The 283,075-nt window shown below is 41.2% G+C and overlaps 10 protein-coding genes and 1 long non-coding RNA gene across 19 annotated transcripts; 5 read left to right on the forward strand and 6 right to left on the reverse strand.

Annotated features, from left to right (window-relative positions):
* Positions 1–7,323: 7,323 nt before the first annotated feature.
* C1D (C1D nuclear receptor corepressor) lies at positions 7,324–23,301 on the reverse strand. 2 transcript variants are annotated; one of them, XM_052684930.1, is made up of 5 exons: positions 23,248–23,301; positions 12,648–12,791; positions 11,246–11,312; positions 10,722–10,777; positions 7,324–7,883 (listed from the first exon to the last, which is right to left on the reverse strand). In XM_052684930.1, the coding sequence occupies exons 2-5, from the start codon at positions 12,783–12,785 to the stop codon at positions 7,716–7,718; spliced, it is 429 nt and encodes a 142-aa protein (XP_052540890.1). In that variant the 5' UTR covers positions 12,786–12,791; positions 23,248–23,301; the 3' UTR covers positions 7,324–7,715. The 2 variants fall into 2 exon arrangements, with proteins under 2 accessions (XP_052540890.1, XP_052540882.1); XM_052684922.1 differs by lacking the exon at positions 23,248–23,301 and adding an exon at positions 19,472–19,751.
* Positions 23,302–31,087: 7,786 nt separating this feature from the next.
* On the reverse strand, positions 31,088–37,431 carry DNAAF10 (dynein axonemal assembly factor 10). Its single transcript, XM_052678210.1, has 8 exons — positions 37,199–37,431; positions 36,997–37,097; positions 36,263–36,393; positions 35,650–35,751; positions 34,409–34,524; positions 34,097–34,231; positions 32,696–32,793; positions 31,088–31,998 (listed from the first exon to the last, which is right to left on the reverse strand). Exons 1-8 carry the CDS (start codon positions 37,385–37,387, stop codon positions 31,791–31,793), a joined length of 1,080 nt encoding a protein of 359 aa, XP_052534170.1. The 5' UTR covers positions 37,388–37,431; the 3' UTR covers positions 31,088–31,790.
* A 14-nt stretch (positions 37,432–37,445) lies between these two features.
* PNO1 (partner of NOB1 homolog) lies at positions 37,446–42,171 on the forward strand. Its single transcript, XM_052678817.1, has 7 exons — positions 37,446–37,697; positions 37,776–37,925; positions 38,477–38,560; positions 38,812–38,872; positions 39,411–39,528; positions 40,022–40,092; positions 40,259–42,171. The coding sequence occupies exons 1-7, from the start codon at positions 37,521–37,523 to the stop codon at positions 40,324–40,326; spliced, it is 729 nt and encodes a 242-aa protein (XP_052534777.1). The 5' UTR covers positions 37,446–37,520; the 3' UTR covers positions 40,327–42,171.
* On the reverse strand, positions 42,004–74,591 carry PPP3R1 (protein phosphatase 3 regulatory subunit B, alpha). Its single transcript, XM_052679066.1, has 6 exons — positions 74,441–74,591; positions 53,051–53,090; positions 47,460–47,636; positions 46,255–46,314; positions 45,189–45,373; positions 42,004–44,176 (listed from the first exon to the last, which is right to left on the reverse strand). Exons 1-6 carry the CDS (start codon positions 74,441–74,443, stop codon positions 44,129–44,131), a joined length of 513 nt encoding a protein of 170 aa, XP_052535026.1. The 5' UTR covers positions 74,444–74,591; the 3' UTR covers positions 42,004–44,128.
* A 276-nt stretch (positions 74,592–74,867) lies between these two features.
* Positions 74,868–131,477, forward strand: PLEK (pleckstrin). Of its 5 annotated transcripts, XM_052678615.1 has the most exons (11): positions 74,868–76,392; positions 77,404–77,532; positions 79,668–79,804; positions 119,533–119,688; positions 123,076–123,257; positions 124,388–124,479; positions 125,289–125,473; positions 126,859–126,963; positions 128,047–128,130; positions 129,373–129,442; positions 130,126–131,477. In XM_052678615.1, exons 4-11 carry the CDS (start codon positions 119,539–119,541, stop codon positions 130,263–130,265), a joined length of 1,008 nt encoding a protein of 335 aa, XP_052534575.1. In that variant the 5' UTR covers positions 74,868–76,392; positions 77,404–77,532; positions 79,668–79,804; positions 119,533–119,538; the 3' UTR covers positions 130,266–131,477. The 5 variants fall into 5 exon arrangements, with proteins under 5 accessions (XP_052534575.1, XP_052534665.1, XP_052534338.1 ...); XM_052678705.1 differs by lacking the exon at positions 79,668–79,804; XM_052678378.1 differs by lacking the exons at positions 74,868–76,392; positions 77,404–77,532; positions 79,668–79,804 and adding an exon at positions 80,709–80,861.
* Positions 102,372–108,504, reverse strand: CNRIP1 (cannabinoid receptor interacting protein 1). Its single transcript, XM_052679198.1, has 3 exons — positions 107,976–108,504; positions 107,098–107,242; positions 102,372–103,849 (listed from the first exon to the last, which is right to left on the reverse strand). Exons 1-3 carry the CDS (start codon positions 108,152–108,154, stop codon positions 103,685–103,687), a joined length of 489 nt encoding a protein of 162 aa, XP_052535158.1. The 5' UTR covers positions 108,155–108,504; the 3' UTR covers positions 102,372–103,684.
* Positions 131,478–141,394: 9,917 nt separating the features above from the next.
* Positions 141,395–144,402, reverse strand: FBXO48 (F-box protein 48). 2 transcript variants are annotated; one of them, XR_008205812.1, is made up of 4 exons: positions 144,277–144,402; positions 143,677–144,013; positions 142,057–142,278; positions 141,395–141,756 (listed from the first exon to the last, which is right to left on the reverse strand). XR_008205812.1 is itself a non-coding variant. In XM_052679318.1 (3 exons), exons 2-3 carry the CDS (start codon positions 143,980–143,982, stop codon positions 142,117–142,119), a joined length of 468 nt encoding a protein of 155 aa, XP_052535278.1. In that variant the 5' UTR covers positions 143,983–144,013; positions 144,277–144,402; the 3' UTR covers positions 141,395–142,116. The 2 variants fall into 2 exon arrangements, 1 of the variants encoding a protein (XP_052535278.1); XM_052679318.1 differs by having other exon boundaries at positions 141,395–142,278.
* Positions 144,403–144,516: 114 nt separating this feature from the next.
* APLF (aprataxin and PNKP like factor) lies at positions 144,517–165,913 on the forward strand. 3 transcript variants are annotated; one of them, XR_008205252.1, is made up of 11 exons: positions 144,517–144,663; positions 146,119–146,190; positions 147,490–147,653; positions 148,946–149,090; positions 150,343–150,469; positions 150,777–150,946; positions 153,488–153,873; positions 155,791–155,843; positions 157,713–157,838; positions 160,826–160,872; positions 161,734–161,773. XR_008205252.1 is itself a non-coding variant. In XM_052677614.1 (11 exons), exons 1-11 carry the CDS (start codon positions 144,571–144,573, stop codon positions 164,542–164,544), a joined length of 1,572 nt encoding a protein of 523 aa, XP_052533574.1. In that variant the 5' UTR covers positions 144,521–144,570; the 3' UTR covers positions 164,545–165,913. The 3 variants fall into 3 exon arrangements, 2 of the variants coding, with proteins under 2 accessions (XP_052533574.1, XP_052533643.1); XM_052677614.1 differs by lacking the exon at positions 155,791–155,843 and adding an exon at positions 164,342–165,913 and having other exon boundaries at positions 144,521–144,663; positions 161,734–161,772; XM_052677683.1 differs by lacking the exon at positions 155,791–155,843 and adding an exon at positions 164,342–165,913 and having other exon boundaries at positions 144,521–144,663; positions 146,119–146,175; positions 161,734–161,772.
* A 6,921-nt stretch (positions 165,914–172,834) lies between these two features.
* PROKR1 (prokineticin receptor 1) lies at positions 172,835–181,427 on the reverse strand. Its single transcript, XM_052678282.1, has 3 exons — positions 181,314–181,427; positions 179,167–179,843; positions 172,835–175,163 (listed from the first exon to the last, which is right to left on the reverse strand). Exons 2-3 carry the CDS (start codon positions 179,661–179,663, stop codon positions 174,467–174,469), a joined length of 1,194 nt encoding a protein of 397 aa, XP_052534242.1. The 5' UTR covers positions 179,664–179,843; positions 181,314–181,427; the 3' UTR covers positions 172,835–174,466.
* A 17,130-nt stretch (positions 181,428–198,557) lies between these two features.
* LOC128079272 (uncharacterized) lies at positions 198,558–232,352 on the forward strand. Its single transcript, XR_008206066.1, has 4 exons — positions 198,558–198,729; positions 227,954–228,090; positions 228,753–228,920; positions 230,527–232,352. It is a non-coding gene; the product is annotated as an uncharacterized LOC128079272 (long non-coding RNA).
* A 29,053-nt stretch (positions 232,353–261,405) lies between these two features.
* BFSP1 (beaded filament structural protein 1) lies at positions 261,406–281,136 on the forward strand. The gene is made up of 8 exons (XM_052677178.1): positions 261,406–262,532; positions 268,764–268,824; positions 272,950–273,045; positions 273,889–273,981; positions 274,635–274,742; positions 276,057–276,277; positions 278,319–278,404; positions 279,321–281,136. Exons 1-8 carry the CDS (start codon positions 262,162–262,164, stop codon positions 280,256–280,258), a joined length of 1,974 nt encoding a protein of 657 aa, XP_052533138.1. The 5' UTR covers positions 261,406–262,161; the 3' UTR covers positions 280,259–281,136.
* The last annotated feature ends 1,939 nt before the right edge of the window (positions 281,137–283,075 follow it).

A 283,075-nucleotide genomic window follows, 5' to 3' on the forward strand; every position in this document is an offset into this window, starting at 1 on the left:
GCTGAGTTTAAAAGTCAAGGTATTACTTTTCAACCACACAGAGATTAGACTATGAATATACATACAAACACGCACACACTGTTTTTAAAGCCTCTCCAACAAGTCAGAGAAACCAAGCAGAGCACATGGAAACGTAACAGCTCCTAGAGAGCCTCACACACAGCCTCGTCAGGAAGAAATGAGGTAAGAAAAGCCTCGTTTTCAACTACAGCTACCTGAGGGGCGGGGCAGCATTGCCCTCGATAAGCAATATTTCTGTGTTTTCAAATAGTCGGGAGCTTGGGTTCTTTTCCGATTTTCTGGTTTGTGGGGTTTGGTTGGTCGGTTGGTTTCGGCTCGCTTGTTTCTTGCCCGCGAAATCTCCGGATCGGGTTTCTAAGGCCTTAAAAAGCGCTCTCGGCTCTGCCCAAACTGTTTGACGCTCCTTTGCTGCCACCAAGCGGTAAAGAAACAAAACGTCCACAATTTTGGAGCAGACCCCACCGCTGCGCGTCAAAAATTTGTTTTCCCGCTTCCCTCTCCCAGCCTTCACCTCAGCCTCTGGGTCTCCCTGCACCCGCCGCCATCTTGGCCCCACAGCCATCCCGCCACAGCGCACCCAGACAGGGAACACGATCAGCTTTGGCGAAATATTTTAAGAGGAGCAGGGAAATAATAAACGTGCAGCTTCTCCACGCGGCACTTACAATGAAATGAGCCTCGGCAAGCATTATTACCTCACTTTGCATCCCAGGGGTAACTGCTCCTCCATGGGGCGACACAGGGTCACTGTGGGTACGAAAGGCAAGGCAGGAAGTAAATCCGCAGGATGCAGTTGGAGATGGCGTAGCTCACCTCTGTGCAGGTGCTGCAAGAGATCAAACAGCCTTCCGAGGAATAGACGCGCTGTTCACCCTGCCTTTCAATTTAAACTAATTTAGCCTACTGTGTTTTCTCAGTTCTGTAGATCTTGTTTTTGTTGCAATTACTGTCACGGAGGTAATATCACACAGATGTGCCCAAGGAACCCAAATCTGTGGGACGACCTGGCAGTATTTTCTTCTTTCAGTCTAAGTTCAGAGGCAGAAGGAAAGCAACCCGCTTGAGTTATGTTGAAGGCAGACGTAGGAAAAGCAGATGAAAGACTCAAAAGAGATGAAATGGACTTTAACCACGAAGGTGGCTAAGCAAAATGATTTGCACACTTTCTCTATTGGGTTGTAGTCAAACCGAAAAAATTGTCTGCCTTTCTTGAATGTAAACAAATAAGCCAACCTACCAGAAGTCTCTGGGTAAATATAGAAACCGGCAACTTCTAAGCTTCCAGTTACCTGCTCCACTTTCCAGATGTCTTACAGAATCTATTAAGATGCTTTCTTCACTTATGTCACAAAGAAACATGCACATGCCTTAACAACATGGTGTCCACAGATGTGGTAACACACAGTGCCAGCAAAGACACTCCAGTTAACACAAGCTGAAAATCAGCTTTCTTTCTTTCTCTGATGTTGGTTGTACTATATAGTTCATATTCTTGAATATAATAAATCATTACTAATCTTTGCCAGCTGAAGCAATGGCCACTGAGATTCCTGAGGCCAGCAGTGCATCCAGTACAGGCCTTGTCTTAAATGACTTTTTTAATAAAGGAGTGGAAGTTCCATAGGGTCAGAATGCTCTTTGCAGTTCAGAAGCCACTGTAACTAATGGCATAGTCTGGCCTCTTTGCGTTTTGAGAATGTGAGCAAGGAAAGCCGAGGGCAAAATCTAGCCCTTAGTTTTTCTGATAATACAACCTTACATGGATGGCATGAGCCAGTTTCTACTACACTGTTTTCCAAGGTTTCTCTAGAACCCTAATCTGGATAGATTTTCACTGAGGTAACTTTTTAACTTCCTGATAATGCATTTTAATTTTTCTTACCTTGATGAAGGGAAGTTACAGCCTTTAGGAAAATACAGAAGTTTTAGCTAACATTGGCAATGCAACCTATACTTCAACAACGATGTACTTGAGCATAACTGCAAGAATAACTGCTCAACCTGTCTGAAAGGAAAAAAAAAAAATAACAGCCATGACAGAGAGCAAGCAAGTCCAATGCAAGTTGTTAAAATCTGGCAAAGTTATAAAAATCTGGGAAAAGAACATCATAGTAAGGAGCTGAGGTACTTTGTGCAAGTGCCAGTGGTAAACCCTGTGTAGATGAAGGAGAAACAACACAGATTGTCTGTGCATCAAGAATGTGGCCTTTAACAAACAGACATATTTCACAGGAATTCAGTAACTTAACATCAGCTAAATTTTAGTGCTGTTTTGGTCACACAATATGTACAGTCTTGCTCAGCTACATAAAACCAAATTATATTCTTTTGTGCTTGATTCTTGCTACTGTGACTAACTAAATAGAGACTTAAGCTGACTTAAAGGAGTAAATAATTAAGCCTATGATGTTACAGTCTCCAACGGTACCATCTCATGAATACACACTTTTGATTCTGATATACAGAGAGGAACTTAAAACTTACTGCCTGCCCTTCAAGGAGGTAGGTAACATTCTGGTGGATGTGTACTGTGTTCATACACAGACAGCATCTCGTGAGATTAACTGCCTTGAGGAAATGCTCTCTCCATGGAAACACTGCGCAAGAAAACACGTTTTGTCTTGTGTGTGAGCTGGGGAGTATGTTTGTTAGCCCATGGCAACAAATTTAAAAGACTGTTTATGTTGTCCACCTTGACAGTGATCGTTACTAGGCATTTCTCTCTCTCACCTTTTAATAATGGTGACAGTAACTTTGTGCATTTAAGCAATGACGAATTTGTTCCCACGAGGCCAAAAAAACACTCAAATGGCAAATAACAAACAAACCTTCTAGAAAACACAAAAACATAATTTGAAACACGTTTATGAAAGTGAACATGCATATTAAATGAGAGGATATTAAAGACTACAGCTTCTTCAGACAACTTTGCTTGCGTGATTCAGAAAATGTTCATTTACTTTATCTGAGTGTCCTGGTAAAACTCAGCTCGGAATTTGCCCCTAGAACTGCTGCTTTAAAAGATTTCATTTGCAAGCACAGCTAGACTCCATTTCTTTCTCTACCTGTGCTGAATTATTGCTGTGCAAGATGTATCAGCATGAAATTCAGGTGATCCTTAGTTCGGAAGTGATTTTGTTGATGTACTTACGATGGCCGGTCAAGGTACCTTTGAAATCAAGATTGTACTGGTGTAAAACTGGAGCAGAATTAGACCCATTTTCTATCACTTAATATAGTCCTTAAATCTCTCCATGGAATGTGTCCACACTAGGCTGAGAAGAAGCCTCTTGGCAATACTGAATTATCATATTGAACTGTTTCCATCCATTTGCTGGGACTGCCAAATTGAAATGATGCATGTCAAGGCAACCTTACGCTGAAAAGTAAAAGATAGCCTCTTAAATGTTCCATTTATAAAGCTTTTTATTCAGTCAAATTTAGTATCCCCTCTGAAATATATCACTTTACAAAATTGATACTTTGCCATTACAAGATTTCCACACCATATTCGCTCAGCTTAGTAGTAAAAACAAGCTTTCTCTCTTTTCCCTTTGGTGCAGCTGATAAAAACTGAGTTGTTCAAGGCCTGCTTCTCAGATCACCACCACTACAGATTCCACAATCTGTAATTCTGCAAGAAAGGATAAAAGTCAGCAAAAAGGCAAATTGTTAGGAGTATCAGTAAAGCATCACAGGTGCATCATACTGGAATGCAGGAACTATTAAATTTAAAAACAAAAGATGAAGTTAACACTAAGGATGATAAGATGATCTGCAAAACAAATGCATTCATGTAGACTCTGGAGCTCAATGCAAGGAATATCACTCAAGCAAGTAAGCAAAAATGACAGTGCCATGCTGAAGAACATGAATACATTTTTTCCTAGCATGTTATAGTTGATTCTAATATGATAAACTGCTTTAATTACTCATTATTTCTCTTAAATTACTGTAGCCTTATGTGTTGGGTTTTTGTTGTTTTTATTTATGTATGTATTTATTTATTTATTTATTTATTTATTTTTAATCCCTGCCGAGTAAATTTTTAACTAAGAATCATATATAAATAATTTTAACAAACACCCTATTTTGGCATCTTTACCTCTCAGTTTAGGAAAAAGACATGGTCGAGATGCAACCAATTTCAATTATTTTAAGCTAGAACATTTCTTTGGTTTGAAGTTTGCCAGGCTTACTCTGTGGAAGAAGCAGAACACTTCTGCAAAGTCTCATGATTATTTCTCCGATTATATTCTGATTTTGTGTATCACTCCAATGTTAGCTGGTGTTAGTTTTTTTCAATAGTCAATTTGCCTAAAAAAGGATGCTGTTGTTCCCTTATACTTTAACATTCCAAAGCAGCTACACATTACTAGCCAGCCATGTTTGATGAAAGAAAAATGACATTCCATTCAAAAGCTGTTTCATTTTGATTACCAATTTGGCACGTATCACATTTTAATGATGAAGATCAGAGGATGTTTTTCCTAGGCATGAGGGAGTTTTGCAGTTGCTTCCAGTAGAAGAGAATCTGTGTAAATTGAGTCAAGAGTTCAGGGAGATCTTGCCAGAAGGAACTTTGCACAGAACATCACCAACATCAGTGGATCTCCACGTGTGCTTCCAGGTACAGTTTGCTGTTCTCAACTTCTAAAAGCCCTCCTGTCGCCACCATCTGCCTTTACGATGAGGTCTCCTCTTCTGAGATTGCAGACGCAGGTCTTCATCATCTCCTGGCCAAAGTCTGTCATGTCACATGGGTCACTCCAAAAGTAATGCCTCCTCTTTACATATGGAAATCTAGTTTTTTCTTTACATTTGTAATGGTCTCAGCCCTGCAGATTAAAAAAAAAAAAATGGATTTTGGTGTCCCTCTGAATTCCAAAACAATTCTATTTTTATAATATTCTATAGTTGATATTTTTGTAGTAAGTTTCCAAGGTAACTTGATCCTTCTTTAGCTTTTATCATTCCAGATAACTGTGTTGTGAGGAGATTTCCAATGAAACAGGAACATTAATACTTTCTGACAGGACCTTATGCTAGTATCGATTTTCAAGGCCAGAAGCAATTAGGATGACATAATAAAATATCCACTCTTGAGGATGCAGTTCTCAAATAATAAGACTGGAGGAATAGAGATGAACATCAGTGATACGTTGACTTGCTAAGTCACAACTAGCATTTAAAAGAGGGCAAATCAAAGATGTAGTAAGCATCCTCATTTGTTTGCAGTCACAGTACACTTAGAGAAAGACGGGTATTTTCTAGGAGCAGAACCAAGGTAATGCAGGGAGATGTCAAGCTACTAATAGGGCTGTGGGTCAGTAACAGACACACGGTGATAATCTTCAGTTTCTAGGGTATTCACTGGAGTTACTGTCTTTGCATTAGAAAAGCCACAAACCTGGTCATCAGAACAGCCACACAAGCCTTAAGCATTTACAAAGTTGCATTTGCTACACGTACACCAATTTTCCTATCACAAATATCAATTACGTGTGTGTACTTCATTATACCAGATGGATTTCTACTTCAGTAACTCTTTGCTAACATCCTTGCGTTATTCTCGTTTAAACATTTACCAATGAAAGCTGTGTACTTTACTGGACACTGAATTATGATCTTTTTTCAGAAATTAACCTTTTAAAACAAAAGCTATAATTAAAGCTTAAGAGGAAAATCATGTAATGGAAACGTCCTTCAATTCCCTTTTAATTAACAGTACTGCACATAAATAGAAGCTGATCTACCTGCTTCCTCCAGAAAAAGCATGCCAAATTATAAGACATTATAACCTCAAAAGTCTCTGCATTAAAACACTTGTAGCTTCTGCTACTTCATACCACTTACATCCTGTTGTCTTACTAATTAGTTCACAGGGCACCTGTTCTTTACATCATTTTTTGAGGCTAATGTTTTGAACTTTGCATGTGAAAACATCTACACTGACACAAAGTTCACAGGTCTGGTTATAATATTCTACAGATACAAAACAACACACTTCAAGTCTTCCACAATTTTAACCTGAATCTCAAGAAAAAGACCCATGAGTCTAACTGTGCTTTTGTTTTGCATAACTGTGACATTCATCTGTAGAAATAAAGTATGCTCATCTTACCTTTTAGCTGGCAGAAGTTTTTGCACTTTTGATGTGTCTGCTCATGAGTTGCCCCGTAGATCTGAGGCAGCAAAGATAGGTACCAGCATCAGCACCTATAGGAACAAGCTCTCCTTAGCTGGATTGCTTGAACTGGAATGAAGAAATTCTTGCTTGTTCAGAGTTTATCACAAACAAAAATCTGTAAACTCATACAGTCACTGAAAATGTTTCCAGAGATACACAACAATTTACTTGAGTTTATTAAACTTCACTGTTATTTTATTTTGAAATATTTACTTTTAGATAGTCAGTGACAAGAGAATCTTCATTTTAGCACCTCACTGAAATCAATTCATGCTCTGCATAATGCATGATGCAGGACAACACCAAAGACAATACCCATCCACTGTAAATCACTCAGCTTACAGTACTATAATAGGAGTACTGGATATATTTGTTTTAATCATCCAGACTTTTACACTAACTGTATTTCCCAAGACTGCAGTCTGCTACCCAAATGGCATTTTGGTGAAATAAATTGTTTTTCATAATTAGCTTGCCCCTGCTTTTTAAGAAGCTATTAAACTAATAATTGAGTTTTCCTTTGTAGCATACTGAAAAATGAATTTATTAGGTTCTAATTCCTAATGCAATTAATGTACTCCCTCCCCTAAACAACTAAGCTTCACATTTGAGGGAAAACTATTTTGCAAGGCAGAGCAGCAGTTCAAAGTGTACCCAAGAACAAAGATCTGAAAAACAGCAGCCAATGACCACACTCCTACCACCTCACAGCACATTTATGTCAGAGTCAGCACTAAGAGACGCACACCACAGCCAAAATTCCAATCAAGTTCCTGCACGTGCTGTTTCCTGTTTGCTGTCCCCTGCCTGCTCCTTTGTTCAGCCTTACAAAGCACTCATTTGGGCTCTTTCTGTTGTGGTTCCCCCCCTGCACGGATTAGACACTAGGACTTAAAGTGGAATTCAGGCTATTTGCTTGCAGCCCTTGAACCTCCGTTTCTTCAGAGACCACAGCAGTAAGGGAATACAGCATACATGCTATTCCAGAAGCTGAAAACAGATCAGTTCAATACAGTGAATAAACCTTACAATAGTCTGTGAACAAGAACTCACTCAATGGTGTAATGAGAAAGTAAACATGGTTTTACATGAACACCACAAACTGGACAGCATTGTTTGAGACTGCTTTAATATTCAAGAGATGAAGTACATACAAAAACATAAGTAAAAAAATAATTCTTAGGCATTATAATCAAAGCAGTACCAGTATCTATTACCAACAAGCATTTGGCAAGTCATTATCATTTTAATAATGAAACATTATTTCTGCAGCATTACATGGCACTTACAGATATACAAACAATGCTTTTTTTTTTTTTAAACCTCAGTGCATAGTTACCTCAGAAAGGAGCATCCTGGACAAAACACAACCCTGAAAAATTTTTTAAGTGTAATTTAATCAAGATGTTGCTACACGGCACTTCTGTAAGACTCGTACAGCGCAAAAAACACATTTTGATAACTTTAGGTGTCTCTGATAACATAAAGGGGAAAAAAAAAAGAATCAGTTCATCTTTCTCTTCTTTGCTTTAGCAGGAGTTTGGTCATTTTCAGGATTTGGTTCCCAGAGTGCATTCCTTACAAATCTGGAAGCTGCTCCTTTATCAAGTTTGGATGCCTTTTTCTTGTCTGCTATTTCTTTGACCTTGTTCATGTATGTTCTTATTCTCTCCTAGAAAAAAAAAAATATATATATATATATACACACACACACGGGGTTTTTGTGTTGGGTTGTTTTTTTTTTTTCCTCCGCAGACCGTTCTTCCAAGTTTACCACTAGAGTAAAATCAATGAGTAGGAGTACTCCACATGGTACCTTTCTATAACAAACAAAAATAGCATCTTCTAAATATATACCAGGCTCTTTGCAAATTTGAGGCTTCCCTTTTAGCAGATTTTCCAACATGGGTACCTACCATACTAATATTTGCATGACGTCCATCACCAAAGAAACATGAAGTCCTACAACTGTACTGTGTGACAAGGGAATTGTATTTAATGTTGCTAAAAAAAAAAAAAGTTTGGCCTCAGTAAAGATGGCAAAATGTATATTTAGATATGATGTATTTATAATATTGCACTACTCACTGTCTATGAAAGAGGGGAAGATGGAGGAAAAAAGAAGGAAGAAGAAATCAGCATAAAGCATCTTACAAAAGTCAAGAAGTCACAAGCATTAAGTATGCAACTACGCAAAAGATCTGTGGTCAAGATCCTGAAATGGTTCATTGCTAAGTCTCCCTTGACATATTCAAAGCAATGTGATGAATTTCCAGCTGTACTAGAGATATCTCTTATGACCATAAACGATCAAAAAAGCCTGTTTCCATTGCCATTCTCTAAAGAGAGGGAATACATCCTTTCTTGTCACCTTCTCCTACAATAGTCATTGAGTGTCTCATGTCATGTTGAACAAAGCATGGCTTTGACCCAGCCTCACCTACAGATCCCCACCAGTTTAACCATCTCATTTATGTGCATGCTCACCCTCAGCCAGTTCTATAATCAATAAAGAAAATTACTTTGAGAGCGTAAACCCTCTAAGATGGGAATCACGTTCTGTTAAGTGCCTGCTTCTCCTCACTTAGTAAAAAGGACACTTGCAGTAATTCTGTACAGTAGGTAAAAGGTTGGCTCACAGATTTCACATCTAGATATTTAGCCCAACATGGCCTTGAACTGTAGGGCCTTCAGGTGTTTCTGTACTACATGCAACAAACAACAGTAATGCGTGCATGTGTGATGCGCATATGCTTTATCCAATGCATGAATTGCCAGAGTGGACTAACAGGACATTTATGGATACTGATAACTACATACATTCTGGTATTACCTAATCCACGACTACTGACAGCTTTTGGAATGTGAAACATCACCTACAAGACCTGCACTACAGATCTGATTTTTAGTTCTTCACTGACCCTTACAAGCAACTGATTTGTCAAAAAAATTGGACAATCTTGTGTCAAAAATCAGCTTTAATGAAGAGTGCTTTTCCAGGTCTGAAACCATGACAGACTGTGATATTTTTTTTGGCGCCTGAGAAGGTTCATGAGAACACGTGGCAAGCCTACATATATCAACATGGGAAGAAGCAGCTGACTGATATCAAAATGCTAAAAGAAATGAACTCTGATAGCTGGAATGCGAGTTTTATTAATATCATTTGAATCCCAATATACTCCCTGTACATACAGAAGGAGCAATTCTAAAAACAAAACAATCATGATGGAACAGTCTTTTTATTCCCTTTCCACATGAATAAGAACATCACAATGCTCCTGGAAGAAAGGAAAGAGCTGAAAAGAATCTAGCCTAGAATAAGTCACTCATTCTTCAAATTTAAAACGACTGCCAATTGTGAGGTAAAATACCAACATAAAATACCCACAGTAGAAGAGATACAATTTATTTTTAGTATAACAAAATTAACACAATATTCAGATGCTATATAATATAGGAGGAACAAGAAACTGACTGAGAGTTCATGAAATATTAACCAACCCATTTTTTAATGGGATACAGTCTAGACTACTGAAAACCTCACAAAATTAAAAATAGAAGGATTCTTGTTATTCAAGCTAGCTTTCCACATCTTTCATTCCTATCTTCTATTGCTCCGGTTACCTAAGGATTGCATTTAAGCTAAGTATATTATGATTGCCTAGATTTAGTGTTTTCATTTATACCAGAATTAAAAAGGGTAGCTCGAAGTTTTGAAATCTATTTTTTTTCTTTAAGCTGAATGATTTGGTATTTTAAGTCAGCAGAATTTTTCAAGATACCATGCCTTCTGTACTGCAGTCATGCATCTAAATGGAATATAAAGACAAACCTAAAAGATTTATTACAGGCTGTAAATATGTCACTAATGCAGAATTACTGGACAATACACATACAACTGGTGCCAAAAAAGCTTTTAGCTTTGTTGCTGAACTGGATTCTTTACTGCTGAGAAAATGAATTAATGGAGGACTTGGAAGAAGGGGGGGCTCTTTCCCGTCTTTGCTAGTAAATCAACCACACTACGCTTTCAGAGTCATACAAAAGTAAGAAAAAGACAGCCTCAGAGATTAACATGAATCCAAGTATTCCTAAGGAAAAAAAAAAAATGCCATACTGGAAGTTATAAATTATTATCAGGCATGAAACATTTTTCTATTTAACAGATACAAGAGAAAAGCTATTCTGTTCAGAATTCGATTCTCAAAAAGAGAAATGGAGAAGCAGAAAGACAAGATGGCACTATTCATCTCGTTGCTTTTTCTTATTTCAGTGGGCTCTACAAATGATACTTCAAACTGTGCTGTTTGGAACTAAAAATACGAATTTCTTAATTTAGAGAACCCAGTAGGGCATACTAACAGGCAATTAGATAATATTACGTAGCATACGGGTGCTATCATGGCCATATGCCAATTTCAGAAGATATAAATATACATCTGCTTCCATATGAGTTCACAGCTCTGGACAAGTAAAGTATTGAAAGCATGCAATGTAAGAATCTTACCAGTTCCTGTTTCACTGGATGTTCCTTTGGATTGATTCCCTGAGTAGCCAAGTATACTACAAGAAGAAAACGTGGTTTTGATATGGATGGCTGTGATGACTTAGTGCCCAATTAACCAGTCAAATAGGAAAACTGTAATTGCCACATGAAACTATTAATCACGGTGCTTAACCACATGGTTAAGTATCTGACAGCAACACCGTTATCAAATATTGCTGTTAAAAATACATATATATAGTAAATAAATACATAAAATACATAATGCAGTTAAACTTTGCCCTTTTAAGAAGGACAGAAAAGGTTGCCAAGAAAAAAAAAAGCCACAAAGATTCTCAGGCATGTACAAAGCCAGCTTCTGTAATTATCAACATCATTTACCTTAAGAATAGCAACAATTTGAGTCCTTAATCATCAGTTTCTATCTATTTGGCTATGAAATACATTTGAAAATAAATTTGATGTTTGCAGCTAGAAAGCATTCAAACAGTGATCATCTGAACCTTGTCCTCCTATCACATACTTACCCCAGAACATTGAATTCAAGGTGTACGCTGAAACCAAATCTAGTTTTGCTTGCTCAAGTGGCTCTAACTGGAATGAAAAGAGAAAATCATTTACACATTTTCAAGATGTGCACATACTTTAGCAGTGTGCCTATTTCTGAACTGAGCATTAATGCATTCATAGATACATACTAAATTAGCATATATTTTTTTTTTTTTTACAGCGTAGGTTCACTGAGATGAAGCCTGTGTTTTCCTGCCACCTCAGGACCATACCCTCCTCTCAAACATTCATGTCATTTTCCCAGCTTGATCTTAAATGCCACAGTACCATATGGCCAAAATAATAAAACCTCTTAGTGTGGAGCTCTTTGACTCCTGTTCATGCAGTCAGGAAAAAGACCCTATTTTTTCCACAAAAAATAGTTTCAAAACAGTTTCTGCTATCACCAAAAGAAAAAAGAACGTCTGAGTATTATTGAAGCTCAGATACAAGTATGCTGTGAACAAGTGATGAACACTAGTATACATATAACATAACATATAGCATTAGATTGCATTTGATGCATGCTAGAACACTTACAGCTGCCCAGCAAAGGAAGAAAAAAGGTAATGCCTTGTTTTTTTTCCCCTCAACTGTCAAAGTCAATTTATTGGTTTAGTCCTATAGGATTTCCAGAGACTCTGATAAGATCATTGTATAGTTCACTAGTTCTAACATGGATACTGTCAAAAGATCAGCGTTGTCAAGACTGTTTTCCTCATAACTCATTTATGTTAGAAACCCTCAGAGGATAAAAAAAAAAAAGTTCTCATGTTAGCTTTTCCTTGCCCTAAAGAAAGAAGATACATGTAAGGTTTTAAGTGTTACAAGACAGAGAGACTTGTATGAGGTCTTCAGGCAGTACTTTGCTGTCTTTATGTTCTGAGGGAGGAAAAAAAAATCCAAACACATCCACAAACTTCACAGGCTTGTGCTTACAACACAGCTAGAAGAGACAACTCAGTTTTTCAGAGACCAGATTCTGCAAGTCAACAGGAAATCAATTCTCAATGTTGACAATTCATCTTCACATCCTTCTATACCACCCAAATTTGTGATGTTTGTTGTGAAAAGGCCACGGACAACTTGGAATGAGCTCTCTGCTTGGGAAGAGCACTCAGCATGCACTTTTGGGAAGGTCAAGTATAGGATAGAAGCCCATTACCTAAATGATTCACCGGTAGAATCTTCACTTTCCACCTTTGAAGAATATACATTTCATCACTTAGTTCATAACATCATCTGGGTATCTTACAAGTGCAGAAGTTTCAAATATTGGGTGTGACAGGTAGGCAGTGTAATATTTGTTATTTCTCTGTGCAGTGGCTAAACAGACCCTGTATTATTAACAGAAAGGCTATCAAGAGGAAGATGATTTACCTTCTGGAGAAGCTCACTTCTAGGAACTGACATCATTGTCTTCAACATCTCATCTACCGAAGTAAGAGATTTTTCAAATGTTGCAAGATAATCATGAATTTCAGTGGGATATTCTTCTGTGTTAATATCTTCTGCCATTTCCACCTAGAAAGAAGCAGCAAAATCAGTAACACTCTCTGCAGATTCAAAAGACTATTTTAAAATAGAAACCACAAGCATTTATTCATTAAACGTCATAAAAAGTGCCTCCTCCTGAAGAATTCAAGCAATCAGCACCAGTAGTGACACAGTTAAAGATCCCATAGCTCCAGGGATAACTCCCAACTGCTGTACAAAACAGCATGAAGGAGAATTACAAGTGATACCTATTCTTGTACCAGTCCCAAAGCAGTACTTAACTTTTATGGTCTGTGATAGAAGGAAATTATTTGCTTGCTTAAAAGTGCTCTAAATATCTAGTAAATCACAGTACATAAAGAGCTAAACCAAGCGCACACGTGCAAAAATTAGAGATATAGCTTCAGCCCATCCTAGGAACAGACATGACTTCAGTTTCAGAGTGGTTATGCAGCCCCAGTTATGTCAGGGTCAGTTATCTCTCTCAATCTTAAATGTAAGAGTTGGTCCAAGAAACGCTTCCTGTGAACTCTGCATCCAGATCTCTGGATTCTCTATGGACCACTTCAATCTGAGATGTAATTCTAACAGTAATGAAACTGAGTTGATTTTGATTTCCGAATGCAAATCTTGTAGACACATCCATGCAAAGCAACTGTGAGATCAGCAAAGATGTGAACGATCCCAGAGCACTCCGGTTTTGATCCCAGCATGCGCAGTAATGCGGCATGGCTACTGCCAAGCCATCTGGTCACTGGCTTCCAATCAAGATCTTTAATACATTTAAGATTCCTCTCCAATCATTATCTTGGAAAGCTGATGCTACTTACTTGTCATTTTCTACAGCTTCTACTGATTGAGCAACAATTTTTTTTTTTTTAATGTTAAACGAAGAAATACATTGTTTTCCTGCTAGTTTGCAGGGCTGCATCAGGAACAGTGGGAGCATCTGGATCACTGCAGTCCCTTCTGCTTGGGGTCAGCGTGAGACTCTCACTCCCAGCTGCTGAGTGCAGAAGGTGGGAGCTCTGGTTGGAGAAACCACACTCTCAAAGTTTGATCTCTGAATACCAAAGCCACACAGCCAGCACAAACTGCAAGGAAACAGCAAACAGCTGTCACATCACTGCTGTTTGTTTTAGGTAGAGGTCTGATCTTCCCCTTTTCCAGGCAAGAACACAGTTTGTGTGAGAGAGCTTTCTTTTTAGTTATATTGTCTCCTGGAGGTCAAGCAGGAGGAAGACTGAGAGGAACAACAGCATGGCACTATTTTCCTCAGGTCTCCTGAAACCTCCGTTTTTAGCCACGTCAATGCAATTCCAAAGACATGAAAAGCTAAAGTTAACAAGCCCATTTCCATTGCTTTTATTTACATGGTTCAGTTATAATCCTACTCAGATGACCTCTTATCTTGGTCAGAAATGCATTACTATACACTGAGGGTCCCCTCCATACCCCAGCATGCAACTCAAACCATTTCAATACCAACTCGGTCTGCTGCAGCATACCTAAAGCAAGAAAGCTAAGCTGAACCTACAAAACACTGCCTACAAAAAGGTAAACAGCAATATAATTATTTCTACCCCCTATGATAGCATTGTTTGCATTTCATTCAATGCTACTTGCATTACAATCACCTTTCTTAGGCTGACTGAGAGCCCACCAGCTATCTGATAACCTTATAATACAACACAGAAAATACTTAAAGCTACAGAAGACACTAAATTTGGCCAGCTGTTAACACAGTTAAGCCTGGTTAGAAGAGGTCTGTCAGCATGCGTTTACTATACTTACAAATACAGAGAGAGAAGTGTTATCCAATCCAACAATCAAAAACAGGGTTTACTGCTGCCTACAGTAATTTACCTACTATGGTCTTATGTTATGAATGTGCATGAACACATTGACAAATCCCAACTTTTCTCCCTCTTTTTTTCCCTATGCTGGTTGCCCTGATAAAAACAAAAAAAAACCAACAGCAACAAACTCCCACAGCAGGAGCACGTTACCAATAAAAATAATTCAAGCTATTTCACCATAGTCGCATGGACATGCAGTCACCAGAACATACATTACATTCCTCTCAATATCCCAAGGTAACCCTAAAAAATGAGGGAGGGAAAGAATACAGATAGTAGGAAAGAAGAGAAATATATAGCATGAGGTATTTACTTGACACTTAATTAGGAAAGGAAAACAGTGTGTCAGCCATCACTGGAACAAGGTTGTACTCAGGCAGTGAAGGGTAGGGCAGTCAGCCTAAGCCTGCTCCTTGTGCCAAGGAAGGGGGGAGAATGTGTCAAACTTGTGTTTGCAGTTCAGCAGGAATCAGAGCAAGTTCCTCCTCCTGCTGTGCAGGGCCCTCTCTCTTTTCATTACACTGTTGTTTCAGCATTACTAATCTCCGAGCAGGATATGTTACAGTGTTGGCACATGCCAACAATAAGGCAGCAGTCAACAGCCTACAAGAGTTTTGATAGTATTAAATCAACAAGAACCAACTTACACTGCATTAGAAAACATGCACACCGGAAACTCCACAGACCTGTTTCTGCCAAAACCAACACACACACAGCACAGTCACACCTGCTGAATGACAAAGGCAAGGACTGAGACCGTATCAGTGACTCTGTAATTACACCTCAAGGTTATACTGCCCTCCATAGTTACGTTTCGGTTATTAAACCACAAACATTTCCTCCAAGTTCTGCAAGTGTTTCCCAGTGTATTTTGAACAAGCAGAAATTCAGTTCCAGGAGTGGACATTTACTACACTGATATCTTTTGTTGGATTTGCTGATTTTCAACTGTATTTTATTTGCCCCAGAGATCCAAATTAAAAGTAAGAGTACTACAAGTATTCAGATACGTGGAGGTATGAAAATATTTGCTGATCAAACATGAGCACGGGGAAAATAAGGATAAGAACTTATTTCCATCAGCAAGTAACACAATGGTGAACATATAATCTGTGGTTGTGCAATGACAGTACCTTATAAGACCTTTAATTTTGAGAACGCAAAGGAAAGCTCAGAACCCATAAATACAACATGAAAAAGGCCAATTTTGATTGAAGACATTGAGAGAAACAAAAAGAGTGGACAAATGTGGCATGACTTCATGACATCAATCTACCAGGAACAAGTTTCCCTTTTAACCCTACGGCTTTTACCAACATAAGCCTCAGCAATCAGTTGCCTGCTGGCTAAAAAAGAGAAACAAATCAACCCCACTTCCCTTCCTGCCCACCTGGACATCAAAACTGTCCCTCTTATTTTGAAAAACAAACTCTGATTAGGATGTGGGTGCATAATGAGAGATTTTGCTGAAGAAGCATGGGGAAAGTAACAGAAGCTACAGGTATACATCAACATGGCAACATGAACCCTCAAAAGACAGAATTAAAATACATTCAGCGTCACACATGTGATTTCCACCCACAATTAAAACAGCATTTTCAGGATAAAAAATGATTTATTGGATGTAGTTTGTAATGAGTAAAAAGATGACAAAAAAAAAAAAAGAATTGAGCATCCAGCACTGTGTTTAATATTGCATCACACTTAGCACTTCCTACTAGTTCTCACCTTTTTTAAGCACTACAAAGCCTTGTTTTCAAACTGAGTTCAGATCTTTTACTTTTTTTCAGATGATTCGCCTAACAAAAAACAGATGAGACTCTCTTGCTTTTCACTGATATCTATGGATTACGTACAGAAAACCAAAAGAAACCCAAACACTTTTAGGTCAGTGTAGGTAAACCCCTTTCAGATTCAAATCAAATGCATTAGCAATGTGGGTATGACAAACCATCTATGTGTTTAAAATTTGGCACTGTCCTCCCTCTTTCAAATTCTGAATCAGAACCTGCAGTGGCTGTAGGTGATACACAAGCATGGCAGATGTCTATTCTGCTCTAACATTAATTCACTGCTGCAGCTGTACAGCAACGAAGACAGATGGAACAAACATCTTAAATTTAAAACTACTTGAGACCACAACAAAGCTTCTTAATTACAAACACCTTCTCGACAAATAAATCCACTTTGTTTTGGACAGAGATATCCATTTTATTCCATATTTGCAACACTGTAAGTACCATAGGATCTGGTCCATGGCAAAGACTGCTCAGCACTACTACTGCTAACAAGTAATTAGGTACTTGCTAATTATCACCGTGTCCATAGAGCTGTTTCTTCAAGGCAGCTTGGGGCAGCTGGAGAGTGCATCTACTGAGCACAGTTACAGTGCTTCAAACACCAACTCACAGTCTTGTTTGCAAAAGCAATTAAGCCTATAACGAAATACCAGATATGCAGCATTAGCTTCTCTTGATTCCCTTAAAAATATTCCAATCCAAGCCACAGGAGTTATCCAGTGCATCCTTTACACCACATTATACAAAGGTAACAGTCAAGCAATTGCTTTTAACCCTGACATCAAAGCTAAGCTCCTGGCAGTATTCCAGCATGCACAGAAAATCCCTGCAATACACCTGGCATCACCAGGTTCTTGCTGATGCCGCTGAGATTTAATCTCATCAGTCCCAGAGGATCTGCAAAGTTTATTGTACTCTGTCTTAAAGGAAGACCAAAATTTAAAGGAAGGGAATAATATTTTTAAGGCTCACTTGCATTTCAGCCCACAGGGATACGATGAGAAACCAAGTATCCCATCCTAGCTCTTATTCACTTCTACTCTATCCACATAGGGAGAAACTTTCATCTTGATCCCTATGATTCCCAGAACATTTTTATTCTCTGTACAGTGTCATCAGCAGTGCTAGATTCCAGAGCCGATGACAAAATCATTTCCTCTGCCGAACAAATCCAATATATGCTGGCTCTTGTTCAGCTCAACCCTGTCAGTGCTCCAATCAGCAAGCACAACAATAAAACCAGCTGTCTTTGTGTTTGTCCAGAACACCTCTGAGTGAGACACATTCATAAAAGCTCTCACACTATGCTAGGACAGCTCATTTCAAGACAGGCTTCCAAGTGATGGTAGGTTTGAACGTGTGACTGGTCTCACACTTCTGGTCTCACTGAAAACCAAGAAGCAGTTGCACAGCTAAATACTGTCCCCTACTATAGTTTACTGAGTTGTGTCCACTTTGACAATGTATCTCTGTATTTTTTTTTTCCTTTTCAGTTTGTGACAGTAGTCAATAGTTCTGCCTTACCAAATTCCCAGCAAACAGAAATGAACAAGTGCCCCATATGCAGCTACTCAACCCTGGAGTTTCCCACTTCTTCCAACACATGCTGCCACTTGTTTCTTCTAGCCACTAGTTCTACATTCCATGAAAAACATACTTTCTTTCATTGGAATTTCATTTTCTACATTTACACTTTATGCAGTACCTTTTTCTGCTGATCTGAACAGCGATCCTAATCTACTTTTGGCTGTTAGTTGACCATGCTAGCAAAACAGCCTGAACTGAACTATTTTAACCACAGCCTGTACAAGCAAACTCTATCTCTGCTTTGAAAATCAGGCTCTCCTTACAATAGACACTGATTTCTTGATATTCCTTGAGTTCCAACACCATTTTACAGAATCACCACACAATCACTGAGTTGGAAAGGACCTTTGAAGGTCATCTGGTCCATCTCTCACGCAGTGAACAGAGACATCTACAGCTCAATCAGGAGCTCAGAGCTCCTTCCTTGAGCTCTTGGATGTACCCAAGGACATGGCATCCACCCCCACTCTGGGCAAACTGTGCCAGTGCCACCCTTAATGTAAAATCTTCTTACCTCCAATCTAAATGTACCTTCTTTTAATTTGAAACCATTTCTCCTTGTCCTGTCAGAACATACCCTGCTAAAGAGTCTGTCCCCTTCTTTCTTATAACCCCCCTCCCCCCATCAGATCCCCATCAGATATAGAAAGGCTGCTCTCAGGTCTCCTCAGAGCCTTCCCTTCTCCAGGCTGCACAGCCCCAGCTCTCAGCCTGTCCTTGCAGAGAGGTGTTCCACCCCTGGGATCATTTTTGGATGCACTCCAACCAGTCCATGTCTCTCCTGTACTGAGCATTCCATACCTGGACGTAGTGCTCCAGGTGAGATGTCTCAGCTCAGAGCAGAGAGGCAGGATCTCCTCCCTCACCCTGCTTGCCACGCTACTCTGGATGCAGCTTAGAATGTGGCTGGCTCTCTGGGCTGCAAGGGCACAGTGCTGGCTCTTACCCAGCTGCTATCCACCAATACCCGCAGGTTGCTTTCAGTCAGGCCGTGCTCTATCCTTACATCCTCAGTTTGTATTGATAGTGTAGGTTGTCATGCCCCAGAACTGGAAGCAGGAACCCCATATTTATGTCTACAGCACAACCTGCCTAGGTACAGCCACCCTCAGGGCATGACTTCAGCTGAAAAGCCCACACTCACTTAACAACTGAAGTTAGGCATACATCACCCTGCCTGTGCTCACCAACAGAACCAGTGCCGCACGCAGCTCAGCTCTGGGAAGTCGTGGAGCACTCACACGTCTGGGACTGCAGAACAACATTTCACAGCTCCCTGAAAGCTTCGGTGGCTCTCGGCCCACACGCAGGCTCCACGACCACGTGTCATTCGAAATAAGCACGTGCACAAATCAAGGCACCCCATAAGCCCCACCTCCTGCTCTTTGTGACCGCCGGTGCCTGACCGAGCCTGCAGGCACCAGACCGTGGAATTTTACCATTTTAGAGTTACGATACTGACCTTTTCGCAAACGTCACCTCCACATCTCCTCCGCTACAGACACACGAGGCCGGGACAACGCACTGAACGTTAGAGGCCCTCGTTCCCAAACTGCTGCTCCCGGCGGCTCCAAAAACCCTTAAATCACACGCAGCGATGTGATGACTCTTACACAGAAGGGAGGAAGGCCTCCATTCCCCCCTCCTCAGCCCCACTGACGGACCCGAGCCAGCAGCACCGCTCGCCGCAAAGCGCCGGGCCGGAAAGCGCGCTGAGAGCGGAAAAGCGACGAGGGGCGGGGCCTGCGGCGGCGCGCGGTGATGACGTCACGTCGGCGCCAGTGGGCGGGAACGGCGGATGTTACCTCACGGCCTTTCACCGCTGGGGTGGCGTTCGCTGCAGCGCGCAATGAGGAAAGAATTTCTTACTGAAGTCTAACCCAAATCTCCCCTCTTCCAGTTTAAAGCCATTTCCCCTTGTCCTGACGCCATCGGACCGCGTAAAATGTCAGTCCCCCTCCTGCTGCCTTCTGTAACTGGAAGGTATTAGGGGAACGGTACTAGATGTTTGGGGTTCGCTGCCCTGCACGCTTCTCGGGACATGCAGCGTAATGTAAAATATCTCAAAAATGAACTTCCTTCTCGTTGGCTGGTTTTCGAAGGAGTCTGTTCTAATTAAGTCAGTATGAACTGCAAGAGTCTTTTTTACCTAAGACTGGCTGGAAACTTATCTGAAGATCTTCAGTCACAGTGCTGGTTCACATCTTGTCATCTCCTTTACCTCCGGGAGATTTAGATGTTTTCAGTTTCAACAAAAGCTGGCTGAAAAAGCAATGCAAGTCTGCAAGTATTTCAGGGCAATAATAGAACCCATTTTGTTGACTTTTTCACTACCACTTTATAAAGAACACAGCCTCATTATCTCATTCATTCTCCCCAGTACAATTACAGTTACTAACTGTATGCAAAAGGGGATTCAGAGGAGATTTTGTGTATAATATTTAAAAATGCAGCACATTGAAGGGTAACAGAAACAGCAAGACTTGAATTCCTAAATAAAACCCCATAGAACATTTGGCACACGGTCAACTCATTATGACCTCTGTGTGCACATGTCACAGGTCGGGTATCCAGAGAGGGAAGACAGATTGATTTACCAAACATTAGGTAGGAAGTTTCTGCAGGAGTCATATTTCCTAAACCCCACATTTTGTTTCAGTCGCAAGATGAAAGGAAAACGCAATTCTGATCAGCCAACACTGTAGAAGATTGTAACCAGGTACAGAATTAATGCAGTGCAGGCTGGACTCATCAGTCTTTCATGATCATACACTGAGGCTCTTTGTCGCCTTCTAGTGGATTACTTTTGTTATACATGTTAGTGGCTCCAAACTGCTGATTTGTGGCTCTATTCAGTTCACTGGGGTGAACTTAGTTCCGTGGGTCCTCGAATTTCTTGATGCAGTTCACTAAAAAGACTGCTAGGTATGGGAGAATTGTCTTCTAAAATGGCTCTCACTTGTTTGTCTTTCTGAGAAATGAGGACCTAAGGATTTGCATTTATCACAGCCAAAGCCTGATCTGAGATACAGCATATGCAATTGAGTTGTTTTATGTTGGTGCCACTGTGAAAGTGTATTATGATGTATGAATAGCTGTAAAAAAGAAATGTACCCAAGAAAAGCTATACTGCCATCCAGAACTTAATGGAAGACATTTCATTTGAGAGGGCTATGAATGATTATTGATTTTTCTCTATAATTCCCAAAACAATAGAAAACAATCCTAAATACTTTTGCCAGAATAGTCAGTGATAGGCATCTTTAATGTAATTAGACCTTTATTATGATTTATCTCACTATATACACACCACATATCGACTCCTGCAGAGCAGGCAGGGATGCCAAATCCCATAGGCTTGACCTCGCTGGAACCATTGCTTACAAGAGAGCAGAAGGATTTCTGTTCTGGGGTCACTTCCAGTATTCTTATCAGGATATTTTAAGATGGGCGTATTTGCAGTATTTAAGATGAGCATTAATGTTTTATCAGTTTACGGGTAAAAGTCTTGATATTTCAGAATATTAAACTGCCTCAACTTTTCACCTCAGGGGGTCTGACCCACAGATTTTGTTTAAAAGAAAGCTTCTTGTTGCCTGTTTTACACTTTCTAATGTCTATGGAGTCCTCAGTTCTATTTCTGTGGCTCAAATGACATGATTTACTAGCTGCTCCTCCCTTGGGCATTACTTTAAAGCAAAATGCATCTCACTAAATTATGATGAAATGAAACTTTCCAGGTTATTTGCATATTGATAAAAATATCAAGAGGAGATGTCTAATCACTTAAGCCTGTGTCATGCCAAACACCACAGCCTGAAGTACAGACCAGCTGTGGCGACTCCAAGTCCCAGGAAATAATGCTACTGAAAAAGCCTTCTAACATAATAAATCACTTTTATTCTGGCAAACCATATCTTAAACCTCTAGGGAGTCACTAGCTGTGCTGAAAATGCTAAAGTAATTCAGACTTAAATCAGATTTAATTCTGTACGATTACAGCTATTCTATTTCAAAACTAAGTTGAGAAGTGTTGTGGTACCTCTGGTCAGCCCATAGGTTGGGTTTGATTAAGTGTGCTTGTCTGAGACACTACAATATCACATTTTAATCTATTTCAAGAAATGAGTTAGTCTGCACCTGGGTACCTGACCTGCAAACCATTTCACCATTGAATTACCTGGCTGTAATGCTATGAAAAGCACAGCAGTGACAGCAGAGCAGCAAGGTCCCAAGCTGCAGCAAGTGAGGATTTATTCAAGTGCAACACTCATTAGCACAGAAATAAAGGAAAAAAGCTTTGAAAAAAAGCTTCCTCCCTTCAGAAGGTCTCAGGTACGCAGTGATCTCTAGCAAAATATTCTTGCTTCCACTGCCATCCCTTAAATAAGAACGGAAAGGGGTGGATTCTGGCTCCACTCCCTTCTAGTCACTCAGATGCTTTGCATGCACTTGACCTCCCTTTGGTTGGCCCTGCCTTCCCATCAGATGCTCCATCAGTGGTTCAGGCTGTGACTCAGCATTTCTGCTACACTGGCCTACTGTGTTTAAAGTCAGTTTATGGCCAAAGTCATTAAAAAGCAGACTATTGGAAGATACCTTGTAAAATCCCAGGCTGGGACATGCAGACCAGCTCAGAAGATATTAGTATGTGGAATACACTTGTGTCAGAAGCCCTTAGCCATATTAAGAAATCTCTGGGCCTTTCATGATTTTTAGGTCTATTTCTTTGGGGTGTAACCTAATTAATCTATGCAATCTGTTCTGTAGGCAGATCAGTGAATTACCAGAAGAGGGCGTAGCAAGAGTAAGGTGAAGCGTGGACATCCGTCTGCTCATCTGCCCGCCTACCTGCACTTGCCGCTGAGTGCAAGAGGGGTGAGTACCTGATGTTTCCTTCAGCTCATGAGAAGACAAAGTGGTTGCTAAATGGTAACTAGAGGCAGCTCAACAGCATGTTTATGCTAATCTACTCTGCCTGTATTCTACAGAGATCAGATACATGAAAGGAATAGGGAAGCAAGGCAGGAAAAGAGAATTTACAGCAATTTATTACAAGGCAAACAATGAGTATAGGAAGATGAAGATGTCTGACTGTCAGATTTGCACCCCAGCCACTAGACTGGATAAAAAGGGTGTATAACCAAAAAATATTAGGATATCATATAATCACAAAATAAACAAGAGAGTTAGGCAAAGTAGACTATGATAACAGAAGAGAATAAACAGAAGGCTTACCCCTATCCTGGGCTCACCCACAAAACACCAGCAGAGATGATCTCCAGAAGAGGTCCTTCCCCACTGGTAGCCTGCTCTTAAATAGGTCTAGGAGGGGTGGAGCCAGGCAGCACAGCTGAATTGCTGAATTGCCTTCACCTGTGCTCCTCTGGCTGATTCATTGCTCGCTTCAGGTGATCAATCAGAGGTTCAGGCCGTGACTCAGCAGTTCCCATACAAAAGGAAATACTTTGGCTAACCCACAGGGAAGTCTCTCATCTTCAGGAGCTAAAACCCAGAAACTATAGCAGTGGCACTTAGGACAGTGGAAGAGAAGTATAGCCTCCAACATTTTCCATGTTCTGATACAGCCTGCTGGATTTGGTAGTGGTATACATTGCACCGTATGCCCAGGTGAACTTAGACTCACCTTTCAGATAAAAAGTTCTGGAAATGTTTTTCATTTTTTTCTGCACTCGAATTAAATTAGAATGGCTTTAAACATACTGAACAGAGGTTCTTTTCCCTTTTGAAAACATTTCTAATCAAAATACAGATGTAAAAGTACATGGAAAAGGAAACTGAGCTCTATAACCTTGTTTTTGGGAGGAAAAATAATATAATTCAATAAAACTGGCTTAAACTCTTTGATTAAAGCTTTTTTAACATAACAGATAGGGAGGCTGAGATCTACACTGAGATAAAGACAGTTAATACAGATCAAAAGAGCTTGTGTCCATGCCAGCTAGATTAAATGACAGGATGTGGTGTTGTGCTGGATGCTGTATCTGGTTACTTTACATATGAAACTTTATTTGCTGGATGCAAATATACTGATGAAGTTATATGCATTTATATATGAAAACAGTAGAAATAGATCAAAAGCAGTCTACCATGCACAGAGTATTTGTTCTGATATTGTTCCAACACTGCATTTCTTCCAATTCATAGAATGGCTTGGGTTGGAAGGGACCTTAACAACCATCTGGTTCCAACCTCTTCTGTGGGCTGGTTGCCACCCAACAGACCAGGCTGTTTAGGGGCCCATCCCTGGCCTTGAAGGCTCCTAGGGATGGGGCACCCACAGCTTCTCTGGGCAGCCTTTGCCATGGCCTCACCAATCTCTGAGTACAGAATTTTCCCCAGGCTTCTAACCTCAGTCTCTCCTCTTCCTTTTAAACTAAAGTTTAAAATCTCTTCTTTTTAAACTAAAGTTTAAAACCATTCCCCTTTCCCTGTCACTCGGCCTGTGTAAAATGTTGATCTCTCTCCTGTTTATAAGCTCCCTTAAATACTGGAAGGCAATGATGTCACCCTGGAACCTTCTCTTCTTCAGCCTAGCTCCCTCAGCTTTAGGAGAGGTGCTTCAGCCCTCTCATTGTCTTTGTACCCTCCGCTGGACCCACTCCAACATCCTTCTTGTGCTGAGCACCCCAGGCTCAGACGTTGAACTCCAGATGGGGTCTCATGAGGGCAGAGCAGAGGGGATCAATCACCTCTGTTGCTCTGCTGCCACCCTAGTTTTCATCCTTGTTTGCAGCCAGGATACCAGTGTCCTTCTGGGCTGCAGACACACACTGCTGGCTCATGTTCAGGTTTTCATCCCTCAGAATCTCCAAGTCCTTCTCCACGGGGCTACTCTTAAGGAGTTCATCTCCCAGTCTGTCACGTATCTGGGACCGCCTTGACCAAAATGCAACGTGTTGCACTTGGCCTTGTCAAACCTCATTAGGTTAACACGGGCCCACTTTTCAAGCCTGCCCAGGTTCCCTCTGCATGGCATCCCTTCTTTATATCAACTGCACCACTCAGCTCAGTGTCAACAGCAAACTTGCTGAGGGCACATTTAATCTCACTATTTTGGTCACTGATAAAGATGTTGAAGAGCACTGGTTCTTAGACCTCTGGGAGACACCACTCATGATCAGCCTCCGCTTGGACATAGAGCCATTGACCTCAACCTTCTGGCTGCGACCATCCAACCAATTCTTTACCCATTGAATAGTCCAACCTTCAAATCCATCTCTCTCTAATTTAGAGGTGAGGATGTGGTGCAGAACCACATCAAAGACCCTGTACAAGTCCAGACAGATGACAGAGTTGCCCTTCCTTTGTCCACTGATCACTTCATCATAGAAGGCCACCAGATTGGTCAGGCACCATCTGCCCATGGTGAAGCTGTGCTGGCTGTCTCAGGTCACCTCCTCATCTCACATGTGCCTTACCATTACTTCCAATCAGTTTGTAAACCTGTCATTTTTTTACAGCAATCTGTCACTAAAATTGCAAAAGTAAACTGTATTAGAAATTGAGATTTTTTTTCTAAACGCTTTAGCATTCCACCATTCTCACTTGTCAGCTACTGTGTTTAGTAGAGCCATGTATTTCATTCTCCATCTTCATTTTAACATGAAACCTAGGACAACGCCAGGAGTAAATCAAAATTAGGACCCAAATTACTGTTGAAAATTTTAAGGACTTTTTCTTTGCATTTATTTACCTGCACACATCCCCTGAAGAGGCAGGAAATGGGGCTGGAAGACCCTTTGGTCTCATCTCATGTGGCTGCTCTTAGGTTTGCCATACATTCTGCAACAGCATAAATACTGGTGGATATGAAGATGCCATAGGTCTGTGCTACTGCTCACTTCTGCAAGGCAGCAGAAAGGGTCTGCCATCCTGCCTGGTTGTGTTACAGCACAAGGAAACATGAAATAGAGATTCTGTCAGCTCTGCAGGAAGATTGATGACTCAGAGAATGAAAGGTTTAGCATGAGATGCAAATGAACTGAACAGATTTTATTAACAATTCTTATATTTTATTGTTATTTTTCATTGTTGTGGCAGTGCTGCCTAGAAACCTGAGGCTTATAGCACTCCAAGCCCAAAATACTCATAAAAAGATCATCTTTGTCTCAGAAATCATCTACAGAAGATAACAAAAAGTGAAGAGGAACAAAGCCTTTAATAAACAGAGGACATAACTAATGTTGGATTATTTCTGATAGATGTGGGACAGGCTGGAGCAACATCCCAGCATAATCAGGGTCAGACAGTGCTACAGTGACAGTAAAAGGGTGCATTGTGCCCTCTGAGATAAGGAAGAGATAAGAAGGTACAGCTTCCTTAGAACCCAGCAAAATCACAAATGAGAATTTAAGGCTTTGCACCATACCTGTAGCCATTCACATCTGTGCAAAGTGAGAATAATGTAGCATTCACACTGTCATGGTAGAAATGTTCATGAAAACAAAATTGTCCTGGGTATTTTCCAAGACACAAATATTGCTAGTGGTGGGTTTTAATGCAAGAAAACCCTACCTGTAAGAGGAAGAACTGGAAGCTGCTGGGATTTGGAGACTTCACCCTGCTTAAAAGAAGCACTGTAACAGTGAGTCTGACAGTGAGCAACTGCTGCAACCCAACCTGGGAAACAGGCCGAGCTGCTACCTCTGAATCACTACCACTGGAAAAGGTCCCATCAGGTCTTGGCTGCTGTGCAGCTCTGTGAGACTTACTGCCATTCTGCAGACCAATAGCTTCAGAGAGAGCCTTGAATGTTTCATAACCTCAAAATCCCAAGCAACCTAGGAGTGCTTGTCTGTGCTTGTTTTATTCATGTTGCTGATGGGCTTTTTCATTCAGCTTCACTGCCACTCTTAAAGTCAGGGTTAATGTTGTGATTGGGAAATATTCTGAGAGGCCAGCCCTGCATGCTGACAGGAGAGGAAGCTGTTGTTGTGAGTAGAGAACCTGTCTGTGCATTCTGGACTGGCTGTCCTTACTGTCACATACAGAGGAGAGAACTTACAGGTGCCTCTGTGGTTCTGTAACCCAGCTGTCCCTGCACATGGACACAGTGACTAAAGATGGGCCAAGATTTACTAACATCCTGTTGGCAGGGAATGCAGGCAAAACTTCAGGAGGTAAAACTGGAACAGACACATCTGCTTCAAATGCTGTAGCTGTGCTAGTAAGCTATGCAGCAAGGGGCTTGTTCTCTGCTAAGTTGGCATATCTTGTTAAATCCAGCTGGTCTCCTGAACAGAGAAGCCACATGCTGGCTGCCTGCTGGGAACAGCTGATGCTATAGACCTGCATCACACCAGAAAATTGGCTGTTTTAATTTTAACAAGGTAAATACTCAAATGCTGATATGGTGCATCAATTTTCCAGAGTCCTTCCTTTTGTCTTATGTTTCTTTTGATGCTGGGTTTGAATACCTTCCATATCATAGATGAACTCTGGAAAAAATAGACAACAGATGATACTTCACCCTCTTCAAAAGGACACTGTATTGTGGCTTCCCATACAGTTAACACCTGTGATCCTCTGCTTAAAAGTCAATCCAAATCATGGCTTAAACCTTTACATATTTTTTTCCAGTGATGGAAAAAATACACCATAGACCATACATAGGCTCCCTGCATGGAAAACTTTGGGGGGCTGAAATACCCAAGGGCCTGTACAAATGGTGAAACTCAAAGTGACTGATTTGAAGGAAGAAATTGATGTGTAACAGCTGGGGACCTGGGTGACACCTGTAAAAAACTGTATGACATTGTCATTGCCCATAAATAGATCCTGCCACATACATACGAGGATGATTTGCACAGGAAACAAGAAGTAGCTGCCACTAAGGTACCTTTACTACACGTGGTTGCTGATGGTAAATAAAACCATCAAAGCCAGTAGCACATTCCATTCCTGGACAAGGCTGGGGTTTTCCAGGGCATGCCTCAGTACTGCAGCAGAGGGGATTTGTGCATTTCATTTCTGCTGCATTATGATTTTATTTAGAACGTGCTGCAGCTTTTCAGCCTTCAGGCTGCAGAGGCAAGGTGCCAGTCTTCAGCAAGAGGGGGAGGGACTATAAATAGAGCAGCCTAGGCTGTCACGGGCTGCTTTTGGTCTGCTTGAGTTTCTCATTTAGCTTGGGAAAAGCAGAAATCCAGTGTGCCAAGGAGATGAAGGGCAATACAGACACTGGCAGCAGAAGTTTCCTCCAACTAGTAACTATCTTCCTTATTGTCAGGTACACAAATATAACTACTTATCTTTCCTGAGCAAACACAACACTGTAATTCACCTGTGCTTTCCTCCAGCTCTCAGTTGTTTGTTGTTTGGCTTTTTCTAAACAAACTTTCACCACCAAAAGCTGTCACACATTTCCCTGCAACACACTTCTCATGAGGGAGTCCCATTCCCTACTTCTTAAAACAACAAATAAGATTAATATCGAAATTAAGCACTCAGAGCTAATATGAAGTTCATCTTTTTGAGTGCATGGAGCATTAAGAAGTGTTGTTTCATTAGTTTTTGCTGTTAGTCTGTACCACTATCATCTAGGCTCACTAGGAGTTCACCCTGGAGTTGCTTGTATAAGGAATGGAAATGGCTGCTGCAGGCCAAGTATATAATAAAAGTATATCAGCAAAAGCTCAGTGCTGCACTTGCCATTCTTTGTTTTTGCTTACTGACATCTATACTGAGAGCTTTTTCTTCCCTCATTCTGTGCTTCACCCAGAATTACTATTAAAGAGGGAAACCACATTTCCCCCAAATTCTGCTGCTCAGCATGCCTTTCAGCAAGTAGATTTCAATTACAGCACAAAGCTAATGGAGCTTGTCTTTGAATGACACGCTTTAGACTCAAGAGCTTGACTTGCTTCTTTGAAGTGCCCATCCCTGGCTTTACAAAGAGAGCTACAGCCAAGACTGCAGAACAACAGTTCCCTCTACTCTCTTGCACCCAGAATACACCCTAAAAGGGACAACACTGAAAATAATTTCAGGATGCACCCTGTTGTGCCATGTATAACAGAGGATGCATTAGCTGTGTTAGATAGATATCTATTATACACACATGAGATATTACACTTTCAAGTAAACCATCAAGTCTAAGCGAGACTTTGCTCAAGTCTTTGCTTTCTGATAAATATTTAGCCTACATACCTTGAAAGAGCACTTGTGGGCCAACATACAACTAACGTGCTACACAACCTGCCTTTTGCTTGCCAAGCCAGAATGAACCTGCATACGTATCTGCACAAAGCTAGAAGTTAATGCTGCACATTTTTGGCAGATGGACAGACCTCATTAACCTTTGCTCAGGGATCTCAAATTCTGGGCTCAGCCTTAGCAGCTCTGGTGCCTGCCCACATTGTTGGAATGTTTCCTTGCCAGGGCATCCCCACAGTTCTGGCCACGCTGCAGGACCTTCCCACTGCCAAGCCCTGAGCAAGGCATCCCCTCCATGCAGGAACAGATGCTACTCATTAAACTTCAGAGCTCTTTTATTAGAAGGAAACCTTTGTTCCAATTTCAGATACCTCCTGGTTTGCTGCTCTCAGTCGTTGTGCTTTTATTTCCACTGGCTCTTGACAAATGCAGGACACAAAAGGCTCTGAATCTGAAGGCAGCCTAGAGCTGAGCATCAGCCTATTAAAACCATAGACTTTCACACGAGTTTACAGTCTATTGCAGTTTTCCTGCCAACCCCTAACTGCTACACAGGCATTCATGATTTCTCTGCTCCACAAGGTCTAATAGCCTGTGAGCCTTTTCTGCCCCGAGGTGCCTATCTTTTTCCTCAACTGGCTTAATCAATTAACATTCCTGGGAGTAAACAGGGACAATTTTGCCTCACTTCCATTTAGCTCAAACCTTCTTAGACCAGAAGAAAAATGTACAGTCTCTCAGTCCAACCCTGCTCTCCCACAGCCCCAAAGCAGCTGACTGACACAGCACAGGCTGTGAGTCTCATTTCTCTTTGAAATTTGTGACTTAGCTGATTCAGTTCAGATCCATCAGCACACTCAGACCATTAAGACTTGCCTTCCCCCAGCACATGACTTGCTGCAGCAGAAAACTCATCAGCCCTCCAGCAAGCAGAGAAATAGCTTTGCTAAGATTTCAGAACTATTTCCATGCAGTCTGAAGGCTCCTCACAGCACGAGCTCTGCACTCCTGCCATCTCTCACTACCTGACCCTGGCTTTAGTGCGAACCCTCTGACAGAGCTCCTCACCTTTCAGCCCAGTTTCCTTTTCTAATTTCTACAGCCTTTGGCTTCCACACTTCCCTTATTTGCCACTAGCCCTACCTTACTGTCCAGCATTATGCAGTTTCCTTTTCTTCCTGCATCTTGCTCAGACAACAGCTGATGGCAGGACCAGCACAGACATAAGATCTCAGTACCTCAGCAAAGCAGCCTCTTGTTTTCAGGAGCAGCCCATGGAACACTGGGCTTGAGAAGCAGGGCAGGTGACTTGCCTGAATTTATCAGATAGCAATTTCTCACTCCAAAGCCTGAGAAAACAGAAATTCTTTGCAAATGGACACACCACACAGGAGCTTTCTTGTTTTTAGCATGGGCAAAGCTGTCATTTTCCCACCACAATCTTGTTTCAGAAATAGTCAAATCCTTTTAACTGAGACTTGTATCTGTACAAACAAGCCAGCTGTGGGCTAATAACCAGACAAAGAATGTGATCAGTGAAACAATTAAATTATGAACCACTCCCCTCAGTACACACACAGAGGGCAGTAAGTGGATATGCATGTGAAAAACAGCTGGCAGAAACATACCCTGTTCAGAGAAGAAGCATCAGGTAGGCAAGAGGAATCACAGAGAAGTTTAGGCACAATGACAGCAACAAAGCTATTCTGGCACGGTTGGTTTTGAAGAAATAGTGAATACTGAAGGTTGCCAAAACATTCTTTCAGTTTTTAAAACAGGGAGTTACCTTTATTAACTTCTGCTGCAAAACGATGGACTTCCAAGTCCACACAGTGTTCTCAGGAACACAGTCCTTCTCTAAGTATCAAAATGTTTGAATAATATACTTGATTCATATTGAAACAATGCCTCAAATAATTTTATTTGTGGAACACAAAGTTAAAAACAGATATAAGAAAAAAAAAAAATCAATAGAACACTAAAAACTTATTACAAATCCAAACTAAAATAATTAAACAGTGCATTTTGTGCAAGAGTTTAATTTGGATGCCATCTTCAACAAAAGCTTTACACTGTTAAACCTGGATATTTAGTTCTCATTGTAGTTTCTACAGTGTATTAAAGAATTCTAAGTCACTTTAACAAACATTCTAACTAACATATTCCAGTAAGCACAGAGTTTCTATGGAGGAAGCATCAGTAGCTTCCACTGCATGAATGCATATGGACACCACTACATCCAAAACAGCCAAACAATTCCACAAGCACGAATGGATTCACATTGTGGTTAAACTGAACACAGGCAACTCATGTCATTTAAGTTACAGGTTGTGTTAATGGAAAGGCACGTTTCATTTTAATGTCAATTTACATTTCCAGAAGGTAAAAGTTTTATGCCCAAGAAAGTTTTTCCAAGTCATCGCAGCACAATCAAACAACTCTTAAGTGCATGTATCTCAACTTTCAATAGAAAGATCTGGTTTCTATTTCTTTAATCCAGTTCTAACAAGGGAGAAATTAAATTAAAAGCAGTAGGGCCCCCCCTCCCATATTTACAGACTGCAAACTATATTGCTTTCTCATCAGAAATCCCAGTTTTCCTGTCAAACTTTGTTAAGCTTGGTAACTATCAGTACCCTCACAGTTTGGTCAAAGGCACCACAAACACACAGCCCCTTTTTGTCAGGGCTCCAGTCCAGGCTAGAAATCGGCTGTGTTGACAGAGTCACATTCTGCAAGAGGCTGACAGAACCTGCCACCCCCATCTCAGCTCCTTCCGAGTCCTTCTTTGAGCGCTGAGCCGGGTACTCACTGGCAGAAAGAAAAGTAAAACGTGCTCTTAGAATAAGGCAAAAGTCTTCAAAATGATGAGCCATCATATCCAGGTATAGCCACGCTGCGTACTTGGTAAGTATCTCATAGTAAACAATGAGACAGAAGTTTTGAGTCCTGATATTTCTCTCCTACAGCCTTTTATCTTTCAACAGTGATGCTTTTGCCACAGGCAAACAGTTCCACCTCAGCTGCACCCCCTGAAACTTGATGCATCTACTTCACTGCATTTAGGATGGCTGAATTATTTTGCTATGTAGTGTGAGAAGACACAAAGAATCATTGAAAATCCAGGCTTTCAATATTTTTTCTAAGATATAATTGCTCCCATGAGAATTTTAAGAAATCTATTTTCTTCTACTCAGTATTAACTGGGAATATAATTAGATCTTGATTACATTAACAAAAGTGAAAAGGGCTAATTTCACTCATGCTGTTGCAATCCCATTCTTTTAGGAATTATTTCAGGATTCCAGATGAGTATTGCCACCAGAATCATTTTTCCTCTGTACTTGTAGCAGTAATTCTAACTAGAAGTTCTGAGCTTGGAAGTGGGACCCTGCATACCATTTTTAGGACGATTCCTTCTTAAAACAATAACCTGTTGTTTTGTTTCTTATTCTCCCATTATAGACCAGAAGGTCTGTAACTATCCCTGTCTGTAACCATCACTTACTACTTCCAGAGATGAAGGCTCCCAGCTCCTCCACTCGTCATAAACACATCTCTGTTCTGTGGGAGGTGCCGAACCTGCCATATGGTGGATTTGTGTGCCTAGGAAACAATCAGCATTGTACAGAAGTCATTTACAGCTGAGCTTTGCAAGAAAGGAAGCAAAAATTCTACATTGCAGTTACCTGTATGAAGAGACCTCCCTCCGCTGCAGGGGCACTGGAACTTTAAGGCCCCTTCCAACCCAAACCCTTCTAGGATTCTATGACTGCTGTACTTGACACTGGAACAACCATTCTGAGGTACCTTCCCTCCCTCCTGCCTTAACCTTGCTGTCATGGAACAGCCAGTTCCCAGGCAGAAAAAGCCCCACTCCCATGCAGAGATAAGGCAGCAGCAGCCCTACCAAGGCCACCACACTACTTCAGCTTCTTCATGACCAGCCATCTAAGTATGGCTGAATGGGTCAAGTGGCTGTAAAAGCATGTCTGGAGCTTTGTAGAAGTACTCAATTTCCAGATTCTTAGGTGACATCGTCACCATGGGGCTAATTTCACCACCTGACATCTCTAAATAACATTACTGTAAGTGAATGTACTACAAACACTGCGCAAACACAACTGAGCACCTAAAATTCAAATTTAAATCTCAGCCAGGCAACAGAAATCTGTAACATGCATGACCTGACCTGAAGCACATCTGTCTAAAATGTCTGAAAGGAAACCTTTAAATGCAATTAATGAAAGATAAGAACTTCCTCTTTCACAGTTTATTACTACAGACTCTAACTCAGTAAATACTTTCGTGCTGTCTGATCAAACCAACGTCTTACCTGCTTTGCCTGATGATGTGGAAAACAGTAAGTTAAAGATATTAAATGGAAACTCAGCCATAAGCCTCTCTCCATATGTCCTCATTTAATCACAATACTGCAAATCAAAAATGCTTGGTTCTGAAGGACAATAAGTATTTCCAAGGCCCACATAAGGCCCGTACAGGCAGGACAAAAAAAAAAGAAAAACATGTTCAGAGGGCTGCCTTTATTTCTGGATATATTTAAGATTTGAATCTGCTTGCTGATCACAGTTTGATGCAGCCTGCAATGTACATGACCCCAAGTCTATGGGCACAGCTGAGCGCACAGAGCTGCAACAGGAGCCAAAGACCAGAGGAGCCCAAATAACAGGCTATGAAAGAGAGGAAGCCTGAGGAAGCACTGGCATCAGGATGCATGGGAGTCCTTTCAGTGCTTGCTCGAGGGCCATGCTATCACACAGCTTGCCCCACTAACCTGGGACCCTACTGCCTCCAAAGACAATAATTTTAAACCTGCAGTGCTTCCAGCTACTTAAGAGACAAACTTCTGTAATAGATGCTGCTAAAGAAGTTATCCACCTCCCCATACCTTCTCTGAAACAGAAGCAAAACCTTTAGTCGGGTGCTGAGTCCTCATATCGAAAACATGGAATTTTCCCTCCAGTGACGTGGCCACTAGCTTGTTCATATTCACATCTTTTCTGTCAAACTCCACGCTGCAAACCTGGAAATAGAGAAATCAATACATGCAGCCACTGCTAAAAACATACATTTGTGTGTGTGGTTTGCAAATACGTAGCTAACCATTGGTCATTCTTACAACAACACCAACTGGGCAGTAACACGACTAAAAACACACGCACAGAAGTCAGAGTGAAGCCATGTTCCCATGGCACCTTACCCCATTCTTAATGTTGGTCTCCCATCGCAGTGACATGGTTTTTAAGTCAAACAATTTAATGTCCCCATTGTCATATCCAGCACAAACAACACGTTCCTCTTGATTGTAAGCATTGCCTGGACACAGAGACAGAAGTAATCACAGTACAGAAACCCCTCTTAGGCTGTAACTTTGAGTTGTCTTAAGTCAGCAATTTCAACTTAGATTTATGCCAGCAAAGCATTACTATAGTAAGATTTAATGAGCAGGCTGTTTTTCAGGCCTGAAAGGTACAGAAAACACAGCTTCAAACCTGGCAGTCCTTTTCTTTAAACAGGGTCAGCAAGTTTTCATTCCCCCTGCCAAGCACTGCCTGAGTTACACAGACTGCTTCAGCTGCTGCAAACCATGCTCAGCAGTGCTGAGGAGACACTGGGTGTTACCACAGCCATCGCCAGCCATCTCAGCTGCTTCCCAGCAGCCAGGCTCAGGGAGGCACAGCAGTGGCTGCCAGAAGTTCACCTGGATGGAGAGCACAGAGTTTGGGATGGATGTGGCCTGGGCTCCAGCATGTGGAACTCAAAGGCAAATCTAAGGAAGTACGAGGCCACTTTTCTTTCCGTGAGTCAAAACAGAAGGCAAAGATCTCAATAGCAACAAGCACTGAAGCTGGACCTCCTTGCCAAGACATGCCATCTCCCTATTTTGTTATTATAATCCATGCATGCATTAGCAGTTTGCAAAACTCACTGCCTGACTCTGGAAGCAGAAACAGAGCTAATCCAGAAACACCTGCTGGTGTACAATGCAAGCAGCTTGCCCTTTATAAAGGAAAAGTGCTGAGCACGAGTCAAGCACCTCTGCTGCCTTATTTAGCTCTGAGGATTGTCGCTTAAATTAATGTCTTAATGCTTGACAGTTGGAACTACACAACACCAGCTATTGGTTCTCCGTGCACAACCTCACTTAGACCCCTCCAGGACAAAACAGTTCCTTTGCTTTTACATTCCTAGACATAGAAATTTTCAATTCCCATGCTAGGGCTGTAAAAATGCCTATGAATAAAGCTTATCTGTGAAGCAACTGACCATAGATGGTAAGAAAATGATGCCTGAGCCAACTACCACAAAACGTGATGAACAGCCTTTAAAACACATTGAAAACACACAAATTTGGCAACACTGAACAACAAACCCTGCCTTCAGTAGCTTGATAATTGTCAAAATGCAGTCACATTAGAGGAGGCTGTTGTGATGGGTTACCAAAAGCCACAGTCCAGCAGTCCCTTTTGCTCTCTCCCTGCGCAGGTTCCATGTTAGCGACAGGAGTCTCCTTCTGCCGTGGGTCCCACACCTTCACAGTGCCTAAGGAGGAGCAGAGCAGTCAGCCTTATGGATGCACCATTCTCATGTCCCCAGGCAAAGGCAGCCTGACCCCTCCAGGCTGCTTCAATGTATAAGGAAAAGCGAAACAGGATAACAAACAGAAACAAAGGAAAATCACCTGGAAGGCGTCAGATCTCCATAGAATCACAAAACGGCCGGGGTTGGAAGGGACCTCAAAGGATCACGAATCTCCAACCCCCCTGCCACGTGCAAAGCCACCAACCTCCCCATTTAATACTACACCAGGCTGCCCAGGGCCCCATCCAAACTCCAGCTGCTATTTTCTATTTATTCTGCTTTGTATTCCTTCTGTCTCTCACTCAGTGGCAAGAGTATCTTTAGCTGCCCTGCAGCTACAAAAGCAAAGAAAGGAGACCCGTCCCAAGCAGGGTTCAGTAGCACGGCTGGGCATGGCTGCCCTCCATCCCAGTGCCCACAGACCTCATCCAGGGATGATGGATGGTAAACTGAGCAGAGCTCACCCACTCACCATCTCGACTGCCCGTCACAATTTCTGGTGCACCTTCCCCAATTCCCAGGCCTCCTACACCATCTATGCTGTTAATGATTTCCTTGTGACCTTTCACAGAATACACGGGTATTTCGGGAGCTTCTAAATTCCTAGTGAGAAAGAACAGATAACACGGCGTCGCCTTCAGCAGTCAGCATCGGAGCAACAGCCCAGCTGCAGCCTCCCCACCAGCCCAGATCTCAGGAGCATGGAATCACAGAATGGCCAGGATTGGAAGCGACCTCAGGGATCACAAGTCTCCAACCCCTGCCACACGCAGGGCCTCCAAACTCCCCATTTAATACCAGGCTGCCCAGGGCCCCATCCAACCTGGCCTGGAACACCTCCAGGGACGGGGCATCCACAGCCTCTCTGGGCAGCTGTTCCAGCACCTCACCACTCATAGTAAAGAACTTCCCCCTGACGTCCAACCTCAATCTTCCCTCCCTCAACTTCAAACCATTTCCCCTTGTCCTGCAGTTATCTACCCTTTCCAAGAGTTGATTCCCCTCCTGTTTGTAGGCTCCCTTCAGGTACTGAAGGCTGCACTGAGGTCACCCCGCAGCCTTCTTTTCTCCAGGCTGAACAAGCCCAGCTCCCTCAGCCTGTCTTCGCAGGGGAGGTGCTGCAGCCCCCCGATCATCCTGCGGCTCTCCTCTCCAACAGCTCCCTGTCTTTCCTGTACTGCAGCACTCCGGACCCGAGGCGCTTACCAGATGCTGAGGCTGCCCGCGAAGTCCCCCGTTGCCAGGTGCCTCTGCTGCAGGGAGGCGGCCCCGAAAGTCGCGCATTTTATCGGCTTGGCCTTTTCGATCTGCAGGAACAACAACAAAAAAAAGGCAGGTTGGGCGCAGCGCCGAGGACCCCTCGACCCGGCGGAGGCGCCCCGCATCGCCACCGGCTCTGCCCGCTCACCTCGCTGAGCAGCAGGAGCCGCCCGCCGCGCAGTTCGTACAGCTGCAGCACGCCGGTGCCGCGCGGGGCGCTGCCGAGGCACAGCAGGCGGGCGCTGCGCGGCACCCACTTGCAGTCGAACACGGTGTAGCTCAGCGACTGCTGCACGTGCGCCACCACCTGCGGCCGCTCCGACCCCGCCGCCGACATACCGAGCGCCGGAAGCGCCGCGGCCGCCGCGGGAAGCCGGAGGGAGGGCGGACCGGAAGCAGCCGCAGGCACTTCCGGTCGAGGGCCACGCGGCGGGTGGAGAGGCGCGAGCTCCGGTACGGCGGTCGTCGCCATGGAGACCGAAGCGGCGGACGAGAGCGGCTTCACGAGCGTGGCTTCCAAACGCGGGCGGAGGAAGCGGAGAGCGGAGGGCGCGGAGCCGATGGAGGCGGCGGAGGCGACCGAGGCGACCGGGCCGCGGCCCGGCAAGAGGCCCGCCTTCCCGCCGCTGCCCGTCGCGGCCCTGGGGGTGAGCGCGGGGCTGAGGGGAGCGGCTGGGCCGGGGGGATCCGCCCGTGTTCGCTGCTCACCGCCCCGCTGTCCGCAGGTGGGGAAAGGAGAGGTGAGGAGGGTGCCGGTGCCGGCCAACAGGTACACCCCGCTGAAGGAGAACTGGATGAAGATATTCACGCCCATCGTGGAACACCTGCAGCTCCAGATCAGGTTTAACTTAAAGACGAGGAACGTTGAGATCAAGGTGAGCGCTGCTCTGCGTATCGTCACGTTCCTTTTTCTCTTGTTCCTTATGTTTTATTGAACCCGTGTTTTGCGATCACCTGCTGAAACGCTTCTGGGATGCTGTCATTAGAGCCATTCGCTCTCCTCGAGGTGCCTCTGGTAATCACCCATCTCTTCAGTTTCTCCCTTCCCCCAAGGTTGTAATAAGGATTCCAGAGGATCATTGTGGAACGAATCACAGAATGGTTGGGTTGGAAGGGCCCTCAGAGCCCGCTCAGTTCTACCGTCCTGCCATGGGCCGGCTGCCCCCCACCAGCTCAGGCTGCCCGGGGCCCATCCAACCTGGCCTTGGGCACCTGCAGGGATGGGGCACCACAGCTCTGTGTGCAGCCTGTTGTTTTAAACACAATGTGCACTGCTCGTGTCTTTCAATAGAACACAACGCAGAAGTGGCATTACAGAAATGTGGCTTTGGCTTTCTTTTTTATGGCTAGCTTTTATCTCATAGATTTTCCAAGTCTTGACTCTATTTGCCCCTTCTTAATTTGGAAACATAACTTTGTTCTGCAGACCTGTCCGGAGACAAAGGACCTCAGTGCTCTGACAAAAGCAGCCGACTTTGTGAAAGCATTCATACTTGGCTTTCAGGTGGAGGTGAGTCTCCAAGAAGCCGGGTTCTGGTATTGCTCAGACTTGCTTGAAATCTTCAAGCACTACAGAAATTACATTAAAGAAATCAAAATCTTCACAGAGGTTTTCCATAATGTTTGAAATTAAGACCGATGTTTGATGCATCAATAGAAATATATTACTGATGTGATCTGTTTGGGTGTCTAAAGAAAAACTTGGAACTGTGTGGTGGTGGTGTAATGCTCACACTGATAACAAATTTCTGAATATTTTAGGATGCTCTTGCTCTCATCAGATTAGACGACCTTTTCCTAGAGTCATTTGAAGTTACAGATGGTGAGTAGTTTCTGCTGTGCTATTCGAGCAGCCCACATGCACTGCCTGAGCACATCTTTGCTCTTTTCCTCTTCTCCACGTGTGTCACTTAACCTGGGGGATCAGGAGAACCTTGGTGCCAATACACAGCATTACTGTCTAGGTCCAGGAAGCTTGATCTCCCAGCACAAGCCTCCAGATTTTCATCCTTGAAACTGTCAGTTTTTCAGATCATGCAATTGATTGGGCTTTTCTCATCACCAGAAATCTTTTTTTCAAGCTTAAATGTCAAAAGGAACGTTTTGGGGGAACACATCTGTTAGACTTAAACTGGAACTGGGTTCTCTTCCTCTCAGTGCAGTGATAGCAGCAGGAAGCAGACATCACAAACATTCACGTGCTGCTGGGAGTCCCTGGAGATGATCTCAAGGAGAGCAGCACCTAAAATTGCTGTTTCAACACGTGTTGATTGCATGCTTTTCCCTTTGTTTGAGTAGAGGAAACGTTACAGAGGATACACACCGCTGCTGCTTGATTGAGCGCTTTGTTCTCGTTTTAGTCAAACCTCTGAAAGGAGACCATCTGTCAAGAGCAATAGGGAGAATAGCAGGGAAAGGTGGAAAAACAAAATTCACTATAGAAAACGTGACAAGAACACGGATCGTTCTTGCTGACTCGTAAGTACTGACATCCCTTCTGTCACAGTGCAATCCCTGAGCTAAGCCAGCCAGCTTCCAGGAACTGAGAGGGCTTAAGCTGCTGTAAACTCCTGTAAATCATTTGTCTCGCTGATGCTCAAAGTGCTGTTTTTCGTGAGCAGCGTTGGAGGGTTTGACCTTCTGTTCTGAGTATCGTGGGCACATTCAGAACTGCTTCCACGCAGCTGAAGAATTCCTTCCTGCGAATAACAAAGCTGAACCTTCCAACCCTGCAGCTGTCATTTCGCAGAGCTGCGACGTTGCAAAGTGTAAAAGCGTATCCTTAAAAGGATTTAGAAGAAGAGAGGTTCTACCTGTGGAGGATTTTTATGGTGACTGAAAAACAAACCAGTGAATGCAACTTCTGCTTGGTGTGCTTCTGAACTCCAGTGTGAGGGAGGTGCTATTTAGTAATTACATTCAGCACTGCATTTCTTACATTAACTCTTATTGCTTTGGCTGCTTTTTACAGGAAAATTCATATTTTAGGATCTTTTCAGAACATTAAAATGGCACGAACAGCAATTTGCAATCTAATTTTAGGTAAGTCCTGGTGCCTGACCTTCTCTATTACAGCAAAATAGGTTGTTTTGAAAGGAGGTGCTTTCTGCAGTCTCACCTTGCCCCCTGCTGTGCCTGCACCTGCATTTGGAGCAGGTAGCTCCGTAACACATGTAACACATGTACTAAGACGTACTTTCTCCTGCAGGAAGCCCACCATCCAAAGTTTACGGCAATATTAGGGCTGTGGCCAGCAGAGCAGCTGAAAGATTCTGAGATGCAGTGGTGCTGCTTTACTGAGGACTGTGGGTGCTGCGGGCACAAACTGTGCAGTCACAGAGGCCATGGAAGCACTCTGCCTTGTGCTGGACTGGGAAGCACAGAAGGAAAATGGGGCTGTTTGTGCAGTCTGAGATACTCCAGACATACTGTCTGCTTTGATCACAATCTGTGTACAGCCATTAAAAGCTATTCTATAAATGATGAAACTGTATACTGAAGTATGGGTGCCTGATTTTGCTTTACTCTCAAGCCAAAACGTGACTGAGAGTGACTTTCTGATTACCCAAGTACTGCAAGACCGTTCACAAGACTTGAGAAAGCCTCGAAGTCTGGAGCTGAAAGCAGTCAGCAGCGTTAAGTGTTCATAACCACAGACCAGTCAGCATCTTTCTGCAGAAAGGAAGCTCCCATTGCAGTGCTGAGAGCAGGCTGCTGGAAGAGAATCTGCTACTGCAGCAGTGCATCACAGGAAGAGGCAGTGTGAAGGCCAAGAGGAAAACAGCATCTCTGCACTTAGCTTCAGAATCTGCGCTTATCTGGATTCCTGTTCTGTTCTCAGGAATGATCTGCAGGGCATCTGAGTAGTGATGCTAAGAACCTCCAGGTAAGGCCGTGCCCTGGCAGTGCCCATGCACTGGAGCGCAGACGGCTGCCGGTGCTGCACGTCCTCCCTCTTAAAATGCAGCCTGCAGCAGGAGGGGGAGAGACTGCGCAGCCTGGGCGCCTTATTGCTGCCCCTCCCCACTTAAACTCATTACCAGGACTCACGCAAAGCAACTCAGTTTAGGTCTGTGAATCAAAACAGAAAGTGAAATGAGATCCAAAAAACATCAGCAAATTGAGGAGGTGTTTCTCAATGTTTGAGTTAACTGTGCAGCACTTTACAGCTGGATAATACTTACGTAGCCTGGTTAATGTTTTTACAGCCAAATAAATTCAAGCCTTCAATCACTAATAGATTTAAGATGTGCAGAGCTGAGTTCCCTTTAGTTACCTGTGAAGTCTGATCTGTACTGAGAAAAGGGTCCAAGGAAAAGCTCAAGGAAAAGCAGTGCACTTCCCCAGTAGCAGTTTGTCCATTCTCTGTATGTCAGTTATGTCAGTGAGCTCTAGAGGCAGGAGGGGAAAGCGGGGCGTGGATGTAGGAAAGTGATTTAATCTTCCTCCTAAAGCAGGTGTGTGCTGACACTGACCTGAGCACAGGGCTGCAAAAGGCAGCCCAAACCAGGAGGGAGGCCCCCACACCTTCAGGGGCTGCCTTTAGGGTGCAGGAATCAACAGGATACACGAAAGGCAACAGCAAACAGCTCCTGGGCTGCTTCTGCGAAGGGATTTCACCACCAAGGACTGCCTTCTCCAGCAGAGGTGATTTGCCTTGAGAAAGGAAGCTGGCTGTTTCCACCTGCAGCAAGGTTAGAGGTTTGTGTTTGTTTTCCAACAGCACAGCATCAACCATCGTGAGTTTAGCCCCACTTATCCAAGGCGTTTGATCTAAGTAGAGATTCGGATTCACCTTTAAAAAAAATACAAAAGTTGTCTGCAAACACCTGAACAAAGCTTAGGGGTGCTCAGCTAAGGGACAAACACTCTGAGCAGCAACTTGCTTCTAGAGCAGGGCACGGAGCTGCCCTACGTTAATTGGGGTCCAGGTAAGTACTGAGGCACCCAAACCAAGGTTCAAATATTTTATTTTGTATTCATATAGTATGAAGGTTCTTACAGTTCCCACAACATATGATGTAGCATGCAGAGGAAAAACTAAACATTCAACAGAAATCATTTTTCCCCACACAAACTAAAAAAAAAAAACAACCTCATCCCTCCCCTTCCAATCCCCCCTGAAGGAAATAACGGCAGCACTAATTTCTATACCAACAGCCCAGATATGCACAAGCAAGTAAGAGAAATCAAAAGCATCTGCTAAAATGTTTGTAACAAATACTTATGTACAAAAAATTCACAAAAGACCAGTTCCCCCTTGAAGCAGAGCACATGGCAGTTGACACTGGAACGGATACAACCACTGGCTGGGATTATAAGCCACGTACTGATCCAGAGGAAGAAAGTTACACGTAGTGGAGATTTTTGTTTTGAACATTAACATTTACCAAAGTTTGGCAACATTATCGTTTAAATTATGCAAATTATGTAAACAAGAGGAACATTTCAAATCGATCTACATGCAAAACTTCATGTCATGCAAGGACACCAAGCACCTGGATTTCTCTCACAGACAGAGCCCATGGATGTGCAGCACTCAGTCGAAGGAACAGCTATGGCAGACAGGTGCTCAATAGAAGTAGATTCAGACAACCTGCACTTTCCAATGCTGATTATAAAACAATTCTTTTTTAATAGAAAAACTACTATACAGGAAAGATGTACTGTCCTAAAAAATCTAGCAAATGTTTTTCTTCCAGCCAATAGTACCATTGCAGAAAAGGGAAGGGATGATATAAAGTTGTAAAACATGGCTCGCTACTTTTATGTCACACAAATACATCAAGTTACCCTCCGTTACAAATCATGATATGGACAAATCTAGAAAAGAAAAAATTCTCCAGGCAAAGGACCGGAGAACTGCAAGAGGTATCAATTTAGAGAGCGTGAAGTTTTCCTCCTCTGTGGCATAGCTTAACAAGATTTTCGCCCATATGAATCCCATATACATATATATATATATAAATATATATATATATATAAAATATTACCAGTTATTTATGGTACCTGTAATGTTCTTTAAATGCAGAGGGGAAACTATCACAGCTGAAACAAGAGAATTTAAGTGGCAAAAACGCTTTATAATCTACGTCCTGTATAAAGTAAGTAGATGGGGATCCTGCAGTTACGCAGACCCTAATTTCATTAAGGGAAGCACAAGAGCAAATCAATGTGTCTAACACCTTGAGCGGCCGTGTCTAAAATGACTCCAAAACAGCAGGTGAGCATAAACGTGGGACAGCTGTGACCACCCCCAGTTGCTAGGTGACAAAATCTAGTGGCCATCGAAGCGTTCTGCACTCACTATTTGCACACGAGGGCTGGTTCTTGGCAGTAGCATTAAACTATATTAAGTAGAACTGTACTGAGTTATTTAGCAAAGAGACACAGTCCCTGGTAATATATTAACAGGTATAAATAAACTTAGTCTCCTGTGTTACAAAACATGTCATTAAGGTAAATTAATCAGAAGCGATGCTTTGTCAGCCAGTCAATATATAGAAACATCTGAACAGTCACAGGAAAAGGAGAAGAGTTGACCTAACACCCAGTTAAAATTTTACATTCTTCTACTATATATATAAAACTGTGTGAAATAAAAGTAAGGATGTATATCCATATATTGAACTGTTAATATTCTGCTTGGCACTTTGTACTCTAGTTTCGTTTCTGAATCAAGTATATTAAATTAAAGCCCACCTAGCTACTACATATAGAAAGCTACATATATATCTATATATAAATACACACACACATATATATATATAGATAGATATTTCCTTGTTATAAAAGATGAAGAAAAATAAATTAAAAAGCCAACCCCTTCCCTTTCTCCACCACACTGATATGCTCTTTCCATCTTTGCTGTCCTTCAGACTTTAAAGTGCTACACCGAGTTATTGAGAGAATCAAAGTTCAATAACACTTAGTTGGCTTCACGAGGCTCATGTTGGAAAATGTGGCTTCACAGAGAAAAATACTTCCATTTAAATACACAGAGAGCATTGCTGGACGTCTTGAGCAGATCTTCAGAGATGGAGAAGAAAGCAAAAGTGTTGGGTGGTGCCCTACAGAGTCACACATCTACCACCATCTTTTTGTGGATATCTAGGCCTCCTACGACCTGGGAGAAAAACAAGCACTTGTAAGCAAGTCAGAAGGGGAAGTCAGCAAGACAGAAAGTGCACGCTGCATTCAGAAGACATATCTGTGCCTACTGCACTCACTATGCTTCCATACCCTCTCCAGTCCTATCCACGTTTCCCAAGAGCAGTGTGCAGTGCAATTAGGTGTCACCCAACGTAATTACACGGGCACCAGCAGAACACTGCAGCTGACACCACTTTGGTTTCTCTCCTCCTCACCTCCTGTCCTGACTTTGTATTGTGTTTCCACAGCTTGGCTGAAATGCCAGTCTTCTAGAACTGCATTTAAAGCAGTGCATCTTTGAAAGGGGAAGTTAGGAGCCCTAGCAAAGCGGCATTCACCAGTCTCAGGATGCGCCTGCTCGTCCTTCAAGAGCAGAACTCTGCCGTTACTCTCCCCGTAAGTGACACAAATCCCACCATCCTGGCCTTTGTACAATCCCTGCCTTCTGCAGAGGGTGATAATCTCCCCAGGCTCTCTCCCTGCAGAAAGATAAACCTTTCTAAGGGGTGATTTGGAGCAGGCACCTACTTTAGAGACAGGGAGATTAACCTGAGGTTAACCCCTGCGGAACGCTCCAGCTACCACCTCTGAGAGAAGCGTTTTAAAGAGACACCTGCTATAAAATACTGTTCTTACAGTTTCCAGGTAACTTGAAGCATTTCTTCACTCACTGGGCTGAGTATGCTTGCCCACTGCTCTTGATTTTTTCACTCAGTCTATTCTGTTAAGCAGCTGGAGACTGTGAGAACAACTGAAAGCTCTGTTTCTTTTTTATCATTGAAAACAGATAAATCCAACCTCCTGTGAAAAGCCAGTAAATTGCAAGTTATCTTTAAAGCTGCTTTTTTCTTCACCAGCACGAAGACTTGAATCCAACATACATCCTCATAGCAAGCTAGCATGCATCTCTGTATTAAAAAGTGTTAAAGTCTGCTCTTGTGTTCAGTCCATCATACCAAACTGAGTTTTCCTGAGAGGTTACTTACAGCACAGAATTCTTCAAAGGATATTCTTCCATCACCGTCCTTATCTGCATTAATTATGGTTTTATCTACAATTTGCTGTAACTGAGTGTCTTTGAGATTGTTCCCCACCATCATCTTCAGCACCTGGAAGAGCTCACCATTTGAGATGTAACCATCTTTGTCCATATCGTAGATGCGGAAAGCAACTGCAGAAGTAAAACAGACATGAACAAAAACTTTCAGCAACAAATGAGGTCAGGGGAGAGCGATACACATTCAGCAATACACCAACTGAGAGAAAAACACTGCATTTATGTGAGTGTGAGCTTCCTGAAAACCACAGGACACCAAAATCTATATAGTGAATGGGACTGCTAGAGAGCTTGGAGGAAAATAGCTCAGAAGTGTTAGTTGAGACTCTTTTAGTGATAGGACTCTATCAACACTAAACTGGCAAATCCTCACTGTCTCAATTAAAGTGCCCAGGTACCCAGGTCCATTTGCAAGGGAGACAAAAATTACAACAGATGAATCAAAACCTCACCTGGTTATTTTGCTGCAAACTATTTCATGTAAGACTGCATCTGTTTTCAGCATTTCGATAGAGCAAATCTCCTTCCTAAATCTGTACTGTGTCTCAGTTACTGCAGGCTGCACCCATGACTGAACCCATCCCCTCCTCACACCAAAGGCTGGGTCACGAGTTCCTGAGATGCAGTTCTCAAACAAGATGAACACAGTGCTGTTCTACCAAACTACCAGAAATCCATCGTATTTTTAAGCTCCTGTGAAGTACAACACACTGTAACAGGTCTGTGAATTAAGTATCCTTCAATGTTTTTGACTTTTTTTTTTTCAATATGGGAAGCAACTGAAGATACTCAACCTCCTGAGCTCTCCCTGCAGAAAAGAGTGCTGCCAAATGCTTCATACTACTGAAGAAGTGATCAAAAACTCCCCAACCACCACAATGGTTTACCACTATGAAGATGACTCCAGCCTTGCTGTTTTCTTAGTGTTACCAAACAAAGAGTATATTTTGGAGGAGTCAAGTTTTGTTTAGGAAAAAAGAAGTCAAAATACTTACACCTCAATTTCTGTTCCTTATCTCCTTTGACACTGAACTGGGAGACTCCTTCTATAAATTCTAAAATACAGTACAGAAAGTAATTTAAAAAAACAGTGTATATTTTTAAATAAACCACAGAAAACTTCACTATGCAGAACTGATATTGACAGCTCCCTGCTCCCACCCAAGAGAAGCAGCTCTTGATAATTCCTTTAATGACAGCTCACCATCACACACAGCATAGCATGATCTTTCCTCACTGCCTCTTATTCACAAGGGAATTTTGGACAACACCACACAGCACTTGGATACAAAGGAAAAAGCCACAAGAAGTCAATGTTTCAGATACTCTGTAATTCTCCCTAGAGAAGTATGAGTGGGTTTGTAAAGTCCAACTCTTCGGCTTTAGCAACTTTTTCCATATTCATTAACATTTCAGAAGTCAGCTCTGTTAATAAAAATGAGATTTATTAACACTGTCCAAATAAAAGCAAAAAAACCCATGAGCAACCTTTTCTAGTGATGAGCTGTAAGAGAGATCTGTATTAGCTCAAATGGATGTTGGATGTTGCCACTTCTGAGAGTCAGAGGCTGTTAACAAAGTGAGGACTTCTGACTTGCTAATCTATTTAAAGAAATATTTAAGATACATTCTTTGACTTAAAGTGAAAACATTTGTTTTCCATTTGAAGTGTCTGTCTAAAACCATTAGAAAGACAACTCCCATGAAGGAGATGTCAACAGAAAAATGTGGACCTCTCACAATTCAGAGAACTGTTCTGAAAATAGTTCAGAAGATCTCAGAGCAGGTTTACAAGTACAACTTGTGCACAGACACCACATACCATCCAGCCCACTTGTTCATCGTTTCCTCAGCCCAAGAATATACTTTAGCTAGCATCACAACTGCAAGTCTGAATGAGTGCATTCAAGAGTCCCTGAATGGTACTCATTAAGCAGAACAACCCAGAAAGCTCTGTTACTGAAGACATTGTCCTTTTGAGCAGCATTTTGAGCAGGAGCTGCCCAGGCACGCTAAAGAATCTCGCTGACTTGCACAGTTGTGCTGACACTCGAGGTATTAATTCCTCATGGAATTATTTTCTTATTCTAATTAACAAGTTGTTTTTGCCTATCCTTTTTCTACTGAATGTACATCTGGTTCCAAGGCTCCAGGAATTCTGATAAAATGCCCCCACTTTTCACAAAGCATTGCATCTTACCTTTGAAGTCCACCTCTCCATTGCCGTCTGTGTCAAATATATCTATTACTCGCTGTACCAACGGGTTCTGTTGCAATTCAGGTAAAGACATGAACTCTTCCACACTCAAAGAACCAGAATTGTCCAAATCAAGCTTCTTAAATCTCTTTCCTAGCCGTTTAATCTCATCAGCATCAACTGAAAGGAAAAAAAAAACACCTATTCTCAGTAAGGCTTCCCAGTAACCCCTCTGGCAGTTAAACTGCTCTCTGACCAGTATCCTTCCTACAGCATTACAACTACTTACTGTTTGCATGGAAGGTTATGAAGACAATCTCAATCTCTGAAGACAAATACAAGCAGAACTTACCTTTTTTCCTCCCTGCAGCAGCCATAGCACAGTCAGACAGCCCTGTGACTCACTGAATGCCACGTGCTGACAGAGCACTCTGAAGGATTGCAGGTACTTAGCTCATTCTGAGGCGGGCGGCTCTTAGGAGTGCCAGGTATGAAGAAATTAAGAAAGAGAACCCACATTTTCTTAGGAGCTAGCATTATGCTTACACTGGACTGTCATATAGACATTGAAGAGCAAACAGAAGCTATCACCTATGATGTGTATAATGCACTGACCCTCTCTTGGCAGACCAGTGAAATCTCACTTCCAATCTTGATGGAAAGGACAGCACTGACTAGAATTGGAAGACTTGATTCCTAAGCAACCTCAAATGCTTCACAGTTTGTAATTCCACTGGAGAAAATCAAAACAGTCCACAGTCCTCAAAACCATATAAGCAATGACTGAAAATGAAGCCTGCAGCAAGTCCTGAGCGTGCTCTAAGCTGAGCTCACGAGCACACATACAGTCACAGCCCCACACCGCTACAGCTTTGCACTCTCTTATTACACTCAACACAGACTGAAGTGATTCTGCCTTCACACTAAGCTGCTCCAAAAGCCAGAGAAGGTCTCCCTAAGCTGTGCAAAGCAAGCTAGGAATGTATTTTACCTGAAGCTGGTCTGTAGCTGTAACAGGACCTACAAATATGAACTCAACAAGCACACTTTGTTGGAGCATTCAGCAGAGACTGACTCACAGCACACAATGCCAACAAGTGGCTCTGCACTGAAAAAAGATGGTCATAAGAACCACAGGTAAAAGTTAACTGCAAATGCACAACTGATTGAACACAAAGTTACAAAACTGCAGTGCTTAAGAGAAAAAGCACAACTACTTCAATTTTGAGGGTGATAATCACAAGGATTTTTTTCTTGAAGAGGGAAAGATATTGGGTACCTTCTTAAACAGTTGGAATTAAAAAGCATACAGTCATATTTCAGTGACTTTTTGTTTTCGTAAAATAGCTTTCAAAATAAAATCAGTAAGTAATAAACAAAGGGCTACATTCATTCACCATATGACTTATTTTAAACATGAAGAGTTTTTGTCTGTCCTTTCTCCCTTCAATTCAGTCATCAGCTGTGACAGTTCTCTCCTGCTGAGCTACTGAAGGACTTTGTTTCCTTGGCTTTTAAGGAAAAAAAATAATCCAACAGATATGTATAGGAGCAAATTCCAATACTATCAATAATTTTTCATTCAGATTTCCTCTATAGATGCACACACACACACACACAAACACCAATCATCACCTGTGTGTTCCCTCCTTACCAGGCTGCTTTTCCTTCAGTATTTAGCAGAAGGCTGACTTCCTAAAAACTTCACACAGCAATCACCAAGAACTGACTTCAATTATCAGAGACTGAAAAAATCAATCAATAAATAAGCACATATTTCTTTCCTTCTGTTACATCTCCTTACAGGCTGATGCTCACACAAACACCCTGAAGCTGCGAGGCACAGATAATGCAGATACAGCGCAGGTATTTGAACCAGAAGGACTGGTGGTGGCAGCAGTAGGCAGCATTCTACAACACTCAAGCTCAGGTGCTGAGGATACAGAAGAAAACACTGGGCAATCCAAAGAGGTCCAAGTCCATTGTAGTGTAAACAGGGTGATACAATCACTGAGCAAAATAAGGAGGACCAGGCTTCGTTTACATCACTTGAGGCAGAGCTTGCCTGTGACTCATCGCAGTGATCTGAGCTCCCTTGAGCTGTGGTGCAGCGAGCCTTCCTCTAACCTCATGCTCAACTTTGCCTTTTTTGTGCTCTGCTCCCCAGCTGATGTAAGGCTGTGCTGCATTTCCTCTACTTGCAAGCAGCCAGGCATCCCATCAGCTTACCATGCCTTACAGAAGGACTAACAGGCAGAAATAATACCTGCTAAGCGCTTTTCTTGAAAGGGCTTTGCTGGCAGTTTGCTAAAAACATCAAATAATTCTACTTTAAAGCATATTATTTATGTCTGTTTCATAATCTATTCTGAATTCTTTTCACACCTTGTAACTAAACAGTATTTTCAAATGACTCTTGTATCTTAGCATTAAGATTCCAGAGCCAACCAGACCTGCTTCTTATCCTGAACCCATCTGCATGCATTCAGAAATGTGACAAATAGGTTGAAGTGCAACAACTACACGCTTCCACAGACCAGCACACAGTGACTGTGCAGCTCCATTTCAGCATAGCAGCTGTATCTTTCAGCTGCTCGCTCACTCCTATGTTCATACCTACACTGAATGTAACCCTTCTCCCTAACACTGAACCTTGGGGAGGATGATGCACCCCCCTGCAGGTGTGTTTCTTTTTGAAAGTTTGTTTCAAGCTGTAACTCACATTGCTGATGCTCAGGCAGTATTATAAAGAGTTGGCAACTCCTAAAGCTTCACTAAAAGCAAATCTCAGGTGCAACATACCCTGCTTTAAAAACAGAAGTTGGTTTTTTAGTGAAAGTAAAAGAGCACATGCATGGTCAGATTGCTAGCAAGTGAAAGCTGCAAGTAAAAGAATACCTTAAGAATACAGATCTCTAATTGCTCTCATATTCAGATGTGCCATCCCTCCATTGTTGCTGATTACACAATACTTACAGAGGCTCCTGCACAGGGTACTGACCTCAGAAAAACTGCACATCTCAGCACTGAGCAGTTCTGAAGTGTGTTTATCTAAACGTCCAAAGATGTATTTCAAAGATTGGCTTTGCAGACCTTACTAAAATACTGGCTCAAAGCCGTAGCAAACCAAAAACAGACCAGTAAATGTGGTCACTGAAAGCCCAGATATGCTTAAAAAAACAGCTGTATGAGCAAGGATATCAAGGCAATAGAAAAAAATAACCTCTGGTAAAGAAAACATGCTCTGAAATGTTACATTTCTAGATAGAACACCCATTTTCCATAAGAATGGACTGCAGAGATCTCAGAATAAAACAGAGGCGAGAGCTTGAGCTGAAGGTCTCTCCACAGCCCGCTCTGCTGCATGAATATAATGTTTCAGAGTAGCAACCAAGGCTGCCATGTCAGTCTTGGGGATCACATTTCAAAAAGATGACGCCCTTGAGGACACATTCAGCCACTTGTCTTGTATATGCTTACACACAGCTGGTCTAATCCTTTTCATGACTTCAGATGTGTCAATTACAATTTCCTAACTTAGAAAAGATACGAGTCTCCTTAACCTAGAACCAAAATATAGGTATAAAACATGGTCTTCTTTGCAGCTTTTTGCTAAGGTAAATTTTCCTTATGTTTTCCACAACTTGGCTAACATCAATTCTTTTTTGCCATGTGCTCAAACAACACAGCTGAGGAAAAAAAATCTGTATTTTAGGGAAATTGACAATGCTTATTCACACACTGAAAAAAAATATATGTTCTACAATGAAAGGCAGAGTTAAAGTAATACTCGTGACTAGTTAATGGTGTGCTTCTCATAGGTAATGTCCTGAATTTGCTTTCTGCAATGTCAGATTTTAAAACAAAAATATTCTTATAAAATCAGACACTGAGACAGCAGTCAGTGCAGTGCTGGGAGGGCTACGACCAAACACCACCAGTGCAGACAGCACAGATGTGTTTCTGCTAACTACCAGGCGCCTGACAATCAAGTCTAACCATTCAAAGTCTTTATCAAGTGATCTTTGAAAACACCTTCTGGTCTTCCCTGAAACGTTTTCATCTTGTCAGCTGACAGCTGCTTGGAAGCAGCACGTACACACAGCATCTGAAGAACAGGGTGAATGCCTTCCTAACGGAGTCACTCACAGATGTGCTGCAGGAGCAGCCCTGTGCCACCCCAAAACCCTGACATCCTCGTTATTCAGGCACACAGTGCAACTGTCCCAGTGACCAGCCACAATCAAGAAAAGAGGCATCTATGATAACTACATCTCCCTTACAGTTTTTCTTCTCTGCAATAAAAAGGGGCAAACAAACTCAGTAATGAACCTTCATGTTCATAGCTGCTGCAAATAAGAACAGCTTGTCCTAGCATCAGAAGTTTAGAATACCAACCTGCTGCTTACAACTCAGCTAGTGAATAAAACTATCAGACACCAACTCGTCCCTAAGGAAAATCTGACCAGGGGTGCAGCAGCATAAGAACACACATGTATGATTTAGAAAAAGGCTGCTCATGTCTTCACTGACTATGAAAATCTACCCACATACCCAAATTTAACAACACATATTGAGAGCATAAGGCAGCAATGTAATGCTTCACTGAAGGGTGTAAGATGCTTCTCACAGGTAGCTGATGACTACTTCATGTGACACAGAGGACTTGCCAATCATTAGTGAAAGCCTGAGTTCTCTGAAAAACATTAAGGAAAAGATCCCTCTGCATTTAACTTCTGTGTTACTGTTGGGCAGCTGGTGAGCACTGCAGACCAGCGCTGTCAAAGCAGTCAAGAAGGCAGCCCCTATTTTTGGCTATCCTGTTCAAAAGCAAGAACTTAAGAAGAATGGTCACTTCAGTTAGCAGTGCACACATGCACAGCTCTATGCATGATTCAGTGCTAAGGAAAATGCCCAAGGGAAAAAAAAAAGAGACAGTTACAAATAAGCACATCCAGCATAATATCACAGGGACACTTCACAAGACAATGCTTTCTTGGGTTGGTTTTAAGCAAGAAATAGGTCAATATTTTCATAGCATAGCCTAAACGCATGAGATAGGACAATTTTATGCTCACATGGCCAAGTAACACCAACTTAGTGGAACTTGCTGGCTTCTCACCTACGTGCCTGCTGCAAGCAAACACAGGAAGGAGATGGGGAAGAAAAATTCTCTTCCAGCCTCGACTTCTCTTTTCTCCCAGGGTGCCAAGACAGCTTGGGCAATATACTTAGCTCCTGAGACAGCACATCCTGCTCCACAAGCTGTTCCTTATCCCTGAGGAACTGCCATTAGGACTGAGAGAAAAGCTTGACTGCTTTACTGAGTTATAAGACTGCACTGCATAGACAAAGAAATATGAAGCAGACTTCTGATAGCTTTTATGGAAAATCTGCAGAATAAAAATTAATCCAACAGAAAAAGCCTACATGTTTCAAGGACAATCTTTCACTTTTTTTTTGTTGTTGTTATTATATGAACTGAGTAACTTTTCAAGCAGCAAATTCAGTAGATTTGTGGAAAGCTGTATGCTATCTCCAAATACGATTAACCTCTATCAATATAACAATATAACAGTCATTAAAAAACTTACAGTGCGAGCACATTTCCAAAGGGTAGCTTGCCTCATTTCCCTGCAACACAAAAAAAACAACAAAGGCAATTATTCCCAGGCTAACTCACAGCAATTATTTTAAGTTTCAGCATTGTAAAGATCTCAAACAATACAATGTATCCAGTAATTTAATTACCCAACAACCTACTACAGTATTTTACTTGGAGAGTTCTGTTACCAAAGTACACAAAGTAATATATAACCACAGAGAGGTCCCCTCTGATGAGAATTCCCATGGAAATATCAGGCAGCCACATGGTATGGATTCATAACATCAATCCAGTATTGCAAAAACAAAAACAGAAGTCACCAAGTATTTATAAATTACACAAATGCTTCTTTTCAAGGTAAGATAGGATTTAAGTTAATTTCAAGACTTCACACGTGCACAACAAGCTGCTTTACCATTTTATTTTAAAAGCAAGGACGTATCCTTAAGATTCACCATACAAAACTTTACTTAACAAGCAAAGAAAACCCCAGCATGTTCTCCCATTCCCCAAAGGTTTCACACAGGAAGAACGATAGGAAAGAGTGGTTTACACATCCAGAAATTCACACCGTAGCTCAAAGTGCTGTCTTAATATGCTCCTGCATTGTAGCTGAACGAGAAGTTAAGATTTTAAATCCATGTTGCATCCCAGTAACCACAGCAAGGGAAACAGCAGCTACGAGGGTGCAGTCTTTGAACTCACACAAATCATATGGACACGTGGAACTTAAGGGAGATCTGCAACTGCTACAACACGAACTCCAAAGACTAGAAACGAAAGCTGGTATTATTCCTCAAATGCCCTACTTTGACCAGAGGGCAATACACACATAAACACTTTGGATTTATTTAGATTCAGTTAGCAAGAAGTGACCACACAACTGAAGACATTCACAACCAAATCTCCTCAAAGATATCTGTGAGTGTTTTACAGAAGAAAAATCACAGTTGAGTCTGTAACATGTTCTGTTCATAAGAGGTCCTCTTATGGTGTGGAGCGTAAGGGATTCCACAGCTGAGCACTGGCACAGAAAAAGTCCTCAGAATTATGCAAATTGCACACAAATAGAAATCACTTGACAGAAGAAAAAAGAAGGACATTTAGCCTGGAAGCATGCGACTGCATTTCCTAATAAGGATAGAAAGGGGCAGAACAAACATCTCATGAATTTAAGCACATCTGAGAAGTGTTGGGGTGTGTGTGTGTGTGTGTTTGATTTGCTTTCTTCTTTATATACAGAAGATAAATATGTTCACGATTCTTATCAGCTCCCCCCCACCAACAACCCACAAGTTCTCTTTAAAAAAGTTACCACACTTGCTTTATGAGAAGAGCAACAAAAAGAACTGTAACTTCTTCCTCAAACTCTTCTTACAATGAGTCAAATAGCAGAAAAAAAACCAGTCTCCCTGAAGCCTAAAAACCATGACTGACATATTCAACAGGAGAAACCTTCACTGTGGCTGGGGATTGAGGAGAACAGTGTCAAGTGGAGAATCTTGGATGGAACCCAACCAAAGTCTCAGAAAAAACAGTGAAGACTAAAAAAAGCAGCACTAGCCCAGTGTGTGTATATGGCATAAGGTATGGGATGTAAAATGTGGGGAGAGCAGAATTTTGACACAGGAAGAAACAGGAACCAGGGGATCCGGCCAGGCTGCTCTTAAGACACGAGGTCATGAAGAGGCAAGAAAAACACCAGGCTGGAAAGCTGCAAATCAAAGGAGAAAGTTGAATTAAAACCAGTGCACTTATACACAAACAAATATACAATTAAAACTGTATTAAAAGACCACTCTCAGCACTTATGTACTTGGTGAGATGTTGGGACAAAGCTGATTTCTAACACAGGCCACTGAATTCAATCCAGCTGAAGCAGCATAAAATGCTTCTGAAAATTGAGAAGGAAACGGGAATAATTTTCTTCAGTTAATGAACTAAGTGCAACATTTATCAACACTTTTACTGAGCATCTAGATATGCACTATGCTAAGCCATTACCAAGCTGGCTCCGTGAAGCTGTCCACAAAAATATTTGGAGAGTAGAAGAAAAAGAGAATAAACTTCAGCTTAGTTTTTCTGTGAAATGTTGTATGGGGCTGAATCACAGCCTGAACCTCTGATTGATCACCTGAGGCAAGCAATGAGCCACGAAGCACAGGTGAAGGCAATTCAGCTGTGCTGAGGAAGGGGTAGAGCGTGGCTGCACCTCTCCTAGACCCTTTAAGAGCTGACTGCCAGTGAGGAAGGATCTCTGCTGGAGATCCTCTCCACTGGAGTTGACCATGCGAGCCCAGGATAGGGTGAATGTCCTTCTTTCCTACTCTAGTATAATAACTACATCAGCCAAACTCCTGGATATAAGATACCATCTGTATATTCATTGATTGTACAACTGTTAATGCTAATGAGAAATGTTAGGAATACTTACCTGTCCAGGACTGGAGCAGCAATCCCTGCAAAAAAAACCAAGAAAATCTACTAAGTGACAGCACAAGAGTTACTGTCTATTCAGTATTTGTTAAGTTATGCTTAAATGGGGCATTTAAACAAGCAGTTACCTGTTTTGGATGGGCTGAGCGTTCTTTCTTCAGGACTTTCTAAAGCATTTTCTTCATCTTTCATTTCTCTTTTTGGCAAGAAGAAAGGTGTGAGCTACTCATAACAAGGTTTAGACTTCTGTTTGCACACCTATGATCTGGGTATACACAAATGTGTTCCCACATCTCAAAGACTTGTACCTCATAGATGGAGGTTTAATGATTTGGTACTGGGAGCTGGCATTTTTCACGAAGGATCAAATAAGCCTTTTAAGAAAAGACTGGGTGCATACTGTCACAGGTACAGTTTCAGTGCAAAAAGATTTAACATCAGGTAGTACTGGGAACTGTGTTGCAAAGTATCACTCTGATTGCATGTATTAACATGACAGTTACCACCCAAGAATTTTAATTATAAACCTTATTCAAAGGAATAAACATTGAGTTTATAGTTTTAAAATAATGGTACTCAGTTATAAAAAGGAAAGTTACTACAAAATCTCAAAATCAGCTATTTGGAGGGAGCATGTAATCAGGAGGGGGGGGATGGCTGTTTAGGAGGGTGGATAGTGATAGGACAAGAAGGAATAGTCTTAAACTGAGACAGGGGAGGTTTAGGTTAGATATGAGGAGGAAGTTTTTCACTCAGAGGGTGGTGAGGCACTGGCACAGGCTGCCCAAGGAGGCTGTGGATGCCCCATCCCTGCAGGCATTCAAGGCCAGGCTGGATGTGGCTGCGGGCAGCCTGGTCTGCTGGTTGGTGACCTGCACACAGCAGGGGGTTGGAATTGGATGAGCACTGTGCTCCTTTGCAACCCAGGCCGTTCTGTGATTCTATGATATTTCATCTCTGATGCAGAGATGACTTACATACGTGCAGAGAAACAATGCTCTGACAAAACTTTAAGATTGCCAACTTGAAAAAAAAATCATTATAATATGAGCATTTCCTGCCAGATCCACATTCAGCATGCCTCTCACAAGTGAGTAGCCTCTCACGTACACCACATTAGCATCTTCAGGAATGAGTGACACATGGCTTCTTGAAGAAATGCAGCCTGTGTAACATCAGCACTCCGCAGCGTATTTATTTGGCACTTACACCCAGTATCACACACGCTTTTCTCAGCTGCAGCTGGGTATTGCTACTGTACTGCTGGGATTCAACTCTTTTCTTTTGAGTTACGTGATTGAAAACAAGCAGCTGAAACATAAGTGGTATTTTGAATAGCTTTATCTTCTTTAACGGTCCTGAGATTTTCTTCAGTGCTCTAAGATCCCTACAAGTTACTTCCTGGTTAATCAGCAGTAAGATCATGACTTTTAGACTGAAATAATTACCAATGAAGGAATGGTGCAGAGTCTAGTAACAGAAGGCTAACCCAATTCTGAATGCTAAAGAAACATCAGTTCACTTGAGATAAAATATGCCACAACAGTCATTTCAGAAGTTTGCATGGCAAGTAGCTTGCTCCTTTAACAAAGTGTTGTTCATAATTACAATCTTCACTGATCTTCCTCCTTTCAGCAGCTGTGCCTTTTTACTGGTTAGGGATAACCTATTAATGGCTTTTAGTCTTTTCTTCTTCTGTAGGTTACCCATTAAAAAGCACGTTTTGGTTTCTTTCTTCAGCAGTTACTTCAAATACTGTTCAGTCTTTCTGCTTGAGATCAGTGCTGTACATGCTCACACACGACAGGCTGGCTAAAGGCAACTATCTTGACAAGTCTCCCCTTACTGAGAGCTCTGGACAGGAAAAAACAAAATGAAAACTGCACATAAATTAAATAATCTGAATTTCATAGCTGCAGTTATTTATACAAAAAAGCTTGTATACAGTAAGACATTAAACTGCAAAGCTGTTCTACATATAGTAAAAGAGATCTAGAAGGTATATTTTGCTAATGTATGTTACTTATCAGCATATGTCTTCATAAGCTGTTAGAGGCTTAGATCTAAGCATCAGCCTTCAGGTAGTTTTCTGCTCTGAGAAAAGCAGACCTAAATGTGTTTAAATGTTTAAATGTCGGCTTAGGCCTCATCACAAATTAGTCCTCAAAAGGTTATACATGAGTGACTACACCTAGAGCAGATGAAAGTTTGATTGTCTCAAAGCTTTTTATTTATTTCCACAACCAGACAGTGGATTAATTCAGTGCCAAGAGCAGGCTCTTAAAATGAGTTAAGTACATACAGGAATATTTGTCTGGCATTTGCTACAACTTCTGCAGCAAGTACAAACAAAATCCTTCATCCTTGTTATAAATGGCCTTAAGAAGTGCACGCTGCCTTGATACTGAAGTTGGCTACTACTCCTACGTACCAAAGCCTCCCCCAGAAAGGCAACATCAGCAGTGTTTCTGCATTTGTGTTTGATGCACGGGCACATCATGAGGCACTGTCAACGTGACATACAGTGCACCTACTGCATTTGTTCCTGCACTTTGTAAATCACTACAGGAACAAACCCACGTGCAAGTGAAACAGTTAACCAGAGTATGCCAGTTGGGGGCCAGAATTAGAGATTAATCAACTGCAAGTCTCAAACTACACAGAAAGCTGTTTTCTATTCATTTCTCAAACTAGAGGACAAAAATGTTCTAAGGTAAGACAGCAGTCTTGCAGTGAGCATTTAAAAAGCCTCCACAAACATGCAAAATGTTTCTATCTCATTCTTCATACCACCAAAGTTAACAATTAGTAAAATTACCTGCTGCAGACAATTCTTCCTTAGATCTTGTTTTCCATGCATTGCTGCTTCCAAAGGTTTAACACTGAAGAACTGTCAGCTTGGTGTTGGGTTTTTTTGCTTGTTTGTTTTGGTAAGTGATCACTAGTGAGTTATGAGAGCTTTGGCTGTTACGTAGGTTCATTCCATATTCTTCATTAACAGGGAAATTGGCAAGCTAAATTATGGACAGTATTTATTATGAAGGCTGCAAAAACTTCTGCATAAATAGAACATGCCACACAGACACATCCGTAGTTGCTTAAACATTTGTTTAGACAGGTTTCAGAGCAAGGCCAGGAGCTTTGAGCCACATTAATACTCAACTCTCTGAACGCATGGTCAAAAACAAATTCCAATATCTCACCAACTGTAATTTGTACTTCTAATACGTGACTTACTGGTGCAATTAAAACCTACAAGGAGTTTACCAGAGCACAGATAAAAGACCTGCCCAAAGTTTCTGTAGATACCACAACAAATATGGCTTGAAGCAAGTCATGCAGGAATGACACACCACTGGAAAAAAAGAAGCAAGAACATCTCCAGCCGTGCTGATCAAGAAGCACCATGAATATGCTGTTTGAAATCAAACTCATAAGGCTTGCAAGGTTTTTCTTTGTTTGCTTTTTTGTTTTCCTTGTTGTTGGTTTTAAAACAAATTCTTCAATCCAGAAAAGTAGAGTCACAGCCAGAGAGCAGCCTGTAATACCATGAAGGTCAATGAACTGAAACAAAGCACCTCACTGATGATGACAAGCAAACTTGTGAAGATGTCACTGTAGATAAGATCACTAGCAATGCAGCATTTGTGTTTAACTCAAAGGGCAATCAGGCTGCTTTTAAGCTTTTCATTGCAGCCACTAAGGAAAGAATTCTATTTAAGGATATCACAGCATAGTTACCAGCAAACAATGACTAAACTAAAATTAAGAGCTGATAATAGTGCAGACTAACTGCCAAAATGTAGAAGTTAACTTCTTGCACTGCTTCACAGTACTTGCTTTGAGTAAATAGAAAGGACTTGCTTCCCACAGACGTATACCCAACACCCACTGCAACTCCCCAAACACTCACTCCTCAGAATTGAGGCTGTCCAGCACAAAACTTCTCCCATAGTGAAATAAATCCACCCCGATGTCCTCCCAACCACCCTAATGTCAGTTAGATGCTGTGATTCTAAAGGATTAAGTGAAGCCAAGAACTCAGATGGCTCAACAGGCGCACAAAAGTTGGAGCGACTCAATTGCTGCACTGTCTAGCCCAAGTTTTCGGCCACATTTCAAAGAGTCCAACCACAGAAAGAACTAAGAGGGTACAACCTAAGTTTAAGGTGCATTACTTCCAAGCTGAATCCAACTCAGAAGATTATTGAGCCTACCGAGCCATCATATGAATTAGTATTTTTAGAGCTTCAGCTCTGCTTGTGTCCCACTCATTCATATATAGCTATATATATTCATGACCATCATCTTGTCTGTCCAAAATTCCAATACAGCATCTGAAATCTGGGAACCACCTCATTTATCTTATGCAATTTGGATGTCAAATCTGATCTCCACGTTACACTTCAGTGTTATCCATGTAAGCAACAGCAGGAACGAAACAGCAAGGAAGCACAAGCAACAAATTCTCAAAAGGTATCCAAGGAACTACAGAAAAACTTGAGGGGCAAGAGGAAGGGTGGAGGAAAAAAGCCATAAAAGCAGCAGTAACGGTACCAGGTTACTAGCACAGACTCCAGTAAAGGACTGAGGCATTCAGCTGCTACTTAAAAATTATGCTCTCTTGCTCTTCTCTGGATAAAGTTTCCGCTAAAATTGAAAAAAATATTATTCACAAAATTCCAACATCTGGAGTTGCCATTAAATCTTGAATTTACAGAACTGCAGTCATGAAAGAAACAGAATGGAATATTTCTCAAATAAATCTTGTAAGATTACGTTAGCAAAACAAACGGGATTTTTATGGGAGCGTGAACCATTTGTTCCTTTCTTCTTTACTCAAGTAGAAATGAGGTGCAAATTCCAGCAACTGGAGATATTTTTCTCCTGGACCTTTGAACATAAACAGCATCTACAGAAATCAACTACGATGTTCATGTTTTGACTGTAAACCTTGGTATTTAGTTAGCACATCCTATGAGATGTTACGTGAGTTTTCTAGGTATACAGAGACAAGGAATGGGTTCAAAACCTTTAGGATGTATCCTAAGCATTAAAAGACAAAGATGAGACTTTAGCAGTGACTTGCTTTTAAGTTATTGCTTTTACAATTCATTTGTTTTCCAAATTATGAGTGCGGGTCATCAGGGGAAGTCCACGAAGAAGAAAAAGTTACAGAAAGGCATTCTGTATTCTGTATCTTATTCTACTACAAGAGTTATTTTATTTAGGAATTTCTCTATCAATTTTAACTTCTTTGACTCGGCTGCAGCACAAGTTCTTGAAGCTTCTCACGTTGAGGACACTAAGCCACATGCATCCCACAATAAAGAAAAACAAAGCAAGAACTGCTATCATGTTGTTCTTCCATTTTAATGCAAAAAAGAGCTAATGTTTTCACTTTAAATCTGCTGAGGTAAAGGCAGTTTGTTCTCCTTCGCTTTTTATTCAACTAACACAAATGTTCAGATGCTGACTCTACAGTTATGGAAAATGCTGATAAATGTTTCCAATGGCTCAGATATTAACTCACCAATCCAGTGCTTTAGAATCTAACAACCTTTTCCCTCCCCCAATCTACAAGAGATGGATATAATCTAGAGGTTTTGTCATATGAAATACCAGTTCCATTTGAAAATAAAATGTTATAAAAAGAAGAAAAAAGTTACACTACACTCTTCCATTCCACCACCATATTTTGCTACAATCTTGATTCTAGGACTTCAGCATAAGCTGTGGCCAACTGTACATCCAGCAAGTGTAAACCATCATTTCTCATAGCCACGTTATTACTTGACCCAACACTTTCAGTTCAGCTGCTTGGAAGGTTTATCAGAATTGTGAAAAGCCACTGAACTTTCTGTGCTTGGTTTTCATCCTCTTAACTCAAAGGGGAAGACTGCTTGCAAGGGACAGGCCTTACAGCTCATGCTAGTGCTAACCAAGAGCAAGTGTCAACAAAGCCTACAAACACTTTGTAGTCAAAAAAGCACACTGCCAGGAAAAGACGCAGCTTGTTTCAACTTACCTCTGGAAGATTTCGAATTGTAAATCTGTTGCTTGTTAAATAGCCTCCATTCATTAATCCTGCCTCTGAAGAGAGCACTCGATGTCCTTCAGTACTGAAGGAACTCAAAAATGATAAATATCTAATTCTTGAGCATGACATTTAAATTGCAGACATCAGAGATAATGAAGCAAGGCAAAGGGGATTGCCGGATTGGGGATTACTGCAGGGATCAAGTCAGGCTAAAGCAGTTACAGTATCCTGGCATTGTTGTTCTTTGCAAGTATGCAGAAAGTGTCTGAGCTCACTCTGACACATTTAAAAAGACATATTATGAAAAAGGTATTTTGGATATGTTTATTAGATCTGTTGGAAGCAGAAGAAGTGACGAGTCTTGAGAAGCTTCTGCCCTGGTCAGTACCAGGCTGAACCACACGGCCCCTCAGCCCAAGGTGCAGGAGGAGAGGAAGGCTGCACGTGTCTCTGGCAGAGCCTGCCCAGCCCTCCTTAGTCACCACCTAATGCAGTCAGGGCTGTGCCCGAGCTCTGTCAGGCATTTTAAGGGAAGCCACTTGTCCTCTGGCTGGCAGCGAGCCAGTCACTTGGGCTATGCTTTATTTAAAGCCTACGCTGTTCAGGGGTCTCCTCCAAAATGAGTTATTAATGGCTTAAGGCCATCACAGTCAAATATCTATTCTAGGATATCATAGGGAAGCCCTAAGCCAATGAAGCAAGAAGTGAAATCAGAGAAAGTTACTCTTGCCAAAACCTCTATCAGACAGGAAAGCTAAAGGAAACAGGGGCACAGTTATAAAAATTCAGTATCTTCAGTGTGCCCTTTGACTTAATTACTATCACAGGAAAGGCAGAAATAAAAGTGCATGTACTCAAATGGAACAAAACCACTTGTTTTAGATTTTAATGTTTTGAAGCGTTGAGGATCAAAGATCAATGCTGTAAATTCTGCCCAGTTGTGACAGCAACTGTGATGCGTATTTGTATGAATTGATGCCATAGCCTTTCCAATCTGAAATCAATTACAACTGTAGAGCTTTCAGAAGAAATAAAAGGTTTCATGATCTTGAAGGTAAAATGAAGAATGTGATTTAACCACAAGTCTATACCATACACACACCACAGTGCATTTGCTCAGCTGCAGATAAACTAAAGGTGTCTGCAAGAAAAAAGCTGTCACCTAAGACAGACCAATTTCTAAGGACATGAGAAACACCAGGGAACAGTTTGCAAAGTAGAAAGAATAGAGACAGAAAACAGCTTTACTGCAAAGTCCTTTTGCCATGTCTGTGTGTGAAAAGGAGCCATGAAGTCCAAGGGTACAGTTAGCATCACCAACACCATGCATGGGATAGGTGCCTACTCCCCAAGGCACCTTTGGCAGGTTGGACATGGTATAAAAGCAGAAAGGATAATTGGGTTGCTTTGAACCTACTGTAACTTGATTGTTGTATCTGTAATGTGTTTTGAATATTCAAGTTTACTGTCTCATTTGATGAATTCCCTGACAGTACTTGTAAGATGTCAAGTAGAGAGATATTTAGCAGCACTGGAGACAAACACAGCGCAGTCTTTAAAACAAGGTAAGGAAGAGGCAAGATTGTACCGTGTTTAGAAAAGAAATAAATAATCCTTATTATCTGTACTCATATGTATGAAAAACCACAAACTTCCATAAGAAATAGCAAGACATCACTGCCAAAACCTGCGTAAATATTGCAACTGCAAATAAAACTTCAGAGACAACAGTGTCAGGAGCAGATGTGGTAACTTTGGGAGCTAAGGCACCATTCCCTGTGAGCCATGGGCCAACCCCACTTTTGACAGATCCCAGCTATGGCTGCTGGGAGGACACAACCCCATCTACGCAATCGCTGCAGAACTGGCATTTCTAAAGCTTGCATGAGTATTGAAAATTCCCCGAGTGCTATAATTTGCCAAGCATAAATGAATAATGAACTCTCCAAAAGCCAAGGACGGGACAGTTTCTCAGAAAGATGCTGAAGTAACTTTTGTAGATTAAGGTTCTGCCAGCAATGCACTGAAGTTCTCATGCAAGTGAGCACATGTTAGGAAGCCAGGATGGTTCTCTGTACCTTCAAGATAAGTCACAAAAAATTTACAAGGCAGTAATTTAATTGCTCCATTTACATTCACACACTGGTTTCACCCATAAAACCTCTTACTTGGTTTACTAGTGTAACTGGCAACAGCAGAGAACTTCCAGGCACACAAGTTCAAGCCCAAAATATGGAAGAACTTATCAGGTATGTGCCATGTTGACACTGGCTCTTTGCAACTATTTAAGCCATTAGAAGGCCTGAAAACTCTTGGCAAATAGAGGTAATTCCCAGTGACAAGTAAGACGTGGTCTAAAGTGAAATGATTTTTCACAAGGAACAATCTCTGTTTTCAAACCACATAAATCAAATTTACACTATCTGAAAAACTGTTGGGGGTCTGTACTCTCAAGCAATATTCTAGGTTATTGCACGTTCAGAAACCTGGCATCGATCACTCTTTCAAAGTAAAGTCTTAAGACACAGACCAAAAAAAGGCAGCATCAAGATAGCATCCCAGCCCCCACTACAATTGCATAAGCCTTACTCAGACATTCTCGGTAGCTCTAAGAGAGATGGTCAGAAACAGCAAACCTGTTGTGACAGAACAGCATTCACAGTCCTGCCTGTTCAGGAATATTACTGCAGAGAAAACAAGCACACAAAGCTCTTCTGTGAAGTTCATTCAGTGCCCCTGGCTAGAGAGGAGACCACAGCAGACATCTCTGGGGACTCACAAGATGAACGCAATGAGCTGCCTAACCAAGCCACCCCAAAGCACTGCCTTAGCATGGACAGACACCTTGTGCCACATGCTAGTGACAACAAGAACAACACTGTGCTGCCTGATCAGTAGCCCAAGTACAAACCCAGCTACAAGACATACAGGTGATGTAAGCTTAAAAACTCCACTGACCTTTATGAATAACAAAAGTGGAGTTGAAAAGTTTTATAGAGCATCTCGAGGAAGCCAATAATCTTTTTCCTATGCAGAAAAAGTAGAAAGCATGATTGAAGATTGTAACCAACAACTATGGTATTACATTATCAGAGTTAAGGATCAGCATCTTAAAGAAATGACAGCAAGGCATCCAACAGATCAAAAATTCCTTGCACAGCAAGAACAACTTGCACTTGAGGGGAGAACTGAAAAAAGAAACAAAAAACCCCAAAACATATTACACTGATCTTAGAGACATCAGGGGATACAAATTGGCAATAACAGCCATTTAAAATCTTTTGCTTAAGGCTGATCAATAATGAGGAATGTTCTCTTTTCACTGATAAATATCAGCATTGAAAACCCAAGCAACTGCAAGCAGCGTGCAGCTGTGTGAAAGAAAAGCAACTACAGATTGCTTTATTTATCCAAATCCAAAGAGCAAAGAAAACCAAACCTCATCCAGCATTAAGGCAACGCATGCAGGCATCACCAAAAATCTAGGAGGACTTAGGGCAGACAGTTCATGCTTAAGCCACTATCTAACATCTCACAGGCTGTCAAATGATGAAACACGAAACTACCATGAGTCAAACCACCAGTTTTACCAGTAAAATACTGAGCAGGCTCTTAAGGCTCCCTTAGCTTCTCCCTTTCTCTGCAACAAATTGGAGGTAGAAGTTTTTGTCTGAAGTACTCAGAAAACAGAGTTCAAAGCTTCCACGCCAATACAAAGCCATGGAACAGCAGTCCAACCAAACTGAGAACTAACCCTTGGCTGACCTACATAAAAATAGGAAGAGTTACTTTATTAAAAGATATTCATTTGACCTACAGCCATACTGAAGTCTGATTTGCTCTACATAGATACTCTCACAAGGCTGCTTTCAAGTATGCCAATTTAATCATCAGCACTTCCAGATACCATAAAAACAGGATAAACGAGGGAGCTTCAGCAAACAGCTCTCCTGAGCAACTGAGCAGGAGCTCAATTTATTGCAATGCATCCCTCCAAAGTTAAAATAAAAAAATAATGTATATATATTCTCTGTAGTGCTTACAGCCAAACACTATTGTCACTGAGCCCAGAGGGGTGTAAAGATAGTTTGGTCTTCTCTCTGCAATGCATGTAAATATGCCTTAGCATGTTATGGAAATTATGATTACTTGTTACTCTGCTTGGAAATTTGATTTCTGAAACATTTTGGAAAAAACTGAAAGGTAAGCATTTGCATTACCTGTAGAATGAAGAACCCTGTCTCTTCAAAGCATGAGCTGTGACAATACAAAAGCAAGCAGGTAAAGCTAACAGTGGCTGCCTTCTGAAGCCTCTGAACTTCCTTAGTTTGCTTGCACCAAAATCAGATATAGCACTGAAAGAGAGAACAGGCAGCAAGAAAACTGATAATCACTAGATCAGTTTCACACAGCTAATACCAAAGCTACTAGCATTAGAAAGGAGAAATAGTACTTCTCTTTGCAGAGGGTTCTCCAAAAGCACCAAATGAGCAATAGCAGTCAGGCAACACCCAATAGGAAAAACAAATCTTTTCCTAACTTCATCATGAAAAGGCAACAAGGCCTGCATAGGAACATACAGATGTATCTGAGGTATGTATTAGATTCAGGCAAATATACCAGATGAGAACCCAGCTGGAAATCAAACAGAGCACGTCATCATCTAATAGCAAAGGAAAATATAAACTAATCTATTTGCTCCAGAATTATCTGGTAAATTTCCCTTACAGTTAATTGAACTGTGCAAGTGAAGAATAGAAGATTAGTACCAGAAAAACAGTCACCATGGATGCTTTATGGGGGGGAGATGGGTTAGACAACATTCACTGTCCTGCTGCAGGAAATATTTGGAAAGGAAAAAGAAGTAGCAAAGACACATTCTATATTACAAGAAATCAAGATAACACTGTATATTACATCATGTAATAGTATCAATTAGTATAGATACTATTATTATGTATTACAGTTGACTGTAAATTACCTTCTAAAGGTTAGGAACACTCAAAGCAATGTGACCAGTGCATCTCCCTCTATCAACTGATTCTCCTAAGTTGCTAGATTTTAACAGGTTATTCAGCAATGTGCTCATCACAAAGGTTAAGGCTATAGGAACAGTTGCATGGATATTTTTAAATGGATCTGAAATGGCCTAGGAGGAAAAGAAAGCTGATGCAGTCAACAGTGACAGTTCAAAAGAGTCAAATGTCCTTTAGTGGAGAAGTTTAAGTGTCAATTGGGGAGTATCATCAATTCACACAGTCTAAGTTTCAAGAAAGTCACACAGGTCAATGCACAGTACTTACTTGAGTATAGAGTACTGGAAGAGCACTGAAACAAGTTGCATAAATAGATGCTGTCTCCAGCTCCTCCTCCTCACGTAAGCAGCTTATAAAGAGTTTGATACCACTTAGTGCAAAAAAGGGAAGTCTGAATTTAAGAGAAGGGAGATAAGAGTCTTACAGCTGGCCATCACTAGAGCCAGAATGGAAAGAGCGCTTCAAAAAAAGATCATAAAGAAAAGTAGGTAACAAATAGAGCTTCCCTCGTGATCTATCACAAAAAGGCCTGAAAATGTTACAAAGAACTGTGTCAAGGACACGCATCTAGAAACTGAGACAGTCATTCAAAAATGGGACTCGATGTCATGAACTGACAAGAACAAAAACTGAAGGAGCCAAAGATGCCAAAATGGACAGGATGTGCAAAGCTAAGGAAGAGGCAGGCTGCGCTGAAGGGAAGTGGTTGCATAGATACAGAATCTGAAAAATAGATATTGTACTCTGGTATTCTTAACCGTGTCTAATAGTTGATACTAATCTTAATACTCAGCTCCTCTTTTCCCCAAAAAAGAAAATAATTTCATCAGAACTTACAGCTGACAGATATTGAGACATTTTAACAAGCTCTGGTTTGGTTTATGACACTGAGGGATGTGTAAGGAATTTATTCAGTCAAGAAGAAAGATGAGTCATGGTTTGAAAACAGGCCCTTCCAACACAGCAATCCAAAACACACGGATCAAAACCCATTACAATTAAAATACCAATAATTTTATAATCCATTAAAAGGTATCTTGGGCATTACAATTCTAAAGGGACGGTCCAAATTTCTAACACTGCTACTGGCGAAGATGATGCCACGCAAGCTTCCAAAGCCTTCCAGTTATGATCACCACAGACTTTCACATCAGAGGAATGCAAACTGACAAACAGCAAAACACAAAAATGCCACGCTGCTTTCGATTCGCCTTCTTACTGCTAAGAAATATTGCAAAGCCTTGAACAGTTTTCTTCATATGACTTGTATGACGGAGGAAATGCTGACTTCTTCCACATCTCAGTGGTGAGGTGACACCCATCCAGGAGTTGGTTATGTGACACAGACAAATGCAATTGAAAGCAGTATTTTAGGTGCAAATATTTAGCACTCAGTAGCCAATACAGACATACAGCACTTTTACTACAAGCTTATAGAGGGAGGATACTCAAAAGATAGAATTAAAATTCAATGCTGGGAAACATGGGTTCATTGACTTGACAAAACAACAGCACAGACGCTAAATGACACCCCTGAGAAATAACCCACAAGAAAACTACTGTTAAAAATCCCTTCACCTGTCACTCAAATCAACTTTTCTCAATTCTTTGGGAATCCTTATCTACTCTGCATCCTATTACGGAACATTCCAGCACTTTGTTATTTCATACAACACCTACGGATTAAAAACCATCATCTTCTACTTCCTGTCAATTTTAGGCCCTTCCTCTCACATGACTCTTTGTTTTCTCATCAGCAAAGGAAATGTAACCTTCTAGCTATCTCAGGCCTCTCAAAAGAGCACATTTCACAGTTGAACTCTGGACAAACTCAGATCTAGCAACATTAGAACTGCACTCAAACGTTCATACATAAGATTCAAAGTTATTAACTTTCCATACTTTATGAATGTTTTTTTGTCACTAACGAGACTTTTCAGTACACTGCCTGACATCAAAACAACAGCAGTGGTGCCTGTGCAAATGCCTCCAGCTGTACAATTACTGAAGGAGTCAAACCACATTTTGAGCAAAGTACTTCAGGGAAAACTACCTGAACTTTTCTTAAACTCCTGAAAAAACAGTTTAACAACATGTAATGAACTGCCATTTCATTTAGATATCCTGATCTACTACAGTGATTAGTGTGCTAAGATGATAAACTGAGATCAAATATAGAAATCAAGTCTGTTTAATTCATACAGATTTTTTTCAGGTTAGCAGAACTACAGGCAATCAAGCTTTGACACGTGAAAACTGTGAAGTGCTCTTTCAGTGTTATCAGCACTGACTCAGTAGCAACAACACCACTCAGACACCAGGCCTGCTAAGCAGTGGCTCAGCAGTAAATTAAATTTGGGAAAACGGTTTCAAAGTAGAAGAGGGGAGATTTAGATTGGATATAAGTTAAAAGCTTCTTACAGTAAGGGTAGGATGGGAGGCGATAGCCTCAAGTTGTGCCAGAAGAGGTTCAGGTTGGATATTAGGAAAAAGATAATGTCACAAAGAGTGGTGAGGCAGTGGCACAGGCTGCCCAGGGGGTGATGGAGTCACCATCCCTGCAGGCAGTTGAGAAAAGGGCAGACATGGCACTGAGGGACACGGTTTATTGGGCACGCTGGGGGTGGGTTGACATTTGGACTATATGATCTCATAGGTCTTTTCCAACCTTAGCAATTCTATGACTCTATCCTTAAACCTTTAATAGTTGGGGAATGTACTAAGATCATATTTTTGTGCAAATCACAGCTGAATTCTACTCGTCTAGCTGGTAGCTGGGTTCTTCATAAAAGCATATTCTGGGCTTTCCATCTCTTATCCTACCGCATCCCATCACAGCCCTTCCTCCCAAAATCTGGCTGAAGTTCTTTAGCCATCAAATGTCTTCATACATTTTTATTTCCAACTTTAACTTACTTAGGTAATGATATAATTGTGCTTGTGATCTTCAGGCTGACTACAGAAGCTTTTTAAAGGCACAGTATCAGCTTACTGGGGGAGTTCCGGTTCTTTGCCTTGACAGTTTGCTTACAAGTGTCCATCCACACAGACTCCACAAACATTCACCTGAGTCTATTAGCTCTCATAACCTGTTTACAGCTTGGAAGACAAGATTTTTGTTGACACTTCCTGAGCAATGCTGTCCTTTAATCCAAAGCATCTAAAAGATTTCTAAGACTTCTTTAACATAGCTAAGTATTATTTATATCATTAGGGTTTCTTCATTACTTGTGGAACGGAGTGTCAACAGAGCTTGTAAATGCCAAGTTACAGACAAGACAGAGAGTTCGAAGCCTCTCCTGCAGGATAGCTTTCATTGGATATAGCAGGCAGTTTCCAGGTCTGATTTCTGAAAGAAGCCTCTCTAAATGGTTAACACAGTGCTACAAAGATGCTGAAAGAAGGCAGTGCACGACTAAGCTTTTTGGTACAGCATACCATCCAGTGCCTGAAGAGACACCATACTGCCAGGTGGCTGCATGCAAACTAAACCATTAACCCCAAGACCTCAAAACTGCGAGCATTCATCTGATTCACACTTAATATTTATTTTCAGATTTACAAACACATTCTGTATTTCTCAGATCACACCCAGCTAACTTCCATGGAACAAAAAGCCTTAGGTAAGTTGTTTTCCCTAATCTCAAAATTTTTCATTGGTAGAACAAGGGCAGTATTTACCAGCCTCATGACAGCACAGCAAGCTAAGTGCTCATGGTCCTGGGGAAAGAAAGAACATGTAGCAGCAATTTAGATAATCAAGTCAGTCAGTAAGACTTTTACCATTTACAGAGGTAAGGAGTCAGAATTTTCTTCTTGTTTTAATAGGAATCTGAAAGTAAAAATGAGATATTTATTTTCTTGCAACATACAGCTGCATAGCACAAGCACTTTCCACTCCTCGGTCCCGATGTAGACCAAGGCCTTACATCATTCTTCCCCCATCACTTCAATCTTTACTCTCCCACCCTTTTACCATTCGCTCCTCCAGAAGCAGAGGAGTTTAACTGTGATAGGGCCATTGCACAGGAGCACCTTCCCTACTCCTGATGGTGATTCTGGGAAAGAACGATATAGGAAGCATGGGAACAAACAGCTCCCTCTGCTTTTGTGGCTTTTCTGTAGGAATAAACAAGCTTAGGAGAAGAGAAAAACAAAGTTAGAAGAAGAAAAGGGTGCAAAAATAGGAAAAAGTGTCACTAAGCGAATTGGCTGCTAAACTACAAGTAACAGAACAGTGCAACTTCTAAGTTCACAAAAGATACTACCCAAAGTAGGGACACAACAGGCCTGGGAGGAAGCAGGAGGGGTAAGGAAATCAAGAGCAAACGGCTTTCAAAAAATCACACATTAGATCAAATTACAAAAAAAACAAAAAACCAACCAAACAGTTCTTCCATGAACACAACTCTGGATCATCATTTCCTGCAACTAAATCAAGGACTTAACAGTTTCATGCTCTGCTACCATGCAGACTTCAAACACTTTAGGGGAGGATGCTATTTTCTTTAACCAGAGTCAGCTCATCACAGGCAGCAAAGAGGAGAGGGGAAGGGATTCTTTTGCTAGCTGGGAAATCAAGGCCATGATGAAGCAGAAGCAGACCAAGAAACAGCTCAGCACCAAAATGCATGCAACTGCCTTGTTTCCTCAGAAATACTGCAATTACTGAGGCTGCCTTTTCCAACAGCAGGGATGGGCAGAAGACAGCCTCATCTTCTTGAACATACCTATAGAAATCCTAATTTAGATGTTGTTAATCTCACCCCCTCAAAGCTTCTCTTTCAGGGCTATGTCAAATACCTTGGAAGATAAATAAAGATCCCAAGGCACTCCCATCACACATCATTTTCCCTTAAATGACTCAGTTTTTACTCCCTCCCAAACACATCTTCCACTGCATAAACACAAAATTCCACCTTTACTCCATCAATGGAACATTATAATTGTTTTTAGAAGTTTCTTTCCTCATTCATCAACATTCTCCATGTTCCTCTGTAGATCACAGACCTCTAAGTAAGCTTAAATATTCAAATTGGCTTCAAAACTATAGACCTGGAAATTTATTTCTAAACCAAAATCATATATTAAGTAGAATGCCTGAAGTAAGCCTACCCCAAATGCTCTACTTTCTAAAGACCTACACACACTTTCACATGTTGGATCCTAGATTGGTTAGTTCCTGTTTGGCAGCAGACGTCTATTTTGCTGTCAGATGTAATGTGAGGGAATACTGAACACTTCCCAGTCCGTATCACCTGGACTAAGGCAGCAAGCAAAGCTGAATTGACTTCCTGAGAGTTTAGAGTTATAGCAGTCAAACTGTGATTTGGTAGCAGAATAACTCTTGTTTTGTTTTTTCTTTCAGCTAATGGTTTATTTAGCAACCTCCCTGAAAAACAGTAAAGAAGCACTCAAGACAGCCTCGTGGTGTTTGTTTTGTTTTTATTTCAGAAAGAAATGTTTTGGTGGTTCTTGGCTTCAGTCATTCAGAAACAACATTTTACATCAGCCTGGGAATGAATGGCTTCATCTGGAAAGGATGCTCAAGTGCCAGAAGCACCAACACTGCTCAAGTGAAGAAAGTCACTTCTAAGCAGAGACTAGCAATAGCAGTGTCCAAATTCAGACTGGCTCCTTTCATTTCCCAAAGACTCTCTCAGCTTGCTAGAAAGATGCATTATATAACATCCTTTGGGTGACTTCTGCATATTTCTGTCCTACAACCATAAAGCTCAAGAGCTAGATATATGAATCAATCAGACAGGCCACTGTGAGGTCCCCTCTGTTTGGACACAGGTGACCCCAAAAAAACAGATTTAACCAAACCCAAGATTGTTTATTAGCATTTATTTACCTTCTCATAATACATTTTTCTAGGAACAGTATTTACTAAGTCAGCTCTGACAGAATACAGCAACACTTCTACTGTTATGTAATGGAAGTATCATACTCTGCTCTCTGCTTGGTAGGATTTTAAACTATACCAAAATATCCAGAGCTACGTTCTTTTACTTACTAGATGTCAATGTTATGTCTTAAGCTACCTCCTATGAACATGTTCACCTTCTGCTCTGCACTACAACCGTCAGCCCCCCGGCCCTGTAACAACACAGAAGAAAAAGCAAAGAACTTTGAACTACAAAAATAAGATTGCTATACTGAAATTAAATAAAGACTGAAACAAGATCTGCCCTATTTTGCTATTTAAAGCAAATGCTTTCAATGAGAATACCCACAGGGTAACGACACTAAGAACAGCAACTAAAACGATGCCTGTGGTAAAAAGTATTAAAAAACACATTGATCTGACAACTGCTTAGTTTTCACGTGATTTTCTCCAGGCATCTACAATCATACTAGAAATGATATTGATGTAGTCAGTCAGTGCTCTCCACATTGCTTGTTCTTGCAAAGATGCACCTTTGCTGACCAAAGTAACATCTGGAATATCTTTTTCATTCATCAGCATTTGCACGTGGCAGTTGATTGATTAAAAAGAGATACTGTTCAAGAAGCCAAAGTAATAAGCAGCGTGATTAAATATCAGCAGGAGATGTCATGGCAGCTTCATTTAAGGCAGAACAAAGGAAAAAAATTGAAGTTATCATACACAGAAGTCCGATTCCTTACAGGCTACTAATACACTCATGGGCATCACTGCCAAATAACATTTCCTTTCCTTTTATGCATGCTGGCATCAGGCAAGTCCTGGAGAGCAAGATTTCCTCAGAAGCCCCAGCAAATGGCATTATGAGCCCAGTTGGTGCCTGGAAGGTGGCAAGTGTTCACCTGGATCTTCACAGCACCATCAGCAGAACCACAACTGCAGTATCGTTTATAATTTCAACTCTCTGGTTCTTTTAAGCTTCTAACCTCAGTAATTCTCCTTCTCTGCCTTCCAAGGAGGGCATGTAGCCATTCGTTACTCACACTGTTTTAGGCCACAGCTGACAACAAACCCAGCCTCCGCTTCTTCAAATTCACATGTAACAGCCACTGAAGCTCAATGAGCGTGCCACGTAGCTCAGTTTTTAAGGCAGAGAACACAAACCCCCGCTTAAAAACAAGAGAAGAGCCCCTTCTGAGCCGCTGGGCCCTGCGGGGCGGTGACAGACAGCTGGCCTCACTCTTGGGTAGGGAAGAATGGAAAAGCTTAAGCCACCAGCAGTCCCGCAACTGCAACGCCAGAACGCTGCCACAGCCCGGGAGAGGAGAATTTGGGCTAGAATACGTGTTTGTTAAAACAGGGCGTTGATTTCTTGGCAGCGGCGGCAGGCAGGAGACACCCCTAGTGTCGGCACGCAATACTACACGGCTCCGCGCCGTATCTCGGGGTTAATTTTACGGCAGTAAAAGGGAAATTTAAATCGCCATGATTAAAGGGAGCCGAGAGACTCCGACACGGAGCTCCCCGCACCCAGCCGACTCGCCCGCCGCCACGGGCTTCGTGCCCCAACGGCTCCCGGGCCGGAGATGGGCAGAACGAGGCGGGGGGCAGCGGCGGCACCTGGGGAGAGGAGAGGAGCGGAGGAGGGGAGGGAAGGAGGGAGAGCCGCGCGGGAGGCGGCGCTGAGGGCCGCGAGGGGCGGCGCGAACCCCCGCCGCGCTGCGGGGAGCACGGGGGCGGCGGAGGGGAAGCGGGGGACGCGGCCGCCCCCGGGGAGAGGGGAAAGAAGGGGGAAAAAGCGAGGAAGGAGAATCGGGGGGGGAGGGGAGGGAAGCGCGGCACCGACCCGCGAAGGACGTGGAAGGCTCGGAGGAGGAGACGGGTCCGAAAGCCCACACCACGGTTTTCCCCCTCGCCGCCCACCCGCGCGGCCCGGCCTGGAATATTCGTCGGGACGGGAGCGGGGAGGCTCCTCACCATGGTGGCGGGTGGGCGTCAGGCGTCGTCCCCTGCAGCCGGATCCGCCGAGCCCCGCTCTGGCTGTCGCGCGCGTACGTTGGGCGCCGCCGCCGGGCCCGCTGCCCGCTCCGCTCCCTCACTGCGGCAGTGGCTGCTGGCGTTGACCCGCAACGGCGCGCAGCTAGCGAGGGCGGGGGCGCGAGCGGCGGTAACGCTCGGCGGCGGGGGCGGGGCCTCCCACATCCGGGCACCGCCGCGCCCCGCGCCGCCCTCGCGAAGGAGGCGGAGCGCGGCCGCGGCGTCTGCGGCGGGAGGGGGTGGTGGGGAACGGGACAAAATGGCGGCGGCGCTGAGGGCGTGGGTCGGTGGGTGGGGGTGCGCTGCTGCTGTTGTGGCTTCTTCTTTGGGGGTCTTTGCAGGCTCTCCTTGTGCCATCTCGTTCTCTTGTGGAGTCTGCTATATAAGCCTCATTGCTGGAGCTCTTGCTTCTTTTTTTTTTTTTAGTACTTTTCCACAAAATAAAGTAGAAGCAGGCAGAGGACGTGAGGACACGTTCCACAGGGCTTTTTGGAACACGCTTGGTGTTGTGCAGGTTTATAGGGAGCTGTCGCATTCGTGTGTGGTTATGCAGAACCAATGGATGCATCTTGTGCTGTGGTGGTTGTTAAAAGCCTGCCTACCTCTGTGTTGTTTCAGTGCCTGTAATTTGGCTTTGCGTGCTGGATAATCTACGAAATAAAAGGACTGATAAGAACAAGCTAAAAGATGCAGTCTAAATAATGTTTTTGAGGTCAGATTTAGGGCAGTGTGACTGCTTGCATAAGGCTGACCCTTGGGGAGCGATCTGCATATTGCCAAGTTTCAAGTAGGCCAAGTGGTGCCTTTAAAAGTCTCAGTGAAGGGTAAAGTAACATACCCTCACACGTGAATGCTATGTTCTCTTTGTTGCTGTTGTATTTCTTTGTGGTTGCTCTATTGAATCTGTTTGGAGTTTTTTTGTTTTTTTGGAGCACCATAATGCTGTGCTTGCAATGGTGCGATGAATGAAGTGGTGAATAGTAAATAAGAATTATGTATGGAATGTTGCTGTGTAATGCTGCCAAAGAATAAATTCCGTACCATGCTGATGTTGTCTTTCAGGTGTTTGATATTTGGCTCGCAATAGCAAGGTACTTTGCCAGGGAAAGGCAAATCCATCCTGCCGAGCTCAAGGGGAATGGCAACCTTAATTGTGTGAGAAGGGAACACTGGGTTATTTAAAACCATATTAGGGTACTTAGAAGCATAGCTGAGCATGAGCTCCCCAATTTAAAACAGTAGTTTTTCTTTAGCTTCTCAGGAAAATAACTGCTTTATCACTGTTGTTTGTGGGAGTTTGAGCTGATCTGTGGCCAGCAAAGGTCACCTTCAAAGTTCCTGGGGGAAAAAAAAAAACAACAAAACACAGCAGAATCTTGAGCTGGCAGTGTGTAAATGATGAGAGGAACAGGGAATCTTTGGTACAAAAGTCTGTTGTGGAAGCTAGATAACGTGTAAATGTGGAGGTCTAGAACAGATAAGAATTTGTCAACTAATAGACTTAAAGCATGGTGATAAATGCGCAGCTCTTAGAAAGTATGTGTAAAAACATACCTCAGGTTCTGCTATGGAGCTGGTACTCAGCATGCTTTCAGGTCTGCAGAAAGGGATAAGCTTGACTGGGAGGAATAAAGAGATTGCAGAGGAAAAAATCTAGCAGTTATGAGGAAATGAGAATGTGGCAACGAGTAAAACCAAATGGTGGCAAATGAAAAGTAGTTGCACCAAAAGAAAGCAAAACAAACAGTAATGCAGAACCATAAGCTTTACTTTAATAGTGAAATAGGAGAAAAGGCCTTGGTGATAGGAACCTGAGCCTTGCCACAGCAAGAGATGGTACAGCATGAAGTGGTCCAGCCCAGGAAGGAAGACCCCACCTCTTTCACTGCCAGGTACTGCAGCTGCTCTCAGGGGAGCAAAAAATAAAAATCTGGGAATAAAAACTAGTATTAAAACTGACTGGGCAGAAATTCTAATGTCAAACAGCATTCCTGCTTATCTCTCTGCCACTGCAGCCTTATCTAACAGATGCAAATCTGGAGTAAAAATTGGCTAATCCGAGTTGAATATGGCTAGAATTTTTATGGCAGAAAGTGATGGGACTAAAATAAACAGCAATGAGAAATACAATACCTTAACCGTTACCTTTTTAGGTTTTGAGTAGAGACAGCCAAGAGCTCACGAAAATATATTTTTTTATCTCATAGGGCAGCTATGTCAGTGTTCACAGTTTTGAATCTCTCGATGCAGTACAAAGTCACAGTAATTAATTTTAATTTTTTTTTGTTGTGTCAATGTGTCAAAGCTACTTTTATATCCAGCTTCTAAAAGATGTTAAAAATGCAAAATGGCACTTGTTAGTGTGTAACCAAGTGCAGAAAGCCATGACTTGCCTTTAATCATTTACATTATATTATCACATTTCTGAATAGTATTCCTGCAGGTACCAATGTTTGAATCTATTTTTAAAGTTTCAGGCAGTTCTGCATTTTGTCACTTCCTGGGCCTTAATAAAGCTCCTTTTGCAGCATAATTATAACCATTAAAACTTGGATAAGTGTGTATTTTAATGTAATGGAAGGTTGTTATGGTTACAGATAAATGAACAGGTAAGTTAACTATGTACCTGTTTATGTTCTTTGGTGTCATAAACAGTAATGATGTGGTTTGCATAGTACTTGGCCTGGAAAACAAATTCCGTGCCCCTGTTTATGTGACTGGGCTCCTGCTGCAGTTCTTTCATAGCACGCTCCTTTTAAAGTGCTAATTGTGGTGCCTCACCTTTCTCTTATTTGCTTAAAAATTTGTGTCTTATATGTGTGCACATGTAGATATGATGCATCTTTGAGCGTATCTTTCTCTCCCTTTCTGCTGATCTTCATACAAACATTCTTTACTTGCAGATGTCACAGGATGTATTTTGCATGGAGCATTTGCCTCTCTGCTAACCCAGGCTGAGGGCTGCCACCTAATTAAATAATCTTCTGTCCTGACCCTTCAAAGGCTGTAAGCAGCTTTTCCCAGCAAAGCAGGTAACCTCTGGGGACAGAGCAGTGAAGCTTGAAAAAGCTTTTATGTGTTCTTATTGGTTCCAGTTGTGTTTTCTTTTTTTATCTTAATATTTCTTTAATGCTCTAGAAGGCAAAAGGGGAAGCTACCTATTTAGGACCTACTTTTTTACTTTTTGTGAGAGCTACAAAGGGATGGGAGGAGGGCTGTATTTCATCAGGAAAAGAGAAAAGACTGTTGTAATTTCTGTCCAAATAGCTTTCCTCAGCATGTTTGAATTGCTCTGGTACTACAGATCCTGAACTCTATAGTCTGTGAAACTGACGCACCATGTTCATTTATTTCATGCCATTTGTAATAACTGGTAGAATAATAGGCACATCTAAAGATATAATACTGACTGGAACTGACAAATGCATGGAAAAATAAAGTACTTCTCATTGTATTTTTCTTACACCTACATCTGTCTATTCAGTTGAAAGAAATCAAAAGGAGCCTGCCCTTGTTTTCTTGCATATTTGTGTGAGCGTGTATAAATTCCCACGTCTTGGGAGGAGAAAGAATATTTTTCAGATCCAGTGAGCACACAGAAGGAAAAATGATCAAATAAATGGGTTAGGGACACAGGGGAACACTGTTCTCTTTACCTAGAAGATTGAGAAGGGGACTCTTTAAAGTCAGGAGCAAAGGAAGGGCCACAGAATTCGTGTGAAGTCGTAGATTAATAAGGAGCTTTTTGGTAACTTGGTTGTTTTGCAGCTCTGAAGAGCATTAGATTTCAAACTGCTAGACTTGGTTTGGATGTGAAGTTGCCTTGAGCATATGTGCACTTACTGAAGCACTGTAAATATTTCTGTAGGTCTTACTGCCCAAGGTGTTGTAGAATTAAATGCCTTGAGAGCAGGATTATTTCTTTCAAAGCTTTCATTTTGAGCTCTTAGTGGTAATTAAGAGCCCCCAAGAACTTCAATCCACAAAGTGTAAATCACTGCAGTAAACTTTTCTCTTTTTTTTTCTTTCTTTTTTTTTTGGCTTAACTGTGTTTTACCAAGTGGTCTTCTGGTTTCCTAAACTTACTGTCAGTGCTGGCTAGGATTAGCTGAGGATAAGAATGCTTTCTGTATCTTTGACCCTGTACCTGTAGTTGTATTGCTGTGTCAGATAGCTCTCTGCAGAACAAATATATGGAAATAATTTGCAAGGAAGACTGAGACTGAAAAGTTACTGTTTTTTTTTGAGGCTATTCTGTTGGCATACTAATTTAATATGGTGATATTACTTGCCTAGCAATTAATGGCATCCAACTGTAGCTAGACTTGATATTATTGATTGCTTTGTTTGTTCTGTTTTGAAGATATTTGTTCTGGGGAATTTTGATAAGAAGCATGGGCTGACTACTCAAAGACTGCATGAAGTGCTGCAAGCATGAGTACAGTGTTTGATTTTTCACTGATATCCTCATCTCCCACAGCTGTAGAGGGTTATTGCTTTTATTCAACTCTACTATGGATACCCAGGCATTGGTCTATTTGTGAATGTTTTATCTTCTCACAGGAACTGATTAAACAACAGAGATTGGCCTCCACACAGGATATTAATGAGCTATTAATGTATGTGACTTCAATCTTGTGGAAATAATCACTTGAATTATCTTAAAAGTACCTGTTTTCATCACTGGCTGACTGTTTCAGGCTCTGGCCAGTACAAACTCTGAAAGTGATGACTCAAATAGCAAACAGACTGATAATTCATTAGTGAAACAGTGGCATCTTAACCAAAATAATGCCAAAATGTCTTTGTATTTTACTTCTTTCTCTTGTAGCAGGGAAAAAGCAGGGGAACTGCTTGATTGTTGATCCCCTAACAGTTGGAGTTGGAGCAACAGTTGAATACCAGTTGAGGAGCTTGACTCAAGACTAATCAAAATAGGTGTTGCTGTCGCATTGAATGCCCTTTAGTGTAGCAGTTTGTGTTGTGGGGAGTTTAAGTAATGTAGTGTGGAGTTCTGTGCATTAACCCTTCCTGTTCATCATGGAGGAGTAAATGAATGGCATTAAGAAACAATATTGTGTCATACAGTAAATTGTGTTCTTCTTAGCTGTGCATCTTCATGTGGCTTTGGTTGCTGTGATCTCAGTGCTCATAAAATCTGTTTTAGTTTGCAGTGCCATCATGTGTGTGAAATGAAATAAGTTGTTAGAGCTTTCAAGGAAAATGTGGTGCAGCACAATCAGATATATCCATGCAAATGAATGTTCAAGGCCCTCTTAGCTGAGGACACGGGACTATGCTGACGTAAGTAATATTTTACATTTTCTGAGCACTGTGTTTGTGTGGGTTTTTTTGCTTTTTTTTTTTTTTTTTTTTTCACTGTGTACTTCTGCTCCATGCAGACACTTTCTCAGAAGCTTATTTTGAGGGTTCTGTGGCTTGTGGTTTTAATTTGAGAAGCAGGAGGGAGTGTAACCCTAAATGCCAATTGAGTTCGACTGGCACAGGATGTGATTTTTGCCATGGAAGTTCAAAGTGCATCTAAGAATTCAAAGAACTTTCATTTGGTGTACATTTATAGCTGTGAGAAGTTTTGCTACTCCACATGTTGCATGGCAAAACTGGTTTTGGAGAATCCCTTTTCTTGAAATCCAGAGCACCTCATTTATCACTGTGTCATCACTGGGTACAACACTTATCTCAAGATCACTGTAGTAAGAAATTCTGTGTTTGCAGCACAGGACTAGAAAATTGCCTCCTCTGGTGATGTCTATAACTTCATTCCTGCTCTGCTGCTTTTGGTAGAAGAGTAAGGTTATTCTCATGGTTTTGGATGGGATGTCTGCATTTGGTTTTTTTGTGTGTGTGTGTTTTGTTGTTTTTTGTTTTGTTTTGTTTTCCCTGTAAAGCACATTCAGGTTCTCAATCCAAAGTGTTTGGGCATCTTAGCCATTATCCTTTCACCCTGATGTTGGAAGGGTTAGATTCTGTTAATTTGTGTTTTGAATAGACCATGAGAAAATGGTCTAATGTGTTTAGAATAGACAGTTTAGAAAAGAACCATTAAAATATTTAGCTTCCTTGTATCATCCTTTTCCTTGGAGGAGATATGAGTTTGTGCACTGTTTTGTGCACAGTTGTAACAGTTGCTGGGAGCTCTTGCTGTGCTCGGAAGGTAAAGAATCCCTTACAGGATGTTAAACTCTGTTAATCTGAAGATTTTATGTGCTCTAAATCTTTGGGCCTTCATGTTGCAAAAGGATTTCTAATTAAGAGGGGCAGTTGCCAAGGATGGAATGCAGCTTGTTTCTGTGGTACACTATTAAGTCCTGAGTCTTCTGCTTCCTTTCTGCTTGGCAAGGTACTGATGTAGAATGGATTTATACATCAGTGGATTTTAAATTAGTTTCTGATCAGTCGTGCTGTTGCTGAGCTCTCTTAGAAGAATTTGCTAGAATAGGGGCTTTTCTTTTACAGAAGGACCTACCTGGGGGGAGGAGAACAAACAAAGCAAACAGGAACAACAGAACCTCCAGTCTTTGTTGGTTATGGGTAAAATATGACCAGTAGTGATTCTAATGCTTTTTAGCTGAATCTTTTGTGATGTAAGTATATGTGCAGATTGTTATAACTTAATAGTATCATCTCATTAACGTGGTGCTCAGCATGGGGGGGGGGGGGGGAGGGAAGCAATTATCTGTTAAAGAACTTAAATTTTTTCATGCCTTTTCCTATTCAGCTGAAGTTGATTTCTGAACACTTTTTTGCAGTCATATGGGTAGCTGGTAAAATTGCAAATGCACAGGCAGGTGAAGTACACAGCAGTACTTCCCAATGCTGTGGGAGCTGTGCAGTGCATGTAAATCTTGTTTGCTTTTTTTTAATAATCTTGTTTAATGCTGTTATAAGCACGTTACCTTTGAGTTATGCTACAGCTGCGTGCATCCCAGCTGGATAAAGATTGAATGCGGTGTGTACAGTTCTGGTGTACCAAGTGTTCTGCACATAGAAGCAGCCCACTATTCTGACAAGCTGCCTTGGTGAAGGTGCAGTCAGTGTTCTTTCCCTTTTACAACTCACACCAAGTTTGGACTAGAATAAACAGCACTGTAGTGGCTTCCTGGTCAATGTAATTTGCTGTTTTCTGGCTGACTTAAGCTCACAGGATTATCTTGCTACCTCCCTACTGCTAACCACCAGAGCTAAAAGTGTGGCCATGTCTGGGAAACGTTTATGTTTTGGCCCTCTTTCAAATAGGAACAATTCTGAGAAATACTCCCTCTTTGCATGGTGAAGCAGGAAGCATGCTACTTACTGATTTGGTATGTGTAGCCAAGGATAAAATACAGGTCACAAATACTACCTTGCCCTTCTAGCTATCAAGTCTATTGCTCTAGCAATACTTTGAGCAGAACCTCACTAGCAATCATCCAACAGCTTTCATTCCCTGTGTCTGAATACAGTAATCCTACACCAGAGTGACAGATTCATTAATACCTCTGTACTAGGGAACACATGCCCAGTCCTCATCTGATCAAATGCATTGCATTAGGTTTAGCTTGGAATGTGGGGGAAAAGGAGGAGTGTGTGTGTGTGTGTGTGTGTGTGTGTATAATCCTCTTGGAAGTAAACCCTATTCTCCCTCTGCTGACAAGGACAGTCTTGGTCAGTAGTGTGCCAGTTGTAGACACATCTGGCATAGTGAGAATTTGGCCAGCCCGAATGAAGGCATCCTCTTTATTTTTTCACTCAGATATATAAATGATGCTGAACCTTTGATGCTGAACGACCTGCAGCCCTTGTGTGGGCTGTTAGCTTTTTTTAAGCACTGCTGTTCTGAGTGCAATAAATAGATCATACTTCAGATTAACTCTTCAGGGAACCTATTTTCATTCTAAACTGGTTGTCTGCACTCAGAAACCTTTGAATACGGCCTAAAACTGTTTGTTGCAAACCTTAGGAGGTCAGAGCCTTTAAACTAGCAGTGTGGAGTAAGCAGTCTTTTAAAAATAAGGACAAAAACTTCCCTAAATCTGGGCTTTGTTGCTTTCAGGGCTTCCCAATTCCTGTAAAATCTGAGTGACCCTTGGCACAGTCTTTTAAAGAGGAAATGCTGCTAGCTAGAGAATGGCAGGGAATATCTAAAGTCTGAAAAGCTTTTAGTATTAAAGTAAAAAAACAAACGAGAAAACCAATATCCATCATCAAAGCAGACATAGCTGAAGATCTCTAAAGTGCCTGGCATCAGTGAATAAAGAAGTAGATTCTTAGAGGTTCCTTAACTGAACTAAAATACAACTTAACCAGGTGCTATATCGTATTTGAATTCATGTTAATGTGGTGTGAAATAAGAATTAAGAATAAGAACCTGCCCTAGTGTGCAAGGTTTGGGAATGTGCAGATTCACTGCTGCGTAGTTTTTAAGTATCTTGTTTGTGTAATATCTAAGGAAAAACTCATGTCTCCAATGGTAAATGCTTAAGTTTATTGGTATTTTTCGAAAATTTAGTTTGCATTTTAATGGTCACCTGGTTAATTTTGTTAGTCATCGAACAAGTTGATTTAACCTGCTCTGAATATGTGACCACTTATATCTGTCCCATCTTTTGGAATGCAACAGGAGGTTAAAACAGTTCTTCATTCATGGATATTCAGCCTTTGTGTCATTCTTTCCTCTCCTATGTGCTCTGGGCAGTCTGGGGATGGGTGGGGGGAAACTCTGCAGATAGGAGATGTGAATGGTTTCCTGTGGATTGTCCTGTTTTACCAAGATGCATGATTGAGTTGGAAGTGTTCTGAATCTGTGGGCAGAGCACTGAGAGCTTGTTGCTCACAGCAGGCTGTCTCATCCTTACAGCTGGCTTACAAGCTCTCCAGCATCCTCAGTTTGTGTGTATGGTGTGGTCCTGTTCAGGAGCAACACAGTGGCCGAGATCTCCTGAAGTATCCTGTGGTAACATGTTCCTACCTGATGCTGTCGCACTGAAGAGTAAAGAAGGCCAGTTTTTGATTATTTTCAAAAGATGATAAAAGCTGAACAGAATAGTTCACTTACACAATTTCAGGTGTTAAAAAAAGTAGAAGAAAAATCTTAAGCTACATATTTTCTTCAATTCTATATCGTGCAACTATGGTGAATCTATTTTCCTTCAATTAAAGATCTGAACCTTTACAATTGCTGTTCATTGCTTAACTGAAAGTAGGGTCTTTAAGACTGTGCTGTAGGAGTTTGAAGACAACACACAGTTCGAATACATAATAAGAAAATGTACTTTGAGACTGCTGGTTGGTACAATAAGCAGTTTAGCTGGCTCCCAGTGCGACTGATAGCTCAGTTAGATAGTATCAGTGTTTGGGGATGTCTGGTACTTCACTATGGATTATCTTGCAGACTTTCATGAGTGCTTTGGGAGTTGGTAATCGTGTTTTAAAGGATAAATGGAGGTTGTTTGACCTTATCGTCTCCCTTTGCAGTGATGTGCTGTTCCTAGCATCTGTAACTAAGTACTCAGTGGATACAAGGATCACTTTGATGAATATGTAAATATTTGTCACTTAAAAATTTTTAGAAAGGGCTGCTTAAGATCTTTGATTCCAGTGGTCCCTTGAGAGATTCCAATTCCAAGCCTGAATTTTTTCCATCAAATACATCCATTGTCTTCAGTAATAAATTTGCATACAAACTGGAGGAAGCAGCTTGGCCTATTCTTAGAGCAAGTCAAGATTACGCTCTAGTTCATGAACAGCTGTACCTCTTCCTTTATTGTGTACCAACAGTGTGTGCAAGGCAGGGAAGTCTTTGCTGTGGAACAGTTTGCAGCCTAAATGCAGAGGCTGAATGGTTACTCAGTTCCTTCATTAGGGTTGAGATCCCCTATTTTTTACTTGTAGGTTGTAATATGCAGAAAATATGCCAAACATGCAGACGTGTGTATCAGCTCATGCTATGCTTCAGGAAGAATGTCCACTGACTGTTGTTGCTGCTTCCTCTATTGGATGTTTTCCCCATATGATATATTTACATGAACTGGTGTGTGGCTGCTCCCAAACTCAGTTCTGAAAATATTATCTGTATTAACTTTAAACACTTTATGTACTGAAGATTTTGTAAAGGTTTGAGAGTTGGACTGGGGAATGGATGCATGTTTGTGGACTGGGGAGAATGGAGGGGAAAAAAAAAAGAATAAATCAGTGGAAGAGTGGTAATAGTAAGTGGCTGGGAGCCAAAGCCTCTTTACTTCGCCTACTGTCACCAAAGCCCCACCTCCAACCACAGTTGTAGTTATTAGCATCCATCGAGTGGTTAAAGCTGGATTTGATTCTCAGACTTCTGACAGCAGCATTGGATCTGGGTCAGGCTGAGATTCAGAGGGAGTTCAGTGCACACAGACAGGGAAGAGCTGGCATCATAGTGGAAAGAATGAGGCAGCTCATCAGCTGGCAACGCTTCCACCGTGTTTTGCCAATCATTTGTTTTTCTTCAGGAAGGAATTCAGGGTTTGGTTAAATTTTGTTGTCATTTTTTGTAGTCACTTATCCTAGGAAACCATCTTGTCTACTCTGGATTTAGTATCTTTTTGGCAAATAGTTCTCCTGTGATTACTGATTTATACACTTTTGAAAAAGGATGTGAACTACTTGAGTTTTTGAACTGCGTATTTAAATTCATTTATTTCAGCTTACTGCTTTTACAGTAATCTTAGTTAGGAAATAAAAGCTTCTGTTTTGCAAGCAGGACTGATTAAATTTAGTAGTTGCATAGAAGTAAAGGACTTACTCATTTTTATTCAAATAAGAGATATCGCTTATGTTTTATAAACAGTGAAATCAGTTCCTGTAATCATTCCAGTTTTTCATAAGCAAGAACTTAAAACACGTAAAGCCAAGCATTGTCTTCATCTCTAGGGAGCTGAGCACTTGAGTTCGCAGAAGAGCTGGTATTCTTTGACTAATTTTCCATGTGCTTTTTGTTAGTTCTTACCATAGGCTTAAATCATCATTAATTAACTAATGCCTAATAATGATCATTAAGCTTTAATATGTTAATAAACTTTCTTTTTACGTCTACTTAGATTAAAAAAAAAAAAAAAGCAATAACTTCTTGTGAGAAGGACAACTATTTTCTTGAAGGGAAAATTTACCTAATTTTATATATAAACATTTATTCCATGCTCATCACCATAGTAACTGAGGCATCAAGTCAGTGAGCTTTGCTGAGCAGGGTTGCAAGCACTGCAGTGAGCCGAAGCCTGAACTTCAGTGTGAAAGTGCAGTTCCTCAGCTGGTTGAGGCACAGCTCATTCTTGCTACTTGTTCCTGACCTCTTCCTTCTGCTAGTATTTGTATTCCTGTGGCTGTAAGTGTGGTGGGATTGGGAAGCTGATCTGACTGAAAAATAGCTCTTCAAGTCATCGTGTGCCAGATCAGCCTTCTGATGTGACTGACCTGGTGACTGCCTGAGTGCTGGCAAGGCACGGTGGGAAGGGAAAAGAATGAGCAACTGTGAGAAATGTGTGGAGAGACAGTGCCCTTCCCTGATATGGCGAGTTAAGCTGACTATAGAAGTGCTGGTAGAGTTCAGGGCTTGATGATGTTGGAGCTAGAAAAATTGAAAGCCAGGTATTGGCTTGGGTGTTCAGTTGCTGAGTGAGGAGGTGATTGAATCCATATTCAATTTGAAGTGTTTTTATGGCTTCAGCAATGTATTCCTGAGCCAAGCATACATTCTGCCTATAGTGAAATGTTGCCTTGAGAAAAGAAAATGCTAAAAGGATGGAAATTCAATGTGTCTTTCCTGATGGGACCTGTCTTCTGTTCATCTCTGAGAAGTAGCTGTGGGATTTTAACTGCATGTTTGCTTCAGGAGGTGGATTCACTGTGTTACAGTCTACGTGATTTTCAGCTTTTTCTTTTTATCTCTGTCTAAACAATTGCTTTCAGGAAAGCCTTTTCTTTTTAATGTAGTTTGCTGCAGCAACAAAGTTTGTGGCTAGTTATTTCTGTAGCTTATTTGTAAATACATCTCAGATGTATTCGTTTCTTGGCTGTTCACTCTGTCTTATGAAGCACTGCAGTTGAATGTGTTTTCTAACTACATTTGATTGAACAGAACTTTATAGGTCGGGCTTTTAAAACAGGTTTATCCTAAAAAAAGCTTGATGGCTCTTATTTTTTATCTGCAATGGAAACCAGACCTTCATTTTGAGCCTTTGACACCATGGTGCCATTTTATTTTCTAGCATACTTTGGCTCACTTCACCATCCAAGGCCCCGATGCTATAGGGAGCTGCACGTGCACTCAGAAATGCCTGTTTCTAGTGGTACCACTGATTTATTGCTCCTCACGTACTGTTAGATGATTGGAAGATGATCAGGTATAAGAACATTTAAGTTTCTTCTGCAGAATCTGCAAAAAGATAAATGATTTGCAGGTGTAACACTGCGCTGTGGTTAATCACACTAGCAAGCCACAATGTGAAATATATTCTTGGATAGCCATTTATAGTCTTGAGTTTTTAAGAGCTGTAGCTCTGCTTTTGGCTTGGTTAGCTCCTGTGGCTGTTGTAGATTACATCTGCAATCACGTTGTTGCCAAGCTTCCACTCTAGCTTAAGGTCATGTTTACTACTGCGCAACTGCATAGTGAAGAGTTGCAGTAAAAGCAAAATAAACTTAAAGACTTTTGACAAAGCAGCTTAGTGTCATACTGTGGGAGCCTCATAGCTAGTGGATATTGGGCAGAAACTCAACTGACTGTAGACCAAAGCAGAATGTTGTTGGCAGCAGTTAAATTTTACTGCTTCATTATAGCCGATGTGTCCTTGACTGCAGCTTTAATAAAAACATTTTGTGCACGATCGGGGCACTGTTTAAAAAAGACCATAGATGTAAGAAAATGGGTCTCTACAGCTTCCCATATGTGGAGTTAGAACTGTGCAAGGTTTTTGTCTCGTAGCTGGATTGAGTGATCTGGTTGCCTCCTAGAAGATGAGCGTCTTAAATTTCTGGCACTGCTGATGAAAGGAATGCTATTATTGGGACACTTGAGTTGCTGTAACTTCTCTAGGGAATGGACATAGAGGTTAAATGTGGTCCTCCCAGATGCAGGTTAAGGTATGGTGGCAGTGAAGTGAAGTAGAGCTTTCCTTATGGCTGTAACTGTAGCTTTTTGCAATTGAAAACAAACAGAAGAAACTCCCCTGGAAGACTATTACTCCCAGTGACATTTTGAGAAGCATTTTATAGCTAGCTTTAGTGAGGAAGGCGTATGCAATCATCCTGTGTATGCCCTTCTAACAAATTTGGACCCGTTATTCAGTTTCATCTGTGTTTATCAAACACAGATGAAAATTCTCCAAAATAATAGATTTTATTTTCCAATTTCAGTTCCTGAAGGGCTGAGAAAACTGGTATTTGGTGATGATTTTGCTAACTTTCTGAATGTGTTGCAAATAAATGTGTGAAAAGCTCACAGAAGAGTGTTAGATCTGGAGATATAATAAAGTTCTGTCTTGACTGAGTATGGTTTGTGTGCTTTCACATCCCAGTTAACTTGACATGATCTAAAACCATTCTTCACAACTGAACTGAGCTCTTTCTTCCACTGTAGGTTACTTTTGCTAATCTTTTATGTGTGATTTCTTAGTACAGACAAGATTAAAAGCACTTTAATGACTTTGATCCTCATGTATTAGGGAGGGACTAAAGTACCAAACAGGAATAAATTTGGGTTCCTTTGTTTCAATATGATGTGCTTCAAATCTCAGTAAAGGTTCCCGTGTGCTGTCTAAATAAACTTTCTTAAATATCAGGTATCTCTGGGGAGGTTTTTCTACTTCAATGCAGGTCCTGCTCACATTTAATTGTTCCAAATATGGAAAGTAAGAACACTTTTGTTTCCACTGATTCTTCACAATTGCAAATTATTTAGGAATGGTGGTGCATTACACAGAGTGCTGTGTGTTTTTTTTCTTCTAGCAGTGAGGCAAATACCTTAAATAAAGCTGTTGTGGATCACAAAAGATTTAAAAGGATTGAATGCCCTCCATGAAGCTTCACATGTTATAAAGACATCCAAGCATCATGTGAGCATTTCATGTTCTACACGTGAGCTTCCAAATCCGTGTATTGACTTTATTGCTCTGGAGTGGGAAGCAATATAGTTGCCCAAGTTCAAGTTTCATACTCAAACAGCGTCGTAAGTCCAGTGAGCTGTGATTTGTGTAGAAACTGAAGCAGAAAAGCTCTGCTAAGTGTTCTGTTTTGCTGTGTTTGTATTCTGCACTTGAACTGCCAGGCAGGAGTTAAATGTTGCCCTCTGGAGAGTGCAGTTGGACTCTCCAGCCACATTTCTGTTCTTTAATTAAAATTGTGGTATGCCTCTTATGTGAGAGTATCGCAGCAAGGAACCATATTGGGAGAAAAGATCTGGTACTCATTAATGATCAGGGTTAAATAGACACGTAGCTTACTGAGGACCATACTCTATCATTTGTTTTCGTTAATTTGGGATAAGTGGTAATTCTGTATAATAGGCTTGGAGGGCTAGAGAGACAAATTATTGTTTTAACCCTTCATTTTATTAGAAAGCAATACTTAGTAGGGGAAAGCATATTCTTAATAGTTATCAGTCCCGTGTCTATGGAGCATACTGATTTTACAAGAACAGTACAGAGATACATAGTCTGCAGTATCACTTCCAGTACAATCTTAATTATGGAATACTTCTTACAGAGAAATAACTCTTTAGGCCAAAGTAGCTTTTGTGAAAAATGCTTCGTAAGGTTTTCCAATGACTCGAGCAAGCAAATTGTGTTCATTGCTTCTAGTCAATTTTGTGTGTGTGTGTTAGAATTCAATTTCTGCTAAATATGCTTGAAAATAGAAAGGTTTTGGCAGAGTTTGAGTTGGCATGTGTTCTGCTAAACTTCATTTGAAGAAATAACTATATATTTTTTTTTTTCCAGACATCATTATGATTAGGGTATACTTTAAGTAACAGGAGACCACTGTTCCCTTTCTGGATTTGCCTGAGAATTTTCTGTTTCTTAAATTGTCTAATGTCCCTTTTTCTTTCAACTCAACTAAACCAGAAGGGTGTTTAGAAACTTTGAAATTCAAGCTACGTATCTAAGTTTCCAACTTTGACCAGAACATTTTGGATCACTTTATAAGGTGATTGCTAGAACTGGAGTTAACCCAAGTAACTTGTGTTTAACAACCTTGACTTCTAATTACCCACTTTGTATTCTGTCATTTGCCTTTTTTTGTCTTGGAGCAAAATCTACTCCAGTGTTTTATGTTACTCAGTTGCAGTTTCAAGTTGTACACTAGTGATTCTTCTCAGGAAGATCTTTAAAAGGGCCTCGTTAAAATTTGGAGGGGGAGAGGGGAAAACTAGAAGAATAATCAGGGAATGAGTGTGAACATCAGAGCTGCCTTTGTAAGCTGCAAGTCTTGCTGAGATGCATGATGTCAAGTTTGCTTTTTATGTTATGACAAAAGGGACCTCATGAATGCTGTAAATGTGTTCCTCAGAAAAGATTTTTAGTTGACGTAAAGAGAATTATCCTTCTGAGATCTTGGCTATGTTGCAAAATGTACTAACAAGAATGCTTTTTTAATTTGCTTCCTGTGTTAAAGCTTTGTCAAACGCACACTGAACTTCCAGGAGGATCTCTGAACATTTGATTTTTCTGAAACATCAGTAACGTGTAATCATGGTGGGGAAAAAAACTTGGACAGCTTCACATAGCTGTCTCTTTTCTCTCTGGGACTTATTAAGTGTTATACAAACAACTCTCTCTCTTCAGTTGCCTTAGGTTGTATTGGGACTTGCAGTCTTTTCTCAAACTATGCTGTCTCTTGTTTGGTTATTAATATTCTGTTAGCTATTTACATTTGCCAAATAACATGATAATTTTGCAAGGTTTATCATCTATGAGCAGGAAATGTTTTTTGTTCTGAAAAATTACTGAGAGCACAGAGTGTGATGTGACATGGCCTGCAGATTGTTTGGATGACTTTTTTCCAAAATGTTAGAGCTTTGATTAAAGAAGATTGAATACTAGGTTATCAACCCAGAACTGGCCTTTCTGACCTATCACTTCTGGCTTTCTCTTTAAATGGTTGTGTTGTGCAGCTGAGTCTATCTTTGCTAGAGTTAATTACGTGTAAGCCAAAGCACAGCAAGCACGCTTGTAGCACAGTAGGCTTTGAAGTAACAGCAAGTTACTTCCTTCTGCTGAAGTCACTGCCTTCAAAGGCAGTGAAGACTTACAGTGTTTTTTAAGCCATTACTTCAGTTGTTTGGAGGAGAGAGTTCTGAGCAGCAGGTGCTGTTTTTCAAGTGCCTAGTCATCAATCAAGATAGTGAGGCCTTTGGAGCAGGAGGTGTATTTCACCTGATCCTTACCCCGCATTTGGCTCTGCGGTGCTTTGATCTGTGTTTAGATCAGTGTGTATGTATTTGTATATATAGATCTGTATAAATAGCAATTAGGGATTCACAGCAGAACTGTTCCTCCCAACTCAGAGCAAAACTGGGACTGGGCAAGTAGGCTGTCTTCAGTTTATCATGTGTTCTGGGTGCGCAGACTCGCAATGCATTCTGAAACACAGAATGTGATGCCTGTGCTTATTACTGATCTCATACAAAATATGTTTACTCTGATATTTTGAAACATTACCACGACAGGCCTCAAGGGCTCATTGTCCCCTTTGTGTGCACGTGTTATTCGAATGCCACTATTGACAATGGCAATAAGCTGTACCCAGGAGGAGGAGGATATACCTGTTGTGCTGTAAGTTGGACAGCAGGGAACGAGGAAGTCCCTAGCTGCTAGGTGGTGTGAACAGCACAGCTTCAGCATCTCTCCCTGCTGGCTTGTCACCTGTGAGCTTTGTGTTCTTTGCTAAGGAAACAGTAGTGGAAGCAGCAACTGTGAAAGTTGGTGATAGCACAGTGCTACCTTGACAGAAACTGCTGCTCAGAGCTCCAAGTCAAGTGTGAGACAGCAATTTGAGCAGTGGAGAAAACTGCCATCTGGGTTAACCCCAGTGAAAGCTGAATTTCACTTGTAGCTGAATTAGCAAGTGGCTGTCAGAGAGAAGATTGGGTTGGTTTCTTTCCTTAGAATTACATTTTCAAATTTGAGTTCAGTTATTTCTTTCAGTTGTTAGGCCACACTTAATCTGAAGATGTCCTGTTCTTTGAACTGCTGTGATTTATTGTTCCCCTTAAGGTCTGGTCAGCTGATCGCTTCAGTCGTGTGAGTCAAGTTTATGTGAGTCAGACGTGTGCAGACATAAATGGTGCTGTTGGACTTGAAGTTCTGAGATTTATCTGCTCTGTGTACTCTCTGTATTACGGAGGAGGAGGATGGGGAGCAGTAATAATGTGACAGAACACAGGGGGCTGAGAAAGGGTTGAGCTTATAAATGCATGATCTTTGATTTTTCGTTTTTTTTCCCCACATTTTCTGAATCTGCTTTGCTAATCCTGTGTGGAAGCTGTCAGGCGTGGGGCCCTCCAAACTGTTTGGAGCTCCTACACGTTTCCAAAACGAGAACTGCCAAAGAGCTTGTCATCCTTGAGAGAGAAAGCTCCCTCGTGTGGATGAGAGGAACGGCTGCAGTGATGAGCAGCAATGTTAGGGTCTCGCACTGTGGTTGTAAGTTCTTAGGACTTTTTTTCCCCAAAGCAAGTCATTCAAGTTTTGTATGCACTGCTTTCTAAAGCTGTGTATCAGCATCTAGCTGTTTGCCAAATGTGTGCAAGTCCAAACAGTTTAAGTGATGTGCCCATGAAGGGAGCTAAAGCAGTTGATTATTGAATCAAGTTTTATGTAATGATTATGAATACAAATGTGTATTTTACATACATACAAATCCTTCAATATTATGGAAATTTCTGTAAATTATACTTCATAGAACTTATACGAAACTTCAAGGTTTTTCTTTTTATTTTTCCCTTTCCTGAGCGTGTATCCCAAAGTGTGTTTATGTATTTCAAAAATATCTATCAAAGTGATTTTGGATCTTGCTGCAGTTCGGAGTCCTTGGCTCAAAGCCCTATCTGATTTATCAAGTACAGCTGCACAGTAAGTATAAAGATGAATTTTGTGGTGGAGGAGAATTCATCTTGATACCAAATTTCTTTTAGAAATTTACTTCTGGGCTGAGTAGGATTCATGCTTGTGATCTGAAGGCAGAAGGCTGTATCTCATTAGCAAAACCCGGAGGCATTTACTTCCCTAAATGCTAATACTGTTCCCCTGAGAATGAAGTACTTAATGCGGGTGAAGAGAGGCACATAATTTAGAGTTACAGTGGAGGTTTGCATTTATCAGCTCAGATTCATTGCCAGGTAGAGGAATGAGACAGCAGAGTGTGCTGACCCAGTGCAAAGAAAAAAATAATAAAATGCTGCCCTGGGATTTGCTATTGGGTATTGTTAACTGGTAAAATGCTCAAGAAGGAGCTTGTCCAGAGCTGTCTGGATTCTAGCTTGTGGAACATGGCTCTACAGACATAACTGAACTTAGGGAAGCATGGGATCTGAGATTTTTAACAATACACAATGGTGAAATGAGATTTGTGTCTGTCTTCATAAAATCTGCTCATTTTGAGATAGTTTGGAGTTATCTTTTCAGTGAGGGATAGTTACTCTAGTGAGAAAATAGCATTCTCCTTTGAGAGCTGTGAACAAGGAACAGTTGGATGAGCAGTCCTTGTGGTTGTGCTTGTCAAGAAATGCATGAGCCTGAACTTGTGGGGAAGCAGGAACTTTTCAGGAGGCTGCACACGTGTTGGAGGCTGATAAACAGGAGAATGAGGAGTGCTGGGAGAAGCACCCTGGTTTGGAGCTATGCCAGCTCACTAGATCTCTGACTGTGATGCACTGCTAGATCAGCAGTACTGAAAAGATGTTCCTTCTGCCTGTAAGTACTTGGACTACGCTCTGTGAGGTCACAGGGTGTGCTGTGTGTGTGGGAGAAGTGGCCTATGCACAAATGGGGTGGGGAATCTTTTTAAGGTAGTTTACACCTTATGTATAATTTATGCATTTTTGAAGTTCCTTAATGTAGGTGCTTTCTCTCAGTAGCACCTTTGCCTGGTGTATCTTTGGTTGCTTTTATTCTTTGGCAGCTCTAGTTTGGATTCTTAAGAAACTGAAACTAGTGTTGGAGAGTATTTTGTCCTGCTTTTCTTCCTCTCTGCAGCCTCTACCCCTCAACACTAAATGCTTTTTATGACAATGGAAAGAGAGGCTGAGGTCCTGTACTGGGTTGCTTTGAATATATTGAATTTGGATATCTGAACAGGTACAGTGATTGAAATTCGTGTCCAGAAGGACAGAAAGGTTGCAATGTGAGGTGAACCATAATAATAGAACACCGGAGAATCCACCTGTGATGGACAGGAAATGAGATTCCATATGTTCTGTGATTTGTTCTGCTGTGCTACTGAAAACAAAAGTGAAATCAGATTTTTTCATGTTCTTAATAGGGCTCCAATTTTTGTGAAGCCACTGTGAGCTGGAAGAACACTGCTTCAAATCCCTGAATGCTAAGCAGTTAATTTTCTTTTACTAGACCTGTGAGAATTGAAACGACGATTAAAAATGCAGGGAAAAATCTTAAGCAGAGCTGGGAGCTTATTCTTGGCTGTAATGACTAATAATTTGTAACTGCTTACATTAAATGAGCTCTTGTTTGAAAATGTATAGATTGTGAATGAATTAATATTATGGATAAATGTTCTGATGTTTTTATATTAATTATTTAAAGCAGTGGTTTGGACTGCTTGGATGTAAATTGCAGTCAAACCTTGTCTTCCAGGAGCTCTACATCAAAGAGGCTACACAGCAGGTAATGCATAACTGGTCTGAGATGGACAGAGACAGCTTGCTTTTCACAGCTTTCACTACCTCATTTAATTTTTCACTTCTATGGATTGTGTTTAAAAGCCTAGCAGTTAAAAACGAAGATGGGCTAAAACTGATTCTCATTATTCTCCTCAGACAAAAGTCTCTGGGATCAAATAAAATGTTCAGTAAAACAAGCTTAAATCTTGTGAAATGTGGGGTGTTAACATGCTACCTTATAGAGCACATAAAGGAAAAAGGAATCCTGGATTTGATGCTTGACTTATTGTCAACTTGTTGGGTTTTTTTTCCCCTTTATTTGTAATAGTCTTCAAAATCAGGGCTGATGTTCAGCACATTAAAGCATTTCTCTGCATGTACTTGTGTGTGTGACCTACATATCAGTATGTGAGTTCTTGTCATTTTTTCTCTGCAGATGAGAACTGTTTTGCTGTAACAGAGAGAATCAGGTGATACTTAAGTATTTGCTCTGTCTGTCCATGCATCCAAGTTTTATAGTTTGCAGATATGAAAAAGTTGAAAATAAAATCACAGTTGTTAGAACAAGCAGATGAGAAAGATGATGGTGAAATTAGTCTCTGAATTATCCTGGGCTACTTCATGCTTGTCTTGACAGAGAAAACACTTTCTGTAGAGAGAGCAATGTAAAAAGGTGCTTCTTTGATCCTTGGCCTTGCTTTAGTTAACATCACTGGCCATGAGAAGCTGTCCTGCTTCTGCAGTATTGATGATCCATGTGACAGGCACAAAATGGTTCAGGATCCTGGATGGGTTACAGGAGTTTTCACCATCAGGTCCATTGGGATCTTTAACCTCAGTCTTGTACTGGAATCTAAAATGATGGAAAGAATTCTCCTCATATTTGTAATTTCAGAGACTTACTGCCTGCTGTGCAGTGCAGTCTATGAGCCTAACTATTTTGGATTTTAGAACTCCATTTACTTTATATTTTATGGGTTTTTATTTTTTTCCCAGCCAAGTATTTGCCAGAAGGTGCATTGCAAAATAGTTTAGATTTGTCTTCTACTTGGAACTGGAAATTCAAAAGTAAGGATTGCTAACCAGGGAGAATCCATGGCTCTTCTTCAGTATAAAGTTATTCTCTTCATAGTCTGTTCTTGAGACTCAGTAGTGACACAGCAGGTAAGAAAGCTGTGATGGTAACCTGGCAAATGTCTAGATGCTGGTCTTTCTATTAGAATGAAGATGGATGGGACTGTTGCCAAGAGGTTGGCCTGGCTGTGTTGCAATGTAAATTAACATTGTGTCCTACCCGACCTTCTCTGTGAAGGTATTGTGAGAAAATTGAGGGACTTCCACACTTGTATTGTTCACAAAAGTTTCCTTTTCGGGGGAAGAATAGGATTCAGCTGCTGGAAAGGGGATCGGCTGCATGATCGGATTTTTTTCCAGGCGTTGCATTTGGTTTCAGCTGAGGTACACACTGGGAGCTAGAAGTGCTTCCTAACTTCCTTAGTCGTGTTCTGTTGGCTGTAACAGTACCTCCTGGTACCTCACTGGTGCTGTTTGGAAGTAGCACAGCATCAGAGCACAGCACTCTGTGTGGTCTGTACCGTCCTCACATGGCACTTCTGAGTGGTGCTGCTCCACAGGATGTTGATTATCCAGTTGGTGTGCCCTTAGATACATTCCATGCAGCGACAGCCACGTTCCATTGCCCATCCCACATCCCCCACATAAATATGTTTAAAACTACTGAATGGTTGAGGTCCTGACGAGTTTCATAAATGGCTGCTTACTGCAGAGCTTTCAAGGCAAACAGAAGTAATAGACTGAACAGCAAATGGTGAGAGAATAGGAAGCCTTCTCCCTCTGCTTTCTCTCTTCCCCCATTACAGATAACAGATGAGATGGGGCGTGAAAAAGAGGTGAGCAAACTATGACTATTTATTAGTAACTACTGACTGCCTAGAGAATGCTGGAGTTTGATATCAAATTGATGGTAAGAAGGTGACCATCAGAAGCTTATAGTTACTTACCTGTAAAAAAAATATGGGAAATCCTGTAGATTTGAGTTTAGCAGCAATCCTAGCGCAGTCTGGAAGGAGTATTGGAGGTGACTGAGAACATGACCACCAAAAAAGTTTCCTTCAGGTTTCCTTATATTGTAATATTTTAATATGAAGTCTCACAGTTAGTGTTTCTTTCACTGTTTGTGGGTCTTCTCAAAGCAACGTCTGAGTGTTCTTGCAGTTCTCTTGGTTTCTGTAGTATTGTGGCTCCAAGTTTGTGCCATTCTGCTGTTTTTGGACATCAGGACAGGAGCTGATGTCATCATGGATTTTTAGAATGGAGTGTGTAGAATGAATGTGTGTTTCTTGTCCTAGATGTGATCTTTCAGAGCTAATGGCTGCAAGAGGACTGATGAGAAGGCTAATAATCTCCCTTTGCTGTACTGTTCTGATCATGCATCAGTCCTTGAGCTAAGCATGTTCTTCTGTTCCTTCTTGGATTGCTTATTTGTGTCTGAGTGCCTCTACTTCTGACATTGCAGAGCTGAAGTGGAGAAGTGCAGAGCTAATTGAACATTCTCAAACTTATTTTTCCGTATCTTTTCATTTTTATGGCAGTTTTGTGGAAAGAGATGCTTGATTCCATCCAAACTTCTAATAATAGACTTTTAAGCAAATGAGAATTGTTAGTAATTTAATTAAAAAAAAAATAATAATAATAACAAAACAAAACAACAAAACTGCAGGAAGATTTTCAGCTCTGCTTGTTCATTATGTAACTTACTTTGTACTAGAAAGCAAGCACATAATGTTAGCTCTGGATCCCAAGAGAAAAATAAAGATAGGGCAAATGATCTATAGAGGAAGTCTTTTCATAGTACTTAAAACAAATCCCTTAGAAGTATTTCCTCAGTGTGTTATATTCCATTTGTATTAAGATGGCTAGGTTTGAATGTTTCTAATTCTGTTTTAAGCAAGAGCAGTTTTAATCCACATTTTTGCCTATTGGGGCAAATTTATTCCTCGTGTTAACTACAGTTTTAGCATGGAGCTCTGTACCTGGAATGAATTTGGAATCTTTTCTTGGCTTCTTAACTTGTCTCAAAGGTAGCAAAGTTCAGTGTAAGCATCATGCCTTTGAAAATAAGATCTGCATGCCTACATATGATTGCTGCATTGTTCTGATAGGCAGAATGTTGCAAGCCTCTCAAACAGGTTTCCATCTGCAACTGAGCTGAAAGAGTCCTGAGATCACATCTACTGTTAAATCATTGCAGGCAGTCGCAGTTTCCATGCAGAACTGGGATGACTGCAGTTTGATTATCTCACAGAGTTATGCTTTGCATTTATTTTATCAGCTTGCCTGTTTGGTTAGAATTTAGGATTTAGGCAGATAAACGTCTCTGAAACCAGAAGTAAAAATCATACAGGTGTAGGCTGGGAAAAGAAAACCAATTAACTGAATATAGAATTGGTCAGGGCTTGTTCTCTACAATAAGACTCTAAAATTTGGGAATACCTTAGCTTAACTGGTTAGCAGGAGACTGTCATCATAGTCAAAATAGTATATTTTGTGATATTATTACAACAGAGAGTCATAGTCAGTGTTTCAGTGTCCAGATGGAGATTAGTGATGAGTGATGTGCCTCAGGGTTCTGTACTGGGACTGATGCTCTTTAATGTCTTTATTAATGACATCAACAGTGGGATGCACCCTCACCAAATTTGTGGATAACACCAAGGTGTGTGGTGTGGTTGACAGGATGCCATCCAGAGAGATCTAGACAGGCTGAGCAGTGGGCCCAGGAGAACCTCATGATGTTCAACAAAGCCAAGTGCAAGGTCTTGCACCTGGATCACAGCAAACCCCACTAGCAGTACAAGCTGGGGGATGTAAGGATAGAGCACAGCCCTGCCAAAAAGTGCTTGTGGCTAGCAGCTGGAAAATGAGCCAGCAATGTGCCCTCACAACCCAGGGAGCCAACTGTATCCTGAGCTGCATCCAGAGCAGCACAACCAGCAGAGTGAAGGAGGGGATCCTGTCATTTTACTCCAACACCTCACCTGGAGCACTGGAGCATCCAGATGGGGAGTGCTTGGTACAGGAGAGACGTGGGTCTGGAGCGTGTCCAGAGGAGAGACAAAATTGATCCCAGGGATGGAACCTTTGAGGACTGAGAGCTGGGCTGTGCAGCCTGGGAAAGGGAAGGCTCAGGGAGACCTGAGAGCAGCCTTTCAGTATCCGAAGTGGGGCTGTATGAAGGAAGGGGACAGACTCCTTAGTAGGGTCTGTTGTGATAGGGCAAAGAGAAATGGTTTCAGATTAGAAGAGGGGAAATTTAGATGGGATATAAGGAAGGAGTTTTTTACAATAAAATTGGTGAGACAGAGCAAGAGGTTGCCCAGAGAGGTGGTGGAAGCGCTGTCCCTGGAGACATTCAATATCAGGCTGGATGGGGCTCTGAGCACCTGATCTAGCTGTAGATGTTCCTGTCCATTGCTGAGGAGTTGGACCGGATGACCTTTAAAGGTTCCTGCTACCTCGAACAGTACTTTGATTCTCTGATTACTGCCTGCTCCTTTCATTTTTCCAGCAGAAAAAGCTCTCTGGGTATCCCATTAAACTCATAATGATTCATTTCCAGCTACTGAGAAGATATATCTCTATAGCACATCACAGCTTAACTTAGATATTGCTGTAGACATGGTCACGGTCATTTCCCTAACCGCAGGATAGCACCTGCCCTTGCAGTTACCATGCTGAGAAACAGCAGAAGTTCCATCTTACTTCCAACACAATCACGGGGCTTTTATCTGTGTTGTCTTTCTTATCATCACCTGATAGTTTATTACTTCTCTCAGGATTGTTCAAAATCTGCAGAATTTACTGAATGTGGGCACAAGGCTCTTCCTTTCTGTGTGGGATACAGTAGTAATGCCTGTTCTCTGGTGGGGTGGAGAACTAAGTCCTTACTGGTAATATCCAAGCCTTTGTGTATGTCAGAACTGAGGTTTATTTGTCAAAATACAGATGTGTTGTTATGGTTTGTTTTTTTCAGCATATAAGATTTTTTTGGCACTAATATTGATGGAAAAGATGTTATTGCTTTTAAGCCACATCACTGCAGGACTTCTACCACTGCACATCAGCAGTGCTTTCTGTAGCCTGTCTTCACTTCATTTTTCTGGTAGCGGGTCATTTTCTTCACATGCTACAGCTGGAATGCATTCTGATTAGTCCCTGTGAATTCCTTCTGTGTGAAGAGGCAGAGAAGGTCACTCATGGGATTATTTTTCCTGAGTGTACAGAAATTATCTGTCAGTTAATAAGAGAAATAATAGTTTAAAATAATTTGAGATAGAAACAGAGCAAATAAAAAAATGTGGAGAGGATTGGCTTGGCTCTTACTGGGCTTATGCAGCTTTGTCTTCCTAAGGCCAAAAGTCAGATCTCGCAGGGGTTTGAAGCTTTGAATGTTGGCCCCAGGAAGAGAGGGAAAAGGAAACAGTCCAAGGAATGCTGGCAATATCTGCCAAGCATGCAGCAGGAAAGGCCTGTGAGCAGGAGCATCCATCTTCCTAGCCAAAGACTGGGCTTAGCTGCTCCAAGAGGACTTTCCAGTCATCCCTTGTGAGCTCTGTAGGAGTAGGGGAAAATATGAATGTTGTGAGACTCCTGCTGCTGTGTTGTGCTTCAGAGCTGGCACAGCTATTAAGGCAATATTTTGAGTTTTGAGAGCTGCAGAACACGTTTCAAATCTCAGGGAAAGGTTAGTATTTAATGCAGTGCCATTTCCCTAGTAAATCAGAGATATGCATAGAGGTTCTAGAAAAATAGAACTCTTCAAAATTAGCACGTGGTTCAAAACTTTACATAGCACATCAGGCAAGTGCACTTAAAGAAGTGGAAACCAAGCTCTGACATGTAAACACCTTGTGCTACAAAGCTCATAGCTCCATTGTGCAGAAGTTCCATATGTCTCCTATAGGAAGAATGGAACAAATGAGTTTCCTGAAACTGAAGCCAGTGAAACCTCACGAATGTGTGTTAGCATGTCAGTGTTGGTTTTCTTCAGATACAGTAAGATGGTAGGAAATATCCAAAGCCCACATTAATTGTGCTAAACACAAAACATCAGGCAGATTCTCTGTCAGATTGCAACTATTGTTATAATAAATCACGACTGATAATTTGCTCTTGGATTCTTCTCAGAAGTCTGAAAGTGCGAACTGCTACCTAAATATAGATTAAAAAGTAACTCTCTTGAAGGTTCAATATATTCATTTCAATCTTCCTTATGAAAATGAAAGCTGGAAACGTTCATGGAAACACAAGGGACAGAAGAGAAAAAATGTTAAGGCTTTAATGCATAAAATCTTCAGGCAGTGCTTTGTGGTTCCAGCTGGATTGGCACATTATCAGCACTTTATGACAACGTGTTGGAGAAATATAAAAATATATTTAAGCTTAGTATATTGTGTCCTGTTCTGAGTTTTGGAGTTTCTCTTGAAGAATGGAAATACTAATTAGAAAAAGGTGTGTAAAGAACAAACTTGTCTGGGGATTGAATGTTGCTGATGGAATAATGCATCAAACTGTCAGAGCAACAGCTGCTTTATTTGATTCCACACAAGCTCAATGAATATTTGCCAGAGCTGTCCTGCATGTGCAACATTCAAATTACTTCTATATGAATATATATATATATAGGAATGGGGAGAGGCTATAAAGCCATATTCCTCCATACTTAAATGTCATGTAGAGGAAAAGAAAGTAACAGCTGCTAAATACTATTTACACCTTCCCCAAAATAAGCAGGTAAACAGCCTTTATCCTTTTTTATGACTGCCACTATCTGTAAAAGGAGGACGCAGCTCTGGTCAGTGAAATTCAGCTTGAGGATGTGGAGTCTGCAAGGTACAGTTGGTCAGCACATCCTCTCTCTCCTTTAAAAGCAGCTCCACCTGCAGGCTCTCTTTTGACCTCCTTCTGATCCGAATTTCAGCTGACTTGCTACAGGTCTTGCTAGGACATGAGAAAAGAGCTGCCCTGTTCACCATTAATGTACACATGAGCATTTAAGTGGGAAAGATGAGCCTGTGCTTACCACATAACAGCCTTCCTATGTCAGGGGAGGCTACACCTACTCACTGTAACATTTCTCAAATGTTGGGGGGCTCAGAGGTTGTGGGCCAGGGATTTCAGAGAAGCTGAACTCCAGGTGGAGATCTGTCTACACCTTTTGTATTTACCAGAACAAAAAAGAAATCTGTTAAATTACATATCAAACATGTATTTCATGCTGGTGTGCTTCTTTCATGCATACAAAGTATATGTGTAACAAAGTACAATATTTGCATAAGAAACAATGTTTAGTGCAGAAGTGGAACTGATCAACAGCTGGAAATTTGGTATTATTAAAACCTCTATTACCTGGAAATTTCCACTCAGGAGCTGGCAAAACCACTTCCATCCAAAATACAGCTTTCATTTGAATTTGATGTTCAATTCATTATTTTTTTTCTTTTCATTTTCAAGAATTCTTCACTTAGTTTGGAAAAAGTCCAAGAAAGATCATAGCAGTGAAGTATACAGCAATGAAATTTGCCTTTGTGATAGTGCCCTGGAGCAGAGATGAAGCTGACTAGCTCGCTGCTCCAGTACTGTGTTACATCAGTACAATGATCAGCCTTTTTTCTCTATGGAAATTTGATTAAGAATTCAGTGGAAGAAAATAGTTCTATTGCATTTTTATCCTGAATCTCAACTTGCCCCAGAGTTAATACAACAAAATGCTGTTGAATTTTTTTAGTGATCTCTACTGTGCATTATCACATTCCTCACCTGCATACTAGCATGTTAGATCTGTATTTCCTAGAAAGAGCAGCTTTGGGAGTTCCACGTGGAGTGCTTTGGACTGTATTTTCAGAAAGCACTGACTGTTCTCTCTGCTGACTTCTTAAAATGACCGCTTCTATTTTCTATTCATTTAAATGATCGCACAACAGAAACTGTTGAAGTCCTTTATTACAAAGATCAAAAGTCATGGTTACCATTTACATACGCAATTTACAAATTATTCACAAAGGAAGTAACAGCTATACAAGAACTGACAGCTTACTTTAGCCCAAGCAGGAGATGGGACAGTATAGTTGTTTCCCTGCTTTATTTACTGAAAGAAAAGGTGTCTCTTTGTCTTGTTTTTTTTTCTTCTATTGTTGTTGTTATCTGTATGTTAAACACTGACCTAGTGTTTAGGTAGCACCTTTAGTTGTATCTGATCATATACTGACCTTTTTTTCATTGCAAAGAGCACGGTGCATGTATAAACATGCACACAGATCTATAGTTTTGTCACAATGCTGAGTTTTTGTTTGATGGGAATCCTATAGGTTTTGGTATAATGGAGTAGTCAGGCTTAGCAAAGCTGATTTGTGGGATGTCATTGATTTTCAGCAATATTTCATTGAAACAAAACTGGAGATTATTATCAAAACTCTTGTTCTAAGAACTAAATTGAGGATGGCTGCTATATCTCTCAATAAGACTATATGATCTTAACATAGATGCTAGCCAGGCTGTTAGATGTCTTTAATACCACAACTGATTTATTGCTTTTCTCTCATTCAGGTTAGCATGTTTTATACCATTTCCTAAAGCTATTTCAGAGACTGGGAAACTTAACATCAAAGAGTGCTAATTTATCAAATCTCACAAAACAGGATGTTTATCACAGGGTATCTTACGGCACTCAACAAAAAGAGTGAATTTCCAAACCCCTTGATACAAAAGCACAATATCAACAGTGCAATAGCTGCCATTTGTCTAAACCTACAGACATCCATAATTACACTTTTTTCTGTCCACTGGGATGATGTTGAGACAATTATTGAAGGAGCACACTGATAAAGGAGCAAACAAATACAGATATAGAAATCACCAACGTAATGTTGCATCCAAATTTGAAGCAATAAAGCAAAACACTTCACAAAGGTTTTTACATCTAATGGAACTGTTTAGTGGGCAGCATCCAAATAGTTAGGATAATATTATGATGGTGTGACTTTCTACCCAGGAACCAAATATTCTCAAAGCCTACAGTATTCCTGGGGTATAGATAAAGACTTGCAGATGCCGTAGTAAACTTGAAATACAGTAATAGGCAAAGACTTTAGTGGCACCACCTGTACATACAGCTGAGTTATTGGAACCTTACGGAACAGAGCGATGTTGCAGTATGCCTTTGGTAAGGCTTCTTGCTGGTTTAAAAAGGTACATTTTTCTGGAAGGAGATTGTCCAGCAGTATTGGTTTCACGTCTGTTCAGTGGAAGGTCTCTTTATTGATCCACATAAGACTCCGCGTTTCGTTTGGTTTACATTCATACTCAATACTGCCAAAGCTGTTTCCCCATTGGCAGTGATCCCGTTTGTGGTAGTTGTAGAATTTGACTTGCCAGACTGTTTCAAAAACACCAATGTCATTAAACTGTGAGGAAAAGGGAGTATTGGTGTTAGTAAGCTTACTTCTGTGTTGTTTTTTTTATGAGAAACTTACGAAATTGGAACAGAAAATAGCTAATGTAAGGGTTATTGTTCCTCCAGTCAACAAATCAAAGATCTGTAAAACCTACTCTAGCTGCTATAAAGTCTTTTATTCTTAAACATGCATAAAACATGAGGGATCAGATTCTCCATTTACTGCCCTCTTGCATTTATTTATGTCTGGTAAAGGCAAGGGAGTAAAATGTTAAGCTTCCCATATGGGTAGGTGTTATTAACGTGAAGAATCGAAGCTATAATCCCTCTCAGGACAGCAGAGCAGTGGTGGCGTGCTGAGCTCCAATTGGCTTGGTATGCATCATATAGCAGAGATCTGTAGTGATATAGGCTATCACTTCAACTCTATACCATATCTGGAGGCTGCAGTCTGAATTGGGAAGATGCCTTCTTTTGATAAGTCTCAAATATTTAACTTTCCTGTGTTTTTTTAGAGTAGTGTCATGATTGAGACATTTTTTCCTTGTAAGCATTTCCATCACTCACTCTGACAGCTTCTTCACTTGACTCTTTTCCATTCCCATCATGTGCCTGGAAGATGACCTTTGATCATCTATCCAGAATAATCACACTTGCAAAGAGTGCATGAAAGCTCCTTTATACAGTGACTCTTACTAAGCACAACCATTTATACTTAGTTTTCTCAGAATGGACATTGCTTGGAATCTCTCCCCAGCCTACTTTGTTTTCTTAAATTCACTCTGACAGCAGCAGGAGTTACTCTGTGCTGCCAGTGGAAGATTTTTATTTGGCTCCAGTTGTGTTATCTTAAAGATGTAGCTGAAATGTTTCTGCCACTTCAGTTGATAAAGAAAGAATCAAAGGTGCAAGCTGTTTTATCTCTCTCAGCAACCGAAACCTTTATTAATGATCCTCCACTAAAACCCTCTAATGGTAATCCCGATATCACTTATAAAGGCAAGATAGTAAAGGTTAAGCACATTGAATACTGTTGTGCACAATCTGCATAGAGAAATCTTTAGTAAAGAAGAGCGTTAACTGCAGTTGTTAGAGACTGAGGAAGAAAAGAGATTGGTCCAGAAGAAAAGGTGTTTCTAATACTATTTGTGGAAGGCAATAAGATAGAAGAGCAGTGTTGTATTTCATCGATGTATAGAGAAAAAAAAAACACCTGAATTTCAGAAAGAGATAAGAAAAAAAAGTTGTCTTCCTCTAGTGACCCAGTTTGTTAATTACTCTGGATGGTTTGTCTGACGTTTGTGGATTTCCACAAGAAGGAAAGAATTAATTGCAGAGCTTTTCTACTACTGTGTTCTGCTCAGCCCAGTAGTTGCACATGCACCAACTCTGTGGCATCATGAAGAGTATCTGCATCCTCAGAGTTCCTGTGGCTCCTGCCACACTTTGGCTCTTCTGCAGGGCCAGCACACGGCCTTCCCCAGAGAAAATGGATGGCTCTACTCTTTGAAGGTTGGATTTAGTGCTGTAGGCACAAGTTATTTAATTGCTCCCTCTGAATTTGTGTGGCGTTTGTTAGGGGAATACAGATCTGACTTCCCTAATTCAGTCTTAATGTGGCCTGAGCAAGAATAAAATGAGACCTAAAGAAAAGTTTCTAACTTAGTTTTCACCATTTGCTGGACAGTTTAGAGTTTTCCAGGTCATGAGCATAACTAAGCAGTCAGGTAACAGAAACGCATCTTCAGAGCAGACAAGAAATAAATGCATCGTTTTCATGAATACTTTGTCTTTTAGGCATTATCAAAATGGTTTTGATGTCAGGACTGACCTCTCAATCTATTTCTAGTGCAAGTTCAGGCTTTAAGCCTTAGAGTCCTTTTCTGCCCAGGATATATACATAGTATTCTGCCTGTTACAGAACAAGAAGTGGAGGCAGCAGTTCCTCCTAGCTGAAGGAAACAGGAAAATGTAAAGCTGTACACAGTAACCATAATTTTGAAGATTCAGGAAGTAGGCATTAGCAGTTCTTCAAATGGGATGCCTGTAGCTTGTTCCCTAAATCTGTCATAGGTCTGTCTAGCTAAGCAGATAAATAATAAGTTAAGCATGTATATATTGGCAATTCAACCAGGATTTAAGACTTCAAAGTATCAATCATGGACATCTAAGTCTGTACTGAAGAACCAATCTGTCAAAATCAAATACCAAGAGAGGCTAAAAACTTACTTAGCACTTGCAAATCCTAATAACTTCATTGTTAGTACATCAGGATTTGGTTTGTAAAGCTACTGTTTAGACAAATATTGTAGCTGCTCATTCTGATCTACAAAAAACAGCTAGGAGCTTGTGTCTGAAAACCAGACCCTCCTTGCATTACTTAAAATTACTCAATTTGTGGTAACTATTATAAGTTGCTCATGTTGTAATTATCAGAAAATTCAAATTGAGATGGTGCAATTCTTATTTAGAAAGAGATTGCCATACTAAATGGTGATTCCAGAAGAAGAAGAAAACAATCAAACAGTAAAGATACTCAGATAAGATGAAATCCTGAGTGGACTGAGCAAATGTGAGAAAAAGCTGAAACCTGACAGGCTTGGAAAACTTGGCAAGGTCCTGAACTTGTACAGATTGGAATAAACCTTTAGGAGAGCTTTAGCTGACAATGGCTTATTGTTCCACTTCCACTTTTGTTACAGGAGCTACAAAATAAACAGCACATATATGCCTCACAACTGTAACTGAAGGAGAGAGAATGACAGCCAAAGCAAAATCTCCCACACGTGCTCTCATACATGCTTTCAGCCTCTAGCACGTTCTGCTCCTAAAAGCTCTGGCAGTGCTGGCAGGCAAAAGAGGGTTCTCTGTATTCCAAAGGATGGGGGCATCATTCCTATCCTGGAATCTTGATGGGAGTTCCTGGTTTGCAAATGCCCTTGTAGGAGAGGTGGGAGGTGCAGCTCCCATTTCCTGCAGCACCCCAGAGAGCTATGCAGATCCCTACAAAATCCCCATAGTACTTCCTGGCCCCTGCTACTCTCATGGCTTCCCCTAGGGAAGGGAAGCCATGTTTGTGTTTCCCCCCTGTGCAATAACTAGCAGTCTCACTGATGTAAAGCAAAGAGGAGGGCAGCAGCTGTGAGCAGGCTTTGCCCTAGAACATTTTACCTCCATGCTTTCCTTCATAGATGTCAACTCTCTGCTGCCCTCTATGCCTTTCCATGCTGGGCTCCTCCTGCTAAGAGGACCACCTACCTGCATGTTGACCTGGATGGGCTGTCTCTCCCCACTCTTGGTGTGGGGCACCCCTTCTGTGTCGTAGATCCCTGTGTAAGAGACCACTTGTGCATCCCTTGATTTCTCCTCCAGTGGGACATTGACACCCCCGATGCCCATCGTCCTGCAAAGAGATGGGATGCATCCTTTCAGCAGCCCTGCAGGCCCCCTTCCTAGCAGCTTGGAGCCAGCAGGTAGGCTTGAATACTGGCAGCCTCCGTGCTGGGGATGCTTCAGGGATTTTAGCAGGCCTCCAGGTGCTGCTGACTCACTGGAGCTCCTGAAAAATGTCAGGAATCTCAGGGCTCAGCAGTCACCCAGGGAAGGTGTAAAAAGGAAAGGAAGGAGGGGGATGGTGGAGGGAGGAAGGGGGGGGGTAGGTGGCAGAGATATGATCCTCAGCAGCTAGGGAGTGGTTAGCTGAATCCCTTCTCCAGAGCTGTCCTACAGCCAGAGCCATTTTCCCATCTGCATCCTCCCTGCTTCCAGTCTCTGCTTTGCCATGGTGCAGTGAGGCTCAGACTGGAGAGCATCTCCAGCTTGCAGGGCTGGAGGGGATCTTCTCTAGGGAGAAAAGGAGCTGGACCTTGAAGAGTCTCAGGGGAGGTGGGGATGGAGAGAGAAAGAAGCAGCTCCTAAAGGCAGCCTCTCTCCCAAGCCAGTTTCTCATGCTGGCTGGGCAAAGCAGCAGGAACAGCTGGCCAGAGATCTGGAAATGGCAAAGCAAAAGGGCGGAGAGGGAGAAATGACGGAAACCTTGCTCTGTCAGCCTGCCAGGAAAAAATATTAAACCTCTAAAAATAAAAGCAGCGGGAAAGGGAGGGCTGCGGGGGCCGCGATGGAGAGGATGCACTTACGTGGCCTGCACGGTGCCGGGCCGGAGGGCCACCTCAATCTTGTACTTGGCCCCGGTGAGCAGCTTGATGGTGCGGTTCTGGCCGAAGCGCTGCCCGTCCACCTTGAAGTACACCGCCCCGTCGTTGGGCTGGATTTTGAGAGCGACGCTGATTTTCACGAGGCTGGGGATGTCAACCATCGCGCGGCTGCGGGGTCTGCGCCCGTCTCCCCCCCTCCGCAGAAGGCGGCCAGCAGAGGAGACCGAGACGGCGAGGGAGAGGAAGAGGAGGAGGGAGGAGGAAGAGGAGGGGCTGCCGGATCCGAGCCAGCCCAGCCCTTCCCAAAAGCAGCGGATGATATGTTTGTTTTGCCCTCCCCCGCTAATCACGGAGCAGCATCTGTGCTGCGGATCTTCTCTCCATCTCCCTGTTCGGGGGACGTTTGCAGCTGCTCAGATTGCCGCGGGTTAGCAGGGAGGTAATCCGGCCTCGGTCATGGCAGCCTTAATCCCGCCGTCATTCCCGGGCCGGGACTGAGGGGCGGTTCAGCACCACGGGCGCGGACAGCAGCGCGGCGCAGTCGGGCACGATATGTGCTGGCATCTTCCGCTATCGCCTCATCCCGACTCTCTTATTGTCGCAGAAAACAAACAACCAGTCAGCAGCAATAAAAAAAAAGACAACCAACCAACCATAATGTTTCTAAGGAGAAAGATCTCTGAAACTGGAAGTTGTAACTTCCAGTTCTTAGCTCCTCATTCATCTCATTCCAGTTTGCAAAAGTTACTTTCCATCCAGGAGCAGAAAATTTAGGCATCCTTTCCACTCTTTTGCATCTATGCTTTTAAAACTGCAATGTTCTCATAGTTGGCACAGGATTTGGGCCAAAAAAATTTGCAGGAAGGCCAACTGTGTTCTGGGCTGCATTAAAAAAGGGGTGGCCAGCAGGGAGAGGGAGGTGATTGTCCCCCTCTACTCAGCTCTTGTGACGCCCCATCTGCAGTGCTGCATCCAGGCCTGGGGCCTCCAGCACAAGAAGGATGTGGTGCTCTTAGAGCAGGTCCAGAGGAGGGCCACTAAGATGATCAGAGGAGCACTTCTCCTGTGAGGAAAGGTTGAGGGAACTGGAATTGTATAGCTTGGAGAAGAGAAGGCTGCAGGGAGACCTCATTGTGGCCTTCCAGTACTTGAAGGGTGCACATGAACAGGAGGGGGAACAGCTGTTTACGAGGGTGGACAGTGACAGGACAAGGGGGAATGGTCTTAAACTGAGACAGGGGAGGTTTAGGTTGGATATTAGGAGGAAGTTTTTCACTCAGAGGGTGGTGAGGCACTGGAACAGGTTGCCCAAGGAGGTTGTGGATGCCCCATCCCTGCAGCATTCAAGGTCAGGCTGGATGTGGCTGTGGGCAGCCTGGTCTGCTGGTTGGTGACCCTGCACATAGCAGGGGAACCAGATGAGCATTGTGGTCCTTTTCAACCCAGGCCATTCTATGATTCTACAATTCTATGATTCTATGACTTTATGACTCTTCATGATTTCAGTAGGACAATTTCACAGCTACATACTTCATTAGGTCTGAACTACTCTTTGTTTTTTGAGAGCTGAGTTGTATGTGTGGTAGTAAAATGTAATGCGACTAAGTCAAATGGAAGATCTGACATTACCCAGCTGCTTTTCTTTTTGTGTGTGTTACTAGTCTATTAATTTAATTTTGAACAGTAAGCAAAATAAAACATATTGCTGAAAACTTATGCAATGTAAATCTTACTGCACTTGCCTTACTTACATATTCAGCTAAGAATAGGCTTCATATTTTGTTCAGTCAGCAGCCAACAAAAATCAGAGCATGATCTCTTAATCTCACAGCTGTATAATAAGCTCTGTAAGGAATATCCCATCTTTGATAGCAGTTACTGGTAGCATGGACTGTCATAGAGGGAAGTTGTTACACGATGCAGTCATTGCTCCTCCCACTGAACAGAAAGCAGTGAAATACATGAATTAAACCAATGCTTGATGAGTAGCAGCATTATCAACATTAGTGTATGAGCATAATGTTAAGGGCTTGACGAGTCACTTAAAACCCTCGTATTGCTGAAGGATATCTAATCAAAAAGTAGTTACATTTAATCAAGCAGTATATTCCAGGAGCATCTCATCCTGCAGCGAGGTCCAGCATTTAATCACAAACCATACACTGAACTCGACAGATTTGTTTCCTGGGTTTTTACTAACTTTAAAGATCCTCAAGAGCTAAAAGTTAGGTAAAGTGAATCCTTCCAACCCTCCAATCATTGTCTAAATCAACATTGAATAGTCTGGAAAATATATTGGAAGTTATCAATCAAGTAATGTGTGTTCAGATAAGGAAGCAGTTACTATATTTAGACAAATATCTCATAACCTTATGGCTCAAAAAAGACCATGTGTGCATTTTTCCTCTTCTTATTTGATCACTGAAAAAAGACTTCCCTTTTTCTATTATGTTCTGCTGAGAACTGCTGTGCTTTGTGGCTTGTTGAAAATTTTGCTTGCAGCAATTCCCACTTCTATGAGTTTAAATGTAATTCAGTAAGAAACCACAGAGGCCTTACACTTAAGGAACCTGATAGCATCACTTAAAGTGGTGTGAAGAATAATGGCCATTGCCAGGGATCAGTTTTACTCCTCTCATGAGCCAGACATATCATGTTGTAGTAAATTGTGTGTAGCTGAAGGCATTGATTGCAATTAGTTTTCCAAGTACACAAGAGGTCAGATCTATAATCAGGTTTTTTTCACCTTATTATTTCTGCCTGCGTGATCATCTTTCTCTGGACACAGCTCAGGCTGTGATTTTATTCCAGACCACTACAGCAAAAAATAAAAATTGCAAAGATGAGGGAGATTTAAAAAGCATCATAGTATGGATCATGCATGCACAGGCTAGGTAACTGTTTTAGCACGCGGAAATGAAATGCAGTAAGAGTTGAGCATTTATAATAAGAAACAATTGTAAATGTAAGCATTGTGTTTCTTTTTGTTGATCTGATAACTTCACCTGCTTTTAGGGCCCTCACTTATATTACCTTACCAGGTGTTTTTTATCCATGTAGATAACAAGGGAGGAGTTGTCTTTCATAAGTCTTTCTGGGAGGTTAGTTTTCTTGTTGAAACATAGCTACCCATATTAATGGCCTTGATGGGCTTCAGTTAAGGCATTGCTTGGAGCCTCTAACCCCCAACTTCTGCACATGGGCCCTACTTCAGCTCAGCTCTGGATTTTCAATTCCTGTCTTCCCTACATGCAGGAGTGCTGGTCTTCAGCTTTGCTACGTATGTACTTAGCTATGGGCTAGATTGATCCTGATCTTCAGGCTGACCACCTGGTTTGACCTCAGCCTGCTCCTATGGAGGTGCTGCGGGCTGCATCTTGCTTTGCATCCTTAGCGAGAGAGGTAAGATGGATCTTGGAGAAACCCATCCCCTACCAGTTCTCATAGGGATTTTCACAGGGAGCTGCTATTATGCAAGATTCCCTGTTGGTGAGTTCTTCATGTTCTGTGCACAGTAAGATAACTGAAGGGACAAGGAGGCAATGTAGATTTTCCTGGGAGCACAGAGCGAATGGAGTGACCCTTACAAGGTTGAAAGCTAAATAGATGTTTCATAGGACTTGAACCAATATCTGATTTCTCTTAAGCTATAGCAGTAGTTTAGTAGTACTGTGGTAGTGTGTAGTGGTAGTAGTACTGTGTAGTTTAGTAGTAGGTGGATGGATTTATTTGTCTTTCCTTCTGCTTATTTTTTCAGTCTTTCAAGTCTACTTTTTGTTTCCGTCACATCTGAGACTTCCCAGTCTGTTGTCCGGGGTCAGTAAGGTGTGTTAAACTATTTCACTTTCCTTGGGATGGGAATACTGAACCATTCTTATGTGTACTGTTGAGCCCCGTAGCACTCTTGAGGAGAGCAGTAAGCTTTCTCAAGTGATCTGCTCTCTTTCCAGAACTACAAAGGTCTTTCACACTGCAGCTTCATCCTCCTACATCTCTCTCTTGTGTTTTGGCTGCATCACATACATGTATCTGATCTAAGTCACAGATGAGGTTGGATGCATTCTGTGCCAAGTCAGACCTAATGAGCATGCAAGCCATGGTATATGTGATATGCTGATCCAAGTTGCCTAGGAAACACTCTGTTTAAGTCCATGTGGTGTTTTCGATCCACCTTATGTAATCTTTCTATGCAGGGCGTGCCAAGTGCACTAACTCTTCAGTATTACTTTTTATGCAGGAGTTCCTATTTTCCTGCTAGTACTTTAATCCTGCTGCACAGCTCTGCAAGAATTAAAGGTATGAAATGTGCCATGAGGTCAGAACAAGATCAGAACAAGATGCCTTGTTTATGACAGTGAACACGCAGTATTTAATTTCCAAGGTGATGCAGATGACCTTTTCCCACTTTCTTCTCCTTGATTATTTTTTTAATATCATGCTGAATTTGGGAATGTCCTGGCTTTGGGTTTCTTCTTGAGAAGTGGATGTAAAGCCACAATCTCTCATTCACTAAAAATAGCCATATGTGTGATGCCATATGGAGTGAATTGTGCTGAGGCTTGCACTCTCCAGATCTCAGTTCAGTCCTGTAATTCTTCTGAAACCTTTGCTTCTGAGTAAAAGCAAGGAAAGGTTTTGCTTCTACTGGCAGCTGGACTGGATCTTTATCACTTTGCAAACCACTTCTATTATTTTTCATGTACAATCATCTTGAACATATGGCATTTGATTTAATTTCTACTGGAAATTCAGCTTGATTTGCTGGAGAGCTGCATGTTTCTGCAGGACTTAACTACTCTTTTACAGATGAAATGGGCTTATGATACTTACTTGGAGGGGAAAAAAAAGATCATGCAAGGATGGCACGCAGCAGCAAACCTGATGTAACAGACTGAGAAACTACCTGTATTCCTTGCAGCTTACACATTTATTTGCAATGAGATGGCTCGTGATCTTGGTGTAAATGCACATCACTCTCTCAACTAGGTTTCTCACTCACACAAATGCAGATGATTACTTCTTTTAATGCTTGCAGGAGGGAGTCCTGAAGTGGCAGGAGGAAAGGTATTCTAAGGAATTAGCAGCGAGATCTTTCTTATGAGAATGGACACTTGCTAATAAACTGAGCTAGACTATGAACCTGTGTTGCAGACTGTGCTGTTGTGGCAAATGTAATCCAGCATCATATAACTTTATCTACATTGCACGGAAATGAAAGCAGTGTAACTTACAGCAGGTTTACACATTGCATGTTACAATCTTTTTGCTAGAAATCATCTCATTTTGGAGAGACACAAGAAAAACAGACTTTCATCTCTCTTATGCCTAGTGCTGCTTTTTCAGAGTAGCTCATCATTCATTGGCAGTCCACCCTGTCCTTCACACTTGATAGGGCCACTGCAATGTTAAGGACTTTGTGCTTTGCTTGAGTGACTCAGCTGATCAGCACATTTCTGTCTGGGCAAGGTGAAGTGCTGATTCCCTTGTGACAGTGGGCAATATATGATACCAAGTCAGAAGGACAAAAGGAATAGCTGACCTTTGAAAATGAGAGATATATATCTGCTATATATATATATATATATATATATATATATATATATATATATATATATATATATATATATATGTATTTATTTATGAAGTTATAGAAGAGGGTGATTCCAGCTAACACTAGAGAAAGATAATTCTATGCTTTGACAGTGCGTTGCTTAGGTAGCTAATGGTAAATTCTGGAGTCATTGGCTTGGTGCCACTGTATCTATAATTGCATTTCATGCATCTCTAGGGGCTCTTCTCACAGGTAAATGAGAAATTGAGCTTCCTTTCTTTAATGATGGTGTCAGCACCCTTTTCTATTCACAGTAAGTCATTTGTTAATATAAGGTCATACAGACAGTTCTTGTTCCAAGAACAGTCCCTGGACACTTTCTATCATAGTTTATCATGGAGGATGCTACTCCTGACTCAGCATAAACACTGATCCAGGAGCAGCTGGTAAGCAGGGCTGCCAAGGGGAAAATCTGTGCCTGCAGAGAGAAAGATGCTGACAGGTTCCTCTGTCTTTGTTCCTATAAGCACTTCCAGCTTTCTTTTTCTCAGCTGAGGAAGAGAAAGAAATAGGAGCTGTGAGCCACTTCTTGGTCTTTCATGTTCATCCTCAGGCTCTATAGTTTTATGTCCTTGAGGCCTTCAGTTAAAAAAATAAAATAAAATAAAAAAGGCTTCCAGGAATGCAATGAGAGATATTTGAGTTGTCATTGTTAATGACTTGTACTGTCAGTTATCCATTCAAGGAGGAAAAAAGTGCGCCTTTCAAAAAGATGGAAACAGCAAAATGGAAGGAAGTTATTCCTCTTCTTAAAGCGAAAGGAATCACTTAGCACAGAAACACTACGCAGGAGAATGCCCTGAAGTTTGCCAAACATCACAGTGGGGATGGAGCAATCACACAAACAGTGGGTAGATAAAAATGGTTTGAGTGAGCTTAGAGCAGGTCGTTTGGCTGTGGACCTTGTCTGGTAGGAACACTGCAGCAACTTCATAAAGAGCTAACGGGGTTGCTGACTTGATCCTGGAGCTCAGAGGAGCATCCCAGCCAGCAGAAGACCTCTTTATATTGTAATAATGATGGTGCTATTTGGAGGAAGCTCCAGGCCTTGTGCCTGTCAGGTCAAAAGGCCTTTGCAAGTGGCTGAGGTTGAGTTAACCCTGGGTTCAGCCGCAGCCTAAGTGGGCTTAGCTGTGAACATGATTTGGAATCTTGTTCAGGACAGAATTGCTCTTGGCAGTGCAGCGGCCTCTTCATTGCCTCCTGTGTAACACCATCCTTCCTCCTGTATGGGAAAGAGGGAGTGTGACTGCTATAATACCCAACGTTGGAAAATGTTTTTATCTTATTTTTGAACAAACATTACCCAATGGGCTGTGTAACAAGTAAAAGATGCACGTAGGAAGTGATATTTTGACATCTAACCAGTTTGGGAAGTCTCAGTATTAAAACCCAGATTTCTTGTATCAGCAGAGGGCGCAGCATCATTAACCAAGCAAAGGCTTTCCTGCTTACTGCCAAACCCTACCTGCTGGTGCCTCAGGAGCAAGGCTTCAAAGGTGGGGTGAAGTCACAGAGTTAGGGAGTTGGAAACTTGGAGAGATCTTTTAGTAAGCACAAAGCCATGTGACACACCACACACACACACCACCCTCCATTGTTTTGCCAGAGTTCATGTATTTGTGGAGCGCACTTTATTGGGATTAGGCATTAAAGTGCTCATTTAATTTCCCAGGACTCCGCCATCAAGGCTGGCAGTGCTTGATAGAGCTGAGCATTTTGTTGTGCTGTCGCCTGTTCTGTCAGAGGCAACCTATAAATATCTCATGCTTCTATGTTTCCCTATCTCTCACTCTGTAAGAGGAAATGGCCTTTTTTCATATGATTAGCAGGCAGAGGAACTTGTGAAAGTGACACAGCTGTACTGTTTCAAAAAAAAAATACAACACCAAAAACCCCACCCCACAGAGTTTGTTACCAGAGCAGCTTAACTGCTGGCTCTGATAGACCTGAGGGCAGGACTGCCTGCAACATGGAGCGAGAGCCGATGCGCATAAGGGAGGGCTACTTGGTGAAGAAGGTAAGCAGGCAGCCTTGGACAGGGTGGAGAAGAGAGCTGACTGAGCAGGCTGGGGAAGTGTAGGGAAACATGCTTTGCTTTCAGTTATTTAAAATTAAAAAGCTTTTTTTTTTTTTTCTTCCTAAAAAGGAAGGTGAATAATGAAAGCAATTCTGTGAGTAGTAAAACAGTGTGATTACAGAAGTGATCTATTGATTACAGAAGTACTGCTAGCAGTCGTATCTTGTTGCAGTACTATGTGATGAGGCATTTCTGTGTTTATCCTACAGTACTTCTGGGTCAAATATATATATATATATATATATATATATTTTTTTTTTTTTTTTACTAAGAAACACAAATGCCTTGGTTGGAAGCTTGGTAAAATAGGTAACAGCTCAAAATGACCAGAGCCTGTTCTACCGTGCTTTATCAGAGAGTAAAATATTAGAGAAGCACGTTGCTATCCCTAAGTAGGGAGAGCTTGTGGGACCATGGACAAGGATTAGGTTACAACTGTTATTGAAATCCTTAGTGAGACCAGTCTGGTGTCCAGCAGTTTAAACCAAGTCAGTTCTGGAGCAAGGGAGGAGCTCTGTTGTGGGATCTCTGCTCATCAAAACCAGAATTCAGCTCCTTAGAGCTGCTGGCTGGAGAGCTCTAATCTGCTGCCACTGTTGCATAGAGGCCACTCCTCAGTCTTATTTCCACTGGCACTGGAAGTAGGCGAGTTTATACAGTAATCTCAAAGTTGAACTGATGCTGTCATGAGGAAAGAGATGACCAAATTCACTCACGGCAGATTGCAGTTCTCTCTAGTTCTGGTGGCCCAATATTTAGAGCAGGTGGCTCACAATCTATATTTTTCCATGGCAAGGAAATGGCTAGGAACACAAGCACTGTGTCTGGCTGGGGCATGCCAGGGAAAAGATGTGTGCAGGCATCCGGTGTGAGTTCCTGCCATTCCTGTGGGTGCTGGTCCCCAAGAAGTCTCTCTGTGTGGGTACTGCTAATGGAAAATTGCTGCTGCATGTGCTGTTTCAGTAGCAATAGAGAAGTGGAAATTGTGCCCCTTTTCTGTAAGGTGGTTCTGTCCTTGCTGAAGTGAGTTTGTGTTGATGGTGAAGAGCAGCAGTGTGCCAAATGGAGGCTGGAGGGCAAAAGGAGAAGATGCAGACCAGACTGGTAGCAGCTGTTTGATCTATCAGTAAGACTGCAGTGGATTCTGTAAGCAGAGCTTCCAGCCAGGATGGGCAAGGTCCTTATCAATCTTACCTGCTACTGAAATATTCTCCTCTTTTTTGTTATGCTTCTAAAGTGAAGCTATGGACCACACCTCCCAGACAAGTCACTCACACAGCCACAGTTGTCTTTGCCAAGGGTGAAGGCTGTTTTTCACTGGCTCTCTTCTTTTCTAATTTACCTCATGGGAACATGCTTGAGGATCAGTGTTTTAGCTGGTACAGCATGACTTCTATTACATATGCATTCAGTGTGGGTTTTAGGTCGTCCCAAGCTGCTACGTGTATTTGTGGTGACTTTGTGTAATCTTCTGAGCAAGCATGGAAAACGGCTTCTACTCATGTAGTGCTGCAGGAATTTATTATTTTTTTTTTTTAAGTTGTTCTTCCAAAGCAGGATTGTATGAGTTTTTAACACAGCTAATGATTTAGAAACCAATTTGGAGAACATCCATCTTTATATGAAGTTTTTGGAGCAGAGGAGTTGGTCTGATTTTTAGTACAAAAACATGCAGCATCCTTCTTGATTGTCTTTCATGAGCAGTTTTAGCTGAGATCACCATGACCACGTTTGGGCTTTCTGAAGGTGGATGTAAAGCTGCTGGTCTAACCCAGCTGTGCAGTGGCTTCCATTGGCAGGGCATGTCAGAATCTTCAGGAAGTATTAGCAGAAATATCAAAAGATGTGCTAGACTGGCAAATAAAAGGATTGTGTGGTGGCTCAAGTCTTGGATCACCATCTTTCTTGATTCCTTAGCAGAAGTTCAACCTATGGGTCACGTTCTCCAGAAATGATAAATTCATACAGCTTAAATGAGCAAAAAATCAAACTAGAGGAAACAGCATTCAATCCCTGTGTGCAATCCATATCCAAGACTGGCTCTTCTTTGTAACTCTCTGTTCAGCTGGGTTTCTAGACAGCCCCCAGCATAGTGATTTTTCCTTTGGAAGGTAGCATTTGCTTGTGGGGATCCTTCTGCCTCCGGTGAGGGCTGCAGAGGCTGGGAGCAGGTTCCATTCTTACTACCATCTCTGCTGACAGTTTTCCCTATTCACCTTGTAGCTGAATGTAAGATCTGATTCGGAGTGTGAAAGGCATAGAAAGCAAAAGTAGGAGGAAGGATGTGATGGAGAAAGGCTATATTTGGGGAGTGGTGGGGTGGGAAAAAAAGGAAGATGTTTTTTCTGTCCCATTCACGTGTGTAGAAACGCAAATGCAGCTAGTGCAGTCCCTCTCTCATGTCTGAAGATGAAAACAAGGCACTTTGCACGGTGTGATGGTGTCTGCCTTGCTTCTATCTGCAGCTTTAAGAATGTCCGGTCACCATGGGGGAGGGAAGGGGGAATAAACGGGTCTCTCTTTGTGCTGGAAAGACTAAGGACAACTAATGTTTTTGAAGAATTCTGGACCCATGTATGTCTGGTGCTCTTCAGTAATTCTTCAGAGAAGCTGTTGATATTCAGCATATCTAAATGTTCATTTGGATGAGAAGTCAGTCACTTCTGTGTCTGGGATTGTGACTGTTCTTAAAGCTGTCTGCAGGCAGGCTGAGCTAGCTAGAGCACAAGGTTCTTAATTCTAGAGCTTAATCATGCTAACTGAGCACAGAGAAACAGATCGTTCCTCTTTGAGTCCCTGAGACTTTGGCCATTTATTTCACTATATGTAGGTTCTGGCCCTGACTTTCTCTATATTTCACTTGTCTAAAAACTGTGATTCAGAAACAGGAGGTAAAAACTTCAAGAGATGAAATGAAGCACCTCAAATTCTCACCACAGCAGTTTGGGATCTGCACCCTAAGAACCTTAAACTACTCATTGCTATTTGCTGAAGTCAAGAAATCCTCTGCAAACTTAGAATCTTAGTATCACTTGAATTGGAAGGGACCACTAAAGTTCACCTAGTTGAACACCCCTGCAATGAACAGAGACCTCTACAGATTGCCCAGGGCCTGGCTCAGCCTTGCCTTGAAAGTCTCTGGGTTGGGGCATCAACCACTCCTCTGGGCAACTTCTTCCACTGCCTTACCACTTTTAGTGTAAAAAAAAAAAATAAAACTTCTTCCTTATGTCCCATCTAAATCTCCGCTCTCCTAGTTTGAAATCATTTCCCTCTGCCCTACCACAACAGACCCTGCTAGAGTCTGTCCCCTTCTTTCTTACAGCCCCCCATCAGATACTGAAAGGCTGCTCTCAGGTCTTCTGGATCCTTCCCTTCTCCAGGCTGCACAGCCCAGCTCTCAGCCTGTCCTCACAGGGACGTGTTCCATCCCTGGGCTCATTTTTGCAGCCCTCCTCTGCACACTCTCCAGCAGCTCCATGTCTCTCCTGTATTGAGCACTCCATGTCTGGATGCAGTGCTCCAGGTGAGGTCTCACAGTGCAGAGCAGAGGGGCAGGATCACCTCCCTCACCCTGCTGGCTGTCATCTTGAATCAAAGTGGCTGGGACAAGCTGAAAAGAAATGCCTACAGGGAAAATATTGGAAAAACTTACAGGTGGGGCCACTGGAAGAGGAAGTAAATGGTGGTCAGAAGAATAACAACAGTGTGTTTGAACTGCATAATAAGATGGATGCGGTTATGGTTTAGTGTTCCCCTTGAGACATGATAATTAATTTAGAGTCAGATGTTCTGTGGAAGATCACATCTTCACTGTTCACATGATATCCATTGATTTCTCAATGCAGGGTAGCATGTTTAATACTTGGAAGCCAATGTGGGTTGTGCTCTTAGAAGATGGAATTGAATTCTACAAGCGGAAGTCTGACAACAGCCCCAAAGGGATGATCCCACTAAAAGGAAGCACCATCAACAGCCCATGCCAAGACTTTGGCAAAAGAATGGTAAGTACTTCTTTTTCTAATAACTATGATTGACAGTATACTTAAACTGCTGAAGGCCCTGAAAGGGCACAAGGCTGGTAGTTAGATTCCTTATTCATATCCTGGTGATCACTCTCATTTGTCTTAGAAGGTCACAAGCAGGCTTGGACTTTTGTAGTGTTTGAAAGGTGTGACTGCTTGAGGAACAGCACAGGATATTTCAAGAGAAGCAGCTCAGAAAGCAGTTGTTTGGATTTCTGACTCTGTCATAATGGATCTAAATTGTATTTTCACGGTACCAATAGCCACAAAATAAAACTGTAGTAAACTGTCTCATGAGCCCTGGAAAAACATAGTTATTGCCAAAGAGCACTGACTAGTTTGCTTGAGTGGGAGGGAGATAAATGCTGTGATACAAATGCCCTAAAAAAGCTGTGATTCCAAACTGTTTCGTTACCATTCAGTAAGTACATGAGGTCAGGTAGTTCATACTCATATAATCTGTTTTATTTGCATGTTATGTGGTTATATGTAGAGCTTTTACCTATGACTAAGAGCTACATGTTTACTCAGAGTGAAAAACCAAAACTGATTTGGAGAAATTAGTTGAAATGATGCTATGCATTTGGGCTCTCTGTAGGCAAGCACAGTAAGCAAGGTAAGGTCCAAATTCCCAAAGAGATGCACGTATCATGATATTGGTAAATTCAAAGTCTTGTTTGAAAGAGTTTAGTAGCAAGCATTTAGTCCAGGAGAAGACTGTACTGTTGTGTCTGGAAGGAGGATTTTATGATCGTGCATCCTTATCCGATGGTCATCATAGATACAGCAATACCTGAGCTGGCAAGGGAGAGCATTCAGTTGATTCAGAAACATTTGAGACCAAAGCCATCTACTCCTTCTTGCTGACAGCTTCTGCCCGACTCAGCCTCTGGCAAGGCTGGGCAAGCTTTACTGGTAACCCCTGCAACTTTGGATCTGACCTTTTGCTTCAGCAAGCATATGTGCAAGCCAGAACTCTGCATTACTGCACTTGACTTCCCCTCTTTTGCAAACCCTGAACAATAAAGTGTAATTACATTCAGGGACTTGAGCATGGGGGAAGAAAATTAAATAATCAAATGAAGGAAGACAGTGTATCTGTACGCATCTGGTTCTAATTCTGTCAGTTTAAAACTGTGTCTCAGCACTATCTAATTAACAACCCTCTGTACAGCTTTCCTTACTCTATATGTGGGAGGAGGATGCTGTTCTGGAGTATCAGATCCTACAGTATAGTACTAGACATTCATTTTTTCCTTGTAAAGCATTTTTTTCTGGACAGGTTTTTTTGTGTTTGATGTCCTAATAAAATCACTGTTGTTCTGTAGTGGTTGCATGTGCACTCCCAAAATAGGCAGAGGGGTAAAGTATTCAGTGTCAGATCAGGAAGACAAGGCACGTGCCTTTTCAGAAGTAAAATCTGATGCAGTTTGTTGAAGTCAGTGGAAGTGGTCCCAATGACTTCATTAGGTGTTGGAGCAGATCCTCTTTGTTAGGTCAGTGAGATCCCTCTGCAAGTCCATAGAGCAGCAGCCCTGAAGAAGTGCAAATTTGCATTTCTCAAACAGTCAAAACTGCTGCATACTAATTCCTACAAGCAGTGGTGTTATTGGGATTGTTCTTACTAGTAGTTACTGCCCAACATGATTAAATTACTGCATATATTCCTTGAAAATACAGGAACTTTAGTTTTTGATATTTTATGTCTTTATTATGCAGCTGAATTCAAAGCCTCTGTATTGCATTGTGCATTCTAGTTAATTGCATGCTAAAACATACAGTTGTGCTGCTTATGGGAATAATTCTGGTTTATAGTGGCTTGAATGCATTTATAGCACTAAAAATGGAAGTGTAGTCAAGATGGTCAAGAAGATCAAGTGTGGTCAAGATTTCTGTAGGGTAAGAAGTGGGGTAATTCTAATTAGGTCTGTTTTAAGTCTAGTATTATTTGAATTCACACTGGGGCAGGGAATATTAAGCTGTGAGCAGACTTCCATGTTCATCTGGTCAGATTTCAGCTGTTTGAGTCAGGTAGGCCTCAATGCAGTGATACAGTCTGAAACCTCATGGGTGCAAGTTACAGCACACAGTTTGGTAAATCAGTTTCAAAAAGCAGATGTTGAGGGGAAAGGAAGTAATCTTGGATTTCTTAAACAGATAAAGCTTGTTCCCAAGAGGCTGTGACTGCATATTTAATGATTTTAATTGCAAAATGTACTCACCGTTGTTTACTGGTCTTGATGTGAATCTTTATCATTGCTCAACGTGATGTTAATTCTGCTATATTCCTTCTTCCTCTCTCTTCCTCTGGATGGCATTATCATGTATGGCTCCTTATAGTGGGATTCATTTATCTAAAATGTTGGTGTTTAGTTCAAGCTAATGCTCTAATTTTCTCAAAAGCACAAATAGATACACATCTCCAGAAAGGAGTTTGTTCACTTCTAGGATTGGAGACAGCTGATGATTCAGTCTTGATTTCATTGCTGTAGATCCACTGTTCTGTGCCCTCTGATGATAGTCTCTACTTGTCCTTATGGACCCATGCTGTTTGCTCCATTATTAGCTTGATGTTTCCAGTTTGATGCCCACTGAGCCTTTTTATTCTTGTACAGCTATGGAAAACGTAGCAGTTCCTCTTACGGGGAGTTGTATTTTAGAGGAAATGGAAGCCCTCTTGTCTGAGTAATTTGACCTGGATTTTCCATCCAAAAGGTCACTGGATGAAAGCAAGATCAAACAGTCTGAATTTAGAGGGTTTTTTTTTTTTTTCCAAGTTGATGTTTTTTTGTTTTTTTTCTCTGCCTAGTCCTGCCTTTAAAAGATCTGTTCTCATTTTGTGGGAGTACAAGTTTTCCATTGGGGTCAGTGTATATTAGAGAGGCAGTGATCACGATGTGTATCTCAGAGTTGGATTTATCATTTCCCTGCCAAATCCTTAGAAGTGTGCTAGACTGCAAACAAGTGCAGCTGTTCTCTGTGACAGTTTTCTTCTCTCTAAGCATATGGTGTGGTTTGTTTTTTCGTTACTGCCTCTCCTCCAGACTGACCACATCTCTAAATAGTGAGACAGGTTTACACCCATGTGATTTTGCAGGGGATGGGTACTTCAGTCTTTCAGCTATGTTGGACTTGCCAGCAAATGTTAAAATCATCAGCTATATCGGTGCCACTCATTTTTGCTGATGTTAGCTCTAGCTGGAAAGTAACAGAAGTCCATTATCTGTACTGCCTGTCCATGCTTTTCTTTAGAATTATTTGACTGTGGCTCTAAGGCACTCTCCAAAGCCCCTTAGATAGACTGTATGCCATGGTGGCACCAGCTACACTAAAGTAACTTGAAAAAAACATTATTTATCCTTCCAGTTTGTCTTCAAACTCACTGCAGCCAAGCAGCAAGACCACTTTTTTCAAGCCTCCTACCTGGAAGAGAGAGATGCTTGGGTACGGGATGTCAAAAAGGCAATTCAGTGCATAGATGGAGGTCAAAGATTTGCCAGAAAATCCACAAGAAAATCCATCAGACTTCCTGAAACAATCAACTTGAGGTATGTTCTTGTAGCTCTGCTCGTCTGTTTACTTCCCTCTGCAGGCAGTGGCAGAGATGTAACCTCAGCATGGAAGAGCTATTAGTATGTCTGTCCATGCTACCAATCCAGTTTCCCTTGGAGTCCTTTCTGCATAACTGACAGTTTCAGCATGGCAAAAAATAACTTGTGATGAGAACTGGGAAGACTTTTTTTTTTTTTTTTTAAAGCATCATCTTTATAAAAACAAGCTAATTTGTCAAAGGATTTGGCTTATGAGCAGGCTTCTGTGTACACTGCAGCGCTACATGTGATTCTTTTAGGAGAAGCATTTTCACAGAGGACAGAATTTACTGTAAAAATGTTTTTATATTTATCTTATCTCTGGACAAATACTACTGTTAGCAGTGGTTTTTGCATGATGAAGATAGTGCCTGCCAGAGTACTTGGAGTTGGCAAAGGGAGAAGGAAACATAAAGGGCACACTCAAGATGCCTTCTGTTTGTCAGTACAGGTCAGTGTGATATTTGTCTCTGAGCAGCAAATACAAAGAATAGGAGTGAGCCTGTGGTCCTTCTTACAGGACAGTGAAACAATAAGGGGCAAAGATCCAACTAAATGTCTTCACTGGATTCATCAGAGGATCACCCTGATTGAATAAAAAGCCAAAGAATTTAGCCTGTGACACATAGTGTTTGTCCTTCTCATTTCAGAACCTCGGGGAATTAGTTTTGAGCAAGTGAAAAGCAGATGGGAAGGAGGAAGTCAGATCAGGAGTCACTGAGGTTACTTGGGCCCTCTGAAAGCATATGTGCTTAAGGGATGTCCCAGTCACAGGCTTTCTGTTCAAATAGCCTCCACAGTAGGTATTCCTCTGTTCACACTGCAGTCATCACAAGCTGGGACAGTCTCGAAATGGGGCCAATTAATGATGAGCCCTTTCTGCACCGTGCCTGTATTTCTGATGGCAATGGTGAAGCTTCCATGTTTTGCACAGAAAGCTTTTCAGGAGAAAAACACTAAGCCATGCTATAGCACTGCAGAGAGCACTATGCTAGCAAAATATGAAGATCCTGTGAAAGAATGTTTCTATAACAGCTGGATGTAACTTTTTACATGCTAACAGTTTTTGTTGTTTGTTTTATGCACAGTGCTTTGTACCTCTCAATGAAAGATCCTGAAAAGGGTATAAAGGAATTGAAGCTGGAAAAAGATAAAAAAGTGTTCAATCACTGCTTTACAGGTAAGGAGATCTTGTCCTGGTTTTTTGGAGATTTTGTCCTGTTTTTTTTGTTTTTTTTTTCTTCCCTTTGTTCAATAAAAAGAGCACAGGGCTAAGAGTCTAAAGATAGACTAAAACAGCTCCAAGCCATTTAAAGTACAGTTTGTGAAGAAAGTTTGAGAGGAAAGCCTGGCAGAGGTCATGTTGACCATTGTGGGACATGCTCAAAGGATGAAGCTTGGGAGGGTTCAGATACAGTCATATGGAGGAGAGAAAATCGAATGAGTGCCAGCAAGATTGAAATAGATCTTTCTAGAAAGTTCTGTGAAACAATTCCAGAAGAAATGTTTCTCACTGAATTTTTCTACATCAAACTGTGTCATGTTTTAATTCCTGTCCTGCTCCAACTCAAATCTGTGGGTGCTAAGCTTGAATGTCAACCTCTTTCTACAACACTGCATCAGTAACATTGCAGCTTGAAAGACTGTCTCCTCCAGGCTTGGATTTTCCAGTCCCTCCTGCTGAAGCTTCCCAGCTCAGCCCTGCATCTTTTCCAAGCTCTTTTCTCCTGGAAATACAGGGTTCAGGAGTTGTATTGGCCCAGGACATCAATTGGATTAGCTGTACCTCACTGAATGACACAGGCACATTTGCAGATTAATTCTCTGCATTGTCACTGAGAATATCTTTCAGGAGACTTGTGTTTAGATGGAGTGGACTTGTTGCCTGTTGTGGTGTTTATTTCTTGCTGTTTTTTTTTTATATAAGGTTTCTGTGTGTTTGTCTTGGTCTGTGGCTGATATTCATATTGTTAATTCCTTTGTAACCAGGCACTGCTGTGATTGACTGGCTGGTGTCTAGCAACTCCATCCGAAATCGCAAAGAAGGCCTCATGCTTGCCTCCTCTCTCTTGAATGAAGGCTACCTACAGCCTGCAGGAGATACATCCAAGGCTGCAGCTGAGGGACTGTCAGATACCCCTTTCCTGGATCTTAGTGATGCCTATTACTACTTTGTGAGTGCTGTACTGGTTTTCCTTTGTTTCTGGTTTGCAGATACTCTTCTCAGGCTTGAGCCTTGTTTTTTAAGTCCTGGAGGAAAGGTTGTCAGAAATTGAGAGTTCCGTGTTAAACATCTTTCTCTGTGTGACGCTCAGAATAAACTGACTCAACATTTGTAAGGTCAGTTCTTCTGTCGCTCTGTGTGAGCTGAGTACAGAGATCAAACTGGGCTCTTTTTAGTTTAGACTTTGTTCCCATTAATTTCAGCAGTAACCAAGACTTGGCCACCAGCTCCCCTATGATGATTCAATGGAAGGGAAGGGAGTAATTCATCATCATGAGGCTTCTTAGAGCAGCTCAAGCTGGAAACACGTTTTTGTGCTCAGAGCCATCAGATGTGACTCAGTTCACATGCATGCAAGCAGAGTTTGCCTATAAGCCAAGAAGCAGAAGCTTTCAATATCTACTTGTAACCCCTGTCCTGGGTAGCTTACCCAATCTTTTCAGTTTATTTCTTCAAATCAGTCCACAGAATATGAAGAACTGCAATCACAGCCAAATACTGCTTTTAAAAATGCTTGCCTTATAAACTTATGCTTGCAAAAAGTATTCTTACTGTCGTGTAAAATTGCTTCAGTTTTACAGTTCTGTTTATACTTACTGCATAGAATCACCCTACTTCACTGAAATGAATTTCCCATTGCTTGCTTTGTTTTCCTAGAGTATCTCTATGGTACCTGGGCAGAAACAGAAGCACTGGCAGTGCTGGTGAAGGAACCATGTAGCCATTATGGTTCCTGGCTACCCATGACGCTTCTGATAGCCGTTGTGCATTCTGCTTGCTTTAAACTTGCTTTTAGTTTGCTTCAGTGATCTGGGGGAGGAAACTCCAGGTCAGCACCTGGCTTGTTTTCACATGAACTGGAAGTACAAAAGATTACTGTATACAGTACAAATGGTTACCTTCATTTATACCATTTGAATTACATAGTTTCACTAAGCAGCATCACAGATTATCTGAGATGATAGACAGCCTGGATGGAAACAAATTTTAGATGCTGTGCTTGATGTAGGAAGAGGAGAGGTACATTGGGTTGGGAATGGGCAGCCCAAAATGTATTGGCTGTGCCAGCTTTGCTTCATGTAAACTGTGATGCGTGGAGGTGCTACAGCTCTCTTCAGAAGCCCGAAGACCTGTTTTCATAGTCCTCAATCTGAAATGCTTCCAGTGTGACATGGAGAGGTCCTCAACTTTACTGGAGTGTTTTTCAGTGAAAGAGTTGGGTTTTTTTAGGTATCAGAAACAGAGTGGAAGGAAGGCAAAGAAGCCACACTCATACATCATGTATAAACATGTACCATTTGTGTAACTACTTAATGTTCTCTTGTGATCATGCAGCCTGACAGTGGATTTTTCTGTGAGGGGAATTCTAGTGATGATGATGTGGTCCTGAAAGAAGAATTCAGAGGCATGATAGTCAAACAAGGATGTTTGCTAAAACAGGTTGGTACCACGCACCTTCTACCCTTTCTAGCCTAAGATACAGGATTACTCTTTTCCTCTTAAAAGCTTTAAAGAAGAGAAAAATAAGCCTTGTATTTCTCTTGTTCAACCAAGTTACTCAAAAGCAACAGAAGAAATTAGGTATGTCTTTCTGCTAACACTTACCCTGTCACATTCACCTCAGCCTGGTTAGTAGGAACTATTGCAAGCAGCAATAGTTAGTTGAGAAACCAATATTTTGAAATGCCAAGAGGAAATGATTCATGATGTTCTTTACCACTTAATCTGGATTTGGTCACCCTCAGTGAACTGTGGCTCACTGTAGGCACCACTGCTTCTGCTGATTATGTCTGTTTTCAAGACTGGAGTGATGGATGGGGGAAAATGTAGTCCTGCTGTGTAATGGCGTTACTGCAGTTACATTGTGAGTGCTGTAAAATGAGTCAGTGTTTCAGCTTCCTGAAATGCTTCCAGATCTGATGCCCTGGGATGTCACCCAGTCTGTCTTCCCTGCAGCTTTTCTGGTGACTCATCGTGTTCAGGCTGGGAAGGTCAGGAAGGGAAATTTCCCATCTTCCAGGAAGAACAAAGGGCAGAACCAGATGAGCTGGATGTAGTCCATGTATGCCTAGGGTCCTTGTGACCAGCAGGAGTCCCTGAGGTGACCAGCTGGGCCAAACTGAGCTCTAGGATGAGATCTCCCAGAGCTGGAATGCACTTAAACAATACTGATTGATTGGAGGTGATGGACTAAAGGCTGGGGCAACTTTTATTAACATTTGGATGCCTGCACTGTTTGGAGCTAAATCTACATGCTGATATTATGCTCTGAGGGCAGCCCCTAGAAGTCGGGTGCAGTGCCTGGAGCCCTAGGAGGGCTGAGTGTCTCAGAATGGCATTGCTGTGAATTGGCATGAAAGCTTCCTCAGCCATCCAGCCAGGGATGCTGTGGAGAAATGTTAGGATCTGAGCCTGGCTGCTAATAGCAATGATTATATATATGTGCAATTATAACTGCACCGTTGGCCATAAGCATTTGCAGGGAGGGCAGTTCATGACATCTGTGTTTTTGAATTTTTCTAGGGGCATCGGAGGAAAAACTGGAAAGTGAGAAAGTTTGTTTTAAGAGAGGACCCTGCATATCTTCACTACTATGATCCTGCTGGAGTAAGACACGTTTGGTCAACTTTGAATTATTTTTCTGTTTGTTTGGCAGTTTTGCTTTGGGGTTGTTTTTTGTTGTTGTTGTTGTTGCTGAAGTTTGGTTAGTTTTTTGTTTGTTTGATTTTCAGGCTGCCCTCCTCTAGAAATATGAGTGAAGTATTTGCTTAGGAATGTGTGATTAAAAAAAGCCAGGCAGGGCAATGGGGCAATTTATGTTCACACTGCCTGGTCACTCTGGAAGAGTAAGAGGGAATGATGTTTTTGGGGGCTGGCATGTCAGGGTGGCAAGTGACATCCAGACCTGGGAGCAGTCAGTACTGAACTGTGCTCTCACCTTGTCTCTGTGGTCAATTAGAAGTGAACAAATTGAAAAGAGCAAATTAAGGCAATACAGTCACTTTGCAGTTCATAATTTTCCATGTCAGACTGAGACATGGCACTTTACTTTGCATGTAATTGTAATAGGCCAAATACTGTTCTGAGAAAGGAAGGAGCATCACTGCAGAAAAAACCTACCCTAAAAGCAGGCGTCCATATGGGTTCAGCCCATTATGTGTGTTTGTCAGACAGCTGCAGGAGCAGTGCTGTTGTTGTGGGTTACAGGTTCTGTGCCTGTCCTGCTTGGCAGAAGCAGCTTAGACACAATGGGGACTCAACACTGAAGAGTTTGACCTCCATTTCTGGTGTGTTTTCCCCACTCCTGGCTTTTCCTCCCAAAATACTGAAGTGTCAGCTCACAGGAAATGCATGTTTCAGGCTTATGCTAATAGAGGTGCTTCTCCATGCATTTTTTGCCTATCACAGTCTAGAAGCATGAAAGAAGGAAAAATAGTCAAAGTTATAACAGCTCCTGCTGGTTTTGTTTTTTGGTTGTTTTTTTTCTCTAATTAAGCAAACAAAAACTTTCTAAGATCTGCTCTTCTTTCTAATTAAGCTTCTTTTCACCATGAAAAGGAAAGCCTGTAGTTGGCACAAGGTGGTTTATATTCTTTCCATGCCATTATTCAGGACATGCAAAATACTCTGCAGATCCTGAATTCCAAATTCCAAAAGGCTTCTTATTTATTTACAGATCTGTGAACGCCCTTACCCTTCATATTACACTGGCTGAGGATCCCTGGTTTTCTAAGGTGACACCCTTAGTCGCCAAATGTTGTTGTTTCCACTGTGGAGCTGTAGTCAGTTACAGAGATGTGAACAGTTTGAGGAGTGTTGTATTTTATGCTGACTTTGTATCTGTCTCAGGGAGAAGATCCACTAGGAGCAATCCACTTGAGGGGCTGCGTGGTGACTGCAGTGGAAGATATGCCAGACTGTAAGGAACCATAGTGGAAGAGCTGTTACAGGGTTTTGGTGCATTCTTTCGATCTGCCAAAAAATCACAAGTGATTTTTCTTTTATTTTTTTATTTTTACTCAAAAACAATTTGCACCAATTCAGTAATTGTTCTAATTACTAATAATTCTAATTACTCGGTTATCTTTATCACAGTACCTTCCTCTAGTAACTAAAGGTAGCAACAGGGTATCTTGTGCTTTGTCAGTTGTTTAAACTAGTCAAAATGATGACCTGGTATCCCTATGTTAAGATAACTGGCCACAGAAATAAGCTGAGTTCTCTTGTTAGTTTGTTTTTTGGATGGTAACTTTAGGTTACAAATGGCAGTGCCAATGAATTTGCTGCTCTACATATTCTTCTCCTTCCCAAAACTAGAAGCTGTGGGAAGAGCAATGGTTAGCATTGCTGCAGGAACAAGAAACATTCACTCTATGCATTCTCTTCTCCATCGAAGCAGTGGTGAAATGTGCAGAATTCATATTTTTTTACTCCAAAACAATGACAGATTTCATGGGCCTAATTTTGCAAACTGCTTACACAGGTATGGCCAGGCACAGCTATAGAAAGGGGGCAAATCCCTTCACAGAATGTAAAGGAAGAAACGTTTTAAATGCAAGACTTTGATCACTCATAGCTGACTTCCTTATTTCTTTCCTGTAGCCAAGAAGCATGACGTTGAAAACAACCTGTTTGAAATAATCACAGCAAGTGAAGTCCACTATTACTTGCAAGCAGCTTCATCTGCAGAGCGTACAGAGTGGATCAAAGCAATTCAGACAGTTGCTAGGACTGGGAAATGAAGATGATCCACCAGCAATAAGGACAACTGAAACTGATTGCTCAAAACAAAACAGGAATTTTAGCTTTTCACTGAGATAAAGTCATGTCAACCAGAAAAGCCTCCTAAGGCTTGTGGGTTGGGAGGGGGGAATAAGTTTCGGTTCTGTAGTGGGCACAACCACAACACAAGTGGAAAGTATCTTACTAAATTATAGCATAGAATGTTACGTTAGTGTGTGCTTCTTGTAGTATTCAGTATGCCTTGGGAAGGTTATACCTTATGCCTTTCCCTGCTGCCACTGCTGATAGCGAGGATTTCACCATTAAGAGCGGACAGGATCTTGTTGCTGTCTGTACACAAGGAAAAGCCAGTATGATTCAGCCTTTACTGTTTGAGTATCCTCTAATAACTCAAGGGATTCCCAAGACAAACTTTACCCTTTCTTCTTTACTAGCCCATCTTTCTGCTGCCGTGTTCAGCTATCCAAGTAATGCAATAGAGCTAAGGAAATAAATATTTTTTGGAAATGTGATCCACACCTTTATAATCCTTCAGTGACAAGGAAAGGAAGAGTACAGACAACTGTGGTAGCACTATGCAGAAAGCATAGTGTACAAATGTACAAATCAATGACAGCTGTATGAGTATCCATGCAGGAAAATTCTTTGCCTGTGATTCTTCCGAAGCAATCTCAGTTTTTCTGTACCAACTTCATTTTGACCTTCACTAAATTTCTCCAAAAGAATCTGCTCCAGGATCATTGTTTTGCTTCCTTTAGATGCCAGTGCAGCTGCTGGAGTGTTGTGCACTGCTGATTTGACCTGTATTTGAATTAAGAATCTTTCAGGAAGAGGAAAAGGATCCATAAGTTGATACTTGAATTTCCAGCTGAGGTGCTGTTGATTAGGGTCTGTCTTAACCTACAGAAATGTACTCAATGCTTGGCTCTGTGCTTTAAGTCATATTAGAGGAGCCTTATTAGTTCTGCAATAAGTGTTGTTTGATGGTGTCAAGTTGCCTGATCAATCTTTGTTTTTTTTGTCATACTTATGCCTCCAACCTTCAAGTCTTCAAACTTTAACTGGAGGTCATCATGTGACATTCTGCACGTAGCCTTTTCTTAAAAAAAGAACTTAAAAAGAAACTTAAAAAGATAAATTAGATTTCTTATCCTTAAGAACTCTTATTCAGGTTTCTTGAAACTAAGAAATAAATATGGTTCTAAAGCTTATCTTTAGTTCTGTTTTCATTATATGTGTATTTACCCTATTCACACATATGCCATGCAAACAGAGCCAGGAAAAGCTGCTACTTTAGCTTAGGGTAACCAGATTGATGTTCAGGAAGAAACTTCATCTGGTCCATGGAAGCTGTATTATCACAAAAGCTGTTGTTGTTTTGGTAAAGCGGTAGTACAAGCAGCTTCTGCAGTAACTGGACTGTGCCTTGGTCTATTGGACCAGCTTGGTGATGATAATCTCTCAGGGCATGGTGCTTTCATTTAACATGAAAACAAAGCTTTGGTGATCCACTGCATGCATTTGGGTTGATATGGTTATCTGCACAATGGAAAGCTATAAATACAATAACAGATTGCTGATAAGTTTGGTTTTTGGTTTTTTTTTTTCCCCCTTTTGGAGGGGAAAGGGTATGAATGTATCATCATCTCGTTCACACAGATAGCAAAGTTAATAGAAAGCAAGTCTGAAGAGATCTAATCTAATGTACCTGAAGGTTGATGGCCTAAGTATGGCTTGTTGCTTTCTAACATGATACCAATACTGTGCCTTTCACTCTTGCCTAAAGAACACTCTGCAGTTATGTTCATGTTATGGAGTTGTGGTTTGATATCAAACACCTGCAGAAGAACAGGTACCACTTTTTGCTGGGACTCTCTTGTTGGTGAATCTCTGCAGGTAGAAGCCAGTGTAGTCTGATGAGATCTGGACCTCAGAAGACTGTATCAGCCCAAAAGGAAAATATGTTGGGCCTTATGCTAAGCTCAAAGCTCAACCACACTTTCTACTCTGTTTTTATCTCACAGGCATCTCCATTTGTTTATTGATCTCTGGTGTTTTTTCTTTTTTTAACCCCCAAAGTGCTTGGTTTTTCAGAAGTTGCAGGCTTTGGCATATTTGTGACCTCAACAGTAGAGAACAGCGAATACTGGCAGTCAGCAGAGTCTCCATTATCCTAAAGGAAACATGGATTTGTTCAAGAAGCTGCTTGTACCCTTGAATCTGGGTAATTTTCTACTGTGTGTGGTAGAGCACTCCTGGTGTCTTTCACTTCCTTGAATTACTTCTGGTAAAGGATCAGATCTCGTTCTTTAATAAGCTGAGTTTCTTCTCAGAAATAACAGAAAATGCAGCTGTGCTGAGGCAGCGGGCTGGCAGAGACAGTGTTGTCACATCCATTTAGGACATAGAGGAAATCAGTTTGTAGCAGGCATTTCCTGTATCTCATGCAAGCTGACAGGATCGCTGAAGCCTGGTCTGTTATTCTGAGGAAGGAAGCCTCACAGTGAAGAGAAGATAACTATTTGCTCAGCCTTGCTTTTTTGATAATTGCTTTGTGGTTTCTCAGACCTCACTAACCCCAAAATATCCTATAGCACAGGAAAATGAAAAACAGAAACTCGTCCAGCTTAGCATTGCAAAGGAGGAATGCAACTGTTGGTACAGTGCCTACACATGAGTGGTATTGTTGGCAAATCTCTTGGGGAAGAGACCTGATGTTTGTACCAGACAACAGGTTCTCTGACCTGCTAGGTGGCTCTTTATGACGTGCACCCCGAGCACTTATCTCAGGGGAAACATGAAGACTGCAAGTTTATGTCTCATGCCACCCTGCCCTCTTTTCCTTCTCTGAAGACTTTTGTTTGCCTGAGAAGGTACTGCGCAACTCCAGACCGATCTTCCTTTTATTCAGGTTGCCACACATCTTGACACAAATAATTAGCTCCGCGTTCCAGGATGGATGTGTGCTTTAAAAATAGACGTGATAAGAAACAAGTACATCTCAGCAAAGCCCAAACTTTTCTTTTTACGGTGAGGCATCTCTGTGATAAGTTTTCCACAAGGGATGACCTGGAGACAAGGGTTAATATGGGGCTGTTATTCAAAGATACTCCATTTTCAAACACGTGGTAGTGCTTCTGAAAATCAAAGTGAGAATTTAAGTGCCACAGGTAATCTGACATTAAGAATTGTGCGTGATAGAATGGGAATTGTCACAACCCTCAAACTGAGTGAAGTTGCTCAGAAAACAGCTGCTGGAGCTGAGACAAGGTGCAAAGGCTACCGTAATGGATGTCTGCAAAGGAAAAAAAAAAAAGGATTATTTTTATGCCAGTACAATTTCCAGACATACCAAACGGATTTTGTCCAAGGAAATTAAATATTAAAATGCAATTATATCATAGATTATGAGGCAAGTCCAGTTACTCAGAAGATGGGGAAGGGAAGAGGCATACTGAATGCTAGCACTAGAGGAGAGAGCAGGCCTAGTACAAGGCCAACTAAAAGAGAAAGAAAGGAGAGCAGATGCTTGTGATCCACGCTTCTTCCAACTGTTTTCACCTTCTATTTAAATCATCCTTCCATGCGGTCAGTAAATGCTACTTCAACAATAATTACTTTTTTTTCCTATTAAGATGAGTTAGTCTTTTGTTATAGAATACAGGAAAGCGAAAGAAACCGCTGAGAATAAGGATTATATTTATAACCTTTGTTTACTGTAAGACATGTACAATGTCATCTACAGTGAAGATCCTCATGTGTTTGATTTGCCATAGTTTTCCCTCCCCTGGCATGCTGCCCATGTACTCATCAGAGCTGGTTTTCAGGGGTGTCTATTAATGATGCACGTACAAAAACACGCTTATAGCGTGAACCTCCTTCTTCCACAGTTTAAAAGAAAACTGAACAAAACAAACTTGTAAATACATTGAAAAATATAGCATCCATGAGAACTGCAACAGCCTGCTAATTGTTCAGCCACGGGTGGTGCTTTTTCCCATTATCCAATAGTCCCTTCCCCAGGTGGAGGCGACTCTGTCTTAACCAGTTTCCAGCAGTGGTTTTCAAAAGATTTTTACTTGTTTTGTGTTCTGGCTTTCCCTTGAAGGGTAAGGTTAGAGTTCTTTGTGGTTCCGTGATATTTGTTTCTGTCTTTGTTTTCAGGGTGAAATAAAAAAGTGTGTTTTGTTGATGTAAAGTTTGCTCATAGGGAAGACGGGAAAATACTTAGGACTTCTGAGGTGTAATCTAGTGTTTTCTTCCAGAGAAAGTTGGTAGCTGTGCTTCCTATGCTGTAAATAATGCCTTTGTGCAGTAATCCTGCTTGTGGTTTTAGACTTCATTTTATTACCAATGTTATATAACAAATATTTTTTGCTGATTTGTTCTCAAAAGCTTTAGAAGGTTGTAGAGGTTATTTAAGTGTAAAACACTTATACAGGGGTCTAGGTAACTCTTTGTAATACATCTCTGTTTCTTCTGAGATTCAGGCTTGCACAGCACCAAAACTCCCCTTAGGAATTCTTTTTGAGAATGAAAAAAAATTCGTTTTTCTTTTTAGAGCTCCGAAGGAACATGGCACTGAGCTTTCAGAGAGTGAGAAAAGTAGGCAAAAGTCCTTTGTTTTTTGAAGTTGGTATTTCTATTCATGTCTTCCATTTACGTTTTGGAAGGCGTGTATATATTCGTTAGTGACCTGTGGTCATAACGTTGCTATGTGGAGATCTAATTGTGCTCAGTATGCACTTTTGTGTGCAGTAGAAAGCCTGAAGCCGGGCTTCTAATTTTCCTCTCTTGTTTGGGTTTCCTGCAGGCTGTGAGGGCGATGCTCTGGGCCTTTCCTCTCACCACGCCGCCTCTCTTTGAGGACTGTGGGGGTTTGACAGCTTTGGCAGCATGAGAAAGCTGTGTGCAGCACACAGAGAACTGCCACAAGTTCTTTAATAAACCTGTTTGGCTTATACGTAAATAAATGCACTGTGTTGAGTTTGTCTTCAGGTAGGTAAAAGTGGAATAAATGTGTTTGTACATGTGTTTGTACTCAGTCCTGCTTCTCACGACTAAGAGTTGATAAGCTCCTCTCCCTTGCTTTCTCTCCTACCAGTGTGGTTCCTGAGTAACTATGACCTTTCTAATTTGACTTGCGTGATGCTGAGGAGCACAAAGGAGTCTTAAAAAGCACGTGATAGAGTCAGGATCAGTGTTCAGAATGATGAAGTGCTGCTGCCTTTCCAGATGACTTTACCTGCCAACCATGCATGGCTTAGCCACTAAAAGAGAGTCTTGCTGCATTGTGGAGCCCTTGGAGTTCTCCTGTTCTCTGCAGTTGGTGGATTGGAGCCTAAAAGCGGAGAGCATCTCTTGCCAACTTTGAAAGTGTTCATTGGTGAACAAGGAAATAGAGATATAGAATATGAGACATAGTTCTGGGTGATTCGCAAAATGAGTGTGAAAGGGAGCCAACGTGCAGCCATGTGTATCTGTCAGGTTTTGGTTGTTGTTGTATGGGATGATAGTATGGCTGAAGCTTGAAGATGCATGAAAATAATTTGAATATGGTTGTTTCATGACCCTTCAATGCTGTAGCTTATTTTAGGAACTCCTTTACATTTTAAAATGGAGGTTGGTAATTTGCAGGCCAACTAAACAGAAAACAGCCTTGATAATCTTTGAAACCAAACTTTGTCTGTTGTTACTCATGGGACTTCTTGAAATAGAACTTCTGACGAAATAAGTGTGTTTTTTTTCCTGGATTAGAACATATAACTTCTTGCTTTGTGTTTAGAAGCAGAACTGTGGCTTTCCCCTCTGTGTTTCTGGCTCTGATTTCTTTTTCTTTTTTTCTTTCCCCTTTCTGTTTAGTTGAAGAGAGAGTAAAACTATATGAAGGCTGAGAAAACTGCTTCTCGTACTTCAGCTGTATTCCATTTTAAGTGAGGTAGGGTATAGTCAAGCTCTTCCCCATCCTTGCATAGATTCAGCCTTTAAGATGGCAACGTTTCCCTCTCGTGCTCCATCACGTTATAAGAAGATGACTGAGAACAAGGGAGGAATAGATTTTCATTGGAGCAATTCAAAGAGATGGAATTCATTTGGTTTGTTTGTTTGATTTTTATTCTGTATGTTTATCACTGAAGTCTTCTACCTCTTCTTCCCTGACTCTGGTGTATTAAAGAATTGGAGATGAAACAGTTTAGTTCTGTTTCCCCTTTCTCCTCTATCCACCAGCTACCTCCCCTGTCTTAAAACTATTTTAAACTAAACTTCCTTCTTTAAAAAGAGTTAAGAGAACTTGTGGCAATTTCTGTAGGTATCATGGAATGCAATTCAGATACATAAATACAAATGTCTGGTGGTATTTTTAGCGTCCTACCACACACCACATGGTCTTTAGTCATCCTTCTAGAAGAGCAGAAATTTCCTCTAACGTTGTCATATCTATGTGCCATGTATAGACGTCTGGTTACTTCATGGGCACTCAGTGTCATGGACGTTTCCCTGTTTAAGCATTTGAGTTGCTCTCACTGTGGTTATCTCTAAGGACGTGTGTTGATAGAAGAGTTGTGTATTAGAGTGATTTTAATGAGCAGTACAACTTAGTGATGAAAATGTCCATGGGGCAGTGATCTTCTAGAATAAAGGTTCATTAGAAAAGCCAGTTTGGTCAATACATTAGCAGAAATAGTATAGGCAATTAAAGCCATTCATGGCATATTTCTATTTATAGTATCTTGCAAAATCTTGTCACCAGATCTTCCTAACTAAACTTGCAGAGTATTCTTTCTCTTTAGCATTGTGATGGAAGAATAGTGGAAGCTATTTAAAAACATCCTCAAATGAGCAGATGAACAAAGGTTTTAGTGGGAGTATTGTCATACTTCTTTGCATTGGCAGTGTTGTCTTACACAGCTGATAAATGTTTTGCTTTTCTCAGCTTTCCCTCCTTTCCCTTCCACTAGGATTAAAGTGTCTGGTTTGTTAGAAGTCTTCCTACTGTTTCCAGCTTGCTCAACATGTACCTTCCATCTGCCTTCAAGTTGAATCCTCGATTAAGTACCTGTTACCACAGAATCACATATGGTTTGGGTTGGAAGGGACTTTTAAGACCATCTAGTTCCAACTGCCTGCTATAGGCAGGGACACCTCCCCCTAAACCAGGTTGCTCACAGCCCCATCCAGTGGTCACACTTCTCTTGATGCATCCCAGAGGACACTGTTGGTCTTCTGGGCTGCAAGCACACATTGCCGGATCATGGTGAGTCTTTCATCAACCAACACTCCCAAATCCTTCTCCTCAGTGCTGCTCTCAAGCCGTTCTCTGTTCAATCTGTATCTCTGCTTGGGGTTGCCCTGATCCAGGTGTAGGACCTTGCACTTGGCCTCGTTGAAGGAACTCCATGAGGTTGGCATGGGCTCACCTCTCAAGCGTGTCCGGGTCCCTCTGCATGGCATCCTTTCCCTCTATTGTATCAACTGCACCACTCAGCTTGGTGTCATCTGCATCTGCAAAACTACAACTCGTGGTGTTCTGTGTTTGGTGTTCTGAGACATTCAAAAACAGTGTTTAGTAGCAGTGCCAATACACTGCAGTGCCTTGTGGCATCTTTGTATTGGCAAACAGCAGGTCCTTTGGCTGCTATAGTTTTTAAGAACTGTGCATTAAAACCAGCACATGCATTTCTATGATTGCAAGGATATTAATGTGAATAATTTAAAAAAACAACAAATATACTACCTGAATTTACACACCCTTACAGGCTGTTTGTTTTTAATTCTTCTCTGTCCTGCTTTGTAAGTCAGTGGTTGCTGAAAATTGATGGCAATGATGAACTGGACAGTCCTTATCAGTTAGAGGGGATTGCCAATAACTATTTGATACAGAGAATTATCCTCTTATTTTGCATCTTGGTAAGGCCCCTGAGTTTTCTGTCCCTCACTTCTCTCCTCACACTTCTATCCACAGACCTTGAGGTCTGGGAAAAAAAAAAAACCAACCACAAAACATGTTCTTAGGGATGTTCTAATGATCTGAAGCCACTGCTGAGTTTCAGCTTTAAGTGCATAGGGTGATTTCTGCCATGTTTTTTTTTTGAGACAGGATTTTATGAACAAGCAGTACACTGAAAAACAACGGCCAAGTGTTGTAACACTCTCAGGAATCTGAGATGCCTCTATCCAAGTTCATCAGAGATAAGAGGTGAGTGCTCGGGACTGAGGTCAGCTGCTTCAGTCTGTAGGATCTCTTAGAAATGTAATGAAGGCACACTGATGGCAGGCTCCCAGCACAAGACAGGCATGGAGCTGTGCGGTCCCAGAGATGACCACAGGGCTGGAGCACCTCTGCTAAAAGACAGATTGAGGGAGATGAGCTTGGTCAGCTTGGAGAAAAAGCTCTGGGGAGACCTCATTGTGGCCTTTTGAGGCTTGATAAAAAAGACGGAGACAAACTTTGTACATATTCTGATGGTGACACAACAAGGGACAAAGCTTTAAACAAAATCTGTGTTGAACGTAACGGTGCTTTCTTTTTTCATTAGCCTGACTTGTAATGCCAGTGGCCCTAAGCCACATCCTGCACCGTGATAAAGCCAAACTTACAGTTCCTTCCTCCAAAAATGGAGCTCTGCAGCGGTGAGTAGTTGCTGAAGAGGTTCTAAAACCACAGTCATTTTGGAAATACAGAAATAAAATACATATCTTGGGGGAACTCTGGTTGAGCTTTGGTGCAGGTTTTGATGCTAAGCTGCACGCAGCAGCTGGGGAAGTTTTTGTGCAGCAGAGAAAGGTCCTTTTCATCACAGAAACCTGGCTGGTTTGAGCTGGGGTGTGGGAGGAGGACAAAGTATTTGCTTTGTACTACACAAGTTTCGTGAACTCAAAGGACCTTTTGTGCGAAGGGGGTGGGAATGGTGAGAGGCAGCAAGGCCACGTAGCTATGGGGAATCCTGGGTGGTGGATGCCTGAGGCATCCTTCTGCAGCTGAAAATGGAAGAGTAGCAGGGCCAAAATGGTATGCCAACATCAGGGAACGTAGGTGGAGCATACTGAACACAACTTTCTGCTTCCTCAGAAGTTACGGGTAAGAGAGCTTGGTACTGAAGCAGAAAAAGGGCTTCACCAGTCACCCAGATGTGAGGATAGCTGGTGTGCATCTAGAGGAGGTAGGTGACTTCTGCATGAGTGGCCTCTGCTGAGGTTGCTCTCTGGGGAGGGATACCAAAGCACAAACAATAATTTAGGTATGTGTATATTGGTATGTTCTTCCTGCTGGAGTCGACTCAGCATTTTTGCTTGAAGCTACGAGGGTGAAGAGGCAGGTGCAAACCACAGATGGATGGTGTACAAAGTGGTGCTGTTTGCACTATGGATGCTGCTGGGATGATGTTGAAAGCAAGAGGAGAGTACAGTCAGCCTTTAACTGGGCTGCAAGCTGAGTAGGTGGTATAAGGGTAGGGAGGGGAAAGCAAGACCAAAACTGATGAAACCATTTCTGAATGGAATTAAAACCCTCTAATAGGAGCTTGAAGAGAGGAGAGGAATCATGTTGTTTTGGTAATAACTTTACTCACTGAAAGAAAACGCATGTTGAAAGAGTGAGGCCTTGTCTAATTGCATGGCTGAGCACTTTTAACTCCTAATGTGTTTAAAAAGGCACAGCCACCTGAAGTGGACAGTTGAAGTAATTCCTGAGCTCATAAGGGAATGGGGGAAGCACTACAGCTAAGTGCATGCTGTACGTGAGACAGATACACAGAAACTGATGGCTGATGTGGAGGAAATGGGCAGCAAGAAGTGAAAAACAGCTGAGACATGAGGACTGGAAGTAATAGGAGGAGGCTGGTGAGAAGAAAGGTGAGGGGTTAGATCCATTATTGTGCATTTCTCCTGTATTAATAATTTGGGCACTCTTGAGGTGATGAGAATAACACTAAAAGCACATTTTTCTCAATTTATGTGTGTCTTTCCAATTTCTGTCTCTCTAAATTAGAGTAGAAAATGCAGTGAATAGGGTGTGATGCAGCATCTTCAGTGGAAAAATTTGTTGGTTTTCTTTTTTTTTTCTTTCATTGGGTAACAAGGTACAATTTTAGGGCAGAATAGCTCATAATAAAGGAAGTGGTGTTTGCAGTTCATTGAAATTCACGCTACACCCACTGTACTTAGCAATATGCTTTGCTCTAAGTTACGCTTGAGCCATGTCTGTGGTGGCTGTGTGATAGCATGAGTTTCAGTGAACTTTAAGTGTTGCATCCATTTAAAAAGGTAAAAGATAGGAGGTTGAGGGAAGTGGGTCAGTTCTAGTGGAGTCTGTGGAATGCTCCTAACTAGAAAGGGAATCAACGTATTGTTCTTGAAAGCATTTTAGAACTGTGGTGTTCACCCGGCTGTTCTGTGTTTCCTTGCCTTCCAGCTAAAGGCACCTACAGCAAAAAAGCAGCTGTGAGCCCAGGCTCTTACAAGGACAGGGGATAAAAGTGTGTCTTCACTGGATATTAAATAACTGTGAAAAAATAAATACACATATGTTGTAAAATGTTCTGAACTGTTTGTTTAAACTCCAGCACCATCCAACAATGTCTTAACCCAGGCGACCGAGATACGTGCTTTTCCTGAACAAAGCTGCTCTACTGCTCCATCTTGTGTTACTGGGCACCACTACATGTAAGGGCTGGTCCTCGTTTTACCCAACTTCAATGAGGACCTGACCTAGTCCTGAGCCTGGAGCTGCTGACATAACACACCTACCAAAGGGCCTTTTGCCACAGAACACAGTAGTCAATTTGATATGCTTTTGCTTTAAACGCAGTTAATAATAAACTGCGTTTCTAGGCATGGTAGAACTCTTTTTATATTGAATAGGTTCCAGATCAGTGACTTCTTTTAGGCAATACTAAAAAAAAAAATAAAAATAGGGACCTTTCCACCATTTTCCAATTACTCTTTAGTGCAGAAGTGTAGGTCAAGAAAGGTGATACTCAAACCAAATTGTAAAAAAGTGATCTGTAATGAGTAATGGGCATCTCTTATACTAGCAGCAATTTTTCAAGTCACTGCAAAGATTGGTGCAGATAAATCAGAATCTGTCTGATAGAAGATCACAACACAGAAAAAGGTAAGAGTTTCCAAATGGTATAACTGTGTGAGGTAACTTTATTTTCATAGAGTATCTGAGTTACTTTGTCCAAAGTAATAAATGAAACGTGTTTTACTCCCTGTTTCACTGCCTTCTATAGAAATGAGACGTGCGTAGCTGATCATGGAGAGGCTGTTAGTGAAGTGGCTGCTTCAGCCCTGCTGCGCGAGTCCTCATTCACAAGTCCCAGAGCTGGGCAGCAGAAACGCAGTGCTGCTCAGCACCAACACCTCCAGATGTGCAGGCTCTGTCCCTTGGGGCAGATGTTGGCATTTGAGCCACCAGGTGGCTGTCTCTTCTTTGCAATGTCTGCATTTGTCCTTGCCCAGTGTCTCTTGGTGAACTCCCACATCGTGCTGCTGATACAATACACATTGAATCAAACACTTACACATATTTTTTACAAGACTTTTTTAAAAAGTGCATATTGAAAGTACAATCAACATCTTTATATAATACAGAAGATTAAATTTACAAATATGAAATTACTACTGAATACTGAATAAGACTATGAGTCTTATTTAGAATTTCACTCTTTGTATCAGTCAATCTGATCAAGTGCAAGTAAAAAGTTATTTGCATTTTTTTTTTTTTCCCCTGTGAAGCTTTCTTTGTATGTTTGCAAATATGACTAATTGAAACAGCAAAATATTTACAGGCTGGCAGTCCATGTGTTGACGTAAGGTTCTTGAGTTGCAAGCAGCAGTGGTGGTTTCTCATCTCTCCAGTTCTGCTTCCAGGATTTCTCCCCATGTGTCAACATCCATCGGATACATGCTTTTCTCCGGCAAGTTGTTTTGTGAGTGAACATTACTGTATTTCCCACTGAGCCATTCTTGTTTTACTTTGCTTTTCCAGTAGTTTCTTAGTAATGTGATCTGATGGAAAAACAGACAGCTAAAATCTTGGAAGTAAACGGAATTAAGCTGCATTCAATACGGATAAGTTTTTTGCACTGGAAGAGTTAGTGCCAGAAAAAGGATTTGGAATGTGTCTTTCATACCTGAATGCCAAGCCCAAAATTGGGTCTACTTCCATCTTTTATAAGTTAGGTTGAGGATCATTTCTTGCCTAAGTTCTTAGAGGTTGAAAATGATGGGGAAATGAAAACCCTAAACAAGAATTCATCTTCCTCCTTATTAAAAAAAAAAAAAAAAAAAAAAAAAAAAGCCTTTCACTTTCTCTTCCTGTTTAGGTTTTTTATGACCTTTAAGTCTGGCTCATGCTCGTAACACAGGCTGGTTGTATTCTTCTACTCAACCAGCCTTTTAGTGCATGAAATGCTTGCTTTGTCTATTTGTTGCTCGTCCCCCCTCTAAAATAGAAACAAAATAGAGATCTGGTGCAGAGAGATTTGTAAACTGTTGTGCAAGAGCTGAAAGATGGCTACATTTGGAGGTCAACACCTTCCTGTTTAAGGCAGGGAGTGTGAGTCCAGAATTCTTTTAATTACTATTTTTTATATTTTGCTTGCTCTCTTTTCACACCTCACTGTGTGCACTGTTTGCAAATGCACCAGCTCAGATAGGGTGGGGATCACCCTCTAGCAAGGTCAGAAGAGTAACTGTGAAACCATTCCTTTCCTGATCTACTTCAGTTTGGAGGCTGGACTCAACACTGTTTAGCACATCTAGCTGCTCTCTCTTCAGCGCAGCCAGAACCTGGAATGTATCTATGTGTGTGTAGGCTGTTCCAAAACAGCATCTGCAAGCTCCTGTGAGCTCCTTCTTTCTTTTTGCTTACCCCAAGTTCTTCCTCCTGGATGCATGTTGCTCAAAATGCATTGAGAGAAAGCTATCTGGAATTTTTTCTTCACAGGCAGCATCATTCCAGTGAAGCACAACAAGAGCTCATACACCATCAGACAGACAGGCTATGCTATTTGGCCACCTGGGTGCTGGGCTGGCTCACATTCAGCCAGCTAACAGCCCCACAGCCTTCACCTCAATCCAGCTTTCCAGCCACTTTGCTTTGGTGATCTTGGGACTAACTAGAAATCGAAGAGCAAGCAAAGGAGGTTCTGTGTAGGAAAGAAGATATCGGAAGTAGAAAAATGATATAGACGTTTCTATAGGGAATGTGTTTGTGTGTATTTAACTGGATTCCCAGTTTGGTTTCGCTGCCGAGCCACGCTGGCATTACAGTGATTCTCCAAGCATCTGGCATTAGCCTTGGACAGATGAGAAACACAGATTTATGTAATCTATTTGCGTATTTCTGCCACGAACCCCAAGAAGCTTCAAAGCTGCCACCACCATCACTCACGTTCCATTTACCTTCCACGAATATCCACTTCCCCTGTCGCCATCGATCTCCCGCTGGCAGACAGCCCTCACTGTTAAGCAGTGGTTTTTCCACAGCCAGTCGTTGCCGTCAATGGCGAGCCGCCATCGCCTGCACGTCATGGCAGCGCTGCACAGGCTGCGGGGGTCGAGGGAGCTGAAGATCCGCACGCTGACTTCGGGAGGCAGGAGCGCCACAAAGTCGGCTGGAGCTCCTCTCCTCTTCTTGTCGGGAGGGAGAAGCGTCGGTTCGCCACAAGTCAGCGACTGCTTGTTTCTCTTGGCTGTCTTCTGCATCATTCAGAGCTCTCGCCGAGTCAGGTCGGCAAGCCTGAGTGAGGAAAGCGCGACAGTTAACGAGCATCCCACGTTACTGCCGCCTGTGTGGAGTTATGGATGCCGCCCCGGTGGCACGGCAGTGCCATCAGCTGACCCTCACTGCTGTCTCCTTCCACACCCTTTCAGCCCGCGGCCGCGGCTAGCCGGCCCTGAGCCGAGCACAGGTGCGCTGCGGCGCGGCGCTGACTGGACCGCCCGTTCCCGCCAAGCCGCTGGCGGCCGCAGCTCGACCGTTACCGCCGCGCGCCCCCGTACCCGTCCGCCTCTGGAAGCGCTCCGCCATCAGCGCCGCGACTTGTTGACAAACAGGGCGACCTCCGCGGCGCATCGCGCATGCGCGCGGCCCTTGTCGCAAGCCGTGCCGGGACTCGTAGTTCTCCCAGCCGCGCGTCAGATAGCGGCGAGTCTCGGCGGCGGCAGCGGCGGACTACAATTTCCGGGCTCGTGCTGCCGCGCCGGGAGGAGCCGGGAGGGATTTAAACACCAACAGCGGCCGCGCCCTCTCGGTGTGCGGCTGGGGCGGGACGACGTGAGCGAGCTGAGGTCGGCATGGCGGGCGTGCGGCTGGCCCCGTGTGACGGGGGCTGCCCCGTAGCGCTGCCGCCCGGGGAGACTCTGCTGGGACGCGGCCCTTTGCTGGGTGTAAGTGCGGACGGGGCGCGGCCGGGCCGTGAGCTGAGTGCTGTGCTGAGCCGACGACTGTGCTGCCTGCAGTCGTCGTTTAGTGATGTGGGGTGGAAATGGGTTCGGTGGTGTGGAAGCGATGGCAGCGATGCCGTAAATCAGTTGATGAGGAAGCTCTAGGACTGAAGGTGTCGTGTTAGAAAGCAGGCTTTCTTTATTATCCGTGCTGGGTGCGTGGGGGCTGAGCTCCTCCTATCGTGCGCGCCTCGCACGGAAGATCTCCAGTTTATACACATCATACACAGGTTTTCCTGGTGATTTTGTATTCACTGTTACCTGTTCAGTCACTGATTCCAAGGAGAACATCCCTATTTTCTTTGTACAGAGGCACTGTAGAATATCCTTATTTACTTGGTCCGGAGTCACAGCTCTCTGTTATTTCAACAAACTGCAGGGCTGTCAACCAGAGAGCTTAACGGAGTCTTTACAACTTCTATCAGAACTGTCGTCTATAAGGACTGTTCCTGCCACGTGCTGAATGGGGTGGGAGTGGTGGGGGATTTGCAGTGTTCCTGCAAACACAGGTCATCATAGAATGGCCTGGGTTGAAAAGGACCACGATGATCATCTGGTTTCAACCCCCAGCTATGTGCAGGGTCACCAGCCACCAGACCAGGCAGCCCAGGGCCACGTCCAGCCTGGAAGATGTCTTTGCAGCAATGCAAGAGGTGCATTCTAGCAACTCTAATTTGTCCTGAAAGCAGAGTGTTACTGTACTGTTATTTCTCATTTTCTTTTGAAGCAGACTTTTTCTTCCCTGGTCAGAGTGTTTTTTGTGCTGACAGTGATGCGGACATCCCATAGCACATACTGGTAGCTATTTAAAGCCTGTACACTTCTTGTGTTTCTCTTTGTTGTGAGATGTCAACAGTGTCTTCAGCCACTTATGCCTACTGCGTGATCGTGCAGTCATGCAATAGTTGAGCTTGGAAGAGACCTTAAAGCCTGCCTGGTTCCAACCCCTGCCATGGGCTGGCTGCCCCCCTACAAGTTCAGGCTGCCCAGGGCCCATCCAACCTGGCCTTGGGCACCTCCAGGGTTGGGGCACCCACAGCTCTGTGGGCAGTAATGATGCTTAGCAGTGAATAGAACAGTATTTAGACACCCTGCCCCATCCTGTGTAAATGAATTAACTAATGTAAGAATGAAGTATTCATTAAGAAAAAACAAAACAAAACAAAAAAAGCCACTTGGAGTTTCAGTATGTTCTTGTGAGAAGTATCTAGTCTCTGGAGCATCTGGACTTAGGCTTTTAAAACCAGATCCGAGCAGCTGAGTTTCAGATCAGAGCAGCAGATTTGCAAGCGCTCAAGTGAGAGCTTGCTAAGATGTGCTGGATTCCTTAGGCTTCTGATTCTGAAAATTGGTTCTTAAATATATGGATCTCACATCGCTTTCTTATCTCCTTTTCAGATTACTGATAAGCGAATATCCCGAAAACATGCCATATTGGAAGTGGTGGGTGGCCAGGTTCGCATCAAACCGGTAACTTCAGTCTCCTTATTTACACCTGTAAAGCCAAAATACAGCTGCTGCAGTTTATTTTAGGTTTTCTTGTGATGTTACACTTGTGATTTGAGAACAGCGTTCAGTTCTCCTTGCTCTCATTTCATAACTTTTGCTTTCACATTCAGTGTCATTCTAACTTCAGGTAATATTACTAATGTTTTCATACAGAATAGTGATTGGGTGAATTAAATAAAACACTGCAGAGGTTTTGTATGTTACTTTGTAGTCCTGCTTTTGCTTTTGAGACAGAGATGCATTCCCTTTACTGATTTTCCCCTGATTCTTCTCCAAAAAAAAATCTCTGAATTTGCAACCTTTGCTCTTCAGCAAATCGGAGAATGATAGAATGGCCTGGCTCAAAAGGGACCACAGTAATCATCTAGTTTCAACCCCCCTGCTATGTGCAGAGTCGCCAACCACTAGACCAGGCTGCCCAAATAATAGTCTTTTTTTCTTCTTTTCCAAATAAACCCATTTGTTGTTAGAGGGAAGTTTTAAACTTACTTACTCAAATGCTTGGCTTTCTAAAAATTGGAGGTGTTTTTGCAGTAATTAACTCATCAAGTCTTCATATAGTTACAGTGAATTGGAGCTTGTGCGTAGGCTATGCTAAAACATTTAAGATATGTGTGGATGCTGCTGTTTCTGTTAGAACAGAGTTGTGACTCTTTTGCTCACCGGTGCTGTGAGGGCCAAGAGGAGCTGCTCTGGTGCCACAGGTTTATTTGCTCTGGTATCTCTCAGTTTCAGGCTTCATTATTTCAAAGACTTGACTGAATGTTGTAGGAGTTGTGTGCCAGTGGCATTTGTATCCTAGTTCTTCAGTCCACATGCTGCTAACTCTGCAGATGTGAGCTGTGGCCCTCGTTTCTAGGTCTGGAAACCTGCTAAGACCACGTTTACTTGTGTTTTCCCCACTAGTTTTGAAGTTTACCTTCCCACCAGTTCACACTTAGTTTTGTTTTACATTGTGTTTTTAATTTTGTTTTATTGGGTTGTGTTTGTTTGTTTTATTTTTTAGAATCCAATTGGACTGAAATGTTAAATATCAATTTTAGATATTAAAATAGCAAACCACCTTTTCACTAACTAGTTCAGTTAATTGTGCTATCTTGTGTATATGCCTATTTTGTCTTTAATGTTTTGCTGTTGCAGCTTTGCTGTAGCTATTCCTATGGCGAATCTGCTTTGTATGATAGAGCTTGGTGTGTGTTATCCAGCCATGTTATGTACATGTGTGCTTTTTTAATGCTGGCTGTTCTTTCTGTCCCACAGATTCATGTAGATTCATGCTTTTATCAGTCTCCTGAGAATGGCCGTCTGCTACCATTGGAAGCTCATGAATGGCACTCATTGAAATTTGGTGATAGCTTTTCCCTGATGGTTGACAAATACATCTTCAAGGTCCTTTCTGCTCAACCTGTGGAGAGTGCAGACAGGTATCAATATCTGCCAATTATGATCCTGTTCTCAGCGACAGCTTTTTTTTTAACCATTAAATAGAGTCTTTTTCACATAGGGCCCCAACAGGTGATGCCCAGAAACCACCAAGGTGTATATGACAAGTGGTCTCAATTCTGGGAATATGGTGTTCTGTATTGTATGTGCTTCAGTGTTATTTAGTTTAATCCTCTTCTTGGAGAGTGTTAACAGCATTGCATGAAAGTGTTTAAGAGTGAAAGCAGTGGTTTGATATTGCTTGAAAGTAAATTTAAGTACTCCAATAACTATATCTGTGCTCATCTGGTATTATGCTTTGCCTATGTAACGATACGTTCCCTTTTCTATCACATTAGTTTGAAATGATGTTAATTACTTGCCTGAAGGAAGAAGTCTTAAGTACCACTGCCAAATGCTGAGTGCCTTCCATAGTCATCCCCATATCCACGTTATGTGATCCTGCCATAACTGAAAGTAACTACATTCATGACATTTCGACTTGGTATTAGCTTATCATGAGTACTATTTTCTAACATTTGGAGAGGAAAAATAAAAAGAAATAGTGTCAGAAGGATAGTTCTCATTTTGATGTTAATCAGATTTGTTTGCTTCCACGCTCATTAGAATGTTTGATTTATTAGGTTGTGTTATTAGATTATAGTATTAGAGTTGAAAACTGGTTAAACTTTTCTTTAAATAAAACTTAAGCAACATCCTCATCATTGAAAGCTGTTAACTTCAGAAAAAAAATGGTTTGCTGTGTTCTGATATTTGACCAATGGCAAATATCCTCAATGCAGCATGATATTTACATCAAAAAAACTCAAGTCACTAAGTCTAGAAAGTCAAATACATGTTTTCAGTTCAAAGATGACAGTAAGAAGTAAATGAACGTAATTTGAATAAAAATTGTGTTGTTTCTTATGTAGAAACATGGCAATTTACATTTGGGAGGGAGCTAATACTGTAAACAATTCAAAAATGGATTTAGAGCGCAGCAAATTGCAAGCAATGACTTCAAGTTTTGTTGTGGCAATGGCTATTATGTATAATGAACTTAAAAAAAGCTAAAGCACTACAGCAGGGATCAGTAATTATTGGAAAATCACTGGTTCAAAATTCAGCAGAAGGTAGAAAGACATCTTTATTTCCTCTAAAAATTGATGTAAGAGCGCGTTAGGTTCACTTTGTAAGTTTAATAGCAGAAGTTCAGATTGGCTTCTGTGTAAAAGAAGTGCGTGTTCATATTCATGGTGGGTTTGACTACTTAAGAATGATTTTCTTTCCTCAGGAATAATGAAGATGCAGAAGCAGCAGTAGGTGTTCGCCCTGTTGAGATATCTCACAGTCCATCATTATCTGAGCCAGCATGTTCCACCTCTGAGATGCAAGGTAGCACAGAAATAAGAAGCAGTGACTCTACTTCCACACATCTGGTGAGTGCTTAATTTTTTACAGGAAAATGTGGTATGTGTAAGGATGTGTGTCTTTCTGCTTGTCTTCTTGAGAAGTCAGCTCGGGCAGACCAGGTTATTTGCTCAAAATATATTTGTTTATCGATTGGCTTATATGCTACAGAAGTATATAAATTGATACTGTAGATTTGTGTTTATGGCAAGTCTGTTACAGTCATTTGTTCTCTGAAATACACAAAAAATAACATAGCTGTTACTACAGGAATATTTTGAGCTAATATTTTGAGCTCAGTGCTAGAGCTGAATGTGGCACTACAGAGCCGTGCCAGGTTCTAGTCTCTTGTCAGTTACTGCCTGCAAAAGGAATTATTCCTAGGGGAATAAGAGGTAGTTCTTTCAATCAACCTGAAAAACTCTAAAATTCATATCTGGAGAAATTGTATTGCAGATGCCTTGAGCTGCCTGTTCATTGGAATCATGCAGCAGTGATGGAGTTGTGTTGCCAAAATCTTCACAGGCGCGTGTAGGTAGCTGTGTTTTTAGAGCAAGCTTTGTGTGTTATTTTACTGTCTGTGAGTAAAATTGCCTTCAGACAGTCTGAAAAATTCCTTTGGCTCCATAAACTGTTTTTCTTAGAGCTTCTGTTGTATGTAAAGCATCACAGTGCTTGCTAAAAGGGACACTTTGAGTGACATGGTTATATGGTAGGTAGTAACTAAGTACAATGAATGAAATGTTGGCCTTTGTCGGAGTAGGGATTCCTGGATTGTTTACTTACCTTTTAGCAGATAGTGCCAAATTGGTGGTATTTCATTAAACAGGTGCATATTAAACATAACTTTGGTGTATTTAACTTCTTACAATGTTTAGAGTGTGATTTCTTTCTGAAGGAAGCGATTGGAAGAATGCTAGCAGAACTTTTTTGACAAAAGTTTTTTGACAAATAGGCATTTGTTGTTTGTTAAACCCATTTACTCCTATTGTTTTTTGGAAACTGCATAGAACAATTATTTTAGGATCTTGCTGTGAAACTTTCAGTCTTCAGTCTTTTACACATTTATTCCAAAGGTCTGAGGAACTTTGTACTGAATGAAAGCTTTAATAAATGCCATTTCTCTGTGGATAAAAACTATTAGCATTTTCAGGCAATGGGCACTCTCTGAAAGTTAGTAACCCAGGCTACTTTTGAAGGATCTGACTGACGACAGACTTGTGTTCCAGTTTTACTCTCTTGTAAGTGACAAAAAGTATTGAAGAGTAAGTATTGTTCCAGGTTCCATTTTGTGATGATGGTGAAGGTGAACAGTCAAAATCTATTCAAAGGAAAAGGGTGCTTCCATCATGGATGCTGGAAAAAGACCTCCTGGTTCCAAGGATTTCTGAGCCTATAATGAAAGGAGGTAAGTTCACAGTGTAGTATGTTTGCATATCAATATTCAGTATATGTTGATGTGTATTTTAAAGCACAAGTATTACTCCTCTAAACAAAGTCCAGTTGGAGTACAGGAAGTGGAAGAAGTTGTTGAAACCATGCTTGCACATCTGCTGATAGTCCTCCTGGCTTTTACCCAGTGTTATACTTAGAGGTAACTTTAGATTTCCACTGTGTTCAGGGTTTTATGTAAAAACCCTCACTTTTACTCACAGCTTTGAGTAAAAGCTGTGTTCCAAAAGTAACATTTTTTTTTTTTTTTTTCTTCTTTCAAGGTGATAGAAACAAAAAAAGCCAAGGAAGGGGAAAAAGCGATATGGAATCTTTAAAATCAGAAGTAAGTATTCTGCAGGGAAAGAGATCAGCTTCTGAAGAAATTAAAGAGAATTTTGAAGATGAAGAGCAAGATGAGGAGGAAGGGAGACGACTGTCCTCTTCATTACAGGTAACATTTTGCTGTTACCAAGATGATGGTATTTCAAAAATGTAGTTGGCAATGTCACAGTGTAAGGTTGGGTTTAGAATTTAACTGTGTGTTCTGCTTGTAGTTTCTGTTCAACACTTGTCCAATGAGCAGGCATTTCAGAAACAGCTCTGTAACAAGGAAGCTTTCAAAGACTTGATAACGAGTGTTTTTTGTGCTTCCTTCTCGAGACCTGGGATCTGGGCTGTGATTGTTCCATAGAAACACCATACTTCCAGCTTTGCAGCAAGAGATCTGGAAGATCTGCTCTAGTAGTCTCACTCAAGTGGCTTTGGAGCATGGTTTGTTTTTCTGAGAAGTCTTTAGGGGATTAGGTGATGGATGATGATGCTGATATAAGGCAGCTGTGGACTTTACCCAAACTAGTGCCATTCTAGCTGGTTAAATTTTGTGGCTGGAACACTGGTACAAGCCCTATGAAACTGCTACGTTTTGAAGGAAGATAGTGAGGAGTGTAGTAATGGCATTGCAGTAAGAGTCAAAAGTGGAGGGGAGTAAATCATCTGAAATCTAAAATTGTCTGTGATTGTGAGCAAGCAGAGTCTTCAGTCCAGCAAGGCAGTGAGTCAGTGTGTCTTCAAAGTAAAGCTGCATTTTTAGGGAATTATGTGCTTACTGATAGTGTCCTGCTAATAATGAAAAGATGTTTGTTGTTGATTGTTCCCACCAGAATGAGTTTTGAGGGTCATAAACTAAGGCTTGTACTGATTTTTAAATGAACTAGTTGGTGTTTCAAGCCTCTAACACTAGAACTGCTTGGATCTGTTACAAGATTTGAAAAATAGTTTTCATTCATACGCTTCATTATTTTTCATGCTGCAAAACGTGTATTTGGATTGTTTTTGAATCTTTCTTATTGAAATTACCTACTTGTGGAGAGTTTGAGCTTAATTGTGGGTAGTTTGAGCTGATTACTTGTGGGTAGCTTTGATATAATGTAGTATCTCTTCATCTGAAAATGTTTTCTTGAGTAACGTTAAAGCTTGTGAGTGACTGTTTAATAGCAGCCTCATTTCTTTCTGCTATTAAATAATTTCGTAAACGTTTATCTCAAGTACAGTAAAAAAAAAAAAAAATTGACTCCTGAACTCTGTAGGAGGAAATAATGATTACTTTTGCTTGCTCAAACCAGTCACAGAAAACTGAAACACTGAAGTGTTGATATTGCAGGCTAAGAGCAAGACCCTCAACTCAGCTGTCGTGGCAGCCAGCCGCCAGGTGGCGGTGCAGTCACACACATGCCAAAAATGAATGCAACCTGTGCTGCTGTCTCATTTTTTTTCCCATGCTAACAGTATTTTTCTTCTTTTAATAACTCATCACAAGATCTGATAACATGTGATTAATTTCCTGTGTTTTATCTAATGAGGGTAAAGCACGTGGTAGTGGGGGTCCCCACATGGGAGAGGCAAGTTAGGAAAAAGTAATTGAGTCATATTTCTGCATATGAAAGCTCATTTCCTTAATTGCTATTGTTTGAGCCTTATGTTGGGTGTCGCAGAAGAGTCATTTTTGACCCTGAGTTGACTTACTTAATATGGTGCTGCAAGGATCACTTGAGATTCCTGCAGAGTTTGCCATTTCTTAGTAGTATTGCTGCTCACTTACAGTTGCCTCAGGCTTTGGTGAACTCGTTAGTTTTGCATTGAAAAAAGCAAAATCAAATAGGAAGCAATCAGTCTATTTTCAAAGTGTGCCGAACACATCAGTGCAAACTCAGTATGAATTCACAGAAGGTGGCACATCAGGTAATAAACTCTAGAGAGTAGAGACGTTTAAATAGTTATTTTACAGTGTCAGGGTTGTTCAGCTTTTAGTATGGGTATGCTTCCAGGTTACAGCTTGGTTATGTATCTTCTGCCTCTGAAGCACTCCTCTTTTAAGTGTATATTCTACTTTTAAGTGTACATATTCTAAATCTTGAAATGCAGGATTTGTCAAAACTGCAATATTAGCCTGATGAGCTGTTTTATGCTTTAGCTCATGACCTTAAATCATTCCAGATGCCTTAGAGGTGAGATTAAGCTCAAGGTCTGTACTTATTGATTCCCATATATCTCTTATATATAGATAACCCATGAATCTTGGTACTTAGGTATTAAAATTGATTCTTGTAAAGTAATGTATGTTCTTCTAGAGTCTGCTGTATCCTGACATGTATAACCCATCTTAATTTTTAAGGAGCAGTACTTTTAAATTTAATTTAAACTAAAATCCTTAGACTACTTAGAGGCCAAGGTGATAGGAGAGAAGCATCTACTTGTGAAGGAACTGAGGCTGAGGATGTAAGCTCTAGGATAAGGTTTTCTCTGCATTCTGTGCATGTTCTCAACCTCAACTTTGCATTTGGCAGCTGTATGTAGCAGCTAATTGGACTTTGAGAAGTGGAGAAGATCATTTTGGAAACTGGAATGACAACACAAGGAAGAGTTTGACCTTAATGCTTTGAATTCTGTAGAGTGTAGATTTTCAAGTTGTTCAAAACGTAACTTTTTTCCACAGAATGCATCTGGATTTCCTCTTGCAAGTACCATGGGAAACATGGAAAGAAAAGGCAAGACTGAAACAAAAACAGCTGGAAGTTCTGTGGAAAAAAGTAACAGGCAGCTGCATAGTAAACGATCTAAACCATCAGGTCAGATGTCCAGTAAGATAAATAGACTTGAGGAATCAGAAAACAAAGGACAGCTTACTTGTTCTACAAGCCAACAAGCTCCCGGGGGCAGGACTTCACCTACTGGTGCCCAGGAAGGTGCTTATGAGCCCAATGCAGATATGGATTACGACACTGAGATTTCTTATACAACCAAAGGTGCTGAGGCTTCAGAAAGCTCCAGAAAGATAAAGCACAAGAGGACGCCTTGCATGTATGGAGCAGCCTGTTACAGGTAAAGCAAACTTAAAACAAACTGAAGCTGGTATATAATTGAGAAGTAATTTATTAGCTGTGGAACAGAAAACAGCGAAATCATCACAAGGTTTGATATTGGGGGGGGGAATCTTCTGGTAAGCATGGGAGTGATAAAATTCTTTTTATGTGATTTGCTTCTTAAAATACAAAAGGAAGAGCCAGGTGGTCTTGTTAGCTGCTAATACAACCTAGCAGGGGATGAGGTACTTCAGCAAGTTAAAAGATAAAGTGGTAAGGGAAATAAAGGAAATAGGCAACAGAAGTCCATTTTAAAAGAACAAATAAACAAACCTGTATATGCCAGCCAGGCACAAGTAGCAGCAAGGAGAAGAGGTGTAAGTGGTACAAACCCAACCTAGACCCTGTGGGCTTGTTTTATTAACAGATAAAAATTTTATGAGAGTTTTAGTTGTGGAAGTAATTGCATGCCGTGTGACTTGAACATTCAAAGTAATTTTTATCTGTCTTTCCTAAGTAATGAAGAATTATGTTTATTGTAAGTTGGCCAGCCAGGTTTCTTATTTAGCTTCCACTCACTGTCTAGAAATACAGCAGAGCATACTTAGAAACTCCATGTTAACCCTTATCTGGTTCCCTTCTTTGGTATGTTTCAAGTGAAGTGCATTTCTTTTGTTCTCCCTCTCTTTTTGGTGACTGAAGATATGTTGTAAAAGTTTTCTGTGAGGTACAGATGTAACAAAGAAGTCCCACAACATCAGGATGGAACATTTGGGTGTATGTTCTGTTGCTAGTTTCTTCTGCCCAGAAAAGATTTGGCATGCCTTGTGTTGCTGCATCAAAGAGAAGATGCAAACTCAGTGGTGATCTTGAAGTTAGCTAGTGAGCACTGTAGTAGAAGGTGTCTTTGAGCTCTGAATTCTTCCATGCAGACAGGAATGCAAGAGAAAGCTAATCTAGGAAATAGTCAGTGGGTCCAGTGATGTTCAGGAAGCTTGAATATTAGTGAGAACAATCTAGCAAGTTCATTGTGTCTAATGCCACAGACAGCAGGGGAAATCAAAAGCTCAAAGATGCAGTGTTAATGATTGTGTCAAATTACCCCTTTTCATATCTTTTTCATGTCTGTTTTTGCCCTTAATCACTATCTTGAAAATATTTTGCTAGTCCAGTAAGCTGATCCAGTAATACAAATGCAGCATCTGCCTTGCTTTTTGTTTTTGTCTCAAACTAGTTTTCCTGCATATGTGAGTTGGGTGGAATTAAACATTAGGAATCCTTCAGTAAATCAGAGGATTAAGAAAACATGTTTTAGTTACAAATAGTATGGAATATTGGTTAGCAATATTGAGGCAAAGTATTGCATCGTAAGGAAAAGCACGGTATGGGACAATGCACAACAAAATCTGACTCAGTCTGGTTGCTAGCAGATCCACTTTCATAAGCTTGTTGGTTAGGGGGATGGGTTTATACCTTCCAGTGTGAAGGTTTTACTATGTCATTTCTGTAAGCTGGTGGATTCAGAAGAGACTGCCAGGTGATGGATAACCAAGGGTGATGGCTGCAGGTGGTGACAGCTGCATTAGAACCTTCACATTCTGGCCATTACATCCTATATGCTTGTTGTTCTTGCTTTGACCTACTGGTGCTTCTCTCAGCATACATCAGGCCCTTGTGTAAGCTGTGGTAGCCAAAACCTGATCAGAAGTGGAGCGAGTAGTTAGAGAAGTACAACTCACATAGCACATTTAATTGTATCAGGTGTTGTGCTCTTACTGATCAAACCTCTAGTGCCTAGAAAAAATAAATTTCAAAACATTCAAACGAATGAAAGCCTTTATAAAAGGGAAGAGATGTGCATGTAAGCTTTAGATTTTCTGCAAGGAGGGCTGTTGATACAAGCTATGCACATCTCTGCTTATATTTGTTTTGCTAGATATCATTGGACAGCACCTAGGAGTGGAATAAGCACAAGTTATCCAGGTAAAGGTAAGATAAAAGATGTTTGTACTAGTTTGAGCATCTGAAGTACACGTTTAAGATGCTTCACAGACAACGTGTAATTTGAGGAGCATGATCTGCTGGCCCAAAAAGCCCTGAGCATATTGGAAGATACATCAAGAATCTTTCCTTTTTCTTCCTTTTCCATTATTCCTTTGGAGTTTGTTTGATTTGGCTTTGAGGAGGAAGATCAAAGTTCTGTTGCTCAAGTAGGGTTTGAAGAAAAATTTTGGAAGAAAATGTGCATCTTCTAAAATATAATAGCTTGTCTAAATGGCAGCTATTAGGAATTCTTTCCTTGGTAAAAATAATGAAGTACATTTCTTATTCTAGGAAAAAGTAGAAAAATGATTTCGCAGAACACTAGTTGCTTCCATATCCCCTTGAGGAGATGAATTATGTCTTAAATGATTTTGAATTCTTGCAAATATCGTTAATAAGTTAGTTTTGTGCACTTAGAAAACAGAGCAAATAAAATGATTTGGTTTCATCTCATTTATTTTTAAATGGGAAAGGAAATGAGCAGCCAGCTCCACGGTGCCTGAATTTCATTTAGGAAGTGATGTTTTCTGAGAACTTGTGGTAGAATAAATGACAAGTAAATGCAACTCTGCAGTAGTATCTACTGAAATAGTATTTATTTGTCCTACAGCTTGCAAAAATTAGCAGAAAAGACCAGGTCAAGAAGGCTGTCACCTTTGTAAATACATAGAAGGGATGCTGTAACTTCTTAGAAGTGGCTCATTGAAGAGCTTATCTGTAGTTCTTGTGTACTCAAAGGAGGTAGTGTGAGAAGTCACTGACGTGTTTTCTGGGTGTCTTTGGAAAAATCATTTGTTAACATATCCCATATTCCTTGCTTGTAAGTGTTATATTTGGAAAAAGTATCTCTTAAAGAAATCATAGGAAAAAAGTAGATGTGCTTGTGGTAACAGCATGTTAACTGTGTCATTTTTGTAGTGTTTATTTTTTATCTGTGTCCTGAAATCACAACTCATTTTTCTGTTTGTTTTAATATCACTTAGAAGTTTTATAAAGCATTAAAGTTCTTTAAGTGGTGTTTATAGCTTCCTTGTCTTGCGTTGTGCGCATTCCAACCTATTGACTAGAAGCAGTTACACAGAGGTCAGTTAATAAACCATTTTGTTTGCTACATCTTGGATCCTTCCTGTGTAAACAGTATAGAGCAGAAGGCTGTTTATGCCAGAGATGTGCTCTCACTGCTTGCATTGCTGATTCAGCCACATGCAGAGCTGTTATGTCTTGTAGTACAGCTTCATTTCCTCATTGCTCAGATTGGAATGGGATACTTCAAATAAAATGCCAAGGTAGCCAAGGCAAACTGTACAAACTAGTTAGTGAACTATTCAGTAGACATTTGGAGTAAAGTGACAGCATTTAAGTAAGAAGTTGTATGCATAACAGAACTACTAGTTGATACAGGTTGTTTGAAGCAAATATATTATCCCCGAGTGTACGTGGAGTCTATTACTGCAGTGGTTTGGTTGCCATGCATTGGGCCTTCCAGCTCAAGCTGAGGCTGCAGTAGTAGTTTCTGTAACTCTTCTAGTGCTCCACAGGGAGCCAAAACTGAGCAAGTCAGGCTATGAGCAGGATTGGTGCTGTGTGATTACTTTAGGAGATGGTACATGGGCTGGAGGTCTTGAACCTTGATATACTGAAGGCAAGTAGGAAAATGGATGTTTTAACTGTTGCTGAGACAAAAACATCCTTCTGTTACCCTGAAAGTAGGTTTTATGTGCTGCATAAACATTAAAAAATTGTACTTGTGTACTCACAGAAGAATGAGTGTAAATGGGACAGTGAATTCTCCATATATGTATTTGTCTTCTACAGGAGGAATCCCGTTCACTTTCAGCAGTTCAGTCACCCTAATGATGATGATTATTATGAAACACACAGTGTAACTCAAGATGACAACGATAACCGCCCCGAATGTCCATATGGAACTGCTTGCTATAGGTAAGAGGCACTGTATGAAATGGCTTTACTTATTTTATAGCTTAAGACTGTTCTCTGCAATTACAAAGTGACACAAAAGCAAAGAGTGGTATTTGAATTAAATCTTGAGTAGAGCATATCATTGTGGCTCATGTTCTTGTCTTGGTGCCTTTTGAAATTTACTGTGGATAGGCTGCTACCTTCCAAGCACTAAAGTCTGTGCAAAATGTTTGGTAGTGATTTCAGCCTAGCAAACATGGGATCTTAACTTCTGGAAACTATTCACTAACATAGATTTTTAACTTTTAACAATAACACCCTTTTTAACTTCTCGCCATGTAGCAAACTCCTTTTTTACCAACACTAATTTATTGCTACGTACGTTGTTCATGCTAAACTTTTAGTTTAAATTTTGATAAAGCATATTTTGAGTCTTTTTTCAAAATCTCTGTTAATTATTATCTGACTCCCTAGAAAGCATAATCCAGGTAGCAACAATAAAATCCAATTTCTAGTTTACTGTAGTTTAGTTTCTTTTAAGTGCTGTTGATTTTCTGTGAGATTGTTTTATTCTATTTTTTCTTCAGTGTTTAGATTTTAAGCATTTATTTAGCAGATCTTTAGCATAGATCAGTTGGAAGGGACATACAGAGATCAGGTACTGCTGCCTGACCACTGCAGGGCTAATCAAAACTTAAAGCATATTGTTAAGGGCATTACTCAAATGGCTTTTGAACACTGGCAGGCTTGGGGCATCAACCCTTCTGTAGGAAGCCTGTTACAATGCTTGACCTCCCATTTTTTTTTTTGTTAGTGACTACTGAATAGTTGACTATATGGACAGAAGAATATATTTTGAGGAAATAGCACTTCTGCTCAGGCATATTGAAACTTTCAGCTGCTGTTAATAGAGCTTGTGTATATATAGAGAGCAGAAACATTTTCCACTTTCTCTTCGAGAAGGCATAGGTGACTCTAAAGAATGTGTTCTCTATGAAATACAACAAAGTGTTGTGGTTGAGTTTATTACTCAGAACAAGAAATCTGGATTTATACCAGTAGTGAAGTTGCCAAGGTGCATTTCAGCAGTGCAGTGGGTACTGAATACAAAAACAAAACACAGAGCACAGAGAGCGTCTTTGTAAGTTAATCAGTTCTTAATCTGTTTAATTATTTTGAGGCAAAGGATATGAGGCACCTGTAAAGCAATGCTAATTCTTTAAACTTACCAACAGATGTGGATTGAAGAGTTTTCAAATAATTTTTGTTGTTGGCTACAATTTGAAGAGAGCGTAATCGAGAGAATGATCTAAACACTATGTCTTAACTTGTGATCTAATTGTCTGATACTGGTGATAGTAAAGAGTACTGAAATAAGTAATTTCTTCTGTTATTGTACCAAGTATGTTGTAGGAAGCAGTACTTCCACTTCCTACTCAGATAAATACGACTTTTAATGCATACATAATGTACTTCAGGATGGCAGTAGCTATGGAATTGTAAATCAAGTTGAAATGCTTGAATTTGTCACAAGTTGTGACATATATATGCATATACATAGCGAAAGTGTGTCTGTATTACTCTGTTCCTTGAAGAATAAAACATAAATAAGCAACTAGTTTTACAAGGCAGTTTTTGAAGCAAAGATATGTTGTAAAATACGCAGTAGCTGCGGTTGCAGACTCATCCTACAAGTTTCAAGCAGTTCCAAAGGGAGTGTCATAATTGAATAATGGATTTTAATTGTTGTTCAGAAGCAGAAATTAGGATAACTGAACTGGTTTTCCTGAAGTTAGAAACTTCTGTACAGAAAAATGGAAAATAGAGCAGAAAGAATTTAAGCAGGCAGTCCCAAGAAAAGCCTGCAGTATACTAAAAAATTAAGAACAATGCCAGCTATACTACACTCAGCTAAAATTTATTAGAGCAGCGTTGCTTAACAGTTTGCAGAGGGATTGTGATGAGGGGGAAAACATTGATGTGTGTTAATTACCTGTGGTAGTCACAGCTTGGAGGAGAGGAACGTGTTGGCAGCCCAACAGTGAGTTAAAATTCTCTTTCGTTGTTCTAAAGCTATTTATTTATTTATTTCAGAAGATGTGAGAAGTTGTAAATTGAACTGCAGTAACATCCTGCAGAAATGAGTGATTCTTCCTGTGGTCGCTCTGTGTGATCCTTCAAAACAAGCAGTTCTTTCCAATGCTTCAGTTTCCCAAACTATTTTATTTGTATCCATATACTGCAAATCGTGGAAGTTACACCTGGGTGTTTCAGACCTGCACTGTGCTTTAATGCACCACAAGTTATATTCAGTTTTCATTCTTCATTAGAGTAAATAATTGGATCAGGTTTTACTGTGTTGAACCAGTGCACGTTACGTGACTTTGGACTTGTGACTTTGGAGATGCATCTCAATTTTGATCAACCAGCTATTTTCTTAATAAGAAATAGTTCTTATTCAATCTGTTTTTAATCTTCCACCTTCATTCTACAAGCACAAAGACTGCAGTAAGGTACTGATCACCAACTTTTATTTTGATGAATGTTGCTTAATGAAAGTGGGTTTTGTGGCTGTAGCTGGGATGTAACATAGAATTTTGTGCAACACAACAAATTGCATGATAGAAAAGGTCTGAGTCTCTGCAAGTCTGTAACGATTCCTTGATTTAAGTCTGAAAACTGTATTAAAGAGAACAATAAATTATAGGATTGTATGATTGTATAATTATATCATTCTTGTACAATTATACAATTTTATGATGACATTTGATTTTTTATTTTTTTTTTTCTTATAGTAAGTTTTCAGATAAAAGGTGAGGGGAATATGGGGAGGAGGTTGGTTCTTAATCTTGTGTTGAGGATTCAACTAACAAATCAGTTCATTTCTTCATTCAGGGTGTTCACCTTCCCCTGATCTGTGTTCATATCCAAAAATACCATGCAGTTCTGGGCTGTTTATGTGTTGAGCACAGGGGCAAATCATGCTTTTGTTGTTCTCTTCTTTTCAGGAAGAATCCACAACACAAACTTGAATACAAGCACACTGTACCTCCAGGTAAGCTAAGCTATTCAATGTAATTAAGGCTGTATACATGTATACATAAACCAACAATGGATACAAAAATGTGAATAACCAGACAGTTTAGACCAGACAATTCTTAGCATGTAATATACAGGAGCATAAAAACCAGATAAAAGGTGCCATGTGGCAACTGGGTATTTCCATGAGCATAGTAATTTTTTTAATGAGTATTAAATAGATATAAATTTATAAATTAAATACAGTATAAATATAAATACAGTATAAATATGGTATCTTACGTTAGCAGATCTCTCCTATCTATTCAGAGCTGTATCAAGAAAATGAAAGCAGGGAATATATTTCAGTAACTGTCAAAAAACTCAGGGAGATGCCCTGCTTATATTTTGTGTGTTCTTAAAGAATTCATAGAGGTACTTCATGGTTTTTTGATTATTGGACACTTTTTTTTTTTCTACTTGAAATCCCAGTGCTATGAAGAAGTCATCAGAGCAAATCTATTATGGACATGTAGTGATAATGTACTTCACCTAAAGAATTAGAATTATGACATTATTAAGGAGTAATTTATTGAGGTAACTGTAAAATATTTAAATACTTCAATTTGGGATTTGAAAATATCAATCTTAAAGACATTTTTCTTGGGGAAGGAATGGCTTATAGTTCCAAGAAAAGGTCATCTGGTGAATTTCTCAGCAATCGTTCAATACAAAATAGTTTTTTGGCGGCTGTGTGTTAGGGAGGAATTTTTCTGTTTGTGAGCACTGCATAATGACTGCAGTGTTGAAGAGGTCAGTCACTTACTGTAGCAGCCTCTGTGAATGACACTTCTCCTGGGTTGTACTCTGTCCTCATTAACAACCTTCTTTTCTTTAGTAACTAAAAGACGAACCCGACAACGAACTTCCAAGAATGGTGAGTGTGTTCTAATTCTGTGAACGGACACATCAGCGTGGCCATAACCCACATGCTTAAGTTTTTAGGCACTTACTAGTGCTGGAGATGCTTGATAAAACTAAGAGAAAGTCATTGTTGTTTCATTTTTAGTGAAAACCTGCTTGCTTTTTCACAGATGAGAGTGCTGAAGTTCAATTTGTGCTAAGCTTCTTGAATGAGCATGTCAATTGCTCTCTGGAAGCAGGCAAGAAATCAATCTGATGTTTTACATTTAAAAATGAGGATGGGTTCTGAGTTCATAAGTTAATGGTGTTCTCTCTTGTACACTGTGCGCACACACACAGCTCAAGTACCTGAAGCTTTGGTCTGAGGCTGTGAAGAAATGCCCATGGTTAATATAAATATTAGTGATCTGGACTGGGGTATACAGTGAGGAAAAAAAATTTGACTTCAAATGGAAGATAATGACAAAAATTGCTCAACAGACTTAGTTGTTAGGTTATCTTTAGATGAAATAAAGGAAATGACTGTCTGGGAGGAAGGCTCTGTACTCAGCCCTAGTAAGGGCACACTTGAGGTGGGGGAATCATCATCCCTAGAGGTGTTCATGGAACGTTTAACATGTATTGAGGGATATGGTTTAGTGGGAAATATTAGTGATAGGTGGATGGTTGGATTGGATGATCTGTGAGGTCTTTTCCACCTTAAAGACTCTTTGATTCTAAGAAGAATTGAATGTGATTTTACTCAGAGATGTGACCTAAGGGCATAATAACATGATCAGAATACTAATGCAGTGTAACTAATGAGAAATTGTGGACACCCAAGGAAAAGGGAGATAGCGTAAACTTGTAGAGCATGAGTTATGCATGTCTATCAAAATCAGGAAACAAAGAAAATAAACTTGTTGAAGATTTGCAGCTGCTAACAAATGAAAGAAGAATGCACTACTGCCATGGTAGTGCCAATACAATGTTGCTGCCAAGACAGAGCTTCACATGGCAGAATTGGTTTAAATGGGTAAATTTGCCAACGCATTTGAGCAATAAAGGAACACTGCAAGACTATCCATCCAAAAGAGCTTGGGAATGTAATGCAAACAGCATCTGTTTCTTATAAAAAGAGGCTTTTTGTCTTTGATGCCTGCCATCAATACAGAGTATTGTGAAGTACTAGGAAAGCAGAAGGCAATTTCATCACAAAGAGGTAAGTTTTTAAGGTAGATAGAAGACATAGAATTAGAAAATTGTGTAATAAAATAGCCTAAGTGAACTAGGGAAAAAACAGGTAGACTACATTCCTCTTGGAAAAGAAGTGTTTAGCATTTCCTTAACCCTTGTTCAGAAAGAAAGCATAAACTATCCAGCATGGATCTTGGTTGAGAGCTTGGGATGTGTCATCTAGCAGGTTGTTGTCTTTTACTTGACGCTTATGAAAGAAGTGAATAGGAAATAAAAGACATATAAAATTATTGAGGAATTCGAGTATAAAATAGCCAAAGGCAGAAAATGTAGGGGCAAAAAAGCCATCTACCAGTAGCTAGAGATTAAATGGCAAGGAAGATGCATAGTTTAGATCCAGATGTAGTCTGCAATGTGTTTTTTTTTTTTTTTTTTTTTTTGTCTTATTTTGCTTAGATAGTAAATCTGGTTAAATAACTCACATTGTTAATACCAGTGATTTGAGGGAAAAAAAAAAAAAAAAAAAAAAAAAAAAAAAAAAGATTGGGACTGCATGAAGAGCACAGATTAAGCAACACCGAAAAACTTTCAGACCCTGAGATCCAGTCTTGGGTTGTATGTAGTTCTTGAAAATCATGAATAATTGATATGATCATAGAGACTAGAACCAGAGAAGTTCTTGCTTTCAAAAAAGAAGCTAGGGAGCTATATGCTAGTCGGCTTAAATTCTGGTTTGGGAATGGGGAGGTCTGATACTGATAGTGAAGAGGTAGAAGAAAATGTGATTTTTTGCTTGTAATTGTATGAAACCAGCTTGGCTCTGTGATATATCATTATGAATTACGGTTAGAGACAACAGGTAAGTCACAGAACCATTGAATAAAACCCTTTGGCTGTGTCCAGCCAAACAATTCCTAATACACTGAACAGTCCATCCTTCAAACCCTCACCTCTTCAATTTAGAGAGAAGGCTGTGGTGAGGGACCATGTCAAAGGCCTCGCAGAAGTCCAGGTAGGTGACACTGATCACCTTTCCCCTGTCCACCGGTGCTGTCACTCCATCATAGAAGACCACCACATTGGTCAGGCATGATCTACCTTTGGTGAAGCCATTTCTGACTTCACTGTAAAAAGGAACTCTGCGTAAACCCAGTAAGCAAAACTTGAGGTGATCAGACACCTTAGTGATAGGTGATAAAGTTCTGCAGTAGATGTCAGAGAGAGGTAACATGGTTCAACTTGTCATGAGGCTTTTGTAAATCTAACCAGAAACTGTCAGAATTAGGTAGGATGCTTCAGTTGATTCTCTGTCTTCTTGGGACAGATCAATTAAGTAGTCTCTGGATTAAGTTTTTAGTTTTATGGTTATGATTCATGAGTGCATTATTACATTTTTGTCCTTCCAGGAAAAAAGGGTTTAGAGGAAGACAGTGATGTTGATGACGGTGAGCCAAATGAATATGATCTCAATGACAGCTTCATAGATGATGAGGAAGAGGAGTGTGAACCAACTGATGAAGATTCTGACTGGGAACCAAGTTCAGAAGAAAAGGAAGATGTTGAAACACTTGTGAAAGAAGCACAGGGATTTGTTAAGACCAAAAAGTAGCTGCACTGAATAACATTAAGAATGTGCAATCCAGTTGTATTAAAATTTGGGTGTGCAAGAACAGAAATTGCTTTGAAAACTACTTTTTCCTCAGTGATATAGGAACTATGGGGAGAGATTAGCTTAATGGTGGTGAAGGGATTCAGCAATAGCTTTCTTTTTGTGTAAATTGCACACTTTAAGTGGTGGAGTTAAATGATTGAGCTCTGGGATTCTACTGTGTGTCAGCTGAAGTAAGACTTTGTGAAACAGAACTTTATCAGCTATTTCTTCTCCAGCATCATTACTTTGGCTGTACAAAATACAATTTTAAAGGTTTATAATGCTTTATCTCTCTGTCTAAATATTGACATCAGAAAAGCCTTTAGATTTGCTGAAACACAATATATACTGTGTTAAATAAAGAGGAACCAGACTTCGTACCTGTCATGTCACAGGCTGATTCTTGGCCATCACTGAGGAAATCTGTCTAAACCATTTTACTTTTCAGTTATTGAAACTTTACATTCCATTCATCAGCTACTAGCTTTCCTTTTAAGCTTTACTTAAGTTATCTTGATGTACAGCAGTTAAATACTGGTTGTCTGAATAACTTCAGAATATCTAAGTGTACTGAACGTCTGATGATGTCTCCACACAAATTATGGTGTATTTGCTTTAATTACAGTACCTGTTCAAATACATGTACATCCCTGGAGCTGTTTGGCTCACCAAAAAGCTGAAATAAAATGACTATTTTTGCACAATTAAACTTACAATAAGCCATGAGGGGAAGAAACCTTATAACTGTGTCTCTGTGGTTTTTCTTTAAAGGCTCTGTTGGAAGATCCTGCCTTCAGTGCGTTCGCAGCTTTCCTGAGCTTTAATTAAAAAAAAATTTGAATGTGTTTCTGGCAGGTGATTGAAGCCATGTTAATTTAGGAGATTTTTTTATTATTATTTTTAATATGGAAATTCAGCAGGGATACTGTTCTTGTGTGACTTTGTGAAATTTTTCCTAATTATGGTTGAATAATAGATATCCAACTGCACTTGGAGCATTGTAGTTGGGTGATGAAATGCTCTCTGCTGGTGAACTTCCAGGAGTACTTCTTCCAGCTGATCACTTTTCTGCAGCATATTCCCAGCATGAAGAAAAACACAGTTTTCTAGGGCTTCAGAAGAAGCAGATATTTGTAGTAATCTCCTGTCTCTTTAATATGCTTTTGCAGTCTTGTGTTTGTTAATGATTTTTATACTGTTATATCTTTGCTTGAAGAGACTGAATGTCATGGAAGCAAACTGCTGTTCAGATCTGTGTTCTGACCATGTAATCTTTCTTGCAAAGCCCTCATAAAGTTATTTAGAATAAATTGGATGTTACTGCAAATTGGTTTGGGGCTAACTTAGGATACACAGTAGTAACTTGCAAAGTGTGACTGCAGTTTCCTTTAAAAATAATGAAAATACAAATGCTTATGATGGGCAACCGTTCAGTTTCTGTTGGCCGAGGACCTGGGTGATACATACAGTGTAAGATAGTTCTGTGACCTTAACCTTCCTCAAGTGGAAACATTCATTATTGTAATGTTATCCTGTGAATGGCTATCTAAGCTGCTCGAAGGAGATATTAGCATTTGGAAAATTGAAATAGCTTTTTGTCACAGGAGGTTCCTAATGAGGTGTGTAATCACAAAAGCACGTGTGCACATGATTCATGGTTTGTGTGATAGTTTAAGATTTACTACTGATCCTTTAGGACTGAAAAAAAAGTGTAGTGTCAAAGGTATTGTGTAAGGGTAGGATGAAGCTGTCTCTGTTCAAGAGTATTTCCCTCATATTTTCTTTTGACCTCAGTGTATGTTTTTATTCTTCTAGATGGAGAATCTTCTGACTGCAAGATATTTGAATGTTGATTGAAAGTATTCAGTTTGTGATGCAGGTAAGATCTCTCAGTTAACAAGAGACTAAATGCCAAGTTCTCCTGTGTTTTCAGTCTGTCAGGTATGCACTGAAATTCAGTGGATATTTCAGGAGATACAGTCTAATTCTCTCTGCCTGGGCTTTATTCTGTAAATACACTAGTACTGCTTTGGGAGGAATTTCAAGAATTTAAAAACTAAAATGAAACCAAAGTACGCTATCAAATGTTTTAAGCCGTGGTTGTTAATAGAAAATGTGATAAATTAAGTTTAAAGCTATGGGTTAACACTGTTATGGTTGCTCTGAAACCTCTACCTTTGAGGCTTTGCTTGCCAGTAAGACAGTAACACATAAGAAATGAAAGGGGTGCCTACATTAATGAAAAGTTCCTGTTTCTAAGTGAGCATTTGGAATAGCAAAGAGTGCAAAATACAGCACATGCACTGACTTTGTCTCTCTCACTGTCTGTGTTTCTGCCTCAATTGAAATTAAAAAATAGTTCACTATATCTATGCCTAATGAGGCAAAGATCAAGTGCAAAAAAGCTTTTGACTGAGTACTGAAAATTAACGATCCATGTCAGTTAAAGCTATTCAAACTGTGCAACTGGCAGACTTTTCTGTAGAATTATAAATTTTCTGCATATGAAGTGTAGAGTTTTAGGGAATCACCTGGATGAAGCAGCTTAATCAAAGACTGCAATAGAAAATAGTGTGGGTGGAGAAGTAACAGAAAAAATGAATGCAAAAAGTGTTTCTTCCTCCCCATTACCGCACCTGAAACAAAACCAAAAGCACAGCAGCAAGTTACAATGAGGCTAAATGAGATGGTCAGACTTTAACAAGAAACCTATTACTGATGCTTCTACAACTATCATAATTTAAATAAAACAAGTTGCTACTTTAGACTGATAGCAGTAAACATACATTCCTTCATAAAGTTACTGTATAGAATCTCGTAACAGATTGGATTGTTTCAGTCTTGAGGAAATTACTACAGCTCAGTAACAGGAAAATGTTGTAACTCGTTAGAATTGTCTCAGAGTTACACTGAAGTAGTGGTGTGTTTTGTTTTGCTTTTCTATTGGTGTGTATGTGTGTATATATATATATATTTCTTTTCTAAATTGTTCTGTCCTCTGTTTTCTAAGTTTAAGTTCTTCACGAGGCCACCAAAACCAACAGAACTGTGCAAGTCTGCCCTTGAAGAATGTGTGTTCTTTGGTCTCGCTCTGGGAGCACAGTGTGATTGTGGACTCAGAATGGCTGGAGTGGAAGATTTCCTGCCTAAGTAATGTGGACATTGTGGGTGTCCTCTGAGTCCGTATGTCACGTTCTTAGAAACAGTAATGTTTGTTGCAAGCACATTGCAATGTTAGCTATATCTGGTCATTGAAATATTCTTCTTTTTTCTTAAGCCAAAACAAGCATGAAGATCATAAAATCATCAAGGGCCAATTTTCTGTTGCTGTTGTCTTTCTGTACACACGCTATTAGAATTTGTGAAGAGCTGTTGGTTGTTAGGAGTGCCCCTCTCCTACTGTCTTAAATTCAGCTGCCACAAAATGTGGTTTGGCTGTGCATTCCTTTGAAAAAGCTGAATGAAAAAGGCCTTTTCTTCTGCCTTTTGCAGCCCTGTTGCAGTGCTCTACTCCATACTAGGATGATGCTTCCTAAAGTTGAAGGAACTGTGCAGTGCCCATAAGTATAATATATTAAACCAAAAAAATTGCCATCCATGCACACTGAAGTAGTTTCACAGATTTTTAGCTTATCTAGAATTATCTTTTCCTGGCGCAACTGCTTCTATGTTTGTACTGCACACTGAGATGGAGCAAATCCTATGACAAAACAGTTAATTTTAATCAGAACTACTTGTCCAGTCCATTTTGCTGTATATGTACAATGAGAACAAGAAGATCTCTCTTAGTCTTGTGTTGCTTTTAGCTTGTTTACACTTACTAGCAATTTTGGTCGTCTTGAGACTTCAGATGAAAGCAAATTCTACCGTGTGTTTTTTTGTTCATTAGTTAAAAAAACAGAGAAGTTAAGAAAGTGAATGATTCTTGAAGAATCTTATTTTACATGGAAGTATCTTTATATAAGCATTTTGTAAGTATGGGAAAGAAATCCACACAATTTCTTTTGTTCAGGGGCAAATTCCACCTATCTATTGATAACTACAGTAAAAGAATTACTGCAAACACGTCCTTTACAATTGTGCAATACAGGCTAAATTTTTTTTTTCCAGTAGTGTTGGAATTCTTTGAATTTTTGATTTTGATTGAGCTAGAACATAAGGAATGATAATTTCATTTTTTTTTTTAAAGGACCTGCTGTTGTTGATCTGGTATCTGTCTGAGAGTTGTTTTCAGTAAGAACGATTGATATAAACCCTATGGACTCTTGTTTTTATTCCTGTTGGAATGTTGCTGGTGTACAAAATCCTTCCTATGGTAAAAGAAGAACAAGTCAGAAACTGCCTCATGAGGCTGTGATACGTTACAGGTGGGTCAGGGTGATCTCTGGTACATGTACAGAGTGGGAGAAGAACTCCTCGAGATCAACCCTGCCCGGGAGAACTTAGTGGGTCCTGGTAGATGAAAAACTTAACATGCGCAATTACTGCTGGTCTTCTGGGCTGCATCAGAAGAGATGGAGAAGAGAAGGATTTGAGGAAACTTCGTGGTGGTGTGAGGGGAGTTTATAAGCAGGAAAGAGACAGACTTTGCACAGTCTGATGGCTTTAAACTGAAAGAGGAGAGGTTGAGGTCAGAGGAGTGCTTCATCCTGCAACTTTCGATGTTTTCTTCAGATCACCACTGTTGAGGAGTGCTTCACTGTGCAGTTAGATACTTTCTTCTGATCACCACCCTTAGGAGCTCTGAAGGGTCTTGAGTTGGGCATGTGATGCTGCATAATAGAGGTGGCAGCTGGAGGGTGCTGTTGCCACAGGGAAGGCTGTCACACTTAAAGAAGTGGGTACAGCATTAAAGCTGAGCTCCTGAATGGATCAATTCTCAGAGAAATTTCACATCTTGACTATTGCCACCCACCCCAGCCTGGGGTCTTTCAAGGCCATCCTCCTTTGGTAGAGGACGATGGTTGTTGTTCCTTGTCCTGCTATTTCTTTATTGAAATACTTTGTTCTTTTTGCTGGGAGTAGCTGCTGTTTTGTCTCTTAGTCATTCCTGTTAGTTCTTTGGTTTCATCACTTCATTTTCTAATTACAGCAGTTTCTTAGGCTTTTTTTTTTCTTTTTTTTTTTTTTTTTCCTCCCAATTTGTTTTTTAATGACCCCGTGTGATGGAGCAGAGTAAACTTTAGGTCAGTTCTTCCTCTCGGAGGGGATGGAGAGTGAAGTGCTGCCTCACTGTTTTCCACAGCCCTCGCACTCCTCACTGAGGAGCTGTACCAGAGAAACAGCTGAGCAGGGATCAGCAATGACAGCATCACATCTTTGCCCTTGGAAATAAAAACTGGACAAGTCACAGTGTACTCATGGTTGCATGTGATTTATGAACTGCATGTTTGATCTAAACCCTCCAAGCAGCTGTAACATGGATGCATCACCTCCAACTCTCTCATCATCTTTGGCACATCCCATAGTTCTTGCTGAAGTCATTCTTGCTGCTGGAGCTAATCAGGGGCAGCCAATGGCCGCTGATGTTGTGCTGCAGTCTTTACTGTCTTCCAGTGGGTGAGAGCTTGTGCTGGAACAGGCTGCTTCTTCTGCATGGCAGATGCTGCCTTCCTTCCAGCTTATGCTTTTTTGTTTCAGCAAGGCTCTTATAAGCAGAGCTCCAGAACGGTGCAGTCAATTTTCAGTTCCCTCCTTGAAGTTTACCATTCAATGCAGATGAGAAAATATTTCTCCAGGGAAATGCAGGAAGCCAGAGATTAGGCACAGCCTGACAGAGAAGCAAGGAAGCACTCTGGAGCAGCTGCAGTGCCTGGGGCATGGATGCCCAACTTTGGCTTGCTGGGCCATTCTGAGTGGAAAGAAATTATTTAGGGCTGCATATATGTAGGTTGCTCTGAAAGTAAGGCGTACTCTTTATTTCCGTGGAAACTACCAACAAAGAGCACAGTAACACTGATAGAGGAGATGCTCAGCTAAAAGCACTATTTTTCAACATAGTCACCACCATTAGTTGTGCATTTTTGCCAGTGATGAATAAGAGCCTGCATGCTGTGCTTGTAAAAATCTGCATGAGCAGAGGTGCCACTGGCGAAATACACTACCTACTACCTCACTGTGCTTACATCCACTATTTGGTCTCTGCAAACATTCAGCAAGCATCAGTTAATGTCAGTAGGTGCTATTTTTCCTGTATCCAGGGAGTTCAGTGCCCTCTTTGCTTCATACACACTTCCATCTCAGACACCATTCTGTCAGAATGGGAAGGTTCAGCCTCTACTGCCATCCCACCAATATCCGCCTCCGATGTTGTGGGCCAACGTAATAGAATAGGAGGCATTACTTTCAGAGCAGCTCTCGTAAGATATATAATTAATGTCTGTAAGTAACAAAACTTATTTTAATGTTTAATATTTTCTTATTAAAACAAAAAAGAGCAACAAATCTATAAAACTGGTGGGATATGTGACCCTGTTTTTGTGACACTGATGCATCAGTTTGGTTCAGTGGCAGTGGCTGCAATTTTCAGTGAGCTCACAGGTGTTCATCAGAGATTTCTGGTAAAATTTTACACCTCCTTGAAAATAATTGTTTGCAGATATATGCACTGCCAAAAGGCAGTGACATGAATAAGGTGTAGCTGCAAAGCGAGGGCTGATTTTCTCTGGTGATAAAGAGCTTATATAAGTCTGGTGAAGAGACATGATCAGATTTTTGAGTTGCATGTCTGATTGCAACTTGATACATTTCATTTTAAAATTTGAGGAAATGTGTTTATGTTGACTGAAAATGGAGTTCCAAATATAAAAAAAAAAAAAAAAGAAGTTGATTTTTTTTTTTTTTTTTTTTTTTTTTTTTTCATTCTAGAAACCTATTCTCAAATTCCCTTTTCAAAAGAGAAAGGCTGCATACTTTTCACTGTTTGCAGGACTACGTTTAGTTGATGTATCACAATGCATACAATTATTTGCCCTAAGTGAGTTGGCACTGCACGGTGCCCTCACCATGCCTTGGATTCAGAAGGAATGGGTTTGGGAAAGCCATGTTTGTTTTTTGTTTTCTGTTTTCCTTTTTTGCTTTCCATTTTCTCTAAGCTTTTGTGCTGGTGAGTTCTGCAGTGAAAGCAAGATCTGTGTGCTGCCAACAAGCACCCATTCTTCTTTGGTCTTTGGACTTTGAGGGATGAGATGGACAGGGCAAGACAGAAGGCTCCAGGAACCGGGGCAGAGAGGGCTGTAACCAGGAAAATGCTCTGAGCTGCCTGCTGACCCTAGCATCTGGGTGCAGAAGTCAGAGCTTCTGAGTTTTGCTTGACTTGGAAGGAATGGGACAAGGCTCAGAAGGGACAAGACCAATTGTCCTTGTCCTAGCTGTGGATGAAAAGAGATCTCCCTACATCTAGAAACTCAGGATGTACACAAGAGGTGTTGTGCATGGAAAGCCCCAAGCTGCACAAAGACGTACATCCATCAGGAGTTTGGTGGAGGACTTTCTTTCCTTGCACAGCTCAGGAGAAATCTATCACCATGTGGCCCTGCGGGATGCTTTTGAGAACGTTTCCCTTTGGAATTCAAGGAGTTTCCTCTTGTGGGGCAACAGAGCACTCAAAGTGATTTCCAAAATTTTAAAGCGTGCTTTTTCCTGTGACTTTTGCTTGGCATTACCGGTGGAGGTTTATTTATTTTCTAGTAACTCCTCCTGAGGTGAATTCCCAGATGTGGAAATTGTTAGTTGCTTGGCTCTCTGTCACCAAGAATAGTCAAGGAGAAATAGGTGGGAGGAATATGAGAACACTCTAATAGCAGGTAACATTCCTAGCTAATTCCTGATAGCTGCAACTGATTCTAGAAGATATGGGCAGATAGTTTCAGGAGAAATTACAAGATTAAAGCTCTTGATGATGTAATACTACAAGTCCTTGATATTTTTTTGGTAGGACGGGAAAACAGTAGGTTTAGTACTTTTCCCTGTTTCCCTAAAAATGCCATTTAAAAGAATGACTTCATTAATGGTTTTGTCTCAGAGAGGAAATTATGCGATCTCTCCAACACATATTTTTTAAGAGCAGCTAATGGCAAGAGGATTTGAGCACATTAATGGATTTGAATATCCTTTTGCCATTAAAATTAATTGGTCAGCCTGGCAGTTTTTCTTCAACAGACACTGGATAATTCATGTTAATCGCTTGAGTAGAGAAATGATGGCTAAGGGAAAAATAGAAAAAATAATTCAGAATGCTCATAGTGACTCTGTGTTTGCTGTTTTATTAGCAAGGTTTGCTGCTCACTTAATATTCACAAGTAAACAAATTATTTACAAAAGCCATTTACTCCAAAAGTAGATGCTGCCACATACTTTAAAACAGGAAGCATTTATTGTCACAATAGAAAAGACTTGATTTCAATACACGATAGTCCATGGCATTTTATGTGTAGTTAAATTATGTGCCTTACTGCTATTGTCACCTGTTTTATCACAATTTCCTGTTAAGAAACACTCGTTGTGGAGTTGCACAAAATGAGAATAGTAAAAATGGCATTGCGGGAGGCAATGCAGAATTTGTGTTGAGTTGTTGCTTCATGTTTGGCCAGACAATGAGCTACTCAGCTGAAACAATGATCAGCTTGATTAAACCAAAGTCTGTCTCCATTGCTTGCAGGACACATCACCTCAAAAATCCTTGTAATTTTGGCCTTACTTGTATTTTATTTGGAAGGCGTACCCAGACTGGATAAGCTGTTTAGGTATGGTTCAGCAGGGTGGACTTTTTCCCACCAACTTGCTCTTCTTCCCAATGTGTCCCACTGAAAAAACGAAGTCCTATGAGCACAAATTGAAACACGTGAAATTCCAGCAAAATAAAAGGAAACAATTGTACTTTGAGGACTGAACACTGTCAGAGGTTGCCCAGAGAGGCTATGGAGTCTCTGTCTTTTGAGTAAGTTAATGTTCAACGGAACACAATGCTGGGCAACCAGCTCAAACTGTGGCCTAGATAATCTGGAGACATTCACCAGCCCCACAGTTTTGTGATTGAATCTGTGATTCTGTGAAGTGCTCAGTGACTCAAGGCAGCAACAACTGGCCAGAGGGTGCCTGGAAGTGAGAGAAGGAAACTGTCCCTCTTTAATTTCCAAATACTTAATAAACAGTAACACTCTACAGAAAAACACAGGGTGGAATGCTGATAATGCTGATATTCTTAAACCAGATAACACATGAAGAGACTTCAGGTTTTTACCAGACTGAGAAGCAGTGTTCAGCTCTGTAAACTTTGTAGAGAATGTGCCTTTCATAAGAGCATGCTGCACATTGGACAACTGGAGCTGGTGGTCTGTAGGCTTCAAGGAGTTTCTTCATGAGAGGTAAACTGAGAGTAAAGAGTGACACGAAGCAAAATGGGCTTTCTGTGCTATCCTTCCTATCTTGCCCATGAGGAAGCAGAAGGAAAAGGACACCAAACAGCTTAAAGATAAGAACAATAAGCTCAAAGAGAGTAGAAGATTTCTGTTCTGAAGAAACGAAGAGACATCATGGCTAGGAGTGATGGTCAGCTCTCCTGTCTTTGAAATATGCTTTAATGCATTCACTGATTTTTTGTTGTTGTTGTTCTCTATCAGTTTTAAAGAGCTCTAAAACAAGTGCCTACATTCCAAATTTACAGATGGGTAAACTGACGCACAGCATCAGTCTGAACTGTGGGATTATGCAGCAGTCCAGTAGAAGGATTCCAGTGGAAATCCATAGTATGCTGCCTTCTTCAGGCCTCTCAGCAGTACGTGTTTGCATGGACAAAGGAGAGAATCTTCTGAGGTGGTACTATTTCCTCTTTCCTGCCCACTCCCTCCCCCCCAAATATGAGATTAGAACCACCTAAAACTTACTTCAGTTTTATGCAGTCTACCTCCTCTGTGACTGGCATTGCACTTGTTCTGAGATCTAAGTCTGTACTAGACTTACTTCCGTGGTATGTTGATCTCCATCTGAGCAACATGATCTTCTTGAAATACTTCATGGTGTTATTTTTTACAGTTACAAAACACATTGTGTTTATCATGCTGTTACTCATAGCAATGCATTCAACTATGTAAAAAGCGGTAAGATAATGCTTCTCTTTCACAAAGATTGTGGGGAAAAAGTCACGGACAATGGTGAAGCCATAGAAGGGTGCCCAGCAGAGAACATAGGCGGTCAAGATGCACATCAGTACCATTACAGTTTTTCTTCTGCATCGAAGCCTCTTCCTGATTTGTTCTGTCTGAAATCCTGGTACGGTTTTAAACCAAAGCTCTCGAGAGATTCTGGCATAACATAAGGTCATGGTAATCACAGGTGTAACAAATTCAATGCCAAAGATGAATAGGAAGTAGGATTTGTAGTATATCTGTTGGTCAACTGGCCAAATTTGACCACAGAAAATTTTCTCCTGATTTTTTACTATAAATAATACAGTTTCAGTAGCGAAGTATGCGGATGGGATAGCTACGAGTATGGAGACAATCCAGACCAAGGCGATCAGGATGGTTGCTGTTTGGTAATTCATGCGTGGTTTCAGTGGGTGAACAATGGCCAGGTACCTAGAACAGACAAATACACTCAAAGTGAAGTCTGTAAACAGCATTAACCAGAGCACAGTTCAAAATACATGTGGACAGAATGAAGCAGAAGGAAACTGCTGTGATTGTTAGAGATTGACATAGTCATCTATGAGGAGTTAATAAATTTGGCCAAAGTATCAGCCTAGAATGGAGATCCTAAACCAGGACAGAAGTTCTGGAGCAAGTAGCTGAGGAGTTTGTTAAGATAGCAGGTCTTTGGCAATCTGAAAACCTGACTGCATATTAGGAACCCAGTCTTAAACTCCCACCTGCTCACAAAGTCAAACTGAAAAAGATGTAGTGTTGTATCATAAACCTTTCTGTTTCTAACAGGAATCATGCATTTGGGAGTTATGGATAGGCTGGAAGAAAAGAAAGAGAGGGAATATTCCTATTACTGACAAATACATTAGCAGGAGCTAACACAGTGTGAGGTGACAGTGTGTCCAGGACACAGCATGATACAGCATCTGGAATACTTTGGTGGGCAGCACACCTATAGGTAAGTGTTTAAAAATGTACCTAATCAGGTGCAGGTAAAAGCACAAATACATAGAAGGAGGAGAACAGTTTGCCTACGCAGAGAACTATTTGAATCTATATATATATATATTTAACATACATGACAGTGCTTCCATTATTTGCTCTGTTAATCCTTGAAGTGAAAAGAGTTGAAGCTGACACTCGCAATGGTTACAGGTGGTTTTCCAGCCACCAGCAAAGGACTGTATGTCCATTTTCTGCTCACATACATTTTTGTTTAGACTGCTGGAGGTGATTGTTGCTAATAATTAATCTCAAATATGCTTTGTTAAGTAGTATCTGCCATCCTGTACAAGTTGAGTTAGGTGCTAGCACTTCTTATTACTGTAAAGCTGCACAATGCACTGCAGAGCATCACCAACAAGTATAAAGAAATGGAAGTATGATGCTTGCAAGACCAATCAAGTGCCCTTGATTCAGTTAAAAAAGGGCTTAGGACCAAATTGCATTCACTCTGGGTTGCAGGACTCTGTTTTTTTCGGTTTTGTTTTTCCTAATATTTGGTAGAAGTTTGGAAGGTTATTTTTTAAGAAGCTGCAGGTATAAGATGAGCTTACATTAGAATGCTCTGTAACCCAGACAGATGAGATATACAGCGAAGAGGAAATTTTTATCAGAGAAATTCCAGAGCTCCCAGTGCAGTTGTATTTGACACAAAGGACTGTTTGAAACAGTGGCATTTCTCATTCATTCAGAGGCTCTTCTGTCCGTATATATCATATACACAGATAGCATCCACAGGATTTATTCATTCTAAAATAAAATGGAGAGTCAGTAGGGCTTTTCACAAGACAGATCTTGGAAGCAGATAAATTGCTCATTGCTTTTAACACCGCAGGCTAGATGTCAAGGGTCAGCAGAATTATTCAGCTTCATTGTGGAGCTGATAAATGAGTATTTTTAGATCAGGTCTTGTGGAAAGAATATTAACTTGTGGGATAATGTGTATGTAGTCATAGGTGTGCATATCAGCTCAGCACGTTTGGCTGAATGGGGAAATCTCCACGGCAGAATCAGAGGAGAGCTTTTGTGATGGATTTCCTGGTTGCCATTGCTTACCACACTTTGCTGTCACTGTGGAATGGTGCTGGAACACACAAACTGGATTTATATGAAACTGCACTGGAAGATGTGATCCAAAAGAGCATTTAAAACATGCTACGTGCTCGTGAGTGTTCAGTCCAGGAAACCCAGCTGCAGCCAACCTCCCTTCTCCTGAACATTAACAGCATGGACATTAGGCACTTAGCACAACATCCTCCTCTTCTGATCTTCTCCATTCACACTGCATTATTCTTTAAGTTTTTGAAATTCTTGCATGTTTTCTGCAAATAGACATCCAGGTAGATGAAGAGGAGTCAGACCTGTGGCAAGTCCTACAGGTCAGGATTACCCTCTCTATACAGGGAACCTTTTAAAATGGCCTAAATATGTGAAGCGAAATTTAATAGGGGCTAAAGTTCAATACACACCTGACATAACTAACATGGCTGTGAAATGAATTGTCTTTATGTTTACTAATTCAAAAGCTCACACATAACAGACAATGAAACCAAAACAAAGTGAATGAAGTTCAATGATTACACAATGAACTTCAGTGATTAATTATTAATTATAGGGTTGTTTTTAAAGATGTGTGGGGAGATATGCTAGAAATCTTATTTCCTTTCAGACATAAGGGCTCAGTGACTTCTATTACTTCATCAAACTGGGATGCAGTAGAAGAGTTTTTTTAAAAAATAAAAAATAATAATTCAGAAGTAGAAAAAGTAATAGAAAATGGTGATGTGCACATGACAGTGCTAAGAAATTAAAGTTTTATTCCCTAAGATTATGCAAAAGGTACTGTGCTGCAGGCTGATCAAGGATTTGTTTCATAGGAGCTGACTGTCCTTTTCCCCAGAGCAGGCAAACCATTTCTGAACTTCCTCAGAATCTTTCTGTAGATTCTGTGTTGACTTCAACAAAAATTAAACCAGCTGTGCACAAGCCAGCTCTATAACTATCAGCAGGGTTAAACTGATCCTGAGTTATCTTTTGGATCAAGTGCCAAAACCTAGGCAACATTAGGCTAGAATATACAATAGCACATGAGAGAAACTGACCAAAGGCTGGTGGTGGAAATGCTAGTGCAATGAATGGTAAGAAGCTTGAAAGAAATCATACAGCATGTAGATGGATATACAGAGGATATGCAGAAATAGGTATGATCATACACAAGAGGTGACTTGTAATGGTCTTTGTGTAAACAGTTTACTGTACAGGTCTTTCTGTGAGTTGGTCATGTCAGGCTTATATCAGCATGAAGCTGATCTTCAGCACTTGGGTCTGTCAGAATCCACAGCACACAGGATTAAGAGAATAGGAGTTGTAAGAAAGAGTATAGTTAAATGACTTGTTAAAATTCCTGGAGGGAAAGGCAAGCAGAGAAATATCTCAGGACTACAGCATAAAGCAGGTGTGCTTTATTTTTATTTACGACTACAGCATAAAGCAGCAGTGCATTCAGCTCACACCATTATGAAGGCTGTAAAAAAACCTCTGGAAGGCTGCATTGATGGAGTATTTTATCATTTCCTGGACACTGCAATCACCACTGTTTCATGGGTTCTGTAAATGGCATTTGGATATTTCCTAGCCTGCTGCAATGTCACCCTCAGAGAGGCAAGTAAATAGAGAGGAGAGTATTTCAATGAAGAAGGGTGCTAATCATACTCACTGCGCATCCGCTTCTGGGTTGGAGCATCCAGCTAAGACCTCAGTACTATCAAATGTTTAATGTATTGACTATTGAGTTTGCTCAGTAGAGCATGACAGAGAATAATAACCCCATTTTGCAAGCTAGATAGAGGTCTTACCTGTTATTCTCTTTCACATAAAAACTGGGAAAAATACTTTAGGAGTGAGAAAAACATATTCTGTGGAGCAGTAACCCTATTAGGAAACTCACCTGTTAAATTCTGTAGTAACCAGTCAACTATTTCTCTCTCTGAAGAATACTTACTTCACATTTTGTAATAAAGGTAGGGCAAAAGGAAAAGCTCTGTAGCCCAGTAATGGAAGTTCCTTAGAGATACATAGTTTGGAGCAGGATTTGGTGAAACACCTTCCTTTTTGGTCTATTGACAGTTTCCAGTTTTGCTGTCTCCTCTTTCCTAAATCTGTTTCAACAATTGAGTTAGATATATTTTTATGGGGGGTTGAGGGGAAGGCTTTAATAAATGAACATTCTTTTCACCTGAAAAGTTTAATCAAGAAATTTCCACTTTGTTTTCTTTGAGATGATCTTATGACCTCATGCGATTAAGCTGTTGCGAAACAAGATACCCAGGTCTGTATAGCACCTACCTTAACGTGACCACATCCTACAGAACAGCTGAGCATGGTAAAAATCTAGAAGTCTGGCTTTCTCCTTGTGCAGTTGTAACTCCTCACCTACCTGTCAACAGCGATAGCCAGGAGAGCGTTGGTAGAAACATAAAGAGAGACAGTCCGTAGGTAGTTGACCGAGGCACAGAGGACATGGCCGTGCTCCCAGGACAGCTGCCGTACCACATAGTAGTCCATCTCAAAGGGGCAGCACACGATGGCAACAATGAAGTCTGAGATTGCCAGGTTGGCAATCAGCAGGTTGGTGAGGTTTCGCAGCTTCTTGTAGCGGGCAAGGGCAGCGATGAAGATGAAGTTGCCGATGCCACAGACCAACATGATGCCAACGAGAGCCACCCCGATCACAATCTTGGCTGCAAAGAAGGTGCGCGTTTTGGTCATGTCATCTTCGCTGTCCAGCGGCAGGTCATAATCACTGTAACTGAAATTGAAAGGGAAGGACAAATTTCGCACGGAGGTTAAATCTCCATCATGGAGATTGTAGATTGCAGCAAAGTTGAGATTGACGGTAGCATTTGGGTTATGTTCGTCTTGCTCCAGGACCATGTCTGTCTTCTTTTGACACACGTGGCTTGGCTGACCCTTGGATTTGTGATAAAATTACCCAGGGTGTCAGGGCACAACAGTGGCAGGCAAGAGACCTCATCTAAAGTTTCCTTATGAGCAATGAGTCAACGTTCCTTTGTCCCCATGAGATTATAGAGCAACAGCATCATTTATCGTCTTCTGTGGGAACAAAAAGAGGAAAGCATTTCCTGAGAGGAAATTACAGCAAAAATAACGTTCATAGGGGGAAGCAATATCCACCTGATTGTCTCGCAGCTCTATTGCTGTCAGTGCACAGTGGGAAGAAATACTTTGTGAAAGGATGCTTCGGTTATCATAAAATACCTAGAGTTGCATAAGACACTGGTTGTTACACCTGGCAGTTTTATTTACCAAACATGAAATTTTGTTTTTAGCACAGTGTAAAGTGACAGTACAGGAATGTGCAATCTGCTTCAAATATCTGCCAGCCTTCAAGTCCATGGTGTTGACATCTCTGTGTGAGGTAGAAGAGCTAAAAGGAGATAGCACCTTGGTTTGCTGAGAAGCATCTGATGTCTCTTCGGGGCAAGGCTTTTGCTTTATGCTGGTTGTCTCAGTTAGGGCAATACAATAAACAAGAAAGAAGAGAACTGATGTCCTGGCTTATAAATACATTTCTTAATTAGTAAGAGTTGCCAAGACCCAAGAAAAGAGCAAAGCCAGCACTTTCTTTTTTGGCAGCCATGTAGTGAGTGCTGGGGGAGGGACGACCAGATTTCCAGCCCGCACAATCTATCATTGCTTCTCTCAAACCAGTGTAGTACTGCCAGTCTGCATGGACAAGAATTTATCCCATGAACCTTCTTGTAAGGCTCTGTTGCAAAGGCAAACCAGCTGTTCAAAAGGAGTGTGCTTCCACAAACAGTTTCACCCTGAATATTTGAAAAGAGAGAGAGGATACTTCCCTCTTTGCACTGCCTGTTGTACCAAACATTAAAAGCAGATTTATTTTCCACACGGAGGAAAATATCTAGTCTACTCCTTAATATTACCTTTCCCTCTGGACCAAAATGCTGAGAAGACTGTATTCTCGCATCCTCCCACACTATGTCTGGGAGTCCCCACACCAGACTCCCAGATATCAGGACAGTCCTAACCCATCCCAGAAGAGAACTGAGGAGGATTGCTGCTGCTTCTGTATTACAGCAGTGGGTCTTCGGCTCAACAAAGGTACTAAGCAATGCCCACAATGGCTACAAAGGACAGTGTACAGTGGAGCTGTTGTTCTCCTTCCCTCCCTACAGCCACCCTTAGCCCCTCGCGTATTAATGCTTCACAGATTTGAGAGAAACTCTTCTGTACAACTTCTGTCTCCACACTGCTTTTCAGATTGAGAGTTGCAGAACAACTGAATAGCAGAAAGCCAAAGCCTGAAACTAAACAGCATTTCAAACAATTAACTGACATCCCCAAAGCTGACTGGAAGCACGAACCTTCACGAAACACTGGTACTAAACAATTACTTGGACACAAAATCTGTATATTGGTCATAGCAAGGAGCAACATCTGTTTTACACAAATGTCTCTGCAAAATATCAGGAAAGATAATTAAAATAAATAAAAACAACCACACACAAACTGACATAACACCATCAGGTAACTAACTACCTGCAGTTGCTCTTATCTTCTTCAAGGTCTCTGGGACTCTGGGTGTAGTCTCCTGGATTCTCCCCTGCAAATACGTTGCTGTAACTGAAGCACAGAAGGGATTACTACAAAAGCAGCCAAAGGACTTTGCTGAATGATCATTTCTCTGCCCTGTAGCTCAGAGGGAGGACAGCTCTGCTGTCTCCGTGCATGCATCTAAAGCCTTTTCTCAGTGGGAGGCACCTTGAAGCTGTCCATGCATTTCTAATTTTAAAGAGGCAGTACAATACAGAGACAATACAGCACAGGTCCCCAGCCTTATTTTTCCGCTCTTTAAGTCGCCTGAAAGCAGCGAACAGCAGAGTGTCTTTGTTAATGAATCTGAGCATGGAGGGTATAAAACCCCAGTGTGTGCTTGTTTTTTGAGTTTTGTCTGTGCTGGGCAGCAGCTACCTGTACCTGGTGTGAAACAGAAGCAGAATACAAAGCTCCCACTGGGGAGGAGCGGGAGGAAGAAGAGTTTCCCAGGGACCTTTCTCTATGGATATCTCTTGCAGCCATTGTCCTGAAGACTGCTACTGTGGCAGCTTGTGCAGAAAGGAGGGTCAAGCATTGAACAGCCATAAATCAAAAGACTTCTGACAGCTTCCCTTGACCTCTAAGGGTATTAGTCAGAGTAGCAAAGAGGCAGTGAATCCTTAAGGACATGGTATCCTTTGCTAATGCTGCCTCCACGTTTCTCTGAAGGGTGCTCACCCCAACAAGAGGTCTTTTTGCTTCCCAGTTCTCCAAAAGCAAAGGAAACACGCTGCAGATCTCCTGTTCTCTTCTGCACCTCTGGTCATCTTCGCCATAGCTGACATTTTTCAAGGTGTGGAGTTGGGACACACTGCATAGTTCTTGGTATGTGAGACTGTAGGAGGCTATAGGAAGTCTAGAAGAGTGTTAGTTTGCAGAGAACTTATAATTTGATCTGCAGTACACACTTGACGAGACTTAGCTATTGTGAGCTAGTGAGGTCCTACCTCTGAAAGAGGGAATTAGAGCAGTCTGTTAAATGCCTACAGATATGAAATGTCTTTGGATGAGACAGTAATGTGACATTTGTACTGACCTGTGGAAGGTCAGAGTCTGCACTATCTACAGCTAGCAGACATCATTGTGAATTTTGCATCCCTTTCACTTGGTTTTATTTTAGCAGTCATACTAGTTGGTGAAAAGCCTCTGTAGACGTGTTTACTATGCTAAAAAGGTCCAACCAAATGCACAGTGAGGAAATTAGATATGGTCTACTTGTTGAATTCTATCACAAAAAAGAATTTTTGAGGAAGAGACAAGGTAGGTCTTGTACATCAGAATCAGTTCTATAACATCCCTAAAATGGGCCACATACACTGGAAATAGGCCTTTAGAAAAACTAATGCAAGCTAGCTTTTAATGTAGCTCCTGCAAGCTTTACATTAAGAATGCTCGTGTTCTCTTTAAGACTTGTTCAGCTGTCTCACATTAAGTTATCTAGTGGGTCACCCAAGTAACATGATATCTAAATATTTATATTCCTTTAGGCCAGAACCTCAGCTGCTGTAGAACAGTCTATCCCCATTGACTCAAGGCAAGCTGTTGTTGGAGCCCCGTTAACTGCAGCTCCTCCAGATCTGCACTTCATGCTTTATGTGTAGCCGCTGTACAGCTGTTCATCCACCATGGTCCAAATAATTGTGCTATATGTGTCAAGCTGTTTCTTAGAAAATACTGGTAATACCGTGAAATGATGCATTTGGCAAGTACTGTGCAAGGCAGTGTTTTGTGGCTGTTGAATTGAAATTGTTGGATAGTGAAATCAAAGGTCCTGAGTGCTGCCTTAAAGATACACAAGTATGCTGAAGCTTAAAAATGGGGCCTAGGGCCCCAATAACTGCCAGTAAGGCAACATGCCTTGCTACAGCAAAGGCTAAGGTGGTAGTAGAGGGACTCTAAAGCCACTGGGTGTGTGCAGGATTTCCCAGCTGCGATGTGGTACAAGAAGTCAAAGGCCACCTTCCAAAAAACCAGAGTCTTTGATATAAATGTGCTCAAAGAGCAGCTCTGTGAGGCATCCAGGCTGCAATATGGGCAGCTATCTGTGCATGGCTGGGACTTCATCCCAGTAGCTTTGTAGCCAGTGAATCTCTTCTCCTAGAGAGAGAGCACTGGGAGGCTTTGGTGTGCCTCAGGGCATTCCTTGCCCACAGCCCATATATGATGATATCCATTTATCTCATGCTTACATTCTATTACGTTGTTTTTCAAAATCTGCATGTAAGTTGGATTTCTGCATAAGAGTAGGTTTCTCATTCCTAGCTACTTCCCCAATGCTGCCACAACATTTTAGCAGCACATTTTCTGAGACCAATCAGTTTGACAAATTCAGTCAGAGGAAAAAAAGTCTATTCTTAAAACTATTATGTAAACAACTTGCATTCCTGGGTTTGGTTGGTGTCATTAATATGGTGGCAGTTTGAACAGGGAAATTGTTTGCAGGCTAAATTATGCAAAAAAAGATTGCAATGCAAAGTACTTGTTTAGGGACTTTCAAATAATGAATGTCTAAAGCTAACATTTAGCCTGGTAACAGAGCTAAGGACTCAGGCCTTTTATTTCAAAACAGCAAATGCACCATCTATTGTCCGAATTTTCTTAATTGCTAAATAAATTGGACTCGGAGCTATGTAATTAATCCCTGGAGACTTACATAAGCTTTGCATGAAATGTAACTGGAATATTACGGAGATTGCTAATACAAATCAGTTTGTGAAATGTGACAGGAACTCAATAGAACAATAGCATCAAATATCCTGCTGGTATTCTGGAAAAATGAGCAAAAGGTAGCAGTGCACATGGGTTACCATGTCAGTGTATCTTTGCACAGCATTCCAACCAGACACTCAATTTAGGGACGTTACTGAGAGTGTGCATACTGAGCATACTGGTATGTTCAAGAAGGTTACGTTCAGGAGAAATTATTTAAGATATAAAGGGCTGACAAGAGTTCAGTATCAATCCAAGAAAGAGATTAATGTCGTGTGAAAGCCTTTCAGCAGGTAACGTATGCTGATTATTTCTGCATGCTTTTGAAACGAATCTGGGCCGAACAGAATGATGCTTAATGGCTGTTTCATTTGATGCTGCTCAGAGCATGAAACCACAGTCCTGGTGTCAAGATGAGTCACGACAAGCTGCTATCACACATTATTTCTTCCCTGAAAAGGCTTTATGGTTCTTCAATGTGATTTCACAACTCCAGGGTCAAATCAACCTTCTTCTCGTCATAGTTTTGAAGTCTGAGAGTATCACTGTTGAAGTGATTGCACTGAGAGGAGATGAAAGGTATGTCTTTATTCCACAAACTAGCTGGAAGTGAAGCAAATCCATCCCAGAAGATACACATCCATGTTTTGATGCAACAGCTGTGCCCACTCCCAGACACCCCAGGACTGACTGCTGTGTGAGCTACCAGGAGGAATATGGTGGAGCTCATGTGCTGTTGCCTGTCCATGGCACTCTGTGAATACATGCTGGGACTCCCAGTATCTGTAGGGACATAATCACAGACCTGGTGACTGGTGATATCAAAATAAATTGTTAGTTCATTGTGAGAAATAACATTCTATGGCATATAATACAGAGACCAGTATAATGCCATTTGAGAATCAGAGCATAAGCTGGGAGCTGTGCAACTGGAGGAAGCAGGGTGATTGAGCAGATCACCAGACTGGCACGTTAGCTGCTGCTCTGGGGCTGCAGCAAGATGGCTTGCTGGTGGACTGCCTGCTTTTTTCCACGTTATTCTTCTGAACAAGCTTTTATTTAAATGAGATTGAAATTTTAAGCTTGAAGTTTTCCCAGAGGAGATACCTAATGTAAGGCCAGCTGTCCTTTTCAAATGAAATTATTTATTAATCAAATTATTGTCATTAACCACTGGGAGGCACACCTGTAAAATCACTTTAACTGTACAAAAAAAAATCAGTTTCCCAGTCTCGTAGTTTATGTAATCTTGCTGCAGGCAGTTCATTTTGAAGAGAAAAGGATGACAGATTGGAGATTTTGAACACAATTCAGGAAGATTTTTAAAGTTTGTTTCCTCTGCTAACGCTCTCTTAAATCACCTTCAGATGCTTTTCTGTCCAGTATCTGACAGAAATACACATACCATCAAAGGTTTCTGTCTTATGAATACAATATTTTACCTTTCACTGTCAGAGATGGCTGCATATTCCAGGTTGATAGCTCCATGTTGAACCTGACCCTGCCGTTAGCCAAAGGTAATTGCAATGAAAGGTGCTAAAAAGTTGTCCCCTCCTCATTACACAGGGACATTACAGTGTTTTTTTTCTTCCAGGGCAAATGGACTTTCTTGAGCTTTCTGTGTTTCTATGGGCAGAATACTTTTTGGCTGTGTTCTCCTTCTGTTTGGCCAACTGAGTTAGGGGCTCATTTGCCAAAACCCACAGAAAACTAGACCATGCATGAGTTTACTTCAGCCCACTTATGAAGGCACAGACACCATGGTGTGAAACACTGTGTGAAAGAGACTTTTGGGATGCAAAGAGCCTACTTCTGTCCCCATCTAAAAAAGACCAGTTTCAAGGCACACTTTGAAAGGACCAGTGCTCCCAGAATATCTCAACTGCCTTTTGTGCCTCAGGGCATAATTTTTTTACAGTGAAACTTGGCATCCTCCAGCCCCATCTCATGTGTACATCTGACTAAAGAGATTAAGTCAGAAAATTCAACATCAGCCAGATGGAAATGTGCCAGCCTGCTCCTGTGAATGAGAGTTCCTCCTCAGTGGCAGTTGTATCAACCATGAAGGAGTCTGGGTATGGCAGATGAGAAAGATGAAGAATAAAATGCTGAGAAGTCTCAGCTATGTCAGGAGCAAGTCTTAAACATACTGGCACTTCTTGTGCATCAGAGCAACTTAGGAAAAAACTGCTCTAAGGTCATCTTGAACATTTTAAGGGTTCTTGCAGCTGTCCTTTGGAGTTCCTTCCTCCATCTGCAGGTTGACCAAATCTCTGCATTGCTACAGCACTGTCCTTTTCATTTTGCCCAAGGCAGCCTTTTTGCTGTCTTCTGATGCTGATAAGGAAATCTAAAGCTTGAACCATGGCATTGCAAGGCAAGAGTCTAAAACAGTTTCTTTAACTAAAACCACAAGCTGTTGGTCATTGACATCACTTTCCTGCTTCCTAAAGGTGAACTATAGAAAAAGATCTAATCAGAAAAAGATTTAAAAATTAATCAAAAGAATTGGATCACCCAGAGTTGCTCAGAGGTGGTAAACACTTCAGAACTCACATAGGGAAAAATGTTGCTTCTGAGCTGAGTGAGGAGGGAGGGTGATGCAAAGGCACTCTTCTGCCATAAGTGTTCTGTGAGTGCTCCAGTACTATTGTAAGTCTGCCGTGGTAACTCTGTGTTATGAAATGATATATTTGAAGGCACATTGAAGCCCTCATTGCCTATCAATTCCTGCTTGACTCCTCTGCCAAAAGAAGTGACAATTCCTTTCTTTAAAAATATGATGTAACGTTTACAGAAAAGATATTTCAACTCTTGTCCAGCAAATATGACACAACAGATTCCAAGAGTAAGATGTTATCCATGACATTATATGTCCAAAAGCAAAAAAAAACTCCAAACCTTGAGTTTTCCACAAGTTTTTGCATACTGTCAATTCTAGATCAAGCATTTCTGTTTATCTCCTGAAAGGTCAATTTATTTTTTTTAATGTGAGGATTGCTCACAGTTCCTCAAAGATCATTTCAGTGGGTCTGACAGACTTGGGCTTAATAGAGCCTGTCAGGCTGTAATACAAATAGCTGAACAGTTCCTTCTCTCCACCATTTATCATATGGTGAGTATGGATTTCCCATAGTACTGAATTAAGTATTCAGGTATTCATAACTTTTAAAAGTTGTCTTATTTTTATCATTCTTTTGGTGGTTACAAACAATGAATGATGGGACAAAGCTTGTGTTCCTCATTCCTCTCTTGCTCAGGGCAAACCACTAAACCAAGATTTCTCAGAGCAGCTAGTGATGTTGATCACGTCAAGGCATGCGGAGGAGACGGACTTGGTAACTCTGGCTGTGCAATCACTGCTCTAGGCATGTCTGCTCTCTGAGCAAGGATCACATCTTTGAAATGAGCTCCTAAAACAGACAGAGAAAAGCTGCTGAAACAATGACACATGTTTTTTATAACATTAATTCCACCAACTCAGTGTCAGGACTCTGTAGGCTCTAAGGGCTCTTAATAGCCCTGACCAGCCTCACCAGGAGGCTTACATCCACACGTCCAACAGGTGTATGCAGGAGCCCAATTTTAGCTCAGTCCTATGCAAACCTCTCTGCCCTACCCCAAGAACCCTACAGCTGTGTCCATTTCCCATCTTCCTCCTGGGTAGACCTTGAATTTATGCTTTTGCAAGCTTTGCTTTTAGAATTGTCTTGAGCTGTTCTGGCTTGCCTTTCAGGTTTTGTCTGGAAAATCATCCTTTGCTGAAACTCTTGCACTGAGAACTGTGGTTTAGAAATGTGGATTTTATCTTGACTGTTATCTTCAGGCACAAGAAAGATTGAGGTGCCTGTTTTCAAAGCAATTTCATATGCTCTATGACCTTGTGCGTGCAATGTTACAAGCAAATATAAAGTCACATATATGTACCAGCTTTAGAAATTGTATTAGAATAGACAAGTAATCAAGTATTTTTATGGAAGAATTGTGAAGCTTAGGGGAAAAAAAAAGATATCCACAGTTATTTCTGAGATTAAGATTTAGCAATATTTTTTCTTATCTCTGAGGAAGTTCAGTAAAATGCACTTCCTTGATGTTGCTGTAATCTGTCATGTAATTTTGCCGAGAGGCAAAGATTCCTCCCAAATCAATTCAAAACTCTGCACAACAAAGAGGAAAATACTAAAATATGCCCCTGTATGTCTTGATACATGAATCAAATGTGTGGCCTGAGGCAGGGAACAGAGGTCAGAGACCCACGTTGTTAGTTTTACTATTAGTGTTAGAATTTTCAAGTCACAGAAGGTGATGAGGACTCCATCAAAATTGTATTTCCAGTGGGTTCTCATCAGAGGAGTTTGGGAAGGGAATTTCACAACAGTTTATTCTTGGGCTGGTTACTGGCTTAGTGAGTAGCTGTGGTTAATTTGTATGCTTCCTTGCTTTCCCACCCCTGAAATGAAAGGATAATATCAGTGTCCTGTGACAAATGTTTCAATATCTGAAGATGACAAGCACCATACAGGACATCATTTAAATTATGAGATTTCCAGCATGTTAGTGCTTTATTCCTTTTAAGTCTGTTTTAAGTTTACTGTTCTCTTTGAAGCAAGAGCATGTAGTCTCAACTGGCTGAAAGTTCAGGGTAGTGTGTAACTGAGCTTGACTGATCTGTATTTAGGTGGTAGTAATAGCAACAAAAAATGTGCAATGTTATATGTATTATGATTAGGGATTTGTGCTGGTCTGTCTGTGCTGGTGCAGGAAAGCAGGGAAGTCTTGGGCAAACCTTGATCTGGGCTGGGCATAATTAGTAAACTAACCCATGCCATCTGCAGGAGAGAACAGCTGGCCTAGAAAGCAGTGGCTTAAGTGAAATGGGTTTGTATTTGGCAGCATATAGAAGTGAATACCATTCAAATATGGTTTTCATATTGCTGCAGTATCAGAAAGGGAGATATTGATTTTTTTTGGATGATATGCTGAATCAGACCACCACTGACCAAAATGTGAATCCATCTCTGAACTGCTAGATCAGCAAATAAGGATTGGGATAGAAGCTAGCATTCAAATTGATTTAACATTTATTTTCTAATAGGTATCATGGCAGACATAAATATCTTAGCAAATGTTTTTCTATAATTATTTTGCCTGGTACAGTAACATGCATTATTCTGTCCTGAGATTGAAATTGGCTTGCACAATTCACAGAAGAAACTGCTTTTTCCTTTAGAAAGACTGTGGAAGGAAATTTTCAGAAGCAATTTTCCTTAAGCTCTTCAAGGTCTTTCAAAGTTTAAAATTATTATCTTTTTTTTTTCCCGATTGAAAAATAGCTCTTTGAAGAGATTTCTCTGTCAATGTGATGGCTGGCCTCTGGAATCACTGTAGAGGCAGTGAGATGCAGTGACAAGATAACTGGATATGTAAGGTTGCTCAACCTCTAGTAGTACAGTGAGTAGCTAAAGTCCTTTGATATAAATGCCAAGGATTTGACAATGTGTCTTGAAGAAAACCATTGAAGAGGATGATGAAAATGTGAATTAAAAAGAGATTAACAGTAGATCAGTAGGTTACTTTGTTGTTCTACAAAGCTGTTTTCTCAACAGAAGGCAATTTTTAATGTTTTTCCCCACAAAAATCACTGTTGGGGAAATTAACATTTTCCTGGTATTTTGAAATAAAGGAAATTATTTCATCATTTGCGAAAGAATTGTGATATGTAGGAGTTTGGCTGACTTAACAGGAGAACTGAAATCTATTTGGGAGGGGAAGGCACAGCAAATACAAGCTGCCAGTTGGGGACAGATTCTGTCCTTAATTTTATACTTAGGAATATATTGCTCACCATCAAAAATTGCCTTTTCAAAATGTGCTGCTGTGCTTTTATATTTCAGAGCCTAATTCACTGTTGGGTTGTATTCTCCACTGGGGAAAGCATCTTCACAGGGAATTGTATATGCTTGGTGGAAGGAAATTATAAAACGTTTTTTGCCTTGATGTTAAACCTTATGCTTACAGAGTATTGTCTGTACCTTGAGAAGAACTTGAGCCAAAAAACAATGTCAGATGTTGATTTCTGGTGTTATTATTTTTATAAAGGTATAATGGGGAGTCCCCTCAGTTTGTGATTTGGCAGCTGTTGCCACACAAACAAAATCACAGGCGATTGTCTTTATTGAGGCCAAGCAACTAGAGAGGCAGAACAGATGAAGAAGGCCATCTGCTTTTGTTGGGATTCTGATGAATCTCCACACCTGAGGAGTACGGTAACAGGTACTGTGTTTTCATAATAGTCATAGAATCATAGGATCATAGAATCACCAATGTTGGAAAAGACCTAAAAGATCATCCAGTCCAACCGTTCACCTCTTCCCAATAGCTCCCACTAAACCATGTCCCTCAACACAACATCCAGTCACTAGAATGTAGCTAAAAACCGAATAGATTATCAAGCAAAAAGCAACCATCAGTGAGAGTGCTTCAGCTTTTGACTGTAAGTTTGGTATGGGGGACTTGCAAGTATCTAATTCTGTGTGTTAAGGTCAAAATGTCCTTGAGGTTGGTCTCTCTCCACTTGAAACTAATTTTGCTTCTCTTTGTTTGTCCTACCATGCACAGGATTTGGTAGTCCCTGTGCTTGTCTGCAGTGGTGGGTGACTTGCCACAGATGCTGAGTAATGGTGCACATGTTTCCTGGGTAGCAAACATCACTGTGTGTGTTGGGGAGATGGGGTCAGAGCCTGGCTGCTATTGTCAGGCAGTGTCAGGAAGATTTTTGGAAAGCTGGCAGTGAAATGTGCACGTATCAGTGACTTAATAAGCCTGTACTATGTATATGAAAATGACTATCATTTTTTAAGCACCGGAAAAAGATTTTTCAGGGAATGAATTTGGCTTTAAATAAGACAGTTGGTCATATGAACGATGCTTAAACAAGTACTGTTGGAATGAAGCAGTTCTTATCAATAGTGTTTGATGGTGCAGTTGAAGGTATCTCCGAGCAGATCTGTTCTAGTGCAGTTAATGACAAATGCTGCTAAATGCAGACAGTCTGAAAACAGTGTGCATTCTCTTTCTTGACAGATAAAGTAAAATAGTGTCTGCACAAATCAGACCTCTGATCTGCCATACTTGCTCGGCTTCTCAACTGCTAGTTCTATAAGCCTCTTCACTGTGATGCAGCTCTCTCTTTTTGCCTGGAAGTTTCCCTTATATCACGCAAGTTTTTATCAAGTAAGCATCTATGTGCTCTAGTATGACTCCTTATAATTGCTTATCCCACTTTGCCTATTAATTTAGTAGTTACACTCTTGAAAAACAGGTCAGCAGTACAGGAAGAACTGAGAAGATTGGAAAGACATCCCAGTCCTGATCTCAGAGGGACTAAGTCTAATTCAGTCTCTGCATCTGTTTAAGATGCCAACTAAACAGCTCTGTACCATGAAAAACCATAGCAAGCCATTAAGGAGCCATTTTTAAAAGCTGAATAATGGAGAAATTAGTCTAGAAAGTGACTTTTTGAAAGCTTTTCAATTGACAAAAGCAGCAAAAAAAAAATAAAAAAAAAAAATCAAAGAGCAGAAAGAGAAAATTATGTAAGCACTGTTAATCTCAAAGGGTGACTTGTCAGAACATGAATTGCTTGGGAGATAAACGTGGACAGTGGAAAAGTCAATGTACCATGGCAATGGGGACAAAGTACAGTTCAGGCTGAAGATTCAGAACCCTACTGGGGCAGATAACCTCCAACAGAAATTTTCTTCAATTAAACTTTTGGCATACTATGAAGGTGACTTTGAAAACAGCAATCAGAAAAGAGGTTTTGTTCTTAAGGTGCTGATAACTCTCTTATAGGGACTGCATCTAATGGAGCCAATGTAGTATCAATCACGCTTAGGGCTGGTGGCACAATGTCAAGCTGATTGCAGCTTCTGTTCAGGTCATGTGTTGTTGGTTTTTTTTTTTTCCCCAAGCTCCAAAATGTCAGATGAATCATTGAAGGATACATAGCAGCGTTTGACTTTTCTTCTGGAGTTATCCCAAGACTTAGAAATACATAGAGACTGGAGTCTCTATGAAGTCTCTATGAAGGCTGTGCCTTCTCTAGTGGATTTTTGGGGCTTTTTCAGCAGCAGTCAGATCCTCAGTGACCTTGCCTCTGCGGCACATTTATGCCTGTTTCCAATGAAGGTGAGCATTGCCCTGGCAGAGCAGCAGCTGCCTGTCCTCAGCTGCTGCTGCTGCTTTTTCTTGAGCATAATTAAACAGACTGCAGACGTAGGGAGAATCAGCCTCTAGAGCCATACTTGCAGCTCTGACTTAATTTGCAAGATAAGAAACGAAATTTATAGAATCATTCCAACGTTCTTAGGAAAGATTAAGTAAATCCACGATGCCATAAAGTTGAAGCAAGTTGCACTCTTCCCAAGGGCAGAGAGATTTTTATAATGCCTTCATGTGCACCCTGTAAAACTAAGATGGTGTTGGTAGATATGCTATTTAAAATCTCACTGGTAATTTTATATTAGCTTCAGTACTGCAGATGATTGGTTTGGCACAGTGTGATCCTGAACATTTAATAGTGGTGCGGAACACAATTGATTGGAAGAGTTGGTGTGGAGCCATGGGAATAAGGAGAGGGTTTGGTCTGCTGAAGACTTTATCCCCATTTGCCTTTTTCAGAAGAGAAGGTTAAAATTCTCAAACATTAAGGCATGCATAAATGCCAATTCAGAAGGCTGCATGCGGGTTAAAGTAAAGGGAGATTAAGGCTGTTTGGATAGCATGTTTCTTCCCATGACGTGTTTTCTGTGCCATTCAGAAATCTCATTTCTTGATGTGACCATGTCACAGTCAGGACTCTCTTCATTCTTACCAACACCTGGCTATGGTCTCTGTGTCCTTTCCTACTGGGTGAAAAGCTTGCTGCTATTGTCCCTGTCTTGTTGTTGTATGGTTATCCTGGGGTTTACTTCAGGGTACATTTGGAGGTATTAGAGTGAAATTTTTGTAGCTAATAAGGTTATCCATAATGCTCTGTCAGCAAGGCATGTTGTCTTATTATCACTGAATAGTTGCAGCTGGTTGCCTCTTGTTTCAGGTAGTGAGAATGGTATTTCTCTACACTTATATTTGTATTTTGGCATTGTTTCCTACCCGGCCTGGGAGTCCAGTTTGTGTGGATGCTCCCTTAATCTACAAGAGAAACGCCGCTGAATGGTGGGGAAGCTCCATGGGACTTTCAGTGTTGTGTTTAATGCCCAGCAATGCACTCAACATGCTTGGTCATTCAACAGGACTGCGTGTGGAGAGACCACCAATTCTTTAAGATTTGGTCTATATGACTGTGGAGCAGACATTAGCACAGTACTTACAGATGGTCTTTGTCCCAGCTGAGCTACTGCTTTAGATTATGAATGTTTTTTTTGTTGCATTTATCCTTTCAAATGAACACGATTGTGTTATGACTGTGCCACGAGCACACAACTGGCAGAGTGGTGAAGGCAAGCCAGTGAAATTTTGCATTGAGAAACTGTGCATATGGGAAAAGTGCCTGAGGGAGTGCTTTGAAACCAATGTCAATCTCTTAAAGGTTGAAACCCTCCTAACTTCTTAACAGGAATTATTTACCAGGATTAGAAAAGCTACTGCAAAAAGAAAACAGGGTGCAACATGCCTGCTCCTGTATGGTATCTTTTCTTTCCCATGGGCTGTGCATCAAGCATTGGAGTCCAGCTGTAGTTCCATATTCTGCACCTGAGTGCAACGCCTGTCCTCCATCCGCTCTGCTTGAGGCCCCTGTGCTCACCAGATCCCAGTGAGGAAACTCGAAGTCCTTGGGCTGTGAGATGGGGCAGCACAAAGGGAGTTTATGAGTGATGATGTCTTTCTGTGTGAATTTAAGAACCTTAACTTTGAAGTGAGAGAAGCCTATGCAGGTCTTTGTAAAAAAAAAAAAAAAAAGCCTCCATTACTTTCCTCAGCAAAAAGCATGTGACTTAATTGCATGTTTGTAATAACCTGAGTTTGATGATTTTATAATCCCTTAAAATGCTGTTTGGAAAGCAAATTTTGGTGGATTAACTCATTGAACTTCAAATTCGCTGCAGTCTTCCTTAAAGACTATTTTAAACCTGATTTACTAGATTGTTGGGAATGGCACATACCAATTTTGCAGGGCACAGAGCTGTGAATCCATTACTTTGTTCATTTTGCGTCCCTGCGGATGCTTCCAGGGATTGTTCATGTAATCAGTGCAGCCATTTTACACAGGGAGGATCTTGTGAATTTCATTAGATGTAAGATAAGCTAATCAGCCACCACCTGTGGCTTTTCCTTTGGTAATGCACCGTAAAAGCTAAATGTTCCACTGCTGTGAGTTTTATTTTGGGCACTAAAAATACCTCTGGTAACACTGAAGTAGGACTATTCATCTCAGGCTTACACTGTTTACTCCCGCTGCAGAAAAGAAAAATGTCAGTGTCTCATTCTCTGTTAATCTGATCTGTGTATTTGCTGCCTCCCCCATTAACTTTTGAAAGAAGTTAATGAGAGAAAACGTTTTGCTTTCTTTGTTAAGATAAATCCATTCTATGTCTTAAAGCTGCCATCAAAGATTGCTGGATAGTTAATCAAAGCTGAGGCTTAACATTTCAAATCCAGCTGTTTTCAGCAGCAAATGCTTGCGGGTTGCTAAATGCACTTGGCCCCTATTAACAAGCCTTAGAGCAATTCTCTTTGACTGGGGAGGGAACAGTCTTCAATTAGCATTTATCTTCTGTTTATCGGTGGCTTTCTGTAGAGTTTTGAGCTAGGACAGTTGTACAGCACTCTCACAAGCTGCCTGGCAGGTAGCTTGCTGCCTGTCAGACGCGATGGGTTCTTATCATGGAGGGACAGGGCAGATCTGCTGATGGCGTAAAACCATTATTGATTCGTTGTATTCGCAAAGCAGTCTGTCTACTCTTATTGACACACGTGACTTCTGCCATTTTTTTTCAGTGCAATTTCCAGAAAGATGAACAGCGGAATTGGGCTTTGATTTTTCTGTAGTGCAGGGTTGTTCACTGGAAAACTTGATATCTTTTAGTTAGATAACTTGTCACTTAGTACAGAACAAAATTAGCTTTCAGCTTGTTAGCAAGGGAGTGCAGGGAGGGATTCAGCATTCACTCATTTCCAACATTAGGGAATGCTAAGGCTCAGCTTGGCCACCTTTTATCCACTTGTTATTTACTGGGTGATGGGGAGAGCCAAACAAAATAGGGTACCAGTTTCTCTATGTTTTTTCATGTTGTTATAGCTTTATTCTGCTATGACTTGCTAACCAATTCCTAATGCTCTTATTCTCACATAGCTAAAAAGACCATGGTAACATCGCATGAAAACCACAGATAATGGTACAAATCCTTTCTTGCTTTTCCGCAACTACAGTATGAAGTATCATGCTGTTCCCTGTTCAGCTGGCAGTGCTTCAGGTTACTGGAGTGAAAAGCCATAAAACAGATCCTTGACAGTGCATGCATATGAATTCAATGGTTTTGAGTGGATTAACCTTCATCCAAGGGGATTGACAACCTTGTCTTGATTTAGAATGAGTAGTTATGTTACCAAAGATAGTTAATTGGCTTGGAATGTTCTTCTCTATGTGTATTGTATTGCATTAGTTGCTATGCTATTCACAGAGAAACTGTCAGGATTTCTGTGACTAATGAGCTCGTGGCCATCCCTGAGATAGATGGCTGACTCTATCTAAAACCTCAGCATTTATCTCAGTGGATCATGCAATAGAGATGTGCAATAACTGCTTGTGATTTATTTCCTTTGTGAGGACAGTTATATTCAGAGCACCTGAGCTTTGTTGTTCCTGCTCTGACCTTTCAGAAATTGTAGTATTTTGATGATCTGAAATGCTGTAAATGGCAAGAACACTGCAAAGTTGGGGAGATTATGCTCCTTAGTAGTAAACAGATCTTAATGTCTGAAGTACTCTCATTAACACTGAGAGCGTATCTGTTAACAATGAAGCATCACAGCTCATCTGTGCACTGTCATCACCTGGCAGCTTGAATGCTCAGTGAATTTTATGTGGATTTACAGTTTTTAAAAACCAAAATTACTTTGCTTAGACAGTAGTGCTAAGCAATAACATTTTGCAGCAAAGCACGGCCTCTCCACCATCTCTTCACAACTGAAAACTGCTTTTCTTTCATTCTGCTTGAAGCATACATTGAGAAGAGCAGCAATAACTGGGGAATATCTTAAGTTCTGTGGATAGGAGGTGAGAAGCTGTTACCAAACTTGTAATAGGTGTATTTTCAACAATATCATTCGTTGAAGATCAGTGCCTGGCAAATTGCTATAAAATAATTTTAAAGAGAATAGTAGCTGTATTATTTTTATGGCTCTGTTCTCGCACTTTGATTTAGATTTTCAGTCTTATTAAAATCCAGAGGGCAAAGTAGCGTGTCTAGAGTTTGTTTGCATACTGTTCCACATTACCTTAAAATAAAATAAAGGATCAAGCCTATAATGTGTATATAAATAATTTTATTCACAGCAATGTGAGGTACTGGTTGCACTTCAGACAAGCTCACATTACAATTTCCATCCCTTCTGAGCAGCAGCTTACTTGGCAAGAGGAATTCGAAGTTACTGAGTAGGTTTTTAACTTGGCTTTCCACCACCAGGCAGATTTAGTAGGACTGAAGGCCTGTTCCTACTGCCTACTGTGAGATGCAGGGAGAAGCAGGAAAAAAAAAATTGGGAGTTAATGGAAAATCATGGTTTGGTGGGGAGGCCTAAGGTACCCTCTAGGTTTCCTGATACTTATGAGGATCAGCATGTCAGAAACTCCTTTTTATGAGTCTGCTGATAGAAGATCATTGAGGACAAGGGCATCCCTCAATATCCTGTGTAACCACAGAAGACTCCCAGTCTGGCTTCCAACTAAAAAGCTCACAAATCCTGATTACATGTGGCAGAAAGGCAAAGGACTTCTGATAGAGCAGAGTCATTTCAAACAATGTAGCGGTGTACTGAAAGCATCTCATGTACTTTTAAACTAGCAAGCTCTGAAATAAGCAGATGAATTAGTTCTTAAGTTTTCCTTATACGTTCTTCAACATGATTTCCTAAGGATGTCAGGCCAGTATGTGTTAAATGTTTACAATACTGGATTTCTGTATTATGCATTTCCCCCTTTCCCTGTGAAGTAGTTGATGTATGCTTCTCTTTAGTACCGAAATGTTCAAGTAGCTCTTTCTTCCTGATCCTCTGTTAATTTTTTGGTTCTCCTGCATATTTTTTCACATCCTCAATTTTTTTTTTTTGCTTTTATCTGTGTCTAGCCATTCACACCATCTGCATCACACTGTATAGAAGCAGTCTGCCTGAGAGCTGAGCGCAGAAAGCCAAATGAGCTTCTTCATCGCTCACTTTGCAGCCTTGTGGCAGTGTGCCATGCCCCACAGGGATTTCATTCAGACATCAGCTGACAGCACTGATATTGCACTTGTTGCATGCCAGTAAGAGAGCAGTTCTGAGCTGTTTTTTTGCCTTCTCTGGAGAACAGACTGGGATACATCAGAAGTGCTGTTGAGTTACCGAACGCTCTTCAGTAGTACTTGTGTTGCCAGTAACTCTGTCATAGACCAGAACTGCAGAAAAGCAGTTCTGTGACCACAGTAATATTTCTTCTGTGGGCTGGAGGTGAAGTAAAACTTCAGGCAGGTAGATCTATAGAATTTATGTTACTGTCCTTGACAGTACTTAATTTTTTCCATCATCAGAAGAAAAACAGACTGTAAAAGGATGCGCAGATGGAACTGTCTCTCAGCTGGATGTAGGCAGAGCACAGTATGTTCACAATTCTGGTTGCCCATGCAATCTACAAAACATCTTCTGCCTCCTAGGGCAGGGCTCAGCTGCAGCCAGAGTGTCTCCTGTGGGCTGTGCCTCTGCCCAGCTGACGTGCCCTGCAGTGGGGGGCCCAAGGATCTCAATGTCCTGGCCATGGAAGGACAAGGGTGATTGTGAGGTGATGCAGCTGTGCAGCCTTCTCTGTGCGGATCTGTGAGCCTCTCATCAGCCTTTTCTACTTGGCTGGCCAGAGCATGCAAGCATCTCGTGTTCCAAAATGTCATTTTTGTGACAAAACTCATGAAAAAGAGAAGAACTTACTTTGTTCCCTTATCTACTATTTATTTGTTCCACCACAAGCATATATTTTCCCCATTCACTTCTGCTGCTGCCTCATAATCATGATAATCTTTGAAGCCGACTGGATTGCTTGAATGGGAAATTGTACAAATTTCTGCCTGGCTTTGAAATTGGAGGGTTAAGGCATTTATGGGAAGAAGTTATTGTGTTTAAGATTGTTGATGTTGTAGACACACGATTCCTTGGTGTAGGAGAACTGTTAGGTCCTGGCTTGAACTGCTGATTGCACACCTGGTGAAGGGCTGTGGCTGCCCACGGAGCACAGACAAATTGTCAGCAGCTGTGCTCCCCAGGTGATCAGAAGGGGTGGAATCAGAGTAGGACCTCCCTGGGCACATATAAAAGCCAGCCACTGAAGGGAGAGCAGCTCTTGGACCTGGTTTGCTTCTTGAGGAGTGCTGCACAGCCAGAGAGCCCCTTTGCTATCTGGGTGAGTTCAGTTTTTCCTGTGTATGACTCTTTGCCTACCTGTGAATGCCTTACCTGATGTTGCTAAGATCCTGTCAGAACCAATTTCCCTTCTTTGTGAGCAGAATCTATGTTTTCTGTTAAGCTCTGTGGATTTAACTGATTTTATGAGACATGGCTATGCCTGGAAAGCAATGACTAAAAGAGATGCAAATGAAATCTGGAAATAACCTTGAAAATATCCTTTCCAATCGTACCTTCAGTACCTACGCTTGCTAGTGTTACTGCTGGTGGGATTAGGAGGTGTTACTAGTAGAAAGCGTGCTGTTTGCTAGGAGGAGAGGACAGCCCCAGAGGGTGCTGCAATGCAGGAGCTTTCAGTGCCATCTCAGCAGTGGACCCTCCACTTTAGCAGCAGTATGTTGATGGTTGCTCTTCTCTTTCCCTTCCAGTTAGGGTTCCCAGGCACTGATCTCTGTTTTGGCCTGTAATTTCAGTATTGGCCTGAGGTTTCCAGTTGCTGCCGAGCGTAAGATTTGTAGAACTTGTGAAGAAATGAATTGCTTTTGCTAATTTCATATCAAATAAATGGTCTTTATTTGTGGCTATAGAAACATGAGTTTTTCATCAGGAAGGGAACCATGCTGAACTTTGCAAACCATGACAGTTCAATACACACAGCTTCCAGAAATTGTTTTGCGCTGACCCAGATAATAGTTTGTCACCTATTCAATGGTAAATTTAAATAAATAATTCATGTAGACTGGGCAGTAGCATCCAAATTGCTACTTCTGTATTCTTTGACTTGTCAGATAATTACTTTGAAAATTGTTTAACTTTCATTAAACAATTTTGTTTAAATGCTGAGGGTTTCTGAAAGGATTAGATTAGATTAGAAAGGATTGGACTCGATGATCTCTGGAGGTCCCTTCCATCCCCTATGATTCTGTGATTATACTTAACTGAATGAAGATGCATTATTTAGTAGGTATTCTGTGAATTTGCCACCCGCCTGACCTACAAAGATTTTTGCAGAGGAGAGAAGCTAGCATTCGATGCTTGTTTATCTTTAATCCACGTAGACGTTCTATTGGTGTTGGAGAACTTGTTTTCGTCTATAAAAAGCAATGAATAAACTGTTTCTACTAATTAAGCTCTTAATAGAGCAGTGAGGAAGATATTTTTTAATGGTCATCTCCTACCTGCTTTTCTTACTTATCTGCACCAATAGCTGTGAGATAACCTTTCAAGTGTTTCTCTTGAGCTTACCTATAGTGTGCATGGACCAAGAGATGAGGTACAGTACTCTTACTGCCTACCAGACCCCTGATCAGGTCACATTTTGGGGATGATTCATCAGAGTTGAGAAGCCCCCACCCTCAGAAATGGCTGATAGTGAGTTTGATCCTGAAAGGCATTTTGAACTCCTGTGCTCAGTTCTTGACGAGCTTTTGCTGGGCTTGCTGGTCACCATGATGGATGCAGTCACACCCTGGAAGGGGCACAAAGTAAAGGTTTTATTTCTAAAAAGACGTGGGGCAATCTTTGGTGAAATCTAATGTAACAAAAGCTTTTTTCAGAACTGGGCATTGCAACAGTGGGCACCCAGCAGAGAGAAGAACCAAAGGGAAGATCCAGTCTTCTCAGGGACACGCTGGGGCTGCCAAAGGTCAGAACATGTTTGCAGTCCTAGGATCATTTTCTGATGTGTTCTTCCTTGCTGGAAAAATTATGGGAAGCAAGATGGAGTTTCTGACGTGGTCAAGTTAGTGCTGGGCCTGAACTAAGGGCACTGGAGCTGTATACATAAGCTGAGAGAATGGGATTCAAGGAGAGGGACAAAGGCCACAGAGAATATAGAACTGAGAAGGAAATCTTCAGACATATTCCCAACTATTACACAATAAAAAAGTAGTGTTTCTTATGCATCTGGTAACAGGCATTTGCTTTCCCAGGGAGGCTGAATTTCAACACTTCATATCTGCCTAGCCTGATCTTTTGTAATTATCTGATTGTTTTTGATTACTTGAGATTGTCTCAAGGGGCGTGGATACAAATAACTATTAACTTGTGCATTTTGTCACTTGGGAAAGGTAATCTGTTTATCTCTGCAGGCGGAAGAACGTCATCAGATAGTGAGACCTAGGCAGCCCTAGAGTTATGTCTGTGCTGGAAAAAGGCAGCTTGTTTTGTGCATTTGGGATTTGTCTGTCTTTTGTATGTGTGTGAAGAAAGAACTTTTTTTTCTCAGGGAAAAATCAACCATTTCAAGACAGCCTTAATTCTTCTCCCTCACCCATTTTTATATGAAACAGTGAAATCTTTGCTTGCAATTAGGATTCATCTGTGACTGGTTTGGGGTCAATATGAGCAGCTTTTGCTGCAGTGCTCCCAAGTTAGTGGGATGTTGCTTTGCCTCGCAAATCATTACCAGCCGGATTCACTACATGGATGAAGTTCTCCAGCAAAGTACAGGAGGGCCTCTGTTGACTCTGATGTCTGACAGATGAGAACTTTCAGATCTTACCAGTTCAGGTGCAAGTATCTTCCAGGCAGCTCAGGCTGCTGTGCTACGCGTTTTGTCTTAAAAGCAATTTTTGTTTGTTAAGACTCCTTTAAAGAATCCTCAGCCCCAAGGAAGCTTTGTTTCACGTGTCTTACCTGTGCTGGGAAGGCTCCTTGTCACAGTATTGCTGATAGTGACTTTGTAATCATTAACAAGATTTTTGATTAGGAACAAAAGTACTGCTTATTTTCCTCTTACAGGCACCAAATATTGCTTATCCTTATTTCCACTACTGTTTTTCTCTTGTTACTGCCTCATTTTACCATTAAGAGATGGCATTACCATTATTGAGATGGGGTTCAAAGAAATGTAGCCTAAGCTTTCATCTGGAATTACAGGGTGCTTATGTACAATACAGCAACACCCTTGGTCTGAAACTCTTTCCATTTGTAATAGTTAACAGAGAATGATTTGTGTGCTTGATTGTAGTTATTGTGTTGTTTTAGTGATTTTTTCAGTCTGGATGTCCCACTATGAATGATGCAGTGCAGTTCTTGACTACACTTAGTGCCTTTTTATAATTATGGTAGAAACTTGCCCCAGATTGATTCTGATGAGAGCAGCTAATTTTTATTGAATTTCTTTTTTTGTGCGGTGTTTTTTGTGTTCGCAACTCGTAGCTGTGAAATGGTCCTGCAGTTCATTTGCGCTCACCTCCCATGTTTAGACAAGGACATCTTGTGCTCTGTACTCAGCTGCTACTATTTTAGACCTAAGATGGATGATGGGTGCAGGAGAAGAAGGGGGAGGGAACCTAGCAAACAAAACACATGTTAGAAGTAGCTTCATTTCTCAATATTAGCCTTTATTAGCAATACTGCAGAGTTCTTATAGCTTGGAGTCTTTTGCACAGAAGTTATAGGTTATGGATATAGGGTATAGGTATGGGTTATAGGGAAGCCTTTCACTACAAAATGGGGCTCGGGATCTTATGGAGGTGTCCAGCCTCTCTGCATGCCAGGTATGATGGGTGAGTCAGAAACTGGCTGTGTGCTTTCTCACAGCTTTGAACACATGGAGAGGACAACTGTAAGGTGTGTTATTGCTGGTGGCAGATTTGTTGCTTTGCTTGAGGTCAGTGCAAGCACCTTTCTGCAGGCTCAAGATCAGAGGTGTCAAAGAACATCGGTGAAATAAGTGTTGCAGGGACTAAGGAAACACCTTTTGTTCTACCAAATTACGAAGCTGAGACAAAACTAGCTTTGCCTTTTCCTAATGGACCTGTTGCTCAAGTGAAATATATTCTTCTGTAACTCTACTTGTGAAATGCAGGAGCCAATTAGAAACAGCTGTTACACCTGTTGGACACTTTAATACAGCCCACATACATGCTTCAGTCACAGTTATGGGCCTGGCTTTTTCTTCTTTAAATCATCTGTTTTTGTATTATCACTCAAGTATGCTGCATGATCATATAATTACATACAGATAAGCATTAATTAGTAATAATGCTACAGCTGATCTTTAAGTCAGTTACTGATATGCATTTTTCCACTGTACACATTCATTATTGCCATAATATCACTTAGCAATACCTCCACAGTCTAAATGACAGTGATACAGCTCGTTGGTTTGGTATTTCGATTTTGTCTATGGAAGAAAACTGCTGGAAAAGACAGCCTATCATTTAAAATCAGCATTGTGGGGTTCCTACTGCGTGTATCTGAAGTCACAGCAGAAATGCTGTGATGAGCAGTGCAGCTGAAGGCAGGTCCATAGCAAACATCAAAAGCCAAGCAGTCACTCAAGAAACTGCTGTGAGGGGCACCAAAACAATGTGCTTTGCAGACAGAAATACCTGTTGGCATTTGAAAAGACTGTTTTTATATTAATGATAAACTAATCCTTTGAATTACATTTGAGTGTATTTGAAGGTATTCAGTGAAGAGTGCAAACGTGGTATCTAATGACTAATGATGAGATTCAGTGATGTGTTAACACTGCTTTATAAAACCAAAATCTCAATAACAACAACCATTCTTTTTTAATTCTGTGGTCCAGAACACATACTTTTCATCTACTGGATGTTGCTGAAAGTAGGAGTGTTTTCTTTATGCAGCCTATTGAAATGTGCTGGAACAGATGTTTCTCCTCCTAATTATTTAGTAATTACAGTTGCCCAGAGCATTAGTAGACTCAGTCTGTTTGACATCAGTCATTCATTTATAGGGCTGGGAATATCTGAGGGCAGAAGACTGTGAGATGTTTCTCAGAAATGCACCATTCCACCTTTTGATCCAACTGCATTTAAGTAGGAGTCAGTTGTTGTAAGTAATATTTATAGAGGGATAAAAGTAGATGTGGGACTGTCTTGTCAGCCTTTCTTTGTGCATCAAAAAGATAAATAAACACTTGTATGCTGTGCTGTGTGCAGATTTAATGTTTTATGCAAGGGCTTCTAAAAATGTGATTCTGTCTTAGATTGTGCAACTTCTATTTTTTTTTTTTCCTCCCTGAGACTTCTGTTATTTTATTTTGTGAATGATCAGATAGCGTGGTTGAAGGTATGAAAGAAAGTTTTGCTTAAAGGTTTAAGGATGTCACTGTGAAGAGGATGCACACATAAAATTACTTATTACGCTGCTTTTTTTTAATGAACATCTGCGTGAACAAAATCTGCTTCTGTATTTCTAGAAACAGGAGCCACGAGGATTATGTCAGAATAAATGTGTGGTTGTGGATGTTTTTTATGCTTTTTAAATGTTTCTCTAAGGTGAGAAAAGGTATAGAAGAGCTTCTATTTGAGATGATCACAGAGACCCAGATGTCCATTCCAACCTCAGTTATCCTGTGATTCACGTTTAAGTGAGCTGAAACAGTCCCACTGCTCACCAAGGTGTGTTGTCTAACTGCCACTTCATTCTGCAGTTCTGCTGTGATGTAGTTTTGTAAACACTTGAGTATGGAAATGTGTGTAACCAGAGAATCATAGAATTGTGGAATGGTTTAGGTTGCAGGAGACCTTAAAGATCACCCAGTTCTACCCTCCTGCCATGGGCTGGCTGCCCTCCACCAGCTCGGGCTGCCCAGTGTCCACCCAACTTGGCCTTGGGCACCTCCAGGGATGGGGCACCCACGGCTCTGGGCAGCACTGCCAGGGCCTCCCCAAACTTACATAATTTCTTCATGTATGATAAGAAAGCAAGAGTTCACACTGCAGTGCTGAAGTGCTGTGATGCAGTGCATGCCTGTGTTTTTTTTCCTTTGTATCACAAAGTTCCACAGAATAATGATGTTTGTGTGATGTAGGAAGTAACCCAGGGAGGCAAAGCACTTCCTAAGGGGAGGAACATATGCTGATGAACGTGGCCTTCAAACCTGTGTAAGGTGTCATTGCTACTGGAGCAAATGCTAATTGTGTTTCAGCCACGGTTGAGAAGTACTGCGCTGGGTGATGGAGCATAAGGTCATACTAGCTCCTGAATCCATTTCCTTTTGGGGGAAAGGAGCAGGTTGTTTCGTTGTTTCTGCTCCCATCCCTCTCTGGCTGTGATGTGCATAGGGCTTGTGCTGCATGTGTACATAAGACAAGTTGATGTGGGATGCTGTAGGATACCAGGATAAGATTATGGGGACTCATTCTGTTTCTTACAAGCTGCATGGTACAATCACTTCATTTGTGATTCATTGTCTGCTCCAGCTCGCTTACATCAGTGCTGTATTGTCATCTGCAGTATAAATGGATTTCAGGTTTTTTTTTGCTTTGGATGACAAGGAGAGCCCTGGTCTCAGATGAAGACCATGTAAGACATCAGAGTTGCAAAGCAAAGGAGATGTGACTTCAATTTAAGAGAAATAGTAAAGGAAAAAACAAACAAACTGCTACTCAGAAGAAGACAGTCTATTGCAGATTGCCAGTGCTTTCTTCACTTGCTTCTTAGGAAGAATGCTGATTTAACTCTGTTCCAGTCACTCGACTAAATATGAGGTAGCTGTCATCTGCGTATCCTAATAATGACTCTGTAATGACACTGAGACTGTTAGTTCACTGCGGGGTTTCCTGGCAGGCAATATCATGCTACATTAGCAAACTTCCTCTGACTTTAATAAGAAATTACCAAATTGTTTGTTTACAGTAGCTTTCCCCTCATTACTCTGAGTAGAATGTGCGGCTTCATCAAAACACATTTCTTATGGTCTTTCTCTGTCTTAGGCATTCCTATTTAAAACAAAAAACCACACAACGTGAGTCAGAGGGGAGAAGTGCAATTGACATGAGGAAGGAGAGAAGAAAAAAAAGAACAGAACATGTACTAGAGAAAAAGAAGATAGAGAAAATGAGAAAAGTATTGGTCTCTTAATGAGCTGGGTAGTACTGAAGCAGATGAGGGACTGCAGATAAAACTGAATAAGTTACTTTACAGCAGTGGATAGGATGAAGCATGTCAGAAAACTAATATGCCTTGACTCCCTCTGGGTTTGACTTCATACTGCAAAGCAACAGACCTGAACTGGCATAAATTAGTATGAGATGGGAGGTGTCACTGGTTTGAAGCTTTCAGTTCTAATTGCGTGCACTGCTCTGCTTACATCTCTTGGGAGTAAACTTAGTTATAAAATATGTGGTATTTCATAATTAGCTTTTGCAGGAGGAGCAGCTCTGGTCTCTGCAGGCTTAACACGTTTGGTGATGTAATGGCTGCATTGTCTGCCCCAGTGTTTTCCCTTTGGAATAAGGCATGGCCATTAGAGGTCTCTCTCTGAACCTTCTGGCAGTCTTCTGCCAAGTGTTGGTGGTACGCTCGCCTCTTCAGAAATGTGGCTTTGCTGAAGTGCTCTTTGGATGTGGGGAAGGTTCTGAAAACCACCTGCTGCTATCTGGATCGGTTTTCTGGGTGGAATTGTTCCATCCAATCCTTTATTCAAGTGATTTTATGATTAATCCTTTAAGCAAACATATTTGTTATTCTCCTCCCCAAGAGACTTTAAAGAAACCCTACTTCAGTTATGATGCTTAGCTCTCAAATAAAAGCACAACTTGTAGGATTTTTACATGTTATCTAATGTACTAAATAAATAAATGACTGGTAAATCTATAAATACTGCATTTTTCTTTGCTGAATGTCTCCCCTTTCCATCAGCTTTGCTGAAACTTGGGTGCTGTTTCAGTTTGGCTCTTACTTCTCACATACAGATGGAGATATGCTATAAGATACTAAAACCTTCAGGCACCTCACCTTCTTTCCTGATTTAAAGAAATAAAAAAAAAACCACCAAAATCCTTGTAAAACCAAACCAATGGGATAGCTCTATGGTGACCACAGTTCTTATTCAGCCCTGTGGTTATCTGTTCATGTGTATTTATAATAAAAATAGATGTAGACACTTGAGGGGATTTTGCTTTTATTTGCCTGTGTGTGTATGGCATCTGATTCTCATGCCCTAAAGGCTCTTTATGCTACTCCAGTAATATAAGGGGCCTTTAAACATTACTACCTCATTTGAAAGGATTGCCATAAAAAGATTTGAGCGTAAAGGAAAATCAACTTTGTTGCAGTTTTATTGGGAATTAAGTCACTGTAAATTCACAGTAATGTTCTTCTGCTTGAATTGCTGTAGTCATTAAGAAGGGATATTTTCTATCCTAGAATGGGTTCTTTGCAGCCTCCATTATATGAACCCAGATCTGTGACGTTTACTATAAATGCTGGGCCCATGCAGTGCTCGGAGGAGATGAATTTTATGGCTGAGAGGGCTCTAAAATAGTGGGATCGCATTCTGGAAGCTCCTTGTGGTGAGTGAAATATTTTTCTACTTAAAAATCTTGCTCGGAAGGTGGCTGTCTCTGGATCTTTCCTCTCTGAGAAATCAATATGTTTTAGTTTCTTTCGGAAGCCATTAGTACAGTGTTGAGGATGCTGGCTTTGTTGATACGAGAGTAATGAATAAACTGGTCTGTCGTCTTTGCTTTGCCTTGATAGCATTGCTGCTGCTCAAAAGTTGATTCAGAGGCTGGAAGACTCATCAGTACACAAGTGTTCTGGCCTGGTAATAATTTTGGTACAATGTTCTTGGAAAAAATAAAACAGCAGAAGGTCAGTTTCAGGCTAAGTTGTGATCTCTAGGTTAAATTACCTGCTCCTTGGAGGGAGTGTAGCAGTATGAAAGGCGAGGGAAGAAACGGTTCTGCGTAGAAGCTGGGCACCATATTTTTGTTTTGGCATTGAATTTTAAGGCTTTGGCAGTGAAGTAGCATTTCATTATCACCTGCCATATCGCAGACCCTGAGGGTCTGTTCTTAGTTCTGAGGCACCGTGTGTTTCTGTCACAGTAAGAGCTATCTTTATGTATCACACAAGGAATAATATTCCTAGAAACCACATTTCAAAAAATATAGATCTGTAAGTGTATTGAGAAATCTCATTCTCTGTATTCTCCTACTTCTGTGTGGCAGAATAAAAAATGTAAAAGAATCCAAATAAATAAAAAAAGCACAGGTAAAAATCCCAAACATGATCTCTCACCTTCTCCAGTACAGTATTATTCATCTTAGCTTTTCTCTGTTGTTGTTCTTCCTCCTAGAGACCCGCGTAAGTTGTAAGATCTATTTTTCATTCAGGACTTTTTTTTTTTTAATATATATCCATAAAATTCACTTTGTCATTATTCTGGAGAGTAGAGTTATTTAGAATGAAATTGGTCTCTCTTTTAAATCTTAAATGACAGATTGATGCAGGGAGTCCCGTGTTACAATTAACCACTGTGACTGCAGACATTGGTGTTTTGCCTTTGGGGGTGTATGTATGTATGTATGTGACTTGGAGACCTCATCTGTATCTTTTGTTTGTTTCCTCTTTCCTATATTCATATGCAATTGGAGGATAAGCCCACTGGCAATGAACCAGTGTGTGTTTGCTTATCCATCTTATGGACGTTGACTGTCTAATGGGAAGCAGGGAAGCCAGATTGGATGCATGAATATCAGGCATCTAAAAATCCATTTTACTTAAGCAAAATAATCCTTCAGACTGGTCTGCAATATGTAGGATGAGAAAGAAACCAGCTGAGGCTTCTTTTTGGATAAAAATTACCACCCCCCACAGACTAAAGGGTAAATGCTGGATTAAAAACAAAGACATTTTGAGGTGACTATCAGTAGTTTACCTTTCTGTATCTGGACTCGAAGTACTTCTGTACATGGTTAGAAATTACATTTTTCACTGAAAATATCTATTTATCATCACTTTCAAGGTTCATGGTTATTTCTTATTATCCTGATCAATACTTTTTCCTGGTTATCTTTTTCAGCATTTTTGTACCTTGCGCTATAGCAGTTTGCCTGCTGCTGGGTTAAGCTCAAACTGCTGCACTCAAAAACTGCAATGACTTTTTTGTGTGCATCCTGTAATAATTGCAAAAGCATGCGGAACATTAACCTCACATCTCCTCTCCCCTTCTTCCCTTTGTAAAAGAAAAATCCTGAATCCTAAACATAGAGCTACTATTGTTTTTATTTCCCATGTACTTCTTTTGGTTAAAGTAAAGCACGTTTGGCTGAGATACTTCTAAAGGAGCTGAATTTCTTTGTCTTAAACTTGATATAAGCTTTCAGCATGTGGATACAGATAGTAAAGGAAAGCCAGGCTGCTGAGTGCAGGCAGTCACTGCTCTTTACTTTTACAGGAATGTTATAATCTTTCTGAACACTCTTCATGCTGATCTTAAGTATACTTCCACTTCTCTGATGGTTGCATCAACACACCTCTAGTAATACCCTGCACATTAAAGCCTCTAATCATCTAAACTTTCATAAATTAATCTAACATTTTGCATGGCTAGCACCCAGACCTGTTTGCAAATGTTTTTTTTTTTAATCTATTACATAAAATGTCATTTTTTAAAAGTAATAAATGCTTCTCCAAACTTTTCCTATATGCTTTAGAGGCTAGTGTCCTGAACTTTGCACTGGCATTGAGGGATTTGTTATTGTTTTGATCATGACACTGACGTATCCGTTGTGTGAGAACAGTAGCTTGACCACATGAGTACACACTGCTTAAAAAAAAAGTAAATAATTCAGTGCTAGACAATGATTTCCAGTGCTTTTCCTTCTGCTTTTATCATCTTTCAGAGGGTGTTTCAGCACATGTCTTTCACATTCTCAGTCCTTTATATTGAAGGAAGGAAATCAGTGATATTCTCTGTTATGGGTATGCTGAGCTGCCTCTAGTCATGAAACTTGTGCAGCAGAGCTGGGACTCTGCAAATCCTTTTCAACATCACTATTCTTCAGCAAGAATCAAAACAACCCTTCTGATTTTGGAGATACCCCATCTGTGCTTTTGGATTTTAAGCACAAATGTGCCATACTTAAACTACTGTCTGTCCTCTCAGTTCAGGAGTTTTATTAACAATTGAGAGGGAAAAATAGTGGCTCTAATTAATCCACTTTGTAATGGTGCTTAGCCACTTTGAGAAGGTGATGTTATTGGCTGGACTGTTTATTTACTTAAATTGACAGTAAGATATTCAAAGAGCAGCCAGTGCAATTCCTTCAGAATCCATAGTGTACTGACGCACATCAGATTTGCTTCTCCATTAACTACTGTTCTGATATTCTTCAAACCAATGCTTAACTTTATGTACTTCCCTGGCTTTGGGTGCTTTGAAATTGCCTTGTTTTACCAGCCACTTAAATGTTCGTGTTATCACCACCTTAAAATCATAATACTTGTGTTTAGCTACATTCTTTACTCAGTTAATTTGTGGATCTGCAGTACTGTTTGAACAATTGCCTTCTACAGTACTCTGTGTGAGCCAGATGTCAATCAGTTCTGGAAGGCTGCACTCATCATGCTGTGTCTGTGCTGAAGGCCTTCATGTTCTTTGTGAGTGCTGTATTGAAAGATATCCACGAAGAATTGGGATGAAATAAATATTCTCTGTGGGGGAAAAAAAAATAAAAGCAAATAATGCATAAAAATAGAGGTGTGGATGCTTTTAGCTTGATTATCAGGTTTCTGTCTGTGGTAATGTTTGGCTATTTTCTTCTGGAAATTTATTTCTAAGAAGTTCATTATCTAGCACTCAAACTTCCGTGGTTATATTTCAGGCACTGTTTTCATGTCTTGCAAGGGAGCCTCAGACAGCCTGTGGGGCTGGAGAGTATAGCACTGCTTCCTTGCTTCACAAAGGACTGCAGGTGCCTCATTGGCTTTCATAGCACCTTGCGATGGGGTGGTGACTGATGTCAGGTTGCCGCAGTCCTGCTGTCTGCTTAATGCTAATCTAACTGTCTCTTCATGTTGCAGTGCTGAACTTAAAGATGTTAATGACCAAGTAGGCAGTAAAAAAAAAAAAAGCCTCTGACAGTGTTTTATAGGGCAAAAAGTTGAAAAGAAATAATAATAGTGATCGGCCTTTCTTGGGGATATGGGTAAGCAACACAACAGCAAGTGCTGCTTTAAGTTCATGGTCAACAATTCCAGCTACTTCAGCACCTTACTGGGTGCTATGTATAACAATACCTACAGCATGAGTGGTTCCCTGTCTGGAAAGGCTTACTGGATAAACAGCAGCCTTTGAAGAGAAACAAAAATGAGAGTGTGCATACAGGATGGGAGGAAGATACCAGAGATCTAATGAGCTGAAAGTAAAGCATTTGAAATATAATTACGTGAAGAACATTTGTTTTTCACCCTTGTAATTTTGTTTGAATAATAAGGGCTGCATTATCTGCAAAGAAATTGGGAAGTAAATAACAGTTACTTTCAAGAAAGACAAGATTTAAAGCATAGTATTTGATTTAAATGATCTCCTTCTGAATTTGAGGTGCCGGGGAAATAAGCTGAAATCTGTTTATGTCAGACAGACCAGATCTCTTGTTTACACAACAGTGTAGTTCCAATTAATCTCATGGTAGCTGTTTTGATTTATTCCAGTATGCAGAGCAGCAGTTGCAGAAGTACTGGGCTGCCTCGCTTGCATTCAGTTGCCATTTGTGTGGGTAGGGTTTAGTAAATCGTGTTCATGCACCTCAAATGAGGAAATGGGACTTGCTGTGCATCCTTTGGATGGGAGAGGGGCCAGGTGTTTGGGGATAGATGCATTTCTCCTTTTCCTCTCTCTTTGAGTCAAAATGTTCTTCCACCAACACGAAGCGCGGTTCTAACTGAAGAGCAGTTATCGAGTAAGGTGTGGACAGCCCAGGGGCTGCTGTACTGTGCACTCAGACTGGAAATTGCTGTGAGATTGGTTTAATTACATAAAGTATGCTGCTCTGATATACTAGAGTTGTTAAAGACCCGATATTCTCAGAAAAGAGGTTGGTCTTTAAAATCGAATGACTGAAAACAGCAATTCAATTAAAGTTTTAGTACTTCTGGGAAGGATTTTATGATGTAGCCAGAAAGACTGAGTTTACCACACTCTGACAGTTTGCTACTGAGTGCCGGCTGGCTGGGACCAGTTCTAGAGCTCCCTGCAGCCCTCACTAGGCAGCTTCAGTGTCTCCTGCCTGGATTCCCAGCTGTATCCCAGAGGCCACACCAGCAGGACAACCATCGTGCCGATCCTGTGGGCGCTGCTGGTCAGGCCTCTCCTTTCCTCAGCCATACCTTCTGTGTTGTGTTTGAAAGTGGTTTCTCCTAACCTTATGTGTACCTCAGTTAGATGTTCAACCCCAGGCAGGCTGCCCTAAGTTGGGTGCTTCTTTCAAAAAAGAGGAAGCATCCTTTTGCAGGTGTTCTGTGAGGTGGCTGACCCCTAGAAGGCAGCTTGCTTGCTTTATAAAAAAAAAATAAAGTAAGCCAGCTCTCAGCTGACGTCTTTCTGCTGCAGAGCAGCTGAGCAGCAAATGTCAAGATACCTCCTTGGCATCCTTGACTCTTTTCTCTGCATGCTTTCAAGTGATTGCAAACTGCAGTAAGGTACAGATAAAATAGGTCTGCTGGAAGCTTAAATGTGGTATTTAGCATTTAACGAGCATAAAGTCCTTTTTTTTCCCCTCTGAATTGCATGTATTCTATTTACCTCTTCTTCATTTCTAAGAAGGATGACACTTACAGGGAACCATGAGAGGCTAAAAGGGTTATTTTAAAACTAAAATATTTTTTATCTTCAGTCTACTTATTGGATGCTTATTCAATACAAGAAACAGATGGAAACGCATCAGGTCAAAAATGCCACCTTTAAAGCCTTGTTGTTCAGTACGTAACAGCTCTTCAGTCTTTTGACTGCAGCACTCAATGTGGCTTTAAGACTGGACGTTAGGATATATATATATTTTTTAAATTACTGCCTCTTCTCCATCAGAACAGGAAAGCTTTCAGCCACTGTCACTGAGGCTGGAGGCAGAATCAGTAACTAAATTTTTCTAGCAAAATACAGCATTTTTAACTTCTAGTAAATTAGAACCTTTCAGCCGTTTTCCTTTGTCAATGCAGGATAGTAACATTTTATCTCTTATGCAAGGAAATGCACTTTGTCTTCCTGCAGATGAGTACCAATTAATAATCTTTACTAGTCTTGTCCAGATTTGCCATGGCTGTTTATTCTTGCAGTTGTGACAAATTAGAGTGGGAATTAAAGCATTTGAGAATGCCTGGTAGAAGTGAGACTGATCAGTTTAGGCATTTTCCCCCAACATTTGCTCCTTTTGTCATTCTCTATCAACCCTTCTGCAGTGTTACGCTTGTGTAAAAATGCAATCTTGTGATCAAATAGGATTTCAGTTTAGAAATATTTGTACCTAGAAATTGTATAGGTCTCAGATTACAATGATTAAAAAAGGAAAAACAAAAGGGATCTTTTTGAGGCTGGAATGTCTGGATTGTTCACTGAAATTTCTTGTGTTGAGTAATTAATACAATATTATGACTAACGATGATCATAGAATCCTTTGAGTTGGATGGGGCCCTTAAAGGTCATCTGGTCCAACTGCTTGGCAATGAAGAGAGATGCCTACAGCCAGATCAGGTGCTCAGAGTCCTGTCTAGTCTAACTCTGAAAGTCTCCAGGGATGGGGTATCCACCGCCTGTTTGGGCAGCCTGTGACAGTGCCTCATCACCCTCACTGCAGATGACTTTTTCCTTATATTCAACCTAAATCTCGTCTCTTCAAGCTTGAAACCATTTCTCTTTATCATATCACACGTACCTTGCTAAAGAGTCTGTCCCCTTCCTTCTTACAGCCCCCCCCTCCCCCTCTTTAGATACTGAAAGGCTGCTCTCAGGTCTCTTGGAGCCTTCTCTTCTCCAGGCTGAAAAGCCCCATCTCTTTCAGCCTGTCCTTGGAGGGAGGTGTTCCATCCCTGGGGCCATTTTATTGGCCCTCTTCTGCATGCTCTCAAGCAGGTCCATGCATAATATATGAAAATGGTTTCAAATTCCATTAGATACTATCTTAAGGTGCTACCAGTAAAAAATGAAGACTGAATCTCTCAACCAGTGATCCTAAAACAGCAAATTAAGTATGTAAAATACATAAAACACTGAATTTTCTGTAGGACTCTCTGCTGCCTTGTTTGATTCTTCTTGGTGGTGTTCTGGGCTCTGCAATCCTGCTGTCAACTCTGTTAAAATGAACAAGCAAAACTGTATTGCTTTAACAGCAAAAACATTAAACATGTTTGTGTTTCTGTGCAAGATATCCAGCAGGACTGGCGAGTGTTAGTTGGGCCCAATTTAACTTCAGTCCAGGTTGGCTGATCGTGTAAGCCTGAGTGCATGTTGGCACAGAGCTCTCGATGTAAGGGGCATTCATTGCTGTCTTGCAGTGTCCTCTTTACCAGACAATTGCTATCACCATACTCATTCCATTCATCGTTTCGTGCTACAAAAAATGCTGAGCGTTGCTAGGAGGAGCAAACCATCTGAGCAAGTGGAAACATGCAGTCTGTGAATTTGCATTTTATTCCCCTCTGGAAATCACTTGCTGTACTTTTCCTGAATGCATTTAAAATCTTTTCTTCAAAAATTCTTTTACATAAGTACCTGAGAAGTGTTTACTTACTGTAGATGTCCGTTTTCATGGTTTTCTGCTCTGACACCTTTCAAAATATTAAGAATATTCAAAAGTTCTATTTTTCACTTACCTAGCTCTAGCAGATGTGCTAATCCTGCTTTGCAAATAGTTGTGGAGGTTCAGGGAAAGAACAACTTCAGCATTTATCTACTGAATGGATACAGCGTCCTCTGCTCAGCACAAGTTGACCTTGATTTCTAAAATTACCTTTTAAAAATATTTATCTTCTTGTTGATATCAGCACTATGAGCACTTCTTCATTAATGGTAGTACTGGGGAGATAGTACTTTTGGCTTCCATCAATGGACAGTTCAGCACTCTTAGTGAGTGCATGAAATGGTAAATGGACTCTAGAGAAGCTACTTGTGTTCTTTAGTTCTCTGATCTCATTAGTCTCTATATGGATAGAGCAGGCCCTAGAAGTCAGGAGCTACCATGGTATCTGTCAGAGCAGTTATGTGAGATATATAATAAATGAGTGCACAGGATAGAAAGGTCAGAAAATTCCTTGCACTTGTGACTGCTGGCCACTGAAATACCTTTGAAATTTCAACCCCAGCCTCATCGAAATGCATCTTTTTCCATCAGCTCTTTGCCAAAATGGAAAGTTCCACGGTTGTGCAAATTCACCAGTGTTGAATCTCCAGTGCTGTGAATCCCTCATAGCCGCATCTGGGGTGGAGTTCTGCATCTTATGGGCTCAGGATGCTGAAGTCAGGTGTGAAAATCCTGCAGAAGGAGATGATTCCTGATGCATCTCTCAAGTTAATAATTTTCAGAAACTGTTCCCATGCGTATAGCTCTTGATGTGTTCTGTGAGTTGTAAAAATAGCCTCCAAATTTCTGGAGCTCCACCAAAGCATATGGACCAGGATCAGTGCTCTCTGTGATCCATGTGTGATCAAGGCAGTACTTTCTCCTGATTAAGCCATGGCTCCTTCTGTGCACTGGACTGGTGAGGAGCTGGCTGTGGGCAGACCTGCTCGCCAATCTGAGTGAAATTAAAAGTGGGCCATGACATGTACTGAGGTGTGCATCTGACAGGCAGCCCACATGAAGCACTGTGAGAGCCAAGTGTGGAAAAATAGAGTGGTTTTTGTAGAGCATTGCAAAAGTGGGTGGCCGAGCCCATAGCTGAGGAGGATGTCAAAGGGGCATGGCTGTGGTGTATGATGACATTTGGAAAATGTCTAGAAAAAGCAAAGGGAGAGCAGTCTCAGAGCAGGAGGCAGAGTGTGAGTGTGAGGAGGTTGGTCAGGGTGCAAGAGTACAGCTTTGTGCCCTTACTCCTAATCTGCAGGTTTGGTGAGGGAGTCTTTATCCCAACTAATTTCTTCTCACAGGTAACTGAATGGTAACTTAAATGAGGCCTCACAGTACTACACAGTACTCAGTTAAGACTTTTGGGAGAGAGGGAGACTGACTCAGGGAGTTTTGGCATTATTAGGGTTGCTTTTCACATTAATAAGTATCTGAGGTCCATATAATGCTGCACGGAAAATCGTGCATGGAAAGCAAGCAAATGGGTCTCCTTTCCACTAAGCCTGCTGCCCCTGTAAGAAAAGCAAGTAGACCTGGCTGGTGCATTGACAGGGAATCGTAAGAAACATCCCTTCTAAGCCTCTTCCCTTCTCAGCCAACATGTAACCCATCACACAGGGGTGCGCTTCAGGTATATTTTGCTGGTTAGTCATTGCTGCAGATAAATTTATCCAGAGCTGTGTGGGGAGAAGAGGAAAGGGAAGAATTACTTCCATGTAATTCCTGCAGTGTGCTAGGGATACCGGCTGTGCTGTGTTTTATGATGCAGGTTCGGATCTCTCAGTACTGAAATAAAGAATAGAGGGAGGAAAAAAAAAAAAAAAAGGGTACTCGGGATACTTGCAAATTGGAGTGCCTGGCTGCTGTTCCTTCCCAGCCATGCCTGGTGTGGAGCAGGTGATGAACAGGCTGTGCCTCAGCAGCAACATGCAGCCACCAAACGCTTGCTTGGTTCAGGCTTTCTTCTTGCACTGATGTGACCAAGCTCAGACTAGAAGCTCTCATTGTGTTGATGTGGGACTGTTCCCAAGCAAATCCCTTTACCTCCCAGCAATTCAGCAGTCACGCTGCTCTCAGGTCAGAGTTGCTCATGCCTACCTGGTTCAAAAGCATGAGTGTGACTGTATGCTCTCTTCAGTGTAGACATATCCTATCTGCTAATGCAGATATGTGACCACAGCAGGCTCAGCTAAGAATGCACATCCCTCTGTCCCACGGGGGTGTTACAACAACCAGGACTGCAACTCAGTCCTTTAGGATTGCTTGTCTTCCTTTCTAGTCTTCAGTGAAATGCTTTTTCCAATCTCTGGGCATCTGCAGAGGGCTCTAGTGCAAATCCTTCATATTTCTTCCCAGAGATGAAGGTTATTCAGGCACATAGTGCCATACTTACAGATAATAAAGCCATTTAAAAGCTCCAGAACACACTGACAATTGGCGTGATTCAGAGCTTTCTGTTGTTTTTGACAAGGCTCAAGTTCGGGCTTTTCTTTGCAGAGGAGATTTTCTCTGTGCTTCGGCTCCTATACACAGATGGTGCTTCTGTGAAGGAGGCAGTGACTTCTTATCCTACCCTGAGCTGGGGAGAAGAGGACTATAACAAGCCTTTGCATTCTCTGTGATGAAAATAGCCTCTGTTATTCTTGCAAGCTACATTTCTCTGAGGGTCACTGAAAGATTATAAACATATCGCTTGCTGTCATTTGCACAGACATATAACAGCAGCACCCCATCTCTGTGGATGGAGTTAAGCTAATCTTTAGAAAACCAGCTTTTTGAGAAGTTAGAATTATCCCTAGCTAACATAATTATTGGTTTCAAAACTGTCACTTCATAACAGATAACTGCTTGTTTTTTAAAAAAATAATCTATTTAGTAAGTCCTCTCTCCTTTTGCCATTTCAAATTGATGACTTTCATTAACTTTCACTGCATTTTTTCCCCTGCTTATAAACGAATCAGAAGACAGATACTGTTTTCTCTGGAGACCTGTTAGATGTCTGAGAGCAGATCTCTGATCACCTGGTGGAGCTGTAGGTGTCCCTGTTTGCTGCAGGGCAGTTGGGCAAGATGGCCTTTAGGGATTCCTTCTAACTCAAATGATTGTATAATGTGTTCTTAGATTCATATGCAATAAAGTACTTTTGTGTGTTTTTAATGCAGTAGCCAGAAATATTTGTCTTGTTCTGTGATGTTTGTAATAGCAGGGAAATATTGTTGTGGAACATTTTCACAAAATGAAAATAATAATAAAAAAATCTGATTAGATTTAAACATCTTCCTTTAAATCTCATTTCCAGCATTTAGCTTTTGTATAAGCAAAAAGTGATTTAAGAGAAGCAAGAAAGCAGTATTTATCAGAAGTATAGATAAATTATTTCTACAGCTTCGTAAGTTGAAACAAGTTCACATGTGAGATTCCTCAAAACTGAATTTCACTGGGACTAATTTTGTTAAAAAGAGATGAACAACTTCCAGTGAAAGCTATATAGTAAATAGAGAGCAGCAAAAGTACTACAACTTTAGGCCTGTGTGTAGTTCCCTTGGTTTCTAGGGGGATTCTCTTTTTCCGAATGGACTCATTCTGTGGGTGTTTCAGGTTCAGCCTTCATAGGTAGGAGGAGGCTGGGAGCACCATAGTTGATAAAAAATGAGGTCTGTTAGTTAGCATCTTGTTTAAAAGGCAATGAAGGATTAGTGTACTGGTGGGGATTTTCCATGGGCCGTGATATCTGCACACGTAACAGCATGTGCCCTGTGCAGAAAGGGCCAGTATAGGCATTGGTGAGCCTAGGGTGAAGAGGCATCTAGAAGCATTAAATTAACTGGAGAGAAAAAAACACTTAGCTTTACCTAGATGTCATTTGAAATTTCTGAGGTGTTGCAAAAGCATCAATTAATCTTTGCGTTTACTGAACAGAGAAATATTATTGCTATTATGAAGCCAGTGCTGGGTAAGAGTCGTGGTACAGTTATTACTTTTGCTATCTCTCTTCCAGATGCAGGACTTATTTTTATTAAGCGGCAGCAGTCTCCATTAACATGAAACTTCATTTTTCATCAGAAAAATCGGGTATTTAAAAACATCCAGTGTCTGTCTGCTCTGCTCCCACTGAAGTTCTGCCTGTGCCACATGCTTCAGAAAATTAACCTTGAATGTTTTGTACTTTGAGCATTTCAGATGGATATGAAACTGGAAAAGAAAACAGGAGGGGAAGCAATGAGCTGCATTGCCTGAATAGCTTCAATAGAGATCGTTAGGATATGCTCAGAATATTCCTGTAAAAACCTGTGGTAGAGATTCATATTCTTATTTAAGCATGGCAGAAGAAAAATTAAGCTCCCTGTCCTCATAGCTCTGGGCAAAAATGTCATTATTATTTTTAGAATAGTTTGTTCTATTATTTTTTGTTTGGTCAGTCTTATGGCTTCTGCGAGGAGTGCCCCTCCACTCTCAGAGCTGGTAATTACTGTAAAGAGAGGAGACAAAGCAGTCAGGTGAGCTCCTTCCTAATATGAAGGAAGGAGGAGCCTTGCAGGGCTAAGACTGGGAGGCAAAACTAGGAGAACTGAAAGTGGATGAAGTTCACTGACGTGGAAACTTTTGTATGCTGAAAACCTGTCCATATTCAGTAAATGCAAAAACTGTGTGATGGCTCCTGACTGGGGTTGGCCTTTTAATGGCAGTCTGGGCTTTAAAAGATTTTTTTTTTTTTTTTTTTTTAACATCAAATCAGTGCAAACAGAAATCGCCTCCACTGCTATATGTGTGAGGAAATTTCGGTGTCGTTGAATAATGTTTTTGTGAGGCTCACTGTTTTGCTGCAAGACTGTTTTGTGGCAGAGTGCTGTAAACAAGAGTCGGAATTGTTTCTCTGTTTTCTATTTTTGCAATTAAAATTCACCAATAGGAAGATGAGGTACGTGAACTCATGTTGGTGAATGTCCTGTTCCAAAGCAGAAGAGTACAAAGGGTCAACATTTATCAAGCAGCCCCAATACTGGTTACATCTCCAGTCTCTAGAAAGTAGCCCATGTCTTGGTTGTTTTATCCCTAAATTTAACAAATGTTTTGTGACTGGATGTGAAAGTTTGTATTTGTGCAAGCGAAGGCTTATGCAAGAATTGGCAAATACATGACTGCTAATATTTTAGCTGTCGTTATGACGAGGAGGGTGATGTTGTTTGTGTAACGAGGGGATGAATCGTATTCCCATCTGAGTGCATGTGCTAGGCACTCTGCCACAAGCAGTGACTCCTGACCTGTGTAGGCAGCTTACAAACCACTAACAACGCATAGATCTCAGCGCTCTCTGGAGCCACCTCTTCTCTGACAGCTGGTATTCAACATCCAAGGGAGCCTAAACTATCAAGCTGTATTTATGAAGTAAAAGAGTAGCCTTTTCCTCTGAAGTTATGTCCTCAAGTAATTCTTTGCTTTTCTCTCTTGAGAAGTTTGTTGCACACACTGTAGTTTTGGCTTTCTGCTTTGACATCCTGAGATTAAATGTGCATCTCAAAGCAAACCTTTTTTTCACTCTCTGACAGTCCCAGGCAACAAATGTGCAAAGGATCCATCTGTGCTGTATCACCACGCTTCTATGGCTGAGAGCTCGTTTTTTTTGTTTGATTTCTGGTTTCTGTGGTTACCATCGAATGGAGAAAAATACAGTAGGAACAGAAAGAATAACATACAATAATGTTAGGAAAACTATTAATAGCAGTAATACAATTGATGCTTTCCGTGCCTTGGAAGTACCCAAAGTGTTAGTTTCCTCAAATGCTGAGGTTTACTTCAGAAATTTTCTTTCTTTTCTTGGTGCTTGCAACCTGCTCTGTCATCGCTGGGCTGTGGGTGCTTGCAACTTGTGGTTGGGAAATGAAGCAGGCCTTTTCCCTCCCACAGGACCCATGCAGTGTCTCTGTAGGGCCCTTTGACAGCACAGGCACAGTTGCCCATGAGCACCCTCCACAATCAGTTCCACAAGCTCCAGAGTCAGTGAAGAGCCCACAAATTTGTTTAGTCATCTACACCTTCAATGAGAAACCTAAAACCTGATCAGCTTACAAGATGTGGACGGCCTTTTTCTAGGGACAACCTATCACTTAACGTTGGTCTGCAATGCTTTGGGTGCATTTTGATCTTTTGGAGACCAAAATACTTTTGGAAGAACTTTCTTGTAAAATTCTTCCTAAAGTTATGCGACAGAATGCCTGACCCCAGTGCAAATAAATACTGAATGTATGAGAGTCATTGCTCTGCACTCCATTGCTTTCTAGGAGAGAGGGAAAGGATAGGTATCTCACACATCCGAGGAATCTTGCAGTTATTCTTAGCTGAAACTTCTCTGCTCCTCCAATGGGTAAATGTCAGTGGCAAGATTGAGAAGATGCAAACAGAATCATTCCATTTATTTATTTACTTGCTTCAAACTGAAGGAATAGGAGAGCTTTTCCTTATTTAGTTGTAAGCTGACTGTTTAGGGAGTAGGAGAGGTCATGCTGTGGAAGAAGCCCAGAGGATAAGAGAAACTTTCTGTATGAAGGAAAGATGAAAAAAATGAGATGCTCTCTATTTACTTTTTTTGTAATGTCTTGCAGCATGGCCCTCTACTTAACGAGTTGAGTTTCTAGTCTTTTCTAAATCTCATGTAATGCAAGAAAGTGTACTGTTTTGGATCATCTTTACTCAGCTCAAAAAGAATGATTTGGTATGCACTGATCATTACATTATTGACTTATATATGTTTTCAGGCTTACTGTGTAAGGTCAAGGGAACCAGGAGTAACACTGCTAATAATTGAGCTCCAGGTCCTGCTGTAATAACTGTTCTGCTGTCGTTTGCATGTAATTAACATTTATCATGGTATTTTAAAAGACCACATTAATCATCCCAGAAGATTTATGGTATTTTTTTAAAGATCTTTACCATCAACATTTATAAGTAATTTTCTTGATATTTGATGTAGATTCTTTTACTAGGCAGATCAATAAGGCAAAAGGCTAGACTTCAGTGATGACCATTTTTCTCTCTCAGCATCTTTACAAAAGCAGAAACCTATAGAACCAACTTGCCACTGACTGTTGTATTTTTGTCATTTCTTCCTTTAGCCTTCTAATCCATTCAGAAAACAGAGCTGCAGATCAGTGGTCATTTGATATGTAATACTACAGTCAGATTTCAAACCTGAAGGTGATGTCAGTTACGACTCTTAGATTGTAAAACTGCTTGCTCCACTTTTATCTCTGATTGTCTTCTTTTGTATACAGATTTCTAAATTCAGGAAATTACCACCCATCCACATATTTTGGTTCTTTATTGTATAGTTCCATTTCACTTACGCTAATTGCTCTCTTCGCAGTCTTCATTTTTGCTGGCATTTCTTGACCCTTATTCTCCATAAAACTGACAAAATGTTCATAATACTCAACACCATATGCCGTAACTGCAAATACTGAGGTCAGTAGATTTATCTCCCTCTTATCTTCCAGGCACCACAAGACAGCTCAGTGTCCTTTGAGCACTCTTTAACATTTGTGCAGTCCCACATTTTCACATTCCAAATGAGATGATAAATCCAACTTAATGCGAAACTTCAGTGAGAAATGTTCCAAGATCTCATTTTTTTCTGATTGCATTTACCGTACAGCATGCAGAGTAATGTAGAATTATTCCTTCAAGTCATAGCTTCCATTCGTATTTCTTTACATTCATAGTACTGAACTTTTATATAGCACTGCATGAGTTGAGATGACTGCAGATGGCAGTTGAATAGTTTAGGTAAGGGAATATGATTTTTGGTAGTGGGAGCCATGTTGGAAGAGTTCCTAAGAGTAACGAATTTTAGCCAAATGTTAAAGCAAGGAGAAAGAGAGCATCTGGCCCACTGGTGTCCCATGTGGGACAATGTTTTGGAGATTCTTTTCATCGCTGATTCTCTCTCTACTTAAATCACAATTCTGTCTGGGGGATTTCTGCTGCAGTGTTGTTATAATTGTAGGTTGCTCACTGTGTTGAAAGCATCTACCCAAGTAACATATTTGTGATGTAAAGGAGTGCTAAAATTTCATTTTACAAACAGGGAAACAAACAACCCACCCACACAGACAGATGGCAACAGATGCAAACCAATAACTGCTCAGTAGTAGTGAAACAGAGGCTGTTAAAAGCCTTCAGATATCAAAAACTTTGCGGAAGATGCATCTGTGTTCAGCTAGGGGTTCAGCTCTTCCAATAGAAATGCTGGATTCTTAAGAGAAAAGAGCTATGCTTCCACTAATGCGAAGCTGTGCAAGGTTTACTAAGAAGTTGCAGTTAAAGCAATAACAAACGGAGAGTCTGTGGTGGATTGCATTGCAATGTTGCCAAAACTTAAGCCAGAAGAAACGTAACCATGTGTAGTCACAAGTACCTGAGCAATTTTCTTCACATCTTTAGTATCAGGTGTTAGGTGTGTAGCTGTTGATCTCCTTATTTTACCCATGGGATATTTCAGTGGTGGAGTTTCTGCCTTTTCATATTTGCTTCTGCAAGGCCTATTTTAGGACATGCTTTTGAAATTTTGTTTTTCACAGTGTAGGGTTGAAGGGTGCTTTTCATGCACCTATCAAAAGGAGATCCTCTCTGAATTAGACATGAAAAGAAAGAAAAATCACTTTCTAGTGTAGCAAATGGCTTCAAAGTTCATGAGAAGAGAATTCTCAGCACACTCAGCTGATCAAAATCCAGGCTCAGCACTGTCTGCCAGATTTGCTCTACGAGCTCTGTGAACTCAAAGTTAATTAATTTCTAGTTAATTGACATGCTAAGCAACGTGTTACTGTGGCTACACAGCCACTACCAGGATAACATGGGTATGTTTACTTCAATGGTGGTACTGTGGATATGCCCAATAAGTTTATCATAGCTGGGAGTGTGTCTTCCACACTCTGAATTCAGTCAATTTCTGAAATCTGAATACTTTTTCTTAGCTTGCTTCCTTTCTCATGACTGCAGCAGTGTAAGCTCTAGTGCTATTCCCAGGGAGTGCCTCCCTGTTACAGTTTGACATTCATCTACTTAAATGACGGGGTTAATGAGAATGCAGTGAGGATGAAAAGTGGAAGGGATTTTCGTAACTGCTTTATACGTTGTTGCAAATGCAAAATAGAAATAAAGATCTATTTTCTATTTCTTTTTACCTGATAAAAGTGACACATTTTAAGGGAGATAAGTATTTCTGTGAAATTTTTTTAATTTCTTAGAAAATTATTCTCAAATGCCTTGATGGTAAGTCTTCAGACAGCTCCAACTATTGATCAAATGGCTGAAAGCCAAGAGTTATTTACCGCCCAAGTGTTACTTAGGGCAGAGCAAACAACCGAGGGTATTATCCCAATTATACAGTGATTATTTTGGAGAAAGAATATGCCATTTGCATCCATAAATAATGCACTTCACCATCTCAGCTTTGCAAAGGGGGGGCACTTGTGCTGAGTAACTGCAGGCTTCTGAGAAATTGCTTTGAGGAGATATTCAAAGATGCCAGCAGGGAGGCGGGCATCTGGTTTCTGGAAGTCAGGTGACAAATGGGTATCGGTTGAGTGTAAACATACCTGATGTTTATTTCTGCATTGCTGCTTTTTGTTGAGGACTGCCATTGCTGCTTGGTGTTTCACTGACTCTGGAGCAAAAGAGGAACTTGGACCCAAAACTGGTGCTTACCTTTTTTTTTTTTTTTTGCTTTATGTTGATCAATCAAAGCTTGGTTTTGATGAGATCTAGGCAAAAATGAAAGAGAGCTTTGTTTGTGTAGATAAGGGACAAAGCTTCACTGCAAACTTACAAATTTCAGAGCTTGTGTTCAGACCTTATGTTCAGAAGTCCTGACTGTCCTCCAGCACCACTGAAATGAGTGGGAGCAGAGTGAAAAACAGTGAGAGATGCTTCATTTTTCCAGGACCCGAAATGTGCTTATGAAGGCCTGAAAGGATACTTGTACTTTAAATCTTAGCTGTCTTTTTGCAGTTGGGTTTGAGCTGTGTTGCACTGAGCATGTGAGGGAGTACGGGAGAGCAGCAGCTTTGTGCCCTGAAGCACTCTCTTTTTCAGACACACAGCACAGCTGTAAATCCCAAGGAGAGTTTCAGAATAGTCTCCATTGCTGATATCTTGTTTTTAAGAGCTCTTTGATGTTCTTAAAGACATGTTGGTAGTTTTCTTTTTCTAAATTCCTCGTTAGTTGAGGACAGGTTTTCCATTTATCTCTTTTCAACCTCTCTTAACTAATATTTCTTCTGCTGGCCTCATTTCACATGGTTGGAAATTACAAAGAAAGTTGAGGAATTATCTGGAAAACAGAAAGAAGTGCTGTGTTGATTTACCATACTCTGCTCATTGCTCATGTAACATACAAGCCTACATAAACTGCATTCACAGGCTGAATTATTACCTATTTCAACTAAAATATTCATAGAGTATTTCTGAACAGATTCAGAAGTCATTCATTATAGATTAAGGTCGTGGTTAGCAGTTTGAATTTATGCTTGGTTTGATGCACAGCAGCAAAACTTCTCTGCAGCTTGAGAGAGCAAGTAAACCCAGATGTGTGAATGCTCTGCGGGTCGATTTGTGGCTGGGACATAACCCCGTGTGGAAATGTCTGACGCTGTCTTTGCTCTGATCCTGAGCTCTTCCCTCTGGCCAACAGTCCTTGCTGGATGCTCCTCGTAGGGCCAGGTATTGTATTTCCCAAGTCAGTGAAGTCTTGTGGGACAGGAAAGTGAAAAAACAAGTTGGAAAACAACTGATACCAGGAGACAACATATAGTAATGAAAAGCATACCGGACTGCCTACGTGTGCATTCATAATTAGAAGGATAATATTGACTTATGCAGACCTTCAGTTTGACCTCTTCTCTCTGAATTCAAGCCCCGAGTCTGGAGGAGTGTAGAATAAAACTCTACATTTCCTCAAAAAAAAAAATTACCCTCTAAGGAAAGTCTTTTCCTAACTTCACGGAGACAAAGTGATGTAAATTTTGGCTGAGCCTGAAAAGGAGTGAATTTAATTTTTTCTTATTTTTTATTACCTAGACATAGTCTTACCAATTGCATCCTTTTTTGGCAACTATTGACAACTGCTTATTAGAAGGATGTTGATTTTAAGAGTAAGTGGAATAAACAGTACAAGAGGTAGATGAAAGCTGTGCTCTCCTGTATGGACAGACTGGAAAAGAGAAGGGAGTACATCTACCCTTAGTGCAGATGATTGAGTTGGCTGCTCTGAGAAAACAAGTGATAGATGTTTTCTGTCCATTTTCCAGCAGAAGTATTGTAGAGTAATATCAATAAATTTCCCTAATTCCCCAGGGTTTTTTTTCCTATTATTGTGATTAAGTATGTATTACTTTAAAAGCCAAAAAGCTTGTGTGCCTTTGTGCAAGATTCTGCAAGATATAACCAACCACAAAAGCTTGGATTAGTACATTTTAGACAGTTATTCCTCCAAAAGAAAATGAAATGTTTCTGATTACTTCTCTTCAGACACAGGTACTTTCAAATCATAAATAAGCATGAGAAGAAATTAGCTTCAGCTGTGGCATCTGTAGCACTTCTAGTCAGGTGATCATTCCTGATACCATGAAAGATCTCTATTATCTATATTATCACTCCAGCTGGGAGTGAGAGAGAGAAGCATTGTTGATTGGTAATGACAGAGATATGCCCAGCATTTGAATCCCATGCATAGGCTACAGTTACTTGCTTTTACCCTCTGCTTGTGGACCACTTCATACATGCTTGAGGTTATAGATGAAACAAACTGATTTTCCTTGTGCTGGGAAGGCACTGCAGAAATGTACGAAGAACGGGTGGGTTTAGAGAGAAGCTGAAGATGCTCTTGTAGCATGAATGTTAGTTTTCAAGTGGTAAACACCAGTGTAAACTGTTTTATTCACCTGCTGCTGGATGATAAAGTCAACATTAGGAAATAGTAAGGCACCTGAGACAACTGTAAAGGTGGACTGAAAGGCTTAAATGTAAGCTCTGTATGAGGATTCACTAACCAACCTTGAAGTGAATGCCTTTTACTAAATTTTATAAATGCTTTTTTTTTTTTTTTCCTATCATTGCTTTGACTGTGATTAGCAAGGGCAGTAAAATACAAGACAGTTAATTAAAGTCTGTTCCCATGAGATAACCAGCTTTCTTACTTTCATTTTGTCTAGTGTGGAAAAAGCCACCTGTGCTCACTTAGTCATATTTAGTTGACATGTATTACCAAATTGCTGCTTACTGTTCTCTACAGAACTTGGTCCCTGGTGACCAATGCATCCATTTGTGTGTTCCAAATTCAGATCTACAAAAATCCCTACATGCAGATAGTATAATCCATTATACCAATGATTCAACCTGATGGAGAGGAGATGTTCTCGTTCTCTGATCTCTTTGCACGCTTTCATGAAGCCCTGCTGTATATGTAATGTTATAAGCTGTGACCAGAGTTCAGCTTTACATCTCTGTCTCTCAAACTCATCTTGATTCCTTTCCTTTAGCAGCATACAAATAAGTTAATTGGTCATTTGACTTGTTTCTTGCAGAAAACCTGTTTGCCAGGTTCAAAGTGATCTATCACTTTGTTACCCTGTGATGACCTGACAAGAGAATTAGAGCTAGACCTTTCTCATGCATTTATACTTAATTAGAAATAGCCATTAGCAAGTTCAGGGCTCTCAATTTATGTATTTCCTGCTCGCATTTATTTTTTCTTGTGATTGGTTTCCTATAACTCATATATTAACCAGTAATGATAGAGTAATTGATTGTGAGCTTGTAAGTAGGTGGTCAGAGCTGGTGAGTGCTTTTGGCTCAATGAAGTAACAGCAGGGCTTCTGATAACTGAGAAACACCACATAATACCAAATTTTTATGTGTTTACTCATACTAATTACACACTTTTCTTTCGGTTCTTCAAATGGCCTTAATGGACCCTAATAACTATCTTGGAATAACCTGTTTCTCCTGAATGCCAATTAGAGTGTCAGCATCCTACCCCCCAGATTTGCCCCTTCTGAGAAGTTCATTAAAATCAATTCTCATAAATTTTAGAGTAGTGCATTTTTATTTCAGAAAATGCTAAGTATCACAAAGAGGTAAGTTGCTGTTAGTTACTCAATCAGATGAGGCTAGATACCCATCAAAAAACAATTAGTACTCACTTTAAAATAGTGTGATAATGAATTGCATTAATTGTTAATGTTCACTTTCAGTGTCATTACAGAACACATCCTAAATTCTTCCCCATAGGAAAACCAATTGACAGAAAAGTAATGCAAGACTGAGTGCAATTGTTTGTAATGGCTCAAGTTCCATTGCTTACTTGTGAGAGTGATTTTGGTCATGTTTTCACCTACTGGTTTTTGCTCACAAACCACACTAATATCTGTTTCCAGGACCTGATAGCGTAGATCTTTCCATCTCTATCTATATTATAGATAGAGATATTATCTATATTATATATATAGATATAGATATATATATAAAATATTATATATATATTATATATATTAATATAGATATATTATATCTATATTATACTATCTATATTCCATCAGGTCTAAATTTTCTAAGGAAAATAATAGGTGAATGTTAAGCAACTTCTTGAAAACAGTTTAGGCTCATCAAAATCTTTTGCAGAGATGTGAGATGGATCCCTGGTTGACTCTATTTGTCTGCCTGTTTGAATTTATGCTGGTCGTCAAAATAAAAAGCCTGGGGAAACCACTGAGTTGTGAACGTGAGAGGCAGCTCCTCCAGACTTCTCTGCAAAGAAGGTGAGTCATTTGGGAGGGTAAATGGGCAAGGAAAAGTCTGAATGACATTTGGAAAAGGAAGGGGGAGTGGAAAAATGATGCACTGAATAAAGAAAAATAAAAATGAAAGGTGAAAAGGTTGAGGTTCCAAGAGAAAAATAAGTGCCATGGAACTCTTGAAACAGCCAACAGATAGATAGATACCTTTAAGGCAAGGATTTTTGTCCCTTTGATTAGATGGCAGAGAGCTGTACAAAGTTAGAAAACAAGGTCTCTTTCTTCCCTATGGAGGAAATACAAGGGAAATTCACCTGCTAGTGAATGCCATCTGGTTTTATGAGAGGGAAAGATCAGTCAAATGCAGAAAACTGCCATAAAACAGCAAGTCTGCAGGTTACTGAGGAGGGCTGGCCCTCACATTCCCTCATTCTGAAGTTGGTCCATTTGCCAGGACAGATTTAATGTTTACAGAGCAGGCCAATATAATCTTCCTTTTATTTAGTTGTTTATTATCATTTATTGGCTTTTATTAACACACACAAAACTTCACCCAGTCTGTAAGCCAGTTGACCCTGAAGCCACTCCAGTCAGCACCGCAGCAAGGCACAGTGGCTCACTGTTGGTGGTTAATGCAGTCATACTGGTGCCTAATTGCTTGTTATGGTTGAAATGCTGATTTGCAGCCTGCAAAGGAGTTACAGATGGGGACACCAGCTACCTGATCTCTGAAATGCCAAGGTCTTGCTGCATGTCACGACAGCAGATGCTAGCATGGGTTGTACCTTGCTACAGGAATCTCTTCAGAGCAGGCATTCTGCAGACAGATATCTGCTCCAAAGAGAAAACTATGGGTAAGTGCATTTGAAAATCCCTTTGGTCTCTTGAAGATGCTTTATGCCACCTGAAAGCCTTCCACGTTCTTGATCTGTATCATTATCGGTGCTTATTAGGTTAAAGTTAAAATAGGGAATGAATTAGCTAAAAAAAAATGATGCATGATCAACAGATAATGCACTAGCAAACCTTGACCTTGTAAATACACATAAGTGACTCGTGTAAAGGCATTCCTGCTTAATTTTGGAATAAGGATGCTTGGGAGACAATCAAATGAGACAGTTTCAGCAATAAACAGTGAGCACTTGGTCCCATGTGTACTGTGAGCAGGTTTCAGGCAGGATGCAGCTAACCAGACATCATCAAGGCTTTAACAAAGTTGTAAGTAACGCTGCAATTCTGCACCATCAACAGTGTTTATTAACAAAGAGGTCAGTCGGAGCTGCAGGTGTTCAGCATTACTTGAGGTGTGGCTTTGGTGCAGCTTTGGAACAAACAGTCTGAATTCATTCAAGGTCTTGCTCTTTTTTCGAGCATGAAAAGCCATATCTTATCTTGCCAAAAGGCAAATTTCTGCTGCTTAAAGATGCCAGGCGCACATAACATACAAGATGCTCCACTATTTGTAGTGATCACAAACATGAGAGGACTGGAGCTGATCAGTATTCAGGTGCTGGCCTGCTAGAAAACTGTTTTCTGCTTGAACCTAGCGTTGTGGAGCTTCAATATGACAAGTTCCTGCTGCTTTTGCAATCTGAACTCAGCATGAGTACGTACATATGCCTACACTGAAGCAGACCAGGGAGATATTAACTCCTGGTTAGTACTAACTGCACATCTGTTTGACATCTAGACAGATTTTTACACCTATTCATAAATGTAAGGCCTTTTCTTATGAGGTGCAAGTGAGAGCACTAGGGCATGCTTTCAAAATTTAGAAGTTCCAGTTCTTCAGCTAAGAGAAAGGAAATGGTATACAAATAATACCATTTCCTTACCTTGGCTTCATGAGGAACAACATAATAGAAAACTGTTTTTCAGTAATGGGTGCTAACATCTCATTTTTTCTGAAGACTAGTGGCCATTCAGGTATTCTACAGAAAGGTGAACAGCACTGGTGAAGGAGCTTTTTGAAGCAATGAATGCTTAAATCTGTCATGAGCAGAGCAATGAGCTTAATGCTTCTTTCACCTTTGCTTGTTCAGAGGGTATCCCAATCATGAGGACCTCCCATTTCCTTTGCAATCTCAGCCCAAGGAGTTCCAGTTATTATAGCTGTTATTAGATCTAATTATAGATTTAACTTGTGTGTTACCCAGAGATGCTATCAGTCCAAGTCTTTGGTGTACTTGTGTATCTTTACTGTAAAGAAAGTTTTCAAAGGCTGTTAATTTTTCATCTGGCACCAGAAACCCATGTTTGTGCCCATCAGAAGGGTCAGCCTTGCAGAAGGACATATATTGAAAAAAGGGTTGGCTCTTTTTGAAACAGAGTTCAGAGGCAGTTTTATGAGGGTGGAGTGATGAAAGGAAGAGGCTGTAGTCTCCCTACCTCACTAACACAACACTTTACTGGGACCATGACTGCAGTATGCACTTACATGTGCCAACATCACTTTTAGAGGTGATCTGAATGGTTGGTGCTGTCCTCTGAAGTGGGAGACAGGCCGCATTTACCTTTTCAGAGAAGTCAGAATATATTGATGCAAATTGCCTGGAAACACCTTCAAGCTCTCAAGATGTGCTTTTACCTGTTTTGAAATTTTTGACACCCTTCTTTGGTGACAGCAATGTATAATTCCACCAAGAAGTACTGGAGGGTAACAAAAGTATCACAAAGTGCCTGTTCTCATACTTTCTGCCAGCCACTGCTCTTTGTGATGTTCGGAATAACAGGCTGTTGCCCAGTGAGCCCTTTTTGTCCTTATTTGCTCTCCTGGCCGAAGCACACACGGCTTGGCTCTCTCGAGAACATCAATAATACTTTGCCTATTGACAGCAGCTGGGGATAGGAGCAAAGTATGAAGTTCATTAAAGCACATGGAGTAGCAGGTAGATAAGCAATGCAATTCACTTTGCAGATTTCAGAGAATGACTCCCCCAGCAAGCTAGTGCCCATGCTGGAGCTATAGGATGAAACTATTTATTGTACACTGCATGTGAGAAATACAAGTTTTATAAATCAGATCTCTCCTGTGAGTTGACTCGGTGGCCCTGTCCTGAGAGTTTTCCTCCAGAAGGACCCCTGAGGGATATCTCGACTTTAACTAACAAGTCCTGACAACATTGAGGCTGCAGTTCTACACTTACGATTCATGGTTAAGAAATTCACTTTAGAAATAAGAAATTGCATATTCATTTCATTTCTCATTATGAAAAAGGTTTCAATTGGCTTTATTCCCTCTACTCCCTTGGATGATTGCAGCAACTGAAAATGTTCTGCCTTACAAGTGACATATTCCAGCAGATAGGATGGTGCTGCCAAATAATTATCAAAAAGGAGCCTTTGGCATGGATAAGGGCACTTTGCACTGCTAGCAAGACAAGCTCATATGCCTTCAGGTCTGCTTTTGGTACCTCTTGCCACACCTTTTGACCACGTTTTGGAGAACATAGCTATGAATTTATCACCAACGCATCCCTCAGATAGTGCATCTGGCACCAGCAGGTTGATCCAAGCCTGTGCAATTCACAGAAAGGGAAATGAAAATGCTGAAAAACTGATTTGCCAGAAAAAAAAAAAGGAGCCTCAGCATGGGGAGGAGGTCTGGGGAAACTGATGCTGTGTGTGCCAGAGCTGAAACATGAGCTATAATAAAAGGCAGCTCACTGAATGGTCAGAGTTACAGCAGCTGTTTCCTTGTGATTGCTGCTTCACATCTAATTAGTCCTCAGCAAGTTTTAAGACCATTCTCAACTATGATGAGCATATATTTGAGAGGGATAAAGGAAACGTGATTTGCTTTTGCAGGACCTGAGGTGCCCTGCAGGCTGCACTGAAATCACTGGGAGCTGTGAGCAATCACCATCCTTTGAAAAGTCTGAAATTGAGCATTCAGGGAGTAAATTAAGGACAGAGATCCCTGATCCCAGCTAGGCCATAGGAAAGCTGATGTGGGGAGAGTCTTCTGTCATGCGTGTTGTAAAGTGAATTATTAAATTTTTATGCTGGAGAGATTTTGTTCTTAAGGTTGGCAAAGATGGAATGTATTTCCCTACTTTTTTATTTTTGATTCGTTTGCTCTTCTACCCATGTTGCAAAATAAGGTTCCTTGATCAGTTACTGGTGAACAAGATACTCTCTTCATTATGAAGTTTGGTCTCTGTAGGAGTTTACTGGTCTTTCTTCAAATGCCTGGAAATGATTTCTGGGCTCAAGGGAAGGATGGAGAAAGAGGAGCTTTGACGTGAGGCGTTGGCTGTTCTCAGGAGGAACGTGTGCTAATGCATTCTCAGCAGGACAGCCAGGAACAGGAGAGCATAGTTCCTTCTGTGACTTCAGAGTTGTGCTGCTGCAAACCTATGATTGAGGGTCAGTGTTGTCCTCAGCATTGGCTGTTAAACAGATACCTATGTAGTAAGTGCGAAGGTAGAGTAAATGAGACCATCCCTTCCTTCTCTTTCAGCCTATGGCTGCTTTCATTTTGAGGGGATGTCTGTGCAGCTATGTCTGCTTAGGTTATTCTAATGCCCCTCTGCCTTTCAAGCGCATTAAAAAGCACTGTGGAAAAAGAGGAGGTACCTGGAAGGTGTTGAGGACAGACTGTGAGCATGGAGTTTCCAATAGAAACATCTAGGAAGAGAAACTCATGACTAAATCTAGGCTGTGCTTTGGAGAAGGGCTGTGTGGGTTGTTTCACGAGGATCTACTAACTAGACAGCAGTGCCTTTCTTTTCTCTCCTTTCATGCTTAGTGTTAGGAGCTGGCAATCCAGGAAACTTAATACCCATCCTATTCTTGCTTTCTCTTCTGAGAAAAGTGACCCCATGTGTCAGAAGCATTTTGTACACAAAGAATGAGAGCTTTCTTATTAGAGCATTGGTACATAAATCCCAGAACAGGAAAGAAAGTCAGGAGTTTGCATCAGAAACTGACAGTACAGATAACTAAAATATTGGCATATCAGAGAAAATATTTTTTGCCTTTTTCCCCCCAAAAAAAGATTCACAGAAATGGAAGCTCTTATTTCATGCTCAGTGGGTGTCTTCTTAAGGGAAGGAAAGCAAAAGAGATTGATCCTTTATGCTAAGTCCTGTCCTCCAAGCTGTATTCAGTTGGACCTGAGGAAAGCTGATAAACCTTATCAAAAGTGGACTGTGGTTGTAGCTCAGATAGATCCATCTGTTTCTCTGCAATTATTAGCCTTTGTACTAATTTTCAAGAATTTTGCTGTCTAGGAGATATGAGACTGAAAATGACTCCTGCAACATTAATTCATTTACTGAACAGTTCCATGCTTTGCTTAACACTGAGGGCATTAAAATGAGAGCTCCACAGTGGAAAATTGCAGATGGTTAGCGTGTAAGATACAAGAGTGAAGGTGAAGTTCAATTTTAAATAATGCTGCCTTTTCTTGATCCTTACTTTGATCAGGTAGTTTTGACAAACTGAGCAAAGCAACCTAATGCATTGGGCTCAAAAAGCTTGAAGTCCATTTCTCCTATAAGCTGTTGCAAAATAGCTCTAGGTATTCCTAAATAGCTTATTGGAGATGGTATTTGATGATGTATGAAGACGGATTTTTGTGCTGTCTTACAAAGGTACCTGCCTTTGTCTTCTGTTCAGCCTTAAGGGAGACGGTAAGACTTCAAAAGCTCTGCAATTTTTCTGTGAATTATCCCTAGGCTTCAGCTTCCAGCTTTGCAAATCCAGTTATCCCATCAGACCTGCTGACTTAGTACAAAAATCTTCCTAAATGTCGCAAATTCTTTGTTGAAATCAATAAGTATTTTGTCTTAAAAGATGCTAACAGAGCCTGTCCTAATGGCTCCTCTGGATTTCATCTCTGTACTTCCCCCTGTAAAAGCAAAATACAACAGAAATTTACTCCTATGTAGTTTTCAGTAGTTGGTATATTGAGTGATGCCTGAGTTTTCCACTGCCATTTTAAAATGACAAATACAATCTGTTTATACCATGCATCTTTACAGAAGCCATTTCAGCATAAGTTACCATATTTAGTGAAAAGTAGACATGAAAAGACAGCTGCTAATAACTGCCTCCTTCTGGAAACAACAGCCAGAGATTCTGATCCTTCTCATCTGAAGTGGCTGGATGTTGATCCAGTGTTCACTAAGATTCAGCCAATTCACAAGGAAAAAGAAAATTAATGTATTGTGTTATTCACCGCCTTTCAGATCTCCAGACATACTTAAATAAAGCAAGCAGACAAAAAAAAAAAAAAAAAAAAGACCAACAGATACCAGTCTTTATTATTATTATTCACCACTTGCAAATGCTTAATATCTGTGTCTGGGGAATAGGACCTGCAGCAGTAAGATGACAGTCTGTCTAACAGAGTCATCTGTTTGACAGAGGTTTACAAAGTGTAGAAATGACTGGGGGGATGCAGATTTCTAGGAGGTGCTGGAATAGAAGGAGAAAAAGGCATGCGAAAGACTTCAGACACCCAAAGCAAGCCATTTGGAGCCCCCTTTGAATGCCTGGAAATGAATTTCCCAAAGCTGTAATTTTAAACCTTATGACTGCATCATGCATCCTTTGCAAGACACGTTTTAATGCATCCAAACAAAGTGGAAAGTTTTAATTCTTTCTGCACCTGCTTATTAAAATATGAAAGGCTGGTTCACGTAAGTGTTCTGAAAAAATACCAGCTTACCTCATTATGGGCGACTAAGCTGCACCCAGACTGTTTTTAGTGCTACTTTCCAATCATATCCAGTTTTCCTACCAGGCCCTTTTTGCAAGGGCAGCTATTTCAGATGTGACAGTCCCTTTTGTTTGCACAGAATGGATCTGTGTGAGATGTGTTACGTGTACTGAGCAGTGACAGTAATTTTGCCGACAACAGAGAAGTGAAAGCTTCAAAGAAAACACTAGTGACAAATGTGCTAGAAATACAAAATACCAGCTGGCTGGCCCTCCCTGGAGGCAAACCTTTTATTTAAATTAAAAGGTTTTTCTCTTTAGATGGCCTGTCTATCTGTCATAAATTGATAGGATATATAAATGACCTGAATTTATTTCTCAGAAGATAATCGCCCTGGAATTTAATCTCCTAAATCTTCCTGACACTTTACTCTTCTTCCGTTCTTAGGCAGGTTCTATGTCTCCCAAGCAAAGCAGTGCTTTCCCTCACACAAGCAGTCACCTATTAGCTGCCACAGAGGGAAATACCTGCTTACACAGGGAGGTAAGAGGAGAAAGAAATACAGCAGACAGGCAACGGAGCTTGGGAAACAGTTCCTGTGGACTCTCTCTAGCACACTGTTCACAGTGAACTGAGAAAAATCTCTTTATGGCTTTCTTTGTTGTTTGGGGAGGCGTTCCAGTGTAGTGTCAGCTCCAGGGGTTGACCTGATGCTCTTGGAGGACTAGGGTAATTTGGTAAATAGTGTGAACAGCTGAGGATCTAAACACACTGGGCAATGTGCCACCATTGACCTGTGCAGGATTTGCACCATGAGGCAGTTTGTTATACAGTATTATTTTGCTATCCTAGGTTAATGCATTTTGCCTCTAAGCGATCCCCCAAATTTACATGTAATGGATATTTTACTAGGATTGTTTTTGACCCTTTTGCAGTCAGTAAGAGTTTGGTTTTCAGGTTATATATATATATATATTTTCAGCCCTCAAATTCTCTGTGCAGGAGCCCTAGAAACATTTCGTTTGTGATCTTACATTTGATTGCTCTTAGAAAAATATTTGGTGGCGGGTGAGGTTTGACATTCCACGTTGCTCAGATATTGTGCAAAAGGTTTGAGAATGCAGCAGAATTCACAGCAGTGCTCGGTTTTGAGCATCTGCAAGTGTATTTTTTTTTTCAGAGGAACAATTGTGCTGCTCTGAAGCTTGACAACCTGGATCCTTTCTGAAATGCTTCAGTCGGTGAAACTGGATGATGAAATCCCAAAATCTGGCTCAAAACATGCTGTCATTTTAGTTTTGTTTTTTAAAGCAAGCAAAGTCAGCGGGATTGTTTCAGTAAAGCAATGTTCTTTCAAAGTTGTAGGTAGGATATCAATGTTGGGAAAGTTTTAAAAAAATGCTTATGTTTATTTGTACTGGTAGATGCTTAAGTTTCCTTACCGTGTATAACATCATCAGCCTTGTCTATTTGCAGATGCTTAAATCATTTTGGATTCTAATGCAAAAGCATTTTTGAACCTCTAGCCTGAAGAGTCAGTGAAAGTTGCTGGGATTCCTAGTCCTACCTGTTTACGGAAAAAGGAAATTATTGAAAAATATGATTCCTGTAATTCTTTGAAATACTTGGTGCCAATTGCATGTTTCCTTCTAAATTGTTAAAGTCTCTGTGTAAATTTCTGCTTTTCTGTGGGAAAAATGCAGGAGTAGAATTCTGCATTTTGCCAGATCCTGCTGGGAAGCAGCTGCGTGTGTACTTTGCACATCTGTCAGAGCAGGCTGCTGAGATCTCCAGATCTCAAGACTGTCCCAGTTGATTTAGCTCCGGGACATTTTTGTAAGTAACAGTGTCATAAGTCTATTTGATAGCGGTGGGCATTTATTCTTCTGCAAATGTATCTTGACCTCCACTTACCACTGTTAAAAATCATTGCTTTTACAGCTTCTGGGCTAGCTTAGGGCAGTTCTTTGCAGGGCAGCTGACGTGAAGATTTAGATATGTGAGATGTTTATGAATGTGATGCACTGAAGGGATCTAGGGATCTTTACAGCTCGGGCAGCATCTGCTGCCTTTTTCATGCCAGCAAAGACATGAGGAGTGAGAAGGAAAACAAACAAATGGGGACGCAGGGAAGGAGATAAAGACTTTTTATGGGAAGTCCTCTCTCTCTTTCCTATTCCTTAGCAAAGAAATGGTAGAGAGGAATATTTTCATCCCGCATGTGACGGAGGAGGTGTACACAGTAACTGCTAATTCTGCTCACAGTTCTTATCTCATTTCTTAGTAGCTCTACCAGGAGCTGCTGTGCATCCAGGCAGTGAGCTATCAATTTCCTGCTGCAGGACAAGAAGAGCATAAGAATAAATTTCATTTTGTGCAAGCCCATTAGTCAGCTGTTAGGGGATTTTCCCTCCTGACTACCTTCAGTGTAGCCTTTGACTTCTTTTTGTTGGTTTTCTCCTGTTTCTTCCATTGTGATCAGTAACAGTTTCCAGTCTACCATACTGCTGGGAAGAACTCCCAGCCCAGGGTAACAAGATGCTATTGCTTGTTTCTCAGCCTCACCAGGGGGTCTGTGCTGAAATTGAAGGATTTGTTTTCATCATAGTAGTGTGCACTCAGAAAGTTCAGCCTCTCCACCAGAGTGCAAAGGGACCAATGTCCGTCTGACCTCCTTTCTGTAATTTTTGATAGCATTCAGTTTTCTGATACCACTTTAAGAAAAAATAAAAATAAATCCTATTATTCATATCCTATTATGATAATTATATAATTATCCTATTATAAATATTCTTCTCAAATTTCCTGTTTTTATAAAGATTCGCTGTTGATTTAAAATGATTACCATTGCTCTTATTGAGAGTATAGGGAAAGCCTCCTGCCTCCAAAGGTTTTAACAGGGCAAGTTGAAAGCAGAGTGACACATGTGGAGCACACGGCCATGGAAGATGAGAGCCCAGCATGCAGTCCCTGCTTTCTTCATGTCTATTGGAGGGATTTTAGTCCAGCAGCAAGATTCATCATTGGTTCATTATGATATGTTTGCTCCCCCAAATACCCTTCCTCCAGAAGGCAATTAACAGGTTGTTAATTTAAATAAAACAGGTTGTTTGTGGATCAGCTTCCTAATGGGAGCGATGAGATGTTTGTATCGAGAGCAATTCTGCTGTTGCTTTATTTTTAGCAGGCCTCTGAGCTCCTGACTAATGAAATACATCATCTGTCATGCTCTGAATTTATTTTTACTGGGAGGAACATTAATGCTGAAAAGACACCAACCCTGCACTTTGATGGTCTATTAGCACATAGTCCACAGTGTTTACCTTCTAGATCATAATGTACTTCTGTGAAAGAGGCTCAGATAGCACCACCCCTGTGCCCACCAGTACTTTTCCCAGCTTGGGGGAAAAAATTCCCTGAGGTGATACTGCATGTTATGGATCAGCTGGAATGAGCAATGGTTAAGGTGGGGGAGTGCAAGGGAGGCTCATCTTCAAGAAATAAAAATACTTAGTTGAAACTGGCAGCTGTAATGTGGTGGTACTGGCCAAATGAAAACAGCCCTAGTCAGAGATCAGTTCAGCTAACACAGCTGCAACCAGCAAAACAGCAGAGAGCTACTCTGCGTGAGAGGGAAAAGGAGGAGCAAATTAGTCTTGGATGTCAGTAATTAACAGCTGGCTGGCAGGGGGGCATTTTGTCAGCCCAGTGGTGGGAAGCTCTTTATTACAGATAAAGTCTCAGCGTGGTCTGGGCAGGGAAACCTGCCTCTTGTCATGGTGGAAGTGAGGAAGTCTGCTCCCGTTTTGCACTGATTGATGTGCTGCAATAGGCAAATAGTGTGTTCATTCCTCATTTTCAGAAAATACATCCTTTATATAGTAGTTATGAGAAATACATCTCGGACCTCTAGCTTGAGTTTATTAGGGAAATAGTACCTTTAGTACTGGGCTAGGAATAAGATGAAAATTCTAATCATACACACATGGGAAATTTGCTTTTTAGCTTTGAAACAGATTTTGAATGCTAGAATTTTGCTTTCTAGATCAGTAATTCTTTTGAGATCTCTTCTATGTGTGGAAGACTAATGTGATTGAAATTACCCAGGTTTTACTTTTGCCTGATGTGATGTTACGGATGATAAGCTGATCAGAGTATGATTTTACCAGTTAAAATTACGGGGCTGCTTTTCCTTAGATTTTGGTAAAAGATTAACAAAGTTTTATTCCCAATCTCTCAAAATATTTTGCAGAGCTTCTGTCATTGATTCCTGCTTATGAATAGGTAAAACAGCGTACTGAAAGCTGCTGGGCAAAACTGTCGTGCTGAATCCTTGGCAAGTTTCAGAAAGACAAATGTGATGTTGTCAGACCATCACCCAGTACAGCTGCAGTCACTCAACAGGCCAAAAGCAAAATCCTGATTTTGGGCACCTACTTTCTCTTAAGTAAACCTTTCCTCCTTATAAGTAATGTCCCTGGCCTTAAAAACTCCCTTTGTTATCAGTTGCCTCTATTTGAACCACATGAGGTCCTTTTTCAGGCAAGAGTTTATTGCAAGCTAGGCAGACTTCAGTCCTCACCAGCTTACTGTCTTTCTGCAAGGCAATTTTCTCTTGGTTGGTATTACACTAAATGTACTTATAGCAAAACGTATCTTCCTGCTTGGTAGAAAGAAGAATCAAAAGCATGTAGGTGCCTTCTCAAGTCTTGCCTCATTGCTCTGCCTTACTTTTATGCTTGGAAAATCCCATCATTTTCAGGACAGATTTACATCCTTGAAAGCACATTTAAGCACAAGGCTATATATCTCCAGTGATGCATCTCATGAAAGAAAGTGGTTTGGATGTAATATCAAGGATGAATTCACCTTCTGTCATCTCTTTATGAGCACATTACTTGCTGTTTCATAATTATGGAACAAAAACATTTAGCAGGCATTGTTCCTCACTGTTAACTAGCAAAAGGAGGAAAGGGACTCTGAGCAAACAGATCAAACCCAGAGGAGAAGATAGGATGGAAGGAAACAACTGGAATTTGAGGAATGAGAGATATAGGATTTGGTTTGGCTTAGTTGCAGTTGCAGCAGCACTCCATTGTAGTAGAAGATGGCTTATTTACTATTTTTTTTTTTTTTGTTAATGTAAACTCTTTGAGAGCCAGAAGATATATATAAATAAAATACATTTTTAATCCACCATGGTATTAAAGTACTCTTTGTAGAACTGTCCAGCGCATGCCAGAAATGAGCGCTGCTCCTTGCCAATTTGAGTCAGTTCAGTGGTAGTGGAGGAGCTGCTAACATGGTCAAAAGATGGCCCTGATGCCCATCTCTTCCTTTTACGTTTGGTCTCCTAAAACAGTTGAGAAACTGGCATACAAGAAGGCAGCTTGGATGATTCAGTCTGCAGGCCAACGGCCATGGTGTGTGCAGCATGTGTCACTTCTCAAGTATTGAAGCATATCGTGGGTGATCTTTTGTGTGTCAGGATCAGGACAATCTATGCAGTGAGGTCAGATATGGTAGCACTGAGGGCAAGCTACTTGAGTCAGGTAGATAAAAGGTTCTTTTAATTAAGGGATCTGCCAGAGACAAAATACTGCTTTTAAGCCTTTGACATTCTTCTTATTTGGCTAAAGAATATTGGCTGTTTGTCAATTCTCTCTTCTCTTATTTATATGATTCATAGCGCTAACACCAGATAAGTTTTCCCTTCTCTCTCTGCCTCCTTCAGTTCAAGGGATGCTTAACAAGATTTCTGGTGAACAGACACTGCAAAAGCAGTGTGCTAGGTCAACACAGCCATCCCACTGCAAAAGTGACTTCTGTCATTCAGTAGGGAGATGCTGCCATCATTGAGATAAGTAGATAATAAAGGCTGAGGTACTCCCTAAGGCTCAGCATTGCACAGAAGTGAAAATCAGTGGGAGACATCCTGTAAGAGTTGTAGTCTTTTGTAAGTTTGATGGGACTCCTGGTTTTGTACAGCTTATTTTGTAGATTGCTCAACTTTGTGGTGATGACTTTGGTGTGGGGAATTATTTTTGTTGATGTGAACAAAGCTTGTAAAGACAAAGTTTGTATCATAAATGTTGATGGATATATATTCTAATAATTAAAAAGCTGCTTTTTTTTTTCCAACATCCAGAGCACCCTGTATGTCTGCAAGGAGCTGCCGCTTCTAAGCAGAGGCCATGTATGACTCCAAAGGTTTCCTGAGATCAAGTAGTTAGTGATGCCAGCTGGAGCTCTGGAGAGGCATTTCTCTGAGTTAGCCTGGCCAAATGCAAGTAAGTCACAAGCCTGTCTCTCAAGCCCAGCTTTAAGGCAGCCTCTGCAAATCACCAGCCTCTCATCACTGGGTCACGGCTTGCTTGTCTCTAGCACAGGGCTCAGCTCACAGCCTTTTACTGCTTAGTTTCTGCCATCAGTCTATGCCTCTAAAAGTGACTGCAGAAGCCAAGCTAGGGCACCATCAGCTTTGTTATGATGGGCAGCCTCACCTGGGGCTCACCCACACCTGCTGGCTCTAATTAAGATCAGCGCTGGTGTCATGGTTTTGTTTGTTTTGGTTTTCAGTGATCTGCATCAAAACATCATATAGTGTACTGGAAGTTAAAGTGTTAATGCTCCAATTCCAGGTACCTATCCCTGTAGTTACAGAAGTCATGGGATCTGGCCCTTCTGAGTGGGGCGGTCTCGTACTGCCTTGCAGTGAGTGCTGGAGGGTGCTTTCCTAGCCGTTCCAAGCTTTTCAGGTTTGACTCTGTCTCCGGAACTCTCTCTCTCTCCTATCTTACCTGATTTATTAGTCTCAATTTCAATTAGATTATATTATATTGTGTTACCTTGCATTCCGATATCATAGTTAGTAAAATAAGTTTTCCTCCATGCATTGCTGCCGCTGTTTTTTCTCCCTTCCTTCCTTCCTTCCTTCCCATTTTGTGGGGCTGTGGTGCGGAGGAGGGCAGGGACCTACTGCCCCCCTGTCGTGGGCATAGACTGATCCAGTCAACTCCGTGACACCTGGGCATCTTCTTAGATGCTTTCTTAGAGCTGTTGTGCTGCTCCTTCTCTAGACATGTCTCTTATATGGACCTCAGCCAGGCTGATGAAGTAAGTTTCTTTTCTTTAAGCTTGTCTCTGTCTTGTAGGTGGTATCTCTGGTTGATGTGGTTTTGTCTGTGGTCCTCTCTCCTCAGTGCTTGGCCCCTGACCTGATGTATTGCATTACCTGGCTTACCAACCTTTCATCAAAGCATTTTGGCACGGAGGTTGTCTTGCTGGTACTAACTCACCTGCTTTAGCAGTAAAATGTTGTGAAGAATATTGAATCTAGTAGGGGGGAAATATCCTTTTTCTGATAAGTCATCCATACCTTGTAGGCACTAAACAAGGTGCATCAAAGAGGATTGCATACGTGGGCTGCTGCTGAACTGTGAGCTGTTATCTTTTAGTAACGTGTCTGGAATCCTTTTGTAGTTCACAGTGCGTGTTACAATCCCCTTAACAGGGTAAGCACATTGTTGTGCAGCAGCACAGCTTCAGCAGCACAGAGTTTTAGTGCTAATTCACTGATAAGCCCTAATTAGTCCCATTTCATTGAAAGAATCCGTTTTAGCTTTAATTAATGGAAATAGGACGGCCTGTACTGTTTCAAGAGGTGCTTTTATGAGTATGGTGTGTACAGGACAGTGGGGGAGCATTGATGGTTTCTTCTGTGATGGGGGGTGTGTGTGTTTTCATGTGACAGCTGAGTCCTGTCTGTCCATCAGCAACACGGAGACTTTGGTCCCAACATAGAGTTAAGGTGAAGATTTTCATTCACTTTTGCAGATCACTTTGGATAAATGCACATCATGTAATTAAGAGTTAAAGCCTAGGGATCTGAAAGTACTGATCTGCGGTGCTAGCAGAAATGAATCAATGGGAGGCATTTACAAAGCTAAAACGCACGGTGGTAAAGATGGGAAAAGAAGCAATGCAACTTGAGGAAGAAGAGTTTGTTTTGTTTCCCTTGGGCTCTTGTGTGTCAAATTATTTCTAATGCAAAGTCTGGTGGTTTTTCTTGATCCAGATTGGTAACAATAGACGTGAAGAATTGCTTCTTTTCTCCAGTGTGTCTGGCAGGAGTCTGATTTCTGAGCATCAAAGGTCTGTGGTTGACCACTATGGTCAGAGCACATACAGAGCAGGATTGGAATGCTGTAGTGATTAACCATGAGTTAATCATACTTACTGCAGCTCTATTGTTAGAAGGTTCTCAAGCAATAGCTAAATTCAACAAAACTAAAAAGTACAGATCTTAGCTGATATATTGCTAATGCAGTTTGGATGAGAGAGTCTAACCAGCACACAGCGAATGTTGTGAAAGTCGTGGTCAGTTGGAAGTAGAACTAAATGCAAGTCTTTGCTTACAAATGCTTCATAAGGCGTGAATGCAAACAGGGTCAGACCTCTGCAGAGGCCATAAAAACTAAAAGGAACAGCGGCGTTGAGGGAAGAGAATTCTGATATCTGGCAGCTGACTAATGTCAAGTGACATCTGTTAAGTGAAAGAGTTGCACCCTTGGCTGGTGCTGGCCAGCCACACAGCTGCAGAACTAATTCTGCAAGCTGCTGTGCCACACTGGGACTGGTGTCCAGAAGCATTAAAGCAAAGAACACAAATCTGGTCAGACAACATCACTGAAGTGTCATGAAACATGAATAAGGCTGCTGTGGCCCTGCATGTGCCCAGAAATGCTCATTGAGGAATGTTTGAGCAGCTGCTCTCAAGCCTTACTTCAATGTGGGGTCAGTGACCAGCACTGGTTCTTGTTATACGTGTGCCTGCCTGTCTAATGGGTGGCTTTGGAGTGTTAATAATTTGCTCCCTGCTATGCTCTTTCTAAGGAATAATGCACTGCAAAGCTTCCTACTGACTTCTTGCCAGTGGAAGAAATAGGATTTAACACACCAAGCTTTGGAAACCATTAGTGTCTGCAGCCCTGTTGCAACAGCACTGGCCAACACGTTCTATCAGTGTCCTGCAGCTGCTCCCAAACAAGTAAGTGAACCTACTTCTGTCTGCTTATCCAGAACTGAGAGTTTGTGGCTGTTTGTATTCCTGTAATCGTGAGGCAGACGCTAGAGAGACTTTACAAAGAAAGATGGAGGAGTGAAACCAAGTGCTTTCTGCAGCTCTTGTTCCCATCAAATAATTGATGAAACAAAAGGGCAAAGAAATACATCTCAAAGGCACTCTGAAATCGAAGTGCAAATCACTTGTTCAAATACACAAGAGAGCAGTAGCATGGGTTCCACGGATGGACATCTGCTGTTAAGCACTCTCTGGCTTGCTGAACTTGTGGCTGATGCTGAGATCCCAGTGCTGCTGTAAGAGCTAGAGATAAGAATGGCACACCAAGATGCAGATATCTGCGTGGAAATAGGGGTGTGTATGAGGAGTCGTGCTGCTCTGCCATGAAGGCTGCTCCAAAGGGCTTTCACTACTTCTCTTCTTGTTCTGCTCCCCTCAATGAGCTATTGTTGCAATTGCTAAAGATTTCCTGTTATAATTCTCTAATTGCATCTTCTTAAAAGATTCAACCAAGCTTCAAGTATCTGAGATGAAATTCACAGTGTGGAACTCTACCATGAGCTAAAAATTAGATTTAAAAAAAAAAAAAAAAAGTCATTTGAAGCCAATTTTTTTTTTTTTTTTATTAAACTTCTTGATTTCCTTTGGCCTTGCACAGACAGGAGAGCCTACAAAGAATACAGGTGCTCTCTTGCTGAAGGGTCTCAGCTTTCTGTTGAGACAGCTAAGAAAGCTCACAGTGTCCTTTAACACTTCCAGATCTATTAACGAAAAAGAGCGAGTTAAGGCTGAGAAGTATTCAGTTCAATTTAGCTGTTCTTCCATGTATAGAGTTAAAGTGATAATGAATCGTAATGCAATTATGAATGCTATGGCTTCTGGGTACCTGGTTTGTGACACTGTTAATCACATTGGAGATGGAGAGCACTCGGCTGCAATCCAGGGCAATTTGTTACACAAGGCAGAGATGGAAGTCGTTATTCTTCTGGTGTCTCGGGTGGTTAAATCTCCTCCATCAAATGATGAAGTGTGGAATTGTTAATATGAGCTCACAGATTTTTGAAACAAAAGTTATTGTTTTTTGTTTTTTTGGTTTTTTGCACCTCGGCTGTGAAGATGCAGATTTATTTCTAAAATCTTAATGATATTTAATATTCCCTAATATCTTCTTGGCTCTGTTCCCTCAGTAGTTTGGCAGTGAACTAAATCTGTTGCCTGCAGTCTTGTCAGAAGCTTATATTAAGACAGCAAAGGCCAGTAATGTATTTCAATATGATACAGAGCTATCAGTATTGCAGATCTTAATACTGGAATTCAGCAAATAAGGTCTGTAATTCTAATCCCAGCACTGCAGGATCACATTGCTTTTGTGGAGAGGTGACTAATGGTAGTGAAAGCAATTAATTATGAAATGGAATTATGAAGCAAATGAATTTCCAAGTGAATTAGATCACAGTTCTTTGGGCTTCTTAGTGAACCACAACCTTAATGAACAGTGTCAATGGATATCACAGACAAAAGAAGCAGACGGAAGGCTTTTAGATGTATCATATCTCACAGCAGATTTGGATATAAATGATTCTTATTAGCGATGTATTTAGTGAATGACACCTTTTCTTCTGCTGTTGCCTTTCTGTTATGCTGTGATACCAAACCTACTTTGTGTTTCCAAAGGGAAGTAGAACTACAATAGCAATATTTTCTCTGAAAATATCTCAAGCAAAGATCTTAGTAATCATACATCAGTATTTTCATGTCCATTGCGTAGCAGGGCATAGTATCTCAAGCAGCCCTGAACTTGGAGGTCTGGTGCTTTGCACTAATTTTGTTGCTGTCATAACACCATGGCACCTGTAGTAAACTCTTACACTCAAGTGATCCCTTGTGAGACACCCAGGCTGTTGTCCAGGTGGAGATTTGGGCAGCGGAACACATGCCAAAGTATGAGGTTGTGAAGTGTAATAGGAAAGGCTGAGTAATGTCAGCCTCAAACTAAAGTGAGAGGCAGTAAGATGTGTAGCTAGACTTGATTAGAAGCAAAGACAAAGTAACAGGAATTAACCTCAGAGTTCAAGGGTTTTTTGCAAATTTGGAAGTAGACAAAGGGAGGTCCTTTCATATGAGGTGGTCAGATGTTCTTTGATAGGAAGTGTTTCACCTGAGCTGCTTAGAAGTGAATTTCAGTGACTTATTTTGTGCAGCGGCTCATGAAATATTCACATTGACTGACAAAAGAGCTTTCTCTGACGTATTGGCTAATGGCTGAAAGACTCAGCAACAATGATAAATGTCAGACCTGAGCTGAGCCAAGGCATCTCTAGGGACATGCTGTGGAAAGCGGTAATAGCTGGTGTCCTTTCTAATACCTTTCCTAGAGAACGGGGTGAAACTGCCTGGAGATCCTACCACTTTGAAGGGAAAAGCTCATTCAGAAGGAGAAATCAGATCAACTTCACCCTGAGAAGAGAACTCACACCCTGCTGAAGAGGTGGGTGGAAACAAAGATGAGGAGTGAGAGCTGGGAAGATGTAGAAGGCAGCAGGTGCAGAAGAGAACTAAAGACCCTATGGAGCAAATCTGATTCTTTTTTGTAAGCATTAAAAAAAAAAAAATCACTACAGGGAAAAAAGAAAAAAAAAAAAAAGCATTGCAGCAGACAAAAGAGGAGTGAGAGGAAACAGAGGACTGTTTCAGCAGTGGTCTTCTCAATGGATCACAAAGTTGTTGTGAGTCCCTTTCTGTGCAGCACTCTCCCTGCGACAACACAACAGTTTCTGACCATTTAATTACCAGGAAAATGTTGACAGGGTGAAGGATTTTATGTGAAAAGAAAAATTACTTGGAGAGGGTTGGAAAGGTAGGGGAAAATGAGCAGAAGTGAAGGCCTGGGGAAGAAGGGAGGGAGGGAGGCAGATGCCAAAATCTAGTTCAGGCCACCAGATCTGGGTCCACTCTGGATAGGAACATCCTCCTTAAACACAATCTCTATTTTCTTTACTGTGGATGTACTGAAGGGGATCTGGGGCAGCTGTGGGGCTTGGGATCGAAGTATGAATGGCCTGGTTTGGGGTTGGAAGCCCAGCAATTGTGCTGCATGGACATTCCAAGCTCCATGGGAAGCAAGAATCCTGGCAACAATGGCACTGGGAGCTGTACAGGCTTCCTATCTTTAGGACACAAGGTGTTTGTGCTCCATGAACACACCTCAACAAATTGTGTTGGTATCATTGCAGGAACTGGACATGATGGCCCTTGGGGGTCCCTTCCAACTCAGGATATTCTGATTGCTGAACTGCTACTTACAGCTTTTCACAACCTTCCTGCTTGTTGTTCTTCACTGCACCTGTTTTGAAAGTGTTTTGAAGATGAAATTATTTCCTGGAGGAATTCTGGTATGTTTTTTTCCCCCAACACTTCATCATTCTTATCTGCTGTATTCATTGTCAAGAAGCAGGTGTTATTTATTGTACGTATACTGAGTAATTTAAACCACTCTCTTTTTTTTTTTTTCTGGAAGTTTTGTTATTTACTAACTCCTGCCAAGTCGTGTCTTTTTACTGTTCTAGAAGTTTGACTTCATGTCCTTTTTTACTATCATCCAGATGTGTTGTTTTTTATTTTTCCCCACAGAAATTTTTCCTTAATTCCTTTCTCAATGTTTACTTGACTGAAAGGATACGATTCCACTGATTAGTCCATTTTAAGTCCCTACTTCTGTATTGAGAGAAAACACAATGTTCTACTTTCTTTCCTTCCACCATTGGATAGCAAAGGAACCAAAGACCAGACACCAGTTGTTTGGTGCATGTCCTCTTGTAATGACACATCCGTCATATGAGCTGCATGTCAAGCCAAGCAGTAAGCTTCTTGTATTTCATGTGAATGTGGGAGTTTCCTTGCCCCTGTTATGAGGTCCTAGAGAGGACACAGAGATCAGATTATTCATCTGCCCATTTCAACGTGCCAGTTATTATTGGATGCCCCTCACTGCTCTAAACACTCAGCACTCACGCATCATGTCCCAGTCTGATGTTTATCTCAGTTACAGATGTGAGGATATTGCTGATTCCTGGTGATCTTATTAGCCCTGTTATTACCATCAATTCTTTTCTGTGGAACTGTCATCTTCCTAATTTCTCCTAATCTCATGCTTAGGCAGATTGTTATTATAAATTAAATGTAGGGGCTCTGTTTTCCCTTTCTACTCTTCAGTTCACCCCTGTGTCTTTCTAAGTGTTCTGAATTTTGTCCTAAATAGTCCTAGGAAAGTGTGTACAAATTTGCATTCAAAACAATCTTTGTGGAGATTCGCCATCACAAGAAAATCCAGTTGAGTCATTGTTAAGAGAAATGGAGAGCCCAAAAAAGAGGCTAAGAAACACCCCAGCTAACCTAATTAACCAGGGATTGTGCTTGATGAGATGACATTTCATCAATAGTGATACAAGTAGAAAACAAGAGGTAGCAATAAAAAAAAGTGAATGGACACAGGATAAAGAAATCAAAGCTACAGTCATCCGCATTTTTAGATACTCATCTGAAGTGAAGGAAACAGAAATACAGGCTCAGCTGATAATGGAATCTGTACCTGGAATGAATCAAGATATGAAAGCATCAGGAGGGAACAACATTGCTGAGAAATCTATGTATCTTGGCTTTGCTAGTGAAGTTTGGAGTCACGGTAACACTTTTGTGCTTTGCAAGAGTGCGCTCGCAGTGGCTATTCTAATTATAATATGTTCAGCTATCTCAGTAAGCAGGCACTGGGGTAAAATTGCGACTCTTCTGATATGCGTTTATTGACAGCAGTGGAGATGTGAATTTTGCTATTGTAAGAGGATTGAGTCTTAGGCCGTGTAGTAGAGAGTTTGCTTCTAAATTAAAAGAATGTATTGAGAATATTGTTAATTTTTTCTAAGCACAAAAATAGATGTAGATAACATGTCATCATGTCTGCTGGACCACTGATATTGTTGTAATTTGACTGCACAAAGTTAGTGTGTCATATAATATTTCTGTCAGTGTATCTTTCTATTTTCTAAGCAGATGGTGCAATCTGCCCTTTTTCTTTAGCTGAAAAAAGGACAGGGGAAAATTTCTGGCTTCTGAAATCATACAAACTCCCCACTGATATCTATGTGAAAAAAGGATTAGCTGAGTGAGATGTTTACTGGCTTGCAATTTCTAATTTATGAGACTAAAGGCTGTTTATTGTTGGCAGTATTTATTACTTGTTTTCAGTCAGTTTAATTTGTTGTGATTTGGGGTTTGTTTGTGCTTGGACAGGAATTGTTATATTAGTCATAGTAACTGGAGAGGAAGAAACAAATGAATGTTTCATGGAAAGGCTATGAAGCAATTTCTTCTGTAGAAGAGCTGCCTGAGGCTCATGGTATGCCCTCGAGGACAAGCTTCTGATCTACCCTTCATAGCACCTCTTGTTTTTCTGTTCTCTTTTCCCCATCTGTGAAGATGTGAGCAGCCTAGGAAAACACAGCTCCAAAAAAAAATTATTACCTTCATTTCACCTGAGACAGCAGAGTACCAAAATTACATTACTTGGAAAATAAAGATATCAATAGAGAGAGGTGCTTGTGATACTAAAGAGATGCTGCTAGAGAGGGCATACTTAAAAACAGGTGTGGTTTTCTCTTTGCAGAAGGCAACAAGAAGCGTTTTCTCAAAGAGGGGAAAAAAACAAATGCTGGAATGACTTGTCTGTAAATCCTGGAGCAGAACAGAGTGGCGACCAGGGCTGCTTACCAGGTAGGACCAAGCAGACTTGAGTGCATGTTGTCCTGCAGTTTATAAGGAGTGAAAGAGATAGAGGTCCTTTTGGGATTTACTTTGTCTTCAGCACTGCAAATCTCCCGCAGTAACAAAGAATCATTTCTTCTCCTACCCACTCTGAGACACCATTTCTCTCCCTTTTGCAAAGGTATGTGGAAGGGTGGGAGCACCCTTGCTTCATTAAGGCTGTTCAGTGACAGTTCTTTGTAGCTTAAAGGGAATGCTAAGCAATAGGGAAACCGGTCAACTAACTCAGCAACATAAACTGGATAGACTTGTGATGAAGGGCGCAGTAACTAAGATTACAACTTTTAATTCCAATGTTGGTGGGCCACTAAAACTACAGGTGTAGCTTTTAGGAGGTTCAGCATTGACTTTCTAACTGATAAGAGGAGGGAAGCAAGATGAATAGCAGGGATGTGGAGTACTTGAGTGGGAACTGTCAAGCTATGCAAAATATATACATACACACAATTTCAGTCTCCTTGACTTGGAAGCACTTAAATCTGAGTATGTTATCACGAACAGCACTAACCATAAAAGGGTGTTGGTGATCAAAGATGCCTTGTGGGTGCTTGTGCCATCAATAACGCTGTGTATCTGTAGGAATTAGTATGTATTTACGTGCAGAGTGACTCGGTCTCACCCTTTGATTTGATTGAGCCCTGCTTCTGAAATAACTAATAAATCAAGAGGAAGGGGAATACAATCTGCTGGTGTGGATGTGCTGCTCATTTCAAGTGCATCAGGCTGTGGCCTCAGCAGAGGTGCAAAGACTGCGATTACCTGAAACATTGTGCTGCTTTGTGCATGCTGGGTAAGGCAGAGGGAATAGTGGAACTTGGCAATTGCTGCCATGGATCGAATGCAGAACAGTTCTACCCTTCCTAAGGGAAGATTCCACATGTTGGTGTATAAATACTATTTTATGTGCACAAATAGACCTAGGGCAAAGAGAAATATCCTAGCTTACATTCTGGTGGAGAACAGAACATTTAATTCTTTCTGAAAGCAGAGGTAGCTTTGCACATACAGATTTTCCTTTTCCTAGCTTTCATTCTTAAGGATATAAATGCTTGTGTTAGCCAAACCACACCATGCTAACATTTTACTTACACTTTAACTTTAGGTGACTGTAATAGAAAATAGCCCTGCAGGTTGCTTTTTGAATATTCCCTGACAATTAAAAATAGGAAAGTTTTAAAAAGAGCAAAAATCAGGAAGGAGTGCCTATAGTTTTTCCTGCTGAAGAGCTGGATGGAGCGGGGTAAGCCTACGCCTGTTGCCCATGCTGCAGTGACCCAAAATGTTGAGCAGGAGTGTGGTCCCATGCAATGCTCACACAGCTGATTACTTCCAAAAACCCGGGCTACAAGCAGCTACGCTGCTATTGCCAAAATGCAATTCCTGTTTTGTTTTATTTTACCCCTTGACGGGTAAAATATGATTGCATTCTGCTGAACCCACGGGAGCAAACTGGGACGGTGTGTCTGAAATCTGTGTGTATGTTCAGGCACATTTTTCCATCCAGCAGCTAGACTCATTTACAGTATATGACATTACCTTGAAGCTCGCTGGACATAAATTGACAGTTAAGCATAGCTGTTGGCTACTGCTTTTGGTGCACAGTTGCAGTAAATAATTTAGAGTAATTTCTTTAGCTATTTTGTTATGTTGGTTTTTTAACATTTGTAAACCATTTAAAATGAAAAGACATACTGGGGAGTTTGTTATGAACGTGCCTCAAGATGCCATTTAAAATAATTGTGGTGCTTCAGCCCTGCACAAACCTTTCACAGCGAGAAGATAAATGCACTTTATTAAACAGGAAACGTTGACTTTCACTGTGAATATTTAAATGACTGCAGGAAACAAAATAGAAATCACTTCTTTTGAAATTCACTACTGTTGGTGGAAACAGAGCCTTCACTGCAGCTCAGTTTTGACTGAAGCATTGGATACTGAACTCAAGAGTTAACAATAGGTGAGATTTGCAGTAAAAATAAAAAATACTAATGCTAATAGATAGATTATGGTAGCCATATCTTTATTTTTATATATATATTATGGCAAGAAGTCATTTTTTGTATAAAATGGCTTGCAAATGTGAAAACAGTTGTAAATTCTGGGAGCAAAAAGCAGAATTTGCCACATTAGTTTGCTGGGAATACTGGGAATTACAGCACTGCTGTGGAGGTGACAAGAACAAGATTGCTCAAGCAAGCACAGGAAAAATGCATGTGGAAAGTTGTGAACGAAAGCAGTGAGTCCAGCCTTGAGCTAGGAGAAGGTTGAGCTTGAAGTTAGAGAAAGCAAAAGATAGTGTCAAAACAGAAATTGTAGAATGTTAGAGCAAAGAGCGGATGGGTGAGGTGGAAGGGGATGTGCTAAATATAAGCGATGGCAAAAGGGTAAATTGGTACAGACACCGTAAGACAGCTGGGAATATGTAACTTGGGCACAGTCTGTACGGATGTGAAGCCAGAGCTGGAAGACAAGGGAAATGCAGATAGCAAGTGACATGTTGTGTTCCCTTTCCCAGTTTGCAAGGACAGCGGGTACAGCAGTGACAGCCAGGGTCAGGATTCAGCAACGGGAGCAGCATGGGCATCTGCAGCTTGGCCAGATCCTTCCCCTGGTGGGTGCGACTGGTGGTAGCCACTCCAGTGGAGTGGACTCCAACAGGAGAAGGCTTATACCATGTGCCTGACTGCCATCAGACCATTGAAAGGTTCCTCTGTCCCATTATCTCCTGAGCAGATGGCATTGTAACAAACCACTTATAGAATTGTAAAATGCATTCAGTTGGAAAGGACATCAGAGCCCCCCCCAACCCCTGCCATGGGCTGGCTGCCCCCCACCAGCTCAGGCTGCCCAGGGCCCATCCAACCTGACCGTGGGCACCTCCAGGGCTGGGGCACCCACAACTCTCTGGGCAGCAGTGCCAGGGCTTCACCACCCTCTGAATGAAGAATTGCCCTAGCATCTAACCTAAATCTCCCCCACTTTTTGTTTAAAGCCATTCTCTCTTGTCCTCTTGCTATCTGACCATGTAAAAAGTTGCTTTGAGACAATGAGTGTGAAGTCAATTATAACTGTTTTGCTTTTAGTAGGTTCTTCTCAATCCCAGTGTAGTTTAGGGTGCAATCACTTTTTGTGTTTCAGACAAGCTGTTTGCAGCACAAGCCTAAGATAAAAACCTCTCCTTGAAAAAAAAACATCTCTGTGTTCAGGTTGAGTCAGAGCAGGAGGCCATCAAATAATGCTGTCTTGAGCACCAAGTGATGTTTTTCTTGCTTTGAAAAGCAAAGGCCACAGTGTCAGGAGCAAAACTCTGTGTGATGGTGCCCCAAAGTCGAGCATGTCTGCTTTGGTTCAAAGGTGGCAAGAGGCAAGGTCTCCTGGGGCAGTGTGGCTCTTCCAAAACAGGACCTCCCCTTGCCAGAGACCTCGGCATTGCCCTGTTCTGGTATCATCTGTGCTATGCATTTATTTCAGGCTGCACAATCCTGACATTTTGGCTTTCTTAAGCCATGCCACTCCAGAGTACTGAGGACTACAGCCTTGTTGTTGCTCAGTATCACTGCTGGTGTCTCTTGCATTAATTTGGGAGGATGCTGGTACTTCACCAGCTGCAAAACACTTTAAATTGACCCCAGGATCTATTTGCATAATGATCTGATCCATTTAGTGCTAAAATCAGTAGCAGTCTCCTTGGAAGTTAATAGCCCATTTGGGCTCTTTGTGCACCTTGTTAACTTCATGAAGGCACACAGCAGAAGACGTTCTGTGTTTGTGTTTGTAGTCTCAAGCTGCATAATTTGTTGTGACACAAATGGTTTCTGTTGTAACATATCGGCTGTTTTCAGCATTCTGGGAGATTGATGATTAGCAAGTATTCACAGAGCAACTTGTGTTTTAGTCTAATCAGGGAAACAAGTAATTATTTTTCTCAAGAGTGGAACAGTGATTTGAGTGTTTTCATAGTGTGACAGGCACCTTGATAAACCCAATTAGTGAAAGACTTGTATTCTAGTATTCTACATTCTTCACATTTCTGACTTTTCTTTCTTTCTTTCTTTTTTTTTTTTAATTCCCAAAGACACAATTTTTGCCTTTTTGTCTCTCTGGGGATTCTTAACAAAGAAGGAAAACTGTGGTGTTACTGCTGGGAGGATTTTTCCTGATCTTGGGGGAATCCATTCTGGAAGCTTGATCCAAATGATAGCTGCCTCCAGTTATCACTCTGCACATTGCTGTGGGTATTTGGTTACAATCAAGACTGGAGGTTTGATGACAGCTGAAAGTACCAGCAAGGAAACCTCAGGTGGTTCAGGCTACAGCAGCACAGGTGCAGGATAACCTGGATGTAAGTCAGCAGAACACTTACAGGGCTAATTAGGAATCATGACCTTGAAAAGACGTTTTCCAGTACTGTTCACTTTGGTTGAAGCTAGAGACAGAGGGAGGGTATGCACTTCCCATTATAAGTGCTAGTCCTAAGTTTTCCAAAAGTGCCAAGTATGGTGGCTTTGAAAAGTATTTTAGAGAGTTGACAAAGTGTTTAAAGCAGATGATTCATAACAGGCTGTACTAAGACAAACAAACAAAAATCCAATCGGAGTGGTCATTAATTTGTGAGGTGAGCAGGCAGCACTCACCAAGCAAGTGGTGCACTGCCTGTTTCCCAGCCTGCCTCCAAACATCTACACACCTCAGAAGCAAATGTAGTGTAATGCTCCCTAAGTGACCTCCTGCTCTGCACTGCAGGAGAATGATGGTGATGTTACAGACTGGAATGGAGTAGGGGAAGGTGAGTTAATGGAAGGTGAAATCCCATGCTTAAAACTACTTCTGATGTGCTTTCTTTGTGAAGCCCTGCAAACCCACGGGGTGGCCTTTCTCTTTTCATTCCTCTGCCTGTATGCTTGGCTGAACCCAGTGACTGAGCTGCAAGAAAGACCTTACAATTTGCTGGGATGGAGGAGCATCCAGAGAGCCTGGGAGACACCCGTTGTCCCCAGGCACTGATGTACCCTCTCTAATACCCACAGATGAGTCAAGCAAGGCTCATCTTTCCCTCAAGTTCTGAAATAGCCATGGGAGCCCTTCATGGCAAGCTGCCCATGGCAGGAACCAGCCAGAACATGCTTCTTCCTGATGCAGGCAATCAAGGAAGAGATGAACAGGAGACTTTGCAAATGTCTTTATAATAAGGAAAACTTGGGATTTATGGTGCTAACTAATGTTTTCAGCAGTATGCGTCAACCTGATTAATTTCTTTCTAAATTTATAGCTTGCATGTCCTTTAATCTATCTTGTGCCATAGTAACAATAACAAGCTGATTGCTGTACCATTTCAATCAGCATCAGTGGCAGTGAACAGATGTATCACTGCCTCAACAATAGCATAGGTTTTGTTTTTGAAAAAACATTACTTAGGCCTTTTACTCAAGTCACAGACATTATCTTTTTGTTTTCTGAACTTCTGGTGAAGGAGAGCTAACAAAGTGCTATATAATGCTTTGTGTTTAATGGAACTTGTGGTAACGAGGATAGAAAAGCAATACAAGCAGAAAGGAAAATAATCTTCTTTTCAGCTCTCATTCCTTCATTTGTCCTTCTACATCCATTACTAGGCTATAACATATCCTCCTTCATTTTCAATGAAAAGAAATCAGGGAAATGGAAGAAAACATCACCCATGTGCCTGGTGTTTTCTTGTTGCACTTTGTTTAGTTGTGTTTTCAGCTTTTTTTTTGTTAGATCAGTTTTGTTGCAGTCGGTGAGTTCTCAGTTTCCTGTTCCCCAGACGCATCTTCCTGGTTTATTTCTCCCTATCTGGGTTTCAGTTTGTTGCTAGACTGCCCTTGACAGATCTGTGAGGCTGAGTGGTTGTCCAGAAAGACAGTGTAGGTTTCCAGAATTGCTTTTTGAATTAGAAGCTGCCTGGTCTGTTTTCATGAAGATACACTGAGGACATGATCCTGTAGAAATCAGCCTGGCTCAGTACCTTTCATTATGTATTTGCTATCAGTGAATTCAAATATCCTATCTAGTTTTATTAAGTTCCAGAATTCCAGGGCAGGATTTTTAGCCATTCTTTGCTGAATATTCAAGGGAAGAAAAAAGAAAAATCTTTGGTAAGTGTTTAAGATCTCCTTTTCTCAGTGCTTTGAATGTGTAGTGCTTAGTTTCAGGTCTATGTATTCAGATCCAGACCAAATATTGCTGAGAAGGAGCATCTGCCATGAACTCTGTGAGGCAAGCAGGCACCTCCGTGCATGGGAGCCATTAGGAGAAAATCACTGTTTGCTAATGGTCAGACCATGGTTTCCTTTGCAGAATAAAGGAGGGACAGCTGCTCTGGCCCATGGCAGGGAGGGGACTGCTGTGCACACCGTGGTGCTGCCTGGCCTCCATCCCATCCTTTTTTTGGTCCTTGGGGGCAGGAGGAACTTGTTGCACTTGAATGTTAGTTTAACCCAGAGAATAGGTGATTTTATTAGCTGTAAGGACCAGAGATTGCTTTTTGGATTTGCCCATGCTGGAATGCGTGTGACTTGTTGTCCTGCTTCTCTTCCTTTATGAAGGTGGCTGAAGGCATCACCTGCCTGCGTACGAGGCTGTCACCAAGCCACCCCAAGGACAAGGGCAGGAGAGCAGTGGGGCCTTTGCTGTCCCACTCTCCTCTTCCCACCTGTTCCTGGTCCTGTGTGTCGGGTTGGACATCCCATCACCATTGCTTCTGAGACACAGTGAGCTCTATGTCTTCATCTCTATGAGCAGCACTCCCCAAACTGCCAGGCTGGCATGGCCAGACACCTGTCATACCACCCCACCACTGAGATTCCCCCTCTGGACCCTTTTCCAGGCTCTTCTTATTGCCCTTCCCTAGTTCTGCTGTTTCATTCATTCAAGTTGTAGTCTTCATTTCCCCAGAGATCTCCTCACACTCCTGCTTTCATTGTTCTGTCTGTTGCAGAAATGCAGATTATCATCTCAAGGGCTCAAGTAGAGTCCAAATTCACTCTGACTTCATTCCTCAGGTTGGTTTGTTTGTTTCTTTTCATAAGAAACCAACCAAGCACTCTATCACAAAACTCATCTTCCTACTCAGTTTCTTCTGGGTGAAAGGAAAGGCCATGTGGTTTATCAACCACACCACATCTTCTATCTTCCCTTGCATTACAGATTCTCTGGGGAAAAAATTGTCTTTTTTCTCTTTCTTCTCTATTGTGAAGTATTGGCCCCATCAAAATTAGTTATTGATTGCAGTGTTTTTCCCTAGAAAAGGCAATGACAGAAACTTTAAGCTTGCATGGAAAAATTGGGGTTGAAAAATGAAGTTTCTGGGAGACATTCTGAAAGATAAGACATGTTCGGATGAGTTAGTTTTTGTTCTGCAGTACCAAGAAAATGGACGTAATATTTTACTTAAGGTCTTCTGAATCCTAACAAACCAAATGTTATTTCTATAAGGAGAAAAGTGATAATTCTGATTTTCATCAGTTTTTGGATGAAAAACATGCAAACGTATGGTTATACCTCCAAAAAATCCTGCCCTCCTAAATCAACCATATTATTCAGTAACAATGTAGAGACATGGGGGATTTAAGGTAACTGTAGGTAGTGGTCTACCTACCTTTTCTTTTTTTTTTCAGAAAGGAAAAAAAAAAGGTCTAAAGCAACTTTTATCTTCCAGAGATCTCATGCTTTTGATGATCCATTGTCCCTTTGCTGCATTGTGCGTTGTTCAGAAAAAGAAACAAGTGAACAAAAGCAAGTGGCTAGATTAAGACTAAAGTAGAAAAATAAAAATAAAGAAATAAAACCAAAACCCGGAGTATTTACCCAGTTTTCATCTTCGATCTTCTATTTTACTCTTTTACAATGGTGTGCTTTTTTTCTTTTTCTTTTTCTTTTTCTTTTTTTTTTTTTCCTGAATGATGGCCAAAATGACAGGAAAAAAAAAAGTAGCTTGGCTTCTTAGAGTTTGTCTAACGCTGCAATTTCACAGCTTACTATAGCTATGGACTTGCTAGGAAAAGCAGGCCAGAAAAGTAAAGCTGGTTTTATTTTTGTTTATGATTGCCATGGAGAGTTGTTGGTGTTCTTTCCCTTGATTCCTCGTGGTATGCCCGGTTCTCAGTAATTCTGTGCTGGCCTGACTTCACAGGGACAGCTCAGCGGAGGATCTGTCCCCAATGTCTATTAAATTCATGGTGTTGACCTGAGCTTGCTGTGTGTCGTGAGCAGTGCAGCATGTACACAGCTTCACAGCTGCATGTTCATCTTCATCAGGGGTTGCCCCAACCTCAGCGATGTTGGGTCTCCTTGACCAGAAGCAGCACATTTTGTTCAGTACATCTACTGTTGCAAGAAGGACAAAGTCCATCTTGTTTCAGAGCAAATTCTCTGTAGGAATCACGTGTTACTTCTGTCAGATGCTGGTGCTTTTGGCACAGGATCTCAAACGCACGGCCTGTTCCTGCTGTTGGACTACAGCCCTCTGGTGGTACATGACCACTGCTTAAGCACAGAGCTGAAACAGCCCTGGGCCCTGATCTTTCTGGTGCTGCCTGCAGGGATAGCAATATCTCTGCTCTCTAAGTTCATACATGAAACATGGCACAGCTATTTTCTAAATTCCCTTAGAGACAGCTGCCCTGATTTGGGGTCAGGAAGAACAGCATCTGGACAAACCTCCTGTTTTTGACAGTAGTAGTGTTTAGTGTTATGTGGTCCACTGGGCTAGGCATGGTGCCCTTTGCTTCACTCAGGGTAAAAATAAACAGGCTAAAGTCAGCATCCAGCTGTGCTGCAGTGTGCTGGACATCATCCACTAGAGATCAATTTCTAAAGCAAATAGGAAGACTGCACATAAGGGTTTTACAAGCGGGAGTGTGTGGCTCTGACAGGATTGGGAGAGGTCTCAGAAGTCACTGTCAGGGCCCTGGGGGCACTAAGGGGTCCCCTTGTTGTGTCCCCCTGGAAATCAGGAGCAAGCTCTCATCATTCCTATGGCTGGATGAATGACACCTCTCTCAGCCCTGAGTAGTGTTTGCTTAGTCTGATCTGTAAGTGCTTCAGTGACAGATTTTGCAGCCTTTTATTCTGGTGCTTCATTATTCATCCTGTTAGACCACTTTCCGCATAACTCGTTTGTATCTTAAATTACACAGTTTAAACTCATTATTATTTCTTGTTCTATTCTATTCACTATGGATGTGGAAAAGAAACCTCTTTTTTTTTTTTTTTTCCTATATAATGGACTCTTTCTTATTTGAAGTTACATCCCTTTGAGTCTTCCTTAAAGCTAATCAGCCTCAATTCATCTCATCTCTCTCATTAGTCATGTTCATGTTCACGGAGATGTGCCCTGAATGCCTTGCACCACCGCTCTTTTCAGCCATGCGATGTGACGTGGCCTTTTGAGCATCAATTCTCTACGTGAAGAATAACCTCAATTCTCAGCATGAAAAATAATCTCAATTTCTGCCTAATGAGACCTTGCCATGAAATGAGCATTTGGAATTTCATTAGCATGCCCTGCTCTGAAGTTTCATTCTGGACTACAGGAACAGGATACTTTGGGTTATTAGTGTCAGGCTCTGAATAAAACAAAACAACTTCAAAGGACAGCAAGAGAGAACAGAGTGTAAAGCCCTACGCTGTGGGCTGGGATCAGTTCATGTCAGCTAAGTAGGCAGACCAATGAGCTGTCATGGTCTTACTGAGAAAATAGCAGGAAGAGGTTTTGTTTGGATGGTTGTGTTGTGTTTTGTGTGTTTGATTTAAATTGGTTTGATTTAGCATAAGAAACTTGTGTTGGTGGAGCTAAATAGCAAGGAGTGCAAACAGATTGGTGGCATTGGTAAAATATGCTGATGTTGTACATAAAGGTTATAGCCAATTTAGATTGAGAGAGAGTTCATGGCAATACAAGCAATTAAAGAGGAAGCAAAGCACCCACTGCATCAGGGCTTTATTGAGCTGTGCAGCAGTAGGTAAACATTTGCTCTGGGGCGATAATGATGTATCATAGAACACATTTAGAATGTAAAGAGCCAGCCTTCAGATTTTGTTCTCGCAGGAACAAGACAAGTACCCTGGGAACAAAGAAGGAAAGATAGGAATCATTTCTTATTGTTACTTTTTATTGATATTGTGGGCAATGGGTAAAAAAGATTCTCTATATATAAGTGATTTTTTGATACATGCACACTGATAAAAATCTAGGAAGCTTCCGAGCAGCAATTTGCCAGACTTTTCATTAATGTTTATTGATAATCTTTTGGTTTTTGAGCCATCACTTAAGCAAAAAACAGCCTTCAGGATCCCTTTGTATGAAATTCACCTTGGTGGTCCATTAGATGAGCCAAGTAATTTGTGCACAGCAGGAGTAGATTGATTTTTCCGTGTTGCTTTTGACATTCTTGGTTTCAAAAGAAACAGGGTAACATCTGCAGTCTAGGCCAAGCTGTTTTTGTCTTTCAGGTTGTGTCATTCTGGTTTGCTGCATTGGATTGACCGTGAGCTCTCTGGAGGCCAGAATGTCTCCTCATGCTCCCTCACTGAAAGTCAGAGCCTCTGTCACAGGAAGCCATGAGCACAGAGTATGAGCCATGCATACTTGCTTTGCCCACAGTAAAGCAATGTTTGCAGCAAGCCAGCAGAGAAACAACCCAAGGTGAGACTTTACTGTGTCAGGAATCCCACATGGAGAAATGCAGCCTGTAGCAGAACATGACATTTTTGTGTTTATTGCCTAGAGAGTTAAGGTTCATGCCTAGTGTGGAGTCAGCACTGCTTCCAGCCTCAGGAGGAGGACTGGGAGAGTTCCCTCAAAGGCTATTTCTGTTCTGATAGGATGCCTAAGGGATGTGGTTTAGTGCTAACGGATAAGGTTTAGTGAGGAGATACTGGTGGTAGGTGAGCAGTTGGCTGGGATGATCTCAGGGGTCTTTTCCAGCCTTGGTAATTCTATGATTCTAAAGCTTAAAAATCTCTTGCCATAAAAGTATGGTGCCCACAGTCCAGCAGAATCTGCTTTCTGATCTCTTCTGGAAGACTAACTCTGTAAAAACATCAGCAGCTGCTGCATTGTTTGGCTGGGCAGGCTTGTCTCGCCACAGAGCTGCAAATATTTGCGTGTTGGTGCTGTGTGGAAGGCTTTGCTTTCTGTGCAACATGCAGATGCAAATATATATACATATTTCTTTATAACTATCAGTTTTATTGTTTAACTATTTCAGAGGCTGTGTACAGAGGTGAATGATATGTGCACAAACCCTACTTTGATTTTCTGAAAGATCGTTTGATCTTTCCCTATTTACATTTCCAAATAACGTGAAGCAGAATAGGGAAGATGCAGAAAACCTCTAATGGGCTTTTTATTACTCTAGATACAGATTTGATTAAAGAGCAGCTGAATTTCAGAATTACCTGAGCACCCAGCATCTTTCTTCTCCTCTGCACCTGCTGTCAGTAGGGCCACTCTCTGTTAAGGTTTCAAGATATACGATCTAAATATCCATACTAGATGCATCCACTGAAAAATGAAAAAGTTGCTTAAATGTAAATGAATTATTAACAGATATCAATATTGGGCTGTCCTGATGTTGGGCTTCTTGGCTGTGTGAGCACTTCTGGAGGAACAAAAAACGGAAGAGGTAAAGACTTCAAAAGAAAAAGTTAGAGGAAGTACATCTATCTCTATTAGAGAAACTAGAGACTCTCTGGGAATGGTGGCATGTGAGGGGGGTTAAAGGGATGGGAGAGAGGGATGGTGATTCTCCATGAGGTAACTTACTGTCTGCCACGCCATGAAGGGACATTGCACTTAGCTATTCCTGAGTTGGACTACCAATTCTATAAAGTATGACTGTGATCCTCCTGCTTTCATGGCTCTTGTGCTTGGTAAACTTACTGCACAGGAAAGGCTGATATGATGAAGTATGAGGTGAGAACCAAATGGCCAAATTTTGTATCTGGAACAGGAGCCATGCTGACTTTTTTATATACCATAATGTAATCCCAAACAACTGCAAAACTGCCAAGTAACAAAAATCAAGCTGTTCCATCCGCTCAGACCAAAATCCTGGCTCAGCAGGAGGCCTGTGCACAGTGCCTGGAGACAACAACAAGGGACAAAGCTCTCCCCTGCAACACAGCCAGGACAGGCTTTGAACTCAGCCTCTGAAACTGCAAAGCGCTCATTTTGTTGTCCATGGATAATCCACCAGGCAAAAGCTGGACATTGCTCTCTTTTATTCTGCATATGCAATTGCAACACTCGAAAAGAAAGCTCTTCAGAACTGCTGACGCCTGGACGGGCAGCCCCAAGGCGGGGCCATGGGGATTTATTTAGTTCACTGCTGCAGATGATGCCTTTAGTGCCACAAACAGCCCTGGAAGCAACTCCTAATCATCTGGGGGGTGATTATGGTCAATTCTTTCTCCCCAAACCCCCCAGATACAAATCAGATCCAAACTGGAGAGACAGGCAGGCACGGAAGAGGGGACACCGGCACCACACAGCCCCCCCGAAGCCATGTACAGGAGCAGCTTCCTCCGCGAGGTTCGCAAGGAGAAGTACGAGCGCTCGGATGCCTACGATGAGCTGCGGGGCTCCCCCGAATTTGACAGCTTGGCCCAAGCCCAAGGCCTGGAGAACCTGCAGGAACTCAACGAGCGCTTCGCCAGCTACATCAACAGGGCGCGCGTGCTGGAGCAGCGCAACACCATCCTGCGCAAGCAGCTGGAGACCTTCCAGCGCATGGATGAGCTGGTGGGCTTGGACGAAGCCTTCGCTGGGCAGATCGAGTTCAACCGCCAACGAATGCGGGAGCTGGCGTCCGACCGGGCCAAGCTGGAGCGGGAGGAGAAGGATGCCCAGCGCATGCTTGATGAGTATCGCAACAAGTAAGGCTGGAGGAGGGAGGGAGGAGGTAGTATTGCTTCTCTAGTTGTGTCCTAAGGGTAGGTTTGGTTGCTGGCTGCTTCTCCTGCGTGGTGATGTCTCTCCTCATGTTTCAGACTTGCAGCCATGGATAGCATGCAGTGTGTAGGGAGCACCGGCTCTGCTCTTCATGCTGTTCCTACTACTAGGGGGGCAATGTTCCTTCACCATGGCACACGCTGTCATTTCTTAGCTTTAGCAGTGCTGTGCTCTGAGCTGCCAACAGGGAAAAGACCAATTAGAAAACCATCCTGGCACAAAATGAGCTAAGTGTCTGAATAGCAGAGTTACAAGACTCCAAACACTTCCTGAAACGTTTAGGACATCTCTAAGAAACTGTTATTATTTACAGGTGTTGTAAATCACCTGGACCAGCCTCTACGGATACAGGATGAAAAGAGAAAATAATTATTTTTCTTGGTATGTGAGAGGGATTTGCCTAGTTAACTTCCTTTTTTTCCTTGCGTCCCAATATTTCTGGCACATGCTACTTAAGCAGTACCTGTGAGAAAATTTTCCTCAAACTTCATTTCTCTTTAGCTTCATTGGTACTTTAAATAAGAGCAGGAGAATTAGGGGCTGAAGCATGCAAGAGCCTCCAGACACACGTAGTCCCTTCTCTTTAGCAGCAGCCAGTTTTGGCCATGTTGCCTAATTACTTCTACAACAAGACCTGGAGACTGTTGCTGATAAAAGGGCCGATGATGGAAAAAAAGGGAAAATTTGGCAGCAGTATACAAGCTGAAGTAAAACTTTTCACTTCCCCACCAAAGGATGAGAGAAGAACACTATGTGAGCTACTTTGAGTTAGAAACACTTCTTATTGACAAGGATAGGAAGGAGGCAAATGAAGTATTTTCAAGAAACAGTCTTGATAGAAACAAAGCTGCTCCCAGGCAGTGCCCACTGGACTCACCAAAAACGTTTTTAAGAAGGGAGGAGGTGAACAAGCTGGAGCAGCACTGTCTTGCTGCTGCAGAAATATGAGTCACTCGACATTTCATCCCTTGTCACCACCACAGACTTTGGCCTGACCTTAGCCAAATCACATAGTTTTTCAGTCTGTTCCACTACGGATTTCCCACTCCTCTGGACTGGTAAGTATAAGACTGCTTGTATTTCCCTTCAGTTTCTACAATTGTCTCAGTTTGTTTGGGTTTTCTTTGAACAATTGGGAAGAGCCAGAAAGCAGGTGTGAAACAATTGGCAATGTGACAATCTGCATCTTGATGCTGTAGTTTGATGATCCATCACTCCCAGCAGCCATAACCACCCTAACACGTGCTCATCCTGCCCTCCTGAGCCCACCATGCTGCTCTACAGTGCTGCCAAAGCTGTTCATGGGGCAAAAAATGAGACAGCCAAAATAAATAAATATCAATAGCTCCAACCCAGTACCAGTGAGCTGCCACACAAAGAGCTCGTGGGAGCTGTGGCACAAATAAATTCCTAACCCTCGTCTCTGCAACAACAGAGAACAACCCATGCAGGTGCACTGAGGCTTAATGCTGGAAGTGGTCAGAAATTCATGACTCCCTGGCTGTGAGTCAATGAGTAATGAGTGCCAGATTAGGCAGTTCTGTATTCCAATAGCCAAGAGCAGGAAATTCAGCTAAGAGCCAATGGTGTAATTTAACTGTCAACTTTGATACTTTTTTGTATGTTTTAATTAAGCAGTGTCTATGAGATTTTAACTAAACTTAGTGCCAGCTGTGTATTAGTTAAAAATATGTGCAAAATGGACAGAAATACCTTTTGATAGTTTCCTGCATCCAACTGCATGCTTTGTGGATTAGTGACCTGTACAGCTCCCCATCAGCAGGATCTGACACAGCATCACTTGCTTTTTGTTAGCGCTGTTTTGCATAGGTTGTGAATGAGTGGGCAAGAATGCAAGGCTCTGGAGGTCATAAATACTCATAGAAAGCACTTTGCTTTTAGAAAATGAGGTTTAGGACCCGGTACAGTGGTAGTTAATGATTTTTCAGAAAAATTAGTTGGTATCTCATCACACTGCCCTGGGATGTTCGCTCAGCAGCAGTAAAAAAGAAACTCTGGGATAATCAAAGGCAATTTGGTCAAAAGGCAGCCACTGCCATTCCATTGCAATGGCCTTCTATATCTGTAGCTTTGAACTTTAAATTTCTGTTGGCTTGGGTGTAGCCAAGGGACTTGATTTAGCGGAGGCTTGTTAAAGTAGTATGGTTAGGTTGTGGTTGGACTCGATGATCTTTGAGGTCTTTTTCAACCTGAGCAATTCTAAGGTGAATTTGGGCTTTGTTTTTCCCCTTTTGGAAGCTGTTGAACTTGACTTGCAGAACAGGTTAAAAGCTTTTCAAAGACTGGTTGGATTTAAAACAAGGTCAGTGCCCCAGCACTATGCACCCTCAGTGCTCACCTCACAGCCATCCGTGCCTGTGCTTTCTGCTCCCCAAATATGGAGTGATAACCATCTGTGCTGTGTTGGGGCTGTGGAAGAAGAAATCGGAGCTCCTGCTTTGCAGTGCTCCAACACTCCTACCTGCCTATGCCTTCAGTCAGCAGCACAGCGTAGGGGAACATTTTGGAACATAAAGCACTGACTTTTGTGCTAGGATTGATAACATCTCCTAGAGAGTAATCATAGAATCACATCATAGAATGGCCTGGGTTGAAAAGGACCAAAATGATCATCTAGTTTTAACCCCCGTGCTACGTGCAGGGTTGCCAATCACCAGACCAGGCTGCCCATATCCAGCCACATCCAGCCTGGCCTTTAATGCCTCCAGGAATGGGGTATCCACAATCTCCTTGGGCAACCTGTTCCAGTGTGTCTGTGCTTTTCACTAAGGCAAAGAGTTTTAGCTCTCACAACACGTTCTTTTGCTCACATTCACCATTAGAGAAATAGATTTATAATACATACAGTACACCCTGGGACCACTTTGTCTGTAAAATTAGAGGTATGTGAACCACTGGAAAGTATATCCTAGGTTTAAATTTATTTTTAAACCCTCTGTAGGCATGTCCATAGCTTTTCACATCAATGTGAATAGTTCAGATTGTGCCAGAGGAGAATTTGTTCCCTTGAAGTTAGAAAAAAGCACAGTGAGGAACTGTTTGGATGCGACTCATCAAAGGGCTAATTATGCTAATTTTTATAGAGCATCGTTATTACAGCAGCAGTACATGTGTTTGCGGGAAAGGACTGCATTTCTCTCTCTGTGATATCTGGAAAGATGCTGAAAACCAGATTTTAGCACCCTTGACTGAGCGGAATTAATTAATTTCAGGAATTAAAAGTCTTGCTAATCGATCATTCAATTTAAAATTCATTCAGTGCTAATATTGTGGGTTTTGCATGCTGTGTGATTCCTTAGAAATCACCAGACACAGAAATGGGCACTTGGTTCTCCTACCTGCACAGTGATGCTCAGACAAGCTGACATGTGATGGGGCTGCAGCATAGAAACTACACCGATAAGGGGAAATGAAAGCAGGTACCACAACACCAGGGCTGGGACCTGGCTGAGCTACTGATGGCTGATGAACACTGGCAAAGCTGTCTTCAAGCCTTGTCAGCAGGGGTTGTCTCTGCACTGCTGCCTCTACTCTGGCCGTAGTTTTATCCTGGAGGTGAGGAGGCCCTGTCTGCCTCCACACACTCCTCAGAGGGCTGAAATCTTGCACTTTGGTAGCAGCTCTGTAATAATGCAGGTAGCATTCTGCTCACAAATCAGCAGAGCGGAGCCCACACATGGCTCGTCCCAGCCTTCAGGGCATGAAATACAATCCTTATTAGCTTGTCTGTCATCCTCATAGGACTGGCGTTTTGCAGTTTGTGCTCTCTTTGGTGCTCAAATGACTGCTGTTTCTGTTGAGAAAAGGCTAGTGAAATGCCTCGGGGAAACTTATACCTAGTAGTAAAGTTTTGTCTTGCCTTGTGATGTGCCGGGAAGCTTCCTGTATTGCTGGAAGAAACTCAGTAGGGATCAACAGAGAGGCATCATTCCCATATCTCTGTATATTAAAGGCACAAACTTGACACCAAATTGAGTCTCTGTCAGTTGAACCTCACTGTGATGTATTGTGATTGTTTTCTCTGTGGAGAGAAGACAGCCCTTGCATTGCATCAGAGACAAGGTGTGCATGAGAGAGGCCTTCCCTGCCACATCTTTCAGGAACGGTCTCGGCCTGGCAGCAGATGGTAAAAGTTGTTTGCAGCATTGTTTTGCAGCAGAGAATGAAGCCCAGAGTCAGGCTTCCCTCCTGTATAGCCATTGGTCACACAGTGCTGATGCCTGTAGCTGTGCAAGGGCTCAAGGTATCTGTAAGTACTCCAGCAGGGAGCTGCTAACCTCAGAAAGGTGAGCTAATGGGATCCTTTACAGCTCTGTTCTGTTGTGTTTGAACCTGGTGGCCACCTCCACTCCATTTATTTTCTTCTGTGCAAAAAATGAATGAATAATGTTTTTTCTAAACAGAGTCCAAAAACATTTGTTAAATCTGTAAAGCTATTTGACTGGATGAGGAGGATTTTTTTTATTTGTTTAAAGAAGCAGATGAGTCTTATGGCTCTTAAGGGCAAGCAAAGGTCAACTAGCAGCTATCTAAGAAATACAGACCTCCTTTAAACATGTCCTGCTAATTGCTTGAACTTGGACATCAGGTTGGAAGTGTAAGAGCATGCAGCTTATTAGCCACTAGCATACATTTCAGCAGCACAGAGGCTTGCATGTTGCATCATGAGATCTCTGAAGCATTTCTAAGAGGTCCTTCACCTTTTTGCAGTGAGCTTATGGAGTACATTAAAATCCCTTAAAGGCAATCCTCATTCAGAGAATAATAATAGATATCCACTGCTTATGACTGACAGGTGGATTTCTGTGTGACACAGCAGAGATTTGGGTTATTTGAGAAGCAAGGAAAATGCAGCTGAGCGTTGGTCTCGATGATCTCTAGAGTTCCCTTCCAAGCCCTACAATTCTGTGATTCTGTGATTTTAGTCATTGGAAGAATTTTTGACTGAGGACCTCACAGCTAGTCAGGTTAGAAAAGGCCTGAATGGCACTGGGGCTGAGATTTAGCCCCTGACACTGTTGGAATTTTTGCATATTATTAGGAGTGCAAATCCATCTTTATATTGTAGCCATACATGTGATTTTCCCAAGCTGGCACGATCAGCTTTATACTTGCCCAGTTGCCAGAAAATGTCAAGCGTCCACAAAATATTTATGAGATAGAAAATTTGTTGGAGGTGACTTATTTAATAAATAGCATAAACAAATGCAGTCTTGCTTTTGAAGTTGAATGTTCTTGGTTGTAGCCTTGGAAGTGAAACTTGTGTTCCAGCAGTTTGGCATAATGACATTGTTTTAGTTTTGTTAGAAAACAGCAGCACAGCAGAGGAGGCCCAGCCATTTCATAGCATCACTGAATCGTTGGAGTTGGAAGGGGCCCTTGAAGGCCATCCAGTCCAACCCCCAGCAATGAACAGGGGGCAATGAATAAGCACATTATACATCCATTGCTCACTCTGTATAGAAATATGCACACTAGGCACTCACTGAATTTTTATACGTGCACAAGAGTTGTTGGCTAAATGCAGTCCATACTAAGACTGATGTGATTTTGACTAAACTACTGTATGAATTGATATTGAAGAGGACATAAAACTTAATCCATCAATGCGTTCAAATAGAAAATCATTATTCTTATGCAATCAATGTACAAAATTGCTACTTCTGTTTCATGTTTCTGTTTTTATTGAACAGCACTAGTTAAAAAGAAAATCAAGTACAATGTAATTAAATGCTAATGTAATTAAATGTGCCAGCATAGCAAATACCCGTGTAGTAGTCACTGATGAGAGGTGATCACTGTAGCCCAACATCAATCCATTATGTTTTTATTGTAAATAATCTAATTCTTGGGCTTCCTGTGACAGTGTGATAGCAAGTATATGGCTTTCTGTTGCCTGTTTCTCTATAAGCCAGATACAAGAAGTTGGTCAGTTCTGGAATTATACTCAGCAGCTGGGGCAAAAAAGAAAGAAAAAAAAAAGTAATACTAATGCATAAATAAATCTTCTGGGACTTCTCAAGGTTCGTATTTTGCATTAGTGTGAAGCACGTATTGTGCATGATAGTGCAGTTAAAAATGCAGTTTGTAGAAGGATGGGCCGCTGAACTTCATATCCTTCGTTCTATTTGCAGGTACCGAAATGAACGTGAATATCAGCAGAAGCTAAAAGAGACCCTTGAACGCCTGAATAAGGTAAACCTGGGAAAATGGAAAAGCAAAGGTCTTTGTCAGTTTTTCTCTTTGATTTTTTTGACTGTTAGGAACCTTTGAGAATTCCTACTGGTGGCTAGCTGCTTTTTATCTGAATTTGTTTAAAGCATCAGTGTCAGCAGAATGGAAAGTTCCACTTGAGCACAGTTAGAAGGAAGGTATGGGTAAAGACCCAGCAAAGTGGGAAAGAAAAAAAGAACTTTTCATTGCCATTTTTTCTTCCATTTCTAGTTTTAAAGTATCTTCTACTCAAGAGATCTCATGCACACCCTATTTATACATATATATATATTTGCTTTGTGCTGGCTGTTAACCTTTCAGAGCCAGCCAACCTCTCCGTGGTGGGTTGGGGCAAGGATAGACACAGGAAAGGCTGACACCACCCACCCAGCATGGCCCTACATCCTTGTTCTGTCCATGGAAAAGGAGAAAGCAGTATTGCTGTCCAGAGCCCATAGTCACCATGTCCAGCTGCCATCATGCTGCAGTGCTCTAAGGAGCAGTGGAAGGATTTATTTTAGCTGTCATGTAACTACTTCACAGAAAATCTCTTAAACACAGGAGGCTCTATCCAAATTTTCCTTTTATTTAAGGTTATATGTCATTTTAAAGTTATTTCTAGTGCTTTAGAAATAGGAAAAGGAGCACCGTAGTGGCATGCATACGGATATTCAAAGCAAGGATGTAGTGTTAATAAAGCCAGAAGGTGTTAAGGCAAGTAGGCTGAGGCAGAGCCAGGATTATAACCCTCATCTTCTGTTGAAGTCTTAATTAGCTTTGTGGTCTTAATGACAGTTACCTTCTTGATAAGCATTGGCAAAGAACTTTTCTAGTCTAGCTCTTGCATTTATGTCCTTTGCTGCTGCTTACAGACAGTTATCTTAATATAGGGCTAAATATGTGTTGCAATGATGCTGGTGTCCCATTTTGTTGAGTTTGTTCAGGCCGAGGATCACTGGTGTTTAAGAATACTCCAGTGGGTTACTTAGTGCCTATTTCTAAAGATGTAGTTCAAAGCAGGTGCTGTATTTTGCATGATGGAAGATTTCAGATCGAGAATGATGTTCTAGAAATGTTGTGGAGCCTGTAATAAAACAGAAAGATGTTGAATTACAGGGAAAAAATGTCTTAGAGGAATACTTCAGGCAAATGCTTACATGGCTAATCTAACCAGATGGGATGGTAAGGAAAGCCTGATTCTGGTTATACAGCACATGCTGTCCACAGCCCATAGCCTTAGCTGTTCTCAGGACTTCATGAATTTTTCAGTAAGACCAGGGACTTGGAGGATCTACTGTCTAGCACACCTTTAGAGCAATACCAGATGGCTGCTGCATTCATTTTGGGACCTACTGTTGAAATTTGTGTTGATTCTTCTGCATTCAGTGTGATTTTGCAAATTCATGTTTAGGTGCATTTAGTAGTTCCATTCAGAAGACACCTCCTCTCTGAATTCGAGTCTACACACAGGGCAAGAAGAGCCCATTTATCATTCTTATGCAGAGTGAAGATCATACAGCCCACGATAAGACTGGAGAAAATAGGTTTGTTGATAAGTACATTCAGGTTTCTAAACAAAAAGAAGGCACGAAAGATCATGATTTGTTCCTTTCCTAGTGCAACATGAGAAATGGTTACGCAGAGCTGCTGTTTCCTGAACTAACCTCGAAGGAATATTAATAATAATAATAATAAATGGTCAGAGAAAAGATAAAAGTTTACTAACGTATTTAGGAAGTTTCCAGACCAGGTCTGTGGGACAGCCCAATTCATTCTCCTTTTGCTAATAGCTTTCACCTAAGTGCCTAAGTGAAGGAAGCTGTAGTATATCTTTCCCCAGTTCTGTTTCTCACGGCTTACCCTTCATCTTCTGCAGTGAGAAACAATTGGCGGTGGATTTTTTTCTCCCCCAAGATAAATGGGAGGAGATGTTTCGTGTGAGCACAGTCACAATTGCATGTTCTTTATATATATTAAGAAAATGTGTTTTAGCTTTTCCATCTCCAATGAGCTGTAGACCTCTTGCATCAATACTATTTTTCAAAGTGCCAGCAGAGCTCTCATGCACCCTGTGAACTCTTAAAAACATTGTTGGAGGTCAATATTTTGTAAGGCATAGCTGGAGCTGCTGGGTCCATCTTCATTATTCCTCTCAGCTGATTTGTGGCTGAAGAAAAGAGGATTGACAGACCTCTCCGGGCACAGCCAATGTGATCTTGAGCTGCAGGAAGCGTTTTTAACCCAGGCTACAGCTAGTCTGCTCCTTGCTTGCAGCAGCTCCTTGCTTTGGGGCACCAAACAGTGAAGAGAACACGGTTGACTGTATGCATAGTGCCCAAGATATAGCCTAGAAATGTGCACAAGCAGATGTGAGCATTTGCCTTTTCAGATAGAAGGAGAATCAGTTTGGAAATCAGCAAACAGCGGCTCTGGTGATGCTTCTTTATCTCTTGGATCAACTTTTTGGAATCAGCACCTAAGGTAGAATGGTTTTTGCTTGGAAGCAGAGCGAATAGCAAATGCTGCAAAGTTCAGGAGCAGATCTGTACGCACTGTATTGTTTTATTATAAGGCATTGTCAATGAAATAGTCTGTTTGAAAGAAGGAGAAAAAGGGAGAATTTTTTTCCCTTTAAAGGAGTGTTTGGAAAGCTGAACACTGCTTTTGCTTACTACTTGCAGAAATATGTGCTTACCTAAGGGCCGAGGGGCTTTTTTGGCTGCCCACAAGCCTCTTAACATCACCATTGTTGCACTGATCTTCTACTCAATGGGATGGCAGCAGATGCAGAAAAGCAGGGTGCAGTCATGACGAATGGCGAACGTGCTGGTCTGGGTGAGCTGCTGCCTCACAAAGCAGAGATGGCTCTGGAGCAGAGTGGGTCCATGGGCAGCCTCCCATTGCGTCAGCAGGCCTGGCTGGGAGGCTCGGCAGCATAATGAAACAGCAGCATCTGCGCATTTTTGGAATAACGCGTGCTGTGCATGTTAAAAAAGAACAATTCCTTTCTACCAGTCACATGCTGTGCCCGTAGATTTTAGCATTTTATCTTCAACCCGTGATCTGCTCACTGAGACAGAATTACACAGTAATGGCACGTCCATCGTTACAAAGGGGCACCTTTTAGTCTTGTTATCTTACTCACAAGAGTCAAAAATCTCTTGCTCTCAAAAAGCAACATGAGGGGTGACACTGGCTCGGCTCTCCTCCTCTTTCAACTTTCCCTTTTCTAAAAAAGTTGGAAGTTGGGGAAGGAATGCATACCCTCATGTTTTGGTACGATGGCTTGCTGCTCAGTGGAGATTTTTCAGCTATAGTAGTCAGGATTTATATCCACCACTTTTCAGTGCAATGAGCTATGCAGTCAGAGTCCTGTGAGGTATGGCGAAGTTTTCTGAGAAACAAAAATTGAGAAACATCAACTTTGGGACTACCACAAGTGACAACGATGGTGAAATTCAGGTTTCTTGGTCTGATCTTATCTCTAGCGCCAAGGATGAGTTTGAGACTTTGACATATAAATAACAGAAAGTTCTGCAGCAGACCAACTTTTTGGGGCTTGCTCATCTGTCATTTTTGGTTCCAGAGATGGCTTCGAGTCTGACAAATATTTGTGATATATGAAATAACGCCAAAAGGAGAAGTGGAAATAGTTTGGACCAGTCTGTTTGTTTTCAAGGGGACTTTTCACTGAGAATATTAAAAATGACTCAAGATGCCCTATCATAAGCGCTAGAGAAATGAATGCTTTACTCTGTTGATGTCATCTGTTTAAGATTCATGCCCCACTGCAGTCTTTTAGCATCACCAACCAGTATTTCACTTTGTCTATTACTAGGATCCCAGCATTCATAAAGCATACAGTAAGCATATTTTGACACTGCCTATGCTAAATTGTACCATAAATTATATTTATGCAGAAAAGCAGTGTGTACAGTGTGTACACGATATATAAAGTGCTTATTGTTCATTGCTTTCAAAATATTTTTATTTCTCCCAGTAGACTTTAGTTTTCCATACACCAGTGAAGCGACTCACATGGTGGATCAGTTTGGCACTCCAGCCCTCTGTACTGTCTGCATGTCCATGTCTCTCTGTGCGTTGTAGGAAGCGGATGAAGCCCTGCTGTGCAACCTGGAGCTGCAGATCGAGTCCCAGTTCCTGCAGGATGACATTAATGCCACAAAAGACAGATACAAGAAGGTAACTGGCTGAATTTGCCATCTTTTTTGGAGCTTTCTTCTAGAGATGTGTGTGAAGCTTTATCCTTCTCCGTGGTCTGTTCTAGTGGCCAATAAAAGGAAATCCAGTTTGTGTTTTAGTGTGTAATTTATATATAGTCAGTGATCAAAACAGCAATAATTGGGTGGCTGAAGGCATTTGAGTTGACTTACTCAGAATCCAGTATCTACAGCAGTAGCAATGTTTTCAATTTCTTGACCTGTTACCACGATGTGGGTCTTTTCCAGCTGAGGATATTCTGCGATTCAACCCAACAAGCTGATCAGGCTGTCTTACATTTCATGCTAGGAAGCTATTGGGTTTGCAAAAGGGAGGATCCTGATTTTCTAGGCTAGAACATTCTGGTTAGTCAGTGGACACTATCCTGTGGCTGTATGATTAAGTTGCTGCCAACTCTAATACATGCATTCTCCTTCTCCTTGGGAGGGCAGTGGGATCTTGCAGCAGGCCAGAGTCTCATCTTTGCCACTTTTGAAAGAAGCAGCTTCTCTTTTTAGACCACATGCAAAGATATTGTTTGATCCTCATTTTGAAAATTTACTGTGACTAGAAGTCACATTGCCTTTGATTAAGACTGTACTACATTGTAACCTAGACACATACCTGTAATACTCCAAGCACAGTAAAACTGTAAGGACACAAGCAGTTTAAACCAAGCCTAAAATTACTTGGCAAAAACAAGTCTTAACATGATCTGGACTTGCATGTGTTGGAATAAATAAATATCTAGCAGTAAGACTCAGAGTAGAGCATTACAGGCAGCTATGATATTTTCTGACAAAAATGTCTTTTGCTTTGCCATAGAACCTAATGGAAATCCAGACCTATGTCAACATTTTACAGCAAATCATCCAGACAACCCCTCGCGTGTCCCCTATAACTACTGGCATATCTGAGGTAAGTGTTGCTGTTGGTAAAATGCATGCTGCAGGGTCTGTACTAAGTGAAAAATAATCCATGTTGATTTTTAAAGTATACCAGATCTCCCAGCTAGTTAAATGAAAAGTGCAACAAATGTGGTTAAGTACTGAATATTGATTATGAGAAAAAAACTAATTGTAGCTTTGGGAAACCAAAGTGAACAAGAGAAGGGACAGTGTGTTACAGGTGCATGTCAGCATGGGTGTTAACTGCAAAAACTGTAAGATCAAAGGTGGTGAAGTAGTTGTGCTTCAGGTGTGAGCTGGAGCTGGCAGGATGTATGCACATATACAGAGAGAGTAAATCTTGTGACGAGGCATGATGTGAATAACTGTAGATAAATAGCTACAAACAGGATGAAAACTTGGTAATTCACACCAATCTGAGTAGCTGCCTGAAGGGCATTTATTAGAAGATACAAACAGTCTACTTTCAGCACAAGCTGTGCTTTTACAGCACTGCTGTATCACAGCTTTTATTTTTTGTCATGCCAGAAGGGCTTTCTTGAGGTTCAGTACCCAACTTTTCAGTTGTCTGTTGTCATTTTCTGTTTGTGTTTATGGTTTATTTTCAGTGGTAACTTTATTTAATTGAAACTTAAATTCCTGCACACGTTTTCTTCCAACCAGGAAAAACTTGTAGCAGAAAGGAGGATCCCTGTTCTTCAGAGCCAGCTGGAGGAATACAAGAGCATCCTCTGCCAGCTACAGGCTCAAAAGTACAAGTTGCAGACAGAGGTACTGCCATTGTTAGACATAAATGCAACCATGACTCTATGGTTTCTATGGGCACATATTAAAAACTGAAAGGTGAAAGAGGAGAGGACAGAGGGGACAGGAGATGGAGCAGCAGAAAGAGGCTACAGTGAACAGAAACCAGTTATGTAGAACTGCATATGGCACATCTGTGAAGTGGAATGTTTTCTTTGTAGATAGATAGGACTGGAGAATGATCACCACATCCCCTCCAGGTGCAGCTTCTTTTAGGCCTCAAGATGTGAGTCCTCTGTATATGTGAGAGAGGATGATTGTAGTGGCATAAAATAGCTTTTGGTGGGATTTTGAACTCCTTTTTACAGCCACAGCAGCAGCTGAGTGTATTTTTTCTCACCATGTTACTCTTGGACAGCAATACCCCTGGTCTTTTCCTCAGACTCTTTCTCAAGTCTGATGCTTTGGTGGAAAGGACACATGGGCTCTGGAAAGGGCAAGAATCAATAGAGTAACAAGTGAGACTGTAAGTCCATGTAGATTTGAGGAGAAAATCAGCCATCTCCTGGCACCTGAAGAAGCATGCTGTGTGGAAAATTAATCATGCTGCTTTCAAAATCAAATCTTCATATCTCATTACATCTTAATTGATTTGTTCTCAGGCCTTAAAGTTAAATAACTTTATGTGTGGGAGTTACTTGTGACAATGAAGGCTGGATCTGATGGCTGAATTGTCACTGAGGTCCTTTGCTTTCCATTTTCCTAACATGACAACTGTGTTGCAGTGAGTTATCAGTTCCACCTTCTCAGCACTGAACCTGTACACTCATCAGCGCTCTTAAACCACAGTATAACTGAATCAGTGCTAAGGGACTTAGATCCTAAATTTATTCTCTTAAAAGGTTTCTGGAAATCCTGCCTGTAAAATGCAGAAATCATTCAATTATTAAAGAACCCATTAACCAGTTGTGGCCCTGTCACATTTTTGTGCATCTCTTTAATAAAAGATGCTTGCAAAGGGAAAAAATACCAAGTGATAGATGAACTATAGCAAACAGCCAAACAGCAGATGAAGATGAGAACAGATTTGGTGAAACAGCCCACGTGTTTAGTTCCATCCCTTGCTTTGGAAGGACCTCATCGCCACCTCCTGGTTAGTGTACGTCTCAGTGACTGGCACTTCAGACTTACTGCACAGATGTTACTTTTGTTTGCCTCTACATGTCGGCAGCACGGCTCAACAGGTCATGTCTTGCCTTGAATCGCCTTTGAAATAACTATCAGATGGGGATACCCAATAATTCAGAGCTGATTCTGTTACTCACCATCTTTGTTTGCCAGACAACTATGCTGGAGCAAGCGATAAAAAACACCCAGGAGAGTTACGACGACGAAATTCAGCTTTACAACGAGCAGATTGAGAACCTCAGGAAGGGGATAGAAGAAGCAGAGAGGACCTTGGAGAAGTACACGACTGACTGCCGCCAGCTGGTGATCTACCAGCAGTCCCTGGAGAACGAGCTGGAGCGCTACAAGCGAATCATTGAGAACGAGGACAGCCGGTAAGGCTGGGTTCCTGCACTCTGTTGGAGGGCCCAGGGGTCTCCCTTACTGCATTTGGGTTTGTTTTTTTTTTCCAAACCTGTAGTATTTTCAAGGGCACTTAATCTTCCATATGGTCATTTCACATCTTTCATTGGTATTTTTCCAACAACAGTCTACATAGATGCAAAACCTGCTCAAGTCCCTACCAAAGAGTCAGGGCCGTTCTGTGCTTCTCCTTTCAGTGCGCAGAGGTCAGAACCGTATTGGAAGCCAACTGAATGCCCTCTCTGCTGCCTATGTGCAGTCAACCTTGCTGAACATTCTGGGCAGGCTCACGGGGCCCTGGGCAGGGAGGGCAAACATCCTGCAACGCGAATTTCTCCTCCACAGCAAATTCATAGCAAGGAGGGGGACAGAGTGCAAGAAGTGTGCAAAGCTTTGGATTGTGTTGAGGTCTACCGAGGAGCTCTGGCACCCTCTAGTGTCAACCGTCTGCCTCTCCTGAGGCTGACTCCGCATCTCATGTTGGACAGTGCATTCTGATGAGGGGTATCCGCTAGGGTCATTTTCTGCACCGAAAGCCATGTCTTGGCCCTCTCTCCTGACTGCGGGAGGAGCTGCAGCTCGAGGCTAGGCACAGAGATGCCTATCAGAGTGTCTTCACATCCCCCCAGCAGGCGGAAATACTCTCTCAAATTCTGGCAGAGCAGACTGGTAAGGCCACGGATGCGGTGATTTCATATAAGCCAGCCTCTCATTGTTTTGTTGTTTTGTTTTGTTTTAATTTTTAACCCTTAATACAACCAACTCCACAAATATTTTCCAAAAAAGACTGCTCAGTTTTCCTCTTGCCCTTCTGAAGTCAGGCATTAGCAGGCATTAGTCTATGCATTGTCTATTATCTAGACTAATGTCTAAACATTACCAAACTTCATATTTTACTGTCCAGCTTTTACAAAGTGATATCATTTGATGAATACAATCTCTGACACGTTCAGAGATATTGTGCTGTTCAGGAAAGATTGGTCAGTCCTTCATTCTTTGAAAAATCACATCTATTTCAGTTACCTCAAAGAGAAAAATCCCCACTGCACAGAGACCTCCTAGAGGTTTGGCTGTAGGAGAACTTAGGTGATACCATTGCAGCCATTATTTTTTCCTTTGATACAAAATTACTTTCATACTACAGAGATTAAATAATGTATATGAACATATCTTGGATACAAGATGCTAAGGCAAAGGATAGCATTTTTTCTCTGAGATACTCAGCCAGCTCCAGGGTAGACAGAAAAAAGCTGCCTCGTTGCAGAGGGTCACTGAGGCAACTGATTGAAAAAGCTGCATGTGCAGTTTTGCATTTCCTTCACAGGACTGTACTGGGGACTGTTGTATAAGTCGGTTTCAGTTGAAGCAAATTTTATGGTTCAAGACTTCTCCCATGTACTGACAAGCTCAGAAACCACGGGAGCTGACTAATCTTGTGGCTTCTGATTTCTTTGCCAAAGAGGAGCTCAGCATGGGAACAGCTCTTTATCAATAACTTAAATATTTCTGACTTTTCGGTACTTAGAGACTTGCTAAGGCTTTTTTCCTCTCCCATGACAGAAGAAGCCACTCTTAAATGATATAAAAGGAAAAACAAACCTGTGCCTGTTGATGTGTGGCTGTCTGCTTTCTCATTTGCATCATATTGCCCCTTCTTCTGGAGCAGGTCTCGTTGTCCCTGTTTTGTCCCAAGCATTGCTGGAGGCTAATGTACAGCAGCTCTTGCAGAGGCACAGCTTTGGATAGGCATTGATGGACAGTTTGCCATTCAAATCTTCCCTTCAAGATGTTATGATAAATTACAACCTCATGCTGCAGTTCTTTACTATCTGTGTACATCCCAGCTCTTGTGGAGGCTCTGTAGCTGTGTTGCTCTCACCACTCTCTTTATAACTCCTCACTGCAGAGAAATATATTCTTCCTTCAGTCTCCATGTTTAGTTTTGCACAGTTTCACTTGCTCACGGTGGAAATGAGGGGGAGAGGTCTGACTGTTGCGCGTCTTCTCCGGCAGGTTAAACTCTGCTATAGCAGGAACGCCAGTCACACTCTTCACGCAGATCTATAGACCTGTCCAGCCTCAAGCTTCGAGGGGAAGAGGTAAACCTTGACATGTCTTCCTGTGTCTGTCATGAGCAGCATCACTGTAATTTAAGCCGTTTTTCCATTTGTCTTTCATATGAACACCAGCTGTGACAACCTGACTCAAGGCTTGTCTGCTAAGTGAATGCAGCAATTTCAGCTTTCCGCAGCAGGCTTTGAGACAAGTTGTCCAAGGCCAAAACTCCAACCAACTAATTTCTTTGCTTATTTTTGGAATTTTCTACTTAGACCAATCAACAGAACCCAGTCAAAAGGCACCTAAAAGTACTGAAGGCCTGGAGTTTGTTTTGCTGACTTGTTGCAAATTTACTTCAGCTATGTGGAGACAGTGTCAGCAGACTGGCAGAGAACACTTTTTGGTCATATGTTTATGGGCCATAGCAGGTTAAAAAGACTGCAAAGATCTCCAAGTTCAACCCCAACCTGTCCCCTCCATGCTCTCTAACCACATCCCTCAGTGTCAAGTCTCCACAGTTCTTGATATGGTTACTTCTAAATAAGGTGTTTCTATGGTGTTGTGGGATTGCCTGTTTGAATTAGGATACTTGTAACCTTGTGACTAGGGACAGGACCAAATAGAAAGGACACACTTTACAAGAAGAGAATTTACAGGTGTAAACTAACTGTTCTAACTGTTCTGTGAAATGTAGCTCTTCTAATGGAAAGGGATCCATAAAGAATGAGGCCATACCCTCAGCTTATAGATGTGGCTATCTCAGATGAAAAATAACTGCTTGGCCAAGGGGGCCCCAGCAAAAGAAGAGGCTGTCAAATGTGCTAGTGGGAAGTGTGCTCATGTTTGCTGCTGTATTCAGCTCTCTAACTGAGGCAGTGAGAGGGAGAGATGGCTCCAGCATTTGCAGCAGCTGTGTTCGGGACTGTCTGTTGTTTGCTTTGTTTTTGTTCTCCCTAGATATCACCCAGGCTATGCAAGAGATTGCCAGTGTAAAGCCCAGACAAAAAGCGCTGACAAAGAAACTTTCCAGGAAAAAGGAGATCATGTCTAAAGACATAACCGACGGGCTCTCGCCTGAAAAAATGTATGAAAGAACTGTGGAAGTTTTTGACCAAGATCAGCTGGAATTTAGACATGAAGGTTCAGTCACATGTGAACCTGGGCAGGAGGAATTAGAACTTGTTGAAAAAGAAGCAGTCCCAGAGGACGTTCCTGATGGAGCCCAGATAAGTAAAGCCTTTGATAAATTGTGTAACATTGTGAGGGAGAAAATCAGAGTTTACAAGAGACCAGAGGCTAAAGCTGATTCCCACCCCAAAGGGCGTTATGTGCTGGTAACAGGGGAGGAAAGCTATGAAGAACCTTGCTTCTCATCTATCCCAGCTGGGGGAGGAATCACAGTTTCTACCAGCAATGGGAAGGTAACGATTGGTGGTGATGTGGAGCCCATACCAGAGCTGCCTGAACCTACTGAACCATCAGAAAAAGAGAAAAGGGACATCTGTGAAAGGAGAGACGAGACTGAAACCCAAGATAAATTGAAAGAGGAGGAGAGAGAAGATCTGTTTGAATGGGGCAAAATAAGGGGGAAAATTGAGCAAGTCACAAAGTATCCAGACGTCTCTGAGCCCGAGGCAGTTCCTTGCCCGGGTCTGATAAGCCCTGCTGAGCCAGGAGTACTTCAAGAGACAGAGCATGACCGAGAAGATAAACAGGGCCTCTTGTTCCGGGAAGCAGGCTTGCCTGGCTCCGTGAGCTACGAGAAGGTGGAGGTGGTGGAGTCCATCGAGAAGTTTTCAGATGACAGAATTCAGACGTATGAAGAGACAGCTATGATTGTGGAGACGATGATAGAGAAGACAAGCAAGAAGAAACCGGGTGACAAAGGCTCTTAAATGACAAGCAGTCAACTTGTCTGGCATAGTTATTAAATGATGTAATTTTTTTTTCCTGATCGAATGATACAATAGTGAGATTTTTGCTGTTTGGTATGGAACAGATTGATACTTTGGTGGCAAAATTCTGTCTGATGTAGGCTCGGCTGTGTTGTAACGAATGTGAGACTGCTCCAGGACAAGGAGTAAAGGGCAGATCCTATGCAACTTATTTTCACAGTAAGGACAAGTTGAAATCAATCATCATTACAGAGCTGCCTGACTTTCCGAAGTATCCAGGGCAGATTTGCCAGTGAGTATTCCTCTACTTCTCCTATAGCTGCAACGGGATTCCCCATCTCTCAGCTGCAAATGTTAACTTGTGACACCTGATTCATTTAATAAAAGCTTTGCCTTCTACAGAAAGTACCCACTGTGGCTGTGTGTTGCCTTTACTGTTGAATAACAGGCTTCATTGCTAAAAGTTAACCGATAGATGTGCAGGAGTCTTTCCAAAGGAGGAGCTGGAAAGTGAGTTCTCTAACCCGTTCCAAATCTCTCTCACTCGCTGTCTTTAACTAGAGGTGACCTTGGGCAGAACACTCTTTTTGGATTTGAAGACAAACCTGCTGTGCTTGAAATAAGCTCGTACTGCACATCTACTCAGAATAGAAATTGAAGTGCCACCAAAATAAAGCAGGGGAAAACCCTTCTAAAATACTCTAAAGGTGTTATTTTTTCCTTCACCAGTATTACTGAGGCATTTATGAGAGCAAACAAGCTTTTGAGCAGACTGCAGGCAGTTCAAAAGACTCTTCATTTTGTTTGTTTCATTTTTTCTTGTTGCTTATTTCCTTGGATTGTAGCATTGTACAGAGTTTGATGCTGCCACGTGATCCTGTTGCATCCCAGTCACTTGCAGTGCCACAGAGCTCCATGGGAACAAGGGCTGCTTGCCCATGTGCCTGGAGAAGCATGAAGCAGCACTCCTGCATCAGATTCTTACAGCTTCCAGAAATCCTTGACTCAGGAAATAGACAAGAAAAAAAAAAAGAGAAAAGAAAAAGCAAAAGAAATCTTTGTGCATGTGCTAGTGTAGAGCACTATCTGAAATAAGGCCTGAATTCTGTTATGCTCTCTGAGCTGCCAGCCACAACCATGGCAGCAGACGGGCAGATCCTCGTATTTCTCTAAACATATAGAGAAAAAAACACTGGGAAGTTATTGTTCCTAGTGACAATGATGCGATGTGTAGTAAATCTCACGATTTATGGATTATCCACTGCTTTAAATGCAGACTCTCAAACACTAACGCTGAGACGTAGCAGTGAAATGTGTGAGCATTTATTCAGGAAAGCCTGGGATAAGACATAGGTTACTGCTGACACACTGTCACCTCAGTGATAAGAAGAACTAGATGAGGAGATTTCCAGCTGTCTTCTACTGCTGCAGGAATGGTAAGAAATCACAGCTGTGGTTATTTTAAAATCACACATACGCTGCACTATGGGGCCATGTGTGACCCATACTCAGAAAATATGGGTAGGAGGTAGGGGGAAATAGGATTTTTTGTGGATCAAAGTGCTCCAAATAGTAGAGAAGAATACTGCTGTGGTAGATCCTATTATTTCCTCAGGGCCAGAACTGCCACTGTGTATGAGACAGTGCAAAATTGTGTCTTCCTTCTTGAACATCCTCTTCCCCACTGATAGCAGCAATTCAGCAATCATGCATCTGCAGAGCTTCCCTTGGAGCTACTGGGTTTGAACCATGTAAGCAATGCCCAATGCTCTTTGCAGCTTGCATCCTTGATCTTCTCTATCCCACCCTGCCACAAAGTTAACACCAGGCATGGTGCTCTTCTCTTGTTCCTGTCCACTCTTGTAGGATCGTGTTTGCTTTTTCAGTAACCAAGGTGGGATGTAAGTTTCCTTATTAGTATGAGAAGCAGGAGGTTAGGAAGTCACCTTGCTGACAGCACAGTGCCATCAGATAAGCAATGATGATAGGATGTGCCAATTTACAACAGCTCTTTATTTCACTTGGATTATGAAACCTCATCATGGGGCTTTGGTTAAACAATATTTACCTGTTTCAAGAGTGTCAACTTCCCCCTGATTATAAAAGCTAACAAATTAACTTTATTTCCCATCAGCAATATCATGAAAACTTAGTCTAACTTGACATATTTTTCAGTGATTCCCCTGATGCAAAAATTCTGAAGAATCTGAAGTAATCTCTATGTTGCATATACAGGTAGCTTTAGATATACCCATAGCAAAACTCACCATTTCTGTTTATCACTCATTATTGTGGTCTTTCACTTCACACAGTATGTCAACATTATGAAAATATGATCAATCATAGCATTCTGCTGCTAAATAAGTTATTTAATGATTGAACGAAATTGCAAAATTACATGAATGCAATGGAAAGAGATGCACACATTCATTTAAGATTTCCATGTGGACTTTTCTTACTCCACATTCCAGAAATCCATGAATATCTTCCAGTTTTATCTGTTTCTTTGAACACACACATGCAAAAGGTAATGGGGTGTGTATGTGTTATACATTACATATTGTATGTATTTTTTAGGTATTTATAAGAAAATGTATGTAACAATACTCTGAGTAGACATATTGCATGTAATACAAAGGTACTACAGGGATGTTCTATGCACCTAGACTTACAGGAGTATGCATAAATACACATATATGTGGTAAATTCTTCCCTCTGATATGCATATGATGCTCTTTCTGGTGCCTTCCCTGAACACCTCCTGCTGTCAGTGTGGGCCCTTCAATTCCAAACAGACACGAGCAAGCCTGTCCCCAA

The sequence above is a fragment of the Tympanuchus pallidicinctus genome, unplaced genomic scaffold (assembly GCF_026119805.1).
Source record: "Tympanuchus pallidicinctus isolate F22 unplaced genomic scaffold, pur_lepc_1.0 scaffold1, whole genome shotgun sequence".
Taxonomy (NCBI): domain Eukaryota; kingdom Metazoa; phylum Chordata; class Aves; order Galliformes; family Phasianidae; genus Tympanuchus; species Tympanuchus pallidicinctus.

Bases quoted from the DNA above. Each gene is read 5' to 3' on its own strand.
- C1D (XM_052684930.1), bottom strand. From the start codon at position 12,785: ATGGCAGAAGATATTAACACAGAAGAATATCCCACTGAAATTCATGAT. The intron at 10,778-11,245 runs GTAAGTATGTGA...TTCTTCTTGTAG, and splicing joins CTTGAATTCAATGTTCTGGG to TATACTTGGCTACTCAGGGA. The intron at 7,884-10,721 runs GTAAGATTCTTA...TTTTTTTTCTAG, and splicing joins ATCCAGTGAAACAGGAACTG to GAGAGAATAAGAACATACAT.
- DNAAF10 (XM_052678210.1), bottom strand. From the start codon at position 37,387: ATGTCGGCGGCGGGGTCGGAGCGGCCGCAGGTGGTGGCGCACGTGCAG. The intron at 36,394-36,996 runs GTAAGCGCCTCG...CTTTCTCACTAG, and splicing joins GCGGGCAGCCTCAGCATCTG to GAATTTAGAAGCTCCCGAAA. The intron at 35,752-36,262 runs GTGAGTGGGTGA...GCTCCTCCTTAG, and splicing joins TGTGACGGGCAGTCGAGATG to GCACTGTGAAGGTGTGGGAC.
- PNO1 (XM_052678817.1), top strand. From the start codon at position 37,521: ATGGAGACCGAAGCGGCGGACGAGAGCGGCTTCACGAGCGTGGCTTCC. The intron at 37,698-37,775 runs GTGAGCGCGGGG...CGCTGTCCGCAG, and splicing joins TGCCCGTCGCGGCCCTGGGG to GTGGGGAAAGGAGAGGTGAG. The intron at 38,873-39,410 runs GTGAGTAGTTTC...TTCTCGTTTTAG, and splicing joins GTCATTTGAAGTTACAGATG to TCAAACCTCTGAAAGGAGAC.
- PPP3R1 (XM_052679066.1), bottom strand. The intron at 47,637-53,050 runs GTAAGTTTTTTA...TTTTCCTTTCAG, and splicing joins TTTGGAAATGTGCTCGCACT to TTGATGCTGATGAGATTAAA. The intron at 44,177-45,188 runs GTAAGTAACCTC...TTTTTCTCCCAG, and splicing joins CCTTTGAAGAATTCTGTGCT to GTCGTAGGAGGCCTAGATAT.
- PLEK (XM_052678378.1), top strand. From the start codon at position 80,724: ATGTGCTCTAAATCTTTGGGCCTTCATGTTGCAAAAGGATTTCTAATT. The intron at 80,862-119,532 runs GTACTGATGTAG...TTCTCAATGCAG, and splicing joins CTTCCTTTCTGCTTGGCAAG to GGTAGCATGTTTAATACTTG. The intron at 124,480-125,288 runs GTAAGGAGATCT...CTTTGTAACCAG, and splicing joins GTTCAATCACTGCTTTACAG to GCACTGCTGTGATTGACTGG.
- CNRIP1 (XM_052679198.1), bottom strand. From the start codon at position 108,154: ATGGTTGACATCCCCAGCCTCGTGAAAATCAGCGTCGCTCTCAAAATC. The intron at 107,243-107,975 runs GTAAGTGCATCC...ATCTCTTTGCAG, and splicing joins CCCGGCACCGTGCAGGCCAC to GACGATGGGCATCGGGGGTG. The intron at 103,850-107,097 runs GTAGGTGGTCCT...TTTTCCTCACAG, and splicing joins CCATCCAGGTCAACATGCAG to TTTAATGACATTGGTGTTTT.
- FBXO48 (XM_052679318.1), bottom strand. From the start codon at position 143,982: ATGATGCAGAAGACAGCCAAGAGAAACAAGCAGTCGCTGACTTGTGGC. The intron at 142,279-143,676 runs GTAAATGGAACG...TTTTTCCATCAG, and splicing joins GAAGTGGATATTCGTGGAAG to ATCACATTACTAAGAAACTA.
- APLF (XM_052677614.1), top strand. From the start codon at position 144,571: ATGGCGGGCGTGCGGCTGGCCCCGTGTGACGGGGGCTGCCCCGTAGCG. The intron at 146,191-147,489 runs GTAACTTCAGTC...TCTGTCCCACAG, and splicing joins GCCAGGTTCGCATCAAACCG to ATTCATGTAGATTCATGCTT. The intron at 161,773-164,341 runs GTGAGTGTGTTC...TTGTCCTTCCAG, and splicing joins ACAACGAACTTCCAAGAATG to GAAAAAAGGGTTTAGAGGAA.
- PROKR1 (XM_052678282.1), bottom strand. From the start codon at position 179,663: ATGGTCCTGGAGCAAGACGAACATAACCCAAATGCTACCGTCAATCTC. The intron at 175,164-179,166 runs GTAGGTGAGGAG...TGTCTGTTCTAG, and splicing joins CTGGCTATCGCTGTTGACAG to GTACCTGGCCATTGTTCACC.
- BFSP1 (XM_052677178.1), top strand. From the start codon at position 262,162: ATGTACAGGAGCAGCTTCCTCCGCGAGGTTCGCAAGGAGAAGTACGAG. The intron at 262,533-268,763 runs GTAAGGCTGGAG...TTCTATTTGCAG, and splicing joins CTTGATGAGTATCGCAACAA to GTACCGAAATGAACGTGAAT. The intron at 274,743-276,056 runs GTACTGCCATTG...TTTGTTTGCCAG, and splicing joins AGTACAAGTTGCAGACAGAG to ACAACTATGCTGGAGCAAGC.